We start from the raw sequence: 245,811 nt of genomic DNA, 5'->3' as shown, positions 1-245,811 counted from the left end.
CCATAACAGGGAGCACTGGAAAATGTGCTCCCCTTTCCTTCTAATTAAAAAAAAAATTCATAAAAAACATACAGAGAAGCGTCTCTGTGCTGTATAAGTACTAACAGCGAACACCCAAAAGGACATTCAACCCCCAAAAGCAGCAGCCAGTGATATGTATATGGAGAATGTCACACAAAAAATGAAATAAAATCCAGGAATCCAATCAGAAGCAGAAAATGTGAATACAAACTAATGTACAAGAAAAGAACTAAAAGATTGGTGGGTTTTCTATTTATTTATTTATTTATGTTTGGTAGTTGTGTATGGACAGCATGTCTTTGTTTATTTTTACGCAGCGTGAAGGATCAAACCCAGTGCCTCACACATGCCAGGCAAGCACTCTGCCTCTGAGCTACAGCCACTGCCCCATATTGGTGGGTTTTGATGCTTGATGAAACATGGAAATTCAGAGGAGTATCTTCATTTATACTTGGACTTGACCCATTAATGTTTCTTGTTGTTATATAGCTTCTGATTTGGCATAAGTTATGAATACAACCATATACAAATGATTTAATTTTATTTCATTTTCCAAACCAGATTGTATTTAGGTATCTATTAATAATTTGCATAAAGAATTTTTGTTAATTATATCACTATTTTTTGGTACCAGGGATTGAACACAGGGGAGCTTAACCACTGAGCCACATCCACAGCCCTTTTATAAGAATATATTGTTTTAGTTGTAGATGGACACAATACCTTTATTTATTTATGTGGTGCTGAGGATCAAACCTAGTGCCTCATACGTGCTAGGCAAAATGCTGTACCACTGAGCCACAGCCCCATCCCTCCCCAGCTCTTTTTATTTCTTATTTTGAGACAGGGTCTTGCCAAGTTACTTAGGGCCTTGCTAAGTTGCTGAAACTGGCTTTGAACTTGTGATCCTCTTGCCTCAGCCTCCTGACCTACCGGAATTAGATGTGTGCCAAAGCACCCAGTTAATTATGTCTTTTAATTTAATTTTATTGTATCATGTAATCTGTCTGACAAAAAAGAAATTTAACAGGGGTTCACTTGATGCTTGAACTATATCCCTTGTGGCTTTGAAGCTTACCTGTTTTTTTCTTTTTTCCAATCTTCTTTCCCCAACACTTCTCCTCCCTGATCTCTTCTTTTCCCTGATCTTCTTCCTGATCTCTCTTCCCTAATCTCATTTTTTCTGAATCACTTCTATAAAAGCCCCTGTTCCTGCAGATGGGCAGAATCACAGCCTTTGGAATAAGAGCCCTCTGTGTTTCTCCTTTGCTAGCAAAGCAATATGCCTTCTTTTTTCTTTTTCTCAAAACCGTGTCCTCGTGTCCTCATTATTGGATTGGCATCAGGGACAATGACAGAGCTTTCAGCAATAGGAAGATTAAAATTACTTCCCAGGGGGCTGGGGTTGTAGCTCAGTGGTAGAGCCCTTGCCTAAGTTGTGTGAGGTATTGGGTTTGATCTCCAGCACCACATAAAAATACTAAACAAACAAACAAAATATATATATATATATTTTTTTCCTCTTCCCCAAACTATACTTTTAATCAATGGCTTGTTAAGAATGCAGATTTCTGGAGCTCTGTAAAAGTCAGATTAAATAAGTTCCTTGGAAAAAAAAATTTTTTCATAGACAATCTTCTGGTAAGGGTTAATAAATTTTAAAATACAGACAGCCTTATAAGAATAAAATTGCCTTAGAGAGAGGAATGCTTTCCTACAAACCATAGGAAAACAGTGACCTAGGTGAGAGAGAAGATCAAGAAATCAAAAGTAATTACAACTCACAAAGTGCTACTATGAAGGACAAAGATGGGTAGGCCTAGGAAAAGTAATAAACAAAGTTTTTTAGACAATCCCTATGTGTTTTGCTAAGAATGGGTGACATTAATCTACTTCCTATATTTACTTCTCACATTAAGAAGATGAGGCAAATATATTATCATCCTCATTTGCAGTGAAGAAAGCTTAGACACAGAATGATTAGGTTGGAACAGAGAACAGAATCAAAGTCTGACTGAAGCCAGAACCTACACGTCTTCCTTCTACACTAGGGAAAAGTTTTCAATATGAGGATTTAGGGACCATGAGGATAGAAGTGTCAAAAGAGGATGAAAGAAGAGCAAACACAAACTTCTCATTTGGGAGGAAAAATTTAGTACATTCCTTTTGACATGTGTGCTGGAGGCTGTCAATGGTAAGGGAGGATACAGATGTCAAATGCCCACCCCAAAACACTTGCCCAGCTTCACAGATGCAAATCTTATCTATGCAGGAAGGGTTGGGGCTCAGCCCTGGGTGTTCCTCCTTTTGGAAAGCTTGTGCAAACAGAGCCTACTCTTAAAACTCAACATGAGTCAGGTCTTTCTCTAGAGCAATGGTTCTCCACCCCATCAGACTTAATTCCCTTTTCTTTTTATATATTTTTTAAATTCCCTTTTCTTACAACAACATATTTTGTAACACTCTCTTCACCATCGTAAAACTAAACACATGGATAACATAAACTATCTACATGATTTCAGGGAGCAAAACCCCACTTCATTTAGGATGACCACGAATGCTCATTCACCTGGGATTGAGAAGTTTTCTGGGCCACATGACTTTTAGTACAAAGCCTTAACTACAATATAAAGGAGAAATAAAAGAAAAATTAAAATAAATTAACAAGTATTGGAAGTCTTTGCTTGTGCTGGGCTCTATTACAAGACAAAGTAAAATATCGGTTGCTTATATCTATTTACAATGAGTGAGTTAGACTATAAAACCTAAGTAAGAAATACAAAAATATGAAGAACAAGAGTGTACAAAACACTAGAATAAAATCTAGTATTTAAAGAAGTAATAACAGACTAAATTTATTCATATAAGAGAAGGGAAAGTGTCCATTTCATTTAACTAGTGCTGGAATAACATGCAAAACAAATTACACAATGTCAAAGCTGAAAACATGAGGAATCTGAGATCCATGATGATGAGCTGCCTTAAGAAGTGAGTTGGATAGTAGAGGGAACTGGGACCAGACACAGAGCAGGCCCAGCGGCCTGCTGAGGGGCAGAGCCGCCCCCCACCCCCCTCGCCTGCCAGGTAGGGGAAGGGTGACCACCGACAGAAAAGGCCCAGTGGCCCCCGGCGGGACAGAGCTTCCAATCACTCCTGCAAGGTAGGCGGGCCTGCGACCCACCGGCAGAAGAGGAGCAGCCGCCTGCTGAGAGGCTGAGCCGCCCGCTCCCCCTGCGCCGGCATAGTAGAGGGAACTGGGACCAAACACAGAGCAGGCCCAGCGGCCTGCTGAGGGGCAGAGCCGCCCCCCACCCCCCTCGCCTGCCAGGTAGGGGAAGGGTGACCACCGACAGAAAAGGCCCAGTGGCCCGCGGCGGGACAGAGCTTCCAATCACTCCTGCAAGGTAGGCGGGCCTGCGACCCACCGGCAGAAGAGGAGCAGCCGCCTGCTGAGAGGCTGAGCCGCCCCCTCCCCCTGCGCCGGCATAGTAGAGGGAACTGGGACCAGACACAGAGCAGGCCCAGCGGCCTGCTGAGGGGCAGAGCCGCCCCCCACCCCCCTCGCCTGCCAGGTAGGGGAAGGGTGACCACCGACAGAAAAGGCCCAGTGGCCCGCGGTGGGACAGAGCTTCCAATCACTCCTGCAAGGTAGGCGGGCCTGCAACCCACCGGCAGAAGAGGAGCAGCCGCCTGCTGAGAGGCTGAGCTGCCCCCTCCCCCTGCGCCGGCATAGTAGAGGGAACTGGGACCAAACACAGAGCAGGCCCAGCGGCCTGCTGAGGGGCAGAGCCGCCCCCCACCCCCCTCGCCTGCCAGGTAGGGGAAGGGTGACCACCGACAGAAAAGGCCCAGTGGCCCGTGGCGGGACAGAGCTTCCAATCACTCCTGCAAGGTAGGCGGGCCTGCGACCCACCGGCAGAAGAGGAGCAGCGGCCTGCTGAGAGGCAGAGCCGCCCCCTCCCCCCCGCGCCTGCAAGGTAGTCGGAACTGAGACCACCATCAGAACAGGTCAGACCGGCAACCGAGAGACAGAACAGGCCCAGTGGCCTGAGGAAGGGTAGAGCCGCCCCCCCCCACGCCTGCAAAGTAGGCGGACCTGCGACCCACTGGCAGTACAGCCCCAGAGGCCTGCAGAGGGGCAGTGCCGCTGCCTGCGCCTGCAAAGTAGGCAGAACTGCGACCACCGACAGAACAAGCCTAGCAGCCCGCAGAGGGACAGAGCCGCCGCCCGCGCGTGCAAGGTCGGCGGACCTGCTCCGACTGGCAGAGCAGGCCCAGCGGCCTGCCGGCGTGGTAGGCACATTGCCCCAATTGGAGGAGGGGCAGAGCCGCCGCCCGCGCCTGCGAGGGAGACTTTGCAACTATACAAGACCAATATAAATATATAGGGGGAAAATTCAATAGCACAACAGTTTCACCAAGAAGAAAGGAACGCAAACAGTATGAAGAGACAAGGAAAGAAAGGACCACAAGCATTGCAGGTCAACTCAACGTTAGAAGAGGTAATAGCTGCAGCTGATGGAATGTCAGATAAAGAATTCAGGATATACATGCTTCAGATGATCTGGAGTCTCAAGGAAGACATCAGACAGCAAAATCAGACAATGAAAGATCACTTCAACAATGAATTACATAAACAAATCCAAGAAGCAAAAGATCAACTATACAGGGAAATAGAGGTTATAAAAAACAAACAAACAGAAATCCTAGAAATGCAGGAAGCAATAAGCCAACTTAAAAACTCAATTGAGAATACTACCAGCAGAGTAGAACACTTAGAAGACAGAACATCAGACAATGAAGATAAAGTATTTCAACTTGAAAAGAACATAGACAGCTCAGCAAGACTGTTAAGAAACCATGAGCAGAACATCCAAGAAATATGGGATAACATCAAGAGACCAAATTTAAGAGTCATTGGGATACAGGAAGGAACAGAGTTTCAAACCAAAGGAATGAGCAATCTATTCAATGAAATAATTCGAGAAAACTTCCCAGACTTGAAGAATGAGACAGAACCCCAAATCCTAGAAGCCTATAGGACGCCGAATGTGCAAAATCATAAGAGACCCACACCTAGACACATTATAATGAAGATGCCCAACATACAGAATAAGGAGAGAATTTTAAAAGCTACAAGAGAAAGGAAGCAGATCACATTTAGGGGTAAGCCAATCAGGATAACAGCTGATCTTTCAACACAGACTCTGAAAGCTAGAAGATCCTGGAATAACATATTTCAAACACTGAAAGAAAATGGGTTCCAACCAAGAATTGTGTTTCCAGCGAAATTAAGCTTCAGGATGGAAGATGAAATTAAAACCTTCCACGATAAACAAAAGTTAAAAGAATTTGCAGCTAGAAAACCATCTCTTCAAAACATCCTTGGCAAAACATTACAGGAAGAGGAAATGGAAAATAACAATGAAAACCAACAGTGGGAGGTAGGACACTAAAGGGGGGAAAATAATCAAAGTGGAAAACAAACCATGTTTAGTAACATAAATAAACAAATATGGCTGGAAGAACAACCCATATCTCAATAATAACCCTAAATGTTAATGGCTTAAACTCACCAATCAAGAGACACAGGCTAGTAGAATGGATCACAAAACAAGACCCAACAATATGCTGCCTACAGGAGACGCATTTGATAGGAAAAGACATACATAGGCTGAAGGTGAAAGGTTGGGAAAAATCATATCACTCATATGGACTTCGGAAACAAGCAGGAGTATCCATACTCATATCAAATAAAATAGATTTTAAGCCAAAGTTAATCAAAAGGGATAAAGAGGGACACTACATACTGCTCAAGGGAACCATACACCAACAAGACATAACAATCATAAATATATATGCCCCAAACAATGGTGCAGCTATGTTCATCAAACAAACTCTTCTCAAGTTCAAGAGTCTAATAGACCACCATACAATAATCATGGGAGACTTCAACACACCTCTATCACCACTGGACAGATCTTCCAAACAAAAGTTGAATAAGGAAACTATAGAACTCAATAACACAATTAATAACCTAGACTTAATTGACATATATAGAATATACCACCCAACATCAAGCAGTTACACTTTTTTCTCAGCAGCACATGGATCCTTCTCAAAAATAGATCATATATTATGTCACAGGGAAACTCTTAGACAATACAAAGGAGTAGAGATAATACCATGCATCCTATCTGATCATAATGGAATGGAACTGAAAATCAACGATAAAAGAAGGAAGGAAAAAGAATACATCACTTGGAGAATGAACAATAGGTTACTGAATGATCAATGGGTTATAGAAGACATCAAGGAGGAAATTAAAAAATTCTTAGAGATTAATGAAAACACAGACACAACATATCGGAATCTATGGGACACATTGAAAGCAGTTCTAAGAGGAAAATTCATTGCTTGGAGTTCATTCCTTAAAAAAAGAAAAAACCAACAAATAAATGATCTCATACTTCATCTCAAAATCCTAGAAAAAGAAGAGCAAAACAACAGCAAAAGAAGTAGAAGGCAAGAAATAATTAAAATCAGAGCTGAAATTAATGAAATCGAAACAAAAGAAACAATTGAAAAAATTGACAAAACTAAAAGTTGGTTCTTTGAAAAAATAAACAAAATCGACAGACCCTTAGCCATGCTAGCGAAGAGAAGAAGAGAGAGAACTCAAATCACTAACATACGGGATGAAAGAGGCAATATCACAACAGACACTTCAGAAATACAGAAGATAATCAAAAATTATTTTGAATCCTTATACTCCAATAAATTAGAAGATAGTGAAGGCATAGATAAATTTCTTAAGTCATATGATCTGCCCAGATTGAGTCAGGAGGATATAGACAACCTAAACAGACCAATATCAATTGAGGAAATAGAAGAAACCATCAAAAGACTACCAACTAAGAAAAGCCCAGGACCGGATGGGTATACAGCAGAGTTTTACAAAACCTTTAAAGAGGAACTAATACCAATACTTTTCAAGCTACTTCAGGAAATAGAAAAAGAGGGAGAACTTCCAAATTCATTCTACGAGGCCAACATCACCCTGATACCTAAACCAGACAAAGACACTTCAAAGAAAGAAAACTACAGACCAATATCTCTAATGAACCTAGATGCAAAAATCCTCAATAAAATTCTGGCCACTCGGATACAAAAACATATCAAAAAAATTGTGCACCATGATCAAGTAGGATTCATCCCTGGGATGCAAGGCTGGTTCAATATACGGAAATCAATAAATGTTATTCACCACATCAATAGACTTAAAAATAAGAACCATATGATCATCTCGATAGATACGGAAAAAGCATTCGACAAAGTACAGCATCCCTTTATGTTCAAAACTCTAGAAAAACTAGGGATAACAGGAACATACCTCAATATTGTAAAAGCAATCTATGCTAAGCCTCAGGCTAGCATCATTCTGAATGGAGAAAAATCGAAGGCATTCCCTCTAAAATCTGGAACAAGACAGGGATGCCCTCTCTCACCACTTCTGTTCAACATAGTTCTCGAAACACTGGCCAGAGCAATTAGACAGACGAAAGAAATTAAAGGCATCAAAATAGGAAAAGAAGAACTTAAATTATCACTATTTGCAGATGACATAATTCTATACCTAGCAGACCCAAAAGGGTCTACAAAGAAACTATTAGAGCTAATAAATGAATTCAGCAAAGTGGCAGGATATAAAATCAACACGCATAAATCAAAGGCATTCCTGTATATCAGCGACAAATCCTCTGAAATGGAAATGAGGACAACCACTCCATTCACAATATCTTCAAAAAAAATAAAATACTTGGGAATCAACCTAACAAAAGAGGTGAAAGACTTATACAATGAAAACTACAGAACCCTAAAGAGAGAAATAGAAGAAGATCTTAGAAGATGGAAAAATATACCCTGTTCATGGATAGGCAGAACTAACATCATCAAAATGGCGATATTACCAAAAGCTCTCTATAGGTTTAATGCAATGCCAATCAAAATCCCAACGGCATTTCTTGTAGAAATAGAGAAAGCAATCATGAAATTCATATGGAAAAATAAAAGACCCAGAATAGCAAAAACAATGCTAAGCAGGAAATGTGAGTCAGGCGGTATAGCGATACCAGACTTCAAACTATATTACAGAGCAATAGTAACAAAAACAGCATGGTACTGGTACCAAAACAGGCGGGTGGACCAATGGTACAGAATAGAGGACACAGAAACCAATCCACAAAACTACAACTATCTTATATTTGATAAAGGGTCTAAAAGCATGCAATGGAGGAAGGATAGCATCTTCAACAAATGGTGCTGGGAAAACTGGAAATCCATATGCAACAAAATGAAACTGAATCCCTTTCTCTCGCCATGCACAAAAGTTAATTCAAAATGGATCAAGGAGCTTGATATCAAATCAGAGACACGCCGTCTGATAGAAGAAAAAGTTGGCTACGATCTACATACTGTGGGGTCGGGCTCCAAATTCCTCAATAGGACACCCATAGCACAAAAGTTAATAACTAGAATCAACAAATGGGACTTACTCAAACTAAAAAGTTTTTTCTCAGCAAAAGATACAATAAGAGAGGTAAATAGAGAGCCTACATCCTGGGAACAAATCTTTACTCCTCACACTTCAGATAGAGCCCTAATATCCAGAGTATACAAAGAACTCAAAAAATTAGACAATAAGAGAACAAACAACCCAATCAACAAATGGGCCAAGGACCTGAACAGACACTTCTCAGAGGAGGACATACAATCAATCAACAAGTACATGGAAAAATGCTCACCATCTCTAGCAGTCAGAGAAATGCAAATCAAAACCACCCTAAGATACCATCTCACTCCAGTTAGATTGGCAGCCATTATGAAGTCAAACAACAACAAGTGCTGGCGAGGATGTGGGGAAAAGGGTACACTTGTACATTGCTGGTGGGACTGCAAATTGGTGCAGCCAATTTGGAAAGCAGTATGGAGATTTCTTGGAAAGCTGGGAATGGAGCCACCATTTGACCCAGCTATTCCCCTTCTCGGTCTATTCCCTAAAGACCTAAAAAGAGCATGCTACAGGGACACTGCTACATCGATGTTCATAGCAGCACAATTCACAATAGCTAGACTGTGGAACCAACCTAGATGCCCTTCAATGGATGAATGGATAAAAAAAATGTGGCATTTATACACAATGGAGTATTACTCTGCATTAAAAAATGACAAAATCATAGAATTTACAGGGAAATGGATGGCATTAGAGCAGATTATGCTAAGTGAAGCTAGCCAATCCCTAAAAAACAAATGCCAAATGTCTTCTTTGATATAAGGAGAGTAACTAAGAACAGAGTAGGGTCGAAGAGCATGAGAAGAAGATTAACATTAAACAGGGATGAGAGGTGGGAGGGAAAGGGAGAGAGAAGGGAAAATGCATGGAAACGGAAGGAGACCCTCAGAGTTATACAAAAGTACATACAAGAGGAAGTGAGGGGAAGGGGAAAAATAACACAAGGGGGACAAACGAATGTCAGTAGAGGGGGCAGAGAGAGAAGAGGGGAGGGGAGGGGAGGGGAGGGGGGATAGTAGAGGATAGGAAAGGCAGCAGAATACAACAGACACTAGTATGGCAATATGTAAATCAATGGATGTGTAACTGATGTGATTCTGCAATCTGTATATGGGGTAAAAATGGGAGCTCATAACCCACTTGAATCAAATTGTGAAATATGATATATCAAGAACTATGTAATGTTTTGAACAGCCAACAATAAAAAATTAAAAAAAAAAAAAAAAAGAAGTGAGTTGGCCGGTAATGAATTGTCCTTCACCATACTTGACTTTCGAATGTCCCACCAAATGAGGTTCATGTAGGTGGAAACACAGACATACTGTAATGCCCAAATCCATACTAGTGGGACTTGTCATTAATATAGGATCTTTCTATGACACTATAGACTATTACATGGGCAAGCTAGCATCTCTTTTCTTGAAAACCCTCACCACTTTGAGGCATTTATACAGTACTTAAAAAGACCCTGGGGACATGTACTTGAATGAACAAGTGTACAGATTGGAAAAGAGTCACTCAAGAGTTATAGAGGTTATGGGGTAGAGCTCTGAGGACAGCATCAGTATAACCCCAAAATAACTTCGTTATTTTCATATTATGAATTTCTTATCGCAGCCTAAATTTGTTAAAATTCAGGGTAGGTAATATGAAATATTTTTAAAACAACTGTTATTCATAAAACTCAATGAGATTGATTCTAAATCTATTGAGAGGGATGTGGAATCTTCTGTGTTGCATATTTGCACATGAAAGCTACAAATGCAGGCAGATGCAGGCTCAACATTCTGTGAGTCAACTATCATGAGCAGGCATTATAGTAAATGATATGCTTGCTGAAATGGTGAACATTTCTTCATAAAAGTTCCAACTTGAGTACAATCTTCCCTCCCTTTAACTGGTGACTGCATTCAGAGTGTATGTAAAATGCAGTTCTATTTTAGGTTTGAAGATTATAAACAGGTTTTCTACCTACACGAACCTCATCTGGTGGGACATTTCAAAGTCACACTTAAAGAGGTTCATTATGGGCCAACTCATTTATGGCAGCATCTCTCTTCCTTCTGGTCTCTGACCACTAAATGCTAGTTTTTCCCACTCACATATTTCCAAATGGCTCCAGTGGAGAACTTTTCTCTGAGTGTCCACATTGAAATAAGGGAATCCCAAGTGCTGATAGAACCGAAGGCTTACTTGTAAAGTAGAAATAATAGTATCTGCCTTGCAGGAAATTATAAGAATTGAAATGAGATCAAATATAAAAGTGCATGATACAATGCCCAGGCCATGCTAGTGAATGAATGGTAATCATCCTAATGTTTTATTTTTTATTCCTTAAACATCTCAAACTTACTCCCGTCTGCAAGCCTTAGAACTTTCCACTCCCTCCACTTGGAATGTTCTTTCCCAATCTGCCTCCTTATCATTCAAGTCAAGCTCAGAAGTCCCCTCATCAGAGATGCTTTCCATAACCGCCTAAGCCAGAAGTTGTGTAGACCTTATTCATCTTCTGCTAACTTTGATAAGTCCCTGGAGAACTGATATTTATGAACAAGTATATGGTAGGCACTTCCTTTATGCAAAGCAAAGGATAGAGATTAAAAGACCATTTCCTGTTGATCTCACTTCTGCATTGACCTTGAGGAGCTTGCAGGGCCCCCTCCTCTCAAGATGATTGAACCTCTGGGTCTTTGGAGACTCTGGGCTAGCTCTCATAAAGAAAAGCCCAACCAAACTGGCTGCAGGGTGCCTGAATCCTCTCCACCTCTTTGGGGAGCCCCCACTCCCTCCTGGAAGGAATGAGACACAATGAATATCACTGTGGGAAGAGGTACTGGAAAGAAAAAGCATGCAATGGAGGAAGGATAGCATCTTCAACAAATGGTGCTGGGAAAACTGGGAATCCATATGCAACAAAATGAAACTGAATCCCTTTCTCTCGCCATGCACAAAAGTGAATTCAAAATGAATCAAGGAGCTTGATATCAAATCAGAGACACGCCGTCTAATAGAAGAAAAAGTTGGCTACGATCTACATACTGTGGGGTCGGGCTCCAAATTCCTCAATAGGACACCCATAGCACAAAAGTTAATAACTAGAATCAACAAATGGGACTTACTCAAACTAAAAAGTTTTTTCTCAGCAAAATAAACAATAGGAGAGGTAAATAGGGAGCCTACATCCTGGGAACAAATCTTTACTCCTCACACTTCAGATAGAGCCCTAATATCCAGAGTATACAAAGAACTCAAAAAATTAGACAATAAGATAACAAACAACCCAATCAACAAATGGGCCAAGGACCTGAACACACACTTCTCAGAGGAGGACATACAATCAATCAACAAGTACATGAAAAAATGCTCACCATCTCTAGCAGTCAGAGAAATGCAAATCAAAACCACCCTAAGATACCATCTCACTCCAGTAAGATTGGCAGCCATTATGAAGTCAAACAACAACAAGTGCTGGCGAGGATGTGGGGAAAAGGGTACACTTGTACATTGCTGGTGGGACTGCAAATTGGTGCAGCCAATTTGGAAAGCAGTATGGAGATTTCTTGGAAAGCTGGGAATGGAGCCACCATTTGACCCAGCTATTCCCCTTCTTGGTCTATTCCCTAAAGACCTAAAAAGAGCATGCTACAGGGACACTGCTACATCGATGTTCATAGCAGCACAATTCACAATAGCAAGACTGTGGAACCAACCTAGATGCCCTTCAATAGACGAATGGATAAAAAAAATGTGGCATTTATACACAATGGAGTATTACTCTGCATTAAAAAATGACAAAATCATAGAATTTGCAGGGAAATGGATGGCATTAGAGCAGATTATGCTAAGTGAAGCTAGCCAATCCCTAAAAAACAAATGCCAAATGTCTTCTTTGATATAAGGAGAGTAACTAAGAACAGAGTAGGGCCAAAGAGCATGAGAAGAAGATTAACATTAAACAGGGATGAGAGGTGGGAGGGAAAGGGAGAGAAAAGGGAAATTGCATGGAAATGGAAGGAGACCCTCAGGGTTATACAAAAGTACATACAAGGGGAAAGGGAAAAATAATACAAGGGGGAGAAATGAATGACAGTAGAGGGGGTAGAGAGAGAAGAGGGGAGGGGAGGGGAGGGGAGGGGTGATAGTAGAGGATAGGAAAGGCAGCAGAACACAACAGACACTAGTATGGCAATATGTAAATCAATGGATGTGTAACTGATGTGATTCTGCAATCTGTATATGGGGTAAAAATGGGAGTTCATAACCCACTTGAATCAAAGTGTGAAATATGATATATCAAGAACTATGTAATGTTTTGAACAACCAACAATAAAAAATTAAAAAAAAAAAAGAACATAGTCTGGAGTCAGGTGGGCACATGTTTGTACTCCACCCACCAATCATAATTGACTAAGACTTTGAACCATTCACATAATTTGCCTGTGCTTCAGTTCTACATTTCAAAAATACATCTATAATACTTCTGTTATGGAGTGTCTATAAGGACTAAACAAGATTGCAATGCATATAAACTGCTTAACGTACCTTTCGGGGGCTGCCTGCCAAGTATTTATTTCTTGCTTTAAGTGGGAGAGTGAAAATTACCACTAAGTGGGGGAACATGATGAGGGAAGCTTCCCCCAGCCTAGTTCTTGGAGAAAATAGAAAAGGAGAGACGAGGAGGATGCAAAAGTGACTAATTCAGGAAGAGGTGACACCTGAGTTATCAAGTAGGATAAAATTAACTTGGTTCACAATTAGTAATAGAAGGCCTTGGTAGAGCACAGTGACTCTGCATGTTTTATATTCAGAAAACCTGGCTTCCTGTCCCAGTTCTGCTGCTTGCAAGTGAATTGGGCAAAGACACTTCACTTCTCATGTTCTTTATAGGATAAAATGGGTTGAATAATACCTGGCTTTCAAATTTACTGTGAAAATGAACTAAGACGTAGGATGGAAGGTACCTGGCTCCCAGCCAGACTTTTATTCATAGTAACTCTCAACCTACCGAGAGCTGCTAAGCTAGTATCTGAAGAGACAGGAGTAAAGAACATAAACATCAAGTCCTTATTAGTATTTCAGCTGGGCTAAGCTAGGTGGTGATAAGTAGCACCCAAATTTCAGTGACTAAAGTTTGAAAATAAAATTTCTTATTCATAATACTCTTTCATAATAGCTGTAGGCTCTATCCCACACCTTTATTATCTGCACTCAGGCCCCAGGCTGACAAGAGAAACCCCTTTTAGGAACATCACTGTTTGCCATAACAGGAAAAAGATAAGATGATACAGCATTCTGACTTTTAAATCTTCCACGGACATTTCATTGGTCAAAGCAAGTCATGTGGCACTCCCTCCCAATGGGTGAGAAATTACTATCCACCACAGGTCAGGAAGGAAAGAGGACAAGAATATTTGTGAACAGCTCTAATGACTACTGTAGGTAGGGAGAAAAGACTTCAGAAAGATTTGATTATCTCTTTTCCCAGGGAAAGATTTGCCATGAATTACCTTGTTGAGAATTGGCGTATTACCAAGAATATGTTTTTCTTTTCTTGATGAAAATAAATTATTAGCAAATAGGCTTGCAGAGTTGTTGTACTTTTTTGCAATGTTTTCTGTTGCCATGCCCACTGCTAAGTATAGCTACCTGAAGTTGATTGCTGTAGCCTTCTTTATTAGCAAGGCTGCCTCCTGTTCCTCTGTGAGTCTCTTCCGTCTCCCATGTTAGGAAGGTAGACCTCCTTGAATCTTTTCCTACTCACATTTTGAAACCCCAAATTTCTGCCAGCACCCAAAACATAGAATACTTGATCAGAAACTATGAGTTTGAAATGACTAATATTTGTTATTTTTAAATTTTTTTACTTGACAATGGACCTTTATTTTATTTATATGTGGTGTTGAGAATCGAACCCAGTGCCTCACACACGCAAGGCAAGAGTTCTACCACTGAGCTACAACCCCAGCCCTGAAATAGCCAATATTTTAATATACCTTTCTCACCGAATTGGGTCTCTAGTCACTGTGAAGTGCAGGAAAATATTGCCATCTTTCCCATTTTAATTATGCAAGGACTTCTCAGACTGCCTTCCTTAAATCTAGGGGGGTGTGTCAATTATCTACTTCTGTCTACCAGGTTATCCTAAAATTTAGTGATGTAGAAGAACAATAGATATTACTATTTCTCATAGTTTTGGTTTTGTTTTTGGCGGCGGCGGGGGGGGGGGGTGCTCAGGAATTCTGGAGCAGCTTAGCTGGCAGGCTTGGCCCAGGGTTTCTCATGAAGCTGCAGTAATCTGAAGGCTGGCAGATCTGCTTCCAAAGATGACATACTCACATGCTGGAAAGTTCATGCTGACGGTGAGTAGGAGGGTTAGTTCCTCTCAATACGTGGCTGCTCTGCAGTGCTGTTTGAGTTGTGCTCCTTCCTCCTGTGGAAGTGATCCAAGGAAAGCGAAGACAGGCCTGCAATGTTCTTTTTGACTGAAACTCCAAGTCACACACTGTCACTTCTACAGTTTTCTATCGCTAACTCAGGGCAGCGTGGGAGGGCATTTTACAGGGATGTGGTCACCAGGAGGCAAGGATATCATTGGCAATATTTTGAATGCTGGCTACCCATGAAGGCAGGAATTCTCTCACTTCACTTGAAGCCCACCCCAAACATAAAAAGCAAGAATAATGAGATGAATTCTCTGAAGGCAAGGATTTTTTTTTTCCTGTTTGTTCTCTGCTTTGTATTTTGGACATGACCTAGTACGTGACAGTATCTCAATAAATGTTTTTGCAATAAATAGATAAGAAAAATCAGGAAAACTTTTGTTTAAGTCTCTTTGTAAAACATTACAAATATCGTGCTTTTGCAGCTTCAATAAGGCAGAATGAATGCCTTGGAAATGTGGTGCCCAGTGCCTTATTTTGTAGACACCGAGCAAACATTGAGAAAATAATATCCACAAAGTTCCCTTCAAATTGGCTCAAATTCATTAACTTTTTGATATATGATTTCATGCTGGGCATGGTGGTGCACAACTATGATCCCAGCAACTCTGGAGGCAGAGGGAGGATAACCACAAGCTCAAGGTCAGTCTCACAACTTAGCAAGATCCTGTCTCAAAATAAAATAAAAAAAAAATGTTTGGGGTATCACTCAGTGGCAGTGCACCTCTGAGTTTAATCCCTAGTACCTCAAGCAAATAGTCTGATTTCATCAGGGAAGCAATGTGACACAGTGAATAAACTCAGAAGAACTGAGATTTTTTTCTTGTTCTACCACCTTAGCTCAATGAATTTGGGCAAGTTGCTTTGCCTTCCTGGGCCTCAGTTTCCCTACTTACAAAACAGGTTTAGGGCTGGGGCTATAGCTCAGTGGTAGAGCACTGGGTTTGATGCTCAGCACCACATAAAAATAAATGAATAAATAAAGATATTGTGTCCATCTACAACTAAATATGTTTTAAAACATAGGTTTAGATTAAGATATCAAAAGCACTTCTAGCATGAACATTATTTGACCTCAACTTGAATTTTACCATAAAAACTAGAAACTATTTCTGATCTACTCTATTTATTTGAGAGTTTTTCTATATGTACCAGATTTGAGGCTACAGTGCATGCATAGGGCTGAGTTTATTTAAGGTTTATGGAGTGAATCACTGAGTCTATGTGTATGAAGATTTGAGAATCCTCCTAGAAAAAAGTTTATTTCAATGTAAGTGAGAGTTTGGTTTAAAAACAATGTCTGAAGAATTAGAAGAGAAAAGCAATTTTTAAAAATAGCTCCATGCCACCCATAACGTTCACAGACCCCATTTGCTCTTGTCTGAGAGCCCAAGAGATGGGGCTGAAAGTGAAATGGGTGCAATAACATGTGCAGTAATGACACACCTTTTTTTTCTTGTCTCCCACAGAGGAATGCAGTACATTGAGCGTGGTCTAACCCAAGAGGAAGAGAATTCCAATACTGTTTTATTATTTTTAAAATATTTTTGTTTTATTTTTATATGGTGCTGAGGATGGAACCCAGTGCCTCACACATGCTAGGCAAGCACTCTACCACTGAGCCACAATCCAGCCCCTCCAACACTGTTTTATTTGGGAAGCTGTGAAATCAGTATGGGAGAGGACCCTGGGGATGTAGTTCAGTGGTAGAGCACATGCCTAGTCCACATACAGCCATGGTTTTAATTCCAAGCACTATGAACAAACATGACTATAATTTTCTTTGGAGAGGCTGCGTCATGTCAACTCTTGGTTCTTATAAGCTGGTAATAATCAGAGCTCCACAGAGTGTAGTCACTACATTTTCACACCTTTTGTTGGGTTAAACTCTAATTGGTGCCTGGGAACGCTTGCTGTGAGATCAGAAGAACTCTGAAAAAAATGTGATAAGAGCAGAAATGGGAAGGGGAAGCTGCTAGCCACTTCCCTCATCTCCAATCTTCGGGTGAAAATCAAAGCAGAGTACCCTGGTTGTAAAGTAAGAGAATATATTCATAAGCACCTTAAGAAATTCTACACAGCGGGCATGCAACCCATCATTCATATATATATTTCCCCCCTGCTTGTAGGTGCATTGCGGCCCTCCCAGGTATCCCAGCCTACTGCTGCCAAGGAATATGTGAGTGATAAAATGTCCAAACCTTGAGTCCTCCAAGTTCTTTATTTTTGATTGTTGAACAGTGTGCTTGGGGCATTTGCAGTCGTGGAGTTGAACACCTATACCTTACACTAAGCGTCATCATATTAAATTAATCCCATTGTTCCCCTCAGCCCAGGTCCTTTGGATCCTGCTTATGTCACTTAAGCATTGAGGATATGTGGGTTAGTGTCTCAAAGGGAAAATTACCAGAATTCAGAGAAATCCCAAGGGCTAGTAACTTTGCAGAAGCCACAAGGGAAGGGTGAACACCTAGGCAATGGAAACGTCTTGTGTCTCTGGATGAGAGAATCCTGTGCTGGCCTGCAGGAAGGGAGCAGTCCTCTATTCCCTCTCTCCATTTGGATCTCCCGCTGGAGCTCCTCAGGTCCAGACCCAAATAGACTCCGAGGCCACTTGGCACACAGTTTACACAGGTCTTCCTCCCTTCCTAGAGCAGGATGGAGAGTGGATCTAGGGGACCACATGAACTTTTCCAGATCATTAATTAAAATGTAGAACATTCAAGACCATAAATGGAGATCTTCAGCACAACACTATAAATTTTATAGTCTACCCATTGATCTATTAATTTAAAACATGCAGTTCATTTGATATATCATAACCAAGAAAATTATTCTATATTCTTAACACACTGATGCCTCTTTCTTCTAGTGCTTTGCTTTTTTCCCCAGATTTCTTGAAATGGAATTCACTCATTGCAGTGTATAAATCATTGTATGTGTCCACTGTATACTGTAATTGTAGGAACCTCTTATGTACAGCTGGAGGGTCAGATGTACAAGTCACAACTTGGGGCTTGCAATTGGCATCAAAAGGGGGCAGAGGTAATTTTGTGGAACTGCGTCCTTGACCTATGGGATATGACACTGTCTTCAGGTAGGCAGGGTCAGAATTGAGTTAAATTATAGTCTACCCAGTTGGTGTCTGCTGGAGAATTGCTTGGTATGCCCAATCTGGTGTTGGAAGGCCCATGTGTAAGAATAGGGAAAACACTGTTTTTTTTTTTCTATCTTTATTAGCATCTTTTACTAAGGATTATGTTTTCAGATTCACCCACATTGCAGCATACATCAGGGATATTCCAGTGTATGGATATACCACATTATTGAGTTTTTCCACTTTGGGCTGTTATGTAATATATAATGCAGCTATGAAATTTAGGTACAAGCTTCTGTGGGGGCATATGTTTTCATTTCTCTTAAGTATATACTTAGAAGTGGAATTTCTAGGTTGTAACTCTATTTTTAACCTTTTCAGGAACTGCCAAATTGTTTTTCTAAGTGACAGAACCATTTTACAATTCTACAAGCTCTGTGAAAATGTTCCAATTTCTCTACTCATACCCTGGCCAACCCTGTTTTTTTTTCCCCCCCCCCCTCAGGGCCTCATGCATGCCAGGCAAGCACTCTACAACTGAGCCACATCTATAGCCACCACTAGTGTGTGTGAAGGGATATCCTGCTGTGGTTTTGATTTGCGTTTCCTTGATAGGTAAAGATGTTGAGCATCTTTTCCAGGTTCTTGGCTCATTTTTTAATTGAATCATGTGTCGCCCCACCCCACCCACAGCAGTTCTTGAGATTGAACCCAGGAGCCCTCTACCACTAAACTATATTCCAGTCCTTGTAATTTTTTTTTAATTTAGAGAAAAAGTATTACTAAGTTGCACAGGTTAGCTTTAAATTTGCAATCCTTCTGCTTCAATTTTCACAGTCCCTGGGATTGCAGGTGTTCACCACCACATCCAGCTTTGTGTGCATGTTTTATTTTTTATTAAATTGTAGCAGTTCTTCATATGTTTTAGATACATTTTAAATATATGATTTGCAAATTTTTCTCCTATTTTGTGGGTTGTCTCTACCCCCTTTTTAATGATGTCCTTTGAAGCACCAAGTTTTTAATTTTAGGATGTCCAATTTATCTATTTTTTTTCCTTTTGTTACCTTTGCTTTTGAAGTTATATTTTAGTGCTGGTTTTATTTTATTTTATTTCTTTGTGGTGCTGGAGATGGAACCAGGCCCTTGTAAATACTAAACCCGTGCTCTTCCACTGAGCTATATCAGAGCCTCTAGTGCTGTTTTGAGAGCTATTTTTTTCCTAGCTTCTTGTTCAGGGTTGGAAAAATAGTTCTGGTTTTTCTTTCCTGCCCCAAATTGCTCAGAACAGTAGAAGCTAATATTTACTGAGTACTTACTGGGTGCCGGCTCTTGTTAAAGAGTTCCAAGAGCTTGGGTAAGCAGCCCAGGATTTCAGGGCTGGTAGGGGTCAATCCAGCTAATCTGTCTCCAGCTCTCAACTGCTTCACTGTCCTACTGAAAGTATCTCCCTTGTCTTGACATTTGTTTCATTTTTTGCAAGAGGAAACGGTACATCTGCTGTTGGTGTTGGACAACTCAGTCTGCCTATGTTCTTTGTTCCCTGCCCTTCCCTGAGGTGAGTGCCCTGCCCCACCCTTCGAGGACTGCCAGAGTCTACAAAGTCTCCAACACACACATGGATTCATCCAAAAAGGCAAAACAACACCCTCCTTCATGACAGAAGATTTAAAGCCCTGACGCCACAACTGCCGCCTCTCCTTGACCCTGGTCTCACCTGACCTGTGCTGAGTCTGTCCTCGTGGTGATGTCTGGGCATTGACATCCAGGGGCAGCTCTGACACTCCCAGGAATTGAATTCCACTTTGAGGCTTGTTTTAGAACCCACACCAAAGCTCCCAGGTTTAAAATACTTCACCTGTCAATTTGAATAAGTATCATCTTGTGGGGCAGTAGAGGACAAATCAAGTTAGAGCAACTTCTCAGTACTTCCTTTCCCTTTGACAGTATTGACTTTTGGACTTCACTTTCTGTGTGTGTGTGTGTGTGTGTGTGTGTGTGTGTGTGTGTGTGTGAGAGAGAGAGAGAGAGAGAGAGAGAGAGAGAGAGAGAGAGAGAGAGAGAGAGATACACTGGGGATTGAAACCAGATTGCTCTACCATTGAGCTGTATCCCCAGAACCTTTTTCAAAATTCTTTAACTTTGTGACAAGGTCTTACTAAGTTGCCCAGGCTAGCCTCCAGCTTGCCATTCTCCTATTTCAGCCTCCCTTTTGGCCAGAATTACAAGTGTGTGCTACCATACCTGATTAGAATTCATCCTCCTCCTCCTCCTCCTCATCATTATTCCTATTATTATTGTTATTATTTGTGACACTGGAGCTAGAACCCTAGGCCTCCTGCATGCCAGGCAAACACTCTACCCATAAGCTACATCCCTGGATCCATTTTTTTTTTTAACTAAGTGAGATCAGACTTACCAAGCAGGAGTCTAAGAGCTTCTTCTCCAATACTTCATCCTGCTATATCCAACTGCCTATCAAATCTGTTTTAATCAGCTTAAATGTTTCTTAGCCTCCTTCTTTCATTTCATCCTTCCAGCCACTGTATAAATTCAGTTCCTTATCATATTTTAGATGAATTACCTGGTCTAATTTCTCAGGTCCTTCTTCCATCTAATTGAATTGAGTTATCTCTTCATGGTTGTCTTCCCCAGCAGATTAGGATATCCTGACCTGAAAGCCAGAGACAGAAAAGAAGTAATTTTCCCAGAACCCAGCACAGAGTCCTCCATCTAAAGACATTTCATTAGCACTCATGGAAGAACACTGCTGCCATACTTTTCCACTGCCTGAAAATCCCTAATGAAAACCCTTGTAATAAAAACAATTTAATCTCACATGACCCAGGTGTGCCAGAAACCCCCTCCTGACTCGCAGAGTGGCTAGGCTTTGCTAGTCCTCCAGATGTGATGAAGACAAAGCAGGCATCTTGTCTCCATGAAAAGGGGTCCTCTGCTGGCCTGTGTAGGGGTAAAAAGATGTAGTATCTTTTTGTCACCCATATCAAGGGTCATTACCAACATTTATATAGCAAAAAAGAGGCTAGCAAGAGGTTACCATTACAAATTGAGTTAATGAAGTTTTATGTGGCATGAGAACCTCCAAAATTGAAACCCAAAGACCCAGGTAAAATGATATATTTTTTAGCTTGATTTCATGAAGAATGGACAGCTGTGAAGAAATACCATTGGAAGCCGGGTGCGGTGACACACGCCTGTAATCCCAGTGGCTCAGGAGGCTGAGACAGGAGGATCTCAAGTTCAAAGTCAGCCTCAGCAACTTAGTGAGGCAGGCACTAAGCAACTCAGTGAGACCCTGTCTCTAAATAAAATACAGAATAGGGCTGGGGTATGGTTCAGTGGTTGAGTGCCTTGAGTTAAATTCCCAGTACTAAAAAAAAAAAAAAAAAGAAAAAGAAAGAAAGAAATACCACTGGATCAAAAAAAAAAAAAAAAAAAGATGTGTTTTGGTGGTCATAAACCAAAGGGGGAACACAGCAAGGCTTGTCTGCTCAGATTCTTCTAGCCTCTCTGTGTAGCCTTCTTATTTCTCAGTGTAGGTAGAACACCTGTTACATGAGAAGCTTCAGGGGAAAAGAGAGAAGGTCAGAGAGTGACATTTCTAGGTTTTATGACTTGCTTTGCAGAAGAAAGGACAGGAGACAGGAGGGTGGAGAAGGTAAGAAGTACCTTGCCTCTGAGACCCTTCAATGTTCTTCAGTTCAAAATACTCTGCACGCCATAGCACCATACTGTAGGATATAGTGTTCTGAGCCCCAGAACCTGTTAACTTCTCTTTTTCTTAGTTATGGAGGAGAGTCTGGCCTATGTCCTTCTCAGACCATCTTCCCATCAAGGGATCAGAATTTTTGTTTTCTAAATATATCCACACATATTTTCCCAAGTTCACATACCTCCTGAACACTGATAAAGGAGTATCCAGACTTTTTTTTTTTTTTTCAAAATATTTAGGTCAGCATTACAAAATAATTCACAGGAGAAGGACCAACAGTTGTAACCCTATCTGAGTAATCTCCCCACTTCTTCTACATGGGGAAAGGTGGAGGCAAGTGGAAAGGACAAGGACTCACAATTTAGGCTTTTGGGGGGTTCCTCAAATCACTGCTTTCTTGCTAATTCTATCTTCCCAGGCCTCTGCTGTCCTCCTCTTAGGTCCTCCTCCATGATCCCCTTTTTAGTGTTCCCGTATCTTTGCCATAGAAATCTACTCCACTCTGCCCTATTCCCATAAAAGAAAGTGGCCCTCATTGCTGCTGTCTTTTCTTGTTAAATCCAAAGATTAATGTTTTGGCTTTCTGATGGATTTTAGAAGTACTTTCCCTCTGCCAGCCTCAGCCACTCTGAGGTAGGAGGAAGGTGGATTGGTCCTAGAGTGGAATGTTCAAATTTGTTTACTCTGGGACAGTGAAGACTGTTGGCTCAGACAACTTTCCTTATGAACTACCCAAAGACAAGTATCTCTCCCCAAGACCATTATTATCTTTCAAAAACAATGCAGGTCAGTAGAACAGGCCAAAAAAGAAATTTTCAGCCAATTAATATGATCTTCATCTATTCCTATTATTAAAATTTTGGCATTTTATTGTGGTGAAGGAGTTTTTGTTTCCATTTTGAATCTATTTCATTGAAAAGGTCCCTCATGAGTTGAGATTTATTGATTTTTGTTTTTATTTTTTATTTGGTGGTAGTCCTGGGCATTGAACCCAGGGCTTCTCACAGGCTGGGCAAATGTTCTACCACTGAGCTATTTCTCCAGCCCCTTTTAAAATTTTACTTTGAGACAGAATCTTGCTAAATTGCCCAGGCTGGCCTCAAACTTGAGAACCTCCTGTCTCAGTCTCCCGAGAAGCTGGTATTACACCCATGCACCATGGTGCCAGCCTACCACAGAATTTTTTGATCCCCACATCTCTTCCCATACGGGGCAGTAATGGGAAGGATCTAGCTTATCCTGCTACAAGAACAAATAGGAATTTAGAAGTTTGTATATAGAATTAGCAAGATAATTGCAACGGTTCTGTTTGTTCATTCAGTGCCTTGAGTTGTAAAGTGTCCTTAAAGAAACTTTATATTCTTCATATTCTTCAATTTCAAGGGAAATAATGAGATTCCTAATTAACATGCACCTTTTTTGTCTTGACTCTAAAGACCTCTTCTTCTAGTTCACTCTTTGCAAGATGAAAGGAACTGATTAAAGATTTCAAACAGATTCTTGGAATCCAGTGTAATTCACCTAATGTCTACTGAATCTCTGCTACGGGGAGGATTGAGTGGTGAAAATGCAATTTTGTCTCCCCCAGGGAAAAATTCTCATGGCTTCTACACCCTTGCTTTAAGAAATAATATGCCAGAACAAAAGCCCATACAAAAAATACTATTTCTTTTGCCATGTCAACCTGATGGCAAAGGAAGAAAACATTTTTCCAAAATGGTTCATCCTAAAACCTATAAGCCCTACTGGGGATTTTCATGGGGTAAGTAGCTTGTTGGGGTTCAAAAGTTTATGGAAATCGTTCCAAATTTCTCGTTTTTCTCTCAGTAGTGACTTCATTTAAACTGGACAGTGACAAAGAAACTTCTTCAAGGAAAAATAAAATTGAAAGAAAAAAAAGAATTTAAACAATAATTGAGTCTCAACCATATTTCAACTGGAAATATGAGCACAAAAACAGTGCCAAGAAAAATGTGTTTGAAAAGTCGTTGGAAAAAAATATCACTTTTCCTCAAACTATTTCAAGTGAGAGAAATCATTCATGAGAATCTAAAAGGGAACAATTTTTAAGGGATAAACACAGCTATTTTACTCTTGGGTATTCAGAAATACTTTAGTTTACCACTCATACTGTCCTAAGAAATCATCTACCTCCACTAGAAAATTCTGGGCATAGGCAAATTAACCTGCATTATAACATAAAACATTATTTTCCAGAATATTCCCAACCCTGCTGCCACCTACTAGACAGTACAGCCAAGGTGCTCTACCACTGAGCTATACCCCCAGCCTTTTTTTACGTTCATTTTGAGACAGGTCTTACTAAGTTGCCCAGGTTGACCTTGAATCTGCAGTCCTCCTACCTCAGCCTCCTGAGTTGCTAGGATTACAGATGTGTGCCACCACTCCTGGCTAGAGTAGCCTTTTTTATATGGCACATTATTATGAAACATTCTAAGTTCTCAGATGCATTTGTCCTTCTACCTTCGTTTTAATGTCAAATCCTAAATGGAATTTGCATCACCACACGTAACAGACAGATGCTTTAGTGGTAAGCCATTCTTGATGAATTCCCCTTCTCCATTTACTTAAAATTCAAATTGGTTGGGTTGGTGTGCTTTGGGTTTCACATCTCAGAAAATGGTGTCACATGCTACTTTTATTATTATTATTATTATTATTATTATTATTTAAAACCCTGTTAATTCTTTTTTTAAAAATGTTATTGTATTTAAAAAAAATATCAATGAGTCAGAATCCAAGTCTTCCTCTTCTATCTCTATTGCTATTGTCCTGGTCCAAGCCATCAGCATCTTGCAGAAGGAACATTACTACTCTAGTCTCCTAAAATTTATCCTCTTTCGACCCCTGCTCCCCTAAAACCCATCCTTCTTATTGCTGCTAGGTTAAGCTTTGAGAACTTAAATTTATTCATTTGGTTTCTGACCCTCTTGAAATCTTCCAGTGTCTTTCATCACACTAAAATAGAATGCAAACATCATGCCACTGTCTAGAAGACCCCACATATTTGACCTGCTTCTTTGACCTCGTCTCATACCCAGTATTCTTCACTTACTATCCTGGCTTCAATATAACTCTTGTGCTTCTCTAACCCAAACATCCAACTTGTTTTAAACTCAGCACCCTTCAAAGGCCTATGTCTTAAAGGCTTGGTCCTCAGTCTGTGATGCTGCTGAGGGGTGGTGGAACTTCTAAGAGGTAGGACCTAGTGGGAGGAAGTTAGGTTACTGAGGCACACCTTGGAAGGGGACTTTGGGACTCCAACCCCTTTCTCTTCCCTTCTTTTACTTCCTGGCTTCCTCAAGGTAAGCAATTTGCTCTTCCACACTCTCCCTGCCATTACATGCTACTTCACCACAGGCCCCAAAGCAATGGGGTCAACTGACCTTGGATGATACCTCTAAAACTGTGAGCCAAAACATTTCCTCTTTTTAAGTTGATTACCTGGTTATTTTGTCATAGTAATGGAAAGCTGACTAAATGGTGTTTCCTCTTTCTGAAACTCCCCTCTCTAGATTCTTTCCTTATCTTTTCTGCCCAGTGTGTAGTCCATAAACCAAGTAGCATAAACATCACCTGGGTCCTTATTAAAAATGCAGAATCTCAGGCCAGTATCCTCATATATTAAATCATGATCTACATTTTTATAAGATCCCCGGTTGATTCCTATGCAAATTTTAAACCTCAACTTAGTTGCTGCCTCCTCAGAAAGACTTAGCCAACTCCCAATCTAAATTAGTTTCCCAAATAATTTTCTATTATTCCACTTACTTGATTTTTCTCATGGCAATTAACTTTAGACAAAAACATTTTATTTGTTAACTAACCTGCTTGCTGTTTCTTTCTCCAGTACAGTCGAGGTTTCATGAAGGCTAGAACCATATTTATATTGTCCACTCCTGTGTTCCCAACGCACCTGTCTCATCAATGAATACTTGATAGAAGAATGAATATTCCAACACACATTTATCCTTCATGATCAAGGAGATGGTGGAATAAAACAAATTTTTGATTTCTGTTTAATCTAGCTTTTTCTAACCAAGTTTCCAGCCAGAAAAAGTATTAGTCATATCAGTTATTTTGGCACAAATTGCTTGCTGTATGCTAATCATATTTAATAAAAGAAGAAAGGACAGAAAGACGCCTGACCTCAGAAGATGAGGTGGTAATAATGACATGGAATTTACAAAAGCTTGGAATGCTGAGAGATGTAAAATAAGATCACAGGGCCCCCAGAAAGGTGTAAATGATGCTAGTTTCTTGCCTTATAGAGCTTGTGGAACACTGAAGATTGAAGCTTTACATTTCCTATTGTTTACATGGAGTACGTCATCAATTAATAGCTATTAAGAAGGAAAAGTATGATAATAATCTCCAATTAATAAAATTACTCATATGATGTTTTAGTCAGCTTTTTCACTGCTGTGACCAAAAGACATGACAAGAACAGTTTTCTAGGGGGAAATTTTTATTTGGCACTCAGAGTTTCAGAGGTCTCAGTCCACAGACGGCCAACTCCATTGCTTTGGGCCAAGCTGAGGCAGAACATCATGGTGGAAGAGGCAAGCAGCTCAGGACATGGCCATCAGGAAGCAGAGAGAGACTAAGCTTGGCTCACCAGGGACAAATTATATACCCCAAGGACACATCTCTAGTGACCCACCAGCCACATTCTACCTGCCTACAGTTATCATCCCGTTCATCCATTCAATTGGATTAATGCACTGATTATGTTAAGGCTTTCATAACCTAATCATTTCACCTCTAAATTTTCTTGCTTTATCTCTCACATGAGCTTTTGGGGGACACCTCATATCTAAACCATAACACATGAAAATCTCATTCCTTACTCATCAGTAAACCAGAGGGAGTGTTGGTAGAATGTGTCTATATCAACAGGGGAAGTACAAACAGTTGAGTTACATTTGTATAGCATTTTCATTGTTCTGATGAAAACAAAATCTGCCAGGTGTAGTGCACAGGCCTGTAATCCTGACTCAGGAGGCTGAAGCAGGAGGATCACAAGTTCAAAGCCAACCTCAGCAACTTAGTAAGGCCTTAAGCAACTTAGTGAGACCCTGTCTCAAGAAAAATAAAAAGGACTGGGGATGTGGCTCAGTGGTTAAGCACCCCTGGGTTTAATCCCCATTACCAAAAAAAAAAAGAAAGAAAAAAAGTTCATATGTATGTTTGAGCTAAGAAACATAAATTGTTTGACTAATTCTACATACAAATTTAAGCTCTTATATTTGCATTTGCATTTAAAATAAACATAGTACAATAGATAGATGAGTTGGGCTTGGTGGCACATGTTTGTAATCCCAGCAACCAGGAGGCTGAGATAGAAGGATCACGAGTTCAAAGCCAGACTCAGCAAAAGCAAGGCTTTGGGTTTCACATCTCGGGAAGTGGTGTCACATGCTAAATGGTGTCTCTAAATAAAATACTAAGTAGGGCTGAGGATGTGGTTCAGTGGTTGAGTGCCCCTGAGTTCAATCCCTGGTAATCCCACCAATAAATAAATAAATAAATAAATGATAAAGTTTAATCTAATAATTTAAAATTTTATATTCTTGTTTTTACATAGGATGACAGTAAGTAAGAAACTAAAAAACACTTAAGTTGAGAGAAAGAATAAAATATCATGTTTGGAAAAATGACTCATCTCTAACTTGCTGTTAGCCACAATATAGTCTGTAGATAACTCAAAAGGATTTTCTTGAAGGGGCCAAGCCTTCTCCTCCAGCCCTCAAATCATAAAGGCACATTTTGAATATACTCAGTTGAGCACTTTCTCAAGTCTGGTTATCATTTCCTGTTAATATTAAGATTGGCTCATTAACCAAACCTTCTCAGTGTAGAAAAGCAGTCTCAGCTTGAGTGAAAATTGTTCTCTGCTCAGACCAGAATGACCTGGCAATCACAGGTTAGACACATGACTACAGAGTGTAAATTTAGACAAATAGCACAATGCTGTCCAGGGGCAAGGTCCATAAAGAAAGGACCTGACACCTTTACTGTTTAGTGTCTTCATGGCTCTGGATCATGAACACCTTCAGATTATGTCCTCCATGGGGAAGTATCAGAAAAATAAATGTTTCCATTTCCTCCTGGCCGCTGGCCTGAAGCCACTTGGCTAACCAGATATATTTACAGAGCTTCCCAGGCTCTATCCCCTGGGGAGGAAAACAGAAGAAGCTGCCGAGGCGTTTTGCTTGGAGGATTTCGTGATGGCTGGTAGAAAATGTGGGTCAAAAAGTCAGAAGCTTACTTCTTATGGGCTGTGTGACCTTGATCTAGTCACTCTCTCTGTGTGGGCCTTGTTTTCTCATTCCTAAGGTAGAGGTGTTGATATTTGCCTTACCTGTCTAGTGAGACAGTTGTGAAAATAAAATCTTTTTTTTTTTTTTTTTTTTTTTTACAGTAAAAGCATACCCAAACTCACAATGTGACTAAAAACAAAACATTCTGGAAACATTTTCAAATTATTATATTCAATATTTAACAGATGTAGGCATTTCCCATAGGCCAAGGTGGTGGAGAAAAATCAGGGCATAAAAACAGATATTTCTACTTGTATAAAGTTTATAGTTTGTTAATCAAGAATAAAAACTATGCAGAAACGTAAGAGTGGGGCTGTTATTTTAAGTAGGATGTTGTGGCAGATTGTTACCATCATGGCCCCTAATAAATCACACATAAATAAGCCCACACTCTCTTGCAATAGATTCTGCTATTCCTGACTGGCCAGAGGCCAAGGCCCAAAGAGGCCTTGAAATGTCCACTCTTTGCTTTTTGAAATATTCATGTTGTTATGTAAGGAAGCCAGGATTGGACTCTAGAAGAATGAGATACCCCAGGAAGAGAGAGAGACTTTGCCAACAGCAGCAGCAAGGCCCAGCCACAAGAGTGAGGCCATCTTACTCCCTCTGGTCCAAGTCAAGGTGCTGGAGGACCCTGGTGAACCTAGGTGCCCACAAAATTGTGAGAAATAATAAACTGATGTTTTTAAGAGACCAGAGAAAGCCTCTCTTAGAAGGTGATATTTAAACAAAAACTTGAAGGAAGGCATTATGGATTGAAAGTTTGTGTCTCCACCCCCAAAATTAACATTTTGAAGCCCTAACCCCCAGATTGGTTGTATTTTGCGAAAGGGCCTCTATGGGAGTATTAAGGTTAAATGAGGAGGTAAGGAAAGGGACTTGATCTGATGGGATCAATGTCCTCGTAAGAAGAGAACCATAGAGCACTGAGAAAAGCATATGTGGGGACAGAGTAAGAAGCTGGCTGACACTGGGCCAGGTGGTGCATACTGGTGGTCATCCCAGTTACTTGGGAGGCAAGTTCAAGACCAGCCTTAGCCACTCAACAAGACTCTGTTTCAAACTAAAAATAAAAGTCCTGGGGATGTAGCTCAGTAGTAGAGTGTTCCTGAGTTCAATCCCCAGAACTGAGGGGAGAAGAAGGAAGAGGAGGAGGAGAAGGGGGAAAAGATGATGATGACAGTGGCTGACTACAGGTCAGGAAGAGAGCCCTCACCAGAAACCAAATTGGTCAGAAACTTGACTTGAACATCGATCCCCCAGAACAGTGAGGAAACAAATTTTTGTGGTTCGAAACACCTCATCTGTCTATGGTAGTTCGTCATAGCCTGGGATGACTAATACTGAAACCACGCAGATGTCAGGAGGGTGCTCTCCAGTCGGAAGGATGAGCTGATACAGAGGCCCTGAAGCCCAGGGAAGGTGGAATGTTGGGAAACCAGAGCACAGCAGAGGAAGGAAGGATGGGAGGATGAGGTCTAAGAGCCTGGGGAGTGGAATGCAGGCCACTAGGCCATTTAAAGCCTTTGCCTTTCACTCTGGCTTAGAAGAATGATTGGTACAGAGTTTTGAGGGGTGGAATGACATGTTTCCAAAGGGCATGGATTTCTGTAATATTTGACTTTTGTGTAATGATGAACATAAGTTAGTTTTGTAATCAGGAAAAAAAGGCACCAAAGCACTTAGAAGGCTACATAAGTAAACAAAACAAGTGATGCCCTTTAATGCCAGCCCATGAGGTGCAGAGAAAGAGAGTAGGTGGGGAGAGATTGAAGCTGATTAGAAGACCAGTTCCACCAGGCTACTATCCTTAGGTTCTATGAAACTTAAATGCTTGCATTGGGCTCCTGCTCTTAATTACACCCTTGTGGAAAGGAGGCTGGGAGCAGAGGGTGAATGGGCCAGAGCAGAAAACAAAGCATAGATTGAGTCCTTCCTTGCTGGGGATCAAGTACATCTGTTTTACTCCAGCACTTAGCACATTGCCTGGCTTATGTGGGGTAGGAGCTCAATTACTATTTGTTTCTATTCCCTTCCTAACTTCCTTCCTTATTGGTATTTGGAGACAGGATCTCATGATGTTTCCCTGGCTGGTCTTGAACTCTTGAAGTTAAGCAATCCTCCTGCCTTGGGCTTCTGAGTTGCTGGGACTGCAGGTGAATATCACAAAGACTGTTTTTCAGTGAACATTTCTTTTGGCTTTTTTTTTTTTTTTTTTTTGGACTGGGGTTTTAACCCAGTGGTGTTTTACTACTGAGCTACAACCCCATCCCTTTTGATTCTTTATTTTTTTAAAATATTTATTTTTTAGTTGTAGATGGACACAATATCTTTATTTTATTTTTATGTGGTGCTGAGGATCGAACCCAGGGCCTCGCATGTGCTAGGCAAGTGCCCTACCTCTGAGCCACAACCCCAGTCCTTTACTTTTTATTTTGAGACAGGGTCTCACTAAGTTGCTAACGGCCTCATTCAGTTGCTAAGGCTGGCCTCCAACTTGCAATCCTCCTGTCTCAGCCTCCCAGATTGCTGAGATTATAGGTGTATACCACTGCACCCATCTTCAGTTAATATTTCTTTAAGAAATGAATGAACTGGCCTGACCAGTCTCCTTAAATGACTCTGCCCATCACTTTCTCCATCCCCATCCCCTTTCTTTGACAGTACAACTGAATTCTACAGAGGGTCTTTACAAAAAGAGTGGATGGAGTGGAGGTTAATATTTCATATAATAAAATAGCAAAGTCTACTGTACTTAAGCCCTGCATACCTCATGGTCTGTTTCTAGTTTTTAAAATGTAGCAAATTGAGCTGAACCTTCAAGTAAGCTTTGAAATCTCACAGGTCCTTGGATAACCCTTTACATCTCATCAATCCATTTATGTGTAAGTGTGTGATTGGGACTGAAATTGTTAAAAGCACAATGGAAATGTTGGTAGGAGTCGTGTATGTTTGTGAAAATATTATCTGCTTTTTCTTCCCCCTCTTTGGTAAAGGGATGCTCAGTGGACAAAGATGCTCAGTGCCAGCCTGTCCAAAGTGCAAATGTGCTTTGCTGCAATCAACAGAAACATTGCCAAAACATGAATAATCTTTTTTTCTGAATTCTAGGGGAGCTAACCCTGATGAATAGAAGAAAACATTCTTTTTATGTTGTAAATGATCATCCCCTTAATGATCTATTAACATGCACTTTTATAGATCTAGTATTTTTCAATACACATAGATGTGTATCTCTCTCTCTCTCTCTCTCTCTCTCTCTATATATATATATATATATATATATATATATATATGAATGAAATACATTTTTCAAAGGAAGTAAAATCACCCACTGTTTGTGGTCATGGGGAGATGACTTTTCAATAACCCCGTCTTAGTTATAAGTTTCAAGTTAACCAACAAGAAATATAAAATGCTGTTCAGCCAAGCAGCAAATTCCTTATCCCCTGTACCACGAAAGCAGATCACATACTTTATTGTGGACCCAATAGCTCAGTCTAAGAGAGAGCTCCTTGCTGCTCTTCTTTAGAAATCTGAAATCTGTCTCCCAGCAAGCTGAGCCTTTTGCTAGATAGATCACTGGGTCTATCCCAAGTTTAAAGAACTACTTAGAAATCATCATAACCAACCAAAGAGGGTTCTTAACATTACAAAGTCTGATTACCCTGATTTGCTTAGCAAAATAAACAAATTAATAAGTGTATAAAGAGCTGCTTGTGTATCAAGTCACTAAGCACTTGTCCTTGCTATCTTTTGAAATGAGAGGAAGGCAAATTAATTCTTACTGGGACAGCGTCTAGTTCCTTACCTCTTACATTTGCATAGCCTTGTTTCCCAGGTTTTATTTTATATTTGCTAATGGACACATCTCCCCAAACTCTCAGAAACATTAGTAATGAAGACCACTTCCATGTATTAAACATTCAATGTGCCAGACACTGTCCTAAGGGCTTCGTATGTGTTGGCCAATTTAATCAACACAGCTGTGCTTCAGGTGAAGACTATCATTAACCCCATTTCACAGATGAGGAAGCAAAATCACACCATGTTAAGTAATTCTCCTTCCAGGAGGCAGTTCCAGTAGCTTAAGCCCTAGCCGGTGTACTCTGCAGTTTCTCAGTTCCAATGACAGAGAGCAGGTGGTTAAGCTGCTGGCAGGAGGCTCTGTTTATTCACAGGGAGTTAAGTCTTAGGCCAAGAAAATTAATTTAACTTCATACAATTAGGAGGATTGTAGCAAAAGGAATTCAGTATGAGTACAGTTAAGTTGTTTCCTCTCATAATCTTCTCAAAAGCAAACTGCAAGAGTTCCCAGTTTATTGCAACTGAGCACATGTTATTTGCTCTGCCTTCAGCTCTTGCTGGTGGTGGAAGAACTGAAGCCATACTTAGAATGTGTCATCAGGCTAATTTTATTCTGTAAATAACAGAATAATTGTTTACAATATTTTAAAACATTCCCACCCCTTTCCTGGCTTCCTCCAAGTTCTTTCTTAGTCCTCTGTCAGCAGACTTTTTTTGGTCACCACGGACTCTAATTTTAGTCCTGGTGAATGAGAAGATTCTCTTGGTAATATTGACTGCATATGAATTGTATTATCTTAAAAAAAGTCTGCTCAGTTTTACAAGAGGTTGAGGATATAAAACATACACAAATTGTCTCAAATGACAACTCGTGTCTTGGTTAAAATTCACTTACCAAAAAGAGTTTTTTGTTGATCTGTATGTTTTTTTCCTGGTGCTAGGGATTGAACCCAGGTTTTCCTGAATGCTAGGCAAGAGTCCTATCACAGAGCTACAGCCAAGCTGAACTCATTTGAGGTGAAGTTTTAGAACAAGTTACAGTGGGTAAGAAGAAAGGCCAAAGATATGAAACAAACAACACAAACACACACACACACACACACACACACACACACACTCACAAACAAATAAATAAATAAAATCAGAACATTTTAGAGGCTTTGAAATGTAAACCTGTTAGTGTAGTGCATTACAATAGAGGTGGGATTATCAGTTTCTCACTTCTCTTCCTTCTTTCTCTATCATAAGCAGTTTCTTCTGTGTGAAACTGGGTCCTTCCTCCCCACAGACCACAAATATCCGATTTCTTGTCTTAGCCCAGATGGTGGAGTACAGTGACCGTTGACAGAGAAAGAAAGAGATCCAGAGAAAATAAAGGTCAGGATGATGCAGGCGCCTGGTGCCGCCTGGGTTGGTAACAGCCTGAGAGTCCCTGTTTGAAATGCCAAGCTGGAAAGAAAAGTCACATCTGCCTGGAGGGCCCAGCAAATGTTAGTGTTTTCCTGCACCCACCTTTTTGGATCTGTTGAATGTCACTCTCTACCGCATTGACTCTGCATCAAATAGCGGAGACAGAGCTTTCTCATTTCTGAGTAAGTGACCATGAGTAAACACGGTCATGCCTTTAACATTTAGCAAGGAAAAATAATTACATTACCTGGGGTGGATTGCCCTTTCATGACTGTCAACAGCCCAACTGAGGAAACAAGTTGTAACGCTAAGGACAGATGCTGAGACACATCAAAAACTTCACTCTAATAATGCTAAAGAATGAAAGAAAATCCTAGCTTGGGGCATATTTATGTAACCGGATGTCAACAGTGATTTCAAAACGTCTTTTGGAATTGCTGACAAACACCAGTTTAGTGGGAGAACACAAGTTCTGGTGCCTGATTTAGCAGTGCCACTCTTCTGCCAGGAAGGGTGACCTTCGACAGATAGCTTAACCTCACAGTTTCTTCATGTGTGAAACAGGGACATTCTCAATTCCCTGATCTTCTGTGATGAGCGAGTCAAGTGCCCATCAGGCAATGAGTTGGAGCTATTGCCACTTACCTACGTTGTCCAGTTCACTTCCTAATATCTTCTTCCACTTTTTGAAATAGATTATGTGCTGAATGCACAAATTCCCTGAATAGCAGTTACTTACAACTGATCAGTGGAAGGTGTGGGCTTGACTATGTGTCAGCTACTTCTCAAACTAAGATGAACAAGCTGTCTTCAACTGAACTTCCTGCCTTCTACGATGATAAATTAATGGCAAACTGTTATTATGCAGGGTTTATCTCCAGGGAGTAGTAGGCACTGTGCTGACATTATCTTCACAATATCCTGAGTAATCTAATCATCATTATCAAGATGAGGAAGGGTTAGGAAGGTGACCAGATGTTTCCACTATAACCAAAGCCAGATAGTCAGTAGGCCTAAGCTGTAGGAAAAATCTGGATTAAATCTTTGGAAATGTATCTTGAAGAGATTTCCTTCCAAGCAGTGCCTCATTTCAAAATGCTGAATTATGTGGCTACTACATATAGTTTTTCAGTGGCAAACTAAAAACAATATATTTCTTTTCTTTTTGGTATCAGCAATTGAACCCACCGAGCCATATCCCCAATACTTTTTATTTTTTGAGACAGGACCTCACTCAGTTGCTTTGGGCCTCCCTAAATTACTTAGGCTGGCCTCAAACTGAATATTCTTCTGCCTTCTGAGTCACTGGGATTATAGACGCATGCTACCACACTTGGCAAAAATATATTTCTTTATGTTATCTATGTGGCATGGTTTAATACCCATGTGTTTCCTTTGAGTAGATCTTACCCTGATATTACTCCTGCTAGGTTTCACGGTGGACTACCTGGCAGTTTCCCAGGGGCACTCTAAAAAGGTTCAAATGGGCAAATTATCTCATGGTTGGCTGAGCTTTTGCTGCTAACCCAGACCAGTCTAAGGTTAAACAAAGGAATGGGGGCATTTAGCTACCTGGGCGTGTGAACGGTGTCAATGGATGAAGGGTATAGCCCAAGTGCATGAGCTACTGGGGCAATTATAGGCAATTCCAGACCTCACACTCCTGGGAAGAGGGCATATATTGCTACCACCTTGGCAAGCAGCCCACAGCAGCAGTTTACTACCCATCTTTCTTATAGTTGCTATGGTGATATGAACAGCATGCTGCCTGCAGGAGCAAATGGGGGTGTGGGAATTGGTGTAAGTCACAAGCACCAGCCAAATTCCAAATTTCTCTCCGGAGGCTGATGGGAGGGGCAGAACCCAGTGGTGCTGGAAAACTAGCCAGCACCATCCTCTTTTCAGCTGAGGATGACCAGCTGATTCATTCTCTATAGATTGTGCACTTCTAACAAATTCCCGAATGATGCTCTTGCTGCTGCTGTCTATAAACAGCTGTTTTGATTTTTTGTTTTGTTACTGAGAACTAGGGGATTGAACCCAGGAGCCCTTGATCACTGAGCCAGGCCACTTTTTAATTTTGAGATAGGGTCTAAGTTGCTGAGGTTGGCTTTGAGCCTGCAATTGTCCTGCCTCAGCCTCGTGACGTACACAGCTGTTTTGAGTAGCAAGGTCTTCAGAACTTACTGCATGCACCAGAGTGCTTATTTAATAGAGGCTTACATAAGAGAGAGGTTTATTTCTCCTTTGTGCAACCCTGCTCCTTGAAGTCATCAGGGGACCAGACCATTGTTGCACTGCTGTGCCGTGTCTGATTTGTTGCTCTGCTTTGCACAGTCTAAATTGGACCCATTTCTATAACTGCAGTTTAAGCAGCAGGAATAGGGCAAGGAGGTGGCATGCCCTTCTCTTTAAGGGCCCAATCCAGAAATAGTGTATTGCTTTCCTCTTCCCACTCATTTTGCTAGAATTCAATCACGTGGCCACATGAAGTCCCAGTAAGGCTGAGAAATATTTTTATAATTTTATTCTGTGTTCCACATGCCCACTGAAAATTTCACTCAAGAGAGAATACGTATTAGAGACTCACAATTGTAGATTAGAGACAAAAGTAATATAAGTATTACTGAGTATGTACTGTTTGCTAGGCACACTACCTCTAAAGAATCACCTTATTCAATTGTCACACACAAGCCCAAATTCCGGAACCCAAATAGACAGGTGATATGCATTTGAGTTTCCAAAAAGTTCAAGAGGGGTTGGAGGTATGGTTCAGTGGTAGAGCACACCTAGCAGGCACAAGGCCCTGGGAAAGATCCCACTACACAAAACACAAAACAGAATAACCCCTCTGCCCCCCCCCCCCGCCCCCAACATTGAAGAAAGAACAAGCTAGTCTGTAAGTTTTAAGATTTGTGAGTGAAGTGGCTTTCCCCATTGCAGAGCATGATCCATCCCCACCTCTCAGACAGACTTGAGAGGTGCCTGGTTTGTGCTTTCCTGTTCTTCTTCTCTTGCTTCCATTTTTCCCTGTCTCCAGCAAACATTACCCTAAAAGCCTGGTGCCCTTGCCTAGGAGAGCCACAGCTGGTCAGGACCAGATGGGGTCACTTTGTGCCACAGTCATAAGTTAGAAGACATTTAAAAACTTGTTTCCAGGGGTTTCTTCTTTTCCCCCTTCTTTTCATGAAAGGGGCTTTTTGTTAACCACAGCCTTTGTTTGGGGATTCAGTTAATAAAGGGACCATTTTATCAGAATGAATTACTGACGTAATCACCGCCAGAAATCTTTGCGAGAGGACAGCACTCTGGCTTTCATTCAGCAAGGTGAATGGAAACAACTGTTGGGCGTTGGTCTCAAGGGCACTTTGGAGTTTGCTGTCATTAGCAATTTGAAAAGAGTTTGCTCCTGGTTGCTATACAAAGCAGGAGAGACAGTCACAGAAACTACTAGGGATATTTATAAAATATGACTTCCCTTTATACATAAAAAATGTCAGTTAGTCAGAATCCACTGGCCAGGAGTTATACAGAATGAACTCTATTATTAAATTGCTAAATCGCCACTAAGAATGGAGTCTCTGTAATGATTTCAGCTCATTTTTCTGAACCCTTAAGAAAGCCAGTCTTCTTTGCCAAGCCAACTAAACAATGGTGGAAAAAAAAAAAAAAGCCACAAGAAAACTAGGTTCTGACTGCATGGGATTCACCAAAACATGGAATATTTAGATTGTTTACAATAATTTTCTTCATATGGGTGCTCAAAAACTTTGGAGAAAGATATGAAAATATTGAGCCAAGACTTATACATTCTAATTTGTATCACCCCATGTCTGATGTGTATGCGATCAACATAAATTTGTGGATACATGGGTAGACAAAACAGGCCCATAAATCCCTCATCTGTTATGTGCTGAGACTTCAACACCCAGGTATTTTGAATTAATCAGCATTTATCAGGAAACTTCTCCTAGAACAGTGCTACTTGCAAACAGCAGCATGGAATGTGCCATTTAAATCAACTGACCATGAACTCTTCAACATTCAAGGACACTACAAAGGGCTGATAAGGTCAACAAAAAGTGGGTAAGAGGAATGGTATCCTTTGATATTGTTTGGAGGCATCTCATGCCGCTCAGTTCTAAGTGACTGAACCCCAATTACTAAATAGAAAATAGGCTGCCTGGGGGAGAGCTGCCAGTGGCCAAGCTTTGGGAGTATTTCAGATTCTAGGCCCTGTAGAATGGCTGTTGTCTGAAAAGCAAGATGAGCATGGCATCTTGCCACTTCTCCCCTACAAAAATGACATGCTTGCCCTTTGTGCATGTCTGTAATCCCAGCTATTCAGAAGGCTGAAGCTAGAGGACTGCAAGTTCAAGGCTACTCTGGGTATCTTAGTGACACCTTGTCTCAAAATATTTTAAAAAGGGCTTGGGATATAGCTTAGAGGAAGAATGCTCCTGAATTCCATCCCCCGTACCACAAAAAAACAAAACAAACCAAAAAACACCCCCAAAACCACATGCTAGGCAGGTGTGATGGCATACACCTGTAATCCCAGCAACTCAGGAGGCTGAGGGAAGAGGATCACAAATTCAAGATCAGCTTGGGAAATTCATCGAGACCCTCTCAAAATAAATTTTCAAAAAGGGATGGGGATGCAGTTCAATGGTAGAGTACTTGTTTAGCATTTGGAGGCCCTGGGTTCAATCCCCAGTTCCACAAAAATCAAAAGCAAACAACCCTAAAAGCTTGTTTTAAAACAACTCTTCATAAGGTATATATGTTCAGTATGTACAGCTTTTTATATGCCAATGAAACTTTAATAATTTTTTACTTATTTCTGGTGCTGAGGGACTGAACCCAGGGCATTATGCATTCTAAGCACATGCTTTACCACTGAGTCACACCCCTTTGCACCCGGCATAAAGAGATTTATCACTGGGAGTGGTGGCACACTCCTGTAATCCCAGAGACTGGGAGTCTGAGACAGGAAGATCTCAAGTTCAAAGTCATCCTAGTTTCAAAATAAAAAAAGGAAGATAAATTTTTGGACTGCAGAACAAAGATCATAATATTTGGTCTGTTGATTTCATAATTAAGATGGTGTGGCATTCTTTTAAAAAATGCTGTAACAATTTCAGGTGATAGCAATTGCTCAGTGGGGAGAACAGTGCCACGTGGCTGATGGGAGGGAAACGCAAGGAGTGTTTACAGGCACTTTGTTATATTACAACTGTAATTAATCATTTCTATCACTTGCATATTAATATTAATGCCCTCTACCTGGCTGACAATCTCTATGTAGCCCTGTGACTGATTCTAGTATTGAATTCTCAGTTCCTCACACTGGCTAGGCACAATGCTGGTGCATAATCAACACTGGTGAATTACATTAATCAAGGCTGAGAGAAATAGAAGAGTATATATGGGGGATAATGTATTTGAATAAAAAATTTACCATTCACCTCTGATTCTCCAAACTTGGTCTTTTATAAGGTGGTCTCCCATCTCAAACCTTTTAGGAATATAAAGGAATGGCCAGGATGTGGGAGCTGTGGTCAGTTCCTAATTCAATGACAGTGACTGTAGCCTTTCCTATTAGTGACAATACTTCTTAACTCAAGAGTATTTACAAGTTCTCCAGAAAGCTGATTCACCTCCAGTATCTATATGAGAATCCTAGAATTTAATTTTGGGGAAGACAACAAGGAAATAAGTCCATCTTTCCATAGTCTGTGCATAGGGTCCAGAGGATGTCCTGTGTTTCACTGAGCAAGTTCAGGCTTGTAGAGAGGGAACAGTACTTTGTCGCTCAGAGCACCAAAAAGTTCTTTCCACTTGAAAAAGCACTCCCAGGGAAGACCCATGAAACACTTACCAATAAATACCTAGATGGGGGTCAGGAAATTTTTCTTTTCTTTTTTTTTTGAGACAGACTTAGATAATCCATAAGCTAGATAAAGTAGGAAAATCATAATCTTAAAAAGTGTATTCTGCTAGAATGTCCCTGGACATGACCTATCCTAGCTTGAGACAAACACAGGAAATACAGCTTGTCACTAAGATGAATAGGAAGTCAAAAGTTTTCCAACTCAGTAAACTACGGGTCTTATTTTATAACCACTACCTCCATCAAAAGAGTAGGAAATTAAGTGATACTTACTTTGATTTTGTGTTATCTTCCAAATGGTTATTTTATAAAGTTGTCACCAAAGTCACTAAAATTATTGTGGCTGTAATTACACATTTATTTTTAAAAAACATTTTCTATTTATTGGTAATATTATAGTATCAGTACAAAAGTGTCTCATATAATCAGAAATCTAGTCCATGGGAAAAATGTTACTATTAAAGGATGTGTTTTTTTTTCCTTGTTATTATTTATTTTTAAGAAAAACAAAAAGGCCCAACAATCTGCACCCCTTTACTACATCTCAGGCCTTCAAGAGGGTAAAATCCATAGGGGATTCTACGAAGAAGCAGCATTTAGCAGATATTAAAAGAAGTGCTTATTTGAGGTGCTATTTAAATTAAAACAGGAAAGAAATCAATATGTCAGCAAATCTAAATTTATAGGTTTGGACCTGATGTGTCTTAAGCAATCTGAGTAAAGCAATATTGCATCAGCTAAGCAAAACAAATCAAACACCTCAAAAAAGGTAGTATAGTAAGAAAAAGTCAATTTAATCATTTACTTTAGCAGGCAAGCAATTTGTAAACATTCAGTAGCGGCAGCATCCAAGTTACAAACAATTAAAAAGAACCAAGATTAGTGATTATAATTTTTCCTTCCCTTTCCCCAGAAGAAAAAATTAAAAAAAAGAAGAGAAAAAGAAAAGATTTGGAAATGAATGACTTAAAACACTACAAACATTGAACATTCAATTATGTCTTCTATCAGCCTTCTATGCACCCTCTCATGTTTTATTTTAAAAGATGTATCTACTCCTAAAATGCATTATCTTGCAATAACTTGTACATGAGCATTTGCAATCTAGGAAGTTGTTCCTGCACATGGATGTGCATGTAGTATCTCAGTTTAAATCCCATTTGCAAAGGGAACATTTATGTCTTGATTCAATGCTTCTTTGACTTCTAGTGGCAGAGTGTCAAAAAGGTGATCTTCCACAGCAAGCCCGCTTTTCTTGAGCATTCGACACTGGCCCAGCTGGGCTGGCAGGCGGTCCAAGCAGTTCCCCTTCAGCTCCAGCTGAGTGAGCTGGGACAGCTGACCAATTTTTTCTGGGAGGGAGGTGATGCAGTTCTGTCCCAGATTCAAAGTCCTCAACTTCACACATTTAAACAACTGTTTTGGCAGAATGTCTACTTTGTTCCCAGTGATATGCAAATGCTGCAGGTTCTGAAGCAATCCTATTTCTATGGGAATCATTGAAATGTTGTTGTAGCTTACATCTAAGCATCTGAGTTTCTGTAAACTAAATACTGCCACTGGTAAAGACTCGAGCTTGTTGTTGGAGAAATAAAGTGACTCCAAGTTTTTGACATGGGTAATGGAGGGAGGAATGGTAACAATTTTATTATGCCATAATTTTAAACAAGTCAGTCGTTTTAAATGCTGGAAACTGATGATCTCCTCGATTGTGCGTATGTTATTTGACTTTAAATCCAGTTCCTGTAAATTAGAGAGGCTGAAAATAGCATGTGGAATTCTCTCTAGTTCACAGTTCTGGAGCTCCAGCTCAGCGACATTCATCATTTTCTTAAGGCTGTTCAGTACCAAGAGTTTAGTGCCGTCATTATGAATGACTAACTTCGTAAGATGTGGAGCCACATCTGTAATGTTGGAGGGAACTTTGGTTAAATTGCTCTTCACGTGGAGAATCTTAAGGTGCCGCAACTCTCGGAGAGATTCAAGTCCTATCATCTTGTTGTTTTCTGAGTTCAAATTGCCTATCAAGTACAACTCTCGAAGGTTTTTGAGCAAATACACCCAGGCAGGAATTTCAGCCACATCTGTGAACTTCACGTGAAGGCATCTCAAGTGATCGCGGAGAAAGCTAAAAGCAGTCTGTTCAACTTTCGCAGGGCAGTGGCAGAGGTGGAGCTCTTGGAGGTTGGTCATTTGAGAAATCTTAGCAGGAATTTTAGCTTCTGGAATCAGTTCAAGTTTTAGCACGTCCAGGTCTGTGAGGTCAAAGACGGCATCGGGCACCCCCGACAGCATGAACAAGTGCAGCTCCTGCTTGTCCTGGGCGTTGCGGGACACGTGCTGTCTGAGTTTCTCAAATGTCCATTCATGGTTCAGACTAATTTCCCTCAGTTTGTTCTCACTGACTTCCGATAAGAACACACCAAAACGCTTGGAATAGAGCTGGTCGTACTGGTCTACCATGTGCAGGAGGAACGCAAAATCGTTTTTGACGTCTGGAATGTCACTGAAACTGCTCTCTTCTCTAACTTTTTCAAAAGAATATTCCTTCAAAGGTATCCTGAATAACCAGAAGAGAGTGTAGAGGCAGATAAAACCATAAACACAAATAATGGATATATAACTGATGAGAAGCTTCTTCAACATGTAAGCCATATTGTGGGTGCACTCAAACACCTCATAACCAGTCAGGTGCTCAACTTTCGGCTTGCAGACATGCTCAAAGCTGATTGCATTGACAAAGTTTGCAGTGTAGCAGAGAATAAAAATGAACTTGGCTGTTTTGATAACTGTCTGGACCACATAGAGTTTATAGATCAAGTCACTGTCTTCTACGTGAGCACGGAATTTCCTCACTTTCTCAAACAGGGCTTTTGCCTGTTCCCCATCTTTTTTATCCAGGATGGTCATGCTGGGAACTTCGATCACAGGCTTTTCAGCTGAGAATTTGAAGCCAGTTTTGTTGATCATTGGGGTGCTGGCGCTGGGGCTCCCTTCATCGCTGCTGGTGGACACATGCTTTGGTAGAGTCTGGGCCCCTGTTATCCTCTGCTTGTTTTCCTCTGAGTCTTCACAGGCTGTCTCAGACAGCGCTTTAGTAGTCCAAGGAGATTCAAAGCACTTTCCTAGTATTGAAACAAAATGCTCTACTTTTGAGCATGTTTTGGGATATTTGAACCAAAAGTTGCTACTGACCATGAGAATAATAGTATGTATAAGAGCAAGGTATGGAAAGTACTTAGAATACCAAGGAAGGGCCAGATGGTAACACATCTGATTAATAAATACATATTGCTGAAAATCCAAGTTTGTTTTTCGGCCCGTGGGATCTCTCTTCTCTTTCTTTTCCTCCTGGCTTGGAACTGTGGAATCCATGTGAGGATACGTGGCTCTGAGAGGTATGTCAGGTGTCACAGCAGATGTGCCAAAGGAAACGTCGTTCGTTGTCTGCCCATCTTGGTCTTGGTGAGTGGCTGTTTCCATCTTCGGGATTTCGGTGGTGATGTCAGTGTTTCCTGGTGATGTATGTGTCTTTGAATTTACAGGAGATGGCAGTACTGGCAAGCAGACCACCTGATCTTTGGTAAGTTGCATGGTTCCGGCAAAGATGGCTACCATCAACATTACAACAGCCAGGTAATCCATAAACACGTCCCACCATGGTTTCAGGATTCGGTAAGTTGGCTGAATGTCATTAAGTGAAGCAACTTCCGCAAGGGTAAACATTCCTAGAAAACGAAAGAGAGAGAAAAAAGACATTATAACAGAAATGCAAGTAACAACAGTAAATGAGAAAAAAACCCCATGCTTGCTCCAAACTAAAGAGTCCTCATACAGGGTCTATCTTTTCATCCAAGATAGGCATAGTAAAAATAAACAAAGAGGAATATATATGAAGCAAATGGTCATTTGTTTATAGCTGTTTCTCTCTGACTGCAAGAGAAAAGGGAAACAAAAACAAGGATTGCATGGTATGCAATGATGACAGCCTGCGCAAAGTCTAGTGATGACTGGATCTGGAGGAGGATAGGAGAGCGGGATCCATTTGTTATGGATTGGACTGATTTAAGGTTCAGACTTAAATTCAGGGCAGGAGCATGGGATAACTTCTATTGTAAAAAGCCCAAGTGGAAGGGTCTACATGTACTATTCAACTCTGGACAGTCATGTATCCCAGACTTGATCGTGCCATTTACCAAAGGTGTGATTCTCTAAGCCTTGTATTTCCCATCTGCAACTTCTAAAGACTATCAGAAAGGCTTCATAAGGAAAGAATGCAAATGCCCTTAGCATACCCTCTGGTCCCAAGTACTTGTTATCTGTTTATATTAGTTCTTATTATTGTGCTGGAAGTGTCCACGAACAGTTGAAATAAAAGTTCCAGACTTGAAGAGAAGTCATAGAATACATACTTAGGATTTATCAACATATAGTTAATACTCTGGAATCATAGTACGCCAAACTAAAAGATAAACAACTCTGTCTCATGCCATGAGTATTTCAGTCCCAATCTAGAGATCACAAAACAGCACTGACTCACAGGCTACAAAGAAGCTCTTACTTCAAGTACATGGTTACTATGCTTTGCACAAGTTTATTCTTGGTAAAAAAATTGATGGTCCACCTAGGACCATAATTTTAAAGGGCCATTTGTGCGGATAACAGGAAAGAAAAAAAAAAAAAAATATATATATAATATATATAATATATATATAATATATATAATATATATATAATAATATAATAATATATATAATATATATAATATATATATATATTTTTTTTTTTTTTCTATCAGGTTTTAGAAAAGCTGCTAGGGTTGGAGGATTGAATTGAGAAGTGAATGTTGACAGTGACTGTCCTAAGAACACTGGCTTTCTTTTGCATCTTGATTATTTCAGCTGGTATCCCCACCTCCACTCTTGACCTCCTCCAACCTGTCAGTCTTCCACCCTCCTGCAGGTCCTTTGGCTAACTCCTCCCCTCCCCACCCTCTTAGGTCAGTAACTTCAGTTCTTCTAACAAGCTATTCTCCCTGAGTTCAGCCCCTTGTTGTTTCCTCTTTCTAGACTACTTCCTCCCTCTTTTGACACTAGACTGTCAGGGGCTCCCACATGACTCTGCAGCTCTCCCCATCATGACCCAATCACACTGCCTGTCTGATCTCCCACTAGATTATCAATTTGGTAAGAACAGGGGCTGTGGCCATCTTCCTTCTGTGTCCAATATATCCAATACTGGATACATAACAGTGCTCAATCAGTAACAGAATGTACAAGATTCTGATCATCACCTTCATCTGCATAAAAGTTCCAGGAACACTTAGTAACTGCCTACCTATGGTATTAGGCAGAGGAACATTTTATTAAGCTGAATTCCTTCATTGAAAGGCTTCCTGGAAAAGGAAATAGGGAGAGAGAATAGTTTGAAATAATCAAAATGTAAAAGACAAGTCACCAATGTTCTTTGGATAGTTACTAGCACAGAAACTCCAACCTCAGGTGAGCTCTTCTCTAGCACACTGTCTACTCTGCCACCCCACTGGAGGTTCTGTGCCCCTGCATTTCCTTCAGTCTACTTCCCTTCTGTCGAGTTTTATTTTCTCTTTAATTACCGTGGAAGCACTACCTTTTGCCCCACATCTACTCCTGAAAGAGTACAGAAAGCAGTTAGTAGTAATAATAATAATAATAGTTATTGCTTGTCACCTTCCTGTCAAATACCATGCACTATCTCAGGAGCTTTATATCTGACACCATCCCTGTGTTTGCACAGAATGCATTCCTGAAAATGAACGTATGAAAATTTAGAGTTTAAGGTTTTGGTGGCAAAGTAAATGGCTCCATTTCCAAAATACTATAAAGTATTATAAAATCCACCCAAATCCCTAAACTGAAAAAGACAGATAATACTAAGCGCTGGTGAGGATATGAGAGCAACTGAAACTATACCATCTTTCAACAGAAAAAGTATAGTGAAAGTAGGTATGGCTACAGCCTATTGTAGTTATTCATGCTAAGCTACAGTCTAATTCAAGTACAAATGTTAAGATGATTGCTACATGTTATCATTATTACATAGAACTGGTTCTGGAGAAAAATCTTTAGCATGTACTCATTCCTCTATGATATCTATACCTCATTTATAAAATCTTCATAATGACCTCACAGGGTAATGTATCAGGAACACCCAGTTCACAGTTTGGCACAAAATAAGCCTCCAAAGATGGTCATTGAATCCAAATGTAAAAAAGACTTACTAGGAGATAAGCAAGCCAATTTCAGTCTTTATAACTGAAGAAAGGATTGGCTTCTCCACCCCTCAAGTCAAACCTAGGGTCTTGAAGTGCAGTCTCCCAGTGTAGATTGGCAGCTGCTGGGCCCTGGAGGTACGCTGATTTTTAAATCTTCAGACTAACTGCTATTCAGCTAAAGAATCTGTGACCTACCTGGATCTACACTCTGCCTTCAGGAGCTCCACCTAGAGGAACTCTGCTCAGAGAACTCTATAGCGACCTCATCCTGAGAGGGGAGCAGACAATATACCCCAACCCACTCCATCCCACACGGCTGAGAAGGGAAACCAAGAATTTGAACTCCAACTGGTAATTTGAGGAGCAACATAAAGAGAAAGAACTTGACAGCCTGAGGCTACTACTCTCTTGTGCAGTACATGCCTCAAGAAAAAACAGAAAGACATTAAGAAGCAATGAACCTATACTCTGACAATTTCTGACCACCATAAGGAAACAATTCCTTAATTTTTTATCAAGAAACGTTTTTCCCCCCCCTCATCCTTTTCTTTCTTTTTTTGATTGTTTGCCTGTGTGCTGAATGGTTCATGAACCTTTGTACATATTTGCCTCTTTTCTCATTTCCTGAAGATAGTTATTTTTCATGATTCTGTCTTTTGAGGGACAGGGTTTTTGATTGGTATATTGTAGTTTTGTTTTGTATTGTTTTACACTTATCTATTTCTCTTTGATTCTCTCTTTTCTTTTGCTAACAAATTCTATTGTTTTCTCTTTCATTCTTCCTTTAATTTTTGACTTCTACTTTCTCTCATTCTCCCTCATAATCATCACATCCTACATCTCTTCTGCATTATCCCTGTTCACCTTTTGAAATAAAAAATGCTTTGTCAAAGTTAATGTTTTTACTGTTGGCAATTGCTTATCACACCATTTCTGTTTATTGTGCCGATTAACGCTGTAAATGTTATAACAGGATCTAAGTATTTAGTCAAATGCATTGGTTGTTGTTATTATTTGTCTCCCCCTAAACTGTAAGGTACTAAAAACTTCAGGCACGTTATAAGTCATAGGGTAGAAACTCCACTGCTTCACATTCATACTAATAAGTGGGTAGACACACAAACAATATGAAGAAGTGAGGAAACAAACCATCACAAACAAACCAAAATACCTCAATAATAGAATCCACTGACATCACAGTGGAGAAAATGTCAGAGAAGGAGTTAAGAAAGTTTATAGTTAAACTGATCTGTGAGGTGATGTAAGGAGTGAAATCAGAGAGAAAATACAGGAAATGAAAGATTACTTCAATAAAGAGAAGGAATGAAAAAGAACCAAATGGAAATACTTGAAATGAAGGAATCAATAAACCCAATTAAAAATCCAATGGCTGGCATCACCAGCTGATTAGACAACTTGGAAGACAGAGTTCTAGGCAATGAAGACAAATGTATATAATCCTAAAAAAAAAGTTGACCACAGAGAAAAGATGTTGAAAGATCATGAAGAGAACTTTCAAGAAATATGGGATGCAAAAAGGCCAAATTTAAAATTCTTTGGGACAGATGAAGGCTTTTAAAACACAAAGTAAAGGAATGTACAATCTTTTCAATGAAATAAAATCAGAAAATTTCTCAAACCTTAAGGATGAAACTGAAAATCAAATTTTTGTTAAAAAAATCTCACAACTAGAAAGCCTGTACTACAAAACATAATCACTAAATTATTTCACGAGGAAAAAATAAAAATTAAAAGTGAAAACCTTCAGAAGGAGAAATTACACTAGAAGATTAGTCAATCAAAGGAGAAATTAATACAAATTAAAAACTAGAAATAAATCAAAATGACAGGGAATAAAAAATCATCTCTCAATAAGAACACTGAATGTAAATGGCCTAAATTCATTAATCAAAAGGCATAGGCTGGCTGGAAGATTGAATTAAAAAATAAGACCGAACAATATGCTATCTCCAAAAGACTCACCTCACAGGCAAAGACATCCACAGACTGAAGGTAAAAGACTGGGAAAAACATACCAATCACATGGATCTCGCAAACAATCAGGTTTTCTATTCTCATATGAGATAAAGTGGACTTCAAACCAAAGTTAATCAGAAGAGACAAAGAAGGTCATTTCATACTGCTTAAGGGAATTATATACAACAATAAATAACAATTGTAAATATTTATGCCCCAAACAATGGAGCATCTAAGCACATCAAACAAACTCTTCTCAACATCAAGAATCAAATAAACCACAACACAATAATACTGGGGGCCTCTCTCATCACTGGATAGATCTTCCAATCAAAAACTAAATAAATAAACTACAGAGCTAAAAAATATAATTAATAATTTAGACTTAACAGACATATATGGAATATTTCATCCAAAGATTGAATACACTTTCTTTTCAGCAGCACATGGATCATTTTCTAAAACAGACCACATCTTAGGCCACAAAGCAACTCTTAACAAAGACCAAAAAGTAGACACAATACCTTGCATTCTATCAGATCATAATGGAATGAAATTAGGAATCAATGATAAGATAAAAAATAGAAGTTACTCTAACACCTGGAAATTAAATAATTCATTATTGAACAAGGAATGCCAGCAGAAGAAATCAGTGGTGAAATAATAATAATAAAAAAACCACTTAGAGGTAAATGAGAATAGTGATATAAGAAATCAAAATCTCTGGGACACTATGAAGGCAGTTCTAAGAGGAAAGTTCATAGCATTGAGCTCGTTCATTAAAACAACAGAAAGACACCAAATAAATAATCTAACATTGTATCTCAAGTCCCTAGAAAAATAAGAACAAATCAATACCAAAATCAGTAGAAGACAGGGAATAATTAAAACCAGAGCTGAAATCAATAAAGTTGAAGTTTAAAAAATTAAAAAAAAAAATCAATGAAACCAAAGTTGGTTTTTTGAAAAAATAAACAAAATTGATAAATTGTTAGCCAAGCTAACCAAAAGAGGGAAAAAGCTCAAGTCATTAAAACTCATGATGAAAAAGGAAAAATCACCACAGAACAGACACTACTGAAATACAGAAGATAATAAGAAACTCTTTTGAAAACTTTACTCCAATAAATTAAAAAATCTTGGAAGATAATCGACAAATTTTTAGAGGCATATGATCTAATAGAACCAGGAGGATACAGAAAATTTAAATAAACTAATTTGAAGAAATTAAATTGAAGGTGCCATCCAAAGCCTACCAACAAAGAAAAGTCCAGGACAATGTGAATTGTCAGCCCAGTTCTGCCAGACCTTTAAAGAGAAACTAACACCAATCATCTTCAAATTATTCCATGAAATAAATAGAAAAGGAGTGACCCCTTCCAAACTCATTCTATGAAACCAGTATCACCCTGATACCAAAAGACAAAGACACATCAAGGAAAGAAAACTTCAGACCAATATCTTTGCTGAACATAGATGCAAAAATTCTTAACAAAATCCTGGCATATCACATACAAAAACCACATTAAAAAGATAGTGAACCATAATCAAGCGGGGTTCACCCCAGTGATGCAAGAGTGGTTCAACAAATGGAAATCAATAAATGTAATTCTTCACATAAATAGACTTAAAGACAAGAATCAAGATTATCGGAATAGATGCAGGAAAAAAAAATTAGATAAAAATACAGCATCCATTCATGTTTAAAGCACTAGAAAAACTAGGGACAGGGGGAACATACCTCAACATTGTAAAAGCTATCTATGCTAAATCCAAGGCTGACATCATTCTAAATGGAGAAAAACTGAAAGCATTCCCTCTAAAATCTGGAACAAGACAGGGATGCCCTCTTTTACTTCTATTCAACATAGTTCCTGAAACTTTAGCCAGAGCAGTTAGGCAAAAGAAAGACATTAAAGGGATATGAATAGGAAAAGAAGAGTTCGAACTATTTGCTGAAGATGTGAAACAGAATTAACACCCATAAATCAATTGTGTTCCTATTCATGAGTGATGAAGCAATTGAAAGAGAAATCATAAAAACTATCCCATGCATAATAACCTCAAAAAATTGGTTATCAATCTAACAAAAGAGGTGAAGAATCTCTACAGTGGAAACTACAGAACACGAAAAGAAAGAAATTGAAAACTTTAGAAGATGGAAAGATCTCCCATGTTCTTGGATAGGCAGAATAAATATTGTCAAAATGGCCATACTACCAAAAGCACTATACAGATTTAATGCAATTCCTATTAAAATTCCAATGATATTCTTCATAGAAACAGAAAAAGTAGTCATGAAATTCATGGAGACCAATGGAATAGAAGACACAGAGACAAATCCACATAAATATAGTTATCTCATATTAGACAAAGGCACCAAAAACACACACTGGGAAAAAGACAGCCTCTTCAACAAATGGTGCTGGGAAAGCTGGAAATCCATACATAGTAGAATGAAATTTAACTCCTCTCTCTCACCCTGCATAAAACTCAATTCAAAGTGGATCAAAGACCCAGGTAACCCTGCATATAGAATAAGAAAATGTAGGCCCAATACTCCACTGATATGTGGATGCTAACCCACAGCAAGGGGACAGGATGGAGTAGGAAGAAAGAATAGAGGTTTAGTGGATTAGACAAAGGGGAATCAAGGGAAGTGAGTGGGGATAGGAATAGAAAAAACAAGGGCTGGGGATATAGCTCAGTTGGTAGAGTGATTGCCTCGAATGCACAAAGCCCCGGGTTTGATCCCCAGCACCAAACACCCCGCCCCCAACCCCCCCAAAAAAAAGAAAGAAAGAAAAGACAGTAAAATAAATCTGGCTTACTTTTTCTGTGTACATATATGAATACACCACAGTGAATCTTAACATCATATATATCCACAAAACTGGGCCCTAATTAGAATAAGATATACTCCATACATGTATAAATATATCAGGATAGGTTCTATAGTCATGTATAACTAAAAAAAACAAATAATAATTTAAAAAGTGTGTTACTCAATATCACATATTCTTTTAAAAACATGTAAATAAAAATTACTTATGGGCTGGGGTTGTGGCTCAGTGGTACAGCACTTGCCTAGCACATGTGAGGCCCTGGTTTCGATGCTCAGCACCACATAAAAATAAATAAATAAAATAAAGGTATTGTGTCCAACTACAACTAAAAAATAAATATTTTTTAAAAAATTACTTATATTAGAAAGGAGTAAATTATATTAGATTGGGTACAACTTTGATGCCACAGAGACCTGAGTTTAAATCTTGTCCTTTGTTCACATTTGATAGAAGTGTAAAATGGTTAACTAACTACACACTGGAAAACAAAAATCAATGAGATTATTACCAGCAATCAGCAAGATTCTAGTATCAAACAGAAAAATATGATCACCTAAATTAAAACTTTAAGAACAATAAATCTTACCATCACTACCAATAACCCTTCCCCAACACTCAATATACATGTAAGAATGTACATGCAAGTACACAGACTCACAAAACACCCAAGTCAGATATCAAAAATCCCTACAATTTAAGAAAATAATACCTGGAATGGTGGTGCATGCCTATAATTCCAGGTACTCAGAGGTTGAGGCAGATCCGAGGATCACGAGTTAAGGCAAGCCTCAGCAACTTACCAAGGCTTCAAAATATAAGATGGTTAAAAAAAAAAAAATGGGACGGGGGTACCCCTAAATTAAAAAAAAAAAAAAAAAAACTTTCTTGGGGCAGCACTGGGGATAGAACCCAAGGCTTTGCATATGTTAGGCAAGTGCTCTACCACGAAAGCACATCCCTTGCCCAAAGAAACACTTTTTAAATAGAACCTACTATTATCTGATTTCACACTGGGCAAAATCCACCCATTTTGTGAACCACCAAAAACTTTTTATAAAATCCATTTAACACCTGGAAGATGAGTTCTGAAGAAAATTTAGAACTTGTGAAATATAAAAAGAACTTTACACAAGGAATATTTTGGTACCTCTTTAGTAGTTTCTCCCAAGAGCACTGCTATTCTCAGGGAAAATTTGCTTCAAAGCTAAGGAACAAAACTCTAAATACTTGGTAATGGATCTAAGGCAAAGCAGCTTAGGAATTAACAAAAACGTGTTAATATGTTACCGTGAATTCCTGGCCTTTTGTTCTAGCTCTCACTTGTAAAAACCCAGGCTCATGTCTGAGAGCTTGAAGAGGAGAACTTATTCATGGGACAAAAGAAAGAAGTCTCCAAGTCCATGCTTCCACGTTTTTTTTACTCACAGGACCCCTGGTGATCCTCAACACACTGTCACTGGCATACCCTAAATCCCAAACTCTGGACAACAGAATATCACCATGCTTTAGTTCCTACAGACCCCACTTAGTTAACTCACTCTCTGCTAGAAACTTCATTTAACAAATATTTGCAGATTATTTGCTATGTGCTAGATACAGCTTCTGGGGATTGTAAATGGGAATAATTTAAAACCCTTATTGAGAACCGCATCCTAGAGAAAACATAAAACAGGGGATAATGGCAAAGGTCTTACTGGCCCCTACAATAGAGTCTGGCAGCTACCTGACCTTAACTAAAGCTCCAGAGACAGCTGGCCCAAGCCTAGAGTGAAGCCTTCATAATTCTAACCTTCATAATCCTAACTTTACCCAGTTTATTATGTAGCCAGTGTGATTACTAAGAGAGCTTTGCTTGCATCTTTCAAGCCCCTTCTTTCCACCTGTAACATGGGCATCTTAGACCAAAATTTGACAATTCTATTCTTCCATTTACTCACTTTGAGTGTTTTTTTTCCTGGAGTATGCATGGCACAAGCCTGAAACAGAGCTAAGGAAAACATGCTAGGGATGGAATTCCCTGACCTCCTAAGCAGCTTTGCATGGTTCCAGAAGCTTGTCGCACTCTCTTCCAGCTGTCTCTGGGATAGAGAGCCCCTCTGTTGGCAAACTCATGAGTACTCTGGACATGGAAAGCTGGGAGCCTGCCAATCCTTACTTCTGCTGTGGTGAAGACAGCTGGAAAGCACCCAAGTACCTGGTACATACACGTGCTCATCCTATGAGCCCTCAAAAACTTCTCAAAGGTAGCATGAGAGAAAGATACTAATACAAATTCTAATCCCTGGATAGGTAGCTTATTTAGTTGAAACGGTTTCTTGGTAGTGTATTGGAGGCCCTAGTCATTAGAAATAAAAATGAATGTATAGTCAAATAATGGCTGCTCCTGAGGCCGGCACAACCCTTAGGCTTCCTTTCTCCCTCATCTGGGTTTAAATTCTTCTCCTACAAGGAGGGCAATGCACAAGATAGGCACTTAATTAATAAAGGTCACTATTAATTATTCCAAAGTAAAAATGATCGGCTTTGATAGGCTGATCATTTTCAATGCCTAGATGGACGACACATTATAGCTCTTTGTAACAGGTTATTCTGAACCTAACTCGATCCAATAAACAAAGAGCAGGCAGTTTGGCTCACACCTAAACATTTTATAGGGACAGAAAGACAAAGGTGAGGGTGAGCATATCCTTACTAGGACAGACGATCAATATCTAATTCCTGATGAAGGGCAGAGGCTTAGAGCCTGGTCTTAGCACACAGCAGGTGATAGAAAAGGCCAGGGATGAAGGAGCTCCAGAGAGGGAGTCTCTTTGAGTTATGAAGCTGCCAGAGCCTCAGATTTCCTCACACATGGGGTTTTCTTCACTTCTGAACAGGCAATGGCACTGGGTGTTGTAGTGCCTAGGCACATGCTAAACATTCAAGCACATACTGTACACTGAAGTGTTAAAGCTATGCAAGTTGCTGGAGAAAATTGGTGATCAAATTCAGCCATATTTTCTCTCTCACTGTGTAAAGTGTAGAGGAAGGAAATACCCATCTAGTTGGGCACATAAATCAAACTGTCAACTGTGAAGAGCTGCCAAGAAGAGGAATGGGCAGAGGCAGATGTGCCATGCAGAAAAAGCAGCTTATGCACCAGCATGTCACCTTTGCACAGGGCCCTTTCAAGGCCGGCACTACTTCTGTATCTTTGTTTATTCTTTTCTCTGAGCTCCCCAAATTTCATAAATTTCTGGTCCCAGAAAGCATGGACCTTTCCCTGATTGCATGGCGAGATGAAAGTGGATGATGAGAGTTTCCTCGGTCAACAGATCAGGGAGGAATTTTCTGAAGTTATGACAAGGTGAAGTATGAAGAAAGAGCCAGAGCCCAGAGCTCAGGGAGTGAGTACAGCATGAGATGATGCAGGACCCTAGAAGATTTGAGATCATCAAACTAAGGGTAGTGGCAAGTCAATGTTGAGTTTTTTTGTTGAAGACAAGTGAAAATCAGTTTTATGTATCTTTATCAAAAGAATACTCTGGGCTTAACATCCAGGTTAGTAGGGAAGATGAGAGCTCAAGAAGGCAGCTGCTGGGGCTGGGGTTGTGAAGCTCAGCGGTAGAGTGCTTGCCTAGCATGTGTGAGGCCCTGGGTTCAATCCTCAGCACCGCATAAAAATAAATAAATAAAATAAAGGTATTGTGTCCAACTACAACTAAAAATTAAAAAAAAAAAAAAGGTAGATGTTGCATTACTCTGGTCAAAGGACATATGTGGTAGTTATAACCAGGCTGTGAGTGATAAAAAGAAAAATGAGTAGTAAGCAAGTCTTATAAGAGTCAGGAAAGAAAAAAAAAAAAAAAGCAGAACTTAACAACTGATTGTATGGGAGGGGAAAGAGGAAAAGACTCCCAGATTTCTTTTAATCCTCCATTTCATTGTCCCACTATTTGTTCTTTTACTCTGATTTACATGGTTTTATTATAAATGAATTTTTTCACATGCCTTCAAACCTTTTTGAAAAGTAGGCAGATTATATATAATAAATGAAAACTATAAACCCTCATATTCTTAGACAAGAAATAGACCATGAAATCTACCAGCTTAGTTGGAACTACAATGTGTTATTAATGTATAGGTAATTGATAACTATTCTTTTGTAATATTTCTGGAGTGAAACATACTTTGAAAACTAAAAATATTTAATTTCGTCTTTACCTATAAAAAAATATAACCATTGTGTGCCAAACAATCAAAAAGGGTCAACTTGCCTTATGTCAGTCAGCTTTTCCTTGCTATGACCAAAATACCTGATGAGAATAATTTTGAAGATGACACGTTTATTCTAGGCCTATGGTTTCACAGGTCTCAGTCCATGGTCAGTGGTCGGACCCTCTTGCTCTGGGCCTGAAGTGAGGCAGAATATCATAGTGGGGTGGGGTGGTAGAAGAAAGCTGCTCAGCTTGTAGCAGCTGGAAAACAGTGAGAGCAAGGAGCCAGGGAAAAGATAAAGCCCCAGGACATATCCCCAGTGACCTATTCATTCAGCCATGTTCCACCTGCCTACCCAATAGTCTACTAAAATCATTAATCGAGGGCTGGGGCTGTAGCTCAGTGATACAGCACCTGCCTCACACGTGTGAGGTACTGGGTTTGATCCTTAGCACCACACAGAAATAAATAAATAAAGATATTGTGTCCATCTACAACTAAATAAAGTAAAATAAAATAAAATAATTAATCCATCAAGTAGATTAACCCACTGATTAAGAATACAGCTCTCTTGGGCTGGGGATGTGGCTCAAGCGGTAGCGCTCTCGCCTGGCATGTGCGAGGCACTGGCTTCGATCCTCAACACCACATAAAGATAAAATAAAGATATTGTGTCCACCTAAAAAAAAAAAATAAAAAATACAGCTCTCAAGGGGTGGGATTATGGCTCAGTGGTAGGGCACTTGCCTAGCGTGTAAGAGGCACTGGGTTTGATCCTCAGCACCACGTAAAAATATATAAATAAAAATAAAGATATTATGTCCATCTACAACTAAAAATATTAAAAAAAAGAATATAGCTCTCACAATCTAATCTTTGTATCTATGAACATTCCTGTGTTGCTTAAAATTCCTGAGTTTTTTGGGGAACGTTACAAATCCAAATCATTATACTCGAGTTTGTGCCCCAGCACCACAAAAATAAAAATGCTACCTTGGACCATTTTCTCAGAGTTAAATAGATGTGCTTTATCAGAAAGTAAATATTCAAAATGATCCATAGTCAAAGATCTTCATGAGTTTTCAAAGAAGCAACTCATCTAAAATAAGTAACAACATACTGAATTAAAAATTAGATTTGTCGTATTTTGTACCTTCCCACCACATGAAGGTTTAGTTTTTTTGTTTTTGTTCTTTTAAATAAACCACAGTCTGCTCAATTCTGATTCAGTATTATAACTCCACTAATTCTTTATAATTGGGAGAAGTGTTATAATGTCCTAACTATGGCTCTCCATTAAAACTCCACTTGTTCAAATAATTTGGGGACAGGGAAATGACCATTAATTACAGCACACCTTAGCTAATGAAAGGCTTCCTGCTAAATGTCCTCTCAGAACTCCTTTTCTGGATCATTTGTAATTTTCACAAGAGTGACACAAATAAATAGATGCGAAGTACTTAGAAACAAGATTAAATATGAATAAAACATGTCTTTGTTTTATCAAATCCTTGAAAATAGGACAAAAGTAATATTTATCAAGTTTACTAATTTATCACTAATTCTAAAATCAGGCTCTATTTGTGTTACTTTAAAAGGTCAACCCATTGGGGGAATTTTTAGTTAATTCTAAGACATTTTCTAATGTTAATAATAAATTCCACCACAACAGAGATTATTCTGTTGAAGGTCATTAACAATTGGGTTAATTGTGTTTGGGTTGTCCTTAATTTGTACATTATTTGACTGATTTATCCCTTTACTCTCTCTCAAGTCCCCTCCTGGTTTTGATTTTTCTATTCTCCTTTCTTTTCTTTATTGATTTCTTTTCCTCTCAAAGCCTTCATGACCCTTTATTTTCCTATCAACATCATATTCCAAATTCTGGGTTTTCTTCACAGGTTCCCCCTGCCCTCCCATCCCCCCAGATGTTTCTGCACCTCTAAATCCAATTCCAGGGAGCCCTAGTCATGAGAACATTTAGTATGTGTGCTTTATTACAACCGTGTTTTAACCCATTTCATCGATAAGGAAAATGAAGATCCGAGTTTACTCAGTGAGTAATGTGAGATATCAACTATTTTAATTTTTCAGATGAACTCATAAAAGGTTGAGATAAAATGAAAACTCAGGCAAGTGAAACTCCTTAAGTCACATTCTTATATTCCATTCGAGCAATTTAAAATTGAAATTCTATTTTAAGTTAATTCAACAAAAGAGACTGTAGGCTACTTATGTACATATTATGATATCTGTTGTGTTGATTATCTTGTACAGGTTTGGAGTATTTGGTTTTGTCCTCATTCTACATCCTTGTATCTTTGAGCCCTCCTTTACTGTTACCCTACTTCTTGGCTATCATTTACTTATGAAGTGTAAATCATTTTAATATTAGCCTTAAAAAAAAACCCATTGATGAATGAAAAACTATGCTACCTTTCCTTGTCTCCCTAGAAAGTTTTGTTGTTGTTGTTGTTGTTGTGTGTGTGTATTTTGTTTGTTTCACTAGTTTTTCAATTATTCCAGAAACCAGATTCCATTAGCCTGAATAGTCTGAAAAATAATAGGCTTTAACTGTGGGGTTCTTAAGGTGTTATGGTTTGATTCTTTAATGTCCCCTGAAAAGCTCATGTGTTAGGCAATGTAGGAATGATCAGAGGTGAGACGATTACTGGTTGGTAACTGCTGGTAGGTGGCATGGCTGGATAAGGTACATCCCTGGGGGTTGGTGCTTTGGAGGACTATATCTAGCGCCTGGTTCCTTGCTCTCTGTTTCCCAGCTGCCAGGAGCTGAGCAGCTTTCTTCCCCCAAACCCCTCTGTCATGATTTTCTGCAGCACAGCAGGCCTAGAGCAATGAAGCTGGCTGACCATGGATTGAGAGCTCTGAAACCTTGAGCCCCAAATTAACTTTTCCCCCTTTATAAATTGTTCTCAGGTATTTTGGTTAGTGATAGAGAGCTCACTGAGGCTTTGCACAGGCTAGGTAAACACTCTGCCACTGAGGAATATCCAACCCTCAATGTAATATTTTGAAAAACTGTTTTGCAAACTCATACTTAAGCACCTGCTATTTTTTTGCGGGGGGCGGGGGGGGGGGGGTGCACGGGGACGGTTTACTGAGGAATGAACTCAGGGGCACTCAACCACTGAGCCACATCCCCAGCACTATTTTGTATTTATTTAGAGACAGAGTCTGGCTGTGCCTCATTAATCTGCTGAGGGTGACTTTGAACTCACCATCCTCTTCCCTCAGCTTCTGGGTTGCTGGATTACAGATGTGCACCACTGCACCCAGCAATTTTTCAGTTCTGATAATGAGGATTGGTGTAATAATTTTTAAGTAGAGATGGTTGAGCTAAAACTCAGAAGAAGGATCTGGAATACAACTAGACTTATGACTAATCAGTGTATGGAAAGTGAGATCGCCCAAAGAGAGCACACACAGGAACTAGGGAGAGGCTTGTCCTGGGAGCCACAGCAGGGAAGCATTTCAGGAAGAGAGTGGTGAGCAGCAACACCCATCACAAGCTAGTGCTGAAGTCAGGAATAAAAGTGCCTCCAGTGCTGGAGCCTCCAGAGGTTCCTATGGAGCCCTTTCAGTGAAGTTTGGCCCACAGTGAGAAAGTGAATACTGAATGTTCCCTTCTCAAAACCTACCTGGGGTGGGGGACACAAAGAAACAAAGGCTAGGTCAACAGCAAGATTGATAGAAGAATATACTTTTTAGGATGGGAAAGGAGTAGGGAAGTAGAAATTGAAAATAGCAGGGTGACACTAGGCACGGTGGTACTCGTCTATAATCCCAGGCTGAAGCAGGAGAACTGAAAGTTTGAGGCCAGCCTTAGCAATTTAGATCCTGTCTCAAAATTTTAAAAAGTAGGTTGTGGGTAGGGTGGCTGGCAATGAAGCTGAGTGGTGGAGTACCCCCTGGTTCAAACCCCAGTACTACTATACACACACACACACACAGACAAAAAGTGTGAAAAAGTTCAGAGATGTAGAGATGTTTTTGAGCATAAAGGTAAGTCACATACTATAAACATTTCTACTAGGACCTACAACTCACATATATATATAGGATGCTTAATATTCACACCTTCAGAAAGGACTAAAGACCACGGAATTCCAATTCTGATAGAAGTTTGGATATATAGTGTTTGCTTTTCCCTTTAGTAAGCTGGTAAACACCAACATAATAGGGTCTTTTTTGGGGAAAGACTAAAGGAAAAAATGATACCTTGCAAAATGGTTCCACATCCTATGTAATTCACCCCACCTGTACCACATAGTACCTGGCCACAGGGGTGAGCAGCTCTGGGTATGATCAAGTAATGGGCGGAGAGGTGGGAGGTACAGGGTGTGCTGATGTCCTCACACGGCAATCTTAGGCAGTGCCTTCCACTCAACCCCAAGGCTACTGAAAACACACAGGGAAGGTGGGAAGAAAAGTATCCCTATTGAGGAACCAAGTACTCACATACTTGGCTCATTAAATTGTCCATCTGAGCAGTAGGATTATGTTTTCAGTTCTACTAAGAGGAAACTGAGGGATAGAAAGCTTGAGTAATTTGACCAAAGGTCACACAGCTAATGTACAGTGGACTAGGATTCAAACCCAGATCTGACTGACTCTACTAAGCCCACAGCTGCCCCGTTCTCTTGCTTTACATTAGAGATGAGTCCAAATTAAATTAAATCCCCAAATTTACCAACCATTAGAAGGAACCTTTATGTGAAGGAGACAACGCTTAGTGTTCAAAGGCTACCCCAGGACACCTGGAACACAGTCTAAAAAAATGCAGCTACAACTTACAACCTAACTGCTATTTAATGACAACATCACTTCACACCTTTATCATCAGTCTGGTTTTTTAATAGCCCATTCATGGAGTCCAAAGAACCCGATCCTTACTAACTACTAAGAGACAAAGAAATAATGTGAACTTTGTTTTATAGCAAGAAACGGCTACACAAGGAGATGGCAGAATAGAGATTACAACTGGAAAGACACCTCTGACATTAAGTGTGCTAGATTGGCTCCAATGAGCGTCAAGTCTCACTCAGTTCTTTACTCATCACTATCAGAAGCTTAAAAAATTCAGACCAAATATTCAGGGTAAGCCCTTCTTTAAACCTATGTTATGAAGATTTCCTTTTATTCTGAAATCATTTAATATTAACTGTTACGCTGACTCTCAAAGAGTAAAATATGTACTCTTACCCCCTGTGAACAGAGTTGTACCTTAGCTATGATTTCACAAATATTAAGGAAAGGTCTAAAAGGCTTAATTCAGACCTAAGATTCTTACTCTGTGAAGGGGTTTGGTATTTTTACTACATTCTTAGAATTCTACTTTGCCAAATAAATTTCCTTTAGTGCTTCTGAAAGATGCACCATTGGACCCCATACGCCTTCTTCTCTGTCTCTTAAATTAGGAAATGAAAAAAAAATGTGGCATTAGGGAAAATATTTCTACGTACTACTTTTAGTTATTAAATCATCGGTTACACAAGCCAAGGCACCAAATTGCATCCTAGCAACCTATACCTAATGGCTGCTTTGTGTATATGATGGAATTTGAGGAGGTAGTGCATTTCTTAGAGGATGCAGGTATTTATTCACTAATGTCACAATCAAGCAGAAGAAAAACCAGACCTGAATTAGACAAGCACAGGCTGAAAGATAGTAAGGCCACAGATATAAATTACAGGCCTCCCCTAAATCAAACTCTGTCATCAACCTCACATAGAGCTTTCTGCACAGTCAAGTCTGCCTTAATTGGTTTTCATCCTGTTGCCGTTGAAAAACAGAAAACTGAGCCATCTCAGGCAGCATTATGGGTCGGTCTCTCTCTCTCTCTCTCTTTCTCTCAAGCTCAAGTGAATACATCCATTTTTTAAGGAAATACTAATAACAAACAGGTTGAGGGTATTTTCCACTGGTTTAAAAATAAAGCATTCTGCTCGTAAAAAAAAAAAAAATAAATCTCAGAATTATAGGAACAGGAAGCAGCAGCTGGATTTATCAGCCTTCATTTCCTCTGAGAGTCAAAGTAAGGAACTCCCCATTGAGACAAAAGCAATGCAGAGGTTAGCCCCTCCCGCCAGATCTACAGGATCCCCACGCGGCTGCTGACAGTTACAACAGCAGATGGTGGTTGGCCACTTCAAAACCAAACTGCTCATTTTATCTTATGGAGCATTTGGTGTCCAAGCCCTGCATTTTGATAAAATGAAAAATCTGACTAACATCTAAACACACATATATAACTGGCCCTAGAGGAACCTGACTCTCATCTCTCATTGTATTTCCTTCCTGGGCTCATTCCAGAGGTTTCCAGAGTCCCCGGGACATCAGAAGATGACCAGGACATACCCTGAGGGACCCTGTGGCCTTTTTCTGGTGGCTTACTGGATACAAGCCAGTGTCCTGGGTGGATTCTAGTCCCCTTTCAGCCATCTGTGATAACAGCTTAAGTACCTGGTCTCTCTCAGGCTCAGTTCTCTCCTCTGTGAAACAGCAAACAGATCGCCTATCTCACAGAGGTGTCATGAAAAGTTAACAAGACAATGACTGTGAAGTACTTGTGAGTCACATGTGAATAGTAACAGGTCAGAGTCACAGGATACACATACTTATCTAAGGGGCTTTACCAGTGTCAAAGCTTTCACAAACATTGCATTTGATGCCCTAAATGATAACAGCAGGATCAGGGGCAATGTAACTATGGTGGTCCTCCTCCTCCTCCTCCTCCTCCTCCTCATTGTGGTCATCCTTACTGTTTTACAAGTCATTGGTCTAGAGGAACCCAGGGAAACTCCTCTGCAAGTGTTCAAATACCTTAAAAACATTTCTGGCACTTAGTGAGTGACAAGTATGAGGTGAGGAGTTTCGAAAGGTGCTTACATTTCAGGCTTGTGGCTCTGGGCAAGTCCCTTCACTTCTCTGGCAATATGATTCATTCACTTGTCAACAGGCTAGTGGCAGACAAAAATAAATTAGACCTGGTTCCAGTTCTTGAAGAACTCTTGGAAGCAAGGGTGGGGGTGGAAAGACGTGACATATAAACAGATTAATTACAAAACAGTATTTACTTAAAATATGGAGTATGAACAAAATGCTGTGGGATCAGAGGGCAGGAAATGACTAACTTTGTCTGGGGGACTCATGGAAGAATTTCTTTAATTTGTAAACTGGGAAAGAAGGGAATCAAACAACAAATTCATCATCTTTGGGGGCTAAAACCCTGAGAAAACTAGTTTTAGACTGGCAATAATCTCAACACAGCATGATTCCTCTTATTTGCTTGCTCACAGTCAATGCATAGATATATTTGAAATAACCTAGATATCTTAAGTAATGGAAAACTGTAGGATACAAAATTCTAAAAAAATCACTTTTTTTAAAAAAGAATATTACTCAAATATACATTATACTTGCAAGTCTGTGAAAGTCTGTGGAAACAGGGTCTATGTTTAGCCTTAGGTGCAATAATTTATGAGACTGAATCCTAGAGCCAGACTGCGTGGGTTCAAATTTTGACTTCGCTAGTTACTAACTATAGGAATTGGGGCAATTTACTTTATCTCTCTGTGCTTCAGTTTCCTCACTTATGAAATGTGGCAGTGCTGTGATAATAAGAATAGTAATGGTCACCTGCCATATATGGCCAATGTGAGGATTTAATGAGTTCATATACAGAAGTGTTTCCTGGCACAAACTGAAGGTGACCTGAGTTAGCTGTACATTTCCAAAGTGCAGTAACTGGGATCTTTGGCTTGCTATTAAAAAATTACTCTCTTAGGATGGAAAGTTTCACTTTCTAGAAATTTATAGAATGTTCCAATAATCAGTGGTGAAATATAAGCTGTTGGCTTCAACAACCCATACTTTAAGCAGAACTGGGGGGAATGTTATACATCAAGTATGAATTTAAAAACTTACTTCAAGGGTCAGATGTGAAGCCAACACACTAATGCAAGTTTAAGGTGGTGTAATCAGAGATCTTTTTATTTTAAAAAAACGACCCACCTTTAAAGTAACTATATTAGGGCTCTGAATAATATTTTGGAAATTACAGAAAAGCAAAAAACAAAGGGAGGAGGGTATTTATATATTCCCTCGAGATTTCTTTTGTTCCATTGTCATAGTATTATCTTTTAAAAAGATATAGTTTATAGTATTCCAAAATTGTAAGAATTCAATGTAACATTAAAGATGCAAACTGGGGGCTGAGGTTGTGGCTCAGTGGTACAGCACTTGCCTAGCATGCGTGGGACACTGGGTTTGATCCCCAGCACCACATTAAAAAAAAAAAAAAAACTAAACAAAATAAAGGTATTGTGTCCATCTACAACTAAAAATATTTTAAAAAGATACAAATTTGGCTACCTATCAGAAAATATAGACCATTAAATATTAAAGTTATTTTCATTTTTTTTCTCATTGCATTCACATATAATTTTAGGAAATCTTTTGGGCCTTTAATAGTATTTTATCATTATTATATAGTGACTGTCAGTTGAAATAGATTGTATCTAGATAAAATTAAATTTCTGTAAATCAAACTGGATGTTTTAATTGGCAGCATCAGCAGCACTCACCAAACCATGTTTCTGCCTTTAATATTTAATACATTAAACATCATTTATCCACTGGCTTTAAACCAACATCAATACTTACTGACTCTGGGGACCTGTGGTTTTTATTATAGTCGATAATGCTTAGGTTCAGGCTTTGAAATTAATCACTAAGACCTGCTGCTGGAAGAGTGCTTTCCAGAGCCTCCAAAGAGCAAAGTGAAAGAGAGGCGGGTGGGGGTGGGGTGGAAGATATTTATCATACCCTTGTTATGTCTGGAAAGAACGGGATATTGTTTCTCAATACAAAAGGTTTGCTTTGTGACTCTTAATGCTTTACAACATATTTACAGGAAATGAAGCAAAATAATTCAAACTATAATGTTACTGAGATTGAAATATGTGGGCACACGGGGGTGGGGGGTTATAAGATCATTTCATTTAAATAAATTATTTCCTCAATTTTTCAAGTGTGTGTGGGGGGGAGCTCAAGAACATTAAGTGTGGCACAAGACTACAATCCAGCAGCTCAGGAGGCTGAGGCTGGAGGATGAGAGTTCAAGGTTAGCCTCATCAATTTAGCAAGGTCCTAAGCAACTCAGCAAGATTCTATCTAAATAAAATATATATATTTAAAAAAAAAAAAAGAAAAAAGAAAAAGACTAGAGATGTAGCTCAGAGTAACTGCCCCTGGTTCAATCCCTAGTATCAAAACAGAATAAAACAAAACACAAGCAAAATTAAATATGTGGGATTCTACCTCTGGTTCAGAGGTAGAACACTTGCCTGGCATGTGTGAGGCCCTGGGTTCAATCCCTGTAATACAAATCAATCAATCTATCAATCAAACCATTAATAACAAAGAATACATGGGTATATACACATACATAAGAGTTGTCGGGTCCCCCCCCACCCCAGTGCTAAGAATGCCAGGCAAGAGCTCTACCACTGAGCTATACCCCAGCCCCAATTTTTGTTTGTTTGTTTGTTTTTTAAACTGGTAAGAATGAATGATACCTGATGAACTGGAGCTAGCTCCAGACAGGCCCTAACCTACTTTAGATCTATTTCAGGCATCAAGAAAGACACTGCTTACAACAAGTCTCCCCCTCCCATACTGAGGATTGAACTCAGGGGCACTCGACCACTGAGCCACATCCCCAGCCCTGTTTTGTATTTTATTAGAGACAGGGTCTCACTGAGTTTCTTAAAACCTTGCTTTTGCTGGGGCTGGCTTTGAACTCCTCCTATCCTCCTATCCCAGCCTACAGAGCTAGAACAAAAGTTTTATAAGACTAAAACAAACAAACAACAAAAAAAGAAACCTTAAATTTAAGAAGTAATTGTCCTTTCCAACAACTCTTTTTTCCCCCTTCTTTCCTTCCTATCCATCTCCTATTTATTTATGGTACTGGGGCTTGAACCCAGGGGAGCTTGGAAAGAGCTATATCCTCAGCCCTTTTTATTTTTTAATTTGAGACAGGATTTTACTAAGATGCCCAGGCTGGTCTAGAATTTGTAATTCTGCCTCAGGCCTCCAACTTGCTGGGATTACAGGTGTGCACCACCACACCCAGCATTTGCTATCCTTTTAAAAAAAACACCAATTGTTTTGTAGGTTGTCCACATAATCATATTAGAAAAAATAAAAGAAACGAAATCATTCAAGTGGTTCTGCCTGAGGGTATTCAACTAGTTCATTTAATTCTACAAATCAGGAATTACAATGATAAGATAAAATAAATTTGTAAGTGTTTGGTGGGTATAAGGCAAGAAACTTAGCATGAACTTGTAGGAACTGACCTTTTAGGTACCTGTGTAAGGTCAAAAGTTTATATCACTATTATTTAACCAATCTTTATAATCAGAATTAAGAACAAAAGTTTGGTGACACTGTAATATTTTATAGAAAAGGCTGATTTAGGACAAAAGGTTCAACATTCAAATAATTCAATGCTATAAACTTTTTATTGGGTACCAGGATCTGTACTTAGCAACAGATGAATAAAATTCTTTCATTTTTTTCTTTTATCTGCCTAATGATATTTGTGATGCTCGATTTATAGTTCTTAGATTACCTGGGGCCCCAAAACTATTCCAATTAAGAGGTTTTAGTTGGGCACAGTGTTGAATGCCTATAATCCCAGCAACTCAGAAGGCTGAGGCAGGAACATTGAAAGTTCAAGGCCAGCTTCAATAATTTAGCAACATCCTGTCACAATAAAAAGGGCTGAGGATTTAAATAAGTAATTAAGTGCCTCTGGGTTCAATCTTCCAGTCAGTACCAAACAAACAAACAAATAAACAAACAAAAAAACCCAAACCAAACTAACCAATCAACAGGTTTTTAGTCTGTCCTGTATTTTACTGTCTTTGTAATGAACTATTAATGTACATGTAGGTAGTGTATGTACCAGAAGAGTTGTTACTTTAGGTTTCTACAAAAGAAAATTTAAAAGGTAATCCTTCTCAGATTTATGATAAAGGTAACTCTATACACACCAGGCAGTTCTATGAGAAATTATATTCAATAGAATGTTGATTTTATTTCCCCCAAACAATTATTTATATGGGAAGAACATGAGTGGCCCAAGCTCTATTTCCAGCAGATGCAGGAGAGTTCTAGCAGAACTCTAGCTCTGACAGACACTGCTGAATCCCACCAAGGACAATTAACATTTCTAGGTCCCAGACTCCTTATCTATAAAAGAAAGACTGTATTAAGATCGTCTTTGGGCCCCTTCCTGACCTGAAATTCTAAAATTTGGTTCCCTTAAAATTCAAAGTCAAGGGCTGGGGATATAGCTCAGTTGGTAGAGTGCTTGCCTCACATGCACAAGGCCCTGGTTTCAATCCCCAGCACCACAACAAACAAATTCAAACTCAAATGTGTCCTTAAGAAAAGCCACCTTCCATCCCACTCCAGGGCAGGGTTATCTGGGCCTTTCTTGACATTCCATCCCAGTTTCTTCATAGTTTATTAGGATAATCATCAACAGATAATTTCTGTATATACATGATTTCAGGAGAGACTGTCTTATTCATCTTTGTATATGTGTCATCTAACACATTCTAGCTGCCTGGTACACAAGAGACAAATAACAAATATTTATGGGATAAACTCTTGTAATCACACTATCAAGCATCCATTTGGTATTTGTCTTTTCAGGGGCCCTTGGCTATATTCTTAAGACACATTAGTTTTCTCATCCATAAACTATTTTCAATTAAGAAACAGGGCCCCTGGGCTCACATCTGTAATCCCAGAAACTCAGGGATCTGAGGTAGGAGGATCACAAGTTTTAAGACCAACCTTGGTAACTTAGTTAAAAAAAAAAAAAAAAAATTAACCCCCCAAATAAAAAGGTCTGGGGATGTAGTTCAGTGGTGGAGCACCCCTTGGACTCAATCCCCACAATACGAGGGGGGGGGAAAAAAGGCGCGCGGGGTGGGGGCGGGGTGGTGGTGGGAAACAGGACAATCAGGTGAGACTATAATACTACAAGTTTAAATTTAGCACATTTTAAAAAGTAAGTTTTAAATTTATAATAAGTTTAAGGAAAAACATGCTCCAGGAGTTTAAGATCTCTATGATTCCTTGATGCTTTCCTGTCTTGTGATTCACCTTGTAAAGCTATTAACTTTTTTTTTTTTCCCTTCCTCCATATTATGGGGATGAATTGCTTGTTTTGAGGGGAGGTACAGTGGGTTGAACCCAGGGAGTTTTACCATTGAGCTACATCCTCAGTTGTTTTATTTTTATTTTTTTAATTTTTTAATTTTAAGACAGGGGCTTGCTAAATTGCTAAGGCTGTCCTTGAATTTGCCTTACCAGTCACTGGGATTACAGGCTGTGTCACCATGCCCTGCTACAGCATGCTTATTTTTAAAGATTCAACTGTTGAGAAGAAAAAGTGATCTCATAAGGGGAGAGACTGATTCAGAGCTGGAAAAGACTTCAAGGGAAGGAAAAAGAAAAAAAAGTTTAGGAAAGGTTAACAAAAATTTTTAATGAAGTGGTGTGAATTAAGAGTGAGGTTACATAAGGCCAGGGAGAGAAAAGAAAAGATGTATATTTTTTTGCCTGAGGTGCTTAGCTTTCAAGTTCCAAAACAAAATTTCATGTACTGTTTGTCTATTCTTTGGCATTTATTTTCCTTGTTCATGCACATCCCTGGCAATCAGGAACAAAAGGGAGTAAAGGCGGCTGTCACTCATGCATAAAGGCACAGTGGAAGACAGGAAGCCCAGCACCTGGAAGATGGATGGGGAGTCCTTTGGGACCCTCTGTGTTCTCACAATGACAAATCACAATAGCCTCTCAGCATGAGTAAAGGCTGACAGGTTGGTCTAAAGGAGGTTGATTTACCCATGAGTGTTTATTAAGAAGTAACAGCTGGGGCTGGAGGTGTAGCTCAGTAGCAGAGTGCTTGTCTGATGTGCACAAGACCCTGGGTTCAATCCCTAGCACCACAAAAAATAAAATATTCCTCAAGAAGTAACAGCTGAATTCAGATGAGTTGGGTTAGATATAGCAAACTGAGATTGCTGGGCTATACCCAGACTTATTCCAGCTCTACTTGAGCCCTCACAGACCTGCAAAAAGAGCCATTGATAGCCACTGGAATGCAACCAGTAGGAAAAGCAAACTAAATGCAGTTTGGGAGCCCTTGCCAGCAAGCCTGAGCCCAGATGACTCAGCAGGGTAGAGCTGTGACCCTTCACTTCCGGAGTCTTCACCCAGTGCTGCTACAAATGCATGCACATGAACTGGTCTTACTCCAGAGCCTATCCGAGAACAACATGCAGTGGCTAACGCACAACACACAGGCAGGCTTCTCTGAAGAAGGTCAATCCCCAGGTTCTGGGTAACATCAACTCCCAAAAGGACATAAAGGACAGAGCAGACACCTAGCAATCACAGTCTACCCGAAATCCTGTAAAACTGTTCCCCTAGACAGGCATAGGAGTTGGAGAATGTAGAAAAGAACAGACAGGGTGGGATGGAACTATGGGGTTCTGGCTGATGCATCACAAATCACCTTCCAAGGCTGAGCAATCAGTAATGGCAGTAATGATGAACTCCCTTCAGTGACAGCAGTGGCTTTACTCTTCAGCAGCTGAGACGCCCCAGAGCAGATAGCTGCCATGCATAACACTCTGTTCCAGCTTCAGATAAAATCCACCTCTGGGCTGCGTGCATTCACCACCAGGTATCTGGTACTTTATGAAGAGGAATCCTTCCTTTCATTTTTTAGTCAAATAAGGATTCATTTTTGAAAGGCGCTTTTTAAAGAAGCTCCAGAGAGGATGGGAGGGTAGTTCAGTGGTCAAGTGCTTGCTTAGCATGTACAAGGCCCCAGCACCATAAATAAATACACGAATCCACACATAATCCATAAGTAACTTCAGAGATAGGATGGGGGTTAGAAGTGAAACGTAATAGTCCAGTTAAAACATCGGGGATCGGCTGCCTCACAAAATGTGCTCCCACTCCTAAAGATGTGCAGAAGGGCAAACTGAGGTTCAGTTCTCCCAGTAACAATGCCTGGCTTCCTTCCCCACTGAATGCACTTACTGAGCAGGGGCCAGAAGGCCTCCTCAGGTTACATCACCTGGAGGGAATTCCCTAAAAGAATTCATCTGGCCTCTCTCTCCCCCTGAAAATTCGAACCTTGCTCTTTCATCTCTCTGGGGTCTGCCTGCCTACAGATGATGAATTCTGGATCCCTCTCCTGTGGGTGTAGATGGCTTTCCCTGCAGCTTCCTGGCTCCTGTTGTCATGCTGTGCTAGGGAAAGGGTGGGTAAGTCTACCTAATAATTCATGGATAAAATTTCAGAAGGCTCCCTTGGCTGCAGACCCAAAGCCACATTCTTTAAAAAGCATCATCAGCACTAAAGATGGCATTTTTGTATCTATCAGCCTTACTTCTTTCTTTCTAACTGGTTTTGAATTTGGGAATGAAAGAGGAGTTATTTACTGGGTCCTCAAATCTCAAGAGTGGTTAGGAGTTGCCTTGTATATCTTATAGTTTCAGTGAATATTTACTGAAGATATATATGCAAAAATGTTATAAGAAAACTTCTTAACAAAAGAAAATGTGTAAATGTACATAACAATCCTATGAAATTAGTGTTGTTATAGACCCCAAGTCACAGGAGAAACTTGTGTTCAGGAAGTTCAAAAAGCAAAAACGTGATAAGAAGGAAACAAACAATAAAATATATGATCTTATTTCTTCGTGAGTGGATATTTGACCATATCTGACCCCATCTAATTTTTGAGAAACAGTCCAAAACATGATATGCAGAAATTTCTGTATGAATTTTCAGAGCAAAGTAATCTAAACTATATTCAAGTCAGGCACAGTGGTGCATGCCTATAATCCCTGGGACTTGGGGAGCCAAGGCAGGAGGGTCACAAGTTCAAGGCCAGCCTCAGCAATTTAGCAAAGCTCTAAGGAACTTAGTGAGACCCTGTTTTCAAAATAAAAAGGACTTAGCATATGGAAATTGGTTTTTCAACCATGTAGAACATAAAAAGTTTCTCCCAGATATTTTATAGGCCAAATGACAGGTGAAAACCTAAGACAAAGGACTCTTCCTTTATATGTACCGAAATAAACTTGAAGGGCACCATGACACTGTTTCACAAGTTCTTCCCCATTTTTACAACCAAATATTTAAGCTATTATTCCTTTATGAGTTATTAAAAAACATTCAAAATGAACTGCTTCCATGTAAAAATTCATACAACTAGCCAACTGCCTGCAGTTGAAAAAGGGAACTGTGTGTAGAATCATAATAGCAAGGGGACCTGACCAGCTTCCACAGTGACTTTAAGGTATTATGTTTCCATTTTAATTCACCCTCACAAATGCACAACGAGCCTATGAAAACTAGTGCTGTTATCAACCCCAAGTCAGGGGAGAAACTTGTGTTCAAGAAGTTCAACTCCTTGACCAAGATTATCAGCTGATTAACAATAATGGCATTGAGATAGAAACCCAGGTCTTCTAAAACTTGGTTGCTATCCGTTCCATTCAGTCATGATTCTGGAATAAGGATGCTAAGATGTTCACACTTTCCCCTGCAGCTTTACAGTCTCTGGTCCTGAGACCTGGACACTTAAGCAAGACCCGAATAAAATAAGCAGGAGCATACAGAAGTGCTAGTTAATTCACTGCCTTCAAATTCCTCCAACCTTTCTCTATTCCTGCAGGCTCCTTTTAAGGAAGAAAAGTGAGTGAAGTCTTTCACTTTATTTCCTTCCTTCTTTGTCCCTGGTCTGACCTGAGAAGGTACAGCCCAGGAACCTGACCAGTGGAGAGCTGATAGGAAACAGTCTCCCATCTGCTAACTACAGGATGCCCCCTTAACTCCAAGAAGAACCTGATGGTTCAGCTTTCTTGAACTCACCAGTGTTCAGATGCTCACCTACAGCTGCCATGAAAGCAGCAGCTGGCACGGGGTTCTTGAAGGAGCCAAGCTACAGATGAAAGGCATTGGCTTTGATAGCACTATGGGAAACGAGGGAGGGAGAGCCTTGAGTGCTGGGAAAGCAGGTTTCTAGTAGTAGTTCTGCATCCTGCTCCGCCCACTTGTATTCTTTTTTTTTTTCTTTTTTGTTTTTTTTAATCTTTTATTGTTGGTTGTTCAAAACATTACAAATTTCTTGACATATCATATTCCACACTTTGATTCAAGTGGGTTATGAACTCCCACCTTCACCCCACCCACTTGTATTCTTCAGGCCCACCTTCTCTGATTAATTTTCGAAGGCACAGCAAAAGGCTGAGTCCTGAGCAGGGGGAGCTTGAGTGGTCTCAAGGCAAACTGGGAATCCAGTGACAATAACAATTATCAAGGACAAAAACAATGCGTAAAAGGAGCTTCCCAAACCACCAGAATCATTAAATAAAATGACATCTGGATATTGTATACCAGAGTTATTAAGTGAATTTTAAAAAAAATATTTATTTTTTAGTTATAGGTGGACATAATATATTTTATTTTATGTGGTACTGAGGATCGAACCCAGTACCTCATGCATGCATGAGTGTTCTACCTCTGAGCCACAACCCCAACCCTATTAAGTGAATCTTCAAGGCATCCTTGTTTTGGAAATCAATTCAGTGAAACCTGACTGTCAAATTTCTGGGCTCAACTCAAGACACCTAATTAATCTTAAGAACTTCATTCAGGAGAAATAGCAGACTGAAATGTTCATAAGAGATTCCTTCTTATGAATCATGGTTATTGTACTTCAGTTAAGTGTGGTGAAGCAGCCACAGAAATAATGCTTAACTTTCCAAAGGAAAAATCCTCCTTAAGACCAACCAGCTGCACCCGAATCCTGAAAAGACACATCCTGTGTGTAACTATGCTTGCCTGAAGGTGACTGAGATAAAACACCTAACACCCCTCTTTCTGCTAATCCTGCCATTTCTCTCAGCTGTGAGAAAGTATCACCAGAGTGGAAATTACACGCAGCAATGTGATACTGGGAACCTCGTTGAAAAGGCATCCATGACAGACCACGAATACTGGGTAAGAAAAGTGAGGAAGAGAATTGAAAAGATGGCACTGTGGAGAAGATATTACCTAATATATTCAAGGGAAAGCATTTTCTGAAACTTCCTCTTGTTAACAATTAAAAAAAAAAAAAAACCAAACAAACAACAAAACACAACTTTGATTGTAATGGAAAGAAACCCAGAATTAATTAGCTCTTCATCTACTCAAGGTAAGTTACTACTTTCCCCACACTGTCTCCAGCCCACTACACCTCCCCTCCTCTTCCTCTTTGAACTCACAGCTCAATGTCATATTAAGAGGAAGGGTTCAGTACTTACATCAATCCAGAGTGACAATCCTGGATCTGCCATTTAGATTACTTATCTCTGTCCTCCTTGTTCCTTTCAATAAAAGAGAAATGACAGCACTCACCTGAGTAGTCCTGGGGAGGATTTAGTGAGTCCACATAAACACCCCTTTAGCTCAGTGTATAACACTGGTTCACTTCATGCTTTGGATATTTCTTGCTGCTCAGCCGATGCAATTTGTTTTTAAAATGGACAAGTTTCTTTCTCTTCCTCTCTCCTTGCTCCTCCCTAATCTGTCCCCCTCTCTAATCTCAGGGGAAATAGGATTACCTTTCTCCACAGTCTTAGATAGATTTTTCTTTTCGGTCCTTAAGCACACACCCACCTATGAATGAAGTAATCCAGACTTTGGGGATGGTACTAGAAGATCTCAGAAACACTTATCTCCCAAATTAACGAGTAAATTACAACTTCAACAGAGAACAGGAGCAATGTAGCCTTTGTATCACCTCTTTAAAAGACCGTCATTCCTGTTGATGGGCAGAATCACAGTGTTTGGGACAGAAGCCCCTTGGTTTCTCCTTTGCTAGCCAATCAATAAACCTTCTTTTTCTTTTTTCTCAAGACCTTGCCTTCGTTATTGGATTGGCATCGAGGATGAGGATGGAGCTTTCGGTTACAGAAGGACAACTGTGCCCCACACTCTTGGCCTTCCTGTGCCCTTGGACCAATCCCCTGCATAGAGATTAACAGGGGTTCACTTGATGCTTTGACAATCTCTCTTGTGGCTTTGAAACTTACATATATTTTTTCTTTTTCCCAATCTTCTTTTCCCTAAACTTCTCTTCCCTGATTTTGTTTTCCTAATCTTCTCCTACCTGATCTCCTTTGATATTCGTTTCCCTAAACTTCTCCCTGATCTCTCCCTAATCTCATTTTCTTTGAATTACTTCTATAAAAGCCCCCTGCCCCTGTGGATGGGCAGAATCACAGCCTTTGCAAAAGGACTCCCCTGTGTTTCTCCTCTGCTAGTAAAGCAATAAACCTTTTTCCTTTTTCTCAAAACAGTGTCCTCGTGATTGGATTGGCATGGGGATAGGACAGAGCTTTCAGCAGAGATATTCACCTGGAAAGTACATAATGAAGTAGAGCCATGCCATATAGAAGGATGGGACTGGGCTGGCTTGTCCCTGCCTCTGAGAGGCTTTGGTGAAGGGGCTGAGTCCGAGAAGTTTACAGTGAGGAAGAAGATGAAGCCACCAAAGTTCCCAAGCGCCAAAAACATCACGGTGTTTCTCCAAATCGAAGTTGAAATTGAAATGATAAACCATAAAATAACTTTACAGAAGTCCGTGAAGGTCTGCTTTTACCCATGACAACCCATTTGGGGTGTTTTGGGTAAGTACTGAATATCAAATTCTTTTAAAAATATTTCCTACTGGGCACCAATCTCCAGGTGCCCTGAATACATGTAGAGTCTGGCTACCTGGTGATCTAGTCCTGCTTGCACCAAGGATCCCCTCCAGGTCCACTGAAGCAGGAAAGCTAGCATGGGCAGGTGAGGTAGAGGGGGAGCTGGATTTCAGTTCCTGCCCTGTCTCCAGCTGGCAGCTGGACCTTAGGCCAGTTCTCACCACAGGGCTCTAGTTTCTACCCTGTGAAAGGAGAAGACTGGCTCAGACCATTTCTGAAGTTCTCTCTAGATTTAGGCTGGCAGGAATCAGTTTCTAAGCTTACTGTAATGCATCACTGCTGATCCCCAGCTGTTCTCGGTGCTGCCCCATCCTTTCATTCTTACTGTACCAGGCTGCTCAGTGCTGTGCTCAGTGCTGCAGGTCAGCAGAGCTAGGAAGAATGGACCCCTTCATATCACACTTTATGATGAAGCCATTCGGTTTTCTGACAGGATTCACTGGGCTAAAAATGTATGAGGCACAGTCTGTTCCCCACCCTGCAGGAAGTCTGGCTGTTATTAGAACACGTGAAAATTCATGGCACAAAAGCCCACAGCACAAGAATTAGGTACCCCTTATTCTTCCTGTCCCCTTTCTGCCTCCACTCACCAGAAGGACAGAAATCACCACTGGATATCTGGCTTTGTGATTCTTGATTGCTAAGATGGTGGGTGCAATTGTGAAGGAAACAGGGAGAAGACAAGACACCTACACCGACTAAGGCCTACACTGACAAGACACCTAAGCTGCTAAGGTTGGGTAGTCTCGAAGGGATGCTGTTGTAGCTTTGATGGTTGGAAAACTGGGACAGGCACAAAAAATGACTGTGGGGCTAAAGAGAAGCTCCAGTTTGGTGCTCCCTGCAGTTTGTAGATAAACTCTTTGATTTAAATTATAATTCTCCAGAGCTGTAAAGACTTTCTTGAGAAGAACAGCCTTCCTCACTTTGCTTCGGAAATTCTTTGTCACTATATTTCAAGGTCAGCCTCAAATATTAAGCATACACTACACCTGACCTGAACAGAGGCCTATTTTTAACTGTGGATTTTTGATGATGTATAAAAATCACTCAACTTCATTCCTCTTCCATACTCAAAATCTACACAAAATCAGGCAAAAAAGAATACACCTGATGATGGTTTTAATCTACATCTCTCACCTTCTTTACCCTCTGAATTCTCTCCAATAAAGCCTTTACCCAACAAACACTTATTTCTCCCAAGGGAAAGCAATAATTGAATAAAACAGGGTTAGCATCAGCATCACAATGTCCCCCTTCTGGGTTCTCTTTGCTTACTGCTTTCTCTGCCTGGAACATCCGGTTTTCCGGTTCTCCTTATTGGTTTTATCTCTGTCTGCATCAGTGCCTGTTGGAGGTATTCTTGAAATCTCCATGCCAATAACCCTGCTAATCCTTCCTTGATTCTCCCAGAGCATCCTCTGCATTTCTGCCCTTCCGAACTTTTCAACAATTGCCTGCTTTTGTGTATCTTTCACTGAACTGTAAATTTGTGCAGGACAGGGATTATAACCTACGTTTGCTTTTCCAGGGCCTAGTACAGCACCCAGCACAAGGAAGGAGTGCAATAAATACACAGTTGTAAGGCTTACCACAGTCTTTAGCTGGATTCTTAAGAGTGACACTGTAAGGCAGGAATCACTGGTCTCCTTTTACAAAGAAACTGTTGCTCAGAGGGTTTTTTTTATAGACTTTCTGAGCCTTCAGTTCTGACACCTATGGCTCCTAGGTTCGACTTTCACAGGACCACATTCTAATCAGCTGACTGTACAAATATAGAAGACAAAGGCGAAAGCACTGATCCTCTGATGTGGGCGTATGCTAGAGACCCACACAAGTGAAGTACAAACATATAAAACATTCTAATATGGGCAGAATAACTGTTCTGAAAGCAGGAATGCTGATCAGATATGGAGATGGAGTTTACATCAATTCTTTTCTCAAGGACCTTTTGGTCCTAGAGCTCTGCAGAAATGTCTGGTACACATGAATTAGATACAAACAAAGTTTATCTGGTTATAAGGTCATGAAACAAACTGTCTCTGGTGAACTGCCAACACTGCCTCAGACATCTTGAAAGAGCTGCTTATGGGACAGCTGCAAGCTGCCAAAGTAGAAGTAACTTGGATGTGGCTGATTCCCCATTAGGCTCAGGAAGCAACAAGGAGCAGGAAATGCAGGCAGCTAACAGGCAGGCGGGGCGGGTGTGGGTCTTGACTCTTTGTGACCCTGTGGAGCACTTGAGTTTCTCCTGAGCTTAGGAAAGTGGTTTTTAGCACAGCTGTACCCCGTAATAGCATGGAGTAGCCTCTTAAAAGCACCCAAAACTAGCTGTTGCATTAGTTGGCCTAGGGTGGCCCTTGTGTGGGCATTTGAGTTGATTAAAAGCTCCTCTGCAATTCTCACATGCAGCCAGAACTAAAGGCCTGGGTGTTTTCAAAGTAGCTCACCTGGTTGATCCAAAATTAAAATGACAAGCACAACAGTAACACAATTTGAAACTTTCTTTATCCTATATCCATTAGTGTTTAAGACACTTAGGTAAACAGCCACTTAAGTTAGGTCATTGGGGGCATGTCCTTTAAGAACAGATTAGGAACCCAGCCCTTCTTCTTTCTCTCCGTTTTGCTTCCTGGCTGTCATGAGGTAAACAGGAATCTTCTGAGCACCCCAACTATGATGAACTCTGCCACCACAGGCTCAAAGTATCAGGGCCAAGTGACCATGAATTGAAATCTCTGAAACCCTGAATAAATAAACCCTGAATAAAATAAACCTTTGTTCCTTTAAGTTGAAAATCTCAAGATATTTTGTCACAGAGATAAAGAACTGACTTAGTGTACCTATAAATGACACTGAGATTATACAAGACCACAGTATCTAATAATGGTTAAAACACTTGCCTGTTAGAGCTTTACACTATGTAAAATGTTCAGTACATATCTGCTGTCATACCTTTCTTTTCCTATCCCAAAGAGCTGGGTATAATATTCTGGAGTTTGGGGCTCAGTCATTCTGTCCTGAGCCTTACAAATTATACACAGATGTACACTGCTTTAAGAAAAAATGATAAAGAGATCACTAGAATCATAAAAGAATGAGATGTGATTATTCATTTTCTCAGAGCTCTTTTAAGACATCTAAAAATAATTTAGCTAACAAAAGTTCAAGGTCTTAGCAATTTTTCAGAAGCTCAAATGCTGTATAAAATATATGAATAGAAACATGTAGATATGAAGATATTTTAGTAATTTAAGGATTATATAAGTCAAATCTGTTCACAGAGAAAATTGGAAACTAAAGATAAGCAAAAAGAGAAATGAATACATATATCTTTATGTAAAATGTTCAAATCAACATTATGCTACTTAGACGATACATGTACTACACAGAAAAAATTTTATTACACATACATCTATACACAGTTTTGGGAGCCTGGTTACAGCCAGCTTGAGTTGCCTCTGAAATTACGCAGATACACAGTTGAGAATTTTTCTAAGTTGTTTGTTTGTTTACAATAATGGTTTGAAAAAATATAGGAATTTAAAACTCATGTCAAATAAGAAAAACAAACTAAAATTCTATCTCAGCCTTTAATTTCATTTCTCAAACATGCTCACTATAGTATTATCATTTACTCAGCTCCTATCTGTCCTCAGATAAGCAAGTACAGAGGTCAATTAACACAGGTCACTGCTGTCCCTGAAACCATATGCTCACTGCATGATACCTGGGTGGAATGGGAATGGAAGACCTTGGTAGGTAGGCAGATTTGGGTCTTAGGCTGACAATGAAAGACTATAAGCCTGTTGCAGAGAATACAGCTTTTTACCTTTTATAATATGGTTCTTTCTGAACTTGACAGAACTTCCCATACTGTGTAAGCCAATACCTTTCCTCAACTGTAAGATACAGAACACTTATATTCTTAGGAAAGGAGACAAATACTTGAGTGACTACTTATATTGCCTTTATGAATACACTCATGCTGCTCACATGCAAATAGTGGTAAATATATATTATTTTTCTATAATCCACTTTACCTAATATTGAACTCATAATGTACACTAAACTTATTGGTTTTACTCTGTTCTCAATTCACTGTTAGCTAATTCATGTCACCAGATCCTGTCTGATTTACTAAATGATTAAAGTTTACCTGTCTAAAGTGCTATCTAAAAGAATGTCTGAGATAAGGAACCATCAGAATTTCCTATGTTCTAAAATGTAACACACAGAGATAAACAAGAATCACACTTTTACTGTACATTCCAATCACCTGCCAAGCATTTCCTCTCAAACCCTCATGCTCTGATGCCAAGAAAGCTATGCACTTGGCCCACTCTGAGAAAGTACAAAGTGAGAGACACAAGGAGATATGAGCTGTTATAACAAATGACAAAGCCCAGGTGGCTTAAACAAGCATTCATTTCTCATGGTTCTGGAGGCGAGAAGTCTGAACTCAGGGTGGCAGCATGGTTGAGTTCTGGGCAGTGACCTTTCCCACGATGCAGAGAGCTGACTTCCCTCACATGGTGAACAAAGGGCAGAAGAGCTCCCTGGAGTCCCTTTTTTAAGGGCAATAAATCCCATTGTGAGGACAGATCCCTCATGACCTAATTATCAGCAAACAGCCCCAACTCCTAATACCATCATATCAGGTTTAGGATTTCAACATGTGCATTTTGTGGGGGACATAAACATTCATACCATAACAGGAGCCCTCTGCTTTCAGCATACATTGTTCCAATGAGAGTTATAAGGCAAGGATTTAGCACATTTAAATCTTAAATTGATTGGGGGAAAAAACTCAAAACACCAATTATTTGCAAATACCAAAGCAGAACAAGCCAAACTAACGATTAAATTACTCCAGATATGCATGCAATGAAACACTCATTTTCTACTATGCTCTACTGAAAAAAAGATCAAGTCTGTAAAAGGTCTTTAAGTCTGAAGACCAAGGGCACATCTTGAGGCAGTGTTTTACACTAGACACTGAAGCACCCAAAATGATAACATAACCCAATACAGTACAGATAGATGGGTTTTCTACTAAGGAGTATTACTGTTAGGGAAGAATTTACACCTGGGGACACAGGAATGTTCTTAGCAATCCTTGGGAAGTTGTAATTTACAGTACTTTGTTTTATTTTCAGATGATACTTTTGTTACCAGGGAAAGGTACTAATTCTCATCTTACAATTCTAGTCTACCTTTTCTTCTAGCTTTTTAGCAAACAAGGTGAAATTTTCATCATAAAATTACATGTTTTCTAGAACAAAAACATTAAGTATACTCATCAAGTATACTTGGAAGCTGCATCACGTTCTGGCCCACTGATTGCCCCTCTGTTATCTGGGTATGCCGAGCTCACATGTGCCTTAACAACTCTGCACCTGCTTATCCTTCTGCAGGACTGCTCTTCCTCAGAACTTCTCACTGCTCTTCTTCTCATCATGCATGCCACAGATCCCCTGTCACCTCTCCACTGAGGCTTTCCTGACAATCTCCACCCCGATTCACTGTCTCCATTGCATTTATAACTATTTGAAATTATCCTGTTTATGATTTGTTTGCTTGTATATCCATAAGCCAGGACCTGGTCTATCTTGCTCACACTATATTCTTAGCACCTAGAACAGTGCCTGTCATGTAGGTATTCAATAATTGTATGTTGAATGAATGAACTAAATTAACTTAGAAGTCAATGAGAGGTCATATGAACATGTAATTGCCAATGAATTTGTTTGATCAAACCTTTCCTCTGTATGCTGAGGCTGGCAGGAACATTAGAGACAATCTACATTGATTTCAGGAAAGTATTTAACAAAGTCTAAATAATAACCTTGTGAATTTGACAGAAATAGCAATCTAGTGACAGGTCTACAGATTCCTTACAGGCTGAACCACTGTATCAAGGGAGCTGAAAAATGGAGTAGGAGGGTGTCTCTGTGTACCTGGTCCTGCCTGACCCTACACTGTTATCAAAAGTCTGTGAGGTGAAAAATTTAAACTGCGCAAAGCCGAAAAGGATAGCAAATGGATGGCAGAACAGAATCAGAGATTATCAAAAACATCTCTGCAGGTTGAAACAAACAAGGATATTTAATAGGAATCATCCTAAAGATTTGCATATCATTTAAAATTCTAAGATTAGAGAGATGGACTTTTGGACACCTGTCTGAACCAGCAGTAGCACCCATGAAAAGTCCTAGTGTTATTATTGTGAGCTTCCTGTGGGTCACCCACATGATGTGGCTACCAAAATCATTACAAGAATCTAAAAGTGCTTTGGGAGGATGAACCAGAGTTATAAAAATTCTAAATACAAATTTCATGTTTGATTTCATTCAGTAACAGTTTCTGAGCATTCCTGATGTGACAGGCATTACAGACAGGACAGGAGCTGAAGGCATAAGAGACTGAAGGTCCAGTGTGGGGGACAGAATTTGGGTAGGGAGGACAATGGAATAGGGGCAAACTCTTAAGTCATGGGAGCAGAGTTGTCCAATCCACATGGATGGGTTGGGGAAAGTTCTCCAGAATAAACGACTTTTGGAAACAGAAGATTTAACTCAGAGAGTGAGGAGAAAATAAGTGAAATCAAGAGCTCAGCACAGTGCCAGGCACACAGCAAATCACAAGAACAATGTTGGGTACAACTATCATTATCATCAATACTGTTGCTGTTGTTATAGTAATTATTAAGAATGAATTCTCCTTGACAGCTCTTAGAGTAGAATTCCAACTAATATATGTAGAGGAAATGATGGAAACATAAAACTCAACCATTAGGCAAATATTTTAGTAATTAATAATCACTAGAGTCCAAGACTCATTGATGAATGCTAAAATTAATGGACAAAAGTATGAGAAACAAGACATTTGCAATGTCTCAAAATATCTTTCCACAAGAAACTTATTACAAAGGGGGAAAACACTGACACCACCCTGACCAAGAGCTCAGTTAATATCCCCAGGGATAAGACACAGCAACATCATGTTCATCTTGGTATGATTAACTGGGAAGAGCGTGTCACTTCTGTGGTATTCTTGCTAAGAATGCATAATCCCAGTCTAACCATGAGAAAATACCAGAAAACCCAAAGTGATGGTGAACAAAATAACCAATCAGTGTGCTTCCACCAAAATGTTAATGTCATGCCTCCCTGAGGAGCTACCACAGACTGACATAGACTATAAGGGATCTTGAATTGGATCCTACAACAGAAAAAGGACATCGGTAGGAAAATTTGAGTAAGGCCTCTACATCAGGTAACAGTGTTGTATGAGAAGATTGATTGCCTATATTCTATCATCACCCTTCAACATGTACGACATTAACCTCAGGGAAGCCAGGTGAAAGGTAGTTAAAAAAAAAAAAATTCTGTATTATTTTTGTGACCTTTCCTTGAATCTAAAAAATATTTCAAGATAAAACATTAAAAAAACTGGATACACCTGAGCCAGGAAACCAGCGATTCTGACAGGAGATAAAGGGAAGGCGGAGAGGCTGACTCAGACCTAAATTTTAGTTACTGAGACTACCAGGCTAAACTATGTCAGGAAGAACACTGAGCCGATGATGGAGTGTACAGAGCCTGGGGCTATAAATACCAAAAAATTGGCTCTAACTAAAAGAATGTAGAGAGAACTGCTCTGAGTAGAAGAGAACTGGTTCTCAGGGTATAGCCAAATGTATTCTTGATGACTCAGCTCCAGTATCAAGAGCATTAATCAACACGGTTTTATAATGTGGAGGCCCCAGGGCTTCTGGGTGTGGTGTACAGCCCCTCTCCTGCAATGCTGCTAGAGTCTTGGTGCCTTTTCTTTTAAAAAAAAAATAATAAAATAAAATAAACATCTTTAAAATATGGATTTAGATTTACAGAAAAGTGTGAGGCTACCATTAGGAGTTACAATTTACCTCACACTCAGTTTCCTGTTATTTTATGAGTACAGAACCAACCACTAGGGTCCATGTTTCTGGAAGATTTCCTAATGCTCTGTTTCTGTTCCAGGATCCCATCCAGGAGACCACACTACATTTATCAGTCATGTCTCCCTAGGCTCCTCTTGGTTTAGCAGTTTCTTACACCTTTCTTGTTTTTGATGACCTTGACAGTTTTGAGGGGTACTCGTCAGGTATTTTATAGCAGGGCCCTCAGTTGGGATTTGTCTCATGTTTTTCTCAGGATTAGCCTGGAATTATGGATTTTGGGGGAACACTATCTTAGAAGTAAAGTGCTATTCTTACCACATCAAGGGGAAATATTAACATGACTTTTTGCTGTTGATGTTGACCACCTGGCTGAGGTAGTACTTGTCAGGTTTCTTGTCCTTTCCATGCTCACCTGCTGGACGGAAGTCACCACACACAGCTCACTCTTAAGGAGTGGCAAATTATGATTCATCTCCTTGAGGGTGAAACACCCACATAAATCAGTTGGACTTCTTTTCTGCACAGCCTATTCTTCCTCATTTATTTACCTTAGTATGAATTAATATTTATTCCATAATTTGGACTATAGATCATTGCTAGTTTATTTTGGGATCAAACTGTAAGGTTCTGTGTCACTTTGACAAACCTCCCTCACTGCATGTGGTTTTTTTTTTTTTTTTTTTTTTTGGAGTACTTCCTGTTTCCAGCCCGGCAAGATATGCCAGTTTCATCTTATTCTTATTTTTACATTCTCTGCCCCAGCTCTAGAAACTAGAATCAGCCATTCTGCCAAGAATACTGGTTCCTTTATAGAAAAATGGTATTAGAAACCAAGATCTGGATACAAAAGGAGATTGTTACTACTGGGGCACTGTTGCTTCTAAGCCTTGTTAGCTGACAAAAGCAGAGAAATGTACATCTGGGTGCTAACTCATGTACATCCACACATCTGTATTTCTATATGCATCCATCAGTACTAACCATCAAGCTAACCATGAACTCATACCAATAACTCAAAGTAATCCATTACATGGGTCATTTCTCCCCTTGCTTATCTATAACTTGCCATTTCAAAGAAACTGGGCTCCCACCACCCATCATCCATTTACTTAATTATTCACTTCCAGTATACACATGTAGTGATTTCAGAATTATTAACCTGCACCCCTGGGAAACACCTTTATCAAGTAGGGTACAGTGCTTATATATAGTTTCTTTGCATTTAGTTTTATAGTCTCCACCCTTGTCTAAGAAATCTCTTTCCCTGTTGTTCCCTAATCTGTCATTAGCCAAGAAACTAAATAAATGAGTTCTGTTAATATTACAAATATGCCAGCCTATGGGAACGCCTCAAATGCCAAGCCCGGGGCTCTCTGACCTGTCCTACATTCTAAATCCAGGATACTATTGCAGGAAGAGTTTTGATTACACAAAGTTTAAGAGGACAGCAAATGGAATAGAAAGAGAATTAGCAAGAAAAACACCTTAACAGATTGAAAAATAGGCCAAAATAAGAATGGTTAGATTAGCAGGGATCAAATTAAATAATTTGATTTTCAAAACTCAAGAGTTCAGATCAGGGTCAGAGGACTGGTTTAAAAGCTGCTGCTTTATCTGTGATAAAGATTTCATGTTTTCACAGATTTTGAGTTTGATGAGGCAAAGAGAGATTAACTTGGTCACAAAAGACCATTACCAGGACAATGACCAGGATTGAACAAATGAGGGTCCCATAATTTTTGCATTTGTCAGATCATGCCTGACCCTGATGATTTATTCAGTTTTGGACATGGAAGTCCTAACTGACATAATGAGATGAGCCAGAGTTGTAAAGGGGCTAGAAAAATTAATTCAAAAGCAGTTAGTGAATACTACCATTGTATAAGGTATTATAAGATGTGCTAGTATCCAGGGATGATAATGATGAAAATAATAAACTAGCTTATCATATCCAACAACTGCTCAAAGCACTTCACATGTATGTATTAATTTAATCAGACAAATTACTTCTTGGTGATTCTCCCATATATTAAAGTTTCCAGATTTCTGCACATGAGAATTCTGCACATGAGAATGATGACTAGTTCAACATGTTGTATCTAACCACTTATTTTCCCATATCTTACATGCTTTTTTCCTAAGTTTTCTTCTTTTAAAAAGTAAAATTTAAATAATAAATTACCAAGCCAGGCATGGTGGGCCACACCTGTAATCCCAGTGTCTCAGGAGGCTGAGGCAGGAGAATTGAGTTCAAGACCAGTCTCAGCAACTTAGCCAGGCCCTAAGCAACTTATTGAGACCATCTCTCAAAAGGGCTGAGGACATAGCTCAGTGGTAAAGCACCTCTCGATTCAATCTCCAGTACCAAAAACAAAAACAAACAAACAAAAAAAACAATAATAAAAATATAATAATTATAATAATAATAACCACCAAATCACTTGGTAGTCTATTATTATTAATTTTATTTATTATTATTAATGTTCATCACTTGGTATTGATATCTAAAAAGTACTTTTTTAAAAAGTTTTTTAATTATAAAGATAACATCCAACAAAAAAATTTGAAGAGACACTGAAGTAAACAAATCACATAAAACTTTATGATTATTGATAACATTTTTGCTATGAATAAATTTGTGATCTTCATCTTATAATGAAAGTTGTACTGCATATGCATATTTATATTTGACCTGGTGAACTTGATATTCCCTATTATTAAATAGGCTGTTTAAGCATTAATTCATGGGTTGTGAATATAACATAGTTTTCAGATTAAAACCAAGGAAGATGCTTCCTGCCACACTCACCCATTTTAATCACTTATTACTAGGTCTTCTAAGGTTTCTAAAAGATGTCCTTGTCCTCATAAATGAATGCTCACAGAAAAAGAAAGGTAGTCTCTTAATTGCTATTGTGACAATGAGCACTTACCTAAGGTAAGGAGACGTTTTTCTGAGTGAGTTAGATTACAAAAGCTACCCAATCTTTCCATGATTTAGACTTCTAAGACATTTCGAAGAAAGAGAAAATTCCAAGTGTGACTTCCATTTTTGAGGCAGTTACAAATTCTTGCCCCTGACAATGCCTTTGAAGAAGGGCTATGCCCCAGGTCTAAGGTATTCCCTCCCATCTCCATTGAACTGGCATGAAGGGAAATCTATGAACTGCCATGGATGAGACACCGTACTCTGGAAAATGAAAGAGAATTTAAGAGATTAATGGAATTCACACGGATGACATGTGAGAGGGAACAAATTCTCTCATTACTACTCCTTCCCTTGCTCCATCTCTTTAACCTATCTTTAATGAGATGAAAGAATATAAGGAAAAATGTAGGTCAGTGAGGTAAGCACCTCAACATTATGGTTGAGTTATTAGGTGTCCCAGAAAAGCTCATGTGTGAGACAATGAAAGAAGGATTTGAGGTGAAATGATTGGGTTATGAGAGGTTTAACCTAATCAGTGTGTTAATCCCCTGATAGGGTAAACTTGTTGGTAACTGTAGGCAGGTAGGGTGTGGCTATCCTTGGGGGCTAGCCTTTGGGTTCATATCTTGTCCTCCTTCAGCAGAGCTCTCTTTGCTTCTTGGGTGTCATGTTTCCTGCAGCTTTCTTCAGCCACACTCCTCTGCCATGATATTCAGCCTCACCTCAAGCCCTGAGGAATGGAGCTGGCTGTCTATGGACTGAGACCCCTGAAACTGTGAACCCCCAAATAAACTTTTCCTACTCTAAAATTGTTCTTGTTAGGTCTTTCAGTCAGAGCAGTGAAATAGCTGACTACAACACTCAACAAACCAGAATAACTTTACATTTTGAAGATCAAGCTAAATAGCATTTGTATATATGATCAAGAAACATCTGGCTACACCTTCAGAAAACTGATGTAAAGGAAACCTGGGGAGCGAATTTAAAATGACTTTTTGCCTATTCTTCCTCCACAGCCAGTGGTCTGTGGAAGGAGATTCCTGGGAGAAAATAGGCAGTGGGTCACTTTCTGACATAGGGCTCTGCATGCCAGGTCCTCACTAGGGCCTCAGCACAAGGTGCTTATTTCATCTAAGTAAACAGAGTTGAGAGAAGACATTAAATACCAGCAATAGCAAAATAAGGATTCTCTAATGGGTCTAGAAAAACATTTCTTAGTACACACAAATGGGAAACTTATTGCTTCTTGTTCTTCCCAAACATCCCAACACAATAACATCTTCCTCCCTGCACTAACTCCACTCTGGCACTAACCTTACTAGGATGTACTAAGTCATTATGAAATTAATATATCCCAACAGTGTCAGGAAATTAATCATCAAGGTAGAAATAAAATATAAAGCAGGGCTGGGGCGGCAGCTCAGTGGTAAAGCATTTGCCTAGCGTGCTTAAGATCCTAGGTTCCATCCCACCAGCACAACTACCAAAAAAAAAAGAGGAAGTCAGAGGGGTGTCAAGATACGAGTTTCTCCACCATTACTTAAAAAGAAGATATGTTTTGGGGCCCTCATGCTTCTTTCGTGACTAAACACAGACATACACACATGTATATTTTTAATTGTAATCAATACTATACACAGTATTTTACACAGGACTAACAGTACGAGCAGGCTGGGGATGTAACTCACTGGTAAACTGCTTGCCTAGCATGCATGAGGCCCTGGTTTCAATTCCTAGAATGGAAAGGAAGAAAGGAAGCAAGAAAGGAATGAATGAAAAAAATAAATTAAACTTACTTTAAGGGCTGGGGATATAGCTTAGTGGTAGAGTTCTTGCCGAGCATACATGAAGTGAGGGTTCAATTCCTATTACCACCAAAACCAAAATCAAACCACTGAGCTCATTCTATGTTTGAGGTTAAAATGCATGGTGTAGATGGACATCATTACCCTAGGTACATGTATGACTATACATATGGTGCAATACTACATCGTGTACAACCAGAGAAATGAAAAGTTGTGCTTCAATTGTGTACAATGAATCAAAATGCATTCTACTGTCATATATCCCTAATTAAAATAAATTAATTAATTTTAAAAATAAAACACACAAAAGATGCATGGTGTGACTGAAGAAAGAACTGGTGTTGATTAGTCCTAAGAAATAAAGTCAAAAGGAAAGTTTTAGCCAGATCTCAGAAGACACCAAATCCAAAAGGTGTAAGCAACAGAGACAGTGGCGACTCAAAATAGTATTGAAGAGCTTTAGAAAGCAAAGTCACACCATGCCATATGAAATGGGATGGGGGTGGGCAGAAATGGGAGAATGAGAGACACTAGGGATTGTCTGGGAGGTATTGCCATAATTAGCTAGAGAGGAGGTCCAGCTGGTATTGGTGGGACTGAGGCAGAGAAAATAAATGTAATGTTTTAAATGGAGCAATGTGGGTGGGAACTCTGATAGGCTGGGTGGAAACAGGCCATGGATGCCAAGATTTGACAGTAAGTAAGCCAGGATCCAAGTAAGTAAGTTCTTATCAGTTACTGAGCACTTCTGTGGGGTAGGCCCTGTTTGAGAAGTTTCATAAACCTAACTTCTTTTCATTGGCATGTCAGTTCTGAGGGTACTTATCACTATAGTTTATAAGAAGGAACCTGGGACTCGGAGATATTAAGCAGAAGGTCACCCTGCTGAAAACGGTGGGCTGTGAGCTCATTTTGTAGACCCCTCTGTGACTCTTGCTCTCCCCTTGCTTCCCCAGCATCAAGGCCTGCAGAAGAAACACAGCAGACTGCTCTCCACTCCAAAGCCACCCCCAAATTAAGTACACTCCCCAGGTGCCTGAGACCCGATCCTGCTTTCATTAGAGTATTAACATCACATACACGATTTCTGATACTTGGACGTGAATATATATGGCATTTAGGAGCTCTGAAGTGCTGAACAGATGTTAGGTATTATTTTTATTATTGGGTGGGCGTTTTCCTTCAGTGACTAATGTCAGGAAATAGAAAGGGGCCCATCGAACAGTCTACCTCGTCTACAGCCCACCCTAAAGATGAACTTATTAAGGTTTACTGTGAGATCATTTTCCTTTACACCAAGATGTATAGACCAAATGAAGAATCTGTGTTCACGCTTTGGGATTCTTGCAGAAAGGCCCATCTGCAATTTTAGGTACAGGCTGTAGCACAACAGATGCTATTCAAACACCATGCCCTACTTTCCTCAACAGTGAGAAAGAAGAAAAAAAGGTTAACATGAAACTCTCAACTAGCTGACTTGTTTTTCTACAAACCTTACCTACAAAGTAGTAGCAGTAATAAGTAAGCAAGAAATGGATGGCAGGCCCACCCTCTGCAGGGACCCTATGCCCTCCCTGAGCCGGATGCTGGCAGCTGGTGGTTGTCTGGGCTTTCAGGAAGCACCCAGCTTTTCCAAAGTCCCTGTGTCTCCAATGACATTCACAGACTGCTAGTGCCGAACAGGATCTGAAGGATTATTTTACTAATGAGGTAATTAAGGTCCCAAGAGATGAACAGTTCTGCCCAACTATCAATATTCCAGCTACACCACTTGTACTAAGTGTTAGATGCTGTGGAGCACATAAGGGGTCTGCCACTAGCTTCTTCTAGGTTTCCTGTCCTATTTTTCCCCCAGGAGAAACACCATGATGAGGCATTTTCACAGTGGCCTCAAAGGCCCAGAGTCAAGGGCATGCATGGGTCAGCTCCTTCAGGGCATCTCTCTTCAGTGGGGACTTTGCTGCGAGTGTCCCACACCTCTTTTTTAACCAACTCCGAGTAATCTTGCACCATCACAGAAGTCCGTTGGTCTCTTCCCTGAGCCTCCACTCCTGCTTTAGACTCTCCCATTCTAAAAAGTGAAACCCCATTTTGATTCTACAACCTCTCAGATCTGCCCACCACATTCCATCCACAGCAGCTTCTGCAAGTACCCCTCCACCCCCACCCCCGCTGCTGCAAATAGCCCTTTAAAAACTCCACTACTTTGAAAATAAAAACTTACTTGGCTGGCAAAGTCTTACCCATTACCTGACCCCATCCCTTCTCCTCATTTTCCCCATTTCTCCATTTGCCCTGCGCAGAGTTCTGTGCAGCTTCCTGGGTTTTATGAGTGGCTGACTTGTGCCACTTCTGATACACGGCATTCTCCTCCTTTCTTATGTGGACTTCCCCCTATTTTTCCAGGCATGGCTCAAATGTCACCCTTCTTGTAAGAAACACTATAAAAACACTATAAACACAATATATATATTTGTGTGTGTGTGTGTGTGTGTGGTACCAGGGATTGAACCCAGTGGCGCTTAACCACCGAGCGTATCCCCAGTTCTTTTTTATATTTTATCAGAGACAGGGTCTCACTGAGTTGCTTAGGACCTCACTAAATTGCTGAGGCTGGCTTTGAACCCACAATCCTTCTGCCTCAGTTCCCAAGTCACTGGGATTACAGGCATGTACCACTATGCCTGCCTAAGAATCACTATTATAGTAGCATGTCAATTTCTGTCTTGCAATAAACAGTTATTTGTCCATTAATTCAATAAACATTTATTAAGCATTTGGGCACCAGTACTCTGCTGAAGATACAAAGACATTTGGAGTCTGAAATATAAATGACCAAATAATGAAGAATTTACATGGCAGTCTGAACTTCTGGAGGTACTTGAGCATATGTGTTCCTTTCTCCCACATAAACTGTAACTTCCTGAGGGCAGAGACTGGGCCTTTTTGTTTAATATCTCCCATAGCACTTGCCATCTGTGGATGCACAGAACTTTTAGGATATCTCAGTTACAGAAGAAACATAAAGATATTGTAATTTACCTGCTTATACTTGAGTGGACTCAACACTTAAAATTTCAGTCGGTCCAGTGCATGGCACAAAATAGTCATACAGTAAATCAGATGAATGAATGAATGGAAGGAAGGAAGGAAGAAACAAACCACTATGACAAATAGAGCTTTGTGCACTTTTGTGTCCGTGGGCCCAGCAGAATTGGCAAATAGTAGGGACCTATCTAGCATGGCAAACAGCCACAGTCACTATTCTAGAGGGATTTTTCTCTCAATCAATGGTCAGAGTATCTAGTTTCTAGTCCTAATACATGTCAAAAAAAAAAAAAAAAAAAAAGGTCTGTGGAAAGAACCAGGGCCTTTAATTTGCAACCCCTCCCAACACACTGAACCATCACCAAGGCCAGGGACAGGGAGGAGCTATGTCCAGGTGAAGATTCATGAACAGCTCATTGAAAGGCTTGAAGTTAGCACCACCAACTCCCTCTCCTCATTCATGCCAGGAGCACTCAGCATGGCCTTACTGCTCTGGGCCAAGGGTTACCAGGCCCATGACCATTTGGCCCAGCTATCAATTTGGAAATGAAAAAGCAGATGCTAAAAATAAAGTTTAGTGAAATCATTCAAGGTCAATGGAATGGAAACCACAATGAATCCATGCCTGAGAACAAGGCCAGTGGTCCTGGGATGGCACATGCTGGCAGCACTTATAACTTCCCATGTGTTCCTTCCTAGAACCACTCAGTGTCTGTAGCTTGGCCAACACAACTCAGTACCTGCTTTGCCTCTATCATGAGGCTTCAAATTCTTTCCTGAAGGTGAAGTAGGGTGAAGTTCCCCAAATATAAAGCTCATTTCCCTGACAGAAAGGAATAACCTCAAGGGAAAAAAGTTGTAGCCGGAAGCTTAAACACAAATTGCCATTGTGTTTACCTTTTTAAAAAACTAATTATAAATGTGAAGATTGCATATTAAAATCCTGACTATTTTTAAATACTGAAAGATCTTGGGCTGGGGTTGTGGCTTAGTGGTAGAGAGTTTGCCTAGCAAGTCAAGTGTGAGGCCCTGCATTCGATCCTCAGCACCATATAAAAAGAACCCACACACATAAAATAAAGGTATTGTGTCTATCTATAACTACAAAAAAAAAAAAAGAAAAGAAAAGAAAAGAAAGAAAAGACCTTGCAGCCTGGAATCCACATGCCCCATGACAATGACAATTATTGCTGAGCTGCTCTTTTCAGAAGGATCACGTACCTGCCAGTTCACCACACCTCACCTACTCCTTATTCTCTGGTGTTCTGACTAGTAGGGCCCTGTGAAGATCTGAGTATAAAAACCACAGTGATGGGGCTGGGTTGTGGCTCTGTGATGGTGCACTTGCCTGGCCACATTTTAGATACTAGGTTGGATCCTCAGCACCACATAAAAATAAATAAATAAAATAAAGGCATTGTGACCATCTACAACTAAAAATAAATTTTTTTTTTTTTTAAAAAACAAGCAAACAATAAAAACCACAGTGACCTAGTCAATTTAAGGTAGAGTCTGAGCATCATCCCTGACTTTGCTCTTCCTCATAATAAATTAATTACTAAGGGCTACTTACCTTTTAAACATCTCAGACACACTTCAGTTGTTCAAAGCACTTGCTCCGGTATTGACTCTCATGATCTGTTACTCTCACTGGAACTAAATTCCACTCATCCCATATATTTGCACTATTCTTCAGCCCCCTTATATCCTCTCCTCCTAGTCTAGCATTACAAGTCCCCAACCCCTCTGCAGCTCACGTTGACTCTTCTCTTCTTCACCTTACTGTTATTAGTTGGATCTAGAACAGGTCCGAGGGTCTCATGTATTAAATGCTGAGTCCCTAACTTGGCACTAATGAGAGGGGGTGGAAACATTAAGAGGTGGGACCTCACAGAAGGTTTTTAGGTCATTGGATGTGCCCTTGAGGGGAATATTGGGGCCTCTTAATCCTGGCCATGAAGGGAATGGGCCTTTCTGTAGGACACATGCCTGCAGCTGTGAAAGCTCTAGGAAGCATTTCAGGTGTGCCACTCCAACAAGGTTAACGAGAACTAAACACAGTCCTTCACACACCCTGATGCGATGGGTCACACGTAAAATTGCCACTTACCAAATTACAAAAAAATTTGTACTGGACATAAAACTGTTTGATCAGCTGCTTGTCAATGATGTTTTCAAGATTATTTCACAATCACTCCAATGCTCAAATCACTTGGTGAACAAAGGCATAATTTTTTTTTTTAAGCATTCAAGCTACAAAGTGATGCCATCTTTCTTCACTGATTGTCCAGGGAGGGAATAAGTTGAAAGAGAAACAAGTTTCATATTTTGAAAAAATTATTCCATCAAATGGTTCTGTTATGACCTTAGGAGAAGAACAGTCATTTTGGAAATACATTAAAGTTCAGGAAGAGCACCAGGCACATAATCATCTGTCTTACAAGTTAGAGAACATTGTGCAAACAGTAAAATACTGCTAACAACCTGAATTTTCCAAGTACAGGAAAACGGGCCCACTAAATGGAATATTATACAAACCTGTAACTGTGCATGTTATATATTGATATGAAAATGTAGTGACTTAAATGCTTTGTATTCTACAGCTTTAACCATATTTTTTTTTGGAAACAGAGATTACATACTAATAGTGATTATGTAAGGGTGTTTTTTCGTTAACTTTCCAAAATTTATCATACTGCATTTATGCTTTAGATATGTAACTAAATTTTTAAATTAAAAATATAGAGACAATTTTTACACGTGTTCACATACCAAAAAGGCTTAACTGCATACTCTATTTTGCACACTACTGCATCTTGAGATTTGGGTCAGTCCCCGGTCACTCTCAACTTCCTCTTTTAATAGTTTGAGACAATATTCTGTACTTGGTAGCTGTGTTTTAATTTCCAAGCAATTTAGATTTGTTTTTAAAAGTCATGACTTAAATATATAGAGAGAAGGCAACAGATATCTTTACAACTGACTGAATTACATATAAAAATACCTATCTATACTATTTTGTGTGAAGAATTCAAAGAGCAGCTATTTTCTTGATAGTCCATGATACTTTCATTATCAGAGAACAATACTCATTTCATTAATGCAAAGACAGTTAAGTGTTTCACTGTCTTATGCAAATTCCACAGTACATCCAGAATTTTATACAAGTTGGAATAATTGTATAAAACTAGCAAGATTTCTACCATGGGTTCAACATCCATTTAGATGTCACAAATGTAAGGTTTCTAGTGCTACATTGAAAGGTATGAATTCATAGTTCTAGTCCTCTAATAACTTATGGTCTAGGGCTGGGGTTGTGGCTCAGAGGTAGAGTGCTTGTCTGGCATGTGTGAAGTGCTAGGTTCCATCCTCAGCACCACATAAAAAAAATTAAATAAAATAAAAGTATCATGTCTACCTATAACTAAAAACAAGTAGATAAATTTTTTTTTTTTTTTAAAAAAAAGACCTTATGGTCTAGAAGGAATATAATAAGCACACCTATAACACTCAGTGAATAAGGTGAGTATGTGATCCTGCGGTGTGTTTAAGTGTTGGCTGAACAGATGACTGGATGAAAAATATCCTAGAGGAGCAGAGCAAGAGAGGGAGGAAAAATACTTAAACTTAGATTAGGGAGAAAAATGGAGCTGGAAATGGGAAGGTAAGGTTAACACTGGAAGAGATAAAGCAAATAGCTAAGAACCTGCTCTTCATTCTATGGGAAATAGAGTACCACTGAAGATCTTCAGCAGGGCAATAACATGATATGTATACTTGAAAAAATTAACCTGACATTCTACATTCAGTACAGCAGTGCACAGATCAGTTCAGAGACTACTGTAATAGTCCATGCATGAAGATATATGGTAGTGAACTCAAAAGGTTGAAATGATGTAGAAAGGAAATATAATATAAATATGAGGGTACCTAGCAAGTGAGGCAAGAAGGAAGAAGGAAGTACCCCTTCTCTACAAAGTATTTTGCTTTAAACTCTGCCTCTTATGGTCTCAGAAATAACACTGAGAAGTCAATGTATTCATTTAGATTAGATAATCTGACCTCTACCCTTCTCATCTCTTTTCTAACTCACTGTCCCCACAGATACGACAGTCAGCCACACCAGACTACTTGGTATTCCTTTCCTTATACATTCTAACCACATTCCCTCCTTATCCCTAACCAACTTCCTCATCTATAAAAGGAGGATAACAGTACCAAATCTCTTAGGGACATGCAAAACACATAGAAAAATGTTTCATACATAGTAAATACCAAATAAATTTAAATTGTTTTTATTCTTTCCCCTTCCAACCTTGTCTTTTAAAGTTTCAGTCCATACCACCTCTAGATTTCTCCAGAAAAAAAAAATTACATTAAATCATTTCTACCTTATTGTTTTTTTAATTTAATGTTTTCATGGTGCTATTTATATTCTAGCTCATGTGCATGTGTCTATTTCTCCAATTAAAATGCAAAAGCAGTATTTCCTTTATATTTTATCCCCCATCATGCCAGCAGAGTGATGGAGTACAGAAGTCCCAAATAAATAACTACTGCTGAATATTTCAAGTATACTGTAATCAGTAAGTCATTAATTAATTAAAAAATGAATTTAATGGGGCTGGGGTTGTGGCTTAGCGGTAGAACGCTTGCCTAGCCTGTGTGAAGTGTTGGGTTCGATCCTCAGCACCACATAAAAAATAAATAAATAAAATAAAAAATATTCTGTCCAACTACAACTAAAAAAATACTTTAAAAAATGAATCTAATGATTATATAACATATTAAAACAATGATCGATACTAGAGTTAGTCCCATTTACCTATAATTTAGTAAAAAAGAAATAGTTATTTGTACACAAAATTACAAATAAAATAATATCACATATTTAATGGGAAAATGGTTACTATTATTAGACCTTCAAAGTGTACAACATTGAAGTGCACGAGACCATCCTGACAGCTTTCTATACATTCAGCTTCCTAACCGAGTGTTTGATGTGTCTAAGGTCTTTCCATAGCCCTAATTCTTAACAAATGTTTCTTTATATTCAGCTCAAGTCAGGTTTCTTGTAAACTTCTTCTGATTAATTCTAGCTTTGCAATTTATATTAATAAGGTTTACCCCTTCTCCAAAAAAATTAATAATTGGAAGCACAGTCTTCTAAACTGTAAGCTATACCTCTTCTCTACAGTTCAAACATAAGGAAAAAAAAATAATGAATCTGGAGCAGGAGAAATGGTTTTTATTGCTAACTCTCTTTGAGCTGAAGTGATGCAAATGAGTGCCAATAGCTGTAGATAAGTGTGCTAGAAAAGCAATTGATAATATCTAGCAGGCAGAGGTAGCCAAGGAATACCAAGTGGGGAGGTACAGGGATGTGCAAGGAAAAACAGAGCCTGCAGCCAAACAGCTGTGCTTACTGACAACCAAATCCCTCAGGGGCTACATCACATCAGAGATTTCCATACTTCCATATCCTTCTTCCTTAATATGACCCAAGTTTCAGGCTCTTCAGGGTTTTAAGCCATAAGATATTAACAGTTGACCATTTCCTCATTTTTCCTACTCAATGCAAAATAAGCCCATGAAAACTCTCAGCACGTTCCATGCATCCCAGATACATTCTAGAATTGGAAAATAGAAAACAAATAGAATACCATGTCTTAAAAAATGGGGCTGTTTGCATTAAAAAAAAAAAAAAAAAAAAAAAGCCCTTGCCAAAGAAGCAAAGCTTTCTTCTCAGTATTATTTGCTTATCAAGGAGTGTTGCAACAAGGTCTTACAGATCAAAAAGGCAGCCTTGGAGAGCGACTGTTGGACACAGACTGCTGGACATTTATTCCAGCTTTGGAAAACAGACCTAAGAACTAAAAAGTAATGTTACATTACTAATGTCTCAGAAAACCTCAAAGCAGACTTTCAAGGGCCTACATTCATTGATTTCTGTGATGTCTTTAAATGATTCTTGTTTATCTATTGTAATTACCCAGCATTGGATTATTAGTAGATAATACTGAAGATGAGAACGTTAACAAATGATCATTCAATTAAATAACTCATAGTATGATTCCAAAGATATTTTTTCACTTTTCCATTTGTATCTACGTTATCATTTATACAAACAATTGTACCACCCAACTCCCAGTATGTTCCTGCCGGCCCTGCTTATATTTCTATAAAAGGGAAGACATCAAGCTTACTCATGTTAGGAGACTGTGACATATTTCAAGATAAAATAGAAACATGCTTCCTTTCAACTATTACTAGCATTTTTTTCAGCTTAAGAACAAGTGCTCACACTAAGAAATGTTCTGCTTCCAATTAAAAATGCCTAGTTTATTTTTTGAAGAGTTTCTGCAGAATAATCTAGTTGCCTATCAATGTACAGGGTAACCACCAGGAACCCAGACAATACCGCACTGTCTGTGTCACATGCTGGACCTAACTAGCTTAAATGTTATGAAGCTACAGAAAAGAATACTAGGCACAGCTGATCTCCAAACTGGGAACAGAGTACATTAGCCCAGTTATTGTACCCATAACCCTGGAATTTAGAATCCTCTTTCCTTAACACAAGAAGAAAAGGACTGGGGTAAATATATGAGGATTATTCTTCTTGACTATGCCTCAAAGTGCTTCTGGAATAATAAGAGCAGCATGCATTTATGCAGTTTTTATTATATGCAAGGCCCTTTTTTAAGCACTTAAACACATAAACCTCACAGCAATCTTATCAGATAGGTACCATGTTTGTTTTATAAATGAGGAAACTGATGCAGAGAAAGCTAATTTGACTAATGTTAAAAATCTGGTAAGTGCTAAGGCTGGATCTTAGCACAAATAACTCTTAATAACCACAGGGGAGAGGGATGGGAGAGGGAAAGAGGAAGAGAGAGAGAGAAGGAGAGAGGGAGAGAGAGAGAGAAATTATTTTAAATTTCCTCTAGAATGCATCCTTTCTAGATATTTCTTTCCCTAATCTTTGTCTTCCCAGAAGTCTGAAGTAGACCCTTGTCAATACTTAACACCTTACAGTCAAACCTAATCTGAAACCTTCTATCCATACCTGTGTTATTCAATATATTAACTAGCCAAATGTGACTATTTATGTTTAAAAAATAAAATTAATTAAAACCAAGTAATAGAAATTTTCTATAAGTCATATTACTCACACTTCAAGTACTCAATACTCAAATTTCAAATGCTGGTGGTGACCATATTGGAAAGAGCAGATAGATATAGTTTTGTCTTGGAAGATCTATTAGATAGCTTAGTTACCTGGCAAACTTTTTCTGTGACAGTAAAATAGTAGATATTTCAGGTTTTGCAGGCAATAGGGTCTTTGTAGCAATTAGGCAAATGCTGTCATGTAAAGCCTTCACAGACAGTACATAAACAAGAGTCATGTTCCCCAAGTCTCATGGGCCACAGCTCACCGACTCCTATTCTACGTAACACTGGAGTTTCTACTTGGATTTTTCCCTTAGTATTTGATCTTCCATTCCCCTACAACCTCTCTTCCCTAGCTAGCACAGGAAAGAATTGCACAGGACTATAGAATCACCCTGAACTCATGGAGATTAACTTCTTTCATGTAACTCTTTCCTCATTTCATCTCCTTCCTCTCCCAAGGGTAAGTATATATCCTCTAGTCCAGTAGTTTTTAAGAAGCATAAAATACAGATTGGGGGGCCCAATCGGCAAGGACTGATACAGTGGGTCTGAGGTACAGCTCAGGAATCTGCATGGTAAATGAGCCACCTGGTGGTTTTAATCCTGGTGGTCTGTAGACCATAGTATGAAAAACACTGCTTCCTTTTTACGTAGTAGATGACAGAAGGATAGAAAAGCAGGTGATAAATCCCCACAGTAGCTGTGATCCCCTAACCAGAGAGAAAAAGCCATCATTTTACCTCAGCAGCCCCAGGAAAGAGGATGCAACTGATGCTTCAAATGGGTTCATCAGGAAAGCAGGGGAAGGAGGCCTGGGGAAGAGCAAGTGACATCTGTCCAGCCTGGCAGGCAGGGGAAAAAGTGAGCTTTGTAAACAGAGCTGACTTGCTCTTCCCCTAGCATGTGGAGTCCCACCCTCCTGCAACCCAGGAGGTGGCAAAAGAATCTTCAAGAGTCTTTGTTTCTTCCCATTATTTTTTTCTGGACACAGTCATTATTTGCTGTAACCCGTTTCTGTGACATTTTGGATAAGAACAACTTTAGTGCCTCAGTTTCCTCATAAAATGAAACAGTACCCAAAGGGTACTTCTGAAAAATCAAGTGAATTAATATTTTCAAAGCACCAAAAACACTGCTTGGCTTAGAAAATTTCTTTGTATTTGTTAAGTAAATAAAAATTATATTTAACATTTAATAAGCACCTGCTATGTGCACACAGAATGAAGAGAAGATAGTAGAAATAAAGAGAACCTCTAGGAAGATGGAAGTTAAAATATGGTTCTACGTGAAAAACCTTCTTTGGCCACCTAACACCCCCTTCTCCACTTCCTCGTCTCCTTATCCTGATTTCTTTTTCTTGTGGACATTTATTGCTGGACATCTGATAAATATACAAGAAATTTATGCTTTTTAGGCTCATCCACAAAATGTTATACCAATGACAGTATCTCTAGCTTCTAAAACATTTCTTCTAAATGGTCAGAGACTGCTCATGAAATGAATCAGTGAATGAATGAAGAACATTTAATGGATCCCTACAATGATATTTTACAAAGGCTAGGTTGTCAACTTTGTATGTGTGCGTGTATATGCGTGTGTGTGTGTGTGTGTGTGTGTGTGTGTGGTGTGACCACAGATTGAACCCAGGGGCACTCAACCACTGAGCCACACTCCCAGCCCTTTTTACTATTTTATTTAGAGACAAGGTCTCTCTAAGTTGCTTAGGGCCTCATTAAGTTGCTGAGGCTACCATTGAAATCATGATCCTCCTGCCTCAGCCTCCTGAGCCACTGGGATTATAGGAGTGCACCACCATACCGGGTTCTGACTTTTTAATCACATTATATTTTAAAACTTATAACTTGGTAAACTTTCCCCATATTAGAAAGATCCAAGAGTAATATCTGAGTCTGAAAAGGGGAATTTGTATTTTGAATCAAGTCCCAAAAGATTCTAACTGGTTGCTTGACCTGTCTTAGTTTATAGCTTCATTTATATATTTTATTTATCCTCATAGTGTTCCTGAGGGGCAAGGATGGGACAGATATTTCCTCCATTTATAATAATGAGAAAACAGGCAAGAGAGGTTGCCTTATCCAAATACAACCTGTTCAACCACAAAGCAGGAAACCATGCACCTGTCTCCTCCCAGCAACTCTGCTGACTAGGTACAGCAGAGTGATTCCAATAATAAGATATTCCCATTGTAGGAACTACTAAAATGACAATCATGGCCACGTCTCAGAACTAAAAACTCAACGGATATATGATTAGCACCCTCACTAGTCAATCAGACAGCTTTTCTATTAGCCTCTTAACATCTTTGGACCACTACTGAAGACACCATCTTTACTTTTATCTACGAATAGCAATTATACTTTTTAAATGCCACCTCTTTGCTACAAGTCAAATTAACCAGCTTCAATTCAAATTCTGGCATCCTTTGTCAATGTATATGGAGTGGAGAGGAGGGCAGGATCCACAGACAAAAGGCAATGTGTGACACAAATTCTAACTGAGCACAGGTTCCTGTTTTTATTAAGGGGGTAAAGTCACTGAATTAATGAGCAGCAATCCTCATTTCTTTTGATATAAGGAGAAACATCCAAGTACTGAACCTCTCTCAAAACACACAAAAAGTTACTATTTTTCTTCAATATAAAAAAACAGATTCAATACTTTGGGGTCATAGAGTTCACACCCATCTTGTTAGAGATGAAAAAACTAAGGTACAGGGAAGTTAAAAGATGTGTCCAAACCACATGGCTAGTTTCTGATAGCACCAGAGTTAGACCCTAGACTTCTGTCTCCCAATAGGAAAATCCCCATTTAGGAGCTGGATAACCCATGTAAACTAGCACTTTTTCCTCCTAGTTTTTCCCTTTAATACTCTTTTGGGTTTCATATAGAAGAAATTTAGTCACTAAATGAAGTACCCACTGACTTATGCATCATAAGTTCCCCATAAATGTCTGAGTGAACTGAACTGAATCTGGACATGACTTATTCCCATAAGAAGCAGAACACTCAATACGACTATCCCATTTGTGATTTTTGGTTTCCATAGTGATAAATAACACTTACTGCTACATGTGGTCTGGCTTACATCTATGAACAAGCATTTCCTGATGAATGGCAACTCCCACAAGATATAATTTCCCAAATATTTCAGACAGCTGATGGAAAAAAAAACACACACACATTCCCCATAGAAAAGATTAATCACCGATTAGGTCATTTAGCACTGAAAGGTACTCTACATTTGCTATGGTATGGTTGATATCCTATCCTTCAAAATTCATTTCAGAAATATAAGAAAAACACTTGGGCTTTATTAACAAACTTAAGAGGATAATAAATTTTAGGATAGTGAGACTCATTCTACAAATTTGATTCCATGGTTTAAATTATAGGATCATTCAATCCTACTTGATGGCAAAGATGTACTTTGTATTTTATTTCTTCATCTGTTAGCTTTGCATTTACAGAAAGGTCCTATTTTTTCTGGCAGTAGCATCCTTCTTCTGTTTCCAGAGCTTACTTGTAACGTACCAATCCTGTCAGTCCACTGTGGTCATAAATGTGGTGCTATGGCAAAGAAGGAGCCACTGAGAGAAAGCCATGAGCTTCAAAACCCAGCTAGACCCTCACCACCTCCAGCTGGCTTTCATATTTGGCAGCTTAGTGTTTCTGTTAGAGCGAGACTTATCAAAATGTTCAAAGTATTAGGTCACTAAAAATACAGGAAGAGAGGGCTGGGGCTGTAGCTCAGTGGCAGAGCACTTGCCTAGCATGCATGAGGCACGAGGTTCGATCCTCAGCACCACATAAAAATAAACAAACAAAGGCATTCTGTCCATCTACAACTACAAAAAATAAAATAAAATAAAAATATAGGAAGAGGGGCTGGGATTATGGCTCAGCTGGTAGAGTGCTTGCCTCCCATGCACAAAGCCGTGGATTCAATCCCCAGCACCACAAAACAAATAAACAAACAAACAAACAAACAGGAAGAACCTGTGAAGGATATACATGCAATTACCTATTAAGAAACACAGAAGGCAGTAGCACAGCATTTGTACTGACAGCTTTGGGGGTTGCTGATTTAGAGGGGAGGAGTCACATATTTTTTCAAAGAGGACAGGTTGAATTAGTATCTCCATGTTCCTTGGATCTCTATGATCTCTTTCCTGTTCATCTGCAGAAGCCTGTACACACTGTTTCTAAGAACATTTCAACAAAATTGCCTTTGGTGAGAACAAGACAACTGTTCAGTCTGGACAGAAAAAGTAAACCTTTTAAAGCTTCTAGTCTAAAACAAGTCTTTAATCAATCTGTATTATTCATCTTGGGTGACAAATTATTCCCACCTAAAAATCTAATATTCTACTCCAATTAAATTCTACTCTGCTCCCAAATTTGGAAATTAAGCAAAAACATTAAAACTTAAACTTTTTTTTTTTTGGTGCTGGGGATCGAACCCAGGGCATTGTGCATGCAAGGCAAGCACTCTATCCACCAAGCTATACCCCAGTCCCTAAAAGTTAAACTTCTTAAAAGTATTAATTCACACAAGCTTTGAACACATCACTAAGCACCTATTGTCTATGGTGCCATGTAAGAGACACAATGGTGCAGGCTTTTGGTTGTGTACATCTGCCTAAAAGGGGAGGGTCAAAGTTGGGGAGAGATAAATTTTAAATTGTGCAAGAGATTATGTTTTGTTATGTTTTATAAATTTCACTTCAGGGAAATGAAATTGCATTTGGTAAGCAGACAGAACTCGGAGGAAAGTTAAATATCTAAATACAGATACTTGACATCAATTAAGATATATTTCTAACAAATTCCTTAATCCTTAAGGGAATTTTCCGGGAGATACAGAATGATGAAACCAAAGTTGGAGAAAGTAGAACAGACCATGAATGTGTTGTTCAGAGTACAACTGGGTTGTTCATGTCCTGTGTTCTCTCTAACAAACAAAAGAGCAAAGTCCTATTCATGACCACAAAAAGACTCTTGTAAGGAACAGGTCATCACCAGCTCACCAAACTACCTCTACTCCTCACCTACAGGGCAGTTTTAGGTCCTATATCTTGGCATGAGTGGTATGGCCTGAAATGGATGAGTAACATCTATGAAAACAGACAGCAGAACACTCCCTATGTTACACTTCCAGATAAGACTGTTCATTATGCACCCAGGGCAGTTCAATTCAGTGCACGTTTACTGAGAAACCACCCAAAACTTGTAACAAGTTAGAGATAGATACACTCAGGAAAATGACATCCCAATTTATGAAATATAAATTTCAAATTCTCTAAGAGAGAACCCAGCACTGAGAAAGAGTCATACAAGGAACTGAGTAATACTAGGTCAATAGAAATACCTTGACCCCTGGTGCCAAATGAAGGCAAAAGCTGTAAGTGCTCAAAAGCAAAACAGAAACATGAGGTAGCATTTGAAAGCAAACAAGCAAAAAGTGATGGTAACGAAAAAATATACTCCCTGCCCCCCACCCAGTGCTAGGGATAAAACCCAGGGCCAAGAGCATGCTCAACTACCTGGGTACACCCCCAACCCTACTTCATAACAATTTCATCAAATTTTTACTACAGAAGAGAGATACTGAAGGTATTGAAATAAATCTATCACCTGTACTAAACCATACGTAACAAAGCACTCATTATGGGTTACCAACATTTTCTAATTTTTATAAATCACTGAGAAGTTTTTTAATAAAATTTCATTAGTATGAAACATCAGCCCTTGAGATAATAGTTAGGTACCTTGTAAATATTCCTATAGGTAGCAGAAACAATAAGAATGAGAAAAAAAAGGAACTCTATTAATAGTCATCAGAGACCTTAAGAGTAATTATTCCCTGTGTAAGTTAATGTAAATACAAATACTCTAAGAATGATAGATTTTGTATTCTGCTCAAATATATTTAAGTTTGAGTAAATATATATTTTTACAACCGATAAGTGGGTCTCTCCTGAATACTGGAACCTCAAAGACCACTACCCACAGGGTCCTTACAAGAAAAGAATCTCTGTGTGTTTTCAATTAATCATTAATGAGCCTCCAAATACCAACTCAACCTCAGGTAATCATCTACTCACTTTATTTAACAAAGCCCAAAAAAACAAACTGTTGCACCGTATTACCCTTGAGACGGTCACATTTAACCCCAGATAGACGTAAGATAATTTGACTCTATAAACATAAAACAGCTGCGAGAAAAATCCAGATAGCCATCACACTAAATGCTTGAGGTCTGTACCTTCTAGCAACAGCAACCGAACATTTCTTCACTAGCATTTTACTGAAAACAACTTACATAACTGCAACCTTGAGGCATGAATGAAATGACACAGGAAGTAATTTCATCATCTATCACTCCAATGCTATATTATTAATTAAGCACCTCATCCCAGAAATAGACTCTGCTGTAGAATTATTTAAAGTTGAATTGTATGTCCAGGTTGAAGGTACGGAGTAGCCTATAGAAATTACCAAATTTAAATCTTCCAAGAATAAAAATCTTCCCAGAATACTATTATTTCACTCAGAAAATTCCCAAACTGAACAAATGTTCACAAACATTTATGGGAGGGATTCCTAGTTTCAGGCTGTCACTGGTTCCTACAGAGTCTGTTTTCCTTACACTGAAGTTTGGCCTTGAAGAATCTTAAGACAAGGCTGGACTGGATGGCCATGCAAGCATCAGTATGACCAGGGTGAATTCCCTTGGGAAGAGGGCGAGGGGTATAAAACGACCCTAGCCTCTTCAAAGATAAAATGCTTTGAGCTTCCCTTCTAACTGCACCTACTTCAGAGAAATATTTCCCCAAAGAAAAACTATGGTAAAAATACTCTTAGTTTAATTAAACCCTTCTTTTGCTTTAAAAAAAAAAAAATTTTACCTGAGGCCAGTAGACACTTCAGTGTTCAGCATTTTTCTAGAAAAACTAAAAGGCAGGCAGATGCAATTTAACTTTGTTTACCTTCTAATTAAGTTGACAAAAACATTCAAGATCAAGAGAGCCACATGTTTCCCAGATAGCCTGGAACCTAAGTCTACCACTGGCTTTTACACACCTCAACCCATCTCCACATCAAGGAGGGTAGTTCTTCCATTTCTCCAAGCTAGAATTTTTGAGGCTACTTTCAAGTCCTCTAACTCACAAGCAGGTTACCTAAGACCTAATCGTTTCCCACAGAAATCTTTCCTGCTGTCCTCTCTTCCCCACTGCCCACATCTAGACACCCACTCAAACTGAACTCCCTGTCACCCATCTCTACCCACTTCCATCCCCGTTCTCCTCAATGCCACAGGCACAAAAGAAGCAAATCTTGACTCTCCTCAGGGGGAAAATCCTCTGCTTCATCTAGGAGCAAGTCCAGCTTTCCAAGTGTATGCTCAGTAATCAAGTGCCCCTGAGTTCAATCCCTGGTACAACCCTCAAAAAAAAAAAGATGTAGCTCAGTGGTAAATTATCCCTGGATTCAATCCCCAGTACCCCCTTCCCCCCAAAACATTGTTTATAATAATACCTATTATATAACTGAATTTAACAATTAGTTCTTTGTTACTATAAGAACTGATCTGTCTTTTTTAAAGGGGAATAAGGTGAGATATAGTTACATAAATCCTTGGTATCATCAAATTCACAAATGCCTTTCATGCATATGTGGTGTGGTAGTCAGTCACAGCAGAGACAAGCAGAGTAGGCAGAGCAGGCAGAGAGTCTTGAAAAAACCTGAAAAATCAGATGATGTTCCCAGCAGTTTATAAAGACTTGAATGCAGGGATGCTTTATTTGGCAAACCCTTTTTATTCAATCTCAATGTAAAGTTCCCTGATGGAATCATTAGCTTCAATCTTACATTTCATGACTCTAAACTCTTAGTGTGCTGGCTACATTCAAAGTTATATTTTTATAATCAAAATGAATACTTTTTGCCCGTAACACCAAATGACATAGTGGGACTATAAAGATGGCTTCTTTAATTTTTTTTTTTTTCCTGATAGTAACAGGGATTGAAACCAGGGCCTTGAACATGACAGGTGAGTGTGCTACTACTGAGCTACATCCCTAGCCCTTTTATTTTATTTTGAGACAGGGTCTCACTAAGTTGCTGAGGCTGATCTTGAACTTGATAGCTTCCTGACTAACCCTCTGGAGTTGCTGGGATTACAGATATATGCCACAGTGCCTGGCTTCAATTTTCCCACCATTTAAGGTCACTCTTTGGCTTGGCTATGCTGGTAACTGAGAATCCTGAAAGGGAATCTCTTACATTTTGGCCTATCATCCATCTTTTCTTCCTTTCTTTGTGTAACACAAACAAGCTCTTTAGTAGTTTCCTAAAAATGAAAGATTGTTAAACTGCTTCTACTTAAATTCTGATCTGCCAATGCTTAGTCCTTCTCTCTTCCATCCCTTGTTCTTCCCTCTTCCATTCCTTGTTATCTGTGTCAAAATTTACATCCTCAAGAATTCCCAAAGGAAGCCAAGCACTGTGATGCATGCCTGTGTCACAGCTGCTAGAGAGGTGAGAGGCTGAGGCAGGAGGATCTCAAATTCCAGCCCAGCCTGAGCAACTCAGCAAGACCTTGTCTCTAAAAAAAGCGGGAGACGGATACAGTTTAGCAGTATAGAGCTTGCCTGCCATGCATGAGATTCCCAGTACAGGGGGGAAAAAATCCCACAGGATGTATTTTCTTAAGTTATAACCCTGAGAAAAAAGAAAATTTCAAGAAAAGAAAATAAATCCCAGTTAAATTTTTAGTCTTCACATGAAAAGATGCTCTGCATCCTCAGACATTGGAGAAATGCAAATTAAAAATTACAACAAAATACCTCTTCACAGTCACTAAAATGGCTACCATCAAAATGATAATAACAAATGTTAGGCAGATGTGATAAAACTGAAATCTTCATACGTTGCCAGTGGGAATGTAAAATGGCACAATCATTTTGGAAAATAGTTTGGCAGTTCCTCAAAAATGTTAAATAAAAGAATTACCATATGCTCTATCAATTCCACTAAGCATACACCCAAGAAAAATGAAAACATCTCTCCACCCAAAACCTTGTATGCAAATATTAATTAGCAGCATTATTCACAAATGTCAAAATATAGAAAATCACACAAATGTCCATTAACCAGTAAAAATAGGTAAATAAAACAAGATACATTTCGTTCTAGTTTTATGAAATGAAAAAGTTCTGAATATCTGTTTCACAACAATTTGAATACAAGTAACAATACTGAAATTTGAATACAAGTAACAATATTGAATGGTACACTTTAAAAAGTATGGCACATTTATAAAATGGAATATTATTTGGCAACAAAAAGAAATAAAATACTGACAGGAACTACAACATGATTGAACCTTAAAAACATGCTCAATGAAAGAAGTCAGGCACATAAATTGTATGATTCCATTTTATGCTAAATATACAGAATAGGCAAATCTACAAAGATTAGTGGTTGCTAGGGATTAGTGGGATAAAGAATAACAGGACCACCAGGCATGGAGGTGCATGACCATAATCCCAGCAGTTTGGGAGACTGAGGCAGGAGCATGGCGAGTTCAAAATCAGATTCAGCAACAGTTAGGCCCTAAGCAACTCAGTGAGACCCTGTCTCTAAATAAAATACAAAATAAGGCAGGGGATGGGGCTCAGTGGTCAAGTGTCCCTGAGTTCAATCCCCAGTACCCACCCCCCTAAAAAAAAAAAAAATTAAGAATAGGGAGGAGCAAGGACTGTGGCTCAGTGGTAAAGTGCTTGCCTAGCACATGTGAGGCACTGGGTGCAATCCTCAGTACCACTTAAAAATAAATAAATAAAATAAAGGCATTGTGTCCATCTACAACTACCTTTAAAAAAAAAAAAAAAAAAAGGAATGATTTCCAGTGGGTACAAAGTTTCTTTTTGAGTGATAAAATTTGACTGTGGTGATGGCTGCACAACTCTGTGAATGCACTAAATACCACTGAATTGCATGCTTTAAATGGGCCAATTGTATAGTACATTAATTATCAATAAAGTGGTTTAAAATATATACAAATAAAGTTAAGTGCCTTGTTGGGTCCGTAGACTAAAGCCCCAAAGTTAATCTTGGCTTAACAAAATGCCTTCACGTTTGGAGTTTACATTAGCATCAATGTCTCCCTTTAATGTGAAAGAATCTGACATACTTAAAATCCTCACTACCTCCCTTAACTCCCCTGGCTGCTCTGTGGGCGCAGACCACACCCCTCTCAACAAGTATTCTATGCTCCTGAAGGGCAGGGCTGCAGGCGGACCAAAGTAACCAGAAATGACCAGAGAGAGACTCCAGTAGAGGGCCTGTCTGGCTTAGTAAGACTAGACAACAGTTTCACCACCCCTCTGACTAAGAAAGGGTTTTGTAAGACGCAGAAATAACATAAGAGGCTAAAGCGTAAAGAAAGGAATGAACCAGTAATTAGAACACTTCCAGAAATGCAATGCTCTGGCTGTATGTGTGTGCACCATCTGCTCTGAGCACTAGATGCAAGTGTTTTCAAATACGGGAACAAGGATCTCTCAAGAGGACACAGACACATTCAGGAACCTGTGACTTCTCCAGAGTAATCTTTCCATTTTGTCTTTTTATTTCAATGTTAATCAAAAAGAAACTGATATAAATACAAACTGGAGTGTTAACAACCCATTGTTATCAATATTGTGCCCAGGTTGGATTTATGACTGCAGTAGCACCAAGTCCCTCACCTGCAATGCTACTCAAGGCACACTGGTAAGCGCACACATGGTGACAATGAAGTAAATTAAGACACTTTCTTCAAGCAAAACTTTGATTTCATGCCGGCATAAAATGACAGAGGTGGAGCACCGTACTACACTAACTGCTACAGAGTAATGGGAAAAGGAGAGGGGCAGGTGGGACACACGGTCTGCACAGTACTACCAAGCAAAGATCAAATGACATGAAGGCATGTTCTATGCATAAAGGTACTGCATGTTAACACTTCAAAATTACAAAGAGGGCCAATGATAAGAAAGTGTTGTGTTCAAGTTATTTTCAAAGTAGTGTGAATGAGTTGTTTCTATTGACTTCTTTCAACAGTCTGACACGTAAAACTGCACAGTGAACTAAAATGAACAAAGATTATATTTGTCCCTGATTGTGGTGACAGCTGAATTAGATATATATATATTTTATGTTGATTTTAGTAACTCCGAAATGTTAACCTTTGAATGAACAAAATGGTTAAATTCTCTAACAAGAAAATTATCAGTCATTAAAATCATTAAAATCTCTAACTCAAGGACTGCTCTTTGGCGCAGAGCTGTGGTCTGATAGGGTCTGAAAGTCCTGAGTTAGAATGCAGGGCCTTCCAATCCATAATGTGCTTCTAAATAACATATTTATGCAAGCAAGTATTCTGTGCATTATTATTATCGAAGTTAAACTTAACTTTGGGGCTTTATTCTATGGACCCTGTAAGACACTTAAACTTTTTATATATATTTAACCACTTTATTGATAATTAATGTAATGTACCATTAATTATCATGAACTCAATCTATACTTGGACCCCAATTAATAACTTTATTATTTTTTAAAATTTTTACTGTGCTGGAGATTGAATCTATGGCTTTACACAGGCAAAGCAACATCTTTACATTTTTGTCAAAAAAATTACCATAGGTGATTTGGCTTTGGCAAAACAGCACTCATCATATAAATATTCATGTGAATTTTAAAGTATTGTTTGTACTTACTTGTGATGTTTCAAATGATTTAATAACTGCTGTAAGTATACATGTTATCTATTTCATGTCTGTACATATTAGGTACAACTAAGCAAAGCTAATGTATATCAACAAATTTCCTGTAAACTCCTTTAATGGCAAGAAATTCATTCACAGGCTGTTTGATAATTACTACTACAAGTAATAATATGGAAGTGTTTTGGATCATGTTCATTTGTTCAAAAAACATTTGAGATCCTACCGTGTGCCAGGGTGAGTGGGGAATGAGACAGACATATTAAAGCTCTTGTGGGACTTAAATCTATTAGAAAAGGCAAATAAATATAACATGTGTCCTGTTGTTCATGGGAACAACAGACAGACCTGATCCAGCTTGGGGGTCAAAGAAAACTTGAAGGATATGACATTTAAATTAAGACAAAAGAGTAGGAGTTGGCCAGACAAAGCAGCAGAAGGGAAGAGAGAGTGCTAAGCTCGAGACACACCCTGTGCAAAGGCTTGTGGTCACAAAGCAGATCAGAGGCACAGAAAGAGGTTCTGTGTGGCTGTAAGTGAACAGTGGGGGAGGGGGGAGGCAACAGCTCTAGACTGGAGATGGAGGCAGGGACTTCCTCTAGGAGGGTTCTGAGATTTTCTTAAGGAGTCTGGTTTTTAATGCTTTATAAAGGAATCTTGAGGATAAGGAGTTGTCACTAAGGGCTTTACACAGTTCATGACCTCTTGCATTTTTTGCTCCATACCAACCTGAGGCTTCAATGTATAGAGGGCACCAGAGCTCAGAGGCAAGAAAGGCAGCGGCAGACAGTTGCCAGTAGTCCAGGCCAGATTCCAGGGTCACAACTGGAGGAAGCATATTGGGAACATTCAAGGGATTATCAGATAAAGTGAAGAAATTAAGTTTAAGACAAAAATTTAGAAGACTTGGCAATTCAGTACAGGTGGGAGTTACGGAAAATGCTCAAGTAGTTAACCTGTGGACAGTGGTATCTTTCCACAAGATGGAAGTATTACAAATCCTTGGATATTGAGGACCACCTACATTCAAAGACAGCTTTGTACAAGTTGTTTGAAAGAAATACTTTTGTTTTCCTTGCTAGTTCATATCTCTGCATCCATTATGAAGTTTTTTTTTTTTAAAAAAAAAAAAAAAAAAAAAACACTACAGACTTGCATAATCACTCACACCCAGAGGCGGCAATATTCAAAACAAGTCTGTGTTCTCTCTGGAAAGTCTTGGTTCAAAGACAAAAAACAGAACAGACAAATCTTTTGATCCTCACTACTGACATGGGGCTTCACTGCAAACCCAGGCACTACTTAAGACCTTTCTTTGATGGGACAATGGCAAGAGCTCAAGGCGTAACAGGCATTTAAATTTAAGAGACTCAACCTCTGCACTTCTTCCCAACCATAGGAACAGGGATTTAAATATCAAAAGAACCCACTCAAGTTCAAGTGACCGGTGCACCTGGTGAAATTTAACCCAGCATAAAACCTCTCCATGCAAATTCATAATTTCCTAAAAAAAAAAGCAACTCTGGGAAAATTTTCCCATGACCCCTCCCCCTCAGGATCATTTTTAATATTTCAAAAATGCTTAAAAAACCGGAACAAAGCAATTTTAAAATCTCAAAGGGTCAGAGCAACTGGAATTAGTTTAAGAATGCATTATACATGAAAGACACCAGGGTTTTCTTTATAAACAGGGCATCTTCTTCACACTAAAGCACAAGAAAACAAAGGAAGAACTAAACTAACACAGACCACAGAAAATATCACATGAAAGGAAATTCATGTCTGGCCTAGCCTGCAACAGTAAGATCTCAAATAAACAGGCTTCGTCTACATGGGCTTCCTAAAAACAAGAAGAAGAAAAAGGAGAAGCCCAATAATTTTTGGCATGAGGAAAATGAGACAGGAGAACTTTAGTAATATTCCAGGTTGTTAGGGTTATAAACAAGGCAAACAGGGGCAGAGGGTCCTGGGAACCCTCCCCTGTCCTGTTTCCATGATCTCCTTTCTGGGTCTGTCCTCTTCATTCAGGGGCCACAGACAGGAAGACTACTTACATGAGTGATGACGTATGTCATTCATTCCATACTTGTGTGGCAGTTACTATGCAAAGTTCTAAATGCTTTAGAAATAACCCACCGAATCCTCATAACAACCCTACAAGGCGGGCACTATTATTACTCTTCTTTTACATACAGGCAACTGAAGCATGGAAAGGCTGTGCAACTTGCCCAGAGTCAAGCAGCTAGTAAGCGATACGATACAGCTGACGTCTGAACCCACTCCATCATCTGACTATGGAGCTCCTGAAGTTATTTAAATGATCTTTTTCATCTCCTATATTCTTACACTTTCTTTAAATGAGGATTTGTGACTTTTCTAATAACAAAGAACTAAAAGACCACTTTTATTTTGAAAAAGCAAAACAAAAAATAGAATCAAAGGTCTTAAATATTTCATCCGTGAAATCACAGGGAAAATATGTCTGATGTGCTAAAAGCCAAGAGACTAGACCAGATGACCACTGGCTCATTTGTCACATAAGATCTTCAATTCCACGCCTCTGCTCTCCCAGCACACAGGCAGCAAGGGGAGTGGAGAACACAGTGAAGGGCAGCAATTACTACATGTGCTCTGGAGAACACACCCTGGATCCAGTTTCCCTTTACAAGCTGTATAACCTAGAACAAGTAGCTTTAGTTTTGCCAGCCTGTTTTCTCCCCTGACAAATGGGTACAGTTAGACCAGTCTGCTAGAGGAGACACATGAAGCCTTAAAAATACAACAGTGGTGGGGGGCTGGGGTTGTGGCTCAGTGGAAGAGTACTTGCCTACCATGTGTGGGGCACTGGATTTGATTCTCAGCACATTAAAAAATAAAGATAACGTGTCCATCTACAATAAAAAAAAAAAAAAAAAAAACATACACAACAGTGTCCAGCATAGAGTAAGAGGTCAAAAAGTGATGATCATTGAAGAAAGAAATTGTCCAAATAAATACTTGCTTCTGTAGATATTCCTGGGCTTCGGCAACCAAATAAACCAAACTTTTCATAAAGTCATCAAATGTGGACAAAAGAAAGAATGTAAAAATAAGGAAAGTTTCCATTAATGCCTTTGTAAGCTGTTAGTCTTAGGATAGAGAACATTCTTGAGCCACAGAAAAATGACTCCTAGGCTTAGTAGCTAGAGTGTTGGTGCTGCATAGGGAAGTAAGAAAATAACTAGTGTTAGCTGCATGCAGGTCCCTGACTTGCCCTTTCTAACATCAAGAGTTATAAAAAACAAGTCTCTTCATTGCTCTGATTCTCCATTTCATTATGGAAATCATTGCATTGCATGACCCCAAAAATTCCTTCTAGCTCTAATAATTTGTATTTCTCTAATGACATAACCAGTTCTCTTTCAGTCATAAAGTATGTACTAATGAGATTCTATCATACTTCTAAAAGATATCACTCTGCCAATAAGTGGATCTTCAAAGAGTTCATAATGACTAAAATTCTATGTTGCTTCTGTAGTACTTTTAGCTACTCCACAAAGTTATGTTAAATGTTCCTCTTAAAGAAAATGAATGCTTCTGGCCCTCCTGGACCTGATATTCTTCTTTCTCAAATACAACATTTGCAATTACAATCCTGGCTCCAAAACAGAAACTTAGAGTGAAAAAAGAAAAAACTAAAGCATTACCAATGTAGATTTCTATTCCATAAATCCTTGTATAAAAAGATTTTTCCCTAAACACATCCAACTCCAAATTGATACTTTCATGACCCCTCATCTATGGGGCAGAAAGTGGTACAGCAGAAGCCCACAGGAAACTAACACAGCAGTGCATGTCTTCAGAGTCATCAAAGGGTCACAGAGAATCAATCCCTGACCACATTGAAGGTGTCTTGCACCACGGGGTAGACCTAAGGCATAGACTGAGAAAAGGACAACAAAAAGTGAGAAAATCAGAATTATTATTATTTTTTTTTATTGGTTGTTCAAAACATTACAAAGCTCTTGACATATCATATTTCATACATTAGATTCAAGTTAGAAAATCAGAATTATTAAAAGTGCTACAAGAATGAGAAGACAGAAAAAGGGAGGACAGAGGGAAAGGAAAAGGGCACAAAATGAAAAACCACAGAATCACCATCATCTGGAAGGAGAACTACACAGCGCTTTCTTTGCATGTGTTAAATTCACACAAGAGTCCTCACATTATTTTTTATTTTTTTAAATATTTTTATTTTTTTTTTAAATATTTATTTTTTAGTTGTAGTTGAACACAATACTTTTATTTTATTTATTTTTATGTGGTGCCGAGGATGGAACCCAGGGCCTCGCACATGCTAGGTGATTGCTCTAACGCTGAGCCACAACCCCAGCCCCTTGCCCTTCTTTTAAAGAGGAGAGAACCGAGACTTGGGAGATGTCAGCTTATTCTCCTAGGGTCACAGAGCTAGGACAGGGAAGAGATGGTATTTTACATGAGTTTTCCCCATACACCGCTCCTCAATGAATGGTATATATACTCCCTGTGACCTCTGAGGTCGCTGCTGGCCCAGCCTTTCATGGAAGTTTCGAACTTTTCCAAAGTGCCTGGGGGCTCTTGTCAGCCTCCCAATTCTATCATTTTGAAGGACATTTATTCCTCAGATAAAGCAAATATCTGTCTCCCAACAACATCCATTGCCTGCACTCAGGATCATCATCACATGGTGGCTAACAAGGTTTCTTGTCAAAGCCCTTATCAATAATTTCAAAAGATAAAATGGAGAGTATTTAAAGAATTAAGGAAAATCTCAAAAGTATCCCTTTAAAAAAAAAATGAACTTAGTGATATAGTTAAGAGCTCTAGGATTGGTAAATTTACTAAGGAGAAAGATGAAGGTGGGCCTGTCTTTGGTTAGTTATTTCATGGAGGATGATATATATTAAAAAAAAAAAAAAAAAGAAGAAAAAAAATTAATTAGGTTTTATCATAAAAGTGTTAATATAAAGAGTTATTGATTTAAGACATATCAGAGAGTGCATAGGTTTCTATGTCTTCCAGAAGAGCTTAAATAGCTATTTTCTTTATATGGAAGATATGAGCCTAAGGTAAAACAGGAGATCCTTCACCTACCAAGTGATCCGAATGACCTTCAACTCAAACTAACTACTTGACTTTTAGGCCCCAGACACAAACTGGAATAATACTTGGCCAAGAATATTTTGATATTATTATAAAATGTTGCTTTTTGGCCTTATTGTCCCACAAAATACACTATTCATATAGAATTAAAGACTTAAAAAGGGAAATTCATTTATGCAAATAAATAAAATATCTTATATATTTTATATATCACATGTAACTATTAAAAACTGTACATTTTTAGTGCTCAGTATTTTTACAGGGTACTTTCAAAGTAATTTTTGTCATTTAAAAATCTTCACTTCACTGTTTATAATGCAGTGCTGTAATATCTAGATCTCACACTGGGCATTTGCGGCAAAGCTAACCACAAGCTCTCACTTTTTTCAATGAGCAAATGATTGAACACGCAGAGGAATCATCATGAAATAAATGGATGAAAAGGCAAGTAGAAATTAGAGCCTGCCAATCTTTTCCTAAGAGTAGCTATTAAAGCATTATGGTTTACATTATAAAAGCAAAGATAACCTATTATGCTACCTGTTCTTTCCGGGTGAAAGCGCAGGGTTGTACATAATCCTGTTTTTCCGTATTTAAAATAATGAGAGGATTATTTCTTTCCTCCATTCACAGTCCTTAGCCCCGAACCATTCTCACTTAAGTAATTTTCACAGCTGCACCTGAGGAGCAAGAGGCAAACAGAATTCTACACTTCAAATTTCAGCAAGTTAAAAACAGAGGAAGAGACTGAAGGCACCAAGGCTGTCACAGGTAAATGCTTGGAGACAGGAGCTAAGATATTAACAGTCTTTAGACTGTCATCACTATCCCTCTGCTGATACCACCCTCCATGTCAAGTCCCTCATTTGGAAATAAGTAAGAAAAAGAAGTCAAATTATCTACTCTTACTTGCTACACCTACTGAACACTCTACTGAATACTACAAATAGAATTTGTACTATAAATAGTAAAAATTCAGTAACATCTTAAGATTATCTATCTTCATAAGTATCTTAGACACTTGACTTTTGACTGCTGTAATTCTTGTAAAATAACATCAAAAGTGAGAATTAAATTTTACTCATATCCCTTAAGTAGCAATTGTTTATATTTTTGTGTTCCCTTCAAAATTTGTATGAACTTTAACATAGTTGCAATAATCAGTGTAGTGTGAATAAATACTTTTTATATTTATTTCATACATTCTTCTGATTGTTTTTATTTATATCAAAATGTTAATTTCTGTAGCTCAGTGGCAAAGTGCTTGCCTAGCATGCATGAGGCACTGGGTTTGATTCTCAGCACCACATAAAAATTAACAAATAAAATAAAGGCATTCTGTCCATCTACAACTACAAAAAAAAATTAACAACAAAAAAAGAATGACTATTACTCATCACTTAGCATCAGTGAAACACCCTTGCTCCAATAATAAAATATATTAAAATGGAGATCTATAATTTTCCATCTAGAAATACAGGAAGACAAAGGCATTTGCTTTTATAGACTCCTTTCTTTCAGAAGACTTAAAGTCACTTGTAATTTGTTTATTTCAATGCCACAGGCAAGCAGCAAAACATAATAGTCCTAATTTTACAGGCTAACAAACTAGTATTTATAAAATTTATGACTTTCTTGATAACACAGTGGAAGTTACTTTACTAAAACCGTATTTTTAAAAAATCAAAAACACTATTTCACTGGTTTGCTACTTTCTTAAACCTTCGTCTGGGTTTGGTTTATACCATGTCAATGTTTAGATATGAGGCAGCCCCTAAAAATCACTGTGTTAACAGGAATATTCAGAGGTAAAAGAATTATCTAGATAGTGACAGCTGTACTCTAATCAATCCATCCTAGTTTGAATGGGCTAATTGGGTGGTAACAGTAGGCAGGTGGGGTGTGCTTGGAGGAGGTGGGTCACGTGGGCATACCTTGGGATCTGACTGACACTCCCTCCTGACTCCTCTATGAGCTGAGCAGCTTTTCTCTGCCATGTCCTTCTGCCATGTGCTGTGTCACCTTGGGCCCAGAGCAATGGAGTCAGTCATTTAGGGACTGAGACCTCTGAAACTGTGAGCCCCAAATAAACTACTCTTAGTTGTTCTTGTTGAGTATTCTGCTCAGTCACGCAAAACCTCATTCAAACTCAATGTAAACCCAAATAAATTCAAAAGATATAAGTCACATGGCAAAAACAGTAACGGTAATTTTTTCTTGTAGCCTACAAGAGGCCCAAGTGCCTCAATATTGAGCTGGACCAACAGCTGCACATGAATCATCTCTTCACCAATTGTTCTCATCTCCCCCAGCATCTCCTCTCCACCCTGCCACAAAGAACAGCAAAACAAAACCTATCACAAGTTGTTTAAAAGCTTTACTTTACACTAGTTTTCAAGTGTTGTTCTTCTGTTCATTAGTTTTTTGAAAGATAGTGAAGAAGCATAAAGAAGTTCCACATGAGGGAAAACCTTAGTTATGAAGACAGAGGGGTTTGAAGCACTCTGTATTAACAAGTTTTATGCCAAGCCCAGAGTGAACTGTTTCCCAGGTCATTGTCAGGATTCACTGCTCTGTATGCTCAGAAGAACAGGAGAGGGTTGACAGTCTTTCCAGTGGAAGGTGCAAGGCAGCCAAATCTCTCTTCCCTGCCTGGGACTGCAGGCTGTTGAGAGACTATGTGCTTACTCCAAGTTAGAAAGAATCAGGTTGTAAAGTTTAGATTCAGAGGACATTTTCAGTTTGTTTTGCTGTAATCTGCCTCTTGGTTCTTTTTCAAAATGAAAAGAGCTCTGTTGTTTCTGATTATAAAAGTAAGGCCTGCTTTTAAAATCAGATAATACTTACATTTTTAAAATCAGATAATACAGAAGACTATAAAAACATAAAGCAAAAATCAGCTATTATTCTACCAATCATTGATAACCACCCTTAATATCTTGGTGTACATACTTCCAATTTTTTTTCTATGCAATATATATATAAACATTACTATTTTTTTTTTTCCTTTGAAAAACTGAAATCAGTTGAAAACTCTGGGGCAACCATTAAAAGTTTTTTTTTTTTGTTGTTTGGCTTTTTTTATTTTGGTGCTGGGGATTGAACCCAGGGTTTCATACATTTGAGACAAGTGCTCTACCACTGAGCTATATCCCCAACCAAAACTTTTTTTAAAGTAAGTATAATTGGTATGCTGAGATAAAATGGAATTATATAAACTATTCACTTAAAAAACACAGAAGGCAGAAGAAGATGGGGGTGTGGGAATGGAAACAAAGAGCAAATGCAATAAATAAACAGAAAACAACTACAAACACAGTAGATATTAATTCATTTATATCAAGTCACTTCAAATACAAATCATCTAAATACATCAACCAAAAGCACAGACTGTTGGGCAGGATAAAAAAGACCCAAATATGTGATGTGTACAAGAGACCCACTTTGAATATAAAGACTTAGGTTAAAATAAAGGGACTGAGAAAGACACAGATCCTAAACTTCATGCTTACACTGCATTGAGATCTGCTCTCTTGCCTTTAATCTCCCTTCCCTTCCTTCCTTCCCCTCTTTTTCTCCTTGTTCCCCTACCCCCATCCCTCTTCTGCTGGGGATCAAACACAGGGCTTCATGCATGCTAAGCATATACTCTACCACTGAGCTACACTCCCAGCTCCCTACCTTTTCTTGAAAGACTAGTTAAAAAAAAAAAAAAAAAAAAATCTAACAAGAAATTCTAAAAGTTCTCAATGTATTCAGAAACTTCCCAACATAAACACTGTCCAATATTTCAAAATGTTGACCTATTTTACACCATTTGGGAAAAAAAGAATCACATATTATTTGGCACAAATTAATGACAGATGAAAAATGAATGCATATATTTCTCCCTCATCTTGCCTGTTCCTACAAATATGAATCTGCCAACTATAACAGAATTGACTTCCTTTCTTTAAAACAGGCTCTCCTATCATGTTTCTAGAAATAGATGAATATTAATGTGCACATTTCTACACAAACACACACACACACACACACCAACAGAATTCCTGTAGCAGATTCTATTTTCAATGCAGTTCAGTGTCTGAGCTGCTAAACTTCTCCTACTAGCACAGCTATGAAATAATTTACTGAACTAGTGAATTTAAATTAAAGTTTAGATGGTGAATGGATGCAGGAAATCAGTTGGTTGTCCTCTGTTCTTCCTAAATTTAATGCTCAAGAAGGGTATTTTCCATTGCTTCATGTTCATACAAATCAAATACACCTTGGCAACAGATTCTTGGAATTAAAGACTAAATAGCCAACATTTATGCTAAGTATATTTTAAATATGCTCAAGGTGCATTTCTTAGTTGTACATATACTTTCTGATGCCTAATACCCAAAACAACAACAAAACTACATTAGACTTGGTTTTCTGGGTTAGAAAAATGACTGAAAATTTCCCATTATGTGGTCATGTTGGAATCTTTGATCTCTACTGCTCTGAGTTCATAGTCAGGCTACTTCGTTTATTTTGAGAAAGCAAATCCTTCCTGTTGTTTCTCAGGAAATGGAAGAACACATTTATAGACTACATTTTAACTTCAAGTTTAAAGGGTTTTAATTTTTAAACTATGTTTTACTTTGAAGAATATCGAATTATATGGAGAAATTAAGACTTTCAGAAAGAAAATAGAGCAGGTGGGTGAAGAGAGAATAGTATTCTCAGACTGAAGAGGGTGAATTCTGTAGAAAATGTCTCACAAAAATTATGACACCCTGTTACTTCCTGTGAAAATTTTTCCAAGCATTAAGTTGTATAATAGCGGAATGAGGGAAAAAGGAAATGCTGAGGCTTCTCCAGAATCTGTGAGAGTATGGACAAAGATTCGAGGCTCACTGTTTAAAAGAGTGCCCTTTCACCTGCCCAGGCTTGTTAAATTATTACAGTGATCTCTGGAGCCACTTAATCTGACCTGGATTTACCTTTTAATGCCAGCCACACCTCTGGGGTTTTTAAAGTGTTATTCCTATTCTTTGAAGAGCAGTAAATGGTTAAACAGCTTGAAGAGTACACCCTCTAAAGGAGCAGAGCAGAACCAACTCATCAGAGAGAGGAAGTCTTGCCAACTTTTCTGATTTCTCTATGGGCAAAGAAACTCTAGGTGTGTGAATTAAGGAAGGTGCTGAACATACTCAGGCCTCTGCAATAGATCAATTCTCTTCCACAACAGCACATTTTTAATGGAGAGGGGAAATGGAGCCCAGTGAGAGGAAAATACACATAGAAACAAGACCAAGATGAAAGTAAAACTATCCCCTCCCTTACAAAATGTCATCTGTGACCAGTGACTTATCAGGGAACCACGTGACACAGCAGGTGGGGCGCAGGGCAGATCTACTCATTTACCTCAAGTGCAGCTCTTACCACAGCTTCTCACTCCTGTCTGTCTCCTTTTCTGACTCGTGACCTCTCTCCAACTGCCACATGCAGCCACAAAGCATCCACCTGGGCACCATTATCTGACAGCTGAAACTGACCAAGAGCTGCTATCGGAAGAACCCCTGGGAAATAAATGACAGCAATCTAGCTCATCTTTTTTATGCACTCTTTTTGTCTAATGGTACACACATCTCACAGAAGTTCTGAGAGCTATATGAGCCTTGAAAGGACACGAAGTATAATTTTTTCCATTGAAACATGGGAAAACTGAGGCCCAAAAGATTAGATCACTTTCCTAAGACTAGAACTCAAGTTCTCTAATGTTCAACCTCCTGTTCCTCTGTCCTCCTTCTCCTCCCTTCCCCCCAGATCTTTAAGCTTCCTTGAATCGCTGACTTAAACTTGATGTTTCAGGCAAGGCCTGTGTGTTCTATTTTAAAAGTTCATTCATATTAATCATATTACTCTATCAAGCAGGAAAAAAAAAAAATCCACCATCAACATCTATTCCCACTGACAGAGCTCCAAGGGGCCCTCAGCTATGCACGACTCTCACCCTCCATCTGTAGCCTCCTTTTTCCTAAGTTAACTGTTACTAACTTTCAACAGCCTCCGCAAGGCACCTACCTCATCCTCAGCTCATTTCATCTCCACCTTTTCTGAGAACACCCAGCCTTCAGGATATGAACTCTTGCAACTTCCTTCCCACTCACTAACTGTACCCTCATCTACAGTCACGCAGACTCTTTCTCCTCAACTGTTCCAAAGGAGTAAATGTCCCAATTCCAGAGACAACCCCTTTTGAGCATGTCTGTGCTCCTGAACCTGGCCTCCTTATCTTTCTGAAACCTTCCCCTATTAGTTAGTCCCTCTTCTACCTGTGGTCACCTCCTCTTCACTCTTTTCAACCAAAGCGTAAGCTCCAGTCACTACACCCAACACACCAATCTCTCTTCACAAACATGTACATGAGTAAACATACACACTCTCTGCTCCCCCTTCTCATCTCCTACTTTCATCACCCGACAATCCAGCTTTAGACTTTAGAACTCACCTAACTACCAACTGAATACCTGATTGCCAAATCCAATGTCCTTTTTTCTCTTTGCTCCAACTGACCTCCCTGAGTCCTCTGACAAATGTACAGTTGCTCGCTATTTACTACCTGGGTGACTTGGTAAGTTGCTTACTTGAGCTTTAGACAGTAACAATGATTACTTCAGGGGGGGAATGATGACATAAAATATGGAAATAAAATTTAAAATATAGAGTGCTGAATATTATTTGTATTTCTAGATTTTCTTGATTCTTACTAACTCCTCTCCACGTGTCTGCTCAGTCTTTGATCCTTTAGGGGTCCCTACAGGATCTCAACCACATTCACGGCTCTCAGTCACTTCCCAATTCATATCTAAACCTGACTTTCTCTCCTGAGACCCAGACTTCTGAAACTCAACAGAATACCCCACAGATCCCCCAACTTCACCTCAAATTGGACCCACTATTCTCTTCAATCTTGTTCCTTTTAAGTTTTTATCCTCACTAGCTACACCCTTAGACAGTGAATCTTCCAACCATAAAACCCAACAGTCATCCTACTACTTCTTTCCTCTTATTCTTCTCCCACTTTTTATGTAGTTAGGAGCCAATTCTTTCTCCTAAACATCTCTTAAGTCCATCCTCTCCTCTCCTTTTTCACAAATGAAGCTTCGGTTTTGGTCCTCATTAATTCTGCCTAGATTATTGGGGTTGACCCTGGACTTCCCTGCTATTGGGAAAGCTTCATCAGTTTCAGCCTAGTTTTGTCCAAGTGTACTTTGCTCCAATTTGTTCTCAGCTTTTCCACATATCTTAAGACAATGATTTGAGCATTTATTTTACCTCTGACGAAGCCACAATGCTGTAAGGATAAAGCTCACATTTCCAGAAGTGTAATGCATGGTCCCAGATGCAGGCTGGACCAAGAATTCAAACCCAGAGGTGCCTCCAACTTCTTCTCTCTGCACCACAACCTCTCTGATCCAATCACTCATACTCCATGTTTCTCACACACTGAGCTCTTTCAGGCTTTGAATCTGAGCTGTTTATTCTATCTGGGCTACTTTTCTTCTGCTTAACTTGGTAAATAATCCTAACCCTTTAACGGCACCAATCTCACCTCCTTTAGGAATTCTCTCCTCGCAAATAAGAACATACCATTCTTTCCTCTGTGTCCCACTCTTTACTGCTTATCAGAATATATTTCTGGAAAATGTCTTGTATCCTAAATTCCAGTTAATGGTTTATGCCTGTATTTTCTGAGGTCAGCCACCTTATGATATTTACTTTGTATCCTCTGAACTTAAAATGCCTAGTACACAGGAGGTAGGAGAAACTAAGATTTAACAATTTGGATAAGTAGTTTGGCTGTCAATTATAGTAGAAGAGTTGAATAAGAGAGGAAGTTGGTAGGACAGGTGGATCTCACAGCTAGTTAGGATAGCACAGAAGAATCTGGAGGAAAACTGGGAAACATCCATGTTATGAAGTCCTTAATAAGTATTTAAGTTCAATCAAATCACTAGCTTAGGCTGTTATAATCAAACTCAGGTGAATACCTACTAAACTGTGTCTAAAGCACAACAGAACAATTCCCATAGCCCAAAGGTATCTATTTTACCTGCATAAGCAGATTTTGGACTCCGCAACATTTCTACATTATAATTTTATCATACTTAATTTAATGCAAGTAAATCTCAGCAGTTAATGAAAAACACTAAAACTCTTTCCTATATCTATAAAGCAGATAAAAGAAGAAATAAAAATACAGTCTATCAGTCACATGATTCTAAAACTGATAGCTAAGGGTAACATCTTTGGCCTACACAAATCTTGTCATGCCATCTATTTTGAGACTGTAATTTGTTTCTCATAGTGATTTCTAATTTATTTGATAAAAAGTCATGTTATATACATTGTACTTTGCACAGGCATGCAAATACCCAGTATCAAATAAAGTAACATCGCATTCAGTGGAGACAGGAGGAAGAATGAGACCCAGTGAACTGAGAACAAACTGGAGCAAAGTACACTTGGACAAAACTAGGCTGAAACTGATGAAGCTTTCCCAATAATAAAAAGACATCTATAATTAACAGGCTTTCAAGAGTATGCACCCATGTATTAGAGCACCACACCTCATAAAACATTCATTCAAAGCCATACCCAGAATGTACCCATAGCTATATAAGCCCATATGGAGCACTGAAAAAAGAAAGTGAAGTCTTTGAAGTGAGACAACACTGTCCTACATAGAGAACTACGTGTGAAGAGGAGCCATAACCACTAAAAAACAAAACAGAAAAAGAAAAAAAAAAAAAAAAGTAATGTTAGGAACATTAAAAGTAAATTGTCATCAAATAATTTCAGAATGTTCCCCATTATGTAGACACATATCTAAAAAATACATTTGCAGGTGTAACAGTTACCACACACAAATAAGGGCAAGAAATCTGCCCCCAAATAAGCTTGGAGCTGGGGTACAGCTTAGTGGTAGAGTACTTGCGAAACATGCAGAAGGGTCCTATCCCCAGCATCACAAAGAAAACAAAAAAACACAAAACACAAAACTTAACACTAAGCCAGACTCAGTGGCACCCTCCTGTAATCCTAGTGGCTTAGGAGGCCGAGACAGGAGGATCGCAAGTTTAAAGCCAGCCTCAGCAAAAAGCAAGGCGCTAAACAAGTCAGCGAGACCCTGTCTCTAAATAAAATACAAAAAAATAGGACTGGGGATGTGGCTCAGTGGCTGAGTGCTCCTCAGTTCAATCCCCAGTACCCGACACCCACCCCCCAGAAAAAACTTCCCCAATTTAAACATTTTTGAACTTTTTAATATACATTAGTATCTCAATCATGTTAATATGATTTGTATATAAATGGTACATGTAATATGAAATCATGCTAATAAATTATATAAATATATCTGTAAATTTATAAAATTTATATCTTAATATACCATTATTTATAATATTTATTAATATGGCAGTGTATCAAATGCCCAGGAGCACACAAACAAATCAATTGAACAACATACCACTTACATGCTAACAGTAGCGCTAAAAATCTATAAAGAATGAATTATTTGACAATGCTGGGGAAATGACTCAAAATATGACCAGTTTCTTAAGATTAAAAATTGGAATAGTACTTGTACTATTTATTTGAAATTTGAAATACTCAAATCCAAAATAATTTTACAAGATAAAGGATAAGATTAAACCTATAAAGTTAATGAAAGAAAGTGAGACCAGTCACAGGGAATGACTTAAATGTCTCAAAATGCACAGACCACAATAATATTAAAAACTGTTTAGTTCAGGGTTGAGGATGTGGCTCAGTGGTACAGCACTTGCCTAGCATGTGTGAAGCCCCAGGTCTCATCCCAGCACTGCCAAAAAAAAAAAAGAAAGAAAAAAGAATGTTTTTAATGGAATCAACTCCTTTAAAGCTAAAGATTTTTGTTGTTACTGAAAGGCACCCCAGACAAAGTTATCAGAGAAGTGACATACAAGAAGCAAGTATTCGTAATATCTGAAGACAACAAAGAATTAATATCTAGATTAGTCAGGGAACTCCACAAAAACTCTCCAGGAACTTCTTGCAATAAGGGCAGGAGTGCCAACAGAAAAGCGGGGGATAAAGATATGAAGACAATTCACAGAAAAGGAAAACTGAATAAATGAAAATATCTCTCAACTGCACCAGTAATCTGAAAAAAGCAAAATTAAACTGAGAACAAATTAAACAAAATTTAAAAAATAAAAAAAAACAATGAGGCACAATTAACATCTATCCAGTTGGTAACACCAGGAAATTCGTGAATAAAAAAAGAAATCATTATGCAATATTGGTGGAAGTATAAACTTGCCAACAATTCCTAGTGAAATTAGTATGCATATATTCTATAATCCAGCAATTAATTATGCATGTAGGCAACTATCTCAAGAATCTCTCATGAGGGGTAATAAATTCCATACACCTAAATTTCTTCGGGAAAAAAATGAAAATATATCACATGAAAGTCAAAAATATTTACTGTTTTTGACTTTTTCCTATGCTCATATATGAATACACAACCAGTGTAACTCTACATCATGTACAACCATAAGAATGGGAATAATTATATTATACTCCATATGTCAAAACTCATTCTTCTGTCATGTACATCTAAAAAGAACAAATTTTTTTAAAAAGTTGACTCTTTAATGTTCCTAACATCTGCATTTTCTCTATGGGATTAAGCTAACCTTTGCTGAAAAGGTAGATAAGACTAAACCAAGATCACTTCTTTTCATACATTAGGCTAAGGATACAGAACACAGGAAACACAGCAAAGGAAATGTTAAGCTTGGGGGTGGCACATATCTGGGCATGAATCAAGGCCTTGTCCCTGAGACTTGAGTAAGTCATCTCTGCCTGCCTCGGTGTCTTCACATAAAACAAGGTTATAACCCACCCTGCACAATATCAAGAAAATTAAACATAATCCACATAAAAGTCTGACAAATAAGAAAAATAGGAAGTCATTTTTTCTTTTTTTACCAGATAAAAGAACTATTCTGGTGCTCTGCTTAACCCATCTTAAGCAGAATACAGACTGAACAGTTTTAACAGTAGGTGTAAAAACCAGAGACTGGCTCCATATGAACCATGTTTTTTCCCACCGCAGAACAGGGGCAAATAATATATCTTCCCTTCCACACACTTATTGCAAACTATCAAGGTTAAAGGTGGGAAGCTTCTCTGAGCTTCTGGGAAACAAGTACAAGGATGTGGTAACTGCTATGACACTGGTGATTCTGAGATTGGTGTCAGAGTCCTGGCAAACACAAGGAAGGGATGTTCACAGAAATGTTCTTAGAAGAAATCCTGTTATCCATGATTGAGTAACTGAAAAGATTGCAAAGTTGACCATGAAAAACAATTAGCCTGGGAAAAAGATTAGATCCAAAGTCAGAACTTCGCATACCACTCATTTAATGTACAACAAAGTGGAAAAATTCCACCTGGAAGTGTTTATGACCGGAAGGGTAACATACTATATATGTTAATCACCATTTCAGCATTTCTGGTCTGGAGCAGTTGTTTTATTTTGGCCCGGATTTGCAACCTGTGGACTGGAGGTACTGGGAGAGGTCTGGAGACAGAACCCATCTCACGTGGACATGCACTACTACTTACAAATGCAGAAAATGCTATTATCACTAACATATACCCAGTAGAGTGGTATTAAGTAGCTTTTCTATAAAATATTTGCAGTCCTCAGAGATAAAAAGTAAAACTCTAAAGACAAGCTTTAAAATCTTTTAGTATTACACATTTTCTCATTTTTCAAGGGCTGAGAAACATTGCTTTATAGTTTAAAAACTGCTTACAATTTCTGACTGAGATGGTAATTTTTATTTTATAATATACATGAAGAAAAAAGAAGGTTTTGAAAAAAGGAAAAGCTTAACTTGATTTTATTTCCACTCCTCGTTCTCTCTTGACCATTAACTTTTCCTTGGCATTTAACATCAAAGCTAGTTACCCTTTAATTCTTAGCCTCTCTGTTGGAAGAGACACACAGCTACTTCATAAGCCATTGAAACTCACCAGGAGAGACAGAAACGGCCAGTGTGTTGTGTATTAAGGAAACATACATGAATCATTTCACTCCTACCATATAAAAGAAAGAGCCCTCATTTTACCTCCCTTTCTTATCTTCTCCTACCCTTTACATTTTGACACAATATTATAGAGGAGGAATTACAGACCACTAAAGATACTCCAATTATTGAAGAGAAAATAAATACTTTATTCAGCATTTTCCAGTGAAAATATACCCCCAATTTTAATTTATATTCTTTAAAATGCAAAATTAAAATTATAACTAAAAGAGAGCCTCAACTTTAAGTACTGCAAAGACAAGAAAATAAATCTATTTCTATAGAGGCAATATTACAAAAATATTTACTATATAACTTAAAGTCATGTGGGTTTGCTCACACTTCCCAGTAATGTGAATTTCTTAGTTGGTTATCCTGTACTGGGGCAAGAAAGTAGTGGATATGTATGGTAGTGGTATTGGGTGGAATATGGGAAAAGCCATATATATCACCTATTATAAAAGGGGTAAATCAGTGATATTTTTTGTTAATTCTAAAATGTTAAAGTATCCACAAAAAGATACTTGCTCACTGAGACACCACAAAAGACACTACCAAACACACCCAAAAAATATGGTATATCTGTAAATGAAAATATACCATTAGAACTTTGGCAACAGAATACAAATCACACTGACACAAACACATTTAAATCTAGTCACAGATGTAGAGAAGGTGTAAATGTCAAGCATGCAAGTCAAAAAACAACAAAACCCAAAGCTCTGGGCCAAAGCCAAGAAGAGAGGAATGGGAAAAGACCTGGACATGGGGGAATCTCTCCATAAACTAGAGTAAAAGTAAATGAATTCTGTTTTACCACTCTCTTACCAACTGTAAACAAGATATAGAAAATATACTCTGCAAATAGAATATGACAATTTAAAGGCCTATTACTATAACAATTTAAAGGCCTGTATTACTATTCCTGAATTTAAATCCTAATAAGGTGGGAGTAGATCCTGCTCCTAAAGAGGGAACAGGTTTGGAGGGTCAAAGAAACCATCCTACTGTATCTTAGAGCAGAGTGAAAGATGCTGAAGAAAGTTCCTAAGTAAATTAATAAACCAGAGTACAAGGAATATACCTGGGTATAAAGACAGAGGAAAGACAATAAGGCTATACAGGTCTTTCAAGAATTTCTCTTGGACCCTAAGTACATGTATGAAGACGGAATGGTGTGAAAATACTTTGTGTACAACCAGTGACTTGAAAATTTGTGCTCTATGTGTAATATGAAATGAACTGCATTCTGCATCGTGTATAACAAATTAGAATGAATGAATGAATGAATATATAAATAAAAGAATTTCTCTTGGCGCTGGATGGGAATATAGCTTAGTGGCAGAGAGCTTCCCTAGCATGTGCAAGGCCCTGCTTCAACCCCCTGCACTGCAAAACAAAACAGAACAAAACAAAAAACTCTCTTGATGACTTGTTTTCACTTGTCAGCTTGTGATGTATTTGGCAAGAGACACAATACAGACATCTAACAATTTAAATCATACTTAAGTCCACCTATCTATTCAGTAAGGATGAGATTAACTGCTTCAGTTTTTATACTATGTCTTGGCTACTTACTGCTAATATAATTATGCCAATTACTCATATCACAATGCTCAAAGCAGCTACATCTTAAAAGAGATTAAAGTTCTGAAGGAATATTGGTACAATAGAATCTTATAATTCAAATTATATCCATACTATGTATGCGGAAACAAAGGAAGGGAAGGGGGTAATATAAATATATCAGTCTACCTGAGTACAAAAGATAAAATTAATTTCAAAGCAAATTAATTACATAACAAATATATTTTATTATAACTTTTTCAGTATCAGAATGGTTTAATAAGCATTGCACATCATGAATTCTACAACTAAGCCTGCCTCTTGAGAAGGCTTGGCCACCTAATGAGGTGAATGAGTGGATATGATTACTGTGATTAGACACTCTCCCTGTTATAGAAAAAGATCCCCTTTTTCAAGGTCTCACTTTCCTCCCTCTAGTCGCTTGTTTTTAATCACTTTCTCCAAAATAAATAGCCTAAGAAAATGTTATTGACTTGCATATTGTCCAAACATTTAATCTGTCCTCATATAATCATGCCATCAAACTGAATCTTCTCTAGCATCCCTCCCTTAGTTTCCCTCCCCAAGACTAGCATTTCACCAGTTGGATAAATACAGGCATTATAATAAGGCCAGGACTTCACTGGAGAAGAAGTGAATTTGACTTATTCTGCAGAGTGAAGAGCAGAAAGGGAAATGAAAAAGCAAAAAGTCTGCAGCATAAACCAACCTTTCCCTAGTGTTTTCTTTTCCTATGAACATCTGAGGTGGCACGAGATATGGATATAAAATTATAATCCACCTAATAGATTTGAGAAAAGTCATTCTCAATTTTACTTTGGTGACAAACAGAATTTAATAAATGAAGACGGCTGGTTCATACTTCTAAAGCACCCTCTGTCTCAGCACAGTGGAAACCACAGTGGAGTTAACAAGCCAGACACCAGACTAAACACCCCAGAACTCACTGCTCTCCCTCACTTCTGGTCTCTACCTTTCCGGTGTGTGTCTGCATCACCAATTCTCTCAGCCAGTGATGGCATGGCTCTTCCAAAATAAAAAGCAAGAAACCAGGACCCTCGGTTTCAGGGCCTGGACACAAAGACTCTTCTTTCCACCTACTCTTTACCCACAACTCATCCTTTTGTTTCTCCCTAGGTCCCTACACTTGCCCTCACACCAACCTCATTAACACCCCTACTGTCTCAAGCCTCCCAGAATATTTATGTGGACAACCCCAGGCCAGCAGTGAGGAACAAAAAGCAGCTGCTCCAGGCAGCAGCCAGAGGAGGAAAGTGCGGCCAGGGCTGCTGAGGACTAGGAAGCGGCCACAGGCAGTACCCGAGCAACCCTGCCCTGGGGCAACCCAGCAGGGAAAGCGCCTGCCTAGGACAGCGCCCCTGCAGGTCCTAGCTCTGGCTCTGCGATGCCCAAAGCCATCCAGCCCGTGTGACACACCTGGGCGGTGGCAGCGACAGAGTTTAGCAGAAACCCTTGGATGAGAAAGCTGTAGTAGGGGCAGGCGATCAAGAAAATCCACCCAAGTGCAGCTGCAGTGCCAAGCTGGAGATCCGGCTCAAAGGCTCTCCGGGGCTGCAGGACCAGTCCGGCGCTTCCCCCCCCAACGGGGTCCCCACCCTGGCCCGGCCCCGCGCACCTGGACCAGGAGGTCACCCTGCTCCCTCAGGGTACTCTCTCCGGGGACTCGGCTTCGGCGGGCTCCGGAGGCTGGAACCGCGGCGAGGCAGGACTTCACTCCTCCATCCTGGGACCAGGCAGCACGTTACAGACAGCCGTGCACTTCCTGTTTGAAAACACAGGGGAGAGAAAGAGCGAGAGATCCGAGGGTTAGCGGCATGGAGGGAACGACGCAGAGCAGTGCGGAGGGAAGAGCAGGGGCCCCAGCTGCTGCTCGCCTCGCCATGGTCCGCCCTCTCCCGCGCCGGCCGGACCCGGCCACACCGGCTGGGGCTCCAGCACCACCTCAGCCGGCCTCCCCCTGCCGGCCGCCTAGCGCCCACTGCCCGGCACACAGCCCTTCCGTTCCCAGCCCATCTGGCCTCTCCGCTCCCCACTAGTACCTACATCCGTGGACTCCGCGCCTCCTCCCGGTGGGCACCCCTGTAGGCACCCCAGTAAATGGCCTTCCTTTTCCTCCTTTTCTCATCTCCCCACCCCCGCCCTCGCCCGCTGAAAAGAATCACCTCCGGGAAGGTGTAAAGACAAGACTCAGCCTTTCCAGCGTAGCGGAAAGGCTGGATTTATGCAAATTTTAAAAGTTAATAGCCACATCCCAGTACATCTACTACAGCCAAGCGGGAGAAAGCTTCAGGATGGGAAATTACTTGTCTTGTGCCCTGCTGACTCAAAAGAGAAAGCGTGCACGCTACCACAAACTGAGTTCTCAGGAACTGAGAGGGTGGGGAGAGACCGCCAATTACCCAGTACTATGGGTTCCTACTAGGGTCTCTACTCAGAACAGCCTCATCCTCAATCCACCAACATTTACATATACTGAATCTTCAGGGAACATAATCTCAGAGTGCATTCTTCCAAAAAAAAAAAAAAAAAAAAAAAAACGATTCTGTATTTCTCTGCGTGTGAATCACAGAGATGTTCTAAAGTTCTAGAATTACCTTCAATTTGCTGAACTCCGATTTAGTGAATTTTAAGCGTAGTATTAAAAAATAGTAAATGCCCAGCATTGAAAAATGAAACAAAGGTAAACAGATGATGGTTTAAGAATCTGCTGTGGGTAGAGAGAGGGTGCCTGCCCCATGAGTTGGAATTTGTAACCTGCCTGCCTTTGCACCCAGAATCTATCAAGTTACAGGCACTTACAGGACTGTCTGACAAACAACTCCTTTTATCATCAAATTGTTGGCTTAAAGAAAAGTCATCCTTGTTTCTAAGCTCAAAATGGAGAACAGAATATAAAGAATGACTCATTCTACGTAAAAAGCTAAACTTTGAAACAGAAATTGATGCATATTAAGCTCTTACTCAAGAGTTAGACAACATCTCATTTTAATCTCCTCTTGCTTAGAAGCATTTCTCAGGAGATTCACACAAATCCTATTCCCATGTTCCCAAATGAGGAAATAAGTTCATAAAAGTCAAGTAACTGTCCCAATGTCTCAGCTGGAAAGTGATCAAATGGAGAATCAAGTACAGGTCTTTGTGAAGGATAATATCTAGGCTATTTCCTCTAAACTCTAAATTCCTAAAAACAATAGTGAATTCTAGGGGAAAAGTCAAGCACAGAGACTATCTGAGATCCCCTCCACCTGAGAATGATCCTGCAATTTACAAGCTACCACTGTTGAAATAGCTGGGTTCTTCACCATTGATACCTTGATGACTGGATCAGAGGACACTGTGCTCTTTTGGTTATCTATTATTGGCTGTCAGCCTTTTCACAATTACTTGGTGGTAAAAGTTCAAAAGGTGCTGGGACAGCCACTCACATGCCAAGGTACAAAGTCTATCCAGTTCAGGACCTATTCAGCTAATATTTATTCCCTAAAAAAACTTTTTCCCCCTAACAGGCTGTTTTAAGAGGTAAATGCTATTTACAAAAACAAACACATGGCTTCAACTTCTAGTAAAACTGTTGGCAATTTCTCATTTTCCATTTGCTTTTGCCTTAGGACTTGGTTTACGGTGACTTGTGAGTAGCATGCTGCTATAGTGACCTCCTAAAGCAGGCAAAGAAATAGCCTGTATAAAAAGGTGGATAGGAGTCTTGACAATGGCAATGCCTCTAGACCCTTGCTCAGAGTAAGGAGAGATGAACTGCATCTCACCTGCCCTTCCCCATCACCCTAATAAAAGCAGCACAGACTTCAGTTATGGAGCACACAGTTGAACTGCAAGGGCAAGGGCCTTCAAGTACAGCAGAGCCTGAGCAAAGGGGCCAGAAAAACCAGTAACTTGCATTCCTATCCGTCAGGCACTAAGAAGGCCTTGTTATTCAAAACTTTCTGAGGGAACTTAGCATCCTTTAAGGTACTCCTCTGCCACCCATTTCCTTCTCTCAGTCTCTTGCTTACCATGGCCCTGACAGTTCTTCATGTCTTTTCACAAACTTAATGCTTTTTCCCAAAGAGCTACCATTCCTTTCCCAGAAAGTACCCAGTGAGAGGGGCAGCTTGAAGGAGGGCATTTAGCTCAAAACGTGCTCATTTTAAAAGCTCTGCGAACAATCATTTTGTAAAACTCATAATTCTATTTTAGAGAATCTTTTGATATCCCTACCTTCATTTCTGCTACTCATTATAATTCTAAATGTCCAGAAGGAAAACCTCTGAAGAAAAATAAAACTCTTTTAAGAAAAGTTAAAAGGTAATGTGTTTAAATTAACCTGCAGATCCTGAGTTTCTTTCTGTCTTTGAGAACTTCAGGTCTCTGTGAAGGATTAGACTAATTAAAAATTTTAAAAATCTCCCTTAGTTCTGAAAACTTCAAAGTCATTATGTAAGAAACAGTCAATACTAAACCATTCCTATTTTGTCCTCATACTGTGCTGAGTGATAATTTTCTGATACAAAGTTTATGCAATTTAGTAAGTAACAAAATACACATGAAGAACTGACAGGGCCATAGTAAGCAAGGGACTGAGAGAAGGAAATGGGGCCACAACAGGACCTTACAGGATGCTAAGACCCCTCCAGAGGTTTTGAATAACAAATAATTTCTATGCTTAGTGCTTGAAGGATAGAAATGCAAGTAAATGATTTTTCTGGCCCCTTTCTCAGGCCCTACTGTACTTGAAGGCCCTTGCCCTTGAAGTGGGTAAGCACAACCCATTTCCTTCTTAGGCTTTCCATAACTAAAATCCTCTTCCTTATCAAAAAATATTTATTAGCATTCATCCTGCATATGGATCCCAAAGTTTATAGTTTGGAAAGCACCAACATAATCCATGATGTTTCCTAATCCCAACAACCAGAAGGCCTCAGCACCACATCATCCGTCCCCATGGTCTGGCAAACCTGCTCCTTCTTTGTTTCACTGAACAGCGTTTCTTCCTTACTGCTGCTGAGCAGAAAAAAATTAAAATCACAGTCTCATCAGGAAAGAAAGCAATATGCTCCCAGGAAGGCACAAATGATGCTATGAACAATAAAAGTGATTTTGGAAGAATTTGGGAGATTTCTTTGAAAGTCTCCACTCCTTAAGTATCACAATCCATGGTACTTAGATAGCAACAATGTGAAAGCCATTGTAGAGGCTCCATATTAAGTTATAAGATGATACAACTCATCTCCACAAGCAATGCTGCTTATCTTTCTTCATCTTAAAAGAGGAAGATCTTACTTTGCAGGTTAAAAATGTCACAAAATTTCTGTGTGAATATCACATGTACTCCTGGTTATTATAGATTTTTACAAACAAGAAAATGAAAAATAACCATCTGTCTGGTTACCTAAGAGATGGCCTCTCTGCACTAGCAGGCTTCACAGCATAATGTTCCTGTCTTGGCCATCACCTAATGCCCCACACACAACAGGATTTTTTGGAAAGGAGGTCTCTGGCACTCAAGCTCACCTCCTGGTCTCTGTAAAACCTCGGCCATGACTTTCAAGGAAGCTTTTCTCAGAGCCAACTGGCTGGCTTGACTGGCATTTCCCAAACAGGATCATTAGCCATCTTCAGGGAGCCAGAGCAAGTGCCTTTTCCCATGCAGCAACGGTTGCCAATCATCTTTTTAAAATATCTGCCTGTACCACGAGGGCCTGGGCTCCCTCTTGGGCACAGTTTCCTGGTTTTGAGTAAGTTGAAAGGAAAAGCACTGCTCAGAGCATCCCAGCACATCCTGGAAGAGGCAGCCACAAGAAGCATAGCACCAAGGTGGCTGAGGGCCGAGAGGGCATCTCCCTAAAAGTTCAGTGCCTCAGAGTCCTTAGCTTCCAAACACACACATCAGGAACCTACTGCCTTGCACCCACTCTGCCTCAGAGTTCTCCCTTCACAGGGAGAAGCCATTATCACCATGTAACACCACAAGCAGGGGGGCTCACAGATGTGAAGTGATTTTCTCAAAGCAATGGGTAATAGAGTTAAAACCCACTCTGGTCTGTTCTTCCTCCTTTTAATTGGAGAAGAATGAGTGGGTGCAATTTTGGCTGAGGATTTATATTCTGTGCTACATGTCTTTTAAGTTTCCCCTCTCATTTTTCAGCTAATATGCAACTATGCACGGAAAGTAGACCATGCTGGCTGATGAACTGTGTGATTATGTGAGTATAACATGAAAAAGGGTAGGATACCACAAAAGTTGGGCTAAATACCTGTATACAGAGAAAGAGTGGCCATGTGTAGTGTGTGGGCTGAATAGGACCTTTCTCTTTGAAAGGCATGGTTTTTTTTCTGCCCATCTTCTGTGGTACCTATCTCTGCCTTCTTCTTTAAAGAATTGTTTTAATCCTATTTGGTCAATTTTATTTTTTAAAATAGTATATTTAAAAGTGTAGCAATTCAAAGAATTGGTCCTAACAAATTTAATAAATCTAATCTTCATTTCTAAGAAAAAAAAATGCTCTTAAAATGACTTTAGGGCTGGGGGTGTCACTCAGTGGTAGAACATGTGTTCAGTATGAGAACTTGGGTTCAATCCCTAACACCAGAAAATTCACTCACACACACACACACACACACACACACACACACACACGTAAGGACATACATCTGGTAGTAGTAAAATATGGGAGTTGATAGGGAATAAGTCACTTATATCACCATCTTGAGTACATCAATTCTCTATTATCCATATAACACAGTCACAAAGAAAAAATACAATTCATGACTAATTTAAGGTTGCAAAACTGGATTATTTGATTTTTTTTAGCCTCCTTCTTTACTCTGCAGAGGAACGGTCATGGCAGATAGCACGAAAGGAAAATAAAGTGCCTGGAAAATCCAAAAATTTTGTTATGAACTTTTGAAAGCTTATTCATCATTTTTTAAACTAATCCTAATTCATAAATGCTAATCACTTCACACGTACCATATTTCACTGCATAATCATCACAGACTTTACGCCAATTTTTTTTTTTTGCAAAAAAAGTGGAATACAACCATTTCATAAAGCTTTTGTATTTTAATTGACTATTACTTAAAACTAATCTATTATTAAACTATCTTTGGTGAAAGATTAGGATGCATGAAATCCTCATGAATATACGATTATGTGGTGAATTACGGGTATTAATTCACTCACTGCTGACAACAACCCTATGAGGTTATCTTGATAGTATAGATCAAGAAACAGAGATGTTAAGTGATTTGCCCAAAGTTACACTGCTATTAAAAAAAAAAAAAAAAGTTACACTGCTAGTAAATCCCAGTACTCAGGTGGCCTGGATGGCCAGAGTCTACTTTTAATCAACAGAACACCTGAATGGGATTTGCTTTATTTATTGTAGAAGTGAATATGGTATGGTGCCATGGATGTGGCTGAAAGAAAGAAGTGAGGTGAAAGGCTCTAATATTTTCTTTTTTATGGCAAGAATATATAAATCGAATGTTCATTAATAAATCTAATGTTCACTGGTCACAGGGGCACTAGACAGAAAACTTACTACTGAACTAAAAAAAAAAAGAAAAGGTATCTGCAGAATGGAAAATTCAGGAAGATGAGCTGCTTCCTCACCTTGACCAGAATCCTAGATTTCAAGGCTCTCAGATTGCCTGGCTACCACACAACTGAATTAGCAACGGAAGGGAATGCAGCGAACCCTATGTACTTTGATCTTGGTGAAACAGTTGATACAGTGCCCTGTGGAGTCAGGATCGCTAAATCAACCGAAACGTGGCTACAAGAATCACACAGCAGTTTCGAAGACTAGAAAGAAAAACACTGGATACATTGTTAGTGTGATGGAGAAAGAGCCACAAGGAAGAGTAGTCAATCTGCATTCGAAAGTAACTTAGAAATTATTCAGACTGTTATAATCAAATCTGCACACAACATTAATTCGTGAGTTATGAAAAGGGCAAATGAGGACAAGCCAGTGGACTTAGTTGTTAACAGAGAGGTAAAGAAAAACAAGAAGTTCAGTTGCATTTCTGTGTTCCCTTTAATTTGCAGGAAAGGGCTGAGGTGGAAACCACTTCTAGACCTGAAATGCCAAGACTGAACTAAGAAAAGCAAATTGGATACGTTTAAAATTTTAGGACCTACAGTCTGAACTTCACAAGGTATGATCCCATTAATCCAAATGTTACAAATACGGTTCCATGGGAAATAATATTCCTTTCAAGTAAAGGACTTGGTTAGCAAAACCCAAAGGAAAAAAGGGGCTGGGGCTCAAAGGCTGATGACCAAGTCAGTTGACCAAGTCAGTGGTGTATGTATAATCTGGCCCCACTACAAATATGCCACACAGGCAGAAGGTCATGAGAATGCTCTGCAAGCTCATGGCAGGATCAAGAGCAGCAGGGAAGGGGGACAGTAGGGAGCTCAAACTTGGACCAGCATTATTTTTCTAAGCATAAATTGTAATTTCTAATTTCTTTAATGTTGAGAAATAGCCGCTCCCTTGGTAGAAGTGTTTATCTTTCCAGCAAAAAAATTATACTTTTAAAAGTTAGTAGTAGAACTCAAGAAATGGGAGCTAAGACAGGGTGGAAACATTTGACACAAGCGGTCTGTATTCAGGCTGGGTCCAAGGAAGTGTGCAAGTGAGCATCAAGCAACTCCTAAGAAAGTAAAGGAAGCAACTAATACCTCTGTGGTCAACATGTATGGAAAGGTTCTTTCCCAGTGATAGGCTCCAATTACATCTTATCCAGGCTTGTTTATGAGAGAAAAGCACATTTCTAGAAAATAAAAAGCCCTGAAAGGAAAGAGGAACACTGCGCAATCAAAGCTTCCTAATGTGTCATCCTTATTACTCCCCACAGCAATTTGCATGGTTACATTTTAAAGTGAAGCTCTTTTTGTGCGAGAAATGTAGGCAAGGAAGATCCCTGGGTATCTGCAGAATTACTGGCCACAACCAGAGGAGCAACTCACATCTGAATGTCAACTGTGTGCCAGAAACCATTCTATGCATGTTATACAAATTATCCTCACAACTAACTCTAGTGGGTAAACACTACTGTTTCTTCCTTTTGTAGAAAATGAACTAACTTTCCCATGGTACCATGGCTAGCAAGTGGCAGAACTGGATTAAAATCCAGGCAGCAGAATCCAGACCTCATGCTTTATGAGAGACTGTCAAGGAAGACAGCCAACAATGAAATCTTACACATCCCATTTCCTTCTAAATAAACAAAAAAGAGACATAAACAGGCACAGAGGCATAAGGATCAGCCATACTACATTTTAGATATGAAGGGGAAAATGGGTATAAAAAACTTTAGTCAAATGACAATGCTCTGAGACTACTGTTTATTCACGGGGAATAAAAAGCAAACCATAAAACCTAAGTAGATATTTCACCAAGGTTTGATAATTGGCTCCCTCTCATGATCTGAAAGCATCCATACAATGACAGACCCCAAATTAGACTCAGTCCAGACTCTTCTCCCCATATCCTAATGCCCTCAGGAACCCTTCCCCCCCCCCCAGGCTTCACAGAGAGACATTTGTGGGCTTTTAAATACATTTTCCCAGGCCTATCCAAGATCTGCAGCACCACAGTAGTGACATAGGATGTGCTCCTGGAATCTGTACATTCAAGAACCCTCAGGTGAGGGAACCCCTGCTGCAGATGTCCTTCTCCATTGTCCACCCCTGACCAGAATCCCTGAAGTCAGAGATAGGAATGAATTATTTCCTTTCTCAAGAACTTCCAATGGAATAACCTTTGTTCAAAGGCAATGGAATGAAGTCCAAATTCCTGAGCAGGATGCTAGGTCCTTTGTACTCTGTCCCAAACTGCTCCTCTGGCCCCCCTTTCTCCTATAGCCCTCAGTCTGTCACATTTCCCAAATTCATTTCCTACTTTTGGGTCTGCATACTTTGCTGCTCCAATGTCCCCTCAACTGTCCCACAGTTCTCTGCCACCATCTTTCTCATCCTTCAAGGCTCTGATCAAGTTATCTCTGGTCTTTCCCGTCAAAATCTGCCTCTCCTTCCTCTGAGAAAATGTCCAAACAATTTAGTTCACATGAGAATGTAGCACATACCGCACAGTGTGCTGAATCACCCCACACTGCTTACGTGCTGGCCACGCCTTCAGACCAGGGGCATATCAGACTCATCTTTTGTACTGTGGTTGAGACAGACTCAGGCTCAAAGTTTAGTTCTTCCAGTTACTTACTAGCCCTCTAACCCTAGGCACACTGAGCCTCCATTTGTAATCCTTGAAACAGGACACTAATGACACCAATCTTCAAGATTAAGAATGAGAACAAGACGTGAGAAGTGGCCCATTGTGGACCACCTGAAATGCACCAACACAACTGCTAATGTTGTTGTTATTATTTATTATCAATTTCTGCTTCCCATCCTACTGGAGTGCACTGCAGACATAGTAGATGCTTAAGAAGTGTTTGCTTTTTCGAAAAAAAAAAAAAAAAAACCACGCATTTTAATTTCAATGTAATAAACAGTGACTTCTTAAAAGCCCTTTATCCTTACTCAATTTTGTTCTGTAATGAAGGACATTTCCTAATATTTCTATTGAAAAATGATCTCTTACGTTCCTTTCTTTCCCTCAAAAATCAATGTACAAAATTCTAAGGAACAAGCCCTGTCAGTGTCCCTCCTACTCCAGCCTGCCTTTCTGCTTTGAACTACAGTAACTCCCTGCAGCCAGTGTTGCTGCCCAGAGAATCGCCTGCTTCTCCCTTACAACAAATAGCACTTTGTCAGGAGATTGGAGGCAAGCCCAAAGTAGGAGGGGGAAAAAACAAGGAAAGGAAGTTTCAGCCAAAAAAATTGAATTAACACCCACACTATGGCCCATGCTATAACACAGGTAAGAAAAGCGCAAGAAAGAGAGTTCAGACCAGCACCACCCATCCCACCCATCTACCTCCCTGCCCACCCATGGGAAATGCGTTCCAAGACACACAAAGGACATGCTGGTCAGCTTGGTGCCTAATGCATGTGGCTTTTGTTGTTAATAAAATATTAATATATTATCAAATAGAATAGCTCCTTATACTCACCGAACCAATCACACTGCATTATTATCCCCTCCCCCAATCTCAGGACATGAAACCCAAGTCTTGAGAAATGCAAACAAGACTGAGAAGAGAAGCCAGGACCAGAATTCATGTTCTCTAAGCTCCAAATCCCAGGTCTCTCCCACAGCAATGTATCAACTGTAAATGGCAATTTAAAGAACGCTCTTGGAAGCTCACCAAATGCACTACTTGTAAAGGTAAAGGTAAAACAAGGCAGGTTTTGTCTTCTTTTTTTTTTTTTATAATCTTTTTTGTTTAGAGAGACAGAGAGAGATGGGGAGAGAGAGAGAGAGAGATGGGGAGAGAGAGAGAGATGGGGAGAGAGAGAGAGAGATGGGGAGAGAGAGAGAGAATTTCAATATTTATTTTTCAGTTTTTGGCATACACAACATCTTTGTTTGTATGTGGTGCTGAGGATCGAACCCGGGCCGCACACATAGCCAGGCGAGCGCGCTACCGCTTGAGCCACATCCCCAGCCCCAGGTTTTGTCTTCTTGAAAACAATCCTGGTGCCAAGGATGAGGGCTGTCACAAGGCTTTCACAACAGCTTTCATAAGGATCAGTCCAGTATCTTAGTGCAGTGTTCCAGAAAGGTACCTATATCAGCCCTCTGTTCCAGGATGCACACTGTTGCCACAATTTTATTTGCTCATTGGTTTGGGGAGAAAGTATTAGGGAGGGAGTAAAATTTTCTTTTGTAAATCAAACTTTGATGCTGACTTTGAGACTCAAGTAATGTGGAAGCAAAAGAAATTTCTAAAGCAAATTTGTGATTACTGTTATGAGGGTTCAAGGACCAGTAATGCAGAGATCCTGAAGCCAAGGCTGCTTGGGTTCCAATCACAGCTCTGCCACTTAACTACACTTCAAGCTATGTGACCTTGAATCACTTGGTTGTTCTTCGTGCTTGGGAGGAGCAGCCAGACTGGACAGCCAGCCTTGGTTTCCTCTTCTGCTAGAGTCTGTAAACAAGTCAAGATGGCGCCTGGCATTTTGAAGAGGGAGTGGTTTGTGAAGTAACGCCAGCGAGCCATTAAGTGTGGAGATTCCTTATTGGTTGACTGCTGTATCTAGTTTATGTTAATTAGATAAGCTGTGTGGAATGTATAAATACCTCTGTTGTCCTACAATAAACGGCTCCCATTCCTGCAGTGGTCGTTTCCCCCCCCCCCCCCACCATTTTGCTGCAGCCGGACTTTGGCACTCTTCTACAGAATGGGACTGTTGTGAGGAGAAAATTTGAGCTAATGCATATGTAAAGGGTTCAAGCCATGCCTGGCACAGAGGGAGCACTCCATAAGCATTTCCTGTTATTACTTCCAGATTAGTCATTAGAATTGAGGTTTTTTTAAGTATACTTTATAAGAAAGTTGAAGAAAATTTCTTATATAACTTGCTAATTCATACTGTACAAAACACAGTCCAAAGATTATTTTTAAATTTCACTTCCTGATAGGATCTTCCAGGATTTCCATCCATGGACCACAGTCCCTGGAAGGCCAATTAATGGAATTTGAAGAATTTTCCTTCTTCTCAACAGTGCAAGGAAACCTGTACCATTTTACCCAATTCCACAAATGGGTTCCCTTTCCAGAAGATGCTGAAATTCCTAAAAAAATGACTAGGTACTTGCGATGGTTGGGGAAAGGGGGAAAAAAATGTATGTATGTGTTTGTGCATATATATATATTTTTTTTTCAAAACTGTTATACTCTTATACTAGGATTCTAGACTTAGCTATACAGAAATCTGCTAAAATACTACCACTATCCTCTCTTTCAGAGAGGGCATATGTATAACAAATCACACTTCAACCACATTTAAGATTTTCCCAGAGCAGATAAAACTAATGACTGGGGCAAGGCTGTGTCCTGTGCACAGGGTCAGCCATCGGGTGCGAGGGGTTAAAACTCATGGGACATTGCTCCCCCAGCAGTGTACTCAACAAGAGAGATGCAGCCTCGCTGACATTATGTCACACAAGACATAATATGTGGGCTGGACCACGGTTCTGAGCACACTGGCCCTCCACAAACAGAACAAAATGATGTTCTGAACCATCATTTCCTTGGGGACCGCTGTAAACAGACTCTCAACCAATTCTGTCATTTAGTTCTGTTGGGGTGGAGGCTAATTTGTACTCTAACATAACAAACTCTCCACATGCAAACCTTTTCCAGCTTTCCTGGTTTACTTTTTGGCATTGCCTACTCTATGGACCCCTTCTCTTATTCTCACTCCATATTCTCCTTTCTGCCCCAAATCCTATCCCTTCCATTTCATTCCAATGCCCCTCTGCAGAAGCCACACGAATTAACACAAATTCATTAAATATGGATTCTAAATTCTAGAGTCCCAGTTTTCCCTTTCTTGTGTAAAGATTCCTTATTCCTCTCTCTTCTGTCTCCATTTACCCCTAAATCAATTTTAAGGTAGGAGCAAATTTTTCCCTTACCTCCTGAGGAGCTGATTTCCACTCAACTTCTGATGGCTCTTACCTGTCTCTCTAGCACTGGGCCCATCTCTCTGGTGCCCTTTGCCCTCACTCCCTACCTATTTCTACCTGAACCTATTACTCTTCAAATACATTCACTCCAGATGTAACATTCCAAATTTAAAAGGTCAGAAATTGTGATATTTGTAAATAAGGGGTTTTGTTCTGCTTTTTGTGTATGGGAGGGAGTCACAAAAGAATCAAATCAAATTTTGTTCTGATTCTGTGGTATTACGGATTGACCTCAAGGCCTCACACACAAGTTCTAGGCAAATGCTGAGCTACATCCCAGCTCTCAAATCAAATTTTGATTTGATTTATTTAAATTGACATTTTTTTTTCCCCCAGTACTGGGGACTGAACCCAGAGGCACTTTACCACTGAGCTACACCTCCAGCCCTTTTTTATTCTGAGGCAGGGTCTAGCTAAATTGCTAAGGCTGACCTCAAACTTGTGATGCTCCTCCCTCAGTCTCTCAAGTCACCACGCCCAGTCTACGTTGACTTTTTAAAGTGTAGTATGATTTTATTCAAATCCTATACTTCCATTTATCTGGCCACTAAAGGGCTATCTATCTTTAAAAGCCTAATCTCACAGGCTGTATCCAGCCCACAAAGCTATTTTATTTAGTGGAAAGGAAGTTCTTATTTAAAATGTTGAATTAGCCAACCTTTTAAAATCAGATTTTACACAATAATCCAGATTCCTGGTTGACAATGAAAAATCAGAATATCTGGCCCATATTCCCACAGGGCAACAACCAGCTGCTCAACAGACCCTCTATAGACAGGACCTCCATCTTCTACTTCAGCCCAGCCCCCAGTCAACTCCCTCCTGATTACCCTGCCCTGAGCTTGACTACCAGCTGCCATAAATAATCTTATGTGAAGCCCACTTCAGGCAATGTTTGTATTTGCCTGAGACCTCAAGGATATAGCTAATATCCATTTCTCTCTCTAGTTAGAACAAAGATTACAGATGCAATAAAATTTCTTCATTTAGAATTTTCCAGGTACAATTTTACAGAAAATAATTTAGAACTAAGCAAAAAAGGAACTTTTTTATGACAGAAAATTATTTTAAAAGAATTAAGTTAAAGGGCCAGGTGCAATGGCACACACCTGTAATCCCAGTTATTCAGAAAGCTAAGGCAAAAGTACAGCCATGTTCAAGGCCATATTGAGCAACTTAGAGAGATCCTGTCATAGAATAAAAATAAAAAGGGGTGGGGATCTATTGCAGAAGTATAGTGCCCCTGTGCTCAATCCCCAGTACCAAGGAAAATTTCTCTCTATATATACATATACACACACACACACACACACAATGTGCACGTGTGTGTGTATGTGTGTATAGAACGAGGGTGTATGTACGCAAAGATGTGAACCTACAACTCCTCAGTTTACACTTTATTATTAGCTAAATGTTAATGTGAAAAATAGAACTGTTAAAAGTAGAAAATTCAACCAAATGAATTTATTGCACTGAAATTATTAGAGAATAATAAATACATAAATGAACACTCTGAAAAATGAATATTTATTCATTCATTCATTTTTTTACTTTGAGGATATAGGAAACGATTGTTCTATTACATATATTTATTATAGCATGCATTCAGCTTTGACTCCTTAGCAAATAGCTATATCTTTACATAATATATTTAGTTGCTATACGGTCAATCTAACTAGGAGAATGTGTACTACTGTGGCATTTCTATCATCAGTACATGATAAAAAAAAAAGGTTAGAAAACACCAAAACAATTAAGTGATTTAAAACTAGCTCTCAAGTCACCCAAGTGTTGTATTTTCTAAAGCCACTGTGGGACGAAAAACACAGTGGCCTGGAGACCTGAACACCTGGGCACCACTACCGCCACACCCTTCAAACAAGAAGCAGGAACTAGATGAGCCTTGAAGTTCCTTTCCACCTCAAAATATGATCACTTTTTTATTTAGCAGAAACAGTATCAGAATTATAAAATAAATACAGAGACACAGTGAAGAAATGAGAAGGCAAAGTACAGTGCATATGAATGAGAACAGGCTTTGAAATAAAACATGCCTGGTTTCAACTTCTACCTCCACCATGTGTATGTGATATTTTTGCAAATTACATAACCTCCCCAGCCTCACCATCACATCTATACAGAGGGAATAAGTTCTCCTTTCACTTAGGATTGTTTTAAGGATTAAATGAGAATGAATGTATATTACAGGGCATAGGTTAAGACAATCAATAAATGAATTATTTGTTATTACTGAGAACTTTGGGTGTTCTATAAATTGTACAACTACTTCTCAATCATATAAGTTTTCTCAGTTATAGCTGAGAATAAACTGATTTTCAAAGCTCATTCAATAGGATGCTATTCCAAGCACCATGAGGGTCATTTTGCCATGAATCAATTTTCTAACATTTCTGAGAATTAGGTTGGGAACAATCAGTGAAAAGAAGTTTGACTGATGGCAGTTCATACCCCATCTGATGCCTTCTGTTCCATCTTCAGAGTGAGAACTAGAGGTGGCTTTCTGGCCACCAGCAGAGAGAAGGGTGTCTCGCACATCCTCTCCTCCCTGCTCTGTAGAATTCACTGCAGTTCTTGATGTCTGTTGATGTTAACATTCAGCAATAGGATTTGTGCATTGCTGGGAGAATGAAGCCTCCTCTGACAATGTTCCTAACTATTGCCAGCAAACAGAGGGATGGGGTGGGGGGACCTCTTTATGAAAACAAATGCTTTTAATGGAATCCAGCACCATATCTGTGAGCCTCTTCCAATAGCAGGTGTCAAGGGAGGAAATAAACATCTTGAAATCCTCAGAGCAGTGGAAATTCTCAAACTTCTGATTTCATAGGCCAGAAAAATTTTAGAAGAGAGACAGTCATAAAATTGCCAGGTTAAAACTTGACCAAGAAACAACACCAAAAATCAAACAATCACCATCCTTTCACAAAAGAAAAAAACAAAAACCCTCAAAGTAGGATGGACAATCCAATATTTTAAAAAAAGAAAGAAACAAAAAAGACCCAGACCCTTTAAATTGAATAAACTTAGCATTGAAATTTAAACTGAAAAGCTTGTTGCATCATATTTATTATTCTCATTACTCCACAGGCTGGTGAAACTATCCTCATGGGCTCACTGTGTGTGGGTTTGGTGTTATTTCTTGGTCAAGTTTTAACCTGGCAATTTTATGACAGTCTCTCTTCTAAAATTTTACTGGCCTATGAAATCAAAAGTTAGAATTTCCAGTGCTCTGAAGACTTCCCTATGGTCACAAACTCAAGAACGGACTGAGAATTGCCATCCCATCAAGGCCGCACTATCTCACGGAGGCACCAAGGGCCATACTGTGGACCACCTGCTATCATAATCAGCATCCTCTAAGGAATCTGATGCCTCCTTCAAACTCCTTGTTTGTCTTAATAACCCTTCATGGGACTGTCAGCCACAAGTGTTTCAAACACCTTTTTAAAGGTGTTTTCAGTCACTGTGTAGCCTTTTGGCATAACAACATAAAGATGTTGGTTTTCAGCTTTAGATGGATATCAGAATCATTTGGAAAGAGAAAGGACTTTTTTCAAAACAAAACTCTGCCTCCAGAATTTCAGAATCTCCAGAGATTCATTCTGATTTCACAGGCATGGGGAAGGGTCTGGACATATGTATTTTAAAAATAATCCCCAGACTGAGTTTGACACCACCCATTGTTCACAAGAATTAGTACCAATATGGTACCAACTGCATTCACCCTGAATTCATGTCTTACAAAGCTTTAAAATAAACATTTTCATTTCTTTAGGTAACAAATACTAAGGGAGAGAGTACCGTGTATGGCATTAGAAAACCAGAGGAGAAAAAGACAGATAGGTCCCTACCTTCACCACACTGACAAGAGTATTAAGAACATGGAGACAAGGAGGCAGGCAATTAAAATGCCATAATTCAGGTTTACTGGAATTCAGTGAACAATCAAGAAGGCTTCCTGTGTCCCTAATCTGGCAGTTTCAGGGGCAATATCATCTTAGCTGACTACTTCCAGATATTGGAAATGCTAATGTTTTTATCAGAGAAATACACAGGCATGGATCTTGTCCTGTGGAGCTTACATTCCAGCAGGAACATCCAAATCTTCAAGGTATTACATTAGTCTTTCCTAAGCTGAAGTGCCCATGACTTTGAACACAGTACAATGGAAACTGAATTAGACTATGTTTTCTGTTTTTTTCCAAATCTTTTGGGTGAAGATTAGCATTTCCTGTCCATTTTCTCCTCAACAAGTTGAGACAACATTGTGAAAGTATTTTCAGAGCCCTTCCCTGAGTTTTCTCAACAAAACACCATCCTACGGAATTTCCTAATATCCCCTTAATACTTGACCTTGTATTTGCCCACAAAGAAATGCACCTACAAATCTTCTGATGACTAATGCATCCTAGTGTAGTTTCCCTGGAGCAAATCCCTATTGGTTAGATATTTCATAATCCAGAAAAGCTTATTGTCATCTGTAAAAGGAGAAATTCCACTGTGTGCTCCTTCTTTTGGTTCAATTATGTAAATAAGACCTGAGGGACCTCATGTTTACACACCTCAAGCAGAGAATTCTTTAAATTTTTTTTTTTTAAAAAGGCAGATTCTAATGCCCACTCTGAAATGATTAGTATGAACTTAAATTAATCACGTCACCTCCTTGTGCCTGGATATTTTCATTTATAAAATTCAAAGGTTGATCCCTTACAGCTATAATATTCTACCTTTCTATTAAAAAAATGATGCAATGGTATATATCCTTAGTTCCAAGGTGATTTCAATTTTTTTAAATATATATTTTTAGACATTGATGGATCTTTATTTTATTCATTTATTTATATGCAGGGCTGAAAATCGAACCCAGTGCCTCACACATGCTAGGCAAGCGCTCTTACCACTAAGCCAGTCCCCCAAGGTAATTTCAATTTTGACACAGTCTCTGAAACTGCAGGATAATATCTAAAGAGTTTTGGCTATTTTCCTCCTGAAGAAACCTCCTCATACTCATATATTCATAAAACATCCCTTCTTCTCATAGGAATATCCTTCACCTCCAGAGGATAGAGGCAGGGTTCCCACGGGGCCTAGCACAGAAGTGAGACCCAGCAGAATGAACCATCAAGACAGATTTATCCACCAACAAGGAATCGAGTAAAATGGACAGTTCTCTTATTTATTTGTTAATTATTTATTTTAGTTGTAGATGGACGCACTACTTTTTTTTTTTTTTTTAATATGGTGCTGAGGATTGAACCCAGTGCTTCACACATGCTAGGCAAGCACTCTACCACTGAGTTATAACCCCAGCCCCCAACAATGGACATTTCTAAAAAAGGGGCTGTTATGTATTGGATCTAAGATTTGGAATTTTACGCTAGCACTCCTTCAACACTGTGGGATGGCCACCAAGGAGTTCATTTAAATATAGTTTGTTGGACAGATCTAGAGCATTTGGAGAACCTGGCATTAAATTACATGGGATTTCTTACCTGCCTGACTCGAAGGACCTCTGGGAATGATAATTCCTAATGTCTCCTTAGTGAAGATGAGTAAAACCAATGATGAGTTAAAGTCCAGCTCTGGAAAAAGATTTGTTTCTAAGCTTCAATCCTCTCACCTTCCCTCAATGTAAAGCTGTCATTAAGTATTCTGAGCATATCAGCAAAAAGAAAACAAAGCTCAGCCTGAGTGGGAACCAAGTGCACACCTGGTTTTGCCAGTTTTCCTCTCTACCTCTCACAAATTTCAAAAGCAACTGTTTTGGCAAGTTTTTTTCCGATTTGCATAAAACATTAAAATCTCTCTTCCAGGGGATGGGGGTTGTGGCTCAGCAGTAGAGCAGAGCGCTCGCCTAGCATGAGCAAGGTGCTGGGTTTGATCCCCAGCACCACATAAAAATAAAAAAATAAAAGTGTTGTTTCCAACTAAAAAAAAAAAAAAAAAATTATAAGAATTGTTTAAAAAAAAAAATCTCTCTTCCAGATGTCCAAACAGAATTACAAAGACCCCAGAGAAGGGAGTACAGACTTCAGAAACCTGCAGCAGACTCAAACAATTTCAAAATGGCATCTCAGGTGCAAGCATCACTAAATGCATGGTAGCTAAATGCATCGTGGCTCCACCACAAAAACAGATTTCTCAGAAGCCTCCAAACTAAGGACTTTTGGAACTCACCTCCATCACTCAGCAACTCCCAAATCTCAAACAGGACCAGCAGTGCCCCAGCCTATCAGGTTTCACATACTATGAGTTGACTGCAAAGTTTTCAGCAAAGCCATTCTCCTACTTCTTTTTGAGGGGGTGGTTACCAAGGATTTAACACAAGGGGCGCTTAATCACTGAGTCACATCTCCGGCCCTTTTATAATTTTTTTCTTTTGACATAGGGTCTCACCAGGTTGCTTAGGGCCTTGCTAAGTTACTGAAGCTGGCTTTGAACTTGTGATCTTCCTGTCCAGGCTCTGCAGTTGCTAGGTTAACAGGCATGCACCACCACACCTGGCCTCCACTTCTTTTGGACAGAATTAGAAAGCAGAACCAAAATTCAAAAATCTCTAAGACTCGACTGAAATAAATTAGATAACACTGAAAAGGAACAACAACACTCAACTTCTCAAAACTTGTTGCCCAATGAATGCAGGATGCAACAGTTCATACAACATATATCTGGGTGTTTTAACTTATCAATAACTTATACCTGTATCTGTACTAGGTGCAACTTGTGGAGGGAGGCAGTTGTCAACTTAAACCATAGTAAGAAGACATTTATGTCTAGGTTTCTGGGAACAGTTAACCTACTGTGCTCTTTGCTGGCCAGTCATGTCTCAATTATTTTATTCAATTCGACTCTCCATGAGAGATGCTGACAAACTGAGCAGACCATGTCCTACAAAGGACTGTGACAAGAATTTGGACCATTTTACATAAGAAAAGCTAATTAAGGGGAAGGGGACTTGATACTGTCTTTGTGCACTCAAAGGGCTGTCTTGTGGAATTGGGAAGCTCAACAGGAATAGAATCAATGGAACAGAAGTTGCAAGAAGGCAGTCTTCAGCTCAAATAATAACAATAGCACAAAGAGTCCAAAGATGTAATGGCAAGTCTCCAGTAAGGAGAATTCATTTGTTCCTGAGGGCATTTAAACAGAGGCTACCTAGCAAGTGTAAAGAATGTGCTAAAGAAGGTAGATTAGGCGGGGCTGGGGATATAGCCCAGTTGGTAGAGTGCTTGCCTTGCATGCTCAAGGCCCTGGGTTCAATCCCCAGTAACAAAAAAAAAAGAAGTTAGATCAGGCTTCTAAAATGCCAATTCTGAGTCTATGACTCCACACTTATCCCAATTATTGTGTTGCTTTACCAGCTCATCAGCAGCAATCTGTCTCAAAACTGCCCCTTCCTTCCAACTAGGACTTGCATGGCAGAAGTATCCTACCTACACTGGCTTCCTAACCTCAATTTTTCCTCACAAATCAAGACCTCCCTCAAGGTCTGTTCTGAGATATAACTTCACTTCGCAGAATGCCACTGTGGCATTCATCCCATTCACTGTCTAGGGTAGTTTTTCAACCTCTGCAGTATCAACATTTTGGATAAGATCATTTGGGGGGAGGGTGGGGGTGGAAGGGGAGTTTATCCTGTGCATTGTCCTCCACTCCCTAAAAGTCAGTGGCACCTGCCCCCTAGCTATGAAAACCCCAAATCCTCCAGATATTGCCAAATGTCTGGTAGGAAGCAAAATCACCTTGTAGAGAACCACTGATCTTGAGGCAAATGATTAACATCACTGATTTGTAGTTAAGTCTTCCACTAAATAGATTAGTCATATTTTCTGCTGCAGCCAGATAAACCTACTTTATTGCCTTTTTTTCTTTTCTTTTTTTTTTTTTGGTACTAGGGATGGAATGAGGGGCGCTTAACCACTGAGCCACATACCCAGCCCCTTTCTTATGTTTTATTTAGAGACAGGGTCTCCTGCAGCTGTTAAGGCCTTGCTAAATTGCTGGGGCTGGCTCTGAAATTGTGATCCTCCTGCATCAGCCTCCCAAACCACTGAGATTACAGGCATGCGCCACTAGGCCCCACTACTTTATTGCTTTTAACCTATGACATACCTCAAAGCTTCTCTTAACATGTGCTCCTTCACCCTTGCTTTTGAGAGAACTGCATCTCTAAGGACTATTGAAGTAAATTCAAATTTAAGCCTTACTCCCATTTTCATCTGGCGCCAAACCACCCCGAACTATAGAACAACTATAATTGTTTACTTGTGTTGTCATCCATGTGTACCTGTCTTATCTCTGTGACCACAAGAATCCTCTCCTTTCTTAAGTACCCAGAGCAGCCACTCTAGTTTCCTACTTATTGCTAATAATAAATATTAACTGGTCTTTTTGAGAATATCAGACATCAGGTCCAGATATAAAGAAGTGAAATCCCTTGCAAACTACAAACTCAAGAACATATGTGATGACAAATAAAAAAGTTTTGACAAAATTCTGGCCCTTTTATGTTCCAATCTGTCTACAGTCCTGAGAATAGAATCAAATCTAACTTCCAAAGTAGGGTTAACAAAACAATTTAACTGTTTGGACATGACAAACACTAGAATTTTCTAAAATGATTTCAAAAAAGTTTTTCACAATGTTAAAATTAAGAGGAAAAAAGGCCAAGTTTTGATCAAGTTTTTTAAATGCTAGAGAAAAATAGTAGGAAGAAAATAAGATGTGACTATGGCTCAATACTTTGTTGCATCATACAACACTCCACATGGTAATGGAAGAGACTGGGGGAGGGGGGACCAGGTTATTTGAGGACAGTTTCCTCTCTGACCTTCTAATCCGTTAAGTTTCAATCAACAAAGTATACACACACACACACCCCCTCAATAAAAACTAGACAAATCTAAGATAAAATGTTCAAGTGTATAATTAAACCATGACAATTCAAGATTTTTGTCATTTTTTTCTTCAGGTTTATGGACTAATTATTATTTTATAGAGAGCTTACTAAATACCACGCAGAATCAAATACTCCAAATCAACTTTGCCAGATCTTAGTTTAACCACTTAATTTCTCTCACTTGTATTTGTGTGTGTGTGTGTGTGTGAGAGAGAGAGAGAGAGAGAGAGAGAGAGAGAGAGAAAGAGAATGTGTGTGTGTACTGGGGATTGAACCCAGGGGCACTCTACCACTGAGCCACATAACCAGCCTTTTTCAGACAGGGTCTAGCTAAACTGCTGAAGGCCTTGCTAAATTGCTGATGCTAGCCTTGCCTGGAACTTGGAATCCTCCTACTCCAGCCCTCTCAATTGGTGGGATTACAGGCATATGCCACCACGCCCAGATCACACTTGGATTTTAACAGGGTTTTAGTCAATACGTGTCAAGACAGAAAAGCAAAAACTCTAAACCGGACGTAGCTGACAGTAGGCGTTTAGTCAGTATTTATGGACTGTAAAAATAAATGCTGTCTGAAGACCCCATTTACTGGTTATGGCTCAGGATTCTTCTCAAAGGTCTGTAGGATGCAGAGACACCATAATCCTTGGGAAGAAAGATCTGAATCACCGTCATTCTCCGCACGTGGATTGTGCCCTTGTTTGTTTACTAAGTTAACAGCCCTCACTACTCCCACAAACGTCCAGACTCAGCGTCCAGCACAAAACATAACAGATGCTCAATAAATGATGCCTGAATGGAATTTTATTATTAAAGCTGCCAAGGAAAGTTTCCAAAAGTCAGCTCTTTACTTCTACATTCTTCAAAAGTATGTCCTCACAGCTTTCTTGCCCAATGAAAAAATATTTTTCAAGTCAAGGAGGAGGAAATCTGCGAAGGAACAGCACCCAAGAACCCAGTGGCTCTTGGGTCACTTGGCTAGGACTCCCCAATATTTATTCCCCAATACTCTGCCAACCTCCTACATACTCCTTCTCCGCTCTTCTCTTCTTCGTGCTTGTTTTTTCTTTCCCGTAACCCTACCTCCCCATTTTTGGCCACACACGCCCCAACTGCGTGAGAACTAGTGGGACCTCACACCCCACCTCTCCCTCTCCAGCAAGAACCTACCTCTCCTCCCCTCGACCTGAAGCAGTTCTTCTTCACTGCAGATGGCTTTTTTTAATTAAAAAAAAAATCTCATTTATCTGCTAGATATACCCCAAATAAAAGAGGGTGGCCTCCATCAACTCTCCACTAACCGGAGGCGATGGTCCTCTGGGCAAGCACCCCAATTTCCCTGCTTTCCAAGCCCCAGCATAAGATTCAAACACAAGTCCCGCTCCCAAGAGCCCATGCTTCCAAACAAGCTAGAAGCGGATTATACCGGTACTCAACCCAGAGACGGCCCGCGGCGGGCTGGGTGCACCTGCGGCCCCAGCTCCCTCCCCCAGACGCGGGAGGCGGGGCCTGAGCCTTCACCTCCCCTCCCCACCCCACCCCGTGGGGCTCCCAGCGCGGCCCACCCGGCGCGGGACGGAGGCGGAGAGGAGGCGTTTCTGGAGAAGTTAAAGGGCTCACCTTCTGGGCACCCGGCCAACAAGGCCAGACACTGAACACCCACCTCCGGGATGAATCTAAGGAGCTGTAACCCGCTCTCCCGCTCCTCCGATTGGGCGGAAGGAGGCGGAGAAGGGAGCGCGCGCGCGCCGGGAAGCAGTCGGCACTCGCCTCCCTCAGGGCCCACAGCCGGCAGCCGAGTCGCCTGCCACTCAGACTCCCGAAAGCGGAACAATCTCCCGGGCCTGGGCGGCCAGAGGCGGGAGCACGTCCCCGCTTGCCGCCCTCTCCCCCTGACACCCCTCGCGGGTCCCCGAACGAGTTCCCGGCCGCAGCCTCCGCTCCGGCTGCGGGGCCGCGCACAGGGAGGCAGGACGCCTGCGCCGGGCTGGCGCGCTCGGGTTCCAGCGCGGCTCCACCTGCGCTTTGCCCTCCCTCGCAGCCTCGGGGCCCGAAGAGTTGCGTACCAACCTTGAGAGGCAGCCCAGGCAGCTCGGCCGCCGAGCCACGGCTTATGCTGAGACGGGAGGTGGCGGCATCACCTGCGGCGGGCGGCGGCTGCACCGGGACGCGCCGAAGCGGCGAAGGCGCGCGGCGCCCTGGACCCTGCTCCCGCGGCCCCTCCCGCGGCTGCCACCTCGAAGCGCGGCGGAGGAGCCGGGGCACCACGGGCGGCGGCAGCGGCGGCGACGAGAGCAGCAGCACATGACTCTGTAACGAGGGGAATTAGACAAAGCGTAACATGGACTCCGGGCCGGTGCAGGCGCTGCAGCTCTGGGACCAACCGCAGCCAGCGAGCGTCGCGACTGGCCCGGCCGCAGCCAATAGGGCGGGCCCGGGCCTCCATGTGATTGCGAGCACTTTCCCCGCTTGCATTGCCGCGCCCGCCGGGGGTCCTGCCGCTTCTGAAGGGGGCGCCTTCGGGCTGACCCCAGGGAGCCAGGGAGGTGGTCCGGGGTCGGGGGCTGTCGGCGGGAGACTGAGACATCCAGCAGGTGCAAGGGGCGAAGAATGGCAGTCGAATATCGTTATCGGCGTAATACTGATCTATCAAATGCACACCTGGGCTGGGCTCGGTGCCAGGCAGTCTGTTCTGTCAGCAGCGAGGCTTGGTCTGGAAGCTTCATCCTTTCTGCAAAGGAGCAGATTGTGTAAACAAAAAGACTTGGGGGGTGCGGGATTACATAAAAAGTCATTTAAGTACCTTCCAACTCTAAGTAGAAAGTTCTTACCTGGGATATGGGGCACATGCAACTGAATCTCTGCGTACACAATTTCTCAGCTTCATCCGATCTGCCTCTGCTATTAAATCTATGTTAGGAGTCAGATTTTTATTTCATCTCAGTCTGCCCCTTTTCCACAAGTCCCTTTCAACAGAAAATTGTCTTACATATGAAGAAGGCGGTGAAAAAAATTGTTCTGTGATAATATGTGTTTTCCAACTTGATTGTTTTCCTTTTTATTTTTGTCGTAAGGTTGAAGTTCCTTTGCAGTCGTTCCTAGGTGGAGAAAGAAGTTTGGAAGTATTTGGCTGAAAGGAAATAAATGATTTTGCCCAATACTTAAATATCTCCTTTTATCTGAACCCGTATGTTTCTGGAAACAATGGGAAGTCTCATCTCTCTACTAAGATTTCTCCATGTCAGCAAACGTTCAATCAACATTTACTCAGATCTAAATTTCCTTAATAAGCAATCTAAACAAAATGTTACAGGTAGTCAGGAAAGTGTGGGTCAGAAATAGTGAGGCATGGAGGAGAATGGTTTTTCTAGGGTGTCAGAAAAGGTTTGAAAGTGGAGGCGACAGACTCGACTCACCCTTGGATGGTGAGCATCTGGGCATCAGACACTAAGAGTAAAGAGCAATGTCTTAGAGAGAAGCATGAAGCAGAGGTCCAGAATACACAAGGGGCTGCCCCTGGATAGTTACAAGATGACACCAGATTTGGAGCCCCCTGCCCTCCTCTTGCTTTCTCCCTTTCCTTCCTAATCCTCATACCAACAGCCTCTCCTATTCCATGCGCACTGCCAAAGAGGAAGTTCATGGGCAGTGGGTGTATGGCAAGTGATCTAATTACAGTCTCAGGTTTAACAGTTTTAAAACTGTTAACTAGTGATGTGATATTTTGATTGAACATACCTCACTATTATAATTAGTTTAGAATATTTTGCTGTTGGTGAAAATACTCTCCTGTATTTTGCTACTTTCTTCAATCTTCCCTGGGTTTTAAACTGTGACTCCAGACTTGGAAAAAGAAAGGGGGAAGGATTCAAAATTGGTATAAATTGAGAAAAGAAAAGATTATATTCAGAAAACATTCAAGTATAACTAGGCAAGATGGCACACATCTGTAGTCCCAGCTTCTTGGGAGGCTGAGGCAGGAAAATGACTTGAGACCAGGAGTTTGAGTCCAGCTTGGGCAACATAGTGAGACCCCATCTCAAAAGAAAGAAAGAAGAGCAGTCAAAAACAGGCATTCTCACACATTATGAATGTGAAGGTAAATTGGACAAATCCTTTTAAGAAGACAATTTGGGAATTGTCAATGAAGTATGTGTATTTTAGTTAGATGTGGTGACACATGCTTGTAATCCCAGTGACTTGGGAGGATGAGGCAGGAGGATCACAAGTTCAAGGCCAGCCTCAGCAACTTAGCAAGATCTTGTCTCAAAAAAATATAAAGGCCTGGGGATGTAGTTCAGTGATAAAGTATCCCTAGGTTCAATCTCCAGTATAAATAATGATGGTGATGATAATAATAATAAAGTGTATGTATTATTTTTGAATAGGCAATTCCACATCTAGGAATTTATATGTTGAGAATATTTGTGCAAAAAATTATGTAAAAATATTTGTATAAAAATAAATGTTCAATTGTGTTTACCGCATATTGTTCATAATAGTAGAAACATGTAATGGTGTAAAAATCTTAGTAAATCCCAGTAGATAACTATTTAAGCAAATTATACAAGATCTGTAGGATGCCTTCAATTACCATTAACAAAAATAAGATAGATTCACTTTGACCTGCATGGAAGGATATCCAAAATTTCTAGATGAAAAGAAAGACACTGTAGAATCATTTGAGGAGTATGATCTCATTGTTTTTGTATTAAAATGTATAGTTACTCAAGCCTAGAAGAAATCTGGAAGCATATATGACAAGCTATTAATAGTGGTTGCTTCTGGATGTAGGATTACTAGGGCCTTTCACTTTCTGTTACCAAGTTCTGTATATTCCAATTGTTTTTATGTTGAGCTCATATTATTTTGATAATCAGAAACATAATAAAAATCACTTAAGACATTAGCTTTTTAGTGTGCTATAACAAATACTGTAAACTGGTTGGCTAAGAAACAACAGAAATTTATTTCTTACAGTTCTGGAGGCTAGAAAGTCCAAGATCAAAGCACTGGCAGACTGGTTCATAGAGGGCGCCTTTTCACTTCTGTCCTCACAAGGTTGAAGGTGTGCATGGGTCTTTCTTAGGCTTTTTTTTGTAAGGGCACTAATCCCATTCCTGAGAGATCTGTCTTCATGACCTCCCAAGGGCTCCATCTCCTAATGCCATCACTTTTGGAGTTAGGATTTCAACAAATAAATTTTGGGGGGACACAAGGATTCTGACTATAGCAGATATAAAGTTATTTTGAACTCTATCATTGGGATTAGGGGTGTGTAGCATATGGGAGCACTAGGTTGGAGCCCCAGCATTTGGGGGGAAAAAACTGCCATAGCAAATAATGAAAAATATCTCTAATAGTTTAAGATGTAAAAACAAAACGTATAAGAAAACCTGTCACCTCTCCCTTTTACGTAAGGAAAACTATAAGGAAATAGGCAACAAAGGAAAATAATTGGTCTGACATTGGGTTCAAAATTAAGAAATGTGGTAGAAAAGGGATCTGAGGCTATGCAGACATTTCTATAGGGGTAGGGGTGTAGGAAATACAATGAGTCTTCGAGGAAGATCTAATCTACAAAATATATGGAGCTACTGCCTTTACTGAGTTGTTATAGTGAGGAATTAGTAACTGTTCCTGCACATGGTAAATCTGTATCAGAATAATAACAATAGCTAATACACAGTGGTTACACAACTAGTATACACACACTGTTCTAAATACTTGTGTCATTTTCAGTCTTCATAGTGACTATATGAGATAGATAGTAAGTATCTTCAATCTGTAGATGGCAAACCAAGGCTTAGGTTATGGAAATAGTCAAGATCACACAGCCTTTAGGTGGTAGAGCTAGACTTCTAATTCTAGCAGCCTTGCGGTCAAAGTCCAAGCACTTAATCATAGACCTGTTTAAGAGAACCATGTATTATACAGACCATTATTTACTCATCTTCTTTTTCCAAGTATTATAATTCTAAGTTGATTTGTGCTTACATGAACTCTATATAGCAGTTAACATGCTTGAAGATTCTCAGTAATACTTATTGAATGAATTAATGAATAATTGACATTTCTAGTAGAGAAGAAACAGAACTCCTTGAAGGAATAATTTTGCATTCTTCCTTTTTTTATTACCTAGTAGAGTTGCTAACATATGATAAGCAATATAAATGCCAATAATTTATTAACATTTTGAAGATTGTGCAGAAATCAAACTTATAAATTTGTCCCAGATACACTGGGGTAGCTTATTAATAATATCACAATGACTTCTTCATAAAGTGAGAAATAGCTCTGGGGCAAAGAGGCCAAAGCTAGATATATACCAGCTAACCTTACACAAATAAATTTAGAATATATTTGCTTAAAAAGTGTTATTAATGCTGAAGGATTTTAAATTGTTCTCTCTCTTACTCTCATCTCTCTTAGTTTCTTCATCTCTACAATGGGATAATAGTACATATCTCAGGTTAGTATAAACGCAATGGTTAAATGAAATAATATATGGAAAGGACTTAGCCAAGTGCCTGAAAAATATGTACAGCTCATTAAGTATTACCTATTATAATTATGTCCACATATGATAAGTGTGCCACATGAATCTATTATGGCTGTACTAATACCATAGCTAACATAATGTGCAATATCTAGAGCACCTTCATATTTTAAAAGGGCAAGAAATGCACGTAGAATGCTTTGAATTACTAGCAGAAGCTCAACTAGGCAAATTATAAAGCAGATCCTTCTCATCTTCTTTCCTCCCTTGTGCAACTTCTAACTTTCTTCTCGTTCCTATTCTCTCTTTAGAAGAATTAAAACCATGTCGCTTCTTAGATTTATATAAACTCTTAGCCATGGAGATAGGAAGCAAATTGTCTCCCTTATTCACACCTAAGGAAAGTAAAATGATGGAGACCAGAGTAGAGAAAAGCAGGTGGATGGAGGAGAAACTGTGAAGAAATAGAACTGGGTAAAGTGTGTGGGGTAATTTCCCATGAAAATATGACATAACATAAAGTCCAAAGAGGAAGGAAATTGCCAAACTGCTCTAGTTAGAAATAAGTTGGTATAATCTAAGCTAGAAAAACTAAGGGTACATTCTTAACCAGAATGAGAAGAAAGGAGTGAATCCATGCTTTCTCAAATAAATTCGTAGAGTGGTAAAATTCAGATTGCCTATCTAGGTGAGCAGGTTCCTGCTTCTTCATTGGTAGAATTAAATACCCTCTTAACACTAAATTAAGAAAAAAAATAAAAAGAAAGTGTATAGAGACACCAAATTCAACTGCCTGCAACGCTGTATGCACATACTCTGCTTTCCTGCCTGCTACTACTATGAATAAACTGTCCGTGTGCTTATCAAAAGCTGGTTAGTGCACTTGCACTAGAACTCATCCAGTCTCCGTGGATAACTGCAGCAATTGTCCACTCTCTACTCGACTGTGTATTTTTCTCTTATCATCACCTTTAAAAAAAAAATGATGCCATTTCTCTTTCTCTTGTTGAGGAGGTACTGCGGGTTGAACACAGAAGCACTCAACCATTGAGCTACATCCCCAGTCCTTTATGTTTTTTATTTTGCAACAAGGTCTCTCTAAGTTGCTGAGGCTGGCCTTGGACTTGGGATCTTCTTGTCTCAGCCTTGTAACTGACTGTATCTCATTTTGTTTGTTTGTTTTTGCAGTGCTGGAGATTCAATTCAGGGCCTCACATGTGTGAAGCAAGTGCTGTATCATGAAGCCATATCCCCAGCCCATTGTCTCTTATTTTAAGTAATAAAATTTCCTTTGACCTTGCCTTCGCTACCCCATTTCTCTTCTGACTTTTGCACTTCAGCATGTCAAAAAAAAAAATTGTCTATACTTATTGTCTCCAATTCCTGTCTTCCCTTTTCCTCTTAAACTCAATTAAATCAGGGTTTTTACTCTCAAAGTATCACTGAAGCTGATCTTGCCATGGTAATTGAAAACTTCCACTTTGCTAAATACAGTGAGCAATTCTTGGTCCTTAATTGACCCCTCAGCAGCATCTCACACCATTGAGCACTCCTACCTCTTTAGTGGTCTGCCTTCTGCAGCCTTCCACAACACCAAATATGAATATGAATTTCAAATATAAATTTCACTCCCTTCAATAAGCCTGTCCAGTTAATAGGGCTTTGAATTCCCTCTTTAGGCCAACTCCATGTTTCTATCTCCAGTTCTCAGTCCTTCTCCTGAGCTTCAATTTATGCTTCCAGTTGGCTAATTGGTTTATTCCACTTAGACATCTTATAGGTATCTCAAAATTAAAATAATCAAAACTGAACTCGTGGTTTCTGCCTGTGCATCCCACAGTTTTCTTCCTATCTAAGTGGCAATTTTGTCCTTATGCTTGCTTGGGCTAAAAGATCTGGCGTTATCCTTGACTCTTTCTCTTGCAATCCACATCTAAATAATCATGAAATACAGTTGGCTCTACCTTTTAATATAGTCTTATAAGTGGTATAAAGCTATAACATTGTTTGGGGCAACAACAGACCACTGATAGTGATCCCATAAGATTAAGTCAACTAGTAATGTCATAGCCATTTTAGTTTGTGTAAGCACACTCTAGGATTTTTTGTTTGTTTTTGTTTTTTGGTTTTGTTTTGTTTTGTACTAGGAATTGAACCCAGGGGCCCTTAAAACCACTGAGCCACATCTCCAGCCCTTTTAAATTTTTATTTCAAGTCAGGATCTCTCTCACTAAGTTGCTTAGAGCCTTGCTAAGCTGCTGAGTCTGCCTTTGAACTTGTGATCCTCCTCTGGCCTCAGCCTCCAGAGCCACTAGAATTACAGACATGCACATCCAGGCCCTGCACTTGCTATGTTATATATATATATATATATATATATATATATATATATATATATATATATCTTATTTCTCCCTGCTAGAATATAAGACATTTGTAGACAGGAAATTTTATCTGTTTTGCTTACTTGTATGCCCCATATATTTTGAAAAATGTTTAGCATTTGGCATATAGGGAAAAGTCAGCAATTATTAACGAATTAATGAATTAATTTTAGATTTCTAATCAATAGCAAACATCAAAAAAGTTTCTCAGGAAGAGAATTTTCCATATCATGCTCTTCCCTGAATATTTGTTAATTGAGAAAATGCATTCATATTCAGTTTTTAAATCATAACTGTCCCTAAAATAGCACCTAGTATTTTGCATAGCAAGAGAAGAAACCTAGTGGCAAACATTACCATTTTCCTAGTTTCCCTTGAGGGAAAATAATCTATCTGAATTAACCAGCAGACAAAATTACAAAACAGTAATTCCAAAGTCCTAAATTATATTCTTATTGAGGAAAATATTTAAGCAAAGTAACATAAGAGTGAAAAGAATAAGTTGGAGTAGATTAAACATTCATTTTTCCCCCTAACATTATTTACTTTAAAACTGTCATGTTGTGCAGTGAGGTTGCTATGTATTATAATCTGGCTAAATAAAAGGTTTGAGTGAGAATGAAAGAACACAGATGTGACATAAAATAGCGAGTGGTAGTCTTAATTATAGTTTTGCCAATTGAATGTTGAAATGGCACAAAAATCCGCAGAAAAATAACCATAAAAAGGAATTGGGAAATTCTTAAAGAGGCACCAGAGCAAGCTAATTTGTAGGGTCATGTGGAAAGAGGAAGAGTGATTGTTGTTTTCAACTGGTGAGTTGAATATGTAAAAAATCCACACGGAACTCACTGGGCTGGGGTAGCTCCTCACAGCTCTTGACTGTGGGAAGAGAAGATGAGGGAGCCAGAAATCTGAAATGTCAAGATGAGGCTGAGCAGTGCTGGAGTTAGACAACAGGAAGAGACAACAGGAAGAAAGAAGCCCGCCTGTGGGGGTTTCTTTCTCATGGGTAAATTCCAGTGTTCTGAGTTTAAAGGGTTGTGGCATCTGAGCATTGTTTTGAAACTTTATCTGATAGTGCCTCACAGCCGTGTGATATGGCAAGGGTGTGAAAATAAAGTTTAGATGGGGAGGTTGCAGTCATGAACCTTAAAGTCAGCACTTTCCTACTGTAAGCTGCTCTTTGGGCAATGCAGACCTCTAGCATATGGAGTTTCCTGTTTTCATTCTGATCATTCTTGAAGTTGTTGCCCTTGCACAGCTCAGGCAGGGAGCCTTAGCCACAAGCAAGTGTTGCTTAATCTATGTGTTAACTTGACTGGGTTAGTGGATACCCAGATGGCTGATAAAGCATTATTTCTGGGTATGTCTCTGGAAGAAATTGACATTTGAATCAGTGATCTGAATAATGAACATCTGCCCTCACCCAATGTGAGAAGGCACCATCCATGTTGTTGGGGACCCTGATAAAACAAAAAAGGCAGGGGAAAGGCAAAGTTGATTTCCCATCTGAATTGGAGTTGCTCATTCTCTCCAGCCCCAAGATGTCAGACCTTCAGGTAGTCAGGCCTTTGGACACCAGGATGTAGACCAGCACTCCCAACCCTAACCCCAGGATCTCAATATTTGGCCTCAGACTGAGAGTCATACCATAGGCTTGCCTGGTTCTTAGATCTTTGGAGTCAGACTGAATCATACCACTGTTTTCCTTGGTTCTCCATCTTGCAGAAGGCATATCGTGGGACTTTTCAGCCTCCATAATTCACACAAGTCAATTCCCATAATAAATCCTCTCTCATTCATCTACCCATCTATCTTTCCCTCTTTCTTTCTCTCATTCTCTCCTCTCCCCACTACCCCTCCACACCTTCCATCTGTATCCTATTGGGTCTGACTCTCTAAAGAGCCCTGACTACTATAGGGACGCTAAAATCATGAGTCTAAATAATCCATACATGAGACCAGGTGACCAAGTACCTTCCATTCCTGAGATTTCATGATATTCACTGTGTGATATTATGAAATACATATTTGATTCCATTTCCTATCATACAATTCCTAAAATCCTTGAACTGTTCTAAGTAATAAGTTCCTTTTTATGTTAATGTATTGACTGATGACTGTCAGCCCCCAGTAGCTCCAGGATGGGGCTAATCCTAAAAGACCAAGGCAGGATTAGAGGGTTGGGTCTTTTAGCCCCACACCCAACTTCTAGGAAAAGGAGAGGGGCTGAAGGTTAAGTTGATTACCAGGATTCAATAACTTAATGTGGATGTAATTAAGCCTCCAAAAAACCCCAAAATGACAGGGGTGTGGGCAACTTCTAGAGAGCTAAGCTTGTAGAGGTTCCTTAGAGAGGGTGTGGAAGCTCCATGCTCCTTCCCCTATATCTGGCCCTATGCATTGCTTCAACTGTGTCCCTTGTAATAAACCAGTAAACATGTTCCCCTGAGTTTTGTGAGCTGCTCTAGTAAATTAATTAAACCTGAAGAGGAAGTGATGGGAACCCCAGTTTATAACTGCTTATGTTTCCAAAGCATAGGACACAACCTGGGGCTTGCAATTGGCAATTAAAAGCAAGGATAGGCAGTCCTTGAGATGAAGCCCTCAATTTGTGGGATCCTATGCTATCTCCAAAGTAGATAGTTCAGAATTGAAGTGAATTAGGACAATGGCCAGGACACTTGTTGTCACACACTTATAATCCCAGCAACTCAGGAGGCTGAAACAAGAAGTTCAAGGAGAGCCTGGGCATTTTAGCAATACCCAGTCTCAAAATAAAATAATATTAATGAAAGGGCTGGGAATGAAACGCAGTAATAGAGTACTTGCCCAGTGTGTGTAAAGATCTGGGTTAAATCACCGTTACTAAGCAAAAACAAAAACAAACCCAGCTAGTGTTCTCTGCAGAATCAATTTCTTGTTGGTTCATTGAAAGAGGTCCCTTTTTATGATTTTTTGAGATCATAAAAATCTTTTGATTGATTGTTGTTGAGTGAGGGTATGGGAAAAACTGATTGGAGTTTGTTTTTTTCCTCTACATCATCAGACCCTAGAAGTTTATTTTTAGCACACTGTAGGCAGTTCCTCTTAACAATTTCATCACCAATATTTGCCCATCTCCTAAAATTTGCTCTTTTTTCTCTTTCTACTAGAGTAAGAGTTTTGTGAGTTAACTGTTATTAGTTTCCCTTTTCTTCGTGTGACACCTGGATGTCAAACTGTATCCCCAAAGTCTGCAGGTGTTATTTTGTTGTTGGTTTGTTTTTTGTTTGTTTGTTTGTTTTGGTACTGGGGATTGAACCCAGGGGCGCTTTGTTATTGAGTTACATCCCCAGGCCTTTTTACTTTCTATTTTGAAGCAGGGTCTCACTAAATTGCCCAGACTAGCCTTGAACTTGAGACCCTCCAGCCTCAGCCTCCTGACCAGTTGGGATTACAAGGGCATACCACCACACTCAGCCTACAGGTGTGATTTAATGCACAGTGTTCTAAACTTTAAAAAATTAGTTGCCAATGTTTAATAACCAGAAAATTTATTTGAACGCCCAGACTTCCAGCGCCTTTTAACAACCAGAACAAAGAGCAAGGTAGGGTAAGGAACAACTGAAAAATGAAATTGGTGGTCCTCTTGGGGAGGGGTAGAACTGAAAAAGTCAGTTTTGACACACACCTCACTACCTGGAACCACTGACTGCAAGATGTATCAGGTGGTGTTTTGTGTGTCTCCTGCTATTTCATGTGTGTGTGTTTTTTTTAATTAATTTTTAAAATTTAATTAGTTATATATGATAGTAGAATGCATCTATGTACTTTGATATATCATACATAGATGGAATATAATTTCTCATTTTCCTGAGTGTACCTGTTGTAGAATCACACTGGTCATGCAGTCATATAAAGTAATAATGTCTGTGTACTATTCTTCCTATCTCCATATCCCCTTCCTTTCCCTCCCTTCACTTCCCTCTTCCTAATCTAAGGTAACTCTATTCTTCTCTAGGGCCCCCCATCCTTATTGTGAACTAGCATCCACATATTAGAGAAAAAGAGTGTGTTTCTTTTGACTCTTCCAACTAGGACTAGACTATTTTTCTGTTTCTTCAGTCTCTCCCACTGACTGCTTTACACAGCGATGGGTCAATGATCATTAAGCTTATGAACAAATGCCCACCCTCAATAATTTTTATTTATTTTCCTTGCCACTGCCATATATGAATATTCAACAAGCATTTATTTACATACTTTATAAATAATAATAACATTTATTCAGTACTTACTGATTCTTTAAGAGCTCATAGTCCAGTGAAGAGGGACAGAAATGCAAATGGAAATATTTTATTCTATATCAAGAGAACCTTCAGAGAGGAGATATTTGTGTTGGGTCCTAAAGGATGAATAGGAGTTCACCTCATAGAAAAGGCAGGAGAGATCCTTCCTGCAGAGGGAACAGCACAAGTACAAGCACAGAGCTGATCTTAATCTTCATTCTATCACGTAACCAGGGACAGTCCCCTTTTAACCTAACTTTAATGAGTCCTTGAGTAAGAATTACACAGTTTCTGTTTACATTGTGCATAAAGCAAAACCTTGGGCTTTGCTTTTTTCCTCAATAGCAAACATGAAAATAAAGCCCTTAGAAAATTGCTTTTTCTTACATTTTTTAAATGCAGGTTTATTGGCTTTTTAATCACTCATCAAGAGTCTACACATGAGACTCTTTGCCTTTCTCATTATGAGCACTAGACTTGAGTGGAAACTCAAAAGAATTACTCTTCTTATCCTGTCTTCTCTTGATTAATTAATCAAAGTTGTATGCATCATGAATAAGAATACTTCATGTTCCTTTTCATCACAAATAATTTTATAGTAATGCTAAGAAATCATCCTAAGAATCTTTTCTTTTAGCCAAGATGTCCCAAAAGTACTTTATTGTGTTCTGAGAAAACACTTTTATCTTCTAAACTTTCATGGGATGTTTGAAATAACATGGATTCTGAACAAAAATTCTATAGAATGGTGCAATATAACCCTAACACAATTCAGAGAGAATGAGCTGTTTCTCTAAGGAGGAAGCTTTTTCCTCTGATGAAATTTAAATACCTCCCTCTCTTTCCACTAGACCTTAGACACACCAAGAACAGTTACAAAGACTATGCATGCCTCAAACTGCAGCCGGAGACTCCAAAACAGAGAGCATTTGTTTAGACTCCATTAGATAAAGTCCTGGCTGAGTTCCTAAAAGTGGGAAATCTGACAGAGACCGTAATTGGTAATCGGCGATTTGGAACAACAGCAGAGCTGGGTGTGAGCAGGAAGATGATTGGGCCTTACTGTCATGTCTAAAAAGGCATTCACAATTCTTTAGCTAAAGTCCAGAGAGCCAGCAGTCATGTCCAACTGCTGTTGACAATCCCAGGGGCAGTGCTACAACTTGTGCCTTGGACCTTGTGCCATGCAACAGCTAGGAACCTTTCCTGAAATCACCTTTGACCCCAGTGGACTGTTGAGTTTTGGTGAATGGGACAGCTGAGATGTTTATTGCCACTATTTTTTTTTTATCTTCTGCATATTCTTTTTTATCTTCTATCTTTTGGCTTATTTAAATTGTTGGTGGAGGTGTGGTTTGTATGTGTTAGTTTTTCATGATAATAAACAAAAATCTGAAATGTCATTTGCTTTCTCCCACTTAATTCCTATCATTTATTTATATTGCTGGCTGATTAGAGGCACAGTTAAACAATGTGCAGGTGGCTAGGTGTGGTGGAACACTTGTAATCCCAGCTTTGGGAGGCGGGAGGATGATTAGTTGAAGGCCAGCCTGGGCAACTTAGCAAGACCCTGTCTCAAAATAAAAATAAAAAAAGGCTGGGGATGTAGCTCAGTGGTAGAGTACTTGTGTAGCATGTGGGAGGCCCTTGGTTCCATCCCCAGTTCCAGGGCTGGGGAGCAGAAAGAAAGAAAACATGGTGTCGGTGTGAGTGCTGGAAGCAGCTTCAGGCATCCAGGACTTCTCAGCACACAGTAGTCTTCCCTCCTCCCCACCTTGCCTTCTGCACCCTGAGTGCTTTTTCTAACCTTCTCACCTAGATGTTCATTTTTCTTTTAAGTTCACAATCAACCGCAATGTGGCATATTTGTGATGTGCGGGGGCTGTCATCCAAAAATAAACTATTGTATTGAAGAGGAAAAAAGGCTGGTTTTAAGAGACGTGCCAGCCAGCCATGGTGTTCTGTAGCAGTTATTGGTTAATGTCTGCAAATTTTCTTTTTCTACAAAAAGCCAAATGGGGCTCATTAAGCTCCTCTGGTGTAATTTTTTTTTAAAAGAAAGGACAAGTTAAAAATAGCCTAAGCATAAGTCTTAAAGCTATTAGGAAGAAATGATGATGAGGTCTGGGGGAAGTTTTCACAATTGCAATCTGCAGGAGCTGTGGGACCCCAGTAGGAGGGATAGGCTGGAGGCCCAGAAAGAGACCTTGGGGGTGCAGAGCCCTGCTTCCAAGGGTCACACTCACTTTCAAGTTTTTTTTTTTTCCCCCAGTGCTGGGAATTGAAACCAAGACTGTGCATGCTAGACCAGAACTCTTACCACCAAGCTATATACCAGCCCCCAATTCAATTTGGCTTTTATTAAGCATCTTGTATATATAAGCTACCAGTGATAATATATGTTCCCAATATATGTTCCTGACTCCTGTCTGCTTAGAATATCAGGATCCTGATACAATTTCATGAAAGAGTAGGGAGTGAAAAATCTAAAGGACAGTACCATTTGGAGGCACCGGCCCTTTGAAGACAGTTATCCTGACTCATCAAATGATGATTAGGCCTCACCTGCCACGTGCTGATAGAAAAGAGAAGACAAACAGATCATCAGTGTGTGAATATAGCAGGAAGTGAGATACTTGCCCCTTGCTAATGTTCCCCTGGGCTGAAAGCTAAACTAGGAAGGCTCAAGCTGCAGCAAATTAGTATTCAGACACCTCTTTCCCCAGGATTTATGTTGGGCATGGAAGTTGAGGAGAGCCTTCGAGATGACTATTAGTCTCCAATGAGCACACTGTAGCTAGTAGCTTTAATGTGGCTTAGAAGCTGGCTGGGAGGTGTATCTTATGGATTGAGCTGGTGCAAGTTTTTGTGTGACCAGCTTTCTGAGCCAGCTGTCTTCTGATAACCACCACTCAGGGGATGCTGACCATGCCAGTACCCCTGGGCCTAGGGGCTGTCTTGCCTGCACCTAGGATTATTTGGATTCACAAACACATGACCCCTTCCTGCCTCTCACTGTCTCCTCAGGAACAAGGAGGGAAGAGGGGTGGGGAGGAGTGACTCTTTCTGTAGTAGGCAGGGAGGAGATGCAGTCTCCCCTTGGTTATGTAGCAGTGATCTCTACTCCAGGCAGGCCCCAAATGGGACAGATGGGGTGGATGTATGGATCTTGAAAGTGTTGAGCAATGATAACTTTTGGACTCAGGCTCTATCTCCTACTCTCCCTACCCAACAGCAATGTGAAGAGTTGGTGCAGGTAGTGGGTAAAGTTGAGACAGATTAAGTCAGAGACAGGCACTTGGCAGGAATGTGGGAAGGGATGTGTGCAGCAGATGGGAACCTGAATGGGGGACCTGTGAGGCCTTCATGACCCCATAATGCTATGGTTCTACAAGAAGAGGGATCCGGGGCTGATATCTCCTATGTCCAGGAAGCAGGTGTAGCACTGGTGGCACACTGGGCTCCTTTCCTGACTCTGATTGTGTCCTGTCCGGGAATGCATGAATTTGTTGAGATGAACCCAACTACACAGGAACCCACCCTTCCTTGCTATCTTGGAGAATAACTTACCCCAACAGCAGTAATCCCGTGGATTCAATTTATGTGGTGCACTAAGAATATTAGAAACCCTCTATGGAAGGCTTACTACTTGCCAGGCACCAGGCCAGGATTTTACCTGCATTATCTAATTAATTCATCAGCTAGTCCCAGGTTCAAATTATTGCTATATGATTTATTATCTGGGTCTTAATCTTTCTGAGCTAGTGTATGAGTCATTTCAGGCTGCCATAATAAAATATCATAAACCATGTGGCTCAAACAACAGAAATATGTTTTCTCATCGTCCTGGAGATTAGCAGTCTAAAATCAAGGTGCTAGTAGGCTTGATGTCTCCTGAGGACTTTCTCCTTAAATCACACATCTGCCTTTTCATTGTTTTCTCATATGGGGGTGTTCACTGAGTGGGGGTGTTCTCTGATGTCTTTCTTTCTTTTCCTTTTTTGTGATACTGTGGATTGAACCCAGGGACACTGTACCACTGACTTACCTACCCAGACCCTTTTAAAGTTTTTTTTTTTTTTTTTTTGAGATAGGCTTGTCTTAAATTTTTAATCCTCCTGTCTCAGCCTCCTGAGTCACTAGGATTACAGGTGTGAGCTGCCATGTCTAGCTTGTGTCTTTTCTTATAAGGACACTAACCCTTTTGGATCAGGGACCTACCATTATGACCTCATTTAATGTTAATTATTTCTTTTGAGGTCTCACCTCCAAATACAGCCACACTGAGGGTTAGGGCTTCAGAATATGATTTTTAGGGGGCACATATTCAGTCCTTAACAGCTAGTTTCCTCAGTAGGAAAAATGTGAATGATATGGCACTTAAATTAGATAACTGAGAGGATTAGACATGATAATGCATAAAAAGTGCTTTGCAGAGTGCCTGGCATAGCACTTAAGAATGTTACCTGTTGTTAGTGTATGCCAGGATTGGTGGTATTATTATTATTATTATTATTATTATTATTCATACTTTAAAGATGTAGCCCAGGCTGCTGGTGGCATGATTACTAAGAGCAGGTGGCTATGAGATTCCCACATGGGTTTGTGGGGCTTTTAACATCTGGCTTTTTCCCATTAAGCTCATTGCTTCTTAAGATTTGTCTTACACTAAAATCAGCATACTATAGTGTTTCAGCCACCTCAATGTTCACAGCAGCATGATTCACAATAGACAAATTATGGAATCAACACAGATGCCTGTCAAAAGATGAATGGATTAAGAACTTGTGGTATATATACACACTAAAGTTGGAAATTATAGTATTTGCTAGTAAACAGATGAAAAATGAAAATATCACGCAAAGTGAAATTTCAGTCTCAGAAAATCAAGGGTTGAATGTTTTCTCTCATATGTGTAACCTAGAGCAAAATAAAGGAAAGAAGAAAGGGAAGATGAGATATCATAAAGATACAAGGAAGATCAGTGGAGTAAAAGAAGAAGATCAAGAGGAAGAGAGGAGTATTGAGAAAGGAGAGGATATGGAAAATACATTTTTAAAAATTATGCTATGTGCATATATATAAGTGTACCACATGGAATTTTGCCTTTATGTGTAAGTAGAAAGAACCAATCAAAAATACATAGATGAGGGCAGGGCATAGAGCTCAGTTGGTAGAGTGCTTGCCTAGTATGCACAAGGTCCTGGGTTCAATCCCCAGCACCACAAACAAACAAACAAACAAAAAACATAGATGAGAAAAGGAAGATCAGTAGAGTCAGGAAGGAGAATGGGGGAGGGAGAAGGGGAGACATGAACTGAAATAGAATTCCATGAATGCTTGAATTTGTTGAGATGAACCCAACTAGTATACAATGCTCTAAAAAAACTTATCTTACATAATGTGGCAATTATAAGGCCCAGAGTCATTTGAACTCCCCTAAGAATGCAAGAGTATAATTTCTTGTATCCTATTTATAGCTAAATACACTGGCATATAGATCACAAAATAGTTTGCCATTATATATCACATCTTTAACTTTAGGAACTGTGTCTAATATATTTTTGATCTCCCAGTGTCCAGCACAGTGTCTGTAACATTAAAAGCACCCCAAAATATGCATTTGAGTTGAACTGGCTATCTACATCAGAATCACCCAAGATGCTTGTTAAATACACAAAGACATTTTCTTGGGTTAGGGTCTGGGCATCTGCAAGTTGGACAGGTAACCTGGGTGATTCTGACGCTTGTGAAGATTTGAGAACCACTGCAGGCCAGTGCTTATCAAGCACCTTGTACAACTCAGTAAGCCCCTACAGTCAGGACCAGGGTGGAGTCGTCTAGGCCCCAGGGGAGAGCACTCTAGGGTGTGAAATCATAGTCTTCTCTGAATTTTAAGAAGAAAAGGGAGGATTTGAAATTAAGTCAGGAAGGGGATCCAGAATGGTACGTTTAGGATAGCAAAAATATTGGACAGACTGGAGTGAAAAAGGTCAAGGTTTTGGAATAACAAAGTTCTAACTAAAGAAATTCTAAGGAATTCTGCAAATAAAAGCACTTAATCAGATAATAGGGATTTTTATGTTCTTCAGCAATCAAAGCCCTATTGCTTTGACAATATTAGTTGAAGGATTTTAATAATAAAATACATTCATGACTTTGGACACATCATTTAGTTTCATTTAACCTCAATTTCTTTCTTTCTTTAAAATATTTTTTAGTTGTAGACAGACGCAATACCTTTATTTTTATTTATTTATTTTTATGTGGTGCTGAGGATCGAACCCAGTGACTCACACGTGCCAAGCAAGTGCTCTACCACTGAGCGACAACTCCCACCTCAATTTCTTAATCTATAATGCAGCAATTATAATACCCACTTTTCAAAGTTTAAAGATTAAATACTGTATGTGGGAAAAGTCAATCCTACTCTGGATCAAGGTTACATTAAAACAATAGCAAAAAATAAAACCGAAGATAGACACACACACACACACCGTTTCATAGCCCATCATGTGGCTTGCCACATATGGCCTGGTGTATCTATCTGTAACTTTTCCCTGTTTATTTTCTTCATCTGGAGGCTCCTGGGAGTCTGTGCATCCAGCCTTCTCATGGAGCGCCCTCTAGTGTCAGATGCTATAATGATTCATTCTGTCTCCCAGCTAGCGAGATGTTTCTGATTTGTAAAAAGAAACTATTCTTTAGGAAAGCGATGTTAACTGACATAAAAACAACAGCTTTACTAGCAAACAACATATTAACTGAAAAGTAAAGTTACTTTGTGATCCTATAACCATAATATCAGTGGCTGATTAGTGATTTTCTTCTTGAAGCAAAATCTTTTAGTAAATACTGCAAAGGTGGATGATAGGAATCAAGACCCAAAGGTTTTCCATTCTGATGCTTGCCCTTTCTTGATTCCAAAGAAACTGAAAAATGTTTCCTTCAAATATTCTTTTATTTATTATGATTTTACTTGCAAAGAATAATGATGTCACTGAGCTGGGAATATCGGGAGTCTGATTTCTGGGGCCAATTCTGTTATTGGCTGGTTGGGTGATCTTGGCTAAGTAGCTCCCCTTGTTTGGATCTTACTTTTTGCAAATCTAAAATGAGAACCTGTAGCCTTCAGAATCACAGGAGTCTCTTCCAGTGCATGGTTCTTTGCTGAAATAGAGAGGGATGTAAGGGTAATGGGAGTGGATATCACACTTAGATAGGAATCACAGGACCTAAATTCTTGTTGCTATTCCAATATTTATTAGTTCTGGAATCTTCATCAATCATTTAATCTGTTGGTAGTTTGTTTCCTCATACATAAAATAGTGAGAAGTTATTATGAGACTCAAACAAAAAAAGATGCTGTTGACAAAATAGTTGAAAACTACAAAGTGCTATAGAATGGCAATGTTTTGAAATAAAGACCTTTTTCCAGTCAACTTTTTGTAAATGATATATGGCATGTATGGGCTCCCCCTGGCCACCCTTTGGTACCAGGAATTGAACTCAGGAGCACTTTATCACTGAGCCACATCCCCAGTCCTATTTTGTATTTTATTTAGAGATAAGGTCTCACTGAGTTGCTTAGAGCCATTGCTTTTGCTGAGGCTGGCTTTGAACTCACAAATCTTCCTGCCTTAGCCTCCTGGCCACTGGGATTACAGGTGTGCACCACCACACCTAGCTAGGTAAGGGCTTTAAATAGGCATATCTGAGTTTTGGTCTTTAGACATGATGTAGAGGCCTAGATCAACATTGCTGCATGGGCTAAATAAAAAAGGTATGAAAGGGCAGGGGGGTGCTGTAGCTCAGTGGCAAAACACTTTCCTATAATGTGTGAGGCAATGGGTTTGATCCTTAGTACTACATAAAAATAAACAAATAAAATAAAGGCATTATGTCCATTTACAACTACAAAAAAATTAAAAATAAAAAAAGAAATGTATGAAAAGGCTTAATACAGGGTTTGGCATATTGTAAGAGCTCAATACATGAGTACTATTGTGTGTGTGTGTGTTTTTTTTTTAATCAATTTCATGGTAGCATTTAATGGGTAAAGAAGCCAAGAAAGAAAAGCTAAGTGATTTTTCATATCATCAGTGATTGTATTTGTATTCCTAGACTCTTGAATGGGCTTTTAAATTTTTTTTTTTTAATTTTTTGGGCCGGGCATCGTGGCAATATGCCTGTAATCCTAGCAGCTCAAGAGGCTGAGACAGGAGGATTGAGAGTTCAAAGCCAGCCTCAGCAATGGTGAGGTGCTAGGCAACTTAGTGAGATCCTGTCTCTAAATAAAATACAAAATAGGGCTGGGGGTGTGGCTCAGTGGTTGAATGGCCCTGAGTTCAATCCCCAGTATTAAAAATTTTTTTTGGCCTGTTATTTATTCTACATTCTTAATTCTAGAAATGTATTAACAAAAAACTCGGAAGGCCTCAGACTGTGTAGGAATGACAGGTTAAGACCCATGCGTGGTTTACAGTTTTTTTGTGGCAATCTATTTGAACATCCAGCTTAGAAATTCAGCATGCTGAATGACTCTAGGAGGCTACAGAAATAGGACAATTATGCAAAAGCTGACAATATGTGGATTCTCTGAATTTTGAATTTTCTGCCTTGGACTATACTCAGGGAGCTGGTACCAGCTCATCCTGTGTAGGCCTCTTTGTTCTGCCCTGGCTAAAGACAAAATGTTACAACTAATGGCAGGATAGACACATACTCCTTATCACTGGGTCCTTGACTCTGGTAACTATATTGTATCCTTTTAAAAATGAAAGCAAATCATAATTAGAAGCCCAGTGAATCATTCTAAGCTATCATCAGAGCAAAAAGCTGTGGGCTCTGGTCAGTATTTTGAGCCAAGAAGTAACTATTTAAATAGGCTTGTTTGCTTTGATTTCCCAGCTACAGGTTCCAACTCTGGTAAAGATTCACATAAGCAAGGAGGAAAATGCCCTAGGGGAGCTAGCTGCCCCCTTTTGACCAAAGCACTTGCAGGGCAGATGGGAGAAGTACCTTTCACACTACTGAAGAAGCTCAGGTTAGTGCACTTTCCCCTAGATTTTGAAGAGCCACTCCTGTTTTCAAGCTGTGTAACTGAAAGGGAAAGCTCAGGCAGCAAAAGAATACTGAAGGAGGAAACTCTGAGCCTCCTTCCACTTCTTTCCCAGCCCAGTCTCCCTGAGTGCGGAGGAGTCCCTGGCAGGGTAGGGGACGATGAGGATCATGTGGAGAAACAGGTGCAGAGTCTGAAGTGATGGGCTGAGCTGGCTCATTCCTCCCACATTTCTCTTGTTTTAAAAATGAAGACTCCTGTATCAGCAATATATTTAGCGTGATATAAATTCATGTAGAATCAGAGTGACAAGACAGTGGCATTTTATGGTCTGGCAGCTGTAAACTTGACACCGCAGGGGATGAGAGTAAAAACAAAACAAAACAAAACAACAAAAAAAACCCAATGACCAAGGTTTTCTGGAGGGCTCCTCCTCCACAAAGCTTATCAGGGCTACTTCAAACATTGTCCCCAAAAAGTCCACTAAAGTGGGCCTCTCTGCTCTGTGTGGTATCTTTCTTTGGTGTCAGTATTCCATGAAAATTTAGGTTCAAATCCCTGTGATTTAGGATCAATCCTCAGGGGCTGTAAATAGAGAAAGTATATCCTACCTTTCCTCATGACCTCAAAGGGTAGTTATGAGGGAAAAAAAAAATAAAATGTGATTTGGTTTATGCAAAGGCTCTGGAAACTGAAAGGGTATTCAAGAATGCTTGTCTGGCCCCTGGGTCAAACCCAGGAAATAACTGGAATTGACTACTGAGATGAGATAAGTGGGGTGTCGGGCATCAAGCAAGCAAAGATGATGTGGAGATAGATATCTGGGGTTTTGTCTTTGTTTACATTCTCTAGTCATTTACTCTATCCAGACATGAAATTTAAATTTCCTTTAACCCCACTACCCCCATGAAAAAGCTGCCCACATAGGGAGCACTAGACCAGATTCTCTAATACCATCATGGTAGCCTGAGCCCATTTAAGTGTGACTGATCACATTCCCAATGACTCATCTGTAATCCCTCCTAAAATTGACTTTTAGGTACCCAATGCAACAGCCCCCTATGGACTCAAGAGAAAAGGAATATCCATGTACATCCCGTGACCTCACATTGCTCTTCTAGCCACAGTTGGATTAAGTTTTTCATACTGTAGAATGGAGCTGCTCAAACATTAATGTGTGTAGAACCATCTAGATGACTTGTAATATGCAGAGTCTGATCCAATAGGTCTGGAGTGGGACTGACTTTGATTTCCAGGTGATAGTGATGCTACTGTTTCCCGGAGCATACATTGAACTGTAGAAGACCATCAAGCCCAGAATCATCTCTCTCACACTGTTGTGTTCATTGGTTGACCTACAGTTTTGAGCCTTATCCCATGATTTCATCCCAACCAAACATGGTGCTCCTTCTCCTCTGCCCAGTTTCCTACTTAAGTCCTCCTCCTCAAACCTTCCTAATGAACCATCTGGATCCCTATCTTCCCAATTCCTGCTCACATCTGTGAACCATGTCATCTGTGATCCATGCTGGCTTCTTGAGCTGCTCCTCACACTCACTGGGACTGTGGTTGTAGCCCTTATCCCTCAATCCAGCCCTGCTGTCATCTTAACTCATGGGTGGCCTCATGGGTGGCCCTGGACCATGGCTTCCAGTTGGCTTTCTTCTCCACTTCAGCCCAGACACTTCCTATTGCTTCAGAAGGAAGCCATGTATGGTTAGCAAGATTCTGACCATTCCTGGCAGATGGCACAACTGGTTGAAGAAAACTAAAGGAGCCAAGAGGCTTTTCACAAGTTCCCAAGAGTGACCCTGATGAATCTCAGCTGACTTTTAGTAGTAGATAGGAACAAGATTAATTTTGATCAACTTGGTCTTAAACAGCTGGCAGGTGTACAATCATACATGGACATTTAGAAGGAGAGACAATGGCTTTTTTAGTACAACTTAAGATGTACACCTATGTCAGTTATCTCAAAAGCAAATAAATCTGGGAGGTTACACAGCTAAATGAAATCTCTCCACCAAAAAAGTCATGACTCTAATAATTAAAAAAAAACCTGTTTTACAAAAAACAAGATGGCATTAAATATCTTTTACTGTAAGTCAAGAGGATACCTAAGACATTATAGAATCATAGAAACTAAAGATCATGTATATGGTTCTAATAATTCTGCTAATGTTTCTGAAGTCTTTTTTTTTATTGTTGGTTGTTCAAAACATTACATAGTTCTTGATATATCATCTTTCACACTTTGCTTCAAGTGGGTTATGAACTCCCATTTTTAGCCCATATACAGATTGCAGAATCACATCAATTACACATCCATTGATTTACATATTGCCATACTAGTGACTGTCGTGTTCTGCTACCTTTCCTATCCTCTACTATCCCCCCTCCCCTCCCCTCCCCTCCCCTCTTCTCTCTCTACCCCCTCTACTGACCTTCATTTCTCCCCCTTGTATTATTTTTCCCTTTCCCCTCACTTCCTCTTATATGTTCTTTTGTATAACCCTGAGGGTCTCCTTCCATTTCCATGCAATTTCCCTTTTCTCTCCCTTTCCCTCCCACCTCTCATCTCTGTTTAATGTTAATCTTCTTCTCATGCTCTTTGTCCCTACTCTGTTCTTAGTTACTCTCCTTATATCAAAGAAGACATTTGGCATTTGTTTTTTAGGGATTGGCTAGCTTCACGTAGCATAATCTGCTCTAGTGCCATCCATTTCCCTGTAAATTCTATGATTTTGTCATTTTTTAATGCAGAGTAATACTCCATTGTGTATAAATGCCACATTTTTTTTATCCATTCGTCTATTGAAGGGCATCTGGGTTGGTTCCACAGTCTTGCAATTGTGAATTGAGCTGCTATGAACATCGATGTAGCAGTGTCCCTGTAACATGCTCTTTTTAGGTCTTTAGGGAATAGACCAAGAAGGGGAATAGCTGGGTCAAATGGTGGCTCCATTCCCAGCTTTCCAAGAAATCTCCATACTGCTTTCCAGATTGGCTGCACCAATTTGCAGTCCCACCAGCAATGTACAAGTGTACCCTTTTCCCCACATCCTCGCCAGCACTTGTTGTTGTTTGACTTCATAATGGCTGCCAATCTAACTGGAGTGAGATGGTATCTTAGGGTGGTTTTGATTTGCATTTCTCTAACTGCTAGAGATGGTGAGCATTTTTTCATGTACTTGTTGATTGATTGTATGTCCTCCTCTGAGAAGTGTCTGTTCAGGTCCTTGGCCCATTTGTTGATTGGGTTGTTTGTTTTCTTATTGTCTAATTTTTTGAGTTCTTTGTATACTCTGGATATTAGGGCTCTATCTGAAGTGTGAGGAGTAAAGATTTGTTCCCAGGATGTAGGCTCTCTATTTACCTCTCTTATTGTTTCTTTAGCTGAGAAAAAACTTTTTAGTTTGAGTAAGTCCCATTTGTTGATTCTAGTTATTAACTTTTGTGCTATGGGTGTCCTATTGAGGAATTTGGAGCCCGACCCCACAGTATCTAGATCGTAGCCAACTTTTTCTTCTATCAGACGGCGTGTCTCTGATTTGATATCAAGCTCCTTGATCCATTTTGAATTAACTTTTGTGCATGGCGAGAGAAAGGGATTCAGATTCATTTTGTTGCATGTGGATTTCCAGTTTTCCCAGCACCATTTGTTGAAGATGCTATCCTTCCTCCATTGCATGCTTTTAGCCCCTTTATCAAATATAAGATAGTTGTAGTTTTGTGGATTGGTTTCTGTGTCCTCTATTCTGTACCATTGGTCCACCCGCCTGTTTTGGTACCAGTACCATGCTGTTTTTGTTACTATTGCTCTGTAGTATAGTTTGAAGTCTGGTATCGCTATACCGCCTGATTCACACTTCCTGCTTAGCATTGTTTTTGCTATTCTGGGTCTTTTATTTTTCCATATGAATTTCATGATTGCTTTCTCTATTTCTACAAGAAATGCCGTTGGGATTTTGATTGGCATTGCATTAAACCTATAGAGAACTTTTGGTAATATCGCCATTTTGATGATGTTAGTTCTGCCTATTCATGAACAGGGTATATTTTTCCATCTTCTAAGATCTTCTTCTATTTCTCTCTTTAGGGTTCTGTACTTTTCATTGTATAAGTCTTTCACCTCTTTTGTTAGGTTGATTCCCAAGTATTTTATTTTTTTTGAAGATATTGTGAATGGAGTGGTTGTCCTCATTTCCATTTCAGAGGATTTGTCGCTGATATACAGGAATGCCTTTGATTTATGCGTGTTGATTTTATATCCTGCCACTTTGCTGAATTCATTTATTAGCTCTAATAGTTTCTTTGTAGACCCTTTTGGGTCTGCTAGGTATAGAATCATATCATCTGCAAATAGTGATAATTTAAGTTCTTCTTTTCCTATTTTTATGCCTTTAATTTCTTTCGTCTGTCTAATTGCTCTGGCCAGCGTTTCGAGAACTATGTTGAACAGAAGTGGTGAAAGAGGGCATCCCTGTCTTGTTCCAGATTTTAGAGGGAATGCCTTCAATTTTTCTCCATTCAGAATGATGCTAGCCTGAGGCTTAGCATAGATTGCTTTTACAATATTGAGGTATGTTCCTGTTATCCCTAGTTTTTCTAGAGTTTTGAACATAAAGGGATGCTGTACTTTGTCGAATGCTTTTTCTGCATCTATCGAGATGATCATATGGTTCTTATTTTTAAGTCTATTGATGTGGTGAATAACATTTATTGATTTCCGTATATTGAACCAGCCTTGCATCCCAGGGATGAATCCTACTTGATCATGGTGCACAATTTTTTTGATATGTTTTTGTATCCGATTCGCCAGAATTTTATTGAGGATTTTTGCATCTAGGTTCATTAGAGATATTGGTCTGAAGTTTTCTTTCTTTGAAGTGTCTTTGTCTGGTTTAGGTATCAGGGTGATGTTGGCCTCGTAGAATGAATTTGGAAGTTCTCCCTCTTTTTCTATTTCCTGAAGTAGCTTGAAAAGTATTGGTATTAGTTCCTCTTTAAAGGTTTTGTAAAATTCTGCTGTATACCCATCTGGTCCTGGGCTTTTCTTAGTTGGTAGTCTTTTGATGGTTTCTTCTATTTCCTCGATTGATATTGGTCTGTTTAGGTTGTCTGTATCCTCCTGACTCAATCTGGGCAGATCATATGACTTCAGAAATTTATCTATGCCTTCACTATCTTCTAATTTATTGGAGTATAAGGATTCAAAATAATTTTTGATTATCTTCTGTATTTCTGAAGTGTCTGTTGTGATATTGCCTTTTTCATCCCGTATGCTAGTAATTTGAGTTCTCTCTCTTCTTCTCTTCGCTAGCATGGCTAAGGGTCTGTTGATTTTGTTTATTTTTTCAAAGAACCAACTTTTAGTTTTGTCAATTTTTTCAATTGTTTCTTTTGTTTCGATTTCATTAATTTCAGCTCTGATTTTAATTATTTCTTGCCTTCTACTTCTTTTGCTGTTGTTTTGCTCTTCTTTTTCTAGGATTTTGAGATGAAGTATGAGATCATTTATTTGTTGGTTTTTTCTTTTTTTAAGCAATGAACTCCAAGCAATGAATTTTCCTCTTAGAACTGCTTTCAATGTGTCCCATAGATTCCGATATGTTGTGTCTGTGTTTTCATTAATCTCTAAGAATTTTTTAATTTCCTCCTTGATGTCTTCTATAACCCATTGATCATTCAGTAACCTATTGTTCATTCTCCAAGTGATGTATGCTTTTTCCTTCCTTCTTTTATCGTTGATTTTCAGTTTCATTCCATTATGATCAGATAGGATGCATGGTATTATCTCCACTCCTTTATATTGTCTAAGAGTTTCCCTGTGACATAATATATGATCTATTTTTGAGAAGGATCCATGTGCTGCTGAGAAAAAAGTGTAACTGCTTGATGTTGGGTGGTATATTCTATATATGTCAATTAAGTCTAGGTTATTAATTGTGTTATTGAGTTCTATAGTTTCCTTATTCAACTTTTGTTTGGAACATCTGTCCAGTGGCGAGAGAGGTGTGTTGAAGTCTCCCATGATTATTGTATGGTGGTCTATTAGACTCTTGAACTTGTGAAGAGTTTGTTTGATGAACATAGCTGTAGCATTGTTTGGGGCATATATATTTATGATTGTTATGTCTTGTTGGTGTATGGTTCCCTTAAGCAGTATGTAGTGTCCCTCTTTATCCCTTTTGATTAACTTTGGCTTGAAATCTATTTTATTTGATATGAGTATGGACACTCCTGCTTGTTTCCGAAGTCCATATGAGTGATATGATTTTTCCCAACCTTTCACCTTCAGCCTATGTATGTCTTTTCCTATCAAATGCGTCTCCTGTAGGCAGCATATTGTTGGGTCTTGTTTTGTGATCCATTCTACTAGCCTGTGTCTCTTAATTGGTGAGTTTAAGCCATTAACATTTAGGGTTATTATTGAGATATGGGTTGTTGTTCCAGCCATATTTGTTTATTTATGTTACTAAACATAGTTTGTTTTCCTGTATGATTATTCCCCCCCCCCCTTTACTGTCCTACCTCCCACTGTTGGTTTTCATTGTTATTTTCCATTTCCTCTTCCTGTAATGTTTTGCCAAGGATGTTTTGAAGAGATGGTTTTCTAGCTGCATATTCTTTTAACTTTTGTTTGTCGTGGAAGGTTTTAATTTCATCTTCCATCCTGAAGCTTAATTTCGCTGGATACACAATTCTTGGTTGGAACCCATTTTCTTTCAGTGTTTGAAATATGTTATTCCAGGATCTTCTAGCTTTCAGAGTCTGTGTTGAAAGATCAGCTGTTATCCTGATTGGCTTGCCCCTAAATGTAATCTGCTTCCTTTCTCTTGTAGCTTTTAAAATTCTCTCCTTATTCTGTATGTTGGGCATCTTCATTATAATGTGTCTAGGTGTGGATCTCTTATAATTTTGCACATTCGGCGTCCTGTAGGCTTCTAGAATTTGGGATTCTGTCTCATTCCTCAAGTCTGGGAAGTTTTCTCGTATTATTTCATTGAATAAATTGCTCATTCCTTTGGTATGGAGTTCTATACCTTCCTGTATCCCAATGACTCTTAAGTTTGGTCTCTTAATGTTATCCCATATTTCTTGGATGTTCTGCTCATGGTTTCTTAACAGTCTTGCTGAGCTGTCTATGTTCTTTTCAAGTTGAAATACTTTGTCTTCATTGTCTGATGTTCTATCTTCTAAGTGTTCTACTCTGCTGGTAGTATTCTCAATTGAGTTTTTAAGTTGGTTTATTGCTTCCTGCATTTCTAGGATTTCTGTTTGTTTTCTATAACCTCTATCTCCCTGTATAGTTGATCCTTTGCTTCCTGGATTTGTTTGTGTAATTCCTTGTCGAAGTGATCTTTCATTGTCTGATTTTGCTGTCTAATGTCTTCCTTGATACTCCAGATCATCTGAAGCATATATATCCTGAATTCTTTATCTGACATTCCATCTGCTGCAGCTGTTACCTCTTCTAAAGTTGAGTTGACCTGCATTGCTTGTAGTCCTTTCTTTCCTTGTCTTTTCATACTGCTTGCGTTTCTTTCTTCTTGGTGAAACTGTTGTGTTTTTGAAATTTTCCCCCCCTATATATTTATATTGCTCTTGTATAGTTGAAAAGTCTCCCTTGCAGGTGCGGGCGGGGGCTCTGCTCTGCCCCTCTTCCAATTGGTGTGAGGTGTCTACCACGCCCGCGGACCCCTGGGCCTGATCCGCCGTTCTGTCGCAGGTCTGCCTACCTTGCAGGTGGGGGCGAAGGCTCTGCCCTGCCCCTCCTACCACGCCCGGGGACCACTAGGCCTGATCTGCAGGTTGGTCACCGGTCTGCCCACCTTGCGGGCACGGGTGTCAGTTCCGCTCCGCCCCCACTCCAATTGGGGTCACACAGGCGGGCCGCTGGGCCTGATCTGGGCGCAGGCGAAGGCTCTGCTCTGCCCCTACTCCAGTTGGGGTGAAGTGTGTACCACGCTGGCAGGCCGCTGGGCCTGATCCACCGGTCTGTCGCAGGTCTGCTTACCTTGCCGGCTCGGGCGGCGGCTCTGCCCTGCCCCTCCTACCACGCCTGCAGACCGCTGGGCCTGATCTGCAGGTTGGTCGCAGGTCTGCCTACCTTGCGGGCGCGGGCGGTGGCCCCGCTCCTCCCCTCTGGCTCGATGACAAAGCGAGAGAGACTCGGGTATCTGTGACTCACCGTCCCTACCAGGGGACCAACTGTTTCCGTCGCCGCTGGCACCAATGAAGTTCTCTCCTCGGCCGCTCTCCGATGACATCAGATCTCTGCCATGCTGGCATCCCCTGTTCTATGGCTGAATCCCATTTTCTTCTCTTCCAATAGGTGGAGCTGTGCCCTCTGAGCCGAGCTTCTGCCCTCTATGTGCTGACAGAAATCCCTGTACGGTGGCTCCTGGGAGTCTCTCAATCCTGTTAGTCCAGAGCCCTTTCACTTATCCGGCCCCTCCCCCTGTTCCTCCTCCCAGCCAGCCAGCCAGGTCCTGTTCACCAGAGGCGGTTCCCCAAGGATCTGATTACACTTGCAGCCCCACCGCGTGTCCTATATCCCGAACGATGAACACCCTCTCTGTCATTCATCTAAGCCCCAGTGCTGTGGTGGGGTGATCTGGGAACCAACAGTTTAATTTTTCCGGACCCCTTTGGTGGGCACGCCCCCAGAAACTGGCGGCTAAGATCTTGGGTGTCGCTGCTGGTGTTAAGGGGAGGTGGGGATCTGGAATCCCCTCTGCTTCCCTACAGACACGCCCCCGGAGAGATTCCCGAGGTTTCCTGGCTGCTTGTATCTGGAGGGGGTGGGAGTCACACACCTGCTAACGTGGATTCCGCTGGGAAGGAATTCTGTCGGCGGAACTTTGGTGATGTCACCTCTCTGCTATGGCGGGCCCCAGGCTCCTTGCCGGAGTGTCCGAAGGGAGGGGTGGGACTGGTCTGTCTCTGGTTGGTTTCAGCTCCCGGTTCGCTATTTCATGAAGGCTTGGCGAGAGACCTCTTCCTAGAGTCCCTGCACCGCTCCTGCTGCGCTGCGCCTCGGAGGCTATCCGCCCTGACGCGGGGGCCGGTGCAGGCAGCCGACAGTCGCCGAGTCGCGCGGGCAGCGGCTGGCCGGTCTGGACCTCTGCACTGCGTGGCGGAGATTCACTCGTCTAGCGCAAACTGTCACCTCCAAAAATCCTACCGATTCCTGGCCGGTCTCTCTTTAGTGGAATTTTGCTAGGAGCTTCTCAGCAGGTCGAATCTAAGCGTATCCATGCATCTCTCTGACCCCGTTGTTGAGGAGGTACTGAAAGCGCTGCCTCCCCTCTCGCCGCCATGTTCTGTTTCTGAAGTCTTAAATGACCTCCACTCACAATCAGTGGCATATTAGACTATACCCCAAGATTAATGAGTCTCTATCTTCATAGTTTTCAGGGAATAACTAATAATACTGATTACTTTTGTGCTAATTGTTTACAGAAAATAATATTGTCTTATCATGTTCTCTGTCCTATGAAGGCCTTGTCCAGTCACTTGCCAACTGCCACCATGGACCTTTAGACTGAACTGATGTGCAAGATGGCCAAGCTACAAATGGCCTTACAAATGGAATCCAAGTCCAAGCTCCCCTTCTACTGGGGACCCTTAGATAGGCCTTTGTAGGAAGACCCTGGCTGCAATTCCCCTTTCAATACTCCTTTTCAGCCCAAAGCAGGCAGAGCGATCATCACCTCTTTCCCATGATGGCAGTTAGGGATACTTCTTCAGAGAGGGGATTGACATGGTTCACCAGCCACCAAGCCCATGCAGCCAGCCCACTGGTCCTTACCAAGAAGCAGCAGGGGAGTGATGAAGCTGCATAGTGGCAGCCTGGGTGGACTGAACCACAGGCAGCAAGCACAGGCTGTGGAATGAAGCCTGCTATGGTGGCGTGGGCCTGAGGCCCATGGGCCAGCACTCAAGTGAGCCAGGTTAAGCTTCTTGCCCCACAGCAGCCTGGCCTACACCCAGTGCAAGTGCCTGTTGCAGAAGCCCACTACATGCAGCACTGTAGACCATATACTGTGAGCATTGTTCATAATGACATCAACTTCACTTCCTGCTTCCTGACCTGTGATGAGAAAATGGAAGTGGGGCAGACCTGAATGGAAGTCAGGATTTGAGAGCTGACCAATAGTGTTAGCAAAAATTTGGTCCAGTCATATTAGTATATTACCAAACCCTAAATAGCATAAGTTTGAACTAATTAGCATTGGTACTACTTTCAAACCCTAATTAACATAGTTTGGAACAATAGCAATGATCCAAGTGCTATATAAACCCCTAGATCAACAAACTCAAACCAAAAAATCCTACTATTGGGTCCCCTCTTGCATTGCAAGAGTTCTGTTCCTATATCTATTCTTCAATAAGTCCCACTCTTATATTCTCTCATCTTGGTCTGTGAATTTTATTCTTTAAATTCACATGACGAGAACCTAGAAAGAAGAAGAAGTTGGTGATTTGCTGGGGTCTGCTGCAATACTGGAGGGCATAGCCTGACATTAAGAGCAACACTTCTGGACAGCAGAGGCCTGCAAAACTTACACAGACCCCACTCACCAGCAGAAGCAGAGAAACTCCAGTCTCACCTGCCAGCAGAAGCAGGGAATCACGTTTCATCTCAAAATTCCCATTTCACTGTAAGCGTGCTTTCCACCTAGAAGTCACCCTCAACTATTCCATCACTCAGGAGAGACTTTTGCAGACCCTCTGAACTAAGTTCCCACCCTCCCTCCTTATTTGATGTTCACACTGATGCTGTGAACTTTCAAGATTCCCTGAGGCCCTTGCTCTCCGTGCTTCCCTCACCTCCTCCCTACTTAGGTCAAATGCCTGTCATGTTCATTTATGGCACCTAACACTTCTCTTTCATGGGACAGTTTCCCCTGGATGAGGCCTGCAGCCAGCGCTGTGGCTTATCTGTTCAGTCAGGGATCACGGAAACTGCTCCAGTCACTTTAGATGTTAGGGCAGTGTCTGTTTAGTAATTGTTTTAGTCAGCTTTCCCTTACTGTAACCTATACCTGAGATAATCACTTCGTAAGTCAAAAAGGTTTGTTTTGGCTCATAGTTTGGAAGGTTCTAGTCCATGACCAATTGATTGTGTTTAGACCTGTGGTGAGGTGTAAACATTATGTTTAGACTTGTGGTGAGGCAGCATGTCATGGGGCGGGAGGAACATGTGGTAGTGCAAAACCTCTCTCCTCAAGCCCAGGGAGAAAAAGATAGTGAGAGAAAGGGGCCTGGGTCTTACTGTCCCCTGAGGAAAGGATATACCTCTAATAATCTAAGAAACTCTCATCAGGCCCTACCTCTTAAGATCACCCTGGGGACTAAGCCTTTAACACATGGGCCTTTAGGGGACACTTAAGATCCAAACTATAGCGGTAAACATTGTGGCGCAGTTCAGAGAAATAATAAAAGCTGTGAATCATTCAAACTTGGCCCATTGTGAGAAGGAAGGCTTCAGCAGGAAATGGGGATGTAGTCTGTCCTCTTGGCAGAGGAATGCCAGTTCCCCACCTGTTCTTCCACCAGGTACAGCTTCTGATCCCTGCTGTATTAAAGGGGATTAAGGGGTTGAGAAGGTTCTGTTGAGAGCTAGTGGTTGGCGCTCTTTTGGCAGGGCAAATATTCAAAGTGGGCTTTTTTTTTTTTGCATTCCTCTGAGATTCTTCGGAGACCCTTGTTTCTGGGAATCTTCCACCTGCACTTCCTTGACATGGGCAATCCTCTCACCAATTGGCCACTTGAATCTCTCCTGTGGCCTTATTCTTGAAGGTTGAGTGCTCTCTGTTGGGATAACTTTTAAGAGTGACCCTTTGGGGCAAAGTGCCTTTAAGGAGGCTCCAGGTCAGTTCATAGCACCCTCTCTCAATGTCTGCCCTCTGTGTCATGTACATACGCACCTGTTGTCAGTGGAATAAATATACATTCCAAACTGCCGCCTCTCTGCTCTTGCCAGTGATAGTTTTGTGCAGACTCTCGCCCTTAGTAGTTCTCAGGCATAAAGCAGATACCAAGCCAAGCCCCGCCTCCAGGGACATGTTCCAGTTGCTCCAGAGGGTCTCCTGAGGCTGGCCACCTCTTCTGCATCATCCACCTACCAAATCCTCCTCCTGCACTTTCTGGCTTCCCTCCCAGACTCTCTGACTGCTTTCATAGGCTGGAGGTAGGTAGTTGACTAAAAGCTCAAAATCAGTTCAGAGTCTCCTTTGCAAGTCCCACAATACAGAGATAGCAACTCACTTTGGAATAAGGGAGCACTTGCCAACTATTGTCTTGTGCCTGTTAACCTCCTGCCACAGGCGTTCTTTTCACAGTAGCAATTCTACATTTGTTTTGCAATAATTATTTGTTTTGCAATAATTATTTGTTTACCCTTTTAAAAGATGATCTCAGCGAGGTCTGATACCTCTTCCATGACAAATGGACAATGACCACGGCATCTAGTTGTTCAGTAAGCGGAAGCATAAAAGAAGCCTTTTCTGCAGACACAGTCCTACCCTTCTTCCCTTCCCAGACAAAGGTCTATGGTTGTTTACTCTCAGTGTCCCCGTTTCCTAACTCTGTGCTAGGAGGGAGGATCTACAGACAGGCTTTGAGAGAAATTCACGGAGACAGCACTTGCAGCTCAACAGAGGCTTAGGGGACAGTCTACACCTGCCACAGCCTTGCACTGTGTTAGCTGGTGGCTCTTCGGGTCCCTGACTGCTGCTGCTCCTTTTTATGTCTGTGCTGGGCTTTCAGTCGGTTTCACATCATCAATATAGACTTACTACAGAAAGCGTCTCACCTAGGCCTCAGTAAGTTAGGGTCAGGTTCTAGGACTCTGCATCAGCATCCGGGGGCCATTGAAACAAAGTACCACAAACGGAGAGGCCAGAATTTATTTTCACATAGTTCAGACATATAAAAGTCATAAATCAAGCTGTTGGCAGGCCTAGGCTCCCTCTGAAGCCCTAGGAAACATCCTGCCTCTCCTTTTCCTAGCATTTGGTGGCTGTTGGCAGCCCTTAGTGTTCCTTAGCTTACAGATACATCACTCCATTCTCTGCCTCCATCAACACACAGACTTCTCTGTGCATGTCTCTATGGCTTCACACGACCTTCTTTCAAGGACATCAGTCACCAGATTTGGGGCCACCTTAATTCTAGTATGAAGTCCTTTTAACTAGTTATATCTAAAAACCCTTTATTTCAAAGTAATATTTCATATCACATTCTGAAATTCTGGGAGGACACGAATTTTAGGGCGATGCTATTCAACCCAGCACAGGAGCATATTGGAGAAGGGACCATCTAATGAAGTAGGACAATTTTTATCCCCAAATGAAAACAATGGCAAAGAGATTTTCATCTAAAAAATCTCCTTTTTAAAATGGATGTTTTAACCATTTTATTTTTACCTCCAATCTTATAGAGAATGAAGGAGCTTAAATTTTCCATGAAATTAACCAATTCACCAGAGGAAGCAGTGTGCATAGCACCTATAATGTAACATATCAAAACACTCAGTGAATTTAACAGTTATTTGTTGTTGGGTAACAAATTAATCCAAAATGTAATGGCTTTAAACAACAAGCATTGATTATATCAGTTTCTGTCAGTTAGGAACTGGGAGTGTTTTTCCCCAGCTTTATTGAGATATAACTAACAAAAATTCAAGGTGTACAACATGGTAATTTAATACATTTATATACCATATACTGATTACCATAGTCAGCCAAGACATCTATCACCACACATTGTATATGTGTATATGGGGATGGGAGGTAAAGACACCTGAAATCTTCTTAGATCTTGTTTTGCATTGTCTTAGCAAACAAATACTCTATAAGAAAATGCATTTTAGTTTAGTTTTGTTTCTTTATTTTTATAATCAGAAATAGACTCAGTGACTTTACTGCATTAAAAACTAAGTTGTTATCTAAGCTGATCTATAGACTGGCTGCATATCACATGACACATAGGACCCTAGAGGCCATCTTAGGATTCTGTGACTATGGCATTAGTTATTATTTGGCTAAATGCTAACCAGTGGTACTATTGGGAGGTGGTTGTACCTTTAAAAGTTAGGGCCAAGTGGGAAGTCTTCAGGTCACTGGGAGGGGGTGGGATATGGTGCCTCCAGCCCCTTCCTCTTCCTCTCTGGCATCCCAGTGATGAAGTAAGCAGTTTCCCTCTACCACATGCTAGGCAACAAGATGTGCTGCCTCACCACAGGACCAAAAGGAATGGGGCCAAAGGACTATGGACTGGAATTTCCAGACCCTTCTCTTTAGAAGTTGATTATCTCAAGTGTTTTGTTACAGTTATGCAGAGCCAACTAAAACACTGTTCCTGCCAGGGAAGGTGTATTTGAAACATCAGAACATTGTTTTTGACACAGAATGGAAGGGTAACTTTTACTCTCTAAGTAACCTGAATTTTTGAAAATAAACCTGCTTTCTCAAGTTATTCTCCAGTTATTGACACAGCAGACAGGGATACTCCTGTCTCCTGGCTTCCTAGTGAGCCTACACTCTAACCTGTCCTTTTCCAAATATACAGAAAAGCCTTATTCTAAAAGGCAAAGGGAAAGGACAAGTTGGGTCCTTAGCTCACCTTGCAGCTTGGGCTGGGAGCACAGAGAGAAGCTGAGGGAGCCCAGGAAGGAGAAGTAGGGAGCAGCTCTGGTAGTTAGATAGCAAGAGCTTCCTCCAGTTCAGGGACTGGGTCCGACCATTCATGTGCCTAGTGCTTGGTCTGGCACCCAGTGGATACTGCTGGGGTATAGACAGAATGAATGACTGGTCTCTGGGGATGCTGGCAGCTAGGCCAGCTTGTTTCTCTTTTATCATGGTCCTTCCTGGGGCTTGGATTCTTTAGAACTGTTCCTCATCAACACATGTCCTGGTTTGGGGTTCAGAAATTATAGTGACTATTTCAAGAAGGGATATGTTCAGCTCAGGGTCTCTTTGAGCCTGTTTGTGACAGTACCATTCCATACCCCTGAAAAAGTATGTGTGGTCCCTCTCCCTATCCTTGCCAGGAAAGCCTGGTCCTCAGACAGCAGGAGGTATACTGGGATGCTCTGGAGTTAGACCTTTTATAACACAGTCATGGACAGGATGTTGGTTGAAGTAGAAGGAGGAGTCTGTGACTATTATTGTGACTTCCATAAACCTTTGCAGGTATTGTCCACAATGCATTAGGGAGCTGGCTTTACAAGCTCCCCTCACCTAAATATCAGAAAAAATAAAAATGTAATTCAAATGCAGAACTTGATGCCAATTTGCCTCTTTTGTTTGGGGTCTGGAGGAATACATGGTGAGCTCACCTATCCACACTCTGTTTCCCCAAAATCACGTATCCAAAATTCATTAAGAAGAGATATGCTTATAGATATTATTACCTCCAATCTTACAGAAAATTAGGGAGCTTAAGCTAAAATTTCCATGGAATTAACCTATTCACCAGGGTAGGCAGCTATATTATATTATAGCACCTATAACATACCAAACACGGTGAATGTAACAGTTATCTGTTGTGGCATAACAAATTAATCAAAAATTTAATGGCTTAAAGCAACATTTATTATATCATAGTTTCTATAAGTTAGGAACTGGAAGTGTTTCCCCACAGCTTTATTGAAGTACAATTGAAAAAAAATTATGTGTATTCAAAGTGTACACCGTGCTGATTTGATAAATTTATATACTGATTACCGTAATCCATCAACACATCTATCACCACACGGTTTGTGTGTGTGTGTGTGTGTGTGTGTATGTAGGGGGTAAAGACATTTGAGATCTTCCTAGTAAATTTTACGTGAATAATACATTATTATTAGCTATAGTCTCCCAGCTGTACATAAGATCCCTAGAAATTGTTCATCATATAACCGAAAGTTTGTATCCTTTGACCAGTAACTCCCCATTTCTCCCATCTCCAGTTCCTGGAAGCCACCATTCTGTTTTCTGCTTCTATTAATTCAATTTTTTTAGATTCCTATAATGAGGTCACCCAGTGTATGTCTTTCTGTGTCTGATGCCTTTCACTTAGCATAATGTCTTTCAGATTTATCCTTACCATTGCAAATGGCAGGATTTACTTTTTATAGCTGAATAATATTTCAGTACCACATTTTCCTCAACCATTCACTCACTGATAAAAATTTAGGTTGTTTCCATATCTTGACTATGTGTATGATGTGCAATGGATACGCGGTGTGGATATTTCTTCAATATTGATTTAATTTACTTTGTTTTGAGAGTCCTAAGACTATTTTTTAATTTTTTTTTTAGTTTTAGATGGACACAATATCTTTATTTTACATTTATATGATGCTAAGAATCGAACCCAGTGCCTTGTGCATGCTAGGCAAACACTCTACCACTGAGCCATAACCCCAGCCCTGATTTCATTTACTTTGAATATTTCACCCCAAATGGAATTGCTGGATTTTATGAGAGTTCTATTTCTTTCTTTCTTTCTTTTCCTTCCTTCCCTCCTTCCTTCCTTCCTTTCTTCCTTCCTTCCTTCCTTTCTTCCTTCCTTCCAGAACCCCAAACTGTTCTCCATCATGGCTGTACCAACTTCCATTCCTTACCTAGGTGGTTGTAACTTAATCTCTTCTATGTAAACAAGATGTCTTCTGGGACTGTGGTTCTCTGAGGGTTTCATTGAGGCTGGAGAATAAACTTCCATGCTCATCTCAATTGCTGTTGGCTATTGACTGGAGACCTCAAGTTTCTGCCCTATAAGCCTCACTACATGGCTGCCTATGTGTCCTCATGACAGAGTACCTGGCTTTCCCCAAAAGGGATCTAATAAATCAAGAACAAGACATAATCAACAACGCTTTTATAACCTGTCTCAGGAGTCACACACACTGCCACTTGTGTTATACTCTATTGGTCATGAAGACCAACACTGATATATCATGGGAGGGCACTATATGGTGGTAAAACCCAGAAGGATGGTTTCAACAGTCAAAAATTAATTTTCTTCTGTGATCATCTAAGGTCAGATGTGATGCAATTAATCAGAAATAAAAATGAAATACAAAAGAGTAGTTTGCTATATTCCCTATCTTCTCATCTGATAGACTTTCATGTGAATATATTGTATTATTTTTGTCAGATTTAGATTAAAGTCTTGTAGCAAATAGACCCTGAAATAAAGTAGTTAAGACAAAATAGAATTTTCTTCCTCTTTCAGACACCAGCCTAAAAATGGGTAGAGGGCTACAGAGAAGCCTTTCTCTTTGGGGTTATCCAATGAGAAAGGATCATTCTATTTATTGCACTTGCCTCAAAGATTCTGAATTCATTATCGAAACTAGCTCACAAAAGTTGAAGCAGGATAGGGTGTGAAGTGGTAAGAGCTTCCTTTATAAGGATGAGATCTGAAAATTACACACATGGATTCTGCTTATATCCCACTGGTCATAGTCATGTAGTCATGCACCCTGCAAGAAAGGCTGGGAAATACAGTCTCTCCATCTGGTTGGCCACATGCCTCATTCAAACTTGGGATGCAGAAGAAAGTGAATCATGGGGGATGGCTAGCATTCTCTGGTACATAAGTGAATAGATAAATGGGCACCAGGTCAGGAGTAGAACTTGTAGTTCTTCAACTAACTAGTTATGAAACCACAAGTAAGTACCTTGGTTTTCATCATCAGTAAAATGAGCTTATTGGACTAGATCCGTTATTTTCAGTTCTAGGATTTATACTTAGAGGAAATTATGGTTGCCTGCAAAGAATCTTGGGAATGTTTGTGAATCAAGCATTTTGCGACAATGAAATGAATACTATGTCTCCTATATGTGCATGCCAATAATATTCAATGTTGGTGCTGTTGTAATGATTAAAATATAATGTTCAAAGTTGTACCTAGTCATGTTGTACCATGTTTGTAGTTAATTTTACCTCCTCAGATACTTTTCTTTCTTTTAGTCTAGAATTACAATTACTAACATATGAGAGGCAATTTTTAAATATTGAAAATTAATTTTCGTAGTTTGAGTTTTGAGTACATAATAGGTTCAGTAAATATTTGTTGACTGGTTAGATAAAAATGTAGGGCAACTGTATTAGTCAGCTTTTCATTACTGACCAAAATGCTTGACAAGAACAACTTAGAGGAGGAAACATTTATTTTGGCTCATAGTTTCAGAGGTCTCAGTCCATTGTTGGCTAATCCCATTGCTCTGGGCCTAAAATGAAGCAGAACATCATGGTGCAAGGGCGTGGTGGAGGAAGGCTGCTCAGCTCAGGGCAGACAGAAAGTGGGTGGGGAATGAGGGACAGATACATAGTAAGACCATGGTCCCAGTGATCTATATCCTCTAGCCATGCTCCATGTACCTTCAGTTCCTAACTAGTAATCCATTCAGCTATCAGTGGATAATTCAGGAAATGGATTAATCCACTATGAGTGGATTTAATCATTGCCTAAAAATCAATGTAGAACCTTGCTGCATTTGGGGATCAAAACATAAGATTTTCAGGGGACATTCTAGATCCAAACCATAAGAGTACCTTTGAATAAGATGATCATTTTGGTCTCTGCCAACTCTAAAATCATACGGATTCTTTAATTTGGAGGCAATTTTCCAGTTTGAGTTTTACTGTAACCAATCATTTCTATATAATTAGAACCAGCTCTGGTCCAATGCTCTAGTTCCCAGATACTGGGAGACATTTCCATTTCACATGCATATTATAGCACTTCTCATTTAGTATTCATGTCTTTTAAATCCCTTCTTGGAAATAATCTTTCCCTATTGTAAAAATGAGGTCTGTGGAACTTACATGCCACCCTTTAAAGGTTTTGCATTATAAATTCTTTCTGAAACATGGATTATGTTTGCTTGTAAGGGAAAAATTAGGAGACAACATGGTACATCCCCAGTGGAGGGAAAAATTTCAAAGGCTTTCCAAAAAATCCTGACATTTATTATTTCATACTGTGTAATGTTATTATGTTCCAAAATGTGAACACAAAGAAAATAAAGCAGAACCCCAGTGCTCCCCATACCCACCTCTGAGATCTATCCTGGGAGGAGAGAGGTTACTATGGACAAATTGAGCCAGCATATTCTTGAGTCATACTTGGAGTGGGTGGAGCATTGTTAGCTGGAGCTTAAATAAGATTGATTTGGGAACAAGTGTCACTTCTGTTTTTTGGAGTGGTTTTCTTCCAAAGGGGAAAGGAAGAATTGAATGCATTATTTCATTCTCTCTTTCTTCTTCATTCTTTTTCCTGTGTAACTCCGTAAGTCTGAAAGGCAGTACTGAGATCACAGGAGACCTGGGGTTGGCTGTCCAGAGCAGCTCTGTCCCAGGCCTTGGGGATATACACTGGTCTCCCTCTCTCCTGTTGTTGTGCCCCAACCCTGATGTTCACTGAATTGGTCTTGCCTTACCATTGAGTGCTGAGATGAGAGGGGCTGAGACTCAGCACTCTACAGAGGAAACAGTCATAGTCTGTGTGGCCTGCTTTATTTTTTGGGCCATAGACCATATCATGTGGCTTGTCCTCACCTGCCAATGAAGTATAATGCCAATGGTAACTTTTGAGACCAAAGTTTGAGTTTTTATCAAAATTTCTCTAGGCTCAGCACTGTGTTCCATGCAAGGTTTAGGACAGGTTAAGAATAGGATAAATGGGGCTGGAGTTGTGGCTCAGTGTTAGAGTACTCACCTCACATATGGGAGGTACTGGGTTCAATCCTCAGCACCACATAAAGATAAATAAGGATATTTTAAAAAAAAGCAACAATGCATTGCTATGCCTAATTGTGTTAATAATGCCTGAGCCAAAATAAAACTCATTAAAAATAAAAAAGAATAGGATTAAAGGGATCTTCTGTCAGGTCATCTATTTCTCTGATTGCAACAATATATCATAAGTTTTTTAGAAGGAAGAATTTTCATAGAGAAAGCAGATTATACAGAGTATTTCTGTGTAATGATATTATGTTATAATACAGAAATGCACATTAATTTAAATTGTTGTAAGTTTGATTTTATACCAAAAAAATTGTTTTGAAATGTAACAAACCACAAACTTAAAGTTAGAAGCTTGTGGTTCAGATCCTGCTAAGTATATGATGTTGACTCAGATATTTACCTTCTCACTTTTCTGGAAGAGTGTATGTATGTGTGTGCACATCTGATAATACATATCTAATGGAGTTGGAAGTCGATGAGTTTCCAGGGATAAATGCATGTCTTTGGTATGCTGGTTCTGCAGAATAACAAAGTAGGTGTTTCCTAGCAGAGATCCATTGTGAGAATTCATAGTGGGCTGAGATGAGTAGTGCTATGACTTTGAGCTGGAATCCCTTCTCCCTCAGCTCCTACTTCTAGCCTCAGCCTTAGCATGTCTTAAACTGGGTGGATTTCAAAGGGAGAATCAATATTCGTGGCAAAGCCTCATTCTGTACTCCTGCATCTCCTTCTGACAGGGTCAAGTGGTCCTGCTGGCTTCTCCATCAAAGGTTCTGATTCTTTTGGGGGGAGGGTGCTGGGGATTGAGTCTAGGGCCTGGCACATGCTGGGCAAGTGCTCTACCACTGAGCTACATTCCCTTCCCTTGTCCTGATTCTTAACAAAACTAACATTTATTGGGACAAGCCATTCTAAACATCCTACATAGATGATCTCATTTAGTACTCCAAACACACCTGGTCAAGGAGGCTGTACTTATTTTCATCCTAACTTTTCCTATGAGAAAACTGAGCCTTAGACAGAATCAGCAGTTTTCCCAGGGGCACACAGTGAATAAGGGAAAGCAAGTGGCCAAATCAGAGCAACTCAACCTTATGGCCTGAATTCTGACCCACACATCCCTGGGTCCCTTTCATGTCTCAACCAGTGATGACCTTGCATCTCAATTGTTTTCATCAGTCCTAGCTTCAATGGGTCCTTCCCTGTAGGCTGTGAAGATGCTCTAATTTGTTCAATTCTGTGTCCCAATTTCTCTTAATGTTTTAACCAGAGGTAAAACTTTGTATTTATTAGACACACGTTTATATAGCACTTAGTATTCTAGATGCTTTACGAAAATTAACTTAAAAATTAATTTTCTATATTTTTTAGGATTTTATATAATACTAAATTTAGGATTAATCTAATTTAATACTTATAACAACCATATACATTATCTCCATTTAACATATCACCTGTATTGTACATTATCTCCATTTAACATATCACCTGTATTGTACAGAAGGGGAATTTGAAGAACAGAGAGATGAAACAACTTGACCAAGTTTACGGGACTCATAGATGCTTAAGTGGTAGAGTTGGGATTCAAATCCAGTCTACCTGGGTCTAAAAGCTAACTAGTAACCACTGTGCCACATTGCCACTACATTTGTGGCATTAATCAATGGAGCGTTTACCATGTTCTCAACACTCAATTAAGGGGATGTAGATATGGACTCTGGCTGCGTCCAGAGGGGGTCCTCTGAAGGTGTGACAGACACCACTCTTGTCTATCTCACCTTATCTTTCCCTCTTCCTTTCTAACAAAATGTCAGTGAGCAATGTGATCAGTCAGAGGTGGTCATGTAACATGATTCTGGCCAAGGAGATGATTGAAGGTCTGTTGGGTGGGGCTTCCAGAAAAGCTGTTATTTTCCTGATATCAAGGCACAGATTTAGTTGGCACACAATTTGATCCTTTGCCCTTGCTTTATTTTCCTGGGACTCAAGATACCATACCTGGTGTATAGTGGCCATCTTAGGACCGTGAAGTTAGATGCTCAGGGTGTCCGTTAGGAAATGGAAAGCACCCTGTTCCTTGGTGGTTTTTCTAAGTAGCCATGTCCTGGATTGTCTTCTTCTGAACTTTTTGATGTGTGAGAAAAATAAACCCCTATTTGGATAAAACAATGTAGCTGAATTTCTGTTATAAGTAAATAAGCAAACCTATAATGGGTACAAAAGCATTTATAGAAGAAAATCTCTATCTAAACTTTGAAGATGAGGAATGTCCAACTAGGTGAGAGGAAGGAGAAGCCTTTCCAGGGGGTAGAAGTGATATGACTGCAGCAATGAAGGAAGCCTCAAGAAGCAGGAAAAGGCAAGGAAATGGATTCTCCCTGGGAGTCTCCACAAGGAACGCAGCCCTGCTGATACCTGAATTTTTTAGCCCAGTGAGACCCATTTCAGATTTTTGACATTCAGAATTGTAAGGTAATAAATTTGTGTTTTTTAATCCATTAAGTTGGTGGTTTAATTTGTTATAGCAGCCACAGGAAGCTAAAACAATTTCAGACAACACTGGAGGGCTATCTCAGCCCCAGGGTCCCCCAAAGATCGGCTGAGGACTTAGTTCTACCATGTCTTAGGCCAGCTTCTCCTTCTACCCTATATGCCTGCTTCATGTCCTTGCAGGTATATTTCCTGAGAGCACTCCCCAGTAGCCCTGTGCATCCAATTCCCCATCCCAGAGCTGTTTCCAAGGGTCCCACATGGATAGTTGTGATAGTGCCTAAATGTCTCCACACCACACCGAGCTCTCTGCAATCTCTTCTCAACATGGCCTCTACAAAGACTCTGTTAAAACATCAATTAGACCAGGACACTCTACAGCTTTTCTTCCCCCTCCCTCAGAATAAAGGTCAAATTCCTTACAGTGACTCTTCATCCTTTGCTCTTTCCCCCTGCCACTACCTCTTCAGTTTCACCTCCCATGACTCTATTCCACGTTCACTGCACTCCAGTAACACGGGCATCCTGGTGTTGTGAGGAGCCGCTTCAGAAAACACTCCAAATCTGAATTCAGATCAAAGAGAGCTTTATTTACCTGGCCAATGACTGTCACCCACCCATAGAGACTGAAGCTCTGGGAGAGAATAGCAATTTCCTGGTCCATACCTTCATCTTGTTGGCCTACAACAATTTTTGCCTTAATATGACTATGTAACTTAACCTATATCATCTTAACATTTGCCTATCACTATAGTTAAGACAAATAAAAGTTGTAAGTATGTGTGTGTCTATAGACACACACATACTTACAACTTTTATTTGTCTGTATCTTATCACTAACATCTTTAAGTCTATGTACTATATAAAGCTATATGTTTATACTACTGTATTGTTATTTCTATCTTAAAGCTTAAAACATATTTAAGTATCTTAACATTAACTTTTACTTTTATTATTTTCTATTTATTGATTTATGTCTATTAATCTATAGCCTATGTTTATCAATATGACTTATTAATAATCTATGACTCATCTCTTATAAAACTACATTACTTATTTTAGACCATAACACTGGGTCTTCTTGAAAATGCCAGCCAAGCTCTTCCCCAAGGACTTTGCATTGACTCTTTTCTATGCTCAAATGTCACTCTGCCAGTGGAGTCTGTAAATACTTTATTTAAAATAGAAATTGCAGGATGGGGATGTAGCTCAGTGGCAGAGCACTCACCCATTATACATGAGGTCCTGGGTTCAATTTTCAGCACCACACACAGACACACATACATGTGCATAATTGTCCCTCATCCTAATTTCTCTCTGAACTGACAATTTTTGTCTACTATATAGTACAATTATTTATTTTTTGTTGTTTTTCTCCTCCCACTAGACTATAAACTCTAGGAAGGTAAATATTTTTGTTTATTTATTGCTGTATTCCCAGTGCTCAGGACTGTGCTTATCAAATAGTGGCCAATTGATAAATATTAAATGAATAAATGCAGGTAACATATTTAGAATAGTGTCTGGTGCATAGTAAATGCTCAATAAGTGTTAGCTACTATGTTTGCCAGTGGAGAAGGACTCATGAGATTCATGATACTTGCAGAAGCCACTTCCATAGTGTTTGATCCTGTGCTCCTGCAAGAAGGGGAGACAAATAAGATGCATATGTTCGCTAGGACCTCAGTTTCCTTGCTTTTATGTATGTAGCCCAACCTCTGGGATGACTTGAATTCCCTTTGGAATAGACTAAAAAGGATGAAGCTGAGTCTCACATGGATGCAAAAAGGCTCAGGAGAGGAGAGGGTGGGCTGGAGCTGTTTGGAATCACAATTTGGGCCAAGTAATCAGAGCTCAGAAATCTGATGTGGCTCCAGGCCAGTCCTGATCAATCCCAGGATTCCTTTGGGAAATGAGAAAGTCCAGCCTTATACTATGATATGAAGGTTGATGGTAGTTTACACTGATTCTGAACTCTTTTTGTTGGAAGGACTACTCTGCTCTAATGAGATTGTCTTTGTGTGTGTGTGTGTGTGTGTGTGTGTGTGTGTGTGTGTAGCCCAGAGCATCATCTCATAGCCTTACTTATCAGTTGTGACATAATAAGAAATATAATATAATATTTGATCTTTCTGACACAGAGCTTCTAAAACCCTTATAATTTCCCGAGTGTCTTTAGTGTTAATGAGGCCACTCTTGGCAGGCCCCTAGGTGGCTTCAGGAGGGAAGCTGGCTGCTAGAAAGACCAGCTCTGGATCAGAAGCTTGGAATGTTCAGCCTCACTCCCAACCTTCATGGAGAGAAGAGGGATAGGGGTTGAGTTAATAATCAATCATGTCCACATAATGAAGCTTCCATAAACCCCTCTAAAGGACAAAGTTCAGAGCCCTTCCTGGCTGGTGACCTTATTGCAGTTCTGGGTGGTGGCATGACCAGAGAAGTCACAGCAACTCCAGGCACTACCTCTCTCCACTCCTTGCCTTATGCATCTCTTCCATTTGAGTGTTCTGAGTTGTATGCTTTATAATAAACCAGTAAAAGTTAAGTTAAGGCTATCCTGAGTTCTGTGAGCTTTTGAGGCCAATTTTTGAACCTGAGCAGGTGGTGGTGGGACTCTCTGATCAGAGGCACGGCTGGCCCAGGACTTGTGAGTGCCTTCTGGTGAAGGGTATTTTGTGGGCCTGAGTCCTTTAACCTGTGGAAACTGAGGCTATCTCTGGGTAGTTACTGCCAGGATTGAATTAATTGTAGTTCATCCAGTTGTTGTCCAGAGAGTTGGGGAATTGGCTGGTGTGTACAAAACTCTCTTATGTGGTTTCAGATGTGTTGAGAGTAAAAATAGCTCATGGGCCCTCTCTTTTTTATTTCTTCTTCTTTTTTTTTTTTTGGTACTGGGGATTGAACTCAGGGGCACTTAACCACTGAGCTACATCCCCAGTCCTTTTTTTTTTAATTTTTATTTTTATTTAGAGACAGGGTCTTGCTAAATTGCTGAGGCTGGCTTTGAACTCAGAATCCTCCTGTCTCATCCTCCCGAGCCACTAGGATTGCAGGCATGCGCCACCATGCCTGGCTCCCTCTCCTTTCTTGAATGCAGACTGCAGTTACCTCTCAGTAGGTGAAGTTATTGCTTTGGTAGGTTTTGAAGAAAAAGACTCAAAATTGTTCTTTGAAATGGAAAAGAGCAACAGAATGTGCATATGATAAGCAACAGAATGTGCATAAGATATCCTGAACTCTAGAGAAATACACACCCCTTTTTAAAAATAAAAAATACATACCCCTTTTTAAAAATAACTATTCTGCTTGATATGAAGATTTGCATTTAAATACAGAACAACATAAAAAATTCTGCCATCTGTTGGTTGCATGAGAACTTTAAAGAAACAACTCTCGTGTTGGGACACTTGAAATCAGAGTCCTTGACTCACAAAAAAATATATAATGCCTAAACTGTCATGGGATGAAGGGGGTTGGTCCTATTTTAAAGGATATTTCTTGATAGACATTCTGTAACCTTTGCTTCTTGTTCTATCCAAGATCAGACCACACATTGAAATGTCTTAAATTCATTTCTGTCTTGTTTGTTGCTGGGGATTGAACCCAGGGCTTTGCACATGCTAAGCATATGTTCTTCCACTGAACTATACCCTCTGCCCCTGAGCTCTGTTTTGATTTGATCCTTATTGGTAAGGTTAGCACCAAACAGATCCCTTTACAATCAACATGAGAAGTACATATGTGAAGATAAAGAATTGTTACATCTGTAATTTTTTTCTAAAATAAGATTAATTTCCAATTCTTTAAGAATTCCTTTTAAGGAGATTTGGTTACGAGAACATCCCTAAAATTTGGATAGTGTCCAAATAATAGCATACTGGCTCAGGATTTCCACACCTATCACATAATACTTGCTTAATAAAAGTTGAATTTTTTAATTTAAAAAAATCCTTCTTAAAGAAAAAGTCCTTGTAAAAGCACTCTGAGCAAAGCACAATATAGACAATGGTATGCACATGGCGTATTCCTTTAAGCTCTGAATAACACACATCTTTCTTACTTCTGTGTATGCATTTCAGTAACTTGAAAATTTCTGAAATACAAAACACTGCTGAAGCATGGATTTTTAATTTAGAAAGCGTTAGTTCTTTTTCTACTTCACTTTTAGTGTTTTATTTTCCATCTTGTCTCAGGACCTAAGATATATCAGATATGAAACCTCACACTCCTTCCTTACTATATTTCACCCTGATTTAGTGAGCTGTTTTATAAGTCTAATTTTGAATAATAGCCTAATCTTAGGAAATGTGATAATCTTGTCTGGTGTTCTTTCACCCCACCTACTCTCCTTTCCCCACACTGTAATCAAGGGATAATTCTGTTCTTGCTTCATGGACATGAACTGATAATTGATATTTCTAGCCAAAGGTCATCAACTAAGTAATATTTTAAAAATCAAATTTCTTTAACTATTATGTGTGGCAGGTATTGTTTTCTGAACTTTAGATACTTTGCTGAGAGAACAGTTAGTGATGAATTCAAGGGCAAGTGCTGTCCCTTCACACCTCCTCAACCTTCCGCTGGAGTCTATGTCAACATAACACATACTTGAACTTATATCTGTGTCTTTAAAAACTTCTGCTTTAATGCTCATCATCCTTCTCAACCTTTTCACTGGCATCTAAAATATCTTAGCAACAGCTCACATCTTGGAGCAACCATCAAGAGCAATCACAGTCAAAGTATCCTACTTGGTTGTTTACCATTCCCCCCACCCCAGGCTACCTATTTTTATTTTAGGGTTATAACAGTGGTATGAAGTGGTGGGCCAACCTTCTATCTAGTCCTTAGGGAAACTTTTATTGCCACAAGAACATTTCCAAGAGTCTGTGACTGTCTTTAGGAGCTTCTATTTACTGCTGGTTGGTTATATTCCATTAGTGATCATTTGAAAGCTTCCCCCCAAAAAAGGCAGAGCAATTTGGAGATAGTTTACACCATGTCCTATGAAAAATACCACCAAAATCACATACTGATATGATCTTGTGAACCACACTCTTAGGAATTTTTTTAAAAATTAAAATGGAGATATAATATATAAATAGTAAAATGTATACATCTTATGTAAATGAAGAATTTACACACACACACACATACACACACACACATACAGTAACACTGATACAGCTATGGCCTAGATCAAGATATTTATTGCTCCCAATACCCCACAAGGTTGCCTAGTTTCTCTTAGGTCCCTTCTCAGTTAATATCTATCCCTACTTCAGGTAACTACAAATCTGATTTCTATTGCTATAGACCTTTTCTTTTTCTTCTTCTTTTTTTCAGTACTGAGATAGAACCTCATGTGTGCTAAGTAAGCACTTTATCACTTTAGTGGCATCTTTAGTCCTCCTTTTTTCATATTTTATTTTGAAACAGTCTTATTAAGTCACCTAGGCTGGCTTTGGACCTGTGATTCTTCTGCCTCAGCTTCCCAAGTGGCTAGGATGTTAGTCATGTAGCACATGCCCAGCTATAGACTTATTTGTCTGTTCTCTAACTTCATGCCAAATGGACCTATACAATATGTGCTTTGTTTTGTCTGTCCTCCTTCCTTTTCAGTGTGTCAATGAGATTCACCTATGTTTAAACCTATCAAGTCAAGAAACATACAAGTTGTGAGCTGTGTCAAGGACTTTTGGATTTTTGATGCTTCATTGCATATAGGTGCTCCATTGCTCTTTCAGTAGACAGGAAAGATCATGAGGAACCAGCAGATCAGCCAATATCAGAGAATAATCCCAGTATCTGTACAGTGGTGTGATTTCAGCCGGTCACTTGGGGGCAGGACAGCTGCACGGTTGTTTCCTGATAGGCAAGGGTACCAGGACCACAAATCCCCAGCATCATAGGTAAAACCTTCCATGAGGCATATGCTGGCAAAACAGAAACCCAGAGAAATATGAATTGTGGCATTAGCATCAAAAGCATGTGTGAAGCCAGGCAGAGTGGTACACACCTATAATCCTAGTTACCCAGGAGGCTGAGGCAGGAGGATCACAAATTTGTAGCCAATCTGAGCAGTTTAGCAAGAACTTTAGCAAGGCCTGAGAATGTAGCTCAGTAGGAGGGCACTTGCCTTGTTTATTTGAGGATCTGGGGTTCAATCCTCATTACTGCAGAAAGAAAAAAAAAATGTTTGTGAGATACCTATAGATGGCAGCCTGGCCTTGTGCTTCTCTTTCACATAATGTGGCTAGGATTTGGGTCGATTATCAGGGTTTTCATTGGCATTGCATTATGCAAGAAGTGACCTCGCCAGTATAAATGAGTGCTAATTTCCATATAAATGAATGTTAATAAAGAGCAGAAAGACTTGATGTATCTTCTCATATAAACTTTTTATATGACATCTTTGTGTCCTCAATAGCACCAAAAAAACCCTCCTTCCCTCCATAGGGTTGGGCGAGGAAATATGCTTGATCTCCAGGAGTAGGAGCAATGCCTTCTTGTGCCTTCAACATCCTGGTATCATGGAACTGCTCTGGTGAGAATCCAAGTCTCCCAGAAGTGGCCACTGCTGTTTTCCTTCCTAGTGATTTGATTTTATCTCCCGTGTTATTGGCTAAATTAACTTTATGGAGACATAATATGTATCTAAATAAAAGTTTGACACGAGCAGAAATGGGGATAAACAAATGACTTCAGGCACTTAAAATTCCTAACCCAGGTCTAGATTGTGGTTCTGAGGGATTGCACCTGCCTTATTACATGTATTTCCTTACAACAATGACCTCATTGTCTACACATATTCTTGCCTAGCCAATTTAACAGCCTTCTGTCAATCTATGTGAACTCTTATGAGAAAAACGAACTTAAGATATTAGGAAAAAAAACCGATTTTTTAAAAGGTAGTTTTAGAAAAACAAGAAATGTTTTTCTTAGAATTTGTGCCTCAATGAAGGGAAAACAGTGCAGACACTTGCCAATTGTGCTTGTCTCCCATCTCTAAGGAAGTATGTATCTAAACCACCAGATACATTGGGCTACCTGGAGCCCGAGAGTCTGTGTTCCTTTCTGTCTTCCTCACTCAGTGATGTCAAGAAGTAGTAAAATGTCTTTCAGATGTGTGATTCAAGGTCCACAAGGCCCAAAGTATTTCATTGAGAGTTTACCCTGAGAGAATGCCACTGGTCAAAAATGTCACACCAGACCCATGGTCTCTTGTAAATGGGATACTTCAAGAACTTGTGAAATCTTAAAGAAATCAGGTGCCCCATTCTTGGTTGGGCCTTGGATAATTTCTTTCCCTATTTCCCTTCCTTATTTCCTTCCCCCCTCTTCTTTCCTTTCATGTATTTATTAATTCAATAATGATCATTAAACATCTGTGAGATGAAAGGGACTGATTAGGAAGTGAAGATTCATCCTAGGACAAGATTAAGAGGACCCTTCCTTCCCTAAAGATCACATTCCAGTGACAGGGTGAAGTAATGAACAAATAAACAAACTAATCAATGAAATATGCTCTGACTAAAAGCACCATGCAGGCAGTACACAGAATACTAGGATAGAGACTCATGTGGGAAAAGCATGTTATTTCTCAGGACCGAAATGCCTGTACCTGGAACAATGTCTGCAGGATTGTGAAAAACACTGGGCGAGTCTTTTGGGGGCAACTCTTAAAGGAGAGCGCTTGCAGGCAGTTTCCCTGGTGAAGGAAGAAAAATAAAACAAAATTCTCGGGTGCTTTATGCTGTAAGGAACTCAGAGAGAAATTAAATACTTCTAGGTTTTCTATGTTCCACAAGAGCAGGGACATTTTGTTTTGTGTATCATGGCATGTTTGACACACAGCACTGTGCCAGCACACAGAAAAATATCTATCATATCACGATTGATGGAAAACCCAATTCATCCTGAGAAGCACACACTTATGGGACCAGTTTTTTTTTTCTTTTGCTGTAGGTAGAAGAAAATGTAGCTATAACCTAAGTGACAGGTTTTGATGGCCAGACACCTTCCCAAACATGGCAGACTTGATGGCTCTGGATAGGCTTCCTGGAAAGGAATGGAATGAGTGGAACAGGCTCAGGGATGCAAGGAGTTTCCTTCTTAACCATTTCTAAGCCTAGTAACAGTAGGACATAGCTCAGAAGAATCAAGACATTAGTGCTGGCTAATATACTGGTATTTGGGGAAGGATTATCTCCTGGACCTTACTTGTTAATTTTCCAGAAGAAAATTGACCCTGTGGTCCAACTGAGAAACACAATACCTCATCATAGCATTCAACTTCTTGTAATGTATTTCACTGTGCACACGTTTGTCACTTCCTCTAATAGGCATAGACCTCTTTTGTGGTAGCTTTAAAAATTTGATGGGCAGAAGGTACTAAATCCTGTCTTACAGCTGCATTTTCCTAACAATCTGAGATTATAGATGTCAGATCCATAAAGGTGGCATTTTCATGAGACTTCCCACTTTTCATTTATTATTATCATCTTCATGTTAGCTGGGTGGCTTTGAAGTGCCTCCTAAAGATTATGATAGGGCCAGTGTATCCACCCCTGCTGCTTTTTGGTTGATCTGTGTAATTTTCAATGTATAACACAGTGGCTTAGTGATTATTGCATTGAGTATAAGCATGAAGAATAATGAACTAATTTTAGAAACACAGGCTATAAATGTTAATCTTATCTTCTAATTCCTGTATTTTGAATGTTTTTCATAATTAGTTATTTCTAGCGTTTCCAAAATGATACACACTATTTGTGTATATCATACTTTATAGGATAATCATACTTAATTCAAAATTTACTTTAATGCTATCCCAAACAAAGTGTGTGAAAACCACAGGGAAGGGAGTGGAGAGGCTCATTATTGTAGGAGTCTTTCAGCATTGTGAGCTATAACCATCTACTGCAAGCTGGGTACGGGTCATGCATCTAAAGCTGCTGTTCCTGTCTTCCCTCTCCTAGACAAACTGCTTTGACCCCAAAGCCTCCAAGCCTTCTGTCAGGCCAGATGCGAGAGGCAGGAAAGAAAGAGCCCTGGGAGAAAAATAAGCTGTCCTTTGCACAGAATCACTCATGAAAGACCGAGAAGCTTTCCTTCCCAGGATATGGCATGAGACACGAGATCTGGGCTAAAACAATTATGGCTGGGCCATTGCCAACAGAGTACCATGTCCCTGGCTTAATTAAAAAAGAAAAAGAAAAACATAAGTGAAATCCAAATGAAATAAAATTTCTATTTCCTTTTCATTTAAGTGATTTAGGTGGACGAAGGATAGGAGCTCTGCTGGTGGCAAATAAAATAAGTCCTCTGATACATTGCAGAGGCTTTTAAGGCAGCAACAAAGTTGGGAGATGAGGGTACTCCCCCACCCACTCTCCCCCACCCCAAAAAGCAAGCATCAGAACATACGAGAAGAGAGGGAGGTAAGGAGATATAAAGCTCCCCAGGACTGAGATTCCGCTCTGCTGTCAATAATGGAGAATCATAGTAGGTTCTTGAGCAGGGGAATGACATGACCAAAGTGGCATTCAGTGACTTTGGTAGAGGAAACCTGTCAGATTTCAATAAATGGGTATTGAATAAAGGAATGATTCAGATTAAGGCCAAGATGGAGACATGAATCTGGTCACTTAGGAATATAAATCTCACTAAAGCTCTATGAAAAAGGATCTGAAAGAGACAGCAGATCAACACCATAATTATAGTTTTAGGTTATTTATAGCATTGAATTTGATTATTCCTAAGCAAATGTAACAGAAGTGTTGAACAAATGTGACTTATAGAATGGAATAAAAGCATAATTTTTGTTCTCATTAATCCTGTAAAGTTTTTGTGATAACCCTTCCCTAAATGGGATGAATACAGTTCTCCCTAAAGTGCTACAGAGTCAGTTCTGTGGTCATTTAAAGTCACAAATACAGCCCACTGCACACACTAGAATACCTATCCTGGTAAGAATAAAAGTCTGAATTTTATTTACTGTCAAATCTTCTTTCCCTGGTGCCCCAGCATGGGCTGCCATCAGCAGTGAGAGACAGAGGTGGGCCTTCAGGTCTCTTCCTGCTGCTCCCTCCTCCTCAGGCTCACCCCTCAGGGAAGAGAGAGAGAGAGAGAGAGAGAGAGAGAGAGAGAGAGAGAGAGAGAGAGAGAGAAAGGGAAAATGGGAGCCTGAAGTCTTCTCTTTCAGCTCTATCTGCTATAATTTGGCTTAGTGTTGGGTCAGAATGATGTTTAAAGCTGATATTCTTCTGAGGGTACTTTAAAAAAAATTTTTGACTTTGTTCTAAATGGTTATACATGACAGTAGAATGCACTTTGATACATCATACATAGATAGATACAATTTCTCATTCTTCTGGTTATTTATAATGTAGAATTCCACTGGTCATATAGTTATATGTGTACATAGGGTAATAATGTCTGAATCATTCTACTATCCTTCCTACCCCCATACCCGCTCCACTTTCTTCACTCCCCTCTACCTAATCTAAAGTAGCTATTCTTCCCCAGCCCTGCCCCCACCTTATTGTGAATCAGCATCTGCATGTCAGAGAAAACATTCAGCCTTTGGTTTTTTGAGATTGGCTTATTTAGATTAGCATGACATTCTCCAGCTCCATCCATTACCAGCAAATGTCATAATTTCATTCTTCTTTAAGGCTGACTAATAGTCCATCATATATATATATATATATATATATATATATATATATATATATATATATATATCACATTTTTTAATCCATTCATCTCTTGAAGGGCACCTAGGTTGGTTTCATAGTTTAGTTATTGTGAGTTGAACTTCTGTAAACATTGATGTGGCTGCATCACTATAATATGCTGATCTTAAGTCCTTTGGGTACCTCAGGGAGTGGCGTGGCTGGGTCAAATAGTGATGAGCCTCTTGTTAGAGTTCCCTGGAGCCATGTCGATACCCCTCTTTCCTTGGTAGTTTCTCCAGCCCCATGCTCTGTGGGAGTTTATGCCCCCCTTTAAGAGATCCTGAGGTAGAATCTGGAACAGCCTTGGAGTGCTCAGTCCTTGGTCCTGTGCGATGTGCCTCTTTTTTTCCTGCCACTGTATGGGGAGGCGGTGGGGTTGCAAAAATTTCTCAAAGATAACTACTTGTCCCCTTCTCCCACTCTCAACCTTTTATCTAGTCAAGCACAGTGACACATGCCTGAGGTCCCAGCTACTTTGAAGGCTGAGGCACAGGGATCACTGGAGCCCAGGAGTTCAAGACCATTAGAGACAACATAGTAGCAAGATACTGTCTTTAAAAAGACAAAAAACGAGACGGAACTGTGACCACCCACAGAGCAGGCCCAGCGGCCTGAGGGGCAGAGCCGCCCCCCAGCCCCCGCGCCTGCCAGGTAGGCGGAACTGTGACCACCGACAGAAAAGGCCCAGTGGCCCGCGGAGGGGCAGAGCTTCCAATCACTCCTGCAAGGTAGGCGGGCCTGCGACCCACCGGCAGAAGAGGAGCAGCGGCGTGCTGAGAGGCAGAGCCGCCCCCCTCCCCTTGCGCCGGCAAGGTAGACGGAACTGTGACCACCCACAGAACAGGCCCAGCGGCCTGCTGAGGGGCAGAGCCGCCCCCCACCCCCTGCGCCTGCCAAGTAGGCGGAACTGTGACCACCGACAGAAAAGGCCCAGTGGCCCGCGGAGGGGCAGAGCTTCCAATCACTCCTGCAAGGTAGGCGGGCCTGCGACCCACCGGCAGAAGAGGAGCAGCCGCCTGCTGAGAGGCAGAGCCGCCCCCTCCCCCCGCGCCTGCAAGGTAGACGGAACTGTGACCACCAACAGAACAGGCCAGACCTGCAACCGACAGACAGAACAGGCCCAGTGGCCTGAGGAAGGGTAGAGCCGCCCGCCCCCTGCGCCTGCAAGGTAGGCGGACCTGCGACCCACTGGCAGAACAGCCCCAGAGGCCTGCAGAGGGGCAGTGCCGCTGCCTGCGCCTGCAAAGTAGGCAGAACTGCGACCACCGACAGAACAAGCCTAGCGGCCCGCAGAGGGACAGAGCCGCCGCCCGCGCCTGCAAGGTAGGCGGACCTGCTACCGACTGGCAGAGCAGGCCCAGTGGCCTGCCGGCGTGGTAGGCACATTGCCCCAATTGGAGGAGGGGCAGAGCCGCCGCCCGCACCTGCGAGGGAGACTTTGCAACTATACAAGACCAATATAAATATATAGGGGGAAAATTCAATAGCACAACAGTTTCACCAAGTAGAAAGGAACGCGAACAGTATGAAGAGACAAGGAAAGAAAGGACCACAAGCAATGCAGGTCAACTCAACGTTAGAAGAGGTAATAGCTGCAGCAGATGGAATGTCAGATAAAGAATTCAGGATATACATGCTTCAGATGATCTGGAGTCTCAAGGAAGACATCAGACAGCAAAATCAGACAATGAAAGATTACTTCAACAATAAATTACATAAACAAATCCAAGAAGCAAAAGATCAACTATACAGGGAGATAGAGGTTATAAAAAACAAACAAACAGAAATCCTAGAAATGCAGGAAGCAATAAACCAACTTAAAAACTCAATTGAGAATACTACCAGCAGAGTAGAACACTTAGAAGATAGAACATCAGACAATGAAGATAAAGTATTTCAACTTGAAAAGAACAGACAGCTCAGCAAGACTGTTAAGAAACCATGAGCAGAACATCCAAGAAATATGGGATAACATCAAGAGACCAAATTTAAGAGTCATTGGGATACAGGAAGGGACAGAGTTTCAAACCAAAGGAATGAGCAATCTATTCAATGAAATAATACGAGAAAACTTCCCAGACTTGAAGAATGAGACAGAATCCCAAATCCTAGAAGCCTACAGGATGCCGAATGTGCAAAATCATAAGAGACCCACACCTAGACACATTATAATGAAGATGCCCAGCATACAGAATAAGGAGAGAATTTTAAAAGCTACAAGAGAAAGGAAGCAGATCACATTTAGGGGTAAGCCAATCAGGATAACAGCTGATCTTTCAACACAGACTCTGAAAGCTAGAAGATCCTGGAATAACATATTTCAAACACTGAAAGAAAATGGGTTCCAACCAAGAATTGTGTTTCCAGCGAAATTAAGCTTCAGGATGGAAGATGAAATTAAAACCTTCCACGATAAACAAAAGTTTAAAGAATTTGCAGCTAGAAAACCATCTCTTCAAAACATCCTTGGCAAAACATTACAGGAAGAGGAAATGGAAAATAACAATGAAAACCAACAGTGGGAGGTAGGACAGTAAAGGGGGGAAAAATAATCAAAGAGGAAAACAAACCATGTTTAGTAACAGAAATAAACAAATATGGCTGGAAGAACAACCCATATCTCAATAATAACCCTAAATGTTAATGGCTTAAATTCACCAATCAAGAGACACAGGCTAGTACAATGGATCACAAAACAAGACCCAACAATATGCTGCCTACAGGAGACGCATTTGATAGGAAAAGACATACATAGGCTGAAGGTGAAAGGTTGGGAAAAATCATATCACTCATATGGACTTCGGAAACAAGCAGGAGTGTCCATACTCATATCAAATAAAATAGATTTCAAGCCAAAGTTAATCAAAAGGGATAAAGAGGGACACTACATACTGCTTAAGGGAACCATACACCAACAAGACATAACAATCATAAATATATATGCCCCAAACAATGGTGCAGCTATGTTCATCAAACAAACTCTTCTCAAGTTCAAGAATCTAATAGACCACCATACAATAATCATGGGAGACTTCAACACACCTCTCTCACCACTGGACAGATCTTCCAAACAAAATTTGAATAAGGAAACTATAGAACTCAATAACACAATTAATAACCTAGACTTAATTGACATATATAGAATATACCACCCAACATCAAGCAGTTACACTTTTTTCTCAGCAGCACATGGATCCTTCTCAAAAATAGATCATATATTATGTCACAGGGAAACTCTTAGACAATATAAAGGAGTGGAGATAATACCATGCATCCTATCTGATCATAATGGAATGGAACTGAAAATCAACGATAAAAGAAGGAAGGAAAAAGAATACATCACTTGGAGAATGAACAATAGGTTACTGAATGATCAATGGGTTATAGAAGACATCAAGGAGGAATTAAAAAATTCTTAGAGATTAATGAAAACACAGACACAACATATCGGAATCTATGGGACACATTGAAAACAGTTCTAAGAGGAAAATTCATTGCTTGGAGTTCATTGCTTAAAAAAAGAAAAAACCAACAAATAAATGATCTCATACTTCATCTCAAAATCCTAGAAAAAGAAGAGCAAAACAACAGCAAAAGAAGTAGAAGGCAAGAAATAATTAAAATCAGAGCTGAAATTAATGAAATCGAAACAAAAGAAACAATTGAAAAAATTGACAAAACTAAAAGTTGGTTCTTTGAAAAAATAAACAAAATCGACAGACCCTTAGCCATGCTAGCGAAGAGAAGAAGAGAGAGAACTCAAATTACTAGCATACGGGATGAAAAAGGCAATATCACAACAGACACTTCAGAAATACAGAAGATAATCAGAAATTATTTTGAACACTTATACTCCAATAAATTAGAAGATAGTGAAGGCATCGATAAATTTCTGAAGTCATATGATCTGCCCAGATTGAGTCAGGAGGATATAGACAACCTAAACAGACCAATATCAATTGAGGAAATAGAAGAAACCATCAAAAGACTACCAACTAAGAAAAGCCCAGGACCGGATGGGTATACAGCAGAGTTTTACAAAACCTTTAAAGAGGAACTAATACCAATACTTTTCAAGCTACTTCAGGAAATAGAAAAAGAGGGAGAACTTCCAAATTCATTCTACGAGGCCAACATCACCCTGATACCTAAACCAGACAAAGACACTTCAAAGAAAGAAAACTACAGACCAATATCTCTAATGAACCTAGATGCAAAAATCCTCAATAAAATTCTGGCGAATCGGATACAAAAACATATCAAAAAAATTGTGCACCATGATCAAGTAGGATTCATCCCTGGGATGCAAGGCTGGTTCAATATACGGAAATCAATAAATGTTATTCACCACATCAATAGACTTAAAAATAAGAACCATATGATCATCTCGATAGATGCGGAAAAAGCATTCGACAAAGTACAGCATCCCTTTATGTTCAAAACTCTAGAAAAACTAGGGATAACAGGAACATACCTCAATATTGTAAAAGCAATCTATGCTAAGCCTCAGGCTAGCATCATTCTGAATGGAGAAAAATTGAAGGCATTCCCTCTAAAATCTGGAACAAGACAGGGATGCCCTCTCTCACCACTTCTGTTCAACATAGTTCTAGAAACACTGGCCAGAGCAATTAGACAGACGAAAGAAATTAAAGGCATAAAAATAGGAAAAGAAGAACTTAAATTATCACTATTTGCAGATGACATGATTCTATACCTAGCAGACCCAAAAGGGTCTACAAAGAAACTATTAGAGCTAATAAATGAATTCAGCAAAGTGGCAGGATATAAAATCAACACGCATAAATCAAAGGCATTCCTGTATATCAGCGACAAATCCTCTGAAATGGAAATGAGGACAACCACTCCATTCACAATATCTTCAAAAAAAATAAAATACTTGGGAATCAACCTAACAAAAGAGGTGAAAGACTTATACAATGAAAACTACAGAACCCTAAAGAGAGAAATAGAAGAAGATCTTAGAAGATGGAAAAATATACCCTGTTCATGGATAGGCAGAACTAACATCATCAAAATGGCGATATTACCAAAAGTTCTCTATAGGTTTAATGCAATGCCAATCAAACTCCCAACGGCATTTCTTGTAGAAATAGAGAAAGCAATCATGAAATTCATATGGAAAAATAAACGACCCAGAATAGCAAAAACAATGCTAAGCAGGAAGTGTGAATCAGGCGGTATAGCGATACCAGACTTCAAACTATACTACAGAGCAATAGTAACAAAAACAGCATGGTACTGGTACCAAAATAGGCGGGTGGACCAATGGTACAGAATAGAGGACACAGAAACTAATCCACAAAACTACAACTATCTTATATTTGATAAAGGGGCTAAAAGCATGCAATGGAGGAAGGATAGCATCTTCAACAAATGGTGCTGGGAAAACTGGAAATCCACATGCAACAAAATGAAACTGAATCCCTTTCTCTCGCCATGCACAAAAGTGAATTCAAAATGGATCAAGGAGCTTGATATCAAATCAGAGACACGCCGTCTGATAGAAGAAAAAGTTGGCTACGATCTAGATACTGTGGGGTCGGGCTCCAAATTCCTCAATAGGACACCCATAGCACAAAAGTTAATAACTAGTATCAACAAATGGGACTTACTCAAACTAAAAAGTTTTTTTCTCAGCAAAAGAAACAATAAGAGAAGTAAATAGAGAGCCTACATCCTGGGAACAAATCTTTACTCCTCACACTTCAGATAGAGCCCTAATATCCAGAGTATACAAAGAACTCAAAAAATTAGACAATAAGAGAACAAACAACCCAATCAACAAATGGGCCAAGGACCTGAACACACACTTCTCAGAGGAGGACATACAATCAATCAACAAGTACATGAAAAAATGCTCACCATCTCTAGCAGTCAGAGAAATGCAAATCAAAACCACCCTAAGATACCATCTCACTCCAGTTAGATTGGCAGCCATTATGAAGTCAAACAACAACAAGTGCTGGCGAGGATGTGGGGAAAAGGGTACACTTGTACATTGCTGGTGGGACTGCAAATTGGTGCAGCCAATCTGGAAAGCAGTATGGAGATTTCTTGGAAAGCTGGGAATGGAGCCACCATTTGACCCAGCTATTCCCCTTCTTGGTCTATTCCCTAAAGACCTAAAAAGAGCATGTTACAGGGACACTGCTACATCGATGTTCATAGCAGCACAATTCACAATAGCAAGACTGTGGAACCAACCTAGATGCCCTTCAATAGATGAATGGATAAAAAAATGTGGCATTTATACACAATGGAGTATTACTCTGCATTAAAAAATGACAAAATCATAGAATTTACAGGGAAATGGATGGCATTAGAGCAGATTATGCTAAGTGAAGCTAGCCAATCCCTAAAAAACAAATGCCAAATGTCTTCTTTGATATAAGGAGAGTAACTAAGAACAGAGTAGGGTCGAAGAGCATGAGAAGAAGATTAACATTAAACAGGGATGAGAGGTGGGAGGGAAAGGGAGAGAGAAGGGAAATTGCATGGAAATGGAAGGAGACCCTCAGAGTTATACAAAAGTACATACAAGAGGAAGTGAGGGGAAAGGGAAAAATAATACAAGGGGGACAAATGAATGTCAGTAGAGGGGGCAGAGAGAGAAGAGGAGAGGGGAGGGGAGGGGAGGGGAGGGGGGATAGTAGAGGATAGGAAAGGCAGCAGAACACAACAGACACTAGTATGGCAATATGTAAATCAATGGATGTGTAACTGATGTGATTCTGCAATCTGTATATGGGGTAAAAATGGGAGCTCATAACCCACTTGAATCAAAGTGTGAAATATGATATATCAAGAACTATGTAATGTTTTGAACAGCCAACAATAAAAAATTAAAAAAATAAATAAATAAAAAGACAAAAAACAAAATCCAAGCAAACAAATAGACCCTTTCAGCTCTTAAAGTGAGAAAGAAGCCCCTGCATAACTGGTTGGAGACTTGAAGCAAAGTCTTAATAATTTTTTTGCGTGTAATCCTTCTTATGATCTATCTATATAGAGTTTGGTACCTGAGAGCTATGATTTCAGTCCCTCAGGAGAGACTGAATTTATAAGCATTCTATTTTAACATCAGGTTACATCACTAACAAATCCTATGTAGGGGGTGCTTTACCACTGAGCTACATCACCAGCCTTTTCATTTTGGTTTGAGACAGGGTGACATTAAGTTGCCCAGGCTGGTTTTGAACTTACAATCCTCCTGCCTCAGTTTCCCAAGTTGCTGGGGGTACAGGCATGTGCCACTGTGCTCAGCTTATATAATACCTTTGCTAATTAATGACCTTATACATATACCTCTACATTTTCTGTTGAATTTTAATATCAGAACTATAGGTGAAACATCCTTACAGTGTATTCAGCTACTTAGTTATACTCCATACATTGTTTTTATGTATATTTATGTATGGTGGTTTCATCATTAGATTATTTCTTTAGGTTGTAGTGCTTCACTGATGAATACTTCTTCATCCTGTTTTGTCCAAGATTGCTGGTCCTCTTCAAGTTGTGCTGTGGACCAATATTGGGACATATACAATATATGACTGAGCAGACAGTCACTGTGGCACTGGTCTTTTACCTACACACACAAGAATTCTGATGTATTCTCTTTTGTGTAATTTACCCCAAAAGAGAAAAAAGTGTATTGGGAGTTTATGGTTGCCCACATTTCTTGTTAAGCATATGATATTCTTGACAGGATAGAATTTCCATTTTGACTTGGCATTTAAAAAATTTTTTTTTATTAACTACACATGGCATTACAATGATCTTGGCAATTCATATATTTGAATCATTGGGGTATAATTTATCATTTTTCTGATTGTACAGATCGTAGAATCTTGACTTGGCATTTTTTGAGAATTAATTCCTTACCCTTTTACGTATGTTAAGATTGGCAAAATTTCTCACAGAGTAGCTTCTGACTTCATATTTTCAAACACTTTTTTCTTCTTCTTTACCCACACTTCCAATACTTAATGCAATAGGTAATATTACTATTACAATATGGTCTCTGGCATTGCACCTGCCTGTCAGATACTCAGCCCCTGCCTTTTAACAACACCTATAAAAGGGCAAGTGTAATAGGGAAGAAGAAAGAGGGGTCTTGGCTGAGTGTTGTTAAGATATCTTACAAATTTTATACAACCATATGATCACATGAACACATTCCTTTGGACCAAAGAGGACCTTTAAAATGGCTTGTGTAAATGAAGGAGTTACGGTTTAGCTATGAATTTTCTCCCAAAAACTCACGTGTGAAACATTGTAAGAATGTTTAGAGGTGAAATAATTGGATTATGAGAACAATAACATAACCAGTGCATTATCCCCTGTTTGGGATTAACTGGGTGGTAACTGTAGGCAGGTTGGGTATGGCTGGAGGAGGCGGGTCATTGGAGGCGTGCCTTTGGGGTTTGTATTTTGTCCATGGTGAGGGGAGCACTCTTGTGCTTGCCTTCTCTCACTCTCCCCCCTTCCCCTCCCCTCTCCTTCCAGGCTTTTTGTCCTGAGCTGCTTTCCTTTTCCATGCATTTCTGCCATGGTATTCTGCCTCACTTTGGGCCCAGAGCAATGGAGCCAGCGATCCATTTCACCAAATTTATCCCAAGTAAACTTTTCCTCCTCTAAAATTGTTCTTTTCAGGTCTTTTGGTCACAGCAAGAACAACAACAAAAGGCTGACTAAAACAGAAGGGGCCTGTAATTTCATGAAAGCTGCCCTGCCAGCCAGGAATGAGCCCCTTTTGGATGTACCACCTGTTCACAGTACATCTACCCTTAAGGTTGGCCCACTGGTGTGCTTGTGGGCAAAAATAGGTGAATACATTTACTGCCAGAGTTTAGAAGCTAGCTAATCTCCAACAGGATTCAGCAATTGAGTAGAAGTCTTCCAATTTAAAATTTTATTTCTTAGCCTCAAAGCCTTGGGAAAGTTGCTAACCTGAGAGGGTGTTCATAGGCCATTGGAAGTTGTTTGACTTAGAAAATGAAGACATAAATGGCAAGGAGACTTCTAGAAGAACCACGAACAGGATGAATTGTGCTCAGACTCTGGGAAAATGAAAGACAGCATGGTAAGTTGCCTTAATTATCACTTTACAATTCTCTTTGGTACACTTGTATTTTATAAGGAAATCATTACACTGGGGAATGATTTCTCCTACAAGTAACAAAATTCTCAACTAATAGTGACTTAAATAATAAAGATAATTGAGCTGGAGATATGGCTCAGTGGTAGACTACTTGCCTGGTATGTATGAGGCGCTGAATTCAATCTCCAGGACTGAAAAAAAAATAATTCTTACAACAAACACCCTGAAGATAGGAGGTTTGAAAATTCTTCTATTTGAGGAGTTGGGGTTCTTTTTTATATTATTATTTTAATTACTCAAATTTGTAGGGTAGAGTATAATAATTCAATAAATATATAGTGTATAAAGATCAAATCATGTCATTAAGATTTCTATCTCCTTAAGCATTTTAAAATTTTTTGATTAACATGTAATAATCATACATATTTATGGGATACAGAGAGATATTTCTTTTTCTTTCTTTCTTTTTTGGCACTGGGGATTGAACTCATAGGTGCTTAACCACTGAGCCACACCTGCAGCCCCCACCCCCCCTTTTAAATTTTTTTTAATTTATTTTATTTTTTTTTACATTTTTTTTAAAGAGAGAGAGAGAGAGAGAGAGAGAGAGAGAGAGAGAGAAAGAGAGAGAATTTTTTAATTTTTTAGTTTTTGGCGGACATAACATCTTTGTTTTTGTACGTGGTGCTGAGGATCGAACCCGGGCCGCATGCATGCATGCCAGGCGAGCGCGCCACCGCTTGAGCCACATCCCCAGCCCAAATTTTTTTTAAATTTAGAGATAGGGCCTTGCTAAGTTGCTGAGGCTGGCTTTGAACTTGGGATCCTCTTGCCTTAGCCTCCCAAGCCACTGGGATTACAGGTAAGCACCTCCAAGCCAGGCATAGAGAGATATTTCAATATAGGTATACAAAATGTACTGATCAAATCAGGGTAATTAATATTTCAAAGTCCTTACCATTACTTTTTGCTCAGAACTTTTAAGCTCCTCCCTTCTATGTACGGAATATATAAGAGGTAATTGTAACTATAGCCCTCCTACTGTTCTGATGATCACTGGAACTTATTATTTCTATCTGTGTTTGGGCACCTGTTATCCAACTTCTTTTTTTTAAAATATTTATTTCTTTTAGTTGTCCACAGTACCTTTTTTAAAAACTTATTTATTTTTATTTGGTGCTGAGGATCGAACCCAGGGCCTCTCACATACTAGGCGAGTGCTCTACCACTGAGCCACAACCCCAGTCCCAATCCAACTTCTTATAATGACCCTCTCCTCTGAATCATTCATTGTCTCTCTGATTCTCATGGTCAAAATATGGTTGCCACAGCTCCAGGCATCATTGTCCAGAGGCAGGAAACAGGGAGTAGCTAGAGAGTGTGTGCCTTTCTCCTTGTAGGAAGAAGAAATACTTTGGGGTGGGGGGTGGGGTCTTCAATAACAGATTTCTTATAGTTCTGGAGGTTGGGGAGTCTAAGACCAAGGTGCCAGTGGATCATTTTCTTCCATGATACTGATCTGCTTTCTTATTATCTCTATTTCTCACTCACTAGTTTATTATAAATGATATCACAAAGGATAGATGTAGTGGGCGAGAAGTATAAGAAAAGGCTTTCATGCCCTCTCTGATCACATCATCATCCAGGAGCCTTCACATTTATAGCTCTCTGGAAGCTCAAGAAATCTTTTCTAAATGACTCCACTTAAAATTCCTCTTTAAGTCTCATTGGCTCAAACTAGGTACGTTGTGCCTTTAGCTGCTGGGGGGATTTGGGAAAGTGGGTGTTTGGCAAAGGAACTTGAGAGTTCTATGACCAGCTTAGGTTAGACAGGCTTCATCTTTCAGGACTTCTCTTTACTTCCCCACAAATAATAATCCAAATTTTATTAGTAGGAAAGTAGCTATTAGGAGGATGCTAATGGCATAAGCAATTAGAACTTTGGGGTTAAAGATCAATAAAATTATCCTTTTATTTAGCAATTATTAAAATAATATAAATTGAGAACATATATGATTAAAAACAATAGTTTATTCTGTGCCAGGACTGATGATACTAGATATTAGGTGTACCTTACATGTAGTCCTCATTGCCCATGCGAGATAAATTTTATTACTATTTTCAGAGAGATTAGGTTACTTCCCCACTAGGAAATAAGTAGCTCTATTTTAATTTTTATTATTAAAGTCTTTCCCTTTAATGAACTTTAAATAAATTAAATCATAAAGAATGTACTCTATAGTTTCTAACTTCTTTTGCTTAATAATAGATCTGTGATTCATTTATGTCAATAATGAGTAACATGAGCCATTCATTCCTTATTAATATGTATTATTCTATTTTTTTTAAAAAAAATCACAGTTTGTTTGTTTTACTGTAGATTGTTACTTGTGTTGTTTCCAGTTTGGGGATATTATGAATAATGCTGCTATTAACATTCTTCCATTTGACTGATGGTGGACATAAGCATTCCTTTCTGTTGTGTTTGCATGTAAGAAAGAGTACCAAAGGCTATTTTTAGCTTTCATAGTTATTCTCTGAAACATTTTCAAAGTAGTGGCACCAAGTTACACTCCCACCAGCAATTTGTGAGAAATCCACTTTGCCGCAGTCTGGCTGGGCACAAATCACGAGCCACTGAAGCAGGAACAAACTTTATTTCTGAACTCCACCAGCACACTCCACACACGCTCCCGGGAACTCCCCCGAATGCCAGGCGGCTCCTCCAGGAACCAACAACCGGAAATCCCTCTTCCGGAAATCCCTCCTCCCACACTTCCCCAACCAATGGGAATTCTCCAGGAATCCCCACGAGAACTCCAAAGTAGCACGAGAACTCCAAAGTAGCAGGCCGAGGTGGACGGTAAAGGTCTAATATACAACCGAATCAATCCAGCATTATCTTAATGGCTTGCCTCTCAACCAATACTATTGGCAAAATGCCAGGGGCCATTCTGACTCGGCTGTGGCTCTCAGCACCACTTTCCAGTGCAGAGTTTTGTTATGTATATAATTTTAGAAGGTGGTACATACTGTGGAAAAGGGAAAGTTGAACAAGATACAGAGGATTAGAAGTACTGGAGTAAAGTGTAACAGGTGGAAATTTAAAATATAGTGGTCAGGAGGAGTCTTTTTTTTTGTTTTTCCTTTTCTTTATGTGAAGGCAATCAAGCAAAGTTGTGAATGTGAATTCTAGGCAGATGGATGAACCAGTGCAAAGGCTGTAAATACATGCCTGGTGTGTTCAAAGGAAAGGGCATTATAGAAGAAATTGAGGGATGAAGAAAGCAATAGAAGAAAATAAAAAGAGGGAAAAGAGCCAGAAAATGTAGGACCTTCTAGAAAAATGGTGAGGACTCTGTCTTTTTTTTTTTTTAAATAGGTATCTTTTTAAAATATTTATTTACTTATTTATTTTTAGTTTTAGGTGGACACATATCTTTATTTTACATTTATGTGTGCTGAGGATCGAACCCAGTGCCTCGGGCATGCTAGGTGAGCTCTCTACCACTAATCCACAATCCCAGTCCCTCTGTCTTTTACTGTGAGTGAAAGAAGAAGCCACAGCAAGATTTTCAGTAGACGAATAACATGAATTATGTTACATTTTGAGAAGATTGTTTTGGTGTCTGGGTTAAGAATAGACCAGGGGTGGGGGCAGTTAACAATCTACCATAGGAAGTGACATGGTAAGATGGTGGCAGTGAACATGTTGAGACTGGGTAGATTCTAGATATATTCTGAAAGTAAAGTCATCATTATTATTGGTAGCACCAGTTTTATTATTAGCAATGCTGTGGCAGTAATGATAATTATGAAGTTTTTGACCTCTTACTATCTCCATGTTCTGTTTTATTATCCTCATAAAGTTCAAAGAGGTTAAGCAACTTCCCTAAGGACACACATTTCATAAGGAATAGACCAGGGAGTCATCTCAGCTCTAGCAGATTTCAAAGCAAATGCTTTTATAACTTCTTTGTCTAGGCCAGGTTTCCTTTTTGTCTAACTCTGTGCCTTGTACATAGTAGGCGATCAATATCTTTATGTTCAACCAACAAATGGTACCATTTGCTTTATCCTAAACTTACTGAGATTAAGCTACATTTCTGCTTCTGAGGTTTCTAAAAAGTTTATTTTAAGCTAATGTATAATAAACTTTAATATTTTTATACAGTTCTATGGATTTCAACAGGTATATAGATTTGTGTGATGGTGACCACAATCAAGATATAGAACATTGATTGCCATCACTTCCCAAAATTCTTTGTGCTGCCCCTTCATAATCAAAACCTGTCCTGTTCTATTCTATTCTCCATCTTTACATACTTTAAACACTGGTGTACATGTATTTTTGTATGAGTGCACATGCTTAGGCACAGGGTTGCTGGTTCATATGGATTATGTTGTTTAGCTTCATAAGAAGCTGCCAAGTCATTTTTCAAAGTGGCTGTGACATGTTGGATGTCCACCAGCAGCATCTGAGAGTCACAGTTGCTTTGTATCCTCATTGGCACTTGGTAATGTCAATTTTATTTTTCATTTTAGCTACTCTAGTAGATATGCAGATTATGGGATTTTTGAAATTTATAGTAAAAGTGTTTAGACTCTAGGATTTAATTTACAGGCTGGGTCCAAATAACGTGTGAATAACCATAGCAAAATACTTATTATAAGTTTTAAATTTTAATACTTTGAAAAATTTACCAATTGCTCTTTTTGAACCATTCGCTCTTCCACTTGGAGACTCTCAGATTGTGATGATGTAACTTAAATAAAAATAACCGGCCTTGCTGCAGGTTTTTGTGACAAGTGAAGCAGTCCCTAATGAAATAAACCTATGTTTTGCTTTTTTTTCAGGGATGTTGTAGAAATTAGGCCATCAAAGTTCAAAAGACATTGAATGGAAAATTGCTTCAAGGTACAAGACTTATAGTACTAATATTATGATAAGATCCAGTCAGTTATTAATTAAACTAAGCTAGTGTTTACTAAATAAGTAACACAATGAAGGTACTAACTAGTATAAGTGAAGGTATTTTCTATGGAGAAAAAGGTATAAAACATAGATCTTATACTACGCAGAGAAGTGTCAAAAATTTAAATTACTATTCTAGTAACGAACGTATAAGACTTAAATTTTTAAAAAAGATTGCATACACAATAAAAATACCATACATAATACATACATATATTTGTACAAACATGCATGTATGTACATTTGTATAATGCCCCATCACAAGTTATTTCAGTAACCTCCATATGAGATAGCTTAAGGTAGATGGGTTCAGGATGATTACCTCAGTCCCTCAGTAGATGAAGGGGTTTGAACTGGGCTTGGAAAAACAGGTGAGACTTGGTTTTAGAGAGGGAGAGGTCACTCTAGGCTAATAAAGTGTCAACAGCCAAGGTGCTGAGATGGAAAGTGCAAGGCATGTGCCAGACCTGTGAACAAACCAGATGCCTTGTTAACAGAGGAGTAAAAATAACAGCTGTTATTGACAATCACTTTGTGGCAAGCACTATGTAAAATTTGATACACAGGCTACAGTACTTAATTTCCATGACAACCTCATCCTAAGAAACTAAGAATTTAGGATCTTTCATGTAGCTTCATGCTGGCGTTAGCCAACTGTGACAAAATACATGAGATAAAACAACTTAAAAGGAGGATAGATCTATTTTTTTCTCATGGTTTCAGTCTATGGTCTCTTGGCCCTTTGCTTTTGGGTCTGTGATGAGGCAGAGCACCATAGCAGAAGCACTGCGGCAGAGGAAAGCTGTTCATATCGTGGTGGCCAGGAAGCCAGAGACAGAAGGGACAAAGGTGCCAATATACCCTTCTAGGGCACTGTTGCTTTCCATTAGGCCCCACATTCTAAAGTTTCCACCACCAACCAATAGCTCCACCAGCTGAAGATGCAGCCTTCAACATCCAAACCTTTAGAGGGCGTTCCACACCCAAACGGTAACAATTCATAATATGCAATATGCCTTGGATTCTAAAGCAAACAGTCTGATTCTAGACATTCATTTCTTCATGATTGTCAACTCTTAAGGTCAGAAAGGAAATTTGAGGTCAGATTGTGCAAGCCAAGATGTTTGAACTTTTGCCCAGAGGACTTGAGGTTTTCAGTCTTTCCTTCACTTTTTTTTTTTTAATATATATATTTGAATGTCTGGACATCTCCAGGAACTGTACCTCAGTAACAGTGGTTCAATATCACGCTTAGAGGAAGGGCATGCGCATGGGTAGAATGTAGGGGCACTGTACTGCACAGACTGTTCTAGAATAGCGATATGCCTCTCAAGGAAGGGCACCCCCCCCCCTTAAGGATCATTGATAAAACAGCAGGGAAGCTCAGGAGATTCTTAATTAGAGAACTTAATAGATCAACAATGAGTGTCTCTGGAAGGTGAATCTGGCAGAGACTTACAGAAGCTGGAGGAGGAGAATCAGGAAACAGACTAATGCAGCACAACTGAGCAGCGGGCAGCCCGGCAGAACTTGGTGGGGCAGTGAGGAGAGCTGCTGAGAAGGGAAGAGCCCGACTTGACCACTGGAAGGCTTGGGAGTGAGGGAGAGGCAGGAAGGAGCTAGGTTCTAGTCCACTTGGGTTTCCTTCCGGAGTTGTTGCCTCAGCCTCGGCCACTAGAGGGCTTCCCCACCTCATTTGGAGCCCAGGTTGCCGCACATCCCACAGAGGGTTATAACGCCTGCTGTTTAAAATCCAAGTGACTTGCTGAAATGGAGCTTGGATTTAGAGCAGTTGTTCTTCATTGAGATAGAAACATGCAGGGTCTCCTACTTGATTGACAGTGGCTGGAATTGTGCCTAAGGCTCATCAGGGATGAGTGCAGACAGGGGTGCCCAGGTGGTAACCCTAGGCAACAGGAAACAGCTGCCTAGGAAGCCCCAGCAGGGGCTGACCTTACAGGAGTCAGGTTCCAGAAATTTCTAATATCCTTTCCCTGCTTGCATTAGGCCAGTCAGTGAGAAGGGCCGTTACTTATGTTTCTCTCCCAGTCCAGGTTTTCAATGGAAGAATGAGTTACTCTAGATGCCCCCCAAACAGCTGACTATAGAGACCTTGTACTGACAAATTGCAGCTGGTGTGTGTGTGTGTGTGTGTGTGTGTGTGTGAGAGAGAGAGAGAGAGAGAGAGAGATGCATATGAGTGTGTTCCCAAGTGTCTACTGTGGGTCTGTTCTGCAGGCAGAATGTTAATGTTTGCTGTTTGGCTTCAGCCCAACAGAGAAAAAAAAAAACATGAGGTGAAAGGAAGTGAGCTGAAATCTGCTTTCACCACTAATTAGCCCCCAATGGATTTTGACCCAGAGGACACACACTAGACACAAATGAGCAAAGGAAGAAAAACTCAGGGAACTGAGCTCTGCGCTGGGCTGGGAAGCCACTCAGCAGTGCCTAGGGCAGGAGAGGACATCTCAGAAGCCCAGGTGTCAGGATCAGGCAAGCAGCACATTCTCATCTTTAACTAAAGAGCTGTGCATTGCCCCATCTTGGCCACTTGGCTTTGGCTTCCATCTTGCTTATTTGACCAACCTTTCACTTAAAAAAAATTATTTTTTATTAGTGCATTAATCTTTCACTTTTGAAAGACTGACAGTTATCTACCTCATCTTCTCTGAAGCAGTTTTTACTTTCTCTTTGTCTGTCTAGATTCTGTCCACATTTCTCAGAAATATGGTCACAGCCCTTTTACTCAAGAACTGCTCAAACAGAGTTTGGACCTGTCTCTGCACTTAGTCATGTTGCTTCTGGTGCTTAGGAAGGACAAAGGATGGTGAAGGAAGCAGAATGGTGAATATGGAAAGATGGACTATTTGCTGGCTTGGTGAGAAGGAGTTGCTGCTCAGTCTCTAGTTCTGTGTACATATTTATGCTAGAGGCTGGAAAGGTGGTGGTAGACAGTAACCTAGGGACTCCTGAGCGGGCCCTTCACCCATTGGCACCACCAGGGGTTCCAATCTGTGGGTTCCTGGAAGACCTGGCTCATATGAGCTTCAGATACACTGGATCAGCTGGGCAGTGTCCCCCAAGCTGTCAAAGGCCATACCCTACCCTCAGAGAACATGGTCTCTCCCAAGCTCTCAAAATTTCTTGTGAGCACAACCTGAGGGCACATGCTCTTTGAGTATGACAAAGAGAACACTTAAAATTTTTTAAATTTAAAATCTCTCCCAAAAGAGGAAGTTGTCCTCAGACTTGGATTATTATCATTTTTTTTTTTGATTTTTTAAGTTGTTGATGGACTTCTGTTTTATTTATTTATATGCGGTGCTGAGAATTGAACCCAGTTCCTCACACATGCTAGGCAATTGCTCTACCACTGAGCCACAACTCCAGCCCCACACTTGGATTCTTAAGTGTATGTTTTAGCTTTTTCACTGCTGTGACTAACAGACTTGACCAGGACAATTATAAAGGACAAAAAGTTTATTTGGGCACTCATGATTTCAGAGGACTCAGTCCATGGACAGAAGACTCCATTCCTTGGGGCTCCAGATAAGGCAGAACACTGTGGTGGAAGAGTTTGGTGGAGGGAAATGGCTCACATGATGATCATAAAGCAGAGAGAGAGAGTCTCCTTATCAGATACAAAATATATATCCCAAAGCCATGCCCCCAATTTCCATCTCCTCCAGCTACACCCTATCTGCCTTTAGTCACCACACAATTAATCCCATCAGGAGATTAATTCACTGATTGGGTTAAGACTTTCATAACCTGATCATTTGTCCTCTAAAGCTTCTTACAATGTCTCACACATGAGTTTTTGGGGACACCTCACATCTACATGTGGGTATGTAGAAGGGTACTTTATCATTTCATTTATAACCTAGTAAATCTAGAGAGTGGTTGATTCTTGGAATTTTTTTGCCCACAGCATGCTCTTCTGCTTTGTTGCTAGTCTTTACACAGCCCCTGTTTTTACTTTACCCCAACAGGGCACAAGTGGCCCCATCCTAGTTTTCTTTATGTAACTGCTCTTCTATTAGTTTGTTTGATTGAATAGCACCAGGAGCTCTCAAACTTTATGTGGAAAAGGAAAAATAAATGTGTATCTATATATCTTGAGGAGCTTCTTTCAAATACAGATTTCTCAAGTCCTACCAAAATGTACTGAATCAGGCATTTTCAGTGGGACACAGGAATTTACATTTTATCTAACCCTTCCTGTCCACTCTTCCCCATGATCCTACATCAAGTGGTCCACAGATCATACAGTTTAAGACATGGTACTGAATGATGCCTTGGGTCTTTATAGTCTTCTTCATCTGCTCTAATAGAATCCATAGATGGGTAGTTGTTTTTTTTATTGGTTGTTCAAAACATTACAAAGCTCTTGACATATGATATTTCATACATTAGATTCAAGTGGGTTATGAACTCCCATTTTTACCCCAAACATAGATGGGTAGTTTATAAGCAGGGTGCCATGAGCTTGTGGTCCCAGATAATTGGGAATCTGAGGTGGGAGGAGCACATGAGTTCAGGAGTTTGCAACCAGCCTGAGTAGCATAGTGAGACTTGGGGGAAAAAATAGATAAGTAATTTAAAAACAACTGAAATTTATTTCTCAGTTATGGATGCTAGTTAGTCTAAGGTAAGATGCAACAGATTTGGTGTCTGGTAAGAATTCATGTCCTGGTTCACAGAATAGTGCCTCTCAGCAAATAAACTTTCTGGGCTCTATTTTATAAGGACTCTAACCTGTTCCTGAGAACTCCACCCTTGTGCTTAATCACCTTCCAAAGTTCCTATCTCCAAATATCATCACCTTTGGGGGGTATGATTTCAAAACACATTTTAAGGACACAACTATTCAGACCATAGCAGTCTTTTTTGAGGGGTCTAGTTTTAAGAATTTTTTAATATATTCTAGACATGAGGCTTATCTCAAATGTGATTTATAGATATTTTTTCCCAGTCTGTAATTTATCTTTTTGTCCTTTTGGTGTTACACAGAGCAAACATTTTCAATTTTGGTGAGGTCCAATATTTAATTTTTTTCTTTTATGGATTCTGTTTTGGTCTTGAGTCTAAGAATTCTGCCTGGTCTTAGATTCTCAAAGCCTTTTCTCCTGTGGTCTTTTCTACAAGTTTTATAGTTTTGTGTTTATCTTTAAGTACATGTTCCATTTCAATTTTGGAATAAGGTGTGAAGTTTAGGTCTAATTGTTCCAGCACTATTTATTGAAAATGCTATATTTTCTCCACTGGGTTGCTTTTACTCTTTAGTCAAAAGTTAATTGGAGGAGGGGTGCTAGGGTTGTGGCTCAGAGGTAGAGGGCTCCTCTAGCATGCATGAGGTACTTGGTTTGATCCTCAGCACCACATAAAAACAAAATAAAGACATTTTGTCCACCTATAACAAAAAAATAAATTTAAAAAAATTAATTGGATCTACATCTGGGTTCTGTATTTTGTTCTACTGATCTGTTTGCTCATTCCCTCTGCCAGTACCACACTGTCTTGATACTGCAGCTACATATTAAGCCTTAACATGGGAAGAATGATTTCTTCTCATCATATTCTTGCTTGCCAAACTTGATTATCCTAGGCCCCTTCCCTTTCCATAAAAATCTTAAAATAAGCTTGTTTATGTCTATGCAGGAACTTGTTAAGATTTCAATAGAAGTTACACTGATTGGGATCACTTTTAAGAAAGGACTATTTGTTGTCTTGCAGTTGAATTTTGGGCAAGAAAGTTTTAACCAAAGCAGTTTGAAAGTCTGACCCTGGGATATATATTTACTTTCAGACAAGACAAGCTTTTCTCTAGTTGCCGGGAAGAAACTCCATAAGGAAAAGGTGGGCAGCTGTAGGTGGTGTACTGTTTGCTAGTAAACTTGGTTCTATCTAGAATCCTAGAATTTGAGCAGACTCAATACTTTAAATTGGCTCCTTCAGGGCTTACTGTAGCTTCCTGGGGTTCATATGCCGTCTTTAGGAAAACAAAATAGAAATGTTTTAAAAGAAATAAATTGTGCTTCTTGAATCTTGAAACCAAGTGTTTACTTCAAGTAAAATTGATCCTCACTTCTACCTTGCCAGAAAAGAAAGGTCTAGTGGTTTTGGGGGATGTTGAAAATACACATCTTGCCAACACCATCAGAAGGAGCTCATTCTGAGGGCTGGGGAGCCAGAGTGGTTTCAGTGAATAGTGGTTTTGTGGGAAGTTTTCAAAATCCCAGGCTCTGCTGTCGAGCCTCCTCTCTGTTCTCTTCCCAGTCTTGCCCATTAGGGAACCAGCTCTCGACACCAGAGCCTATTTTTTTCTGAATCATTTCCTTCATTCAGTGCCACCACTTCCCTCTAGTTACACCCTTTAGTTCTCCAATCTGTCTTATTTTAGGCAGTGACCCAGATATTTGGCACGTTAACCTTCATTTCAGTTAACACCGGATAAATTGAGTCCAGTTCCTCCTCTGTTCTCACCTAAAAGTAGGCCTCAGACTAACTTTAAAATTAATTCTTTTTTTAGTTTAAATTTAATTCTTAGTAAAATTAATTCTTTCTTAGTCTCAGTTGTTTGTGCCCCTTTACTTTTAAGTTTGTATTGGCTTTCGTGCTGGGTGTCACATCCAGGTAGCTGTTAACAAGGTAAAGGAGGTATCTGATGGGCAGGACTGCTTACCTGGACTTTATCTTTAGGTGTTGGAATCTGGATGACTGACAACTGATGACATTCCATGCACCCTCTAAGAGATTCTCCAACCTGGAGTTTTATGGAGATAACCATAAGATGGGTTGAGAGTGACCAGCATGTGGATTGAGAATTATATCCACTTACCTAAACAGTTGTGGTTCTGAATTTGTCCTCCAAAGAGCCTGTGTTGGAAACTTCATCTCAGATGCCATGGTGTTGGGAGGTGGGCCCTGTGTCCTGATGTCATCATTGCAGAAGTGGGTTTGTTATCCAGGGAGTGAGTCCCCCCCTGTAGGGCTTATCTTTGCTCCTCTGCCCTGTGATACTTTCCACCATGTGGTACTGCAGCAAGAAGGCCCTCACCAGATGCTGGTCCCCTGCTGCCTTGTTTCTGAGCCTTCAGAACCTTCAACCAATACATTTCCATTTGTTATAAATCACCTAGTCTGTGGTCTTCTGTTACTGTAGCACAAAAGGCAGAATGGTATCTTAACAACAAGAGCCTATTATCATCTGGTGTGTTTGAACTTCAGTGCCTCCATGTTAGGTCAGTGGTGAAACCCTTTGTCTGATCTGGCTGCAGAAATGTCTTTACCCTGCCTCAAAGAAAATTTCTCCCTAGTCTACAACCATTATTTTTGTTCCATATTGTTTGCTCATCCTCTCATGTGTCCCCTGCCATGTTACACTGGAATGGTCTGATTTAAATGTAAACTGCAACTTGATATCATCCTTGAATCTGTCTTTCCCCTTCACTCCCCTCCATCAAGAGTTCCCTATTGGTGAGAGGCCCCTGGAACCCAAGAATGATGGGATGGAGCTTTGCTGTGCTAACCTAGCAGGTGGTGAGCCTGCACTGTATGATCTCTTCCCATGACCATGGGAGCCCCCAGCTGCCCTCCTTTGGCACCACAGTCGCCTGTAGGGTAGCTCAGAGCTATGGAAACAATATACCTGTGGCACTAGGGCATCCTCTGTCTATCTATTTGTGAAGTTCACTCCCGAAACCAAAGTAGAAATCACACTCATCCTTCTCCCCTCTTTCTGTTTTAGCCAGTCACTTCCTCTTAGGTTGGCTGAACTCCACCTACTTGCAAAAGGAAGAGGGGAATCTCTTTTGGTATTCACTGAAGAGTCCTAGGTTTTCCAGTTATGCTACTCTGTCCTTTCTCATCCCAAGTTCTACCTACTAATTGCAGAAAGTTCTCAGATTTTGGTAATCATGGGGGTTTGCATCTTTCAGTATTTACTCTCTGCAGAAACAGGCTCCAGCTGCTGTTTGGGGGATGGCATTTCTACTGAGATCTGTGTGGACTCTCTCCCTGTGTAGGGTGCAAGGATGAGAATGGTTTCTAAGTCCCTGGCTTTTTGAGAGGAAGTGTGAAACTTCCAGATTGAGTACAACCTAAAAACCCTCTGAACAGCAGTCGTTGATACTTCCTGTGTTGCAATAACAAACACCCCTCCTAGCTGCTGCCGGATCTGGGTTTGGTGGTTGAACCCTTCAGGCTCACCCAGGAGCTGGGGCCAGGAGGGTGGGGGTGGGCAAGCTTCCCATGCGTGCAGGCTCCATCAACATCTAATCCCTTCCTGCTTCTATGTTCTCAGCAATACAGAGCTGATACTCTTGCCTTTTGTAGCCTGTCTGTGCTGAGCATCTCTTGAGCCTCTTGATTACTCTCTTTCTTATGAACTCCCAGGCCGGTTACAGCTTCTCTTCCTGTGTTTGCAGTCATCTAATCAACTGGCAATTTGTTTTCAATCAGTGCCACATTGTGTTTCTCAGATTCACATCTACGCTTTCGTTTAGTGAGCAAATTATTGCCTTTCCTCTTTACCATTCATTTAAAATATTAGCTGCCATGTTTTGTGGATTAACAGTCCCTTAAATATGAGGGTATAACCTGGCAGTTCAAGAGAGTGAGCATTTGTTCAGATCTGTCTAGGTAAATCTCACACTGAAAGGCAAGTGCAAATGCTTGGGCCTCGGGCTGGGAATGTAGCTTAGTGGTATAGCCCTTCTCTGGCACGTGTAAGGTCCTGGGTTCCATTCCCAGCACTGAAGAATAAACAAAATTCCTGGGACTGGGGTAGAGTCTTTCATGCCAAGTCTTATGCTCAGTGTTGAAGTTCTTCAGCTGATAGTGTCAAGTTTAGGTTTCTAGAGGCTGGCTGTTATTTAATTCTAGCCAGGAACAAATTTCTTCTTGGGTGCTATGAGGGCTGTCCTAAATGGCTGGGGTAGGGAAGGGCTGCAGGGCTGTGCTGGCACCCTGAGATGTCAGCTACACCAGGCTGAAGAGCTGGCCTGCTTCTGAGGCTCAGAAGGCATATCCTGAAGTGAAGAGCTCAGAGGCAGCTGCAGAAGCAAAGCTTCTCCCTGGCCCTCTCCTGTCTTCCTGTCTCCTGTTCTCCTTTATCGGCCAAGGTAAGACATAGAACATAGAAATTAGAATTTCTCTTCCTCAAGGCAGGTCATAGCAACCAGAACCCTTTTTCCACAAAGTCAACCACAAAGCTGAAGAATGCTGCTTTAATTTCCCCAGTTTCTGCCTTTCTATCTGGAGTTGGCCACAAAGAAATTCTCTGCCTACTCTGTCTGATACTAAGTTGTAAAAACTCCCATTTTAGAAGGGTCCCACCCCATACCCAGGAGGAAGGAGTGCTCCATAGAGAGGCCAACAAGCCTCTGAACAGACAGGCCTTGCTGGGTGCCCTGTAGTCTGTTACTATTAGATGACTTCTCTTCTGTCACATTTCTACTCCGCTTCATGAGCTTCATCCTAAACTTGGACATGAATAGTTTACTTGGGTTTCTGGGTTCTGATTTTGAAATATCACATAAAACTGATCAAATTAATTTGTTATACTTTTCCCTTGTTGACCCATCATTTGATCTAGGAGTGTTGGCTGTGACCCTTTATAACGGACAAGAATAAGATTGTTGCTTTTTTCTCCCCTAAAGTCTGAAAAATTGCAGGCCAAGATCAATAATGGATTATTGTTGTGGCTTATGAGGTGGGGTTGAGAAACTGATGTGACTCCATTTTTGAAAATAAATAAATAACCGCAGCTTCTACCTCAAGACCTGTCCTAAGGAAGGGGGCGTGACCCTTGTCCTTGGAAAAACCCACAGAGACTTTCTAGGCACATACACACCCTGCTGAGTTGTTTGTCTGCAAATAACAGGAGAGATCTTCGGCTCCATGTGTCCCTGACTCAGTCAGGCTAGGTGAGGACCCATAGCAACCCCCTAGCAACCACCAATCAGCATGAGACAGGGAAAATACCTGGAATACTAGATGACCCCCAAGTAGTTTATGGTGGTTGATAACATGTTGGGAAACCTTGTAGTTTAGCACATACACCCCTCGTGGCCTAAACCAATCAGTTCAAATGAATCCCCCTCTTGTACTAACCAATCACCCCTACTCAACTTGTTCCTGCTAGTGAATGTGCTAATCAATATTAAGAGTTGTTGTTTGACTTTCCCGCGGTATGGAATGATTTGCTGTGTGATGTTGTGACGCATAGAGTATCCTCCCCAAAACCTATAAAATCTCACTGAACAAAGGACCAGGATTCACTCCCTGGGACGGCTGTGTCGGGAACGGTTGTGAGTCCAGGCTCGAGCTTGCAGTAAAGACTCTTGTGTGATTGTATCAGATTCGGCTCCTGGAGATCTATTGGGGTCCCATGAATCTGGCATTACAGGGTAAGAAGGGCAGAAGAGAAGCTGGGGAGATGGAGAGACAAGGCAAGGAGACTGGAATCTAGAGGAAGGGGATGCTCTGAGGGTCAGTTGAGGCTCATCCACCCAGACTGTCTTCTTATGCTTGTTTTTTAATGCTTCTTTAGATAATAATCATGTTCTTAAATGTGACTGTTAGGAATATCTCATTATTGAGAGATTTTGCTTTCTCCTGAGACTTTCCTAGTGGGACAGACAGGAATGGGCTGGGGAACTCTTGGCTCTGCCTGCCCCTCTAGTGACTCCTTACTCCTAACTGGAGCCTTCACACCCTCTCTGGCTTTTGGGCTTGAAGATCTCTCATTCCTCCAAATCTCTAATACTTCCTTTGTTTGCCTGGCTTTCAAGGGTGCCCTAGAATTTTCACTACAGGAGAAGGTCAGTGGAGCCTCTATATGAAGCAGGGGAGTGGAGTGATTCTAGAAGGCCTGTTTCAACATTGCCTGGCTGAGCAGGTAGACTCCCAGGTAGGCTGTAGCTTTTTCAAAGAACCCCTAGATGTACCTCTGCTGGACTCTCTTTAGTTGGTTTTTTTTTTTTTTGGTCTCAGTTTAAATAGAAGCTTATCTAGGAGGGATTTCTTCTGGCTCCCCCTGCCCCTCCTTTAGACTCAGACTCCTGTGCTTTGTCTCTGTGCTTCCTAGAGCCCTGTACTCACAGACAACCACTGTTGTGATCTCTGTTTAACTCGATTGCTTCTTTCCAAATACAGGCATATTCAGATACGAGGTGTTAGAGCTTCAACATACCTTTTGGGGGATACAGTTCAACCCACAACATTCGCCAACTGGAAGAACTGGTTGAAAAGTAGTAGAAGTGGAGTGGATTTGAATATGAAAGTCTAGAATTGCTAAGGAAGAACACCTGAGCTTTTGACATGCCCTTAAAACTCTTAAGATAACCTTTACAAATTTTAGGCAAAGAAAAAAAAAAACTCAAAGGGAAGGTACTCAGCAAAGAAATTGGCCAAATTATATTGTTCTAATGTGTGCCTGTATGAATATGTAACAATAAATCCTACTATTAGGTATAATTATTATGCACCAATAAAAAATTGGGAAAATATTTATGAAAGAGAGAGGTGGGCAGGGAGAAAGAAAGAAAGGGAAAAGAGGAGAAATCCTCACAGGTATAATTTAAAGACTCAAAATAGCTGCACATGGTGGTGCACTCCTATAATCCCGGGTACTCAGATGCTGAGGCAGAAGGATCACAAGTTGGAGGCCAGCCTGGGCAACTTAACAAGACCTGTTATGCTCGAATTCAGGACCCCCAAAAGACCACCAGAGACCAAGATCGATGTAAACAGCAAAGAGGTGTTTATTGCGAGCTAGCTCAGTCTTCCACGCACACACAGCAACTGGTGATGCTGAGAGGCCCCGAGCCCAAGGTTTGCAGCAGTTTTATACATTCTTTGGAGAATGCAGGGACCTCACATACATCATAGCATCTCTTAGCAAATCATCACACACCGCGGGAAAATCAAATAACTACTCTAAAACATGATTAGCACATTCACTGGTGGGAACAAGTTGGGTAGGGGTGATTGGTTACTACAAGAGGGGGATTCATTTGAACTGATTGGCTTAAGCCAAGAGGGGTGTTCATGCTGAACTACATGGTTTCCCAACACGTTATCAACCACCATAAACTACTGGGAGGGTCATCTGGCATCCCAGGTATTTCCCTGTCTCATGCTGATTGGTGGCTGCTAGGGGGTTGCTATGGATCCCCACCTAGCCTGATTGAGTCAGGGACACCTGGCGCAGCAGATCTCTCCTGTTATTTGTAGATAAACAACTTAGCAGAGTGGGAATGTGCCTAGGAGTGCTCTGTGGGTCTTTTCAAGGACAAAGGTCATGTCCCTTCCTTGGACAGGCTTTGCTCTGAGATAGAGGCTGGTTTTTCAGACCGGGTATCAAAATAAAAATTATAAGGCCTGGGAATGTAGCTTAATGGTACAGAATTTCTAGAGTTTTTTTCCTAGTATCACAAAATACTACTGATACCACCGGTTATCGGTGACAAGTCCTGCTTCCCTATATGTTGAAGTTTGAACATTAGAGAAGCACACAGAGGCAAGCATATGAAGCAGGCTTTATTTAAAAAGAGGTAACATTAGACTTCTCAGGTGAGGGAAAAGGGGGCCATAGCTGGTATCATGGTATCCCAAGAAATGAGGTGTTCTTCCCTTTTTATTTTCCTAGATTCCTTTGTTCTCCTGCCTTCCCCCTCCTGCCTTCCCCCCCTTTCTGCTTATGTGACTAGGCCCAGGAATGCTCCATGGTGTGGCTTGTGGAAACAGGTGGGCTGAAGGGGGAAGGGCAGGATGGAGTAGACAAGGACTCTTTAACAACCTTATAGCTCCCAGTAGGGAGGGAAAATTCCTGGGACAGGTTACCTTGGCAACAGGTTGAAGCAGGGGCAGGTTCTTGGTAAGATCCCTCAGGGGACAGTCTCCAACTTCCCAGACTCACTCAAAACTGGCCTCCTTGACCCGAACTGACCTACCTGACCCACCTGACTCGATTTACCTATCTACACTGACTGCCTGTCTAATTCTGGCTTCATTACTAACTACTACTACCAATTTTTTTTAAAAAAGACCCAATCATGAGAGATAATTTAAAAAATAAAATTCTGTTAGCACAAGTGGGAGTGAACCTAAAGGAAGAAATTACTGTGGCTGCAAAGAATGCTTTGGTGAGTTCTTACCTCAAAGGATCACAAAGAACTGTTGATGGGTGGAGTACAGAATCAGGAAAGAACAAAATCTGCAAATTATAAAGCGATCAAAGGGAAGTAAAGAGAAAAAGAAGTCAAATATAGACAAGGCGATAGAAAGGAATCACACACTGTCTTGAAGGAGTTCAGATAATCACACTAGACTGTGGGTCAACAAATTTTTTCTGTAAAGGCAATATCTTGTAGGTCATGTACGTGGTCTTGGCTGATACTCATCTTTTCTGTTGTAGTGGGAAAGCAGCCATTGGCACTTTAGACTGTGTTCCATTAAAACTTTATTTACAAAACCAGGCCGATAGCCAGATATGGGCTGGGCTACAGTTTGCTACACTGAAGTGTAATTCCCCATATTAAGCAATGACACCCCACAAAATGGAAAGAGCTTGCAGTTGCAACACAGAATCACTGTAAGTCATCTCTGAGGAGCCTTCAGTAAAGAGGAAGTACACTGCATGAAGAGCAGAGAATTAAAATATTCTAAAATCTGCAGTCCATTTGGTTTAGCACCAATTTCTGATCCATTTCCAGGACAAATTATTAAGTAGTCCTTTTCAACACATATTACTGAACACCTCCTTTGCACTGTTTTAAGTTCTCAGTCACAAACACAACAGACATGGTCTTTGCCCTTGAGGAATTCTTAGTCTCCAGGAGACACTAAGAAGTGATTGCCAGCATGTTGAATGCTCTCAAAGGAGAAGGGCAGGGCAGAGAGACTTAGGCAAGATAATCAAGCATAATTTTGGGGGTCCTGGGAAAGCACCTCTGAAAAAAATTGAGATTCAAAGTATTCACTTAGTCTGGAAAGGAGGACAGAGTAGAACTTCTAAACGGAGAGAAAAGTCTATGCAAAAGCCCAAGATGGAGAATCCTGAGGACCCTGAAGTAAACTGGAAGGGGGTCTGTGTGGCTGGAGGACAGAGGAGGAGGATGGGACAGGAAAAAACTGAGTGGTAGGCAAGAGCCAGGTTCAGGACTATGGACTTTGTCATTTTTCTGACTCCAGCCAAAGTGGAAATGTGATAACTTTGACAATTTTATTTTTACCAGCTCACGTTGGCTTCAGCACTCATAATCTCCTTCACAAATGTTCATAAACCAGGCTCAGCTCTTCCTCCCATTCTAGTCTTAGTTTCTTCCAATTCACTCCCCACCCAGATGCATCTCTAAAATACAAATATATCACCACCATGCTTCTAAATCTGCAGTGGATTAATGTGGTCCTTAAAACTTACAAGTATTTGGATTTTAACAAGGCATTTAAATAAATCTTTTTTAGAAAATTGGCTAAAAGTTGGATATTTTTATGGTGTTCAGCATATTTTGACAAATATATACATTGTGGAATTGCTAAATTAAACTAATTAACATATATAACATTTGATTAAGTCTTTTAATGATATTTTAGGTGATATAATAAAATTATTGCTGGATACAGAGAATTTAAATTAAGGGAATATTTCTGTCTTCAGTGTATAGCTATAGGCTCAGGTAAGCTTTTCCTGTAGTATGGCTGCTAGAATGTGTTGCCTCCAACCCAGATTTCTATATAAGAGGAATAGAAGAATAAAAGAATCACATTGCCTTTTAAAAGCCTTGGTCCAGAAGTAATGTCATTTACTGTCCATTGGCCAGGGCAAGTCATATGACTTCAACCCAATTACAACAGAATCTGGAAAAGTAAGGGACTTTGTGACATACTTAGCAAGAATTGTCTTTGCTACAAAGTGACTTTTGTGTCTAAATATATCATCAAATAAATGATTGCTTAATATACTTGGTAGGAGAATTACTATTCAAAAATATCTCAAGTAGGTGAAATGATATACCTAAGTCAACAAAAAGAAATTGAGGAGTATTAAATAATAAGTCCTATATTTTGGTTAAATTAAAAATGAGCTATTAGAGTGGAAAGTAGAAAGTATTTTGCTTAACACATTTCAAGTAAAAAATAACCACACCCACAAAAGAAATAGTTTTGGGGCTGGAGTTGTGGCTCAGCGATAGAGTGCTCGCCTAGCACGTGTGAGGCCCTGGGTTTGATCCTCAGCACCATATAAAAGTAAATAAACAAAATAAATGTATAAAAAATAGTTTTAATCACATGCTCAATATGAATCACAAAGAAATCTAAAGTAATCGCAGAAGCATTAATGAGCATATGGAGTTTTGAATTAGAGTCGATAACAATCCCCTTACTCTCTTGGTTGATTGGACTGCATCTGCCCTGTATTGAGCATCAGGGGCTACATTTAATGAAGTCTGAGAAGCTGGAATAGGTTCACAAAAAGGTGAGTGGACTGGTAAGTGTTTTTGAGAGATGTGGAAAACACTAGATATAGAATTAAGGGACCCAGGCTTAAGTGCTGGATCTGCCATTTCCACATGATGTTGAGCAAGAGCTCCTGTTCACCCAGCTGCATTGCACTTCTTTAAACTCCATCTTCCGCCTGAATAAAGAGAGAGAGCTGGACTTTGTCGCCAGCTGGCTGGGCTGATGACTTGAGCTAGGTTTAAAGGAGCTGGCTGCAGCAATAACTAAGAAAACGGTGAAGAAACCACGCAACACATGAACATGAGTTTTGAGGGTGGGACTGCTCTGCGACCCCAAGGATCAGCTCCACACTGGCAGCGCTGGAAAAAGCAAGAGAGAGCACACCCAGAACCCCGCTATTTATTGGGGAAAAGATGTTTGATAGAATATTCCACCCAAAGAAGGCAAAGGATAGGGTTTCTAAAGGTGGAGTCTTGCTTGATGATGTCTTGTGGTCAGCAGATTGATTGACATCTTGGCAAGTCACACTCATCTCAGGTGCTGTGTGGGATCACAGGGAGAGCAAGAGGAAAGACACACTTGTGTTGCTTGGCCCAATCAGTGTGCAAAGCCAGACCAGTCCTCTCATATGCTCAAATGTGCATAGCACACACAGCCCATGGATGACTCCTGACAGGACTTGACTAGCTGAAGTCCTTTTTAAATTGTAAGTCTGGCACTAATGAAATTATTGCCATCTGAAAACAGTTGAAGGAATCTGGGCATGTGTAGCCTGGAGCAGGAAACATTGAAAGAAAGGGGACATTGGAGCTGTTTTTAATTATTTGAAGATTGTCATGAAGAAAATGAATTAGAATTGCTTTGTGGGTCGTGTAAGAACAGATCTATGGCCAAAAGAAAGAAGATGCAGAGAATATTATTATTGGTACCACCTAATGACAGAGTGGGCTTCCATGTGACTGTAACCATTCAGCCAAAGCAGAATATATATTCTCTTCTTGCTCCTTTAGAAATACTTGACATGATGATATAAACTTGTGCAAGTATCATATTCAAATATCTATTATGAGATTAGATTTGTACCCTTGAGAATTTCCCTAGATTCACTCACCTCCAATGCTCCTAATCCATATTCTTCATTCATCAGCACTTGGGTATCTTCTTTTTGGGCATGGCAATCTTGATTCCCTTCTTCTTTTTTTTTTTTTCATTTTTTAAAAATTTGTTTTAATTAGTTACACATGACAGTACAATGACCTTGACATATTGATTCCCTTCTTCTATCTTGCGTTTAATATTGACAAGCATATTTGGTGTACTATTTCCAGATTGAGATCTTGGCCCCTCTTTAGACATGATTTTCTCTATCAGCTCTTCCACCCTTCAAAACACAATTTCAAATAATGGGAGCCAAAGTCAAGGACCTTCCCCAGTCAAAAGAACAATGTGCAATTAATTTGCCACTAATCTGAAGCCATCTTACATCTCCAACAGACAATGGAGAGGCTACAGAATGCTAAAGAACTCCTAAAAGGACTACACAGAAGAATACTACATTGGGAAGGAGATTGGACTTGATGATCACTAACATTCACTGTGATTCTCTGAGTCTATGACATTATCATTTATATTTCTCACTGTTCACAAGATGGGAAAGAAATAGTTTTTAATGATTTTTATTGGGGGGGGGGTCAGGAATGTGTTCTTCCTAGAATTCCATCATTAAATATAACACATATATTTGTAGGTACTTCTTGAGTTTGCCACTAAACAACCCTGAGCAGAGCACACAGAAATGAGCTAATGCTTCTTAATTAACCTCACTTCTGGTGCCCAACATGACCAGGGGGAGCCTCTGAATTATGCTGGTTAGACAGGAAGAGGGAAGCAGTCAGTCACGGGGCAGTACAAATGTTGAGAGCCCATGTGCTCAAACCATGGCTTTAGACTACTTAGCCCTTTGAGCTAACCAAGACTTGACTTAGATGCTATTTGAAGGATGATAGGGAGGAAAATCTAGCCACAGTTGTGTTGATCCCAACATTAAATTTCAATGGAAGGTTGAAGTTGTGACTCAGTGGTCAAGCACTTGCTTGGCAAGTGTGAGGTGCTAGGTTTGATCCTCAGTATCACATATAAATAAATAAAAAAAGGTATGTGTCCATCTACAACTAAAAATATTTTTTAAAAATTTCAATGGAAAATAGCAGAAGGCTAAGTCCCTGACTCACAGATAGATTGCACAATGACTCTTTCCCTTTACAATGATCTTATTTTAAAAAACCACTAAATTTTATCATATCATTCCACTAATATGCGCTACCACATGTATGTATGCAGGACACATCAATGAGGGCCGCGAACCTAGGTGGGGAGGAATGAAGGGACAAGAGACATGAAGGATGACAGCAAGACAGGAGTTCTGATCAAGCTGCAAATTTTAATTGTTTAATTGTTCACACAGGGGTATTTATATGCTGGGGATGGGGAAGCTCTCCAATCAGCAATTGCTGGATATGGGTGGTAAAACTGCCAGCTGAAGGATGTCTGATGATCCTGATAACCGCAGGATGTTCCAGGGAGATAGGTAGCTGCAGGATGTCTCCCAGGCAGGATGTCTCTTGTAACTGTCAAGCTATTCTTTGAAGGAGAATTTCCTTCTAGCCCCTGACACATGTATAATAATATCTGAACCCTATAGCATACCCAAAATGGCCCAATTTCTGCCTCTGTCTCCAACCTCTTTTCATATGCCTAATACTTACTTCTTGAGAGTTGAAACCTTGTGTCCTGCTTCAACTGAAATGTTGAGAACAGCATTTGTCATGTAACTCAAAACTTATTCATAAGACTTGCAAAAAACTGGAACTAAATTCATATAATGGAACATCCCATCACTAAATTCTTCAGCATAATCCCTCTTTTGAAATTCAATGCCTATACCCTATCATACTTTTGGAATAAAAAAAGATTAGTTTGATTTATAAAAGGATAGTTGAAGAAGTGAGGAATAATGTCATGTACAGTTCAAACTCCTTGGGAGAATTTGGTTGTGAGAATGGAATTATCCAAGTTGGACTCCGCCCAACATACTAGACTTAAGTTATTGAGTAAGAGCACATTACAAAAATGAATTTTGGCAGCTGATAAAATATCTCCTTAATGTGGAAGTAAGTGACCTTGGATTTAGTTTCTTTTAAAAGCTGACTTTTTCTGGCAGTGGCAAGAGATGGTACTTTGAAGGAGCCAGGATTTTGCAATGACAGCAGTAGTATACAGGAAATTTGTGGGTTGTTTTAGAGCATCAATTTCTCAGCATCCATTATAGTTAGGAATGTGGTGGACCAAATGTGTTTTTATTTTGCCAACATTTGGCTTCTTTACTTGAAGAATCACCCATGATTGTAGCTGACTATATTCCAAGATTCATGAGCTTTGGCACCTGTATCAGATACCTATCATCCAAAAAGAAACTTTCTCTTTTTTAGCTCTTTCATGTAATGTTCCCAAATGATGGTAGATTAATCAAATGTCCCCTCTTTTTCCACAGAGGCTGACCTTGGAGAAGATAATATAGTCCTTTATATTCTTTCCCAACTGGTACATCGTGACATTCTGAGATTTGACAACAAATTTTCTCCATCAGGCCATCCTAGGATGGCTTACCTCTTTGCTTATTTTTAACAAGAAAGATTGAACACAGAGTTATAACACACAGGATGAAAGGGATATTGTGTGTGTGTGTGTGTGTGTGTGTGTATACAATGGGAGTGGACAGCGCAGATGGAGCCGAGATTGAGAAGCCAGTGAGTCATTAAGAAGGCTTCTTGTCTAAATAACCCTATATTCCAGCAAGCCCATAAAACTGGAAATGCATTTTAAATAATGCAGTTCTTCTTTGAGACATTTATATTCTCCACTAATAAGGACCCAAATAATCACCTTTAATGTGAATCCAAATAGAGTATATGATCCAAATAGAGAATATATCTCAGTGAGATTTGGAGGAAACCACTTCTACAGAAGACCCCAATCCCCAACCCCTGCCTGGTCTGGTGTTCAAGTTCTACTTATATCCTGTCTTTGGGTAAAGGCACTGCTTCCAAAAATGGCCCACAAAATGTTGATATTTTAACTGGGGAAAGTTGGGGGGGGTCAGTTGACAAGAAACGGATTAGTTTATTTAGCTGTCAGCTAAGAATGCAAGTTTTGCAATGAACTGAGTCATTATGTCCTCCACAAATTCATATGTTGAAATCCTATTCCTTTGGGAGACGTATTAAGAGGAGGGGGCAAGTCTATAGAAGCAAGTGCTCTCACAGTGAAGAGCTCTGGGGAGGCTGAAAGAGCAACAAAAGACACTTGTTTGGAGGGGCCAATGAGGTGAACCAGCAGATTAATGACAACATGAACACGTGTGAGCTGCTTCTGCTCTACAACTCCTACACAAGAATATCAGTTTCAGCCCACTCCAATGGGCAATCCTCAGGGAGGGCAATTCTGACATGAAGCTTCATCAGATGGACACAGGGGTTGTACCTCTTTGCTCATTTTTAACAAGACAGATGGAAGTCAGTTGCAACACAATAGGATGAAAGGGATAGAGGAGCTAGATGCAGAACTTTTTTTTCTTCCTTTTTTTTTTTTTTTTGTGTGTGTGTGTGTGTGGATAATGGGAGTGGACAGAGCAGATGGAGCCGAGGTTAAGAAGCCTGGGAGGGGCTCAGTGGTAGAGCACATGCCTAGCATGCATGAGGCACTGGGTTTGATCCCGGCACCACATAAAAATAAACAAAAAAAATAAAGTTTTTTTTTTTTTTTTTTTTTTTTAAATAAAGCCAGTTAGTCATTCCAAAATGACTCCATGACCCAAGGCCTTTCCATGACACCACATTGCTATGTCTCCAAATGGCCCTTTAAATTACTTCTTCATCCTTTAAGCCCAGTAAAAGGTATTCCTTCTAGTCATCCTCATTTATGTTTTTTTAAATTTTTTTATAGATGGACACAATACTTTTATTTTATTTATTTATTTTTATGTGGTGCTGAGGATCGAACCCAGGGCCTCTGTGTGCTAAGCAAGCACTTTGCCACTAAGCTACAATCCCAGCCATTCATTCATGTTTTGATACCACATGCCTGGTGGAGGGCTAGCCAGTGGCCTGGGGCACTGTGGTGGAGAAGGACCAGGAGGAGACCTTACAACAGATTAAACTACAACTGCAAAAGAAAAGGGGATCCTCCATGGTGTGTCTCCAATAGGGTCAGACATTTTGTTTCCTATGTACCTCTAATTGATACATAAAAATACAAAGATTATACATATTAAGGTGGATGTAATGTGATGTTTCAATACATGTATACATTTTGTAATATTTAAATCAGTTTAGACATATCTATTCCCTCAAAAAATTATCATTTCCTCTTGGTGAAAACCTTTAAAATCTTTTCTTCCAGCTTTTTCAGATATACGGCACATAATTGTCGTCTATAGTTCCCTGTTGGATAATACACACCACGACTTTTTACTCCTACTTAACTGTAACTTAATGTCCCTTGAGTAAGCCTTTTCCCAGCCCTCCCTCACCACTACTTTCCCAGCTTCTGGTAACCACCATTCTACTCTTGTCTTCTATCACATCAACTTTCTTTTATTCCACATGAGTGAGATCATGTGTTTGCTTATCGTTCTGTGTCTGGCTTATTTCCCTTAACATAATGATTGCCAAGTCCATCTGTGTCGTCTTAAGTGACAGGCTTTCATTCTTTTTTATGGCTGAATAATATTTTATTGTGTATATATACCCATGTTCTTTATCCATTCATCAGTTGATGGACACTTTAGTTGTTTCCATTTCTTGGTTAATGTAAATAGTGCTGTAGTAACAAAGGAGAGCACTGAAGATTTCTCTTCAACATAACGATTTCATTGTCTTCCAGCAGTGGATGATATGGTAGAACTATTTTTACTTTTTTGAGGAACTTCCATACTATTTTCCAAATGGCAGTGCTAATTTACATACCCATTCAACAGTGTGCAAATGTGCCCTTTTCTTCCCATCCTTGCCAGGATTTGCTAACTTTTATCTGTGTGTGTGTGTGTGTGTGTGTGTGTGTGTGTGTGTGTATGTCTAGTACCATGAATTGAACAAAGGGTCATGTGTGTGCTAGGCAAGCATACTCCCTGAGCCCTTCCTAAAAAATGATTTTATTTTGAGACAAGATCTTGCTAAGTCACCCAGGTTGGCCTTGAAGTTGAGATCTTCCTGCCTCAGTGTATATTATAATCCTGGAGTAGCTAGGATTCTAAGTGTGTAGCATCATTCCTGTCTACTTTTATCTCTTTGTTAATAGTCATTTTTGCTGGAGTGAAGCAGTATATCTTTGTGGTTTCAGTTTGTATTTCCCTGAGGATTGTTGATGCCAAATATTTTTTTCACACACCTATTCACCATTTGTAGTTATTCTTTTGAGAAATGTCTATTTGCCAATTTTTAAATTGGGTTATTTGTTTTTTTTGCTATTGAGTCTTTGTGGTTCCTTATGTGTTCTGTATATTCACCCCTCATTAGGTAAGTAGTTTGCAAATACTTTTTCTCATTCTATAGGTTGTCTTTTAACTCTGAGGATTGTTTCGTTTGCTGTGCAGAAGTTTTTAGCTTGATGTAATCCCATTAGTCTATTTTTGCTTTTGTTTCTTGTACTTTTAGGGTCTTGTCCAAAAAAGCCCTTGCATAAACCAATGTCCTGAAGCATTTCCCCTATGTTTTTTTTTTCTAGTAGTTTCATTATTTGGGGTGTTAAATTTAAGTTTTCAATCCATTTCAAGGTGATTTTTTTTAACCAATAGAAGACAGGGGTCTAGTTTTAATCTTTTACATATGAATACCCAATTTTTTTTTTTTAGCTCAATTCATTTAAAAATACCATTCTTCAATGTATGTTTTAAGCACCTTTATCAAAAATCAGTTGGCTGTGGGCTGGGGATGTAGGTCAGTTGGTAGAGTGATCTACATGGTCACTTACATGCCAAGGCCCTGGAATCAATCCCCAGCACCACAACAAAAGAAAAAAATCAGTTGGCTGTAAATGTGTTAGGTTATTTCTAGGCACTTTATTCTGATCCATTGGTCTGGCTGTCTGTTTTCATTCCAAAACCATGATATTTGATTACTATTGGTTTTTAGTATACTTTGGAGTTGGGTACTGTGATACCTCCAACTTCATTCTTTTTGCTCAAGATTGATTTGGCTAGTCAGGGTCTATTGAGTTTCATGTGAATTTTAGGGTTGTTTATTCTAGCTCTATGAAGAATGTCATTGGTATTTTGATAATTTGGGTATTATGAACATTTAAAAAAATTTAAATTTGTTTTAATTAGTTACACATGACATTTATGTATTTTGATATATCATACATAGATGGGATATAATTTCTCATTTTTCTGAGTAAACATGTTATAGAATCATATTGGTCATGCAGTCATATATATGTATATATATATAAAGTAATAATATCTATTTCATTCTACTATCTTTCCTATCCCCAAATCCCCACCCATTCCTTCCCTTCCCTTTCCTCTACCTAATCTAAGGTAACTCTGTTCTTCTCTAGTGCACCCCCCCCCACCCCGCCCGCTTGTTAATTAGCTTCCACATATTAGTTTTTGGGATTGGCTTATTTCACTTAGCATGATATTCTCCAGCTCCATCCATTTACCAGCAAATGCCATAATTTCATTCTTCTTTAAAGCTGAGTAATATTCCATTGAATATATATCACATTTTCTTTATCCATTCATCTATTGAAGGACAGGTCAATTTCCAGTAATGAAATAGAAAACACCATCAAAAGCCTACCAACTGGGCTGGGGTTGTGGCTCAGTGGTAGAGCACTTGCCTTGCATGCATGAGGCCCTAGGTTCCATCCTCAGCACCACATAAAAACAAATAAATAAAAAAAAATTTAAAAAAAAGCCTATCAACCAAGAAAAGGACAGGACCAGATGAATTCTCAGCCAAGTTTTACAAGACTTTCAAAGAGGAATTAACACCAGTACTTCTCAAAGTATTCCATGAAATAGAAAAGGAGGGAACCCTTCTAAGTTCATTCTATGGGGCTAATATCACTTTGATACCAAAACCAGACAAAGACACATCAAGGAAAGCAAACTTCAGACCAATATCCCTGATGAACATAGATGCAAAATTTCTCAATAAAATTTTGGCAAATCACATACAAAAAACATATTAAAAAGATAGGGCACCATAATCAAGTGAGGTTCATCCCAGGGATGCAAGGTTGGTTCAGCTTACAAAAATCAATAAATGTAATTCATCATATTAATAGATTAAAAACAAGAATCATATGATCATCTCAATGGATGCAGAAAAAGCATTTGACAAAATACAGCACACCTTCATGTTCAAACCACTAGAAAAACTAGGATAGTAGGAACATACCTCAACATCATAAAAGCTATATATGCTAAACTCAAGGACAGCATCATTCTAAATGGAGAAATATTAAAAGCTTTCCCTTTAAAAACTGGTACAAGACATGGATGACATCTTTCACCACTTCTATTCAACATTATTCTTGAAATATCTAGCCAAAGAAATTAGAAGAAAGAAATTTAAGGGATACAAATAGGTAAAGAAGAACAGATGCTGATGACATGATTCTATATCTAGAAGATCCAAAAAATTCTACCAGAAAACTTCTAGAACTAATAAATGAATTCAGCAAAGTAGAGGATATAAAATCAACACCTATAAATTAAATGCATTCCTATACATCAGCAATGAATCCACTAAAAGAGAAATTAGAAAAAACCACTCATTCACAGTAGCCTCAAAAACAAACAAACAAAACCTCTGGGAATCAACCTAACAAAAGAGGTAAAATACCTCTACAATGAAAACTATGGAATACTAAAGAAAGAAATTGAAGAAAACCTCAGAATATGAAAAGATTTCCCATGCTCCTGGATAGGCAGAATTAATATTGTAAAAATGGCCATATTACCAAAAGCATTATTCAATGTAGATTTGGGTAGTAAGAAAGGCAGCCAGAGGGGAAATAGAGCAAAATGGAAAGTTAGAGGCAGTTAATTCACAAAATAACACCACAGCCTATGGATGTGGCAGATCTAAAGTACATGCACCTTGAACAGCCTCTTGACAAACAGGAGATGGGGGAAGGGGTCAACTTAACCCACAGAGACAGAAATCTCTCTGTTAAGAAATAGCAAATTAGGAAAAGAAGTAAGAGCTGCTTACATGTCAGAATTCATTTACCTCAGGAAGGCTTTCCTGCCACAAGAGAACAGAGGGAGGTGGGAACAACTAAAAGTATATTTCTTTAAATAACGCAACAAAAGACAGTAAAACCTAGGCAAGTTAGGGAGACTGCTCACCCCATAGGACTCAGCTAATGAGGACCAGGGGAGGGAACTTGCACACCAGAGAATAAAATGCTGGTTGTAACTAATCGGGGGTCCTGACCATGAGGTACTTGATCTTGCAAGACCATCACTAAAATCTTGCTTTTTGTTGTTGTTGTTGTTGTTGTTGCTGTACCTCATGTCACCCAGCCCATTCTTTGGGTTTGAGTAGATGATTGAGTTTCTCATAGGTGAGCAGGTTTCTCACACCCTGATGATACAGTTAGGAATTTTGACCCCAAGGGACAATTTCTTCCCTGGGAGCTCTTGCAGTGACAACACCTTACCTGGCTGGTTCCTGATCCAGCTCAGACCTCTGTAGGATGGAAGGCAGGATTCTATGGCCATAGAGTAGACGTGTGTGTGTGTGTGTGTGTGTGTGTGTGTGTGTGTGTAGTATGCAGATACACATTGCTTGTTCTCATCCAATTGTTATTTTAAATAGACTTTATTGATTGATTGATTGATACTGGGGTACTAATCTCTGAGCCACATCCCTAGGCCTTTTATTTTATTTTATTTTTTTATTTTGAGATAGGGTTTCACTATGTTGGTTAGGGCCTTGCTTAGTTGCTGAGGCTGGCTTTGAACTTGTGATCCTCCTGCCTCAGCCTCCTGAGTCACTGGGATTAGAGGAGTGCACCACCATGCCTGGCAAATAGACAGTTTTAGATTCACAGCAAAATTGAGCAAAAAGTACTGAGAGTCTCCAAACATCCCTGTGCTCACACACTCACTATTGACATCTTTTTAGAACAAACTTGTATTTATATGGTTACAAGTCACATCTGGGCTGCGGATTCCAATAATGTTGCTCACTGGATCGAGTCTCCCACACACCTGGACTGGCAGACTGTCAGGCATCTGAGAAGGTCAGATGGACAAGCAGGAAACATGGACTGTCAGATAGAAAGCTCTGGAATATTTTCAAGCTGATGTGGTCCTGCCGAGCCCTCTCAACTAAGAAGTTTTCTCCCAGCAAACGTTATGAATTCTTTTCTAGGAATTTCTCAACCCTGGATTTCACTTTTTGCTTTTTAGTTTTTTATCCTGAGTTGGCTCATTCTGCCCTCCAGACTTGCCTAAAAACTTCCTATTTAATGTTGAGCCTTGAATATATTCTCATTTGCCACTGGCTGAGTCACTTGCTCCCAGCTGCCTTTCAGACAGGCAGCCTTGCCCTGTGGCTGAGAGGAAGTAGTGGCCAGCCAGACACCCACACCTTTAGGTGGAGCTACTTTTGAGAGGCAGTGGTGTGGAGAAGTGTCATCTGCTGGTATGGCACAGGGTCATGGAAGGGGGAGAGGCTGGTGGTGGTGGGGATGTGGGAAGGAGAGTTGGAGGACCAGGGGGTAGAGAAGCATCTGGCCTGATGTTGCCTGATCTGAGGGGAGGTTCTGGGTGAGCCTGTTTTTTGAGAACAAAGGAGGTGAGGTCATTGATGAGCTTTTCTTACTTCGAAGTCAGAGGGTGAGGTCACACCTGTTTTTTTTTTGCTTTTGGGGAGAAGAAACTTTTTTTTGGAAAAGTGAGGGGAGAAGGTATACCTTGCTCAACATGCCTTTTTCTAGCTCTTGCAGAGGTGTGGAGGACCTCTGTCTCCAAAGGGTGGGGTCCCCCTCCCAGTAGAGCTTACTTTCTTCTGTGAAGTGCCCAAGGGAGCCAGCCCCTCCCTGGGCAACACAGCACTTAGCTAGCTTTGCTGTTCTGCTAGGGCACCCAGGGGTACACTTGTCTTTCCTGAATCCTGATGGCTTTTGTCTTCATAAACCATTTATCTCCATAAAAATATATACATACATATATATGTATATATACTACAACTGTGTTGTTATAGGGATGAATATAATCAATCTAGGCTGAATTTATTATTGTATGTGGGCCTCTAAAATCATTCTGGGGCCTGAATTCCTCTGTGCCTATTGTGTCTAGTGGAAAAATTGGCCCCGAGTTTGCTGGGATAGTCAGGGTTCTTTTCAACTTCACAAAGGACTCTGGGACTGGAGCCAGTGTACATAGCTATCACCAGCATGCCCTGGCTTTA

General features: G+C 39.9%; 1 protein-coding gene across 3 annotated transcripts; it reads right to left on the bottom strand.

Moving 5' to 3' along the window:
- Window positions 1-40,090: 40,090 nt before the first annotated feature.
- Window positions 40,091-151,907, bottom strand: Lrrc8d (leucine rich repeat containing 8 VRAC subunit D). 3 transcript variants are annotated; one of them, XM_027935069.3, is made up of 4 exons: window positions 151,618-151,907; window positions 128,636-128,782; window positions 108,902-108,997; window positions 40,091-43,045 (listed from the first exon to the last, which is right to left on the bottom strand). In XM_027935069.3, the coding sequence occupies exon 4, from the start codon at window positions 43,041-43,043 to the stop codon at window positions 40,467-40,469; it is 2,577 nt and encodes an 858-aa protein (XP_027790870.1). In that variant the 5' UTR covers window positions 43,044-43,045; window positions 108,902-108,997; window positions 128,636-128,782; window positions 151,618-151,907; the 3' UTR covers window positions 40,091-40,466. The 3 variants fall into 3 exon arrangements, with proteins under 3 accessions (XP_027790870.1, XP_027790869.1, XP_027790872.1); XM_027935068.3 differs by lacking the exon at window positions 108,902-108,997; XM_027935071.3 differs by lacking the exons at window positions 108,902-108,997; window positions 128,636-128,782; window positions 151,618-151,907 and adding an exon at window positions 72,029-72,052.
- Between the last annotated feature and the right edge of the window lie 93,904 nt (window positions 151,908-245,811).

Source organism: Marmota flaviventris, chromosome 10 (assembly GCF_047511675.1).
Source record: "Marmota flaviventris isolate mMarFla1 chromosome 10, mMarFla1.hap1, whole genome shotgun sequence".
Taxonomy (NCBI): Eukaryota; Metazoa; Chordata; class Mammalia; order Rodentia; family Sciuridae; genus Marmota; species Marmota flaviventris.
This window is presented reverse-complemented; position numbering and strand designations above follow the sequence as displayed.

Bases quoted from the DNA above. Each gene is read 5' to 3' on its own strand.
- Lrrc8d (XM_027935069.3), bottom strand. From the start codon at position 43,043: ATGTTTACCCTTGCGGAAGTTGCTTCACTTAATGACATTCAGCCAACT.